Raw genomic sequence first — 288,358 nt, 5'->3', positions numbered from 1 at the left:
GCTTGCCACAGGTTATCTGGTCATGGGGAAAGTGCACTTCACAAAATGCCATCTGCTTTATTTCTGGAATCAACTTACAGTACATCAGCAATTGGGTTTCCAGTCAGTGTACAATGCAGGATGTAACTGTCAAGTGAGTGAACTCCTCAGCGTGTTGGTTTGGGTTTTTGTGATACCTAGGCACTGGTTCTTGCTCCCTGTCTCATCTTTTTGCTATCTCTGCCCTCTAACAGGCCCCTGCTTTCCTGCCTTCTTCCTATTCCCTGCCCACTCACTGCCCTAGGTAGCATTGCTCAGTATCCAGACACCTGCTGGTCTTGTCTTTCTAGAATGGGTTGTGTTAACAGGAGGTGGGAAGGGAATGCCAGCAAAGGCATCCTGTCCCCGCTTCGCCTGTAGATTCTACCCTGCTATCTCTGCGTGCGCATCTGCCCTGAACCTGATGTCACAGACTGTTTGTGGAAACAAACAAACTGTGACTACCATGTATGGAGAGGAGACGAGTCCCTGTTTTCCACGTGTGCTCCCTCTACATCTGGTCGGTGTGAGTGGACCAGAATTTCGCTCCAGCTCTCAAATACAACGGCTTCTCCAAACTCTTCACTTACAATGACTCTTCCCAGATCTTTACTTACGCCTTCACCATAGGTATTTCATATTCTCTTTCTCGATCTGGGTGATGTTGACAGAACTGGGTTCATTTTGTAGGCAGTCATGGAGTTGTATGCTAAAATTTGGTTACTCTAAGTGCCCATCGACCAATAAATGGAAAAGAAAATGTGGTGTATATACACTATGGAATACTACACAGCCATAAAAAGGAATGAAATAATGTCTCTTGTAGCAACTTGGATGGAGCTGGAGGTTATTATTCTACATGAAGTAACTCAGGAATGGAAAATCAACTATTGTATGTTCTCACTTATAATTGGGACTGACCTATGAGAATGCAGGGGTATAAGAGTGATCTAATCAACTTTGGGGACTTTGAAGGAAAGATTGGGAGGAGAGTGAGGGATAAGAGACTATATATGAGTGCAGTGTACACACCGCACTCATATATAGCTCAGGTGACAGGTGCACTAAAATCTCAGAAATCACCACCAAAGATTATATCCATGTAACCAAAAACTGCCTGTACCCCCAAAACTATTGAAATAAATTAAATAATAAAATAGTGTTTACTTTCTGCAAGTAGTTTATCCATCAACAAAATTTACAAAGTAAATCCAAGGCCGACAAACCCCACCCTAGTGACAAATCCTCTTGATCCTCTGAATTCTTCATTCACTTTTTATCTCTCATTCATTTGGCAACTGCATGCCTGACATTAATCTTTTTCATGCCAAAATTTCTTCCATCTCCTCGTGCTACAAAAAGCAAAAGCTCTAGGCATATACCAAAGTATAGATCTAGAAAAACCAGAGTCAGGATCGATTTGACATGTCCTGAACCTTCCCTAGATGATTAGCTGAATCAGTCATCATTGAATGAAGGAGAAAGAATATTCCTTATTCCCACAGAATCAAGACTCTTCTGCAAATATAAAAAAAAATAGCCTGACAGAATAAAAGCCTGTGAATAGAAAACAAAACTTTTAATTTTTATAAGAGCACAAAGGACAGAATTTCTAGGACTTGATACAAAAGACAAAGATGACGAAAAATATTGATAAATGTGACTACTCTAAAATCAAATATGTTTCAAAAAAGAAAACCACGAAAAACACACGAAACTGTAAGAGGCAGACACACAAATCAGAATTTTAGAGGATTTGGAACTTTATAATACAAATACAGCCTGAACAATGAATGTTTTGAGGAATTGATTGAAATTTTCCTTTGAGCAAAATTTGTCAACTTAATTTTTTTTCAGACTTCTTCCAGAAACAGTGTATTTTCTCTCTATTTGATCTTTCAGGAAAAAATATTTTTTATGTTTAAAAATTTTTTTCTAGCTTGCAGTAATTTTAGATTTACAAATAAAAGTGCCAAGGTGATTACTTAGAATTTCTGAATACCCTTTACCTAGATTTCCCTAATGATAACATCTTATGTAACTATGATACATTTGTCAAAGCTAAGAAATGAACATGGTTACAATACTATTAACTAAATGACAGACTTTTCAGATGTCTTTAGCTTTTCTTTTTTCCTGTACCAAATTCCGGTCCAGGATGCCATAGCAATTAGTTGTTCTATTCCTTACTCTCCTCTGGTCTGTGACAACTTCTGTTTTACTTTGGTTTTTTGTGACTTTATGGTTTGGAAGAGTACTGGTCAGGTATTCTGTAGAACATCCCTCCATCAATTTGAATTTGTTTGCTATATTTTCATTATTAGAATGGGTCCACAGATTTGGGGGAAGAAGACCACAAAAGGGAAGTGCCTTTCTCATTACATCTTATCATTGATACATAACATTGATATGACGTCATTACTGATGTTAACTTTGATCACTTGGTTAAGGTGGTTTCTCTACCTTAAAAGTCACTATTTTTGCATTTCTGTGTTTTATTGGCTCTGCCCTCCTCCCCTTTTTTGTTGATTGGACAATGGAGTTGAGAAACCCATATCTAGGAATTGGGATAGTCATTACTACCAGGGTGTCACTATTTCCAGGCCATCTCAGTAGACAGTACTAGGAAATATATGTACAGATGCTAATCAATTTAGATATACCTAGTTATAACTATTTCTATGTTTCTCTCTCAGCATATGTATATTTAAAGTAATGAGCTCATACTGATATATCCAAGTGCAAACAAGTAGCAGAGGTTTCATTGTTAGCCCTCAATCCCTGGTTACTTGTACTTTTTTTTCTGACAGTAAGAAATCTGACTATCTTATACAATTTATGTACTTATTTTTTTCAACATTAGCATACATGCATTTTCAGAATTGTCAACATATGACCTTGTGAAAAATAAATGTACTAATTAGAATGCCAGTTTTAAATACTGTGTTCATATAAAACCACTCAAGTCCCTGAAACTCAACTATACACAGTTCCTCTGCTGTGGCCCCAAAGGTTTCCCAGAGCACCTTATCTCACTCTGGAAGGGAAAGCTCTGCAGGGGAGATGGTGTTCCTGGTATAGACTCAGAAATCTGAGTGGATTTAAGTGCAGTGTAAAGAATAAAGACACTGTCTAATATTCATACACCTTTTGCCCCACCCCATTTATCCAGACTCATTTCGGTCTTCTAATGAACAAGTCTTCCCATTTAAAATTCTTACCATAAGATGGAGCTTCCGGCAAAGAATTGACAATCTGGGTGGGCATAGTTTAGTTTGTAGGCAGAAAGGAGGTTGCATAATTCCTGCTCCAATCATTCATCTTCTCAGCCTTCCTGGAGTTCAACCAACAACCTTAGAATCAGGGGAGGATTCTGAGACGGGAAAACCTAAAGAACAGGTGGCATAACTGGCACAGAGAGGTTTCCTGTGGCTACCATCTGGATTCTACAGTCAGTAACCCATGGCTAGGGGAGGAAGCATCCACGAGGGAAGACCAGGGTGGCAGCCAGGAGCCTTTCTCCTGCCAGGAAGCAGAAAGATTGATCACTCAGAGCCAGTCAAGGCAGAAACAGACTTAGGAAGAGCAGGTTCTGGGTGCCACTGTGGTGAAGCCTCACCAAGTTTAGTGCTTTGTTTTTGAGGAACATCGCATCCAAAACAGACCAGAGGCCAAAGGTAGAATTCTGTTTATCTATAAATTGCAGTTAACACACCAGCTAGACATATTTCTCAAATGCAGGGTGACCATTCTCTTATTTGAAGACAAAAACAGTGCTGAAGACTTGAGAAAAAAAGTCACAAAAGTCATCTTCAGGGGTTCACTAATAAATGCTGTAGTGACTATTGATCTGTTTCAGATACTTCTGGCCTAAACAAAGCAGTTCACTTCTACAAAGTGGGAAAAGTAAAGACCGGACCTTAGGTACTGAAATTATTCACAATGTTTCCCCAACTAATATTATTTTAGAGACTTTAAAACAAAAGTCTCAGTAAACGACACCTTAATTTTATTTTTTTTACATTGAAAAGGGAGAAGAAATCAAGAACACTTTATCTGTTAACTAGAAGGTCATCAGTTTTCTCTGAAAAATCTCCCTAAAATAGCAAGTATTATAAAAGTCATAAGTTATCTGAGCCATCTTTGCAAGAAAGTACAGGAACATTGGATGGTATAATCTGTAGAATGTTACCAAAAATGTTTTGGGAAATGTCAAAAACACTTAACAACAATTTTCAGCCTGTAAAAAGAATTGACTTTCCTGGTTGTGGCGGCTCACATCTGTGAATCCCAGCACTTTGGGAGGCCAAGGAAGGCAGATTGCTTGAGCTCGGAAATTCAAGACCAACCTGGGCAACATGGTGAAACCTCATCTCTACTAAAAATACAAAAAAACATGTGCATCTATCTGTGTGTGGTGATGCATACCTGTAGTCCCAGCTACTTGGTAAGCTAAAGTGGGAGAATCACTTAAGCCTGAGAGGTTGAGGCTGCAGTCAGCTGTGATTACATCACTGTACTCCAGCATGTGTCGAAAACATAAAGAGACCCTGTCTCAAAAACATAAAAATGTTTTTCCTTTCCTGTTTGAGCAAGACCCTGTCTCAAAACATAAATGGTTTTCCTTTCCTGACTATAAAAAAAATATATGTTCTAGTATAGAAATGTTTAAAATACAGATGGTATAAAAAGAAGGAAAAACCCACTCTTCATTCTACCTCTTGTAATATTTTAAAAGATAACCACTGTTAATATTATTTCTTCTTGACTTCTAGTCTTTAATCTCTATTCAATCCTATTATAAAACTGTACGGTAATTGAAAAGACAATGAGTTCTCTACTTAAGTCCACAGAGATACAAGTATCAACATTGCTAGTACCAGAAAGCCTCATCCCTGATATATATCTCCCTCACTCACTAAGTGAGTCATATCACTGTTCCAAAAGATGCCTTAACACTGAGCCCACAGTCCCTCGGCACTGAAGCCACAGCTGCCAATACTAGACATACCACATTCTTGAAATTTAAAACTGTAAAATTGGAGAATGATTACTGGTTTCTGGGGATTAGAGGGATAGGGTGAGGAAGGGGGAAAGGAAGTAGATATGACAATAAAAGGGCAATAGGACTGTCATTACTGGAACATGCAGGTGCTGTCCAGGGTCATAAGGACAGGTTAACACATTCCTCTTTGGTGCCCTGACATGCCTGCCAGAGGCTCACGGACTGGCTCATGCAGCCTGCTGCCACCAGTACCCACCCATGCATGCCATCAGAGGCCTGGTGACCAGCTCACTAAGCATGCCACTGCTACTGCTGGTGCCTATGCTAGCCATTCAAAGGCCCAAGGGTTAGCCTGCCACTACTACTGCCATCATCAATGCCATACATGCTGCCTGTGGGTTCAAGGACCCACCCACTCAGCCCATCATTGCCACCGCAAGAACCTGAGCACACTACCTGCAGACACAAGAGCAAGCATACCAGGCATGCTGCTACCACCACTGGTCCTTGAAGACTGACCTGCCTGGCATCCCCCACTCCAGCAAGGCCTTTCCACAGCCTCCACTATCAACTACAGTCTAAGCCACCAAAGAATTCACAGATACCACTGATGCTGGTGTTAGCCAAAAAAATCATACAGAGACTATATCGCTGTACCTACTCAGAAAAAAAGCCAAAGCTCGCTACCCGATCAACTCTATAGATATATCTAAGGAAAAAAAGTATTTTCCTATGAAAGTCAATTGATAAAATTGGAAAAAGTGATGCACAAATATCAATGTAAGGATACAAGAAATGAAAAAGTGAAGAAACATGACACCTTCAAAGAAACATAATAATTTTCCAGTAATAGATCACAAAGAAAAATTTATAAAATGCCTAAAAAAGAATTCAGAATAATAATATTAAAGAAACTCAGTGAGATACAAGAGAAAAAATATATGTAATGTTCCCTACACAAGGAAAAAGATATTTTAGGAAAGCCCAGGACTAGGAGGTTTTACTGCTGAACTTCTACCAAAGTTATAAAGAACTGTCATCAATTATTCTCAAAGTATTCCAAAAAATTGAAGAGCAAAAAAATCTTCCTGATGCAGTCTATGAGGCCAGCATTACCCTAATACCAAATCCAGACCAGGATACAATAAAGATAAAAAAACTACAAGCCAATGTCCGTGATGAACAGAGACACAAGAATCCTCAACGAAATACCCCCAAACTGAATCCAACAACGTATCACAAAGATAATATACCATGATCAAGAGGGACTTATCACAGGAATGAAAGGAGTTCAACATATGCAAATCAGTAAGTGTGATATATATCAACAAAATGGAGAGCAAAAACATTGTGATTTTCTCAATAGATGGAGTAAAAGCGTTTGATAAAATATAATATGTCTTCATGATAAAAATTCTCAACAAATTAGGCATAGAAGGAACATACCTCAACATAATAAAGAGCATATATGACAGATCCACAGATAATATCATACCAAATGGAGGAGAAAAAAGACTATTAGGCTTTCCTCTAAGAACCGGAACAAGACAAGGTTGCCCACTTTCACCACTTTCATTCAACATAGTCCTGGAAGTTCCAGCCAGAGCGGCAGGCAAAAGAAATAAAAGGCATCCGAATTGGAAAAGAGGAAGTCAAATTGTCCGCCACTGCAGATGACGTGATCTTATATGTAGAAAGACCTAAACGCTGTACCAAAAAAGTTCTTAGAACTGATAATGAATTCAGTAAAGTTTCAAGATATAAAATCCATAGACAAAAATCAGCAATGTCTTTATACACCAAAAATGAACTAGCTGAAAAGAAATCAAGAAAGCAATCGCATTTATAAGAGCTGCAAGGAACATGAAATGCCTAGGAATAATTTTAACCAAAAAGGTGAAAGACATCTACGATGAAAACCGCAAAATACTAATTAAAGAAATTGAACAGGACTCAACAAATGGAAAGACATCCCTGTTCATGAATTGAAAGAATTGATATTGTTTAAAATGACCATACTACTCAAAGGAAATTATATCTGTATCTATATATAAAATATGTATAATCTCCCCATCTCAAGATCCATTACTTGACTGCCTCTGCTAAGATGTTTTTGCCACTTAGGATAACCCATTCACAGCCTCCTTCCAGGGGTTGAGATGTAGACATCTTTGGGGCACATGCCTGCATTGCCAGCTACTTGGGAGGCTGAGGCAGGAGAATTGCTTGAACCCAGGAAGCGAAGGCTGCAGTGAGCTGAGATCACACCACTGCACTCCAGCCTGAGCAACAGAGTGAGACTCTGTCTCAAAACAATAAAACTGAGAGGGAGGAAGGGAGGGAAGGAGGGAGGGAGAGAGAGAGAGAAAGAGAGAGAGGGAGAGAGGGGGACAGACTGGATGATGGAAGCAGGAGTAAGAGTGATGCGACTGTTGACTCTCACAAGAGAGTCAGGTACCATGATCAAAATAACGAGGCAGCTTCTAGAAGCTAGAAAAGGTAAAGAAATGAGTTCTGCCCCCACAGGCTCCCAGAAGGAACACAGCCCTGCATACCCCTGGCTTTCAGCCCAGTGAGACTCTTTTTGGACTTCTGACCCCCAGAAATATGAGATAATAAATCTGTGTTGTTTTAAGCTACTAAATTTGTGATAATTTATTATAGCCAAAATAGAAAACTAATATAGATTTTGGTAACAGGTAGATGTAGCAAATACCTAAAAATATGGAAGTGATAATAGAACTGAACAGTGATCACAGGGTGGAAAAAAATTTAAGGAACTTTATTTTTAAAAATATGAGGTCGCCTTGAAAAGGCCATTTGTTAGAAATATGGATGCTATTGACTCTGCTAGACAGAACTCAGAAGAAAGTAAAGAGAGTAGCAGAGAAAACATACCCCTTAGAGAATACCTAAATCATCATAAAAAGGCTGTTCAGTAAATATATGGATGTTAAAGATATTGCTGGTGAGAACTCAGAAAAAAATGAGGATCGTGCTATTGGAAATTGTAAGAAAATGAATCCTTGTTATTTAATAGCTGAAAGCTTAGTGGAATTGTGCCCTGCAGTTATGTAGAAAGCACAACTTGTAAACAGTGAACTTGGATATTTATCTCAGGAGATTTCCAAGCCAAGTGTCAAAAGTATATAGCCTGGTTTCTTTTGCAGCTCATAGTAAAATGAGAGGGGAAAAAATGGCTTAAAGGAAGAATTGTTAAGAGTGAAGAAACCAGGACCTGATTCTATGGAAAATTCTCAGGCTATCTAGCTTGCGGAAGATGCTAAAATCAGAATATTGACTGTCAGGAAAGTGTGCTTGTAGAGAAAACCAAGAGTGTGGCTAAATAATCTTTTCTCAGTGCCTCAGCAGGACAAAAGTTCAGAGTATTCAGTTACACAGAGGGTTCTTTGAAGAGATTGAGCATGTGACTCATGGAGGCTGTCAGCCACATCAGCAGAAGCCAGGAATAGAGATGAAATTGCATAGGAAAAGTAGGCAGAGGTGCCTGTTGTCTAATGGAATGAACTCTGTGATGTATGTGGCAGACCCACAAAGTTCTCGAGAATTCTATTCCAACAGCAATAGGAAATGAATACACTAGGTTTAAAGAAATGGATGTCTAAAATGCAGGTAATGGTAAAAGATTCATCACTGTCATAAAATGGCATTATACATAATCAAGAAGGAAAGCTTTAACTACACCAAGCCAACTTATTTCTTAATCGACCTTGGTTTTTTTTCCACCATCAGATGGATATGTTATAAATGTAATAAAGGCTTTGGCACAATGATGTGAGGTTCTGGGCTACATGCTCACACAGCTTTTAAGATGTAAATATATGCTGGTGTTGTAGAGTCCTCTCACCCCTGAACCAATCCTGTTCTGTATTCTGAGGGTTCAAAGCAGAGATATTAGCTCAGGTATGGTGTGGCCTCTGAATTGTCATCAAGTGAAGGGAAACACTAGTCTTTAATAAGGAGCAGTGGACTCATTGGACTCACTTATAATGTCACTAGGATTCCAGGGTTTTGAAACTTTTCAGTACATCAGCCCAGATATATCTGAGGTCCAGGGCAGTGAACTCTAGAGACCAGAGGTTAGAGCAGCCTTATGTCTCCTGGGGCATGGAACCTGGGTCTTTCCTCTTAGTCATACTGGTCTGGGGTTAGGATATGGAAAGATTTGTACATGTGTTTGATCTTATTTCTGCTGTTGCCATTGTGTCTGTCTTTGATCCCTTATTCCCTTGGGTTGTACCTCTTTTCCAACAACACTGGCTAAAGGAAGACTGGAGAAATGTAGAAACAGCATTTGTATATACGATTTTGGTACTTTGTTACTTATTTAGGATGTGTGCAACATAGTATATTTTATTTTGTTCTTTTCTACAATTTCACAGGTGAAAATGTTCTCAGTAGATCGTATCTGATGTTCAGACAAGAGGAGCATTAATGGTTCAGTAAGGAAATAATGCTCTGTTGTTCTGATCAGAGCACAAATTGCTCTTGACCTTGATTTACCATAGGCTTCAACTTATTCCAAAATGTATATTACTATAGGCCGAATGTCATTGAAGTGAAAACCACTTGAGATGCTAACAGGGTAAAATATGCTCTTATCTCACTTGGCAAAGCTATAAACACAATGGCTTTCAGAAAAACTTGAATGGAGTTTCAATCCTTTTTCAATACTCCACGTCCCTTCTGTATTTCCAACACAGGTGGATATTTTTCTTCTTTGCTTTTTGATGCGGTTTTCTTTCCCATCCTTAGATTAACCCAGAGCAACCCTTAAATATGCCCTTAAATGTGCATTTTGCCTTATCTGTTTATCCACGTTCTCCTTCAGTGAATCTTGTCCCTGTTTTACCTTTGTTGTAAATCCCAAACTATGGCTCAATACAGACACACACAGTCATTCTATGTGAGAAGTTATTCCAAGTCCCTGCATGGAACTGTTAGGAATCTGAGACTTGGCAGGGAAGGAAACTCATCTCCCCCACCCCCCAAAAAAAAGATCAAATGCAGAGAAAATGAGCCTCAGATGATACTGTGGGCTTCAAGTTCACAGTGTTGGTAGTGAGGACTCATTTCTCTTGAATTTGTGGTCCAAGGTTTGGGATGAGGTTTCTCTGAGGGTTCTCATTTTCCTAACCATTTCCTAAATGAGGGATTTTCTTTTTCTTCCTGGGTATCTTGCCAGTCTCAATAGACTTTTTCCATTAATTTTATGGTCAGCACTAAGGACTGCATTGTGCAGAACGCAACAAGAGAGATCTCTTCAGTCTGGCTCTTACTAACCAAACACAGGTTGCTTTCTGTTATATTTAAGATGAAGATAAAAATTTTTGCTATGGTACTTGAGGCTTTTCTAAATTTGTCAATTAAGAAAAACTCTACCGAGAAATGTGTATGTGTGTCATAAGGACGTTGTATGCTCTCAACTTATACAAATCCCAGTATTCCTCTCACCTGCATCCAGATCAAGAAGAAAAATACAGAAGAAATCAGTGTTGTTAGAAGTAAAATCTGAGCGCATTATGATCTGAGTTATTTCAAAATGATTGTTCACAGAGTGTAGACAGATGCTTGGCTTGGTACATTGTATTCCTTGAGTATAGGGTAGCAACACTTTTATCCACACATTGAGAATTTGAGTAAGCAGTGACCAGTATCTGTATGGAAATCTCTCCGGAGGGTGAGGAAAGCAGAAAAATAAGTTTACCACATCTTTATCCTGTGGCCTCACTCATGTAGTCAATACAGGAAAAAACGGAGGAGAAGCTGAGACAAGAAGGGAATCCTGGGATCAGACAGGGGTATGGAGCAGAAGGAGAAAACAAAAAGGATTCAAGATGGAACAAACAATGGCCAGGAGCAGCAGGTATCAATGGCAGAGAAAAGAGGAGAGAGAGGAGGCTGATGGAATATAAAGAAGGAGCAAACACAGAGAGAAAATAGGGAAAGGGGGACAGACAGATAAAAACGGGGAAACGAAGAGGGAGAAGTAGCAGGACGCGGGAGGAAAGAATAAGCAACAGACCCTGGAATAAAAGGAAAGCTGGTGGGCCACGCATGGTAGAATTGCCATCTGTCCTGCGGATATCAAGAGCCCTTCTTTCTCCCCTTCTAGTTATGCTATTTTGAATATTTCACTCTACACCTATTCCATTTTGATCTATTGATCTTCAAAGCTGCTCATGAAGACAGCAGTCACACTCTGATGGTCAGCACACTGTGTCCCCTCTTTGGTTTATGTGATCCAGACAGAGAGCCTCAGGACACCCTGTGCAGGGAACAGAATCAGCAATGGATGAGCAGTCCTGGATGGACAATGTCCTGAGTTAACTCAGGGGAGACAGTGGGTGTGTTTCTGATCTGTCAACCCAAATTGAGGGTGCCATACAGTGTCAGAAAAGGCAAAGGGCCAGGAGTATGTGTACTTACTCCAGATGAAGTATTTTTGCTGAAAAATATTTACCATGAATGTAAGCATAACAGTTTTCCTCAACAGCTATGTAGATAAATTCAAATATCTCCTCAGGGGCCTGATCATCTATGGAGGAAAGAGGAAATGATATACAGCACTCAGGAATATTTGCGGAGTTGGGACCAATAGTCTGAAAGTTTAACCAGAACCTGTTGAACTCTAAACATGCTCTGCACTCTCTCATAGCAGGGTAGAGAGTCTTCTGTTTGATAGTGACGTATGTAAAGGAGGAGTTGGTAGGTTTATCCTGGTAATGTGATCTCATAAAGCTTCATTTTCCTGCTGACTTGACCAGTCCCCAGAATAAAGAAATACTGCTGGGAAGGGTAGGAGGAATCTACCTGGGGGCCCTCATGTTTGGGCTTTCAAGAGGCCACTTACAGGCCTTCAGCCAAGTCTCAAAACAACAAAATATGCAGCCTCCCCTGCACCTACACCTTGGGTCTTCCCTAACCACCAGAAGCAGAATTTTCCCCTTCTCATAATTACACCACAGTAGCCAGACATCATGGTGAAGGACTCTGCAATCTCACCAAACTCACCACCTTCCAGGTAAACAAGTGGTGGTGTAACAGTGCATAAGAGTGGGTCTGCCCACATGCACACGTATGTTTTTTTTGCAGCACTGTTCACAATAGCAAAGATTTGGAACCAACCCAAATGCCCGTCAATGATAGACTGGATAAAGAAAATGTGGCACATATACACCCTGGAATACTATGCAGCCATAAAAAAGGATGAGTTCCTGTCCTTTGCAGGAACATGGATAAAGCTGAAAACCATCATTCTCAGCAAACTGACACAAGAACAAAAAAACCAACACAAGAACAGAAAACCAAACACTGCATGTTCTCATTTGTAAGTGAGTGTTGAACAATGAGAACACATGGACACAGGGAGGGGAACACCAGATACCGGGGCCTCTCAGGGACTGGAGGGCTAGAAGAGGAATAGCAGTGGGTGAGGGGATAAGGGAGGGTTAGCCTTAGGAGAAATACCTAATGTAGATGACGAGGTGATGGATGCAGCAAACCACCATGGCACGTGTATACCTATGTAACAAACCTGCACGTGTACCCCAGAACTTAAAGTATAATTCAAAAAAAAAAAAAGAGTAGGTCTGCCTAGAGACAGTGATGAGAGGCAGGAAAATACAGAGGCCAGCAGCAAGGTGGGAGCCAGGCGGGAGCCAGGGAACAAGAGAGGATTTAGGAAAATGCCTTCTTTCCATTCCTCTGTCTTCTCTAACGTTATAATATTGACAAAATGTGGATAAATAATCTTAGTAACTCTGATATGTATTTTTTAGTCACCATGAGAAATATAGAAGTTGACTAAATAAAATCTGGATTCAAGGTTCTTGGTTTAAAATTCAAGTTGTATTAATTCATGGCTATAGTTGCTCAGGGCAGGTCATTTAGTAATTCTTTTTTTTTTTTTCTTTTTTTCTTATTGCATTTTAGGTTTGGGGGTACATGTGATGAACATGCAAGATTGTTGCATAGGTACACACTTGGAAATGCAAATCAAAACCACATTGAGATACCATCTCACACCAGTTAGAATGGCGATTATTTAAAAATCAGGAAACATTTAGTAATTCTTTGCCTCAGGTGTCTCAACTGTGAAATGTGGAAAAGTGTAGAACCTCTCTACAGGATGACTACCAACATTAAATATTTAATACATGGAATGCATTTGAAATATCTAAAACAAAGTAAGTCCTCAATACATTTTGTATTTTTATTATGTTTATCACCATTACTCAATGACTGGTATTTATTATTACTAATAGATTAGCAATAATGAACACTGCTTTAATAAATGAGGATCTACCTCTTTTAAACCACAAAATATCCATTAAAATATAAACTTATCCTTCTGTTTTATAAGCATCCCTTCATTCCCAACTGTAGTATTAATTTCAGTTATACTATTACTATAAATGCAAATAATAATCATATCAATGATAATCATAACTAACTATCCTAATTTCACGTAGATTAGGGGACAACAGATCCACCAGATTTGTTATGGTTATATATATATATATGTATATATATATATATATTTTTACATACTAACCTTAGTTATAATGTTAACGATATTGCAGATTAATAATGTACTAAAACCATCCCCATTTTCCAAAGAAAAACCAATATTCCCAAAGAGAATGCCAATATTCTTATGACTATTCCCTTGGAATAGGGAATATGACCGTCCCTGGAAAGGTCCCAGAATATGAAAGAACTCCATGGGATGTTGCAAAGAGTTCAGAGGTTAGTCCCACAATCATTGTCCTTCAAGTTGGCCATGCTTTTTCTTGGACAAAGTCACGCTCCTACACCCTCACCTGGTGACAGCTCACCACAGTCAGGCCACTCCCCCTATTCTGAAAATCCTCAGGTCCAGGCAGGCATGTAGCTGGAACTTACTTGAAGAGTACAGACTATAACCATGCCCTCCACATAGACCATCCCCCAATGCAAAACCTACGAACTTTCTTAGTCCATGAACCCTAGGCTTAACCACATACTGAGCCTTTTGTCTCAAGAGGAGGCCACATATAGGTCAAAGGCCAGTTGCTTGTTCCCATTTGCTATTCCAGCAGGGCCTCTCGGTACCACCAAATAACTCATCAAATCCTCTGCATAAGCAAGGGAAAAGGGCTACATTGTATTCTATGGTGATGGGAAACATTTTAGAAACTCGTCCTAGACTAGGGTCATCTTGTCCACAGGATCAGAGATATCAGTGCAGTGTGAATTCATGCTGTGTTTTTTTGTTTGTTTAAAAAAATTTTTTGTGGAGTTGGGGGTCTCCCTTTTTGCCCAGGCTGGTCTAAAACCCCTCGCCTCAAACAATAACCTCAGCCTCCCAAAGTGCTGAGATTATAGACATGAGCTACTGCACCCAGCCCAGGTTTATTATAATGTATATGCAGATATACATACGCAGACATAATTATAGAGGTGCTTATATACAATGATTTTCTGCCTCGGTCCCCTGAGCAGACCACGAAGCATTGACACACAGTAGAATGAGCACACCTAGAACCAAGATCTAAGCATCATTGGTTTCTAAACATAATTAGTCCTTAAAAGAAACCAGAGCCCTTTGGTGGAAGGACAGGGGCAGAAAACACAAAATAATCCTGGGTATTTCAAAAGGACACATGAATCAATCTGAAGTAGCATCTAATAGCCAAGGCAGCCTAAATGAGGACTCAGTGTGATCTGTCATCCTGGATTGAATCAGGGAAAAGAAAGAGGTATGGATTGGGAAACTTATTAAACCCCATGAAGTCCATAGTTTAAATAGCATTGCACCAATGTTAATTTCATAGTTTTGACAAATGTACCGTGGATTTATAAGATATCTGCACAATTTTCCCAAGTTTTCTGCAAATCTAAATGTACTCCAAAAAGTTCTCTTAAAAACCTAAATTGTAAAAATATTCCAAAAATAAATAAAATAAAGCAACAAAGCTGGTAGAGTTCGTGGCGGGTATAATGGAAACTGAGAAAAAAATACAATTAACTTCTGAACCCATCATCAGACTGTATCTCCCTCGTGAACATGCCCAAAAGATGAAAAAAATGCAGGTGACTATATATCCCCAATGTAATTTGGGGATTTGGGGATTTGGGGGAGACACTTTAGAAACTTGTTCTGGTGTCTGGGCATGGTGGCCCATGCCTGTAATCCCAGCACTTTGGGAGGCTGAGGCAGGTAGATCACCTGAGGCTAGGAGTTCAAGACCAGCCTGGTCAACATGGTGAAACCCCATCTCTGCTAAACCCACAAAAATTAGCTGGCATGGTAGTGGATGCCTGTAATCCCAGTTATTCAGGAGGCTGAGGCAGGAGAATTACTTGAACCTGGGAGGCAGAGGTTTCAGTAAGCCATTGTACTCCAGCCTGGGTAACAGAGTGAGACTGTCTAAAACAACAACAACAACAACAACAAACACACAACAACAACAACCAAAAAAAAAACCATGATGATGAAAAAGACAGAATGACAATTGGAGTTAAAGGATTTATAGTTTTGTGATAAAGATGGGATCTGCCTATCACAGTTTAGAAATTGATTAATGTCTTTGAACCTAACTTACTAATCTTATAACATTTTCCAAAGAGCAACCATGAATGTGTGCCTCAGTGTTGAGGTTTGTAATCTATACAATCCAATCAACAGCTACCGCACAGGATCCTATGCTGAAGTCACAAGCACTTCCCAGGAGCACTTGGGCTGGCTGTGGGAGGGGAAGCTGCAGAGGACATGGTGCGCCTAGCACACACTGGGAATCGGAGTGAGCTGAGGGACACTGACAGGAATACACACACTTCCAAATATTGACACATTTCCCACCCCTCCATGTTCAGAGCCCAGATTTGTCCCCTCAACTAAGAAAGGCCCTCACACCTGACTGAGAGAAAGATAAGTTTCCTTTTGCAGACTCCAGAATCTGAGGGAGCAGATTCTATGTTGTGTTCTGTAGACACAGAGGAACTTCCAGTTCCTCCCGTTCCCAAAATTCCAACCGTACATCTGAGAATCGAGGTATGTCTTCTCAGACAGGAACACACTAGGGAGAGATGGTATCATGAACAGACTTGGAAACGTGAGTAGGCACAGATGGGTTTCCTGTGACTTCATATTGGCCCTATATTCCAGATACCCTGTGCCCTTACAGCTGAGGGAGCCTCCGGCTGATAGCCAAAGAGAAGCCAGGGTTTTCAGTCCTACAGCAACAAAGAAATTAATGCAACAAAAATCCTCAGTGAGCATGAAGGCAGATCCTTTCCTAATCAAGCTTCCAGATGAAAACGTAGCCTCTCTGACACCTTTATAGCAGCCTGTGAAACCCTAAGTAGAGAGCCTTTTAGAGCAAAGCTCTGATTTATGAGACATAACAATTCTAAGATAATACATATTTTTTTTTAAGCTGCTAAGTTTGTGGTAATTTGTTTTGCAGCAATAAATGACTACATAGTTCTCTGTTCAACCGCCACTGACCCCACATTTAGAATACTCTCCATCACTGGTCTCCTGTATCTAAACTTATAAATACCACATCACTGATTGCTTGACTTCACATCCGCTTTATTTATGCACAAATTTCATATGCAGCCTAAAATACCAGTTGGCAACATTATCGTCTTGTCTCTGGAGTCATATCATTGAAACTCTAGACTCCATCTCACTAATCCCATAGTTAAAACCTCCCTGAACTCAAAGCTCCACACTTTTAACACAATTCCATCACGTAGAACCACATTACTGACAATAGAGTCTTCTCCTCCCTTGCCTGCATACCAACATAATTGAATCTATATCCTCACTATTACTCAGTAATCTGCTATCCCTTGTTACACAATACTTATCTTTGAGCTTACACATTTTATTGATTATCATTTTCATTGATTCTGGAGTGTAACAACCCCACATAGCAGCATTATTGGCTCTACAGTACAGTGACACTAGCACTAGCAACCTTTATCACTGGACTCACAAACCCTCATCGATGAGCCCATATATTCCAGCAATTTTCCCACAAATCCTCATCACTGCACCTCTAACATTTCATATAGATGGAATCACAAAGTAGGTGGTATAGTGTGTTTGGCTATTTTCACATAGCATACTATTTCTGAGCGTATTATTCTATGTTGTAGCATATTTGAGTATTTAATTCCTTTTTTGTTAGCTAATAGCATTCCACTGCATGAATATACAATATTTGCTTATTCATTAACTAGTCTATGAACAGTTGTGTTGTTTCCACATTTTGGCTGTTATGGGCAGTGCAACTTACATTACATTGGCATATGAATATTTGTGTAGGTGTGTATTCTAATTTATCTTGGGTGAATATCTAGACATGAAATTGCTGGGTCATATGCTCACATTTATATTAACTCTTTGGGTAAACTGCCAAACTAATTTTGCAAGCTGGCGATATCATTTTACTTTCCCACCTGCAGTGTATAAGGCTCTCAGGCACACCACCTCCTCACCACCATGTATCGCTAATTTTTTTATTATATTCATTCTAGTGCATCTAAAGTAGTATCCTATTATGGATTTAATTTAATTTCCCTAATGACAAATGATGTTCAACATCCTTTCATTTGCTTATTGATCATAAGTATATTATCTTTGGGGAAATATATACGAAAATACTTGGCCCATTTTATATTTGGCTATTTGCTTTTCACTGAATTTAAAGCATCTTTTCTATTTTAGATACAAATCTTTTATTAGGCACAAGATTTGAAACATTGTCTCCCATTGAAGTTTATTTTTTTTTAATTTTTTGATGATGTCTACTGAAGTGCAAGTTTGAATTGTGATAAAGTACAATTTATTATTTTCCTTTCTTTGCTTTTTATAAGCCAGTCTTTCCATAAACCAGGTAACAATTCTCCATTTGTTGAAAAGAGTATCCTCCCACAGTAGCATTGCCTTTGGAGTTCTGGAAAACTGATTATTGGCTGACAGTGTGCTGTTTTTTTTTCTTTTCCTCTTTCATCATTTTGGATGTGTCATTATGTTGGCTTCTGCCATCCATTGTTTCTGATGATAAGTTAGCTAATTAGCTTACTGTGGCTTACTCACAGATGGTGAGACATTCTCCTTTTGCGGTTTTCAAGATTTTATTTCTGCATTTGATTTGCAACAGCTTACCTGACGTGTCTACATGTGAGTCTCTTTGTTGTACCTACTTTGGATTTGTTAAATTTCCTGAAAGTTCAATAAAATTTTAGCCCACATTTCTTTAATATTATTTTGCTCCATTTTTTTCTCTCCCCCTCTTCTGTATATAGACTTAAATTCATGTTGATGGTTCCTGATTGGTATCTGAAGTTATCTTTATTTATCTATGTTACCTTTTCTTTCCATTATCCAATTGGCTTGTCTCTACTGATTTGTCTTCAGGTTTCTTGGTTCTTTCTTCTACCAGCTCAAACCTGCTGTCGGGTCCCTCCAGTAAACTGGTCATTTTAGTCATTGTATTTTTCATCTGCAGAATTTACATTTGATTCATGCTTATACTTTCAACTTCCTTATTGATATTATCTAACTTATGTGTCATTGTCATGATGCTTTCTTTAATTCTTTAAACATGATTTCTATTAGTTCTTTGAAGATATTTATAATAGTTGTTTTCAAGTCCATTCTTGCTAAGTACAATGCCTCAGCTCGCCCCATGCCAGGCTCTGGAAAGAGTTTCTGTTGATAGATTTTTTTAGTCTTCTGTATGAGTTACACTTTCCTATTTCTTTATATGTATTGTACAAAGTTTGGTATTTTATATCATAGGTTCTAGTAACTTTGCACCCTGTTACCCCCACCCAGGTTGGTTGGTTGGTTGGTTGTTTTGAGACCGAGTTTCAGTCTTGTCGCCCAGGCTGGAGTGCAATGGTGCAGTCTCAGCTCTCTGCAACCTCTGCCTCACAGGTTTAAGTGATTCTCCTGCCTCAGCCTCCCAAGTAGCTGGGATTACAGGTGCCTGCCCCCACGCCCAGCTAATTCTTTGTATTTTTAGTAGAGACAGGGTTTCACCATGTTGGCCAGGCTGGTCTCAAACTCCTGACCTCAGCTGATCCATTTGCACCTCCCAACGTGTTGGGATTATAGGTGTGAGCCACCGTGCCTGGACTTGTTGCTGTTTTCGTTTGTTTGGTGATTTTTCTGGGTTACATCTGTGGAGTCTGTTTCCTCTGTAGTGTGTGCTTGCTCTGTCATTTTGCGTATTAATCCGATCAGCATTGCAACCTCAGGCTAGCTGCAGTGTCAGCATTCTACTGAGATCACGGCAGCTTTAAAAAACTGCCCCTGGTTTCGATTTCTCTGCACTCTGTGGGAAATCAGCCCTTCCAGCAGAGCAGCGAAGCATAGTGTCCCCAGCCTGCCTTGAATGCCCAGGTAGAAATTCCATGCCACAGAGCTGGAAGAAACTGGGAGCAAGCCAAGAGTAAAACGCCTCAAAACTCACTTACTCTAACAAAGATGCATTAGGTTGTCTGGATAAGAACTTCTCAGCTGTGTGCATATGATCAATATCCACACACTTTAAGTGATTGCTTTTGTCAGCTTTGCCGAATTTTATCATGGATTTGGGCAAGATGATTTGTCAGCCTCCTCACACTGCCAACCTGGATGTCCTGTCTCACTCCCACATTTATTTTTTATCATTCTTTCCTTTATTAACATTCAACTGATGAGTACTCTGGTTCTTTTTCTTTTCAATGATATACAAAGTATATTTCAAAAATATACTGGCTTTTTGCCTTTCAAAATAAAATGTGCTTAAATGTGTAATATCATACATTATATTTAAATTACAACTCTTTTGTAAGCCTGTTATAATATACAAATTTATATGACCATAGCTACTAACTTTAATGGAGAAAAATTAAATGATGGCAATTATCGAATATTTGAATATTTTTGAATAAATTTTCTTATTTAGAAAACACTAACTCAGTGCAAACAGTCCACCTAAAAATGTCACTAAGGGAGTGTCCTTTAGGGGACTTGCCTTTAGGTCTTTCAGAGTGTTTACTGAAAACATGACTCAAATTACATTTTTCTTTTTGAGATACGAATTCATATTGTTAATGATGGAAGATAGAGATGCCTTGGCCTTCATGATGGTTGGCATGTATAATATATATGTTGAAATATAATGTAATTGGCAATTTTCATGTTTTCTTCTAAGTATGTTTCAAACTCTTGTCTTGCACATTCTGTGAGCTCAGTTTTTGGCAGAGGGGAATTTGGGGGTTTGTACAACATTTAGTTCCTATACCTTGTTAGGAAAGTGAACATGGAAAACGAATGATAGGAATCAGACTATTTTGTACCATTTTAGGTGATCTGGGTGTGCTTAATTCATATATTTGACACCACAACATTTCTTCTGCCTTGTTATAACTATCCCTTGTTTCCATATATCATCACAAACATAGATCTGAATTTATTTAAGTTACAATGTCCCTGTACCCATGGAGGTATAAAGGCCAGAGTCTATGAGTTTGAATGCACGAATGGCATAGTGACACCATGGAAGGCGGTCTGCTACATCTGTAGAAGGGCATGCATGTATCAGTCAAAAGGAAGGGAACCATAAGCTTAGACACAGAAGCCTGTGATTCCATTAAAAGGTGCCTAAAGATTCAACAACATGAAATCTATAAGCTTAGTAAGGAGTTTATGGAATGAAGTGTGGAGTATAGAAGAGCTATGGCCTTAGTGATGTGGATTTTGAAGTATTATTGATGTGGAATTAGTAATCTCATTGATGTTTGTTTCATGGAGTCAGTGATTTGGATTCTCTAATATTACTGCTGGGGCCCGTCTCACAGACCCCAGCTGCACAACAGATAAATAAATGCACCCAGACACAAATTTCCAGTAAACAAGTGGGCTAGAGGGTCATAAGCTACTCACAGAGAGAGATCGCAGCTACACGACACTGGCTAGTTCACCCCCTCCCCACTTTTTTCAGTATAGATTTAATAACAGAGGCTCTAAGTCAGCACACTTGTAGAGAAAGATGATACGGCCAGGTTCCAGTGCCCAAAGCAAACACCATTACTGGGTACTCCCCTGATTGACCTCCCCATCCAGCTCAAAGGTTAGTTTTATGACCACATGAATAAACAAGCTAGCTAGGTAAACTACTCACATTCCTTTGTATTTGCACCTCTCTGGCTCCTGCAAAGAGACTCTGGCTGCCTTCAGCTATGAACTATAGGAAAAACACTTAGGCCTTCTAAAAGGGTTTAAGACTATATTCTATAAATTTCTGTACTATTTTTAATAATTTTGCCACCACCCTCTATGAATTCCCACAATTACCGGTGGGGTCTATGATGGTATACATTGTGTGGTGACAGTAATATAGATGACATCTGGTCAGTAATGGGGAGTCTGAGGGCTCTATGAAGGGCATGCCATTGCTGTCTAAAAAAAGTGAACACAATTTTTTGGATCAATACAGGTCCACTCATGATTTTGACACAGGTCCTGTTAAGGTCAAAGAGATTAACTCAAGCAAATCATCACTGAACTTGAGGGACCAAAGGAGTGCAAATTATATCCCATCAGAGCTATGGGAGGGGCTTCACATGAGAAAAAGAATCCTTACCAACCAGGAGTGAAGATTATGTCTTACCCTCTAGGAAGTATGGATGTATTCAGAATAAGAATAAATATATAAGCAAAGATAAAAAATAGCATTTGAAAATCAACATTCATTCATGATTTCTTTAAAAAATTATAAAACTAATCATAAAGGGGAACATCCTCAGCTTGATAAAAGATGGCTTCAGAGCACCTACTTCTAATTTATGTTTTCAAACAAGATAGAGAAAATGCATTTCAGTATAATTGTACCACTAATTACAGCCAAGATCCCTGGGAAAAGAATCAAAACAAATATAAACACTTGGAGAAGTGTAAAAAATAAATTGCTATGGCTAGAGACCTTGGAACTCAAGAAATGGTATAGAGATGATTTCCAATTTCGTCCCCCACACACTACTCCTATGTAACCTGGACTGGGCATTCAGGAAACCCACAACCAGGAAATGGCAATACACACAGACCAAAAGGCCCAGGAAAAGCCTTTTTCTCTAGCAAAAGGAACAGGAAAGTGTCAAGCTATCAAAGAGGACACTTTCACAAGGATGTATAGTCAGGTGATCAGCATGAATAAAATCACACCATCCTTTTTCCCTCCGGATGATGTAATCAACATGGGAACTGTGGACAGAGCCCTAAATTGCATCTCTCTTGTAGTAACAAGGAGACATATTATCCTTTCTCCATTGGAATGATGTCTGCTAAAATTGTGGGCAAGCTTTGACCTCCACCACTTCCCTGCCTCCCCCTCTGGTGGGTAAACTTGAGACCATGGGCAGAGTCTGAATCCCATCCTTAACCTTGAGCAATAAGGTGACAACACATCTCCCCTTTTTGAGGTACATATGGCCATTGTGATGGTTAATTTTCTGGGTAAACTTGGCTAGGTTACAGTGCTCAATGTTTGATCAAACACCAGTACAGATGTTGCTGTGAAGATCCTTTTTAAATGTGATTAACATTTAAACCAGTAGGCTGAGTAAAGCAGATTATTATTCATAACGTGAATGGGGCTCACCCAATCTGTTGAGGTCTCCCAAGAAAAAAGGAATGCTGCCTTCAGAATGGAGACTACAATATTAACTCTCCTAGGCAGGGCTGTCCTGCAAATTCCAACCTGCCAGTCCCCAAAATTGTATGAGCCAATTGCTCTTTTTTACAGAGAGAGAAATTTGTATGTGTATAAAATATCTTTGTATGTATATCTGTCTATATAATGTCTCTCCCTATGTATGGTCTCTTTATATATACATATATATGATAGGATATATGCTATTCTATTGCTTAGAATAGAATATTGTTTCTGTTAGTTCTATTGTTTCTGTTTCTCTGTTGTTCTGTTTCTCTAGAGAGCCCTGACTAATACAGCTATGGATACTGTGAGTAGAGTTCTGACTTCCATCTCTCATCTTCAGTAACAAAGAGTGCCCCTTCTCCTTTCCATGAAACATGGAAAAGCTCTGTAATTCCAGAGTTAGATACGCTATTTGAAATCATTTAGCAAAAAATTTCCAAAAGCTATATGAATCTCATTCTAAATATCTCTCCGTTTACTTAAAAAGTATCTCACAGAAGGGATGTTAAAAAGAAGGCACATGGAAGCCCTGTGGTTCCGTGGAAGGAAAAGCAAGATTTTCCTACAGTGGAGGCCAATAGTGCATAGCATATGCTATGAAAAATTTCAGGCCAAATAATTTCTACCCTTGATAGAAGTTTATAGATAGTAGAAGAAGATGGCTGTCTGGATCCCAGTCCTGGCTCTGCTATGACCTAGCTGTGTGATGTTTAATAGGTTGCTTAACCACCCTGTCAGTCAGCTTCTTCAGCTATAAAATGAGCATAATTATATTAGCTGTATAGAACTATTGTATGGGTTAAGAAAAGCAGTGCATGTAAATCAGATAACTCATTTCCTGCTGTGTTATATACTTAAATATTAGAGTTGTCTTTTTCTTAATTTCTGCATATCTAATGCTCCTCTTTAAAAGGAGTCTAGATTTTTAACTACAAAAATTCTTGAGGTACACCTAAAGGTTGACTTGAATTGCTCTTTGATCCACATGAAAACTGTAACCAGCTTTCTTATTTTCCCTTTAAAAGTCGCCTTCATCATGTACCCACTGGGTTTGCAAAGTCAGTGGCCAGTGATATGTTGAAATTTAATTTTCCAGGATTCAGAAGTGGGTCATTATTCTTAAACATGAAATTGTGTGAACTGAGTTAAATTATGTAAAAACACCTGTCACTGTTTAATGTTGGTATACAAATTGTGAGTGTGTGGCTGTGTCCTGTTGAAAAAATTATCAACCAGGATATCATAAAGATATTCCCCTAAGTTATTTTCAGATCATTATTGTATTATCTTTCACATATAGACCTAGAGCCTACTTGGAATTACTGTTGTTTATGTGGCTTTATAAGAACAATTGATATTTATAAGATGAAGCCTGCAAGAAGAATGAAAGCCACCTCCTCTTCAGTAACTTCTCTTGATTCACGTGACACACACATGCCCTCAAAACGATGGGTACCACTGCATTCCATTTTCCTTCCTTTCTGCTTCCTGTCTCAAGTTCTCTTTCCCACTCTTAAAGCTAGTTCCCTGGAAAAAATAGACATCCTTATAGCACATGAAATTTTCTATTTATATTTCAGAAGCGTCCTACCCTCTGTGAGCCCCCCAGTCTTTATAAAGCTCTTGGAGACTCTAAACTGTTGGTGCCTAGGTGGAAATCACAGTGGGAAAAGCCACAGGGCACCCCAAGTTTTCTTTCTAATCTTCTGTTTATATAGGATTGGCAGGGAATGAGAATGGGGTGATGACTGAGGGTGAAAAAACAATTTTCAGACTTTCTGGGCATATAAACTTAGTTTTGGGGGGTTGTTTGTTTAATCTATGATGCCTCTTTCTCGTCAATTTTGGGTCCCATTTATCAATTTCCAAACAACCAAACAAGGCCACCCTCCCACTATGCTTAGGTGGGCATGTGGGGGGAAAGAGCAGAAACAACATTGAGCTAGGGTGCAAAGTTACATGGAGTTCACCTGTCAGACTTTACCTGAGGCTTGACTTGCTTACGGGCTTAGAGAAATGAAGAGTACTAGTGCCCCCTGCAGTATAGAGTCCTCCATGGTCCCAAAGAGGGCATCCGTGATTCAGACCGACATTCAGGTGCACATCTTATGTGAAGCTCTCAGTCACCCTTAAAAATAAGAAAATGAAAACATGGTTACAGCTGAGCACCTGGAGATAGTGATCACTAAATGCAACTAAACAAGGCTGTGTGTTGTTAAAGACACACACAGTACCTGAAAGAATAGCATTCCATGTTTTAGGAGGAAAATTAAAGAAGAAGAAAAAAGGAAAAGACATTTCTATCTCAAAAGACACAGATGTTTCCCAATTCTGAGGATGTGGATTACCGGCAGCTTATAAATTCCCTTGAAATTAACAGGTTGTATTAAAAAGTGCTGATGCAGCCTTATTCACATAAAGGAGAGCAGCCCCATTATGACTAGAAAAGCAAAACATAAAAATTTCTAAACCCTCAGACAGTGAAAAATTAAGGTCTTTGCATAACATTGCAAGTTGCTAACTGCTTTGATACCACTCTACTAGTTAAATTCATATACAAGAGCCAATGTTAGATACATAATAGGGAATTTAAATATATATAGGATACAGTACAATTACAGGCAAACTATTGTTTAAAAACCAGTTTAATATACAGTATGATGAAATCATTGTAGCTAAATATATTTTATCTAGCTTTGCAGGAATGCGTAACATTGGCCTTGGAAAAAAATTTAGTGGACTTCCTTTTTAAATTAGGCAATTTGCCCTTGTAAAAATTATTTTACGCCTTTCCCTAAAATTTTCACCTAAAAGAAAACATAATAACAAGATAATATATCTAAACCTATGGATTATTTCATGATGTAACACCAACTGTTACTAATCATAGCAACAGCTATCAAGGCTATGATGAATTGTGATATCCTAGAGCTCTGCTGCTGATTAGTTAGATGTCTTCCTTTGAAGATTTTACAAATAAAATAATCTGTCATTAAGGAAATGATTAAATGGAGCTTGTGGGAGCCCTCAGAGCCTGTTTTGAGTTGAGATGTATGTGCCAGTATATTAGGTTACAAGTTTTCTTTCTTTATAAGCAAAAAAGGAAGGATTTATAACTCTCACAATTGGAGAATACAGAACTGCTTCTGGCTTCAGAGCTGGCTTGATCCAAAGATTCTGTCTTTAGGGCTCGTGGTCTGTCTCTCCATCTCACAGCTTTCCTTGACTTCCTTCTGGTATCATTCTTCTCACAGGCTCCCTCTCTTTGGCAGGTTATGGGAGTTTTATAGCCCCAGGCTCACATCTAACAGCTCAGCAATCCCACTGAAAAGAGGTAGCCTTTTGCTGCTCTGGTCATGCCTGTAATCCCGGCACTTTGGGAGGCCGAGGTAGGTGGATCACCTGAAGTCAGGCGTTCAAGACCAGCCTGGCCAACATGGTGAAACCCCATCTGTACTAAAAATACAAAAATTTGCCATGCATGGTGGTGGGCACCTGTAATCCCAGCTACTCAGGAGGCTGAGGCAGGAGAACTGTTTGAACCTGGGACGTGGAGGTTGCAGTGAGCCAAGATCATGCTATTGCACTCCAGTCTGTAGGACAAGAGCAAGACTTTGTCTCAAAAAAAGAGAAGTCCCAAGGATTCTCATTGGTCTGGCTGGGGCACTTTGATTGCACTGGGAGCTCAGGCTTTCTATGCACATGTCCAGGGAAGGATGGGCCCAGGAGATTCATTCACCAAAAGGGCCACATGGGTGAGGGAGGAGGTTTTCCTGAAAGAGAAAGAAAGAAAGACTTTCCTAAAAGAGGAAGAGGAGAAAGACAGGAAAGGAAATCATAGCTCACATGCCCCCTCCAGCTGTAGTTCTCCCCGACCCAGAGAGAAGAATCTTGTGGAGATTGTCTACAGGAGCCTGGCAGTGCCCCCCAGATGGGACCTCAAACACCATCCCCTACCCCTTACTGTCCTGAGCAAAGTAGAAAAGGAACCTCCAGGAAAAAATAGAAAGCGAACCTTCTCTCTGGCTGCTGGAGTTTTGTCCACCTAGTAACTCAGTTTGGTGCCCCTTCCTAAAGCGGCTCTCCCACACACAGTAGGAGCAGGTTCCCATGGGCCACGTTTCTGTGGTGTGATCCCACCCTGCTCACAGATGAGGGTAGGAGGTGTGTCCCAGAACTGAGCACATCAGGTATTTGCTGAAGAACTTGGAATTTGAGTCAATAAGTCAGATTTCCCTGTATGGCTGAACAATAAACATGAGAATCTGAGAACTCTGTGTGGCCAGGATGTTTATACAGAAACAGGAAAAGCTGGAAGCTGAGAAACAAGCAACAAAGGTACGAAGAGAGAGGCACAGAGAGATTCAGAGATTCTACGTAACAAAGGTGTTCACAGAGAAGTATAGGCAGAGGGCAGAGAAAGCGTTCTTGGGATCTTTCTTTTCAGTTTCTGCTTCCATTTCTCCTGGTGTTCAGTCACTTTCCATCTTGCCTGTCATGAAATAACTTAAACTGATTTCATAGCCATCTTTTCAATAAGCTGGCCAGAATTGGTCTCTCCTACTTTCAACTAAGAATTTTAACCACCGTAGTGGGTTTTAGGAAATGGGCCAGTGAGTGGGGAGGCTGTTCTCTGGGTACCAGACCCTGGCACAGGCCTCCCAGCACTGACAAAGCTCACTTATTCCAGGAATGTTGAGCTGCTGCAGGAAGCCCTTGAATATTAAGTTACACCAGCAGAAAAGTCTATCACTTTGGAAGAATTTGGGGGATGTTTTGCCTGTGGAGTGGGTGGAGGATAGCCCTGGACCCCTTGAAAGCCCTGGGATGTGTGTTTAGCCACCCCATGGCACTAACTACAGAGGGTCATGTAACCTGGAGCCAGCCGGACAGTCATGGTTTAAAATATTCTGCTGACATCATCCTAGCTATTGTCATACCACTACCTTAAGGATTAACTCATAGTCACACTGACTCAGCATAACGCAGCTGATACTGTTTTCCACGCCCGCTCTTTCTAGTGATCCAATAATGAGAAAATGTTAACACCTGTATTCCAGGGTCAAGAGAACAATTACTTCTCACATAAATTCATAATGCCCCAGCACTGCTAACATCAAGCACCATATTGTTAATTCCATGTAGTATGAATATATAAACAGAAATAGTCCTGCACATGTTTCTAATTATAGGACCTTGAGAAAGTGACTTGAACTCTGTGGGCATTCATGTACTTCTTAGTAGAGAATGTTCAACATGTATCACTTCATAGGGTTATTGTAAAAACTAATGCTATGGTTTGAATGTTTGTCCCTCCAAAACTTATGTTGAAATGTAATTACCATTATAATGGTATACAAATTTGGGCCTTTAAGAAGTGGTTACATCACGAAGGCTTTGCCCTCATGAATGAATGAATGCCATTATGGAGAGAATGGGTTCATTATAAAAGAGAAAGTTCAGCCCCCATCTCTCTCTCTTTCTCTCTTGTCCTCCCACCTTCCACCATGGGATGATCCAGCAAGATAGCCTTTCCAGATGCCCGCCCCTTGATCTTGAACTTCCCAGCCTCCAGAACTATGAAAAAAGAAACCTCTCTCCACTATCAATTACCTTGTCTGTGATGTTTTGTTATAGGAGCTCAAAAGACTAAGACAATTAAGTTTACCAATATGAAGTTTTAGTCCAATGCTTAACACACTGCTGGTGCTGAATATTGTTACTGAGCAAAAGGGGAGCACTCCCTGATATGGTTTGGCTGTATCCCTGCCCAAAGCTCATCTTGATTTGTAGCTCCTATAATTCCCATGTGCTGTGGGAGGGACCCAGTAGATGATCATTGAATCATGGGGGAGGTTACCCCCATGCTGTTCTTGTGGTAGTGAAGAAGTCTCACGAGATCGGATGGTCTTATAAGGAGAAACCCCTTTCACTTAGTCCTCATTTTCTCTTCTCTGCTGTCATGTAAGACCTCCTTTTCACCTTCCAGCATGATTGTGAGGCCTCCCCAGCCACATGGAACTGAGTCCATTAAACCTCTTTTGCTGTATAAATTACCCAGTATCAGCTATGTCTTTATCGGAGCATGAAAACAGACTGATACACTGCCTAATGTACTGGAAGCCAATGCTATGATATCATGTTTTTGAGAAAAGAAAAGCTTGATGTTGCAAGTTGACTCACAAGGATACAGAAGTCAAGATCAAATCTGTCTCCCTGTGCTAGCTTCAAGTCGGTATTTTTCTTAGAAAAGGTTCAGGGGTAGATTCTGAAATTAGCAGGTGATTGGTGGAAGGAAAAAGGAAGTCTGCAAAGTCCTGAGGCATGCACACTTATCTCTTCATGCTCCCTCATGGGTTTCATGTGCAAATTCAGAAGAAGTTAGTATGAAACATTGAGTGGAAATTCAGGCTGTGACATCAGCAGGCTCATTCTGCACAAACTCCAATCCGCCAACTTGGTTCCAACCAATCTCAGACAGTTTTTTCTTGATCTCACGAGCGTAGGGAGTTTCAGCCTTCCAGAAAGTTGTTTCTTTTCTTATCAGCTATCCTGCAAACACAAGAATTTCTATTAGTTCCTGGTTTCTTACTTTTTAGGACAGTTTCAGTTTCAGCTTTTCAGCTTTTCTTATCTGCTATTCTGTAAGCACAAGAATTTACTCAGTGGGTTTTTTGGTTTTTTTTTTTTAACCCTTTGGGACACAGCTTCAGCATCGCTTATTATTACTGCTACTAAAAGTATAGCACTGCCTCCACTGACTTAAGAGGCAGATAACTCTCCATTGTACTAAATTATTTGATACACCACTTTAGCCAGTGGAGATTCATGATTTGGGTTGTCAAATAACCTTTATTGTAATGCAGAAAATTCTAGTAGGAATCATGAAATACCACATTTAAGCCTTTTATAAAATAGTTTTCAAAGTAGATTATTTTATTCTAATGGTTTTTAATGAAGAGAAGGGTGAAATAAACCAGAAGACTCTTGGGAGTGTTACAGATTTGGATGGGTGGCATGGAGGTGAGGTGGGCTGAGAAGAAAGTCTTGATGGAGAATCTGCTGATGTCACAATGATCCCTAATTCTTGATATTCACCAGGCAGATGAGTTGGTCCCAGAAAGACTATAGATTCTGAAGTCACTTAAATCTTTGAAGCATGTGACTCTAATTAAAAAAACATTGAAGAGGACAATCATCTTTATATAAGCAAAGTAAGTGTTGTCCTACTCTGAGCCCTGCATAGAGCCCTCACTAGCTCCCAAGTGTCTTCTTCAGTTTACACTTTCCACAGGGCATCCCTAAAATCGCCTTTGATATGGGAATAAAAACAAAAGCCTGACACCAGGCGCAGTGACTCCCACCTGTAATTCCAGCACTTTGTGAGGCCGAGGCGGGTGGATCACTTTAGGTCAGGATTGTAAGACCAGCCTGGACAACATGGTGAACCCTGTCTCTACTAAAAATACATAATTAGCCAGGTGTGGTGGTGCATGCCTGTAATCCCAGCTACTTGGGAGGCTGAGACAGGAGGATTACTTGAACTTGGGAGTTAGAGGTTGCAGTGAGCTGAGATAACCCCACTGCACCCCATCCTAGGCAACAAGAGTGAAATTCCAAAAAAAAAAAAAAAAAAAAAAAAAAAAAAACAATAAACAAAAAAACCTGGATATCCAGGGACACACAAGCCCAGGACTGGCTCTTCACAGATCGTTAGCTTAGTAACTGATTATCTGGGTAACCTCAAGTCTGTCACATCTCTCTTCTAACCTGATTTCCAATCTATAATATGAATCCCACTGGCAGCTTGATGCTAGCTCTAGTAATCTAGGTTTACAATCCCTCAGGTTAAACAGCCATATCTGTACTTCATTTAAAAAAAAAAAAGAAAGAAAGAAAAAGAAAATCAGCTTTGCAGAGCTCCTGCCCACGGGAGCCCCATAGTAACAGTTATGGTCAACCTCACTGTGTTCTTCAACATTTCCATCAGTGGAGGGTCCTTGGGCTGCTTCTCCTTTGAGCTGTTTGCAGACAAGTTTCCAAAGACAGCAGAAAACTTTCATGCTCTGAACATTGGAAAGGGTTTGATTATAAGGGTTCCTGCTTCACAGAATTATTCCAGGGTTTGTATGTTAGGGTGGTGACTTCACACGCCATAATGGCTCTGTTGGCAAGTCCATCTACAGGGAGAAATTTGGTGATGAGAACTTCATCCTGAAGCATACGGGTCCTCACATCTTGTCCGGGGCAAATGCTGGACCCAACACAAACTGGTTTTCAGTTTTTCATCTTCACTGCCGAGACTGAGTGGTTGGATGGTAGGCATGTGGTCTCCGGCAAGGTGAAAGAAGGCACGAATATTGCGGAGGCCATGGAGCGCTTTGGGTCCAGGAATGGTAAGTCCAGCAAGATCACCACTGCTGATTGTGGACAAGTCCAGTAAGTTTGACTTGTGTTTTATCTTCACCACCAGACCATTCCTTCCGGAGCTCAGGAGAGCACCCTTCACCTCCTTTGCTCTCTGTATCCTATCATCTTTGTGCTTTTGCTACAGTTCCCTTTGGGTTCCGTGTTTTTCTTGTTCCCTTCCACGCCTGATTGGATTGCAGAGTGAAGTTTATGATTATGAAGCAAAAACTAAATAACAGAAAGAAATCAAGGATCATTTATAATATTTAAACAATTAACTAATTTACAATTTTCTAGGACAATCCAGTGACAATCAAAGTAGTTAAATATAATTTTAGTGACCTCATCTTTCTTTTGTGGAAGCTCTTCCTTTTTAATTGCCTTTCAAAGATTGTCTGAACATTAATTCACTTACTCTAAATTCCACAGATAAATGCAAAGAGCAGTGAAAAAGTTGCTTCTTCTGATACTTCAATAGTCCTTAACATATGCTAGAAAAGCTTTAATCACATCAATAATACACTGTAACTTATTCAATTATTGATATTTATTTCGACCTGAATTGTTCTTTATCACAGCACTAGCTTAAGCTCTCACAAATGCTTCTAAAATTTAAAATATAACTCAGATACCGTAAGAGGCATCCTTGTAATGTATAAAATGCATTGGTGCTTAGTAGGTGTATAAACTTTGCAACTACCATGTCTATCTAATTTAATGCTTCATCACCCTAAAAAGAAACCCAGTATCCGTCAGCAGACCTGAGGATTTTTAACATTTAGAGAAATTGATTGGCTTATGAGGGTGGCAGGCTTAGGAATGGAGCCAGCTCCTGTTGAGTAAAATTAAAGTGAAGTACAGAAGGGTATTTATTTGTACTTCTGTTTTCATTGATTAGTCTCTCATGGAGGCAGGTGCTAGTTTTGTCCAGTTTTTGCACTTGAATTCAAGTCAAGGTTTGTCCCATTCAAAAACTATGTATCTAGGAAAGGATCCAACCCTTTCACTGTGAAGTCTATTTGAAGAGTGCAATATATGCAGCTAAGATCATCATTCCTCTTCTCTCAGTTTCTGTTTTTAGCCCAATTTGAAAAAGATAATAGTAAAGAATCAAAGACAAGAAACATGGTGAGGTAGATACAGAAGGAGCAAGAAATGTTATGAAGAAGCACCGACCAAGGAGATAGAAGAGAGAACAGCATGATGGGACAGGGAACAAAAAATAGGAGCAGAGGCTGGGCGTGGTGGCTCACACCTTTGATCTCAGCATTTTGAGAAGCCAAGGTGAGCAGATCACTTGGGGTCAGGAGTTCGAGACCAGCCTGACCAACATGGTGAAACCTTGTCTTCATTTTAAAAATTACAAAAATTAGCCAGGCATGGTGGCCAGCATCTGTAATCCCAGCTACGGAGGAGACTGAGGCAGGAGAATTGCTTGAGCCCGATAGGCAGAAGTTGCAGTGAGCAGAGATCATGCCACTGCATACCAGTGTGGGCAACAGTGCGAGGCTCTGTCTCAAAAAAAGTAGGAGCAGAAAGCAGAGATACAGATCAAAGAAGAGAGCACAGAATAAGGTGAGGGAACAAAGGAAAGAGAGAAGCAGCAAGGAACAGCAAAAGGGGGAAGATAACAGGTAAGGGAACACATCAAATATTCCTGGACTGCAGGTACGTTTGAGGGAGCCAGTCACAACTGCACAACTACACTGCAAGCTACCTTCTTTCTGCTCATAGCTGAGTTCCTCTTCCCACACTGTTACATGTATTCAAGTTTCCAGTTCCTGGTATATGTATTCAAGTTCAATTTCCCAGCATTTGTGGAGTCTAAAAGAAGAAAAACCCATGCCTGAGGATCACCACAATATGTCTAGTTGGGCACAAAGAAATTCCCATTGTGGTTTATGAATAGTCAGTTATAGAGGCTCAAGACACTCTGGGGCAAGTACAGAAATGGCATGGTTGGCCAGACCTGGGTGTGTAGAGTACTGGGGACCTCATGAAGAAAACTATGCATGGAAAGGGACTGTTTCCTAGGCCTGTGGGTGGGGCCCAATATGAAAGAGTCCATGCAGAGGCTAAAAGGGTAAGAATATGGAAACACAGCAACTCATCCAGATGAGTAGTTTTTTTTTTACTAGGGTTGCTCACTTTTTTGATGTTAGCACAATTACTCTTCAAATACGCTTAGGTTGCCATAATCATCTATAATGAGGAAGGAGGAGCACTTATGTGATCCCAGAGTCTAAGTATTAGGTTGCTACAAGAGCAATTGTGGTTTTGCAATGCTTTAATGGCAAAAATGCCAGTTACTTTTGCACCAACCTAATAATTCACCAGGATTCATTGGGCTCTGGAAACTCACACTCTTCTTCGGTCAGAGCTGTTTTTTAATGCCCTGTATTTTGGTGAGATTGCGGATGTTGGAAGAGTTGGTTTGTTTATCTGGTGATGCTGATTTTATGAAAAAGCATATTCTTGCTGTCATGATGAAGACCATGGAATTTAGCACAGCATGCTGGGTGGAAAGTGTCACAATTCAGAGAACCCCCTGTTGCGAAGAAATGGAAGGCTTTACCCCTTAGTGTCCTGAAGAGTATTCATTCAGAGTCTGTCTTTCCTTTCCTTTATTTTTTAAGACAAAGTCTCACTCTGTCACCCAGGCTGGATTGCAAAGGCATGATCTCGGCTTACTGCAACCTCTGCTTCCCAGGTTGGAGCAATTCTCCTGCCTCAGCCTCCCGAGTAGCTGAGGTCTAAAGGCATGCACCACCATGCCTGGCTAATTTTTGTATTTTTTGATGGAGACAGAGTTTCACCGTGTTGCCCAGGCTGATCTCAAACCCCTGACCTCAAGTGATCTGCCTGCCTTGGCCTCTCAGAGTGTTGAGATTTCAACCGTGAGCCACCGTGCCCAGGCCAGAGTTTATCTTTCCTAAGATTCCCCAATGCAAATGATGACCTGGGAGGTTTGCCCATGGGGACTGAAAATAAAGGACAATGCATTTGACTCTGAGGACTGTGATGACACAGAGAGGACTTGCCATATTCAATAGGTAATTCTAAACTGAAAACTTCCCTTTGACTCACTCTATAAACTGGTCAGTATGATGCAGTTCAAAGGAGATAAAAAGTTGTGGCACCTTGAATGTACCTGTGATTATGATTATGCAAACGGAGTGCGACCACATGGGGCAGTTGTCACACAGTAACATGAAAAGCCTTATAGAAATATGTGAGGCTGAGGACTTCTCCCAAGAATCTCATTCCATGTGTTAAACTGCTACTCTCCACCAAGGTATATTGGTAATGTCCATGGGGGACCTGGGACTTGCAAGTATGTAAGGCAAGCCTATTCCTTGTAATGAATCCTATGAAATGTAATTTACATGCTATAAAGTGCCCCCATTCAAAAGCATGGAGTATGGTTCCAACGAATGAGTTCACAAGTGTAACTACTCCCCAAACCAAGATATACACATTCAGTTACCAAAAAGATATCCTCAGCCTGGCACGGAGGCTCAATCCTGTAATCCCTGCACTTTGGAAGTCTGAGGCAGGTGAATCACGAGGTCAGGAGATCAAGATCTTCCTGGGCAATATGGGGAAACCCCATCTCTACTAAAAATACAAAAATTATCTGGGTGTGGTGGCGCATGCCTGTAATCCCAGCTTCTCAGGAGGCTGAGGCAGGAGAATCACTTGAACCAGCTAGTCGGAGGTTGCAGTGAGCTGAGATCACACCAGTGCACACCAGCCTGGTGATGGAGGCAGACTCCATCTAAAAAAAAAAAGAAGAAGAAAAAAAATCAAAACATCAGCCGGGCGAGGTGGATCACATCTGTAATCCCAGCACTTTGGGAGGTCGAGGTGAGCAAATCACGAGGTCAAGAGATGGTGACCATCCTCGCCAACATGGTGAAACCCAGTCTCTACCAAAAATACAAAAATTAACTGGGCATGGTGGTGTGTGCCTGAAGTCCCAGCTACTTGAGAAGCTGAGGCAGGAGAATCACTTGAACCGTTGCAGTGAGCCGACATCGTGCTACAGCATTCCAGGCTGGCAACAGAGCAAGGCGGGACTCTGTCTCAATAAAAACAAAACAAAAACAAACAAACAAAAGAACTCCCTGGTGACTCTTTGAAGTCTTCTCTAGCCCCCTCTGCACTAGACAAACACTGGTCTGCTTTCTATCAAAACCGATTTGAGTTTTTTTTCTAGCATTTCTTACAAATGGAATCATAAAGTGTGTACTTTTTTGTATCTGACTGTTTTGCTTAGCAAAATATTGTAGAGATTCATGCTGTTGTTGTATGTATCAATAGTTTATTTGTTTTTATTGCTGAGTAGTATGAATATACCACAATTCAGTGTCCATTATCTTCTTGTTGGATATTTGGAGGTTTTTTTCAATTTTTATTTACTATAAAGAAAGTTGCTATTAGTATGTATGCAGAAATAATTTTGTTGAACATATGTTTTCATGGTAAAAACCTGAGAATAGAATCGGTGGCTCATGCCATAAGAGTGTGTATTTATGCCTCATAAGAATCCACCAAAGTATTTTTCAAAGTTGAACAATCTTAACATTCCTACCAGTAACGGGGAAGAGTTTGTTTCTGCAAATTTCCTTGAGCAATTTGTATTGTAACTTTTTCTTAAATATTAGCTATTTTAGCTAGTATGTAGTCATTTCTTACTCTAGATATGGTGTGCCTTTTTAGGACTGATTATGATGGTAAGCATTTTTTCATGTACTTATTGGCCATTTGTGTCTTATTTGATCAAGTGTTTGATTAAATCTTTTTTATTGGGTTGTTTGCTTTCATATTACTGAGTTTAATGTGTTCTTTTAACATTTTTCTATTGTGGGTACAAGTTATTTGATGAGCTCAGGTATTTTTTTTTAGTCTATTGCTTGCATTTTCATTTCCTAACACTGTATTGAGCAGATTTGAATATGTTTGGAGTTCAGTTTCTCATTGTTTTGGTTGATGATTCACGCTTTTGTGACAAAACTAAGAAATTGTTATATATACCACAATATTGTAGAATTTTTCATCTATGTTTTCCGCAAGAAATAACATTTTAGCTTTTATGTTAAGGCATGTAATATACTGTAAATTACATTTTTGTATGGTGCTATGTAAGGGTTGAGGTTCATTTTCTCTATGTGAATGTCTATGGTTCCAACTCTATTTGTTGCAAAGATTAACCTCTCTTCAATTAATTACACTGGCATCTTTGCTGAAACATATAGGTGTGGAAAAATCAGGACTATAGGATTTGATAAATTGATCTCTATGTTTACATTTACTTCAGTAGATGATCTTTGTTACTTTAGCTTTATAGTAAGTAGTGAAATAATGTAGTTTAAGTATTTGTATTTTTGCAAATGTCAATTAAGTCAGTTTGGCTGATAGTTGTTCACATTTGCTATACCCTTGCTTATTTTCTACCTTAGTATCTGTCAAGTACTGAGTATCAAGTGCTGAAATCTCCAACTATAATTAGGGGTTTGTCTATTTCTCCTTTCACATCTGTCAATTTGACATTTGCATATTTTGGTGTTTTGCATTCATGTATGTGTGTGTGTATATGTATGAATATATATATATGTATGTAGATTTAGGACTCTTGTGTCTTCTGTATGAAGACATATTTTTGACCTTTCTATCATCATGATATGTCCCATTTTGCTATTTCTTACTTTGAAGCCTTTTTTTCTAATAGTAACATAGACACTCAGATTTTATAAAACGTGCATCATCTCATAGTTTAAAATGTTTTGACATTTTACTTTTAAATAATCTGCATATATATATATATGGGTTGTTTTTTTTTTTTTTTTTTCAGGAGTCCGTTTTTTTTTTTTTTTCTTTTCCTTTGTTTATTTCTTTCTTTTGAGACAAAGTTTCACTCTTTTTGCCCAGGCTGGAATGCAATGGTGTGATCGTGGCTCACTACAACCTCTGCCTCCCAGGTTCAAGTGATACTCCTGCCTCATACTCCCAGGTAGCTGGGATTACAGGCACACACCACTACACACAGCTAACTTTGTGTTTTTAGTAGAGACAGAGGTTCACTATGTTGGCCAGGTTGGTCTTGAACTCCTGACCTCAGGTTGATCTGATGACCTCAGCCTCCCAAAGTGCTGAGATTACAGGCATGAGCTACCATGCCCAGCGCCTTATTTATATTTTTATAGACCACATAATCACACTGAGATCTTGTAGTGAGCTTCTAGTCAGGCCCTGATATGACATACGGTTGGACAATCTCTGTTCTAATTGTCCTGTTTATTTGTATTTAATGCAATGTTTAATACAGTTGCGTTAGTGTCTTGCATCTTGCCGTTTGTTCTCTATTTGCCCCATCTGTTCTTTCTTCTTTGGTTCCTCTTTTGCATCTTTCTTCTGGATGACACATACTTAGTATTCCACTTTATCTCAACTCTTGGCCTATTAGTTAAATTTCTTGGGCATTTCCGTTTGTTTTTCCTCCTTATTAACAAAATGCTTCTTTAATGCCTCACAATATATATTCAAATAACAATTCTTCATGTAAAATGTGAGAGCCTTACAATAATGTGCTATCATTTATAACTTAGTTTTTGTTATTGCTGCCACACATTTTATTTTTACCAATATTATAAACCCCACAAGACATTAGTTTTGCATTTAGATAGTCAATTCTATTCTTAAATGAGAAAACATTCTTTACCGTTTATCCACATATTGACAGTTTCTGGTACGTTTCATTCATTTACATGCATCAGTTTTCCAACTATTATTTAACTTTCATTTTCAAGAATTTTCTTTAACTTTTCTTGTTGTGTAGATCTGCTTGTGAAAAATTCTCATCGTTTTTGATTGGAAGTCTTTATTTTGCTTGCCTTCATTTCGAAAGCAAATATTACAGGGTATAAAAAAAAATCCTTAAAATTCCTACTATCTGAAGCTCAAATAAACCAGTAAGAATAATAGTAGCCTGTCCACAGAAAAACAAAGAATTTTAATAGAAAATTCACTGGGAATACTTTAAAATATCATTTGAAAACTTTCAATTTTTTATCAAATGTATAAAGTGCAAGGTTAACAGGTTTAATTTTGTTTTCTCTTACAGCACTTAAAATAATGTTGCCATTGTTTTCTTGCTTGAATTGTTTTGTTTTGTTTTGTTTTGTTTTGTTTTGTTTTAATAAGAAGTCTGCTTTAATTCTTATCTTTGTTCTTCTGGTTGTAATGTGTCTAATTTTTTTCTGACTACTTACAATGTTTTGCTTTCCACTGATTTTCAGCAATTTATTGAGAATATGCCCTGGTGAGGTTCTTTTTCTGTATGAGTTTTGATAAGCTGTTGAATATATGAATTAATTTTTTTCAAATTGGAAAATGTTATCTGCTATTTAAAAATTTTTTTTTCTGTACCCCCTAATTTGTCTACTCTGGGACTTCAATTACGTAGTATTGTCAAAAAAAGCAATGAGGCACAACTTATCTTTCTTTGTAGTTTTTTTCCTCTGTATTTTTAATCACTAGTCTTTTCTTTTTCAGTGTCTAATATGCTGTTAATCCTATTCATTGAACTTTTCATTTTAAATACTATGTTTTCCATTTATACTTTGTTCCATTTGGTGATTTAACATCTTCCATTTCCTTCTTTATTTTTATTCATGTTTTCACGGATATCCTTGAGCATATTGGCCATGTTTATAATTGCTAACTGCATTTGTTTCTAATGACTAATTTTTTTCCTGGTTTTGGTCACATTTTCATGCTTCCATGACTAATAATTTTAATTGGATGTTTGACATCAAAAATATTATGCTGTATAGTTCCTGAATTTGTTTTCTCATTTTAAGAGTGCTAGGCTTTGTGTTGTCAGGCAAGTCAGTTACTTGGAGATCAGCTTAATCTCTTATGACTTTGGGATAGTTTAGCACTTATATTACAGTGTGACAGTTCTGCAGTCTCACACCAATGCCCTAGGTAAATAACAAGGGCATTCCATTCTGACTATTCAACCAAATGCATGAGAATATTAACTGTGTGAGATGTTCACCTTACTGCTCCCTAGTTGTTCTTTGCCCAGCTAATGGTTGATCCCATATGCTCATTCAGCTTTATATCCAGCAAATATTCAAGGAGACCAATCTGCAGATATTCAGCGTCCTTTCTCTGAATAGCTCCCTCTTCTTGGAGAGTTGTCTCACAACTTTTAAGCTTTTAGTTAATCTTTTATATTATAGTTAAAACTTTAAACCTTTATTTAATAGATGTTATATGTAGTACATATTCATACATTATAATGTTGTTATTTTTACTTAAACATTTATATGGTTTGTGTAGAAATTAAGAGATAAAATAATTTAAAAATTGAAAGTGTCTCTTGCATTTACCAAGATATCTAGCATTCCCAGTGCTTCCCAAAGTATTCCCAATGTTTTTAATTTGTGGAAGATCTAAGTGTCTGATGTAATTTCCCTGAAGAAAAAGGAGTTGGATTTACCTTTTTTTTTTTAAACACATTTTTAACTTTTTCATCATCTCATTTCACCAGTTATCCATCCAGTTATTTATGTATGTATGTATTTATATATTTATATGTTTTTTTGAGACAGAGTCATGCTCTGTTGCCCAGGCTGGAGTGCAGTGGCACGATCTCGGCTCACTGCAACCTCGGCCTCCTGGGTTCAAGGGATTCTCCTGCCTCAGCCTCCTGAACAGCTGGGACGACAGGCTTGAGCTACCACACCAGGCTAATTTTTGTATTTTTGGTAGAGACAGGGTTTTGCTATGTTAGCCAGGCTGGTCTCAAACTCCTAACTTCAGGTGATCCACCTGCCTCGGCCTCCCAAAATGCTAAGATTACAGAGGTAAGCCACCTCACCTGGTCATCATCCAGTAAATTTTTAAATTTTATATATTGTCGTTTTGAATTACAGAGTTTTCAATACACTTGTCTTTAGAATTTTTATTTCTAATCTAAGCATATTGCCTTGCTTCACTACAAATTATTATAGTTATTTTACAATTCTTGGCTGGTATTTTTTAACATCTGGTTCATCTTGTGGTTGCTGTAGGTTGATTTTACTTTTTCTTGACAAAATACTTCATTTTCCTGGTTTTCATATGCCCATTAATTTATAAAAATTAAGCTGTGAAGATGCTGTATTATTTTATTTTATTTTATTTTATTTTATTTTTATTTATTTATTTTTTTTTTTTGAGACGGAGTTTCGCTCTTGTTACCCAGGCTGGAGTGCAATGGCACGATCTCGGCTCACCGCAACCTCTGCCTCCTGGGTTCAGGCAATTCTCCTGCCTCAGCCTCCTGAGTAGCTGGGATTACAGGCACGCGCCACCATGCCCAGCTAATTTTTTGCATGTTTAGTAGAGACGGGGTTTCACCATGTTGACCAGGATGGTCTCGATCTCTTGATCTCGTGATCCACCCGCCTCGGCCTCCCAAAGTGCTGGGATTACAGGCTTGAGCCACCGCGCCCGGCCTATTTTATTTTATTTACCAACACACAGATCAAAAAATTGGGCATTACAAGCATTCGTCATCAGAATTTGATGGCATGGAGGAAACTGTGGGAAGGATGTAGCTGGCAACCTTGAGCAGCTGCTGAACTTGAGGAAAGGCTTACTCAGCAGGCTGTGGCTGAGTGTAAGGAACATAAAGACTTGGAAGACCAGGATTTAAGTAGGGCCATTTGCAATCATCAGACACCAAAGAGTGGCATGTGAGTTCATGAAAAAACATCTGTTATCATGCACTGGTTATTTCACTGTTTGGATTCTCTAAAAGTCTGCACATTGGAATTCAAGCTGCTTAGTTCATCAGGGGAGGCAAAGATGCACCTATATGTGGAAATACAGGGCATCACTTTTTGGAATTTCACCAGAATTCCAGCCCATCTTTAAAAAAAAAAGAAGAAGAAGAAAAAGAAGCCTTGATGGACAGGCAGAGAGAGAGAGACAGAGATACTAGAAAGGGAGCGGGAAATAGCGATATGGAGAAAGGACAAAGTGGGACAGCAGGGAACCTGAAGGAAACACAAAACAGTGCCTGAAACTTGAGGACAGAAAGTCACTTGGATCCTTAAATTGAGCCTGAGCTTGATGTCTTGTGTACCATTTCTGTTTGATAATAAAGTACCCAACCTCTGGTCGGCTGTGGTGGCTCATGCCTGTAATCCCAGCACTTTGGGAAGCTGAGGTGCACAGATCACGAGATCAGGAGTTTGAGACCAGCCTGGCCAACATGGTAAAACCCCGTCTCTACTAAAAATACAAAAATTAGCCGAGCATGGTGGTGGGTGCTTGTAATCCCAGCTACTTGGGAGGCTGAGGCGGGAGAATCACTTGAAACTGGAAGGTGGAGAGAGCAGTGAGCTGAGATTGTGCCACTGCACTTCAGCCTGGGCAAAAGAGTGAAACTCCATCCCAAAAAATAATAATAAGTAAATAAGTAAAGCACCCAACCTCATAGCTAGGTGAGTATTCAACACCCAACCCATGACTGAAATCTCAGGCTATGCAATCAGCCAACAGCCCATGGTTAGGTGATCAGTCTTTACCAAGGCCTGGTCCCAAACCTTTATAGCAAAATCTTAGACATGTGCATAGTGTTTTTTTTTTTTTCCTGTTGTTGCTTGCCAGATGCTCTGTAGAGCATCCCTATTTTCCATGGACAGTCTGAAAATCTAGGGGTCTGGATCATAAGCCCCAGGTGGTGGATTAGCTTAACCTGCAGTCTGAACTCACTTTCTTTTGTTCTTCTCACTTGAAATCTACAGGTTATATTCCGTAAAGGAGTCAAAGTCACACACTGAAATGCGGTATGTGTTGTATCCAATATCTGAAAGCCTTCCAAAATATAAAAAAGCCTACCAAGCCATTATACAGTGAATGTTTATGTCAGGCTCAAATTCCTATGTTGAAATCCTAACCCTTCGATGTGATGGTATTTGGACATGGAGGCTTTGGAAGGTAATTAGGTCATGAGTGTGAGGCCCTGATGATATTAGTGCCCTTATAAAAAGACACCGGAGAGCTTGTCCCACTATCTCCCTGTGCACACACAAAAAGGCATGTGAACACACAGGGAGATGGCAGTTACCTGCAAGCAAACAAGGGGCCTCAGAATGAAACTGATCTTGCTAGCACCTTGAACTTGGACTTCCCAACCTCTAGACGGTGAGAAATAATCTTTTGATATTGTTTAAGCCACCTAGTCTTTGGTGTTTTGTTTATAGCAGCCCAGGATGACTCAGACAGAAGCACTGTGCGTCTCTTTCTTGTGGTAGACAGTGAGAGGTGTAATTTATCTTCTTGCAGGGATCATTTGACATTGTCAAGGTTGTTGACTTCCCAGCAATATCACTGAAGGGGCATGCCATTTGGTTCCTACCGTCTCATTTGCATATGGCTTCCTAAGGCATCTCATGTACAAGCTCACCAGATCCAGTCAGCATATCAATGTAGTGGATCACTGTGGTGTTTTGTAGAATGTCAAGATAATCAGTATCAACAGGATTGGCAATATATTGATAATTGTAGAACCTGGATAATGAGTAATAGGAGTTTATAATACTATTCCTTCTACTTTTATCTGTTTGAAATTGTTTTTTGTTTTGTTTTGTTTTGTTTTTTTTGAGACGGAGTTTTGCTCTCGTTACCCAGGCTGGAGTGCAATGGCACTATCTCGGCTCACCGCAACCTCCGCCTCCTGCGCTCAGGCAATTCTCCTGCCTCAGCCTCCTAAGTAGCTGGGACTACAGGCACACGCCACCATGCCCAGCTAATTTTTTGTATTTTTAGTAGAGACGGGGTTTCACCATGTTGACCAGGATGGTCTCAATCTCTTGACCTTGTGATCCACCCGCCTCAGCCTCCCAAAGTGCTGGGATTACAGGCTTGAGCCACCGCGCCCGGCCTGAAATTTTTAATAATACAAAATTAGGGCCAGATATGGTGGCTTACGCCTGTAATCCCAGCACTTTGGAAGGCCAAGGAGGGCAAATCACAAGGCCAGGAGTTTGAGACCAGCATAGCCAACATGGTGAAACCCTGTCTCTACTAAAAATACAAAAATTAGCCAGGTGTGGTAGCACACACCTGTAATCCTAGCTACGTAGGAGGCTGAGGCAGGAGTATTGCTTGAACCTGGGAGGCAGAGGTTGCAGTGAGCTGAGATCGTGCCACTGCACTCCAGCCTGGGTGATAGAGCAAGACTCCATCTCAGAAAACAAAGAAACAAATAAATAGATAAATAAAAGATTAAAACTACAAAGGTAATGAATATTCAAAACTCAAAAAATAATAAATATCTTTGAGGACTAAATTATGGCAGATAGCAGGTGAACTAATATAGGCCACAGGAAATATTGTGAATATATAGTACTGGCCCTGAGAGATAAGAGAAAAATGCTTTTTGCAATTCTCATAGACTGGTATGGTGAAAAGACACTGGCCAAGTCAAGAGCCCTAGATGATGAACTATGATATGTCCAAGATGATCAGGTAATTCTGTCCCCTGCTTAGACTTACCTGTATCTTGGGATTACCTGGGATTTACACAGTGTCCATAAAGTCAAGAAGTATAAACAGACATAATGTCACAAAGACATCTTTGATTTGTTAAAAAAACAAACAAAAAAAACCCTCCTTGTCTGTGTGTGTGTGTGTGTGAGTGTGTGTGTGTGTTTGTCTAGAATTTGTAAACACTCTGCATTTCAAGCCGTGAGCTGTAACTTAAAATTTGCTGGGGAGATTTGCTGAGGTTTTTTTTTCAGTTTTTGCTTTCCTGATTAAAAAAAAAATAAGGCAGACACACTAGAGATGGCTCTATGTTCCTTCGCCTGTTCTCATATCTCATCTTTGATTGTAGGAATTGTTTGGAGTGGTGAATTATCAAATATCAAATACTAATAAAGCTTCATATCTTAAATCTGCAGTTTTGAAATCCGAAAAGCTCCAAAAAAATAATTTTTAAAAACTCACTTGGAGGTAAAACCTGAACTAAAGTAACATAAGAGAGCTTAGTGTTTCTCTTAGTGGGAATAATAAAAAGTTTCACTCAGAACTATTGAGTGTAGTTATCTATCAGATGTTTCCCAGACACTTGCTGAGGTCTATATAATATATGGCACATGCACTTAATTTCATTTCTAAAATCAGGAAAAAAGTGTGAATTTAAAACACATCTGGCATTAAGGGTTCCAGATAAGAGACTGTGTGACAGTAGTTCTTAGTTCTGCCATTTTTCCTGGAAAACAATCATTAAAGTTCACAGAGCACATCAGCAAGAATTTTTAAAAGGAGCCTAACTGCGGTACGGTTTTGTTGAAATACAAGGCAGGTGTAAAAGGAAAATAAATCTCAGTACCCCAAAATTACTCAACCAAAGGGGAAAGGCAAGCTGGGAACTGCTTCCGGCAAACCTGCCTTCCATTTTTTCCCTAAATGAGATAGCTACAACGATAAGAAAGCTAAGTACCTCGCTCACAATTTGCTCTCTAGGAATTCCTTGCGGGCCCCAAGATCTTCACCCTAAAAGTGTTCTGTTGAATTCTACCCTGACAATGTAAATGGATCGTTCATCTTCATAGGTGCAAGACAAAGGACAGATCTCTAAGTCATCCCTCTGCTTACCTGAAACAAATGCATATCTGATTGCTTCCTCCTAGGTAAAAATGCAGATTCCCAACGCTAGAGGAAGGCATAGCGACGATTATTCTACTCCCTGATAATGTTTGTATCTGTGTCCCCACCCAAATCTCTTGTCAAATGGTAATCCCTAGTATTGAAGGTAGGGCCTGGTGGGAGGTGATTGGATCATGGGGGTGAATTTTCATAAATAATTTAGCACCATCCTCTTGGTGATAGTGAGTGAGTGAGTTATCTGGTTGTCTAAATTGTGTAGCACTGGGCTGGGCGTCGTGGCTCACCTATGTAATCCCAGCACTATGGGAGGACAAGGTGGATGGATCACTGAAGGTCAGAAGTTCGAAACCAGCCTGACCAACATGGCAAAACCCCATCTCTACTAAAAATACAAAAATTAGCAGGGCGTAGTGGTGGGCACCTGTAGTACCAGCTACCTGGGAGGCTGAGGCAAAAGAATCACTTGAATCGGGAAGGGGAGCTTGCAGTGAGCTGAGATCACATCACTGTACTCCAGCCTGGGGTACAGAGTGAGACTCTGTCTCCAAAAAATATAAAATAAATAGTGTAGCACCACCCCCACCCCGAGTTCCACTCCTGCCATAAAAGACACCTTTTCCCACCTTGCCTTCAGCCATGAATAAAAGCTCTCTGAGGCCTCCCTGGAAGCACAGGCTGCTATGCTTCCTGTACAACCTGCAGAACTGTGGCCAATTAAATCTCTTTTCTTTATAAACCACCCAGTCTCGGGTATTTCTTTATAGTAGTGTGAGAACAAATTAATCCACCCCCTCTCACATGTCATTTGTGTATTTGGCAAAAGGCTGACTGAAGACTCAAAAGAAGGCAAACCATTTGGCCCGTATCTTCTATACCTCTGTAAAATTTCTTCCTCTTTTCCCAATATACACCCTTTCCCCCTTAAATACTGAAGCCCTCAAAATCAACTTTGGAGAAAGGCATAGACTTGCCTCCCAGGTGCGCATCCTTAAGCTTTGCAAAATAAATTTCTACATTGATTGAGACCTGTCTCTGATGCTTCTTGGTTTACACAGGTAATAAATACATATGAAAAATGCAATGGACTCTACAAACATATAATTTTAAACATACAACACAGAGAAATACTCATCAAATCACAGAGACTAGAAAGTATTTGGTCACTGGTTTAAATTCTCTCTCATCTGAAACGTGTTTCCTCAATGATTCATGATATTTGAATTGATATTTGTCACCTGGATCATCTTCTCCTTCACTTTTGTTATTTTCTTTCTTTTAAGATGAAGTCTCGCTTTGTTGCCCAGGCTGGAGTGCAGTGGTATGATCACGTTTACTGCAACTCTGCCTACCAGGTCCAAGCGATTCTCCTGCCTCAGTCTCCTAAGTAGCTGGGACTACAGGTGTTTGCCACCACGTAGAGACGGGGTTTCACCATATTGACCAGGCTGGTCTCGAACACTGGAGCTCAGGTGATCTGCCTGTCTTGGCCTCCCAAAGTGCTGAGATTACAGGCGTGAGCCACCGCGCCCAGCCCCTTCACTTTCTTGACATTAAAACTGAGACCTCTCTTCATCTGAGACTGGCTGCCTGGGGAGACTGGTGGGGGCCGGGGAGCTTGCTGGTTGGCTAGTGGGTAGTTTTACTATCTCCCTGAGTTTCGTATGTCAGGGTGGAGGCCTGTTCATCTGTTTGAGGGGGTTGCCTGTCTGACTTCCTAAGGGTCCATCTGGCTTACTGGGCACTGCACTATGCCTTATACATTCTCAGCACTCAATCAAGGTTTTGGAAATAAAATTTCAATGGATACATTATATGTGACAACATGACAATATATAATATACAATAATCTATAACATATGCAGACTATAAGGTCTAAGATAGTGTGTGAAATATTAATTTCACATTGTTATAGTGTATAATGTAACATAACTATCATATCTGTAAAAGTCATAATATCTAATATTTAATGACTTAACATTTTTACTAAGTTTTTACAAGGTGCCAGGTGCTGTTTTAGGTACAACATTGGATCATTTATTTCTCCTAAAAATATTCCAGGGAGATGGGTACCAGTGTTAACAGCCCTACTGCAAAGATGAGGAAAGCCAGGCCCAGAGAGGGCAAGTGACCTGCCCGAGGTCACACGCCCTGCGATTGCTGGGCATGGGAGAAGATATTTTACCTGGCTCCAGAGAATGCACTCCTTATCAACCTAACACAAGTTTGTTGTCATAATAATTATGTCGTGTATAAGTACTATTTTATTATGTTATATACTGATGTGCATTGTAGTTATACAAATTATAAAATGCTTAAAGTGTATATATTTTAAATTTACTATGTATATTTTACAGGGCATTACATATATTGTGTACTACGTTGTTGCATAATTATTTTATTTGATTTTACATATTACACTGTTGATTCTATAAATTTATATAAATTTGCTTATTAGGCCTGGCATGGGGGCTCACACCTGTAAGTCCAGCACTTTGGGAGGCCAAAGCAGTGAATCACTTGAGGTGAGGAGTTCGAGACCAGCCTGGCCAACATGGTGAAATCCATCTGTACCAAAAATACAAAATATTATCCATGGGATTACACCGGTGCCTGTAATCCCAGCTACTCGGGAGGCTGAGGCAGAATTGCTTGAACCCAGGAGGCGGAGGCTACAGTGAGCCAAGATCTTGCCACTGCACTCTAGTCTGGGTGACAGAGCAAGACCAATGAGACAAGTTATTTTATTATGCTTTTTTTTTTACATGTTTATTATATATTATGTACTTCTATATTAGGTAAATACATTTTGTATGCACATAAATTTATTGCTTCTGTTTCTTATATAAATTTAATCTTTATTTCATTACTTACCTATTATCTATTGTATATAAGGCATATGCTACATTGGTATTTGGAATTCATTACCCTAACTATACTGTAATTAAAATAGTTATCCTAACTACTTCCAAAGGCTTCCACTTAGCAATCACTCCAAGTATGCCAGCACCCCCACTCACTTCACATCCAGGGATTCCCATCATTGTTTCACTGGTAGGGAAACCGAGATCCAGGGCCCTTGGGGTAAGGCGCTCAGGGGGCTTTTATTTTATTTTTTAATTTTTTGAGATGGAGTTTCGCTCGTTACCCAGGCTGGAGTGCAATGGCGCGATCTCGGCTCACCGCAACCTCCGCCTCCTGGGTTCAGGCAATTCTCCTGCCTCAGCCTCCTGAGTAGCTGGGATTACAGGCACGCGCCACCATGCCCAGCTAATTTTTTGTGTTTTTAGTAGAGACGGGGTTTCACCACGTTGACCAGGATGGTCTCGATCTCTCGACCTCGTGATCCACCCGCCTCGGCCTCCCAAAGTGCTGGGATTACAGGCGTGAGCCACCGCGCCCGGCCTTCAGGGGGCTTTTATAAGGAAGCATCGTCGGGGCGGGAATTCGAACCCTGGGTTCCCACAGTCGCCCGTGGGAGGGCCCCCAAACCTTTTCCCGAACTGATCACAGGAAGTGATGACTTGTTCGCCCGGCGGACCGGGGGCGTTGGGGGGCCCTGGTCCAGGTGAGTGCCCTCCCGGACCCTGGGTTGGCGGCGTTCTTCCCCGGCTGGGGACTGAGCTGCGGGGTCCGACAGGCCCTTGAGGGCCCCCAAGGGCCGCCGCTGTTCTGCCAAGGAAGAGAGGGCGGGAAGTCAGTGAAACGCCGGAGAGAAAGCTAAAGAGCGACGGAGAGACCAAGCCCTATAGAGAAGGAGGCGGCGGGGGGGAGCTAAGGAGAGGGCAGGTGGATGTACGAAGGCGTTCGTTTACACGTTCAGAGACACAAATACAGAGGAGAGGGGCGCAGGCAGACAGCCCGGGACAGGCTCGGGGAGTCGCGGGAGGAGGCGGCATCTGAGGCCCCCAGAGCACAGGAGACTGGCGGTCCAGACCGGGCGCGCCTCTGCGCCTGTTCGCCCTCAGGCTAATACTGTCAGCTAGGACCGCCCTCCCCGTCCCTGGCCGCCTAACCCGCTCGCAGCTTGCAGGATGCGGCTGCTGGCGCCGCCCGAGCAAGAAGATCCGATCCAGACGCCACGCTCTGCTTCGCAGGGTCGTGGAGAGCTTCCGGGGTGCGGGGGCCGCCGCGCGAGCCAATGACAGCGCGCGGAGATCGGCGCGGCCCTGTCCTCCGCCAATCAGAGCTCGGCGGTGTCGCAGGCGCAGCCACGCGGGCGCCCCCGGGGGGCCGGGGCTTTCCTCCGCACGGTTCCGCCTGCAGACGCCGCCCACGCAAGTGATGTCAGCGGGGCTTTTTGCGGGTCTGGACACATCCTCGTCAGCCTGAGCTTTGCCTTTGCAACCCCTTGTCCGTGGCTCGCGCTTCTCTTTTTTCCAAAGGCCGCGGAGTCCTTTGGGTGAGCACGGAGACCAACTCATGCTTCCTCCGGCGAGACCTGCCTCTTACTTTTGGACCCCAGTCTTATACGCTGACCAGACTTTGCGCAGCTCGCCGATTGGAAGTGGCAACTGTCCGGCAAGCACTTGCGCCTCTCCCCTCCTTTGACTTTCTTGGCCGGGTTAAGGGATCAGAGAGGGTGGAGTTGCCTCCGTTCTGGGCGAGCCCGTTTGCGATTTCGGCACAGGTATCCATCCCAACTTGGGCTGCCGAAGTCCTCTTGGGAAATTAGGAATATGCTCGAGCCTTGGATTGGGTCGAGGGAGACGTCAATCAAGGGATGGGCGGGTACAAACGCAATACAATGCACAGTATTGGTTGAGGTTTAGCAGAGGGAGGAGACAGCCGGTAGATGGGGCAGCTTCTTTCAATTGGCCCAGAAAGAAGGCGGTCTCGCCCCCTGTGCCACGGGATTGGCTGGAGCGAGTCGCGCCCCCATCACGCCAACACCACTGGTAAGCGAAGTGGGCCTTGCTAGTTTTGGTTGGCAGCCGTAGCCTGATCCTTTGAAAGGATTGCAAAGAAGTCTCATTAAGCTCCCAAGCTGACCTGACGTAGATCCGGAAGTGGCCCGCGCCATCTCAACTGTGAGGGGACACCCGTAGGCGGCGGGAGAGGGACGTCACGGGGAGCCAATAAAGCTCCTCAACCGGAAGTGTCTTCTGGGAGGCGTCGCACCCGGAAGTGTGGCACCTCCCTGGACGCACCCGGAAGTATGATGCTACAGCCGCTACGGGGAAGTAATGGTATCCGGCCAGTTGAGATTCGGGGTTAGAACAGGTGTTTGCATATCTTTATTTCCCGAAGCCCAGTAGAGCCTCCTCTTTCCGGGAAGTGTTGGAGGGGGCAAGTATTTGGGCATGTGTTTGAATGTCTCATCCTGTTAAAATCCGTGGGGAAACGAGCAGCAGGAGTGTGTCCAAGGGGCCTGACTCTGAAGGATTTTCAGAAGTTTCTTTCACTGCCCGTTACCCTCGATTCCCCTCCCCCTCAGGGATGTGCAGATGGAGGCCGGAGGAGACACTGCTGCCCCGGCCCCCGGGGGCACGGAGGGCTTGGAGGACACGCAGTGCCCCCGTGAGGAAACCAGGGAAGGTGAAGGAGTTGACGCCGTCCCACCGGATCTCAAAGAGGAGGGTCTGGAGGAAACAGGTATTGCTTTACTTACTGGGGTCTTAAAAGGAATCCCTGGGGGTTGTCACTGTTGGACGGGGGGAAGGTCAATAGGTGACTATGAGTCTTTTGGAGCTCAAGAGAAGTGGCTTAAACCATAGCCGGGTCAGGAGGAGGTCACTGTGGACATATGGTGTAGTTTAAACCACGAAAGAAGTCATTGGGTGTCAACGGATGTTTACTGGGGATTTGGTGTGAGTTTAGGTCATTGAGGAATCAAAAAGGGGGCTGTTGAGGGCCAAAGAGCGTCTCTGGGGATTTAGAGTATTTAGGTCAAAGAAACGCTGAAGAAAGTCAATAGACTCCAAGGAGGACTGTTAGAAGTTAGTGCTTTTCAGGAGTAGGGTGTTATTAGGTCCTTGAAGTGGGAAGGGGAATCAGTGGAGTTCCATGGCCATTCAGAGTATTTACATCATTGAAGTCAATGGTAGGCTGTTTGGGGAAGTCTTTAAGGAACCAAATGTTAGTGGATGTGTAAAGGTGTTCACTTGGGATTTAATGGAAGTCACTGAGAAGTCTGTACCATTGATCACTTAGGAATTAGTGGGTGTAAATGGAGTCATTGAGAAGGATCAGTAGACGTCACTGAGAATTAATGTGGGTGGGGAAGTTGAGGACTTGGTAATTATTAGCAGGCAAGAGCGGTTATTAAGTGATATTTGGGGACATGGGAGTGTCAGTGAATGTCAATAAGAGAATATGCAATTTTTGGGATTTTTTGCGAAAATTAGTTACAAATAGATAATAATGGCTGTCATTGGGGGATGAATGGATATCAATGGGAATAAATGGACGTGTCAATCCGGGCCATTGAAGTTGTGGATTTTAGTGAATGTTAATGATGATCATGGGGAGGGGCAGTGAAAGTCATTAAAGTCTTGTGTGTTAGTGGATATTATGATGGTTATTGTAGGGAGGGGGGTAGATATCAATGAAATTGAAGGTGGTAAGAGGAGTGAATGAAGGTCACTGAAGTCCTGGGTGTTAATGAAGGTTAATGATGGTCATAGTTGGGGGTAGGGGGTGGTGGACATGCAGTAGAATAAATTGTGGATCAGGGCAGTCATGGAGGGTCACTGAAAATCCAGGTGTTAATGATTTTTAATGGTGGGTCATTGGGGTGTTTGTGAACCACAGAGGGATTGAATAGTGGATTGGGGGAGTCCTAAAGATCTGGGTGTTTTGCATATTAATGACAGTCAATGGGAGAAGTAGTGGACATTAACAAGAATATAAATGGATGACCAGGAGAGTCAGTAGGGGTCATCAGGTATCAGTGGGCATCACTGGGCAACAAGGTAGTTGCGGGGGTAGGGGCATTCAAACACTTAAGATATTAATAGATGTTAATGGTGGCCATTGGGTGAGCAGATTATTAGGAGAATAAATAGGGGTCAGAGGAGTTAATGGGGGATCATTGAAGATGAATAATGGTCATCCAGAGTCAATGGGGTACCTTAAAGACTTGAGAATGAGTTATTGAAAGGGAAGTAATTGGACTGTAGGGACATAGCAGGGTCCAATGGAATAACAATGAAAATGTATTCATTTATTAGTGTTTCAGGGAGATCATGGAACCTAAGTGTTAGTGGAGATCATTTCGGGGTCCTAGGGCTGTCACTGGTCATTGAGGGGCAGAGGAGACACTTGGAGGTCTGTGTCAGCATGCAGGGGTCGTGTAGGGACTAGTAGGTATTTGGTGGGTCCTTGGGGATGTGGGGTTAGTTAGGGGTTCACATGCAGATGACCCACCAAGGGCTCCCTTTCAGGATCCAAGGACAAGGACCAGCCACCCAGCCCATCACCACCACCACAGTCAGAGGCCCCATCAAGCACCTCTCAGCTCTGGAGTCCTGCAGCCCCTGAGAATAGTCCCACACGTAACCCTGAGAATGGCTCTGGAGGCCAGGGTGGGGACCCCAGTGATGAGGACTGGCGCAGCCAGCGGAAGCATGTGTTTGTGCTGAGTGAGGCTGGCAAGCCCATCTACTCTCGGTACGGTAGTGTGGAGGCGCTGTCGGCTACCATGGGTGTAATGACTGCCCTCGTGTCCTTCGTGCAGAGTGCAGGAGATGCCATCCGTGCCATCTACGCTGGTGAGCAAACAGGTGGGAGGCAGAATGGGGGACGGTGACCAGAAATATGGCTGGCATGGGTAGGTCTGTCTGCCTGAGGCAATATCCAGCCAGCCAGGGTTGGGTCCATGTGTGTGGATGGTCAGCCAGGGCTCCGTCTGTCAGTTGTGGGAGGTGGGGGGTTCATCTCTCTGGCCTGCTGGTTTCTGAATGGTTGACGTGCTGGGATCTAAGTGACTAGCTGGATACTTCTGTATTGCCTGAGAGCATGACTGTGGGGGCTCTGTGGCTAAGCTGAGTATCTTTCTGGCTCTATGTCAGCCTTGTACTATCTCTGCCCGCCTTGCCCTGCTCTTTGCTGTGTATCTAACCTACCTGTTCCTTTGTCCATCCCATCATGTCTCTGCAAATGTCCAGATTCCTCCAGCTTGTCTTTACCCCAGTCCAGGTGCCCACAGAATGCTCGTGTGGACTCAGGCTGTGTGTATGGTAGGAGAGGGCTGAAGAGCCCCACTGTCTCCCTCTGGTCATTCCTGATCCAGCTCTACCCCTCTTCTCACCCCTTCCTTCCCCAGAGGACCACAAGCTGGTGTTCCTACAGCAGGGCCCACTGTTGCTCGTGGCCATGTCACGGACTCCTCAGTCAGCCGCCCAGCTGCGGGGGGAGCTGCTAGCTGTGCACGCACAGATCGTGAGCACACTGACGCGTGCAAGCGTCGCCCGCATCTTCGCACACAAGCAGAACTATGACCTCCGCCGCCTGCTGGCTGGCTCAGAGCGCACACTGGACCGACTTCTGGATAGTGTGGAGCAGGACCCAGGAGCCCTGCTCCTGGGCGCCGTGCGCTGCGTGCCCCTTGCCCGCCCACTGCGGGACGCACTGGGTGCGCTCCTCCGACGTTGCACAGCACCTGGCCTGGCGCTGTCAGTGCTGGCAGTAGGTGGCCGACTGATAACAGCAGCCCAGGAGCGGAATGTGCTGGCCGAGTGCCGGCTGGACCCAGCGGATCTGCAGCTGCTGCTCGACTGGGTGGGCGCACCAGCCTTTGCGGCAGGTGAGGCTTGGGCACCAGTGTGCCTGCCCCGCTTCAACCCTGATGGTTTTTTCTACGCCTACGTGGCCCGTCTGGATGCTATGCCTGTCTGCCTGCTGCTGCTTGGCACCCAGCGTGAAGCCTTCCATGCCATGGCCGCCTGCCGGCGCCTGGTTGAAGACGGGATGCATGCCCTTGGTGCCATGCGTGCCCTTGGGGAGGCTGCCAGCTTCTCTAACCCCTCATCAGCCAGTGCTCCTGCCTACAGCGTGCAGGCTGTGGGGGCGCCAGGCCTCCGTCACTTCCTCTATAAGCCGCTGGACATCCCTGACCACCACCGTCAACTGCCCCAGTTTACCAGGTAAGCCCTGACCCTAAGGCAACTGGCTGGGTGGGAAGGCCTGTCTAACCAGGAAGTTCAGCGTCTCAGGGATGATGGAGCCTCAAGCACAGACCTAAAGGAATCCCCCTATTCTGGTGGAGGGCAGGGCCCTAGTACTCAGGGAATCCCCTAGTTTGATGAAAGAAGCTCAGCCTGTAACCCCTGAGAATCCTCAATTCTCAAGGGAGAGGCTCAGCTCCCTAACTTGATCGAAATCTCTAGATTGAGGGAGGAAATGGGCCAGCCAAGAATGCGCTGGAGTAACCTTGCCCTGCACCTCTCTCCATCATGGCAGCCCCGAGCTAGAGGCCCCCTACAGCAGAGAGGAGGAGCGGCAGCGGCTGTCCGACCTGTACCACCGCTTGCATGCTCGCCTTCACAGCTCCTCCCGACCGCTGCGCCTCATTTACCACGTGGCTGAGAAGGAGACGCTGCTGGCCTGGGTGAGTTGGGCAGGACTCTGAGTGAACTGACTCCCCACTTCAAGCCTCCCTTCCCTATACTGTATCCCTTCCAGCCATAGCGCGTCCACCAAACACACCAGGCCTCTGCTTGGGCTGTGTCTTGCCTGCAGTACTGTCCCTCCTTTTACAAATGCATCTCTGAGGCCTCTGACAGCTAATCACCGTGTCTCTAATCTGACATTAGCCTCACCCTCCTAATGTGCTTTTCTGCCATTAGCAACCAGGACAGTGTCTTTGACTTTCCAGAAGTCCCTTTAACATCCATTGCTGCTCCTGCCAATTCCCCGGTAACCCAACCCGTGTGTCTGGAGTACCCTGTTCGTCACCAGCTCATTATGACTCTGGGTCTCCAGCACTCCTCAAACACTACAGGCTTGGTCCCATGCTGTGCCCTCTACCTGGACGATCCTTCCCTTGGGTCTCCTCTGGGCTTCAGCCCTCACTTCCTTTGGGTTTGTTAAAGGTCAGCTACTGAGGGAGGCCAGTGAAGGGAACCTCATCAGAAATGGCACCTTCCCCTAGGTCCTCCCACCTAGTGCATAGTTGTGAACTTATTGCATGACTCCTGTGTATTAGGCATTGTCATAGGCTAAGGATTTGATTTAAAAATTTTTTTTGGCTTTCATTTTCAAATAATTTTAGACTTGGAAGTTGCAAAAACAGTATAGTTAGTAGAAAGAGGCCTGTGACCTAGTTCCTCCAAAGGTCAACGTCTTATATAACCACAGTAGCTCATCAAATTTAGGAAATTAACATTGGTGCAGTTATACCTAATCCACGGACTTCATTCAGATGCCACCAGTTGTCCCACTCATGTCCTTTTACTGGTCCAGAATCCAGTCCAGGATCCCGTTGGATTTATTTATTGGATCTCCTAGTCTTGTTTATTCTGCAACAGTTTCTCACTCTTTTCTGTCTCTCATGACCTTGGCACTTTTATAGAGGGCCAGCCAGTTAGCTTGCAGAAAGTCCCTCAATGTTTTTTCTAATGCCATATCATGAGTAAACTGAGTTCATGCATTTTGTACAAGCACACCACAGAAGCAGCGTTGTGCCCTTCCTGCGTCGTATCAGGAGGCACGTGATTGTCATCTGTCCCATTGTTGATGATGTCAACTTTGATTACTTAAAGTTGTGTCTACCACATTTCTCCATTATAAAGTTGGTATTTTTCCGTTTTGTAATTAGTGAATATCTGTGGTGATTGTCATTGTCCTGCTTTACATCATACTTGTACCCACTGATTTGCCAGATGGTGTCTTGCTGTGTAGCCCAAGCTGGAGTGCAGTGGCACAATCTTGGCTCCCTGCAATCTCTATCTCCCAGGTTCAAGGGATTCTCTAACCTCAGCTTCCCAAGTAGCTGGGATTACAGGTGCACGCTGGGAGGCTGAGGCTAAAGATTTGTAGTAGAGATGGGGTTTTGCCATGTTGGCCAGGCTGGTCTCAAACTCCTGGCCTCAAGTAATCTGCCTGCCATGGCCTCCTAAAGTGCTGCCTAGTCAGATGGTGGTTTTTCTAACTCCATCATTCTTTCTACATTGATTGGTTGGGATTTTACTGTAAAGAATAACTTGGGGCTGGGTGTGGTGGCTCACGCCTGTAATCCCAACACTTTGGGAGGCCGAGGTGGGCTGAGCACTTGAGGTCCGGAGTTCCAGTCCAGCCTGGTCAACATGGTGAAATCCCATCTCTACTTAACATACAAAAATTAGCTGGGCATGGTGGTGCGTCCCTCTAATCCCAGCTACTCAGGAGGCTGAGGCAGGATAATCGCATGAACCTGGGAAGCAGAAGTTGCCGTGAGCCAAGATCACACCACTGTACTCCAACCTAGGTGACAGAGTAAGACTATCTCAAAAAAAGGTGGGGGGAAGGTGCCGTAACTTTTCCTTTCTTCTGTTTGTTGAATTTTTAATTTTTATCAATATTATCTCATAAATTTTTCTTTAATTCACTGAGTTAAAATCCTTTTCTAGCATTTATTTTGTTGTTCAAATTTCCTCTGACTTAGCCAGTGGGTACTCTGATTTAGCCAGGCTGGTCCCTGTGTTTCTATGACATGTCTCCTTCACTATGTGAGTACATCTTACTTGACTTCCTCTATTCCGGTCCTCAACTCAGCTACTTTTCCATGGAGCTCTTGTATGTTTCAGTAGAGATTGGAATTTACAAACCAAGATATGGGCCAGGCAAATTCCAACACTTTGGGCAGGCAGATTATGAGGTCACGAGTTCAAGACTAGCATGGCTAACATGGTGAAATGCTGTCTCTACAAAAAAGTAGCTGGGTGTGGTGGCAGGCACCTGTAATCCCAGTTACTCAGGAGTCTGAGGCAGGAGAATCACTTGAACCCAGCAGGCAGAGGTTGCAGTGAGCCATGACCGTGCCGCTGCACTCCAGCCAGGGCAACAGAGCGAGACTCCATCTCAAAACAAACAAACAAACAAGATATGTTAGGACCAGAATTTTAAACCAAGTGATCAGGGTAGGCCTCCCTGAGGAGATGGCATCTGAGTGGAGTGGGGCAGTATTGAGCTATATGGATATTAGGAGGACGAATACACCTGGCAGAGGGAAAGGACTGCATATGCTGTGACGTGGGACTGAGCCTAGCTGTTTTTGAGGAGTAGCGAGGAAAAGTACGGTGGCTGGAACAGAAGGAGTAAAGGGGAGAGCTGTGGGAGGTGGCACAAAAAAGGTGCTAGTGACCTTGTGGGGCAGGTCTCTCCAGTTGGTATGAGGCTTAAATTGAGTTCCTCTTTATATTATTCCCTGGCTGTAGATGATGAAAACATAGCTGTAAGAGCTTAGAGCAGGACCTTGCACACAGTAGGTTACTGGCAGAATATTAAAGGTTACTGCTTTCCCCAGTCCCCAGATGAGCAAACTGAGGTCTACAGGATACCCCCACACAACCAGCATCACCCAGTTGAAGCCACTAGGTCCAGCTGACCCTTGACTCATGAATTTCACAACAATATCAGCTTACCTACCTTAGCCCAGTATCTAGGCAGCACCAGGTAGGAGATGCTGCCAGGTACACCTTCCAGGCTGCAGGAGGCAGACGTGCAGCTGTGTTGGGATAGAAGGGATTCTCCATGGCCACTGCTGGCCCATCTGACTGTGTCTCCTCCCAAACCCCCAGGTGACCTCCAAATTTGAGCTCTATACCTGTCTCAGCCCTCTGGTGACCAAGGCAGGTGCAATCTTGGTAGTGACCAAACTCCTGCGCTGGGTGAAGAAAGAAGAAGACCGGCTGTTCATTCGTTACCCACCCAAGTACTCCACACCACCAGCCGCCTCTACGGACCAAGCTGCCCATAATGGCTTGTTCACTGGACTCTGAGAGATGGAGCTCCCAGACCGGGCAGTGCTGGGAGCAACCACCTGTTTTTTACCTTCTGTCTCCACCCTGGAAATGTGGGTGGGGGTGTGTCTGTGGCCAGTCATTGTCTCCCTAGGCAATGGGGCAAGATCTGAGGGCCTGCCGGTGAGAGAGATGGTGGCAGCAGCCAGGCGAGCAGGCTGCTTTCCACACCCAGTCATGTACCTCCCCATCTGGGAAAATCCTTAGGCCTCCCTCTCCCTTCCTTCCCTCTGTGTCACCTCCACTTGGATGATGCTGTGGCCTCTGTCATGGACTGTCCCCTGCAAACTTGCTTCAGGGGTCAATCTCAGTTGAATCTTAGCCCTGAGTGTCCAGGGCTGGCCAAGGTCTCTAGGGTGGCCCACAGGGGTGCTGGAATTGGAAATTCAGGGCCAGACTGTGCTTGGAACTGGCCTAGGGGTGTTTTAAAGAAAAAAACTGTATATAAAAGGTCTAAAAGTAAGACCCACAGGGATATTCCTTTGCCCTTCTTATACTTCTTTTCATCTTCACCCTACCAAAAACGACCCCCCTCCATGCTGGCTGCTGCTAACATTAATGAGAAGGTGGCCTCCAGTGTCCACCTGTGGAACCCTGACTGCACACTGGCTGAATCCAGCATTTTTACGTAGGAGATGCACTTAGCTTCTAAGCCTCATTTTACTCATCTGTGAAACAGATAAGTACCCTCTCTCATGAACTCTTTAATGAAGATTTGTAAACGAAAACAGACTGGAACTCTGTGTCCCACCACACAGCACGTCTGTCCAGACTTTGACAGCCTGCACAAGACAAGCCCCCTAAAGCGGGAGAGACCCCTGGGGTTTCGTGTGTGCGCACACTACCCTCACTCGCCGCTGGCCACTACCCTAGTTCTGCCCCTGTTTGTCACAGTTGCAGTTAACAGCCTCGAGGTTGCGGCACGCGTGCGGTTAGTCCCAGACACTGCGTTGCGCGCCTGCGCAGAGCCGACTCCTGAGTCGACCGAGAGCGCAGGCGCAGCCCGCCCCCCAGCGCGCTGGGAAGCCTTTCGCCGTCACGCGGTTTCTTTTTTAACCAATCAGCAAGCGAGGCTCGTGCGCGCGGGCCCTCAGTTAGAGGATGGCGGGGAAGCTGAAACCCCTGAACGCGGGAGCGCCGGGAGCCGCCGAGGAGGCTGAAGGTAGCGAGGGCGAGTGGCTTGCACCCTAAGGAGGGAGGGCTCATCCCATTACGATACTGAAATGATGATCTAATAGTTTTTTTTTTTTTTTTTTTTTTTTTTTTTTAATATTAAGCCTTTTGTTGTTGAAGAAAAAAATGTGTTAACCGTTAAGCAGAATGGAGATAAATGAACAGGCAGATTCTTATGGCCGAGATTAACTTTTGTCAACTCCAGTGAATTTATTGTTTAAGATAAATAATACATAGGTCAGTGTGCCAGTCTAAAAACAAAAGTGGAGCGGCTGTTACAAAAACCACCCTGCTGCAGCCACCCATATTAACAGCCATTCCCAGCGTCGCCGTTTCACACCTATCCCGTGTCACACTTCGCTGAACTTTTAAGCCTCTTAATGGAGCACGGCCTCCCCACAGCCGCTTTTCTCCAGGGCATTGACTTGAGTGACAGGCAAAGGAGGGTGGACAAGTGTCGGCTTAGACACTATTGGAAATTGTATTCCAGCCAAAAGAAAAAAAAAATCTCCCGTGGCCGGGCTTGGTGACTCACGTCTGTAATCCCAACACTTTGGGAGGTGGAGGCGGGTGAGTCACACCTGAGGTCAAAAGTTTGAGGCCACCCTGGCCTACATGATGAAACCCCATCTCTACTAAAAATATAAAAACTAGCTGGGTGTGGTGGCAGGTGCATGTAGTCTCAGCTACTTGGGAGGCTGAGGCAGGATAATTGCTTGAACCTGGGAGGCTGAGGCAGGATAATTGCTTGAACCTGGGAGGCTAAGGTTGCAGCGAGCTGAGATTGTGCCCCTGCACTCCATTGTGGGTGATAGAGTGAGCAAAAAAAGAAAACAAAGGAAAATCTCCCAAGGTAGTAATGCACTTGTATGCCACTAGTATTTTGTTGTTGTTGTTAGAAACATTTAAAGTGTACCAGAGTACCCATCACTAAGCTATAACCATTGTCACCTTTTTGCCCCACTTTTATCTGTCTCGAACTCCCCTTTCTGGACCCTCTTTAAACTACTATATTAATAAACACATTAGACTGCATCCTGCCAGACCTGCCCACTTGACATGAAAGTAATGATTATTGTTTATTGCCTGACTTAGGGTAAGGTCCATGAGAAAAGAGACTGTTTAACTCTCGTGCCCAAAACAGTGTCTGCTTGGCGTATAGTGGGTGCTCAATAATTTTTTAATTTGTGACTAATGGAGTAACTTCAACACAGAGAGCTCTTTTAGATTAGAGCAATTACTGAGTGCCAGCATTCATCCAAGGACAGACGGAAGTAAGACAGATGCAAATAGATCTAATTTATGAACGGTGTTATACAGCTGCCGCGACAATAAAAAAAAAAACGATTTTAGTATCAGCCTTTCAAATTCCTCAAAATTAAAGTTATGATTAACTTCACCAGCAAAGGAAAAAATTAAAAGATGTATCATCAAGTTGCCATTTCCAGCCCATCAAATTAGCTTTCTAAAGGAAAGAAGAGTATTTGGTATTGACAACTTTGTAGAGAAACAGGTCTTTTCCTGCTTCCGGGAAGAGAGCTGACTCAAAGGCTTTGCTAGAGGCAGTTTGGCAGAGTAGTTTTAGCATCTGAAATGCTCTTCCACTTCCCCAGTCACGTTGCTATGTAGTCATAGGAGAATACCTAAGTGTATGGACCAGGAATGGCGATTGGGGTGTTGATGGAGGCACAACACAAGGAACAGTCACAGAAATGACTAAATCTAGGTATATGTGTGCACGCTGTGGAATTTGTCTGTGGTGGATTATTTGTAGGAGGCAGAAAAAAATAAATTCTAATTTAAATTTATTAAAATTAAATTTTAAATTGATAGGATTATTATGGACACACAGGGAGCTCCAAAAGAAATCATATGTTTGTTAGGATAGGCCAGTTGGGATTGAAACCATGGAGGAGGGTATAGCCCTGTGTATGTTGCACAGAAAAAGTGGACAAGGGACTTGGATTTGAGGAGTAGTGCAGAGGTAGAGGCATTTTTGTGATTTTGTGTTATATTTTTCTTTTAGAAAAATGTAAGTAGTAGTATATAATTTTAAAATGTAAAGGAGAAGAGGGAAAATTTTGAATGGCACCTGAGGATCCTATATTAATATTGGATCAGTATTCACATCCATGTTTTGGTGGTTGTACTGTGGTTACCTGGTATATTCCCTTTGTATGTAGGAAACAGACACTGGAATAGTAAGGAGTAATGGGCCAAGATGTCTGCAACTTAATGTTCAGAATCACTCACAAGTGGGGAATGTGATACAAGGGCAAAATGGGAGCACTGTGGCCTATTTTTACAACTTTTGTGTATATCTGAAATTATTTCAAAATAAAATGTTTAAAAGGCTGCTCTTATCCTGGCCATTTTCTTTTGTAATGGACTTTTGTGTGTGTGTCAAAATGTTAGTTGAATTATTTAAAATATTTACTTATTACCCACTCTTGGTCTTATTTCATGACAAGCACTAGAAAGCAGAGGAGAGGTAAAGCACGGATGGAACTTTTGCAGCAATGGTTGCAAATGCCAGCGGTATAAAAGACATGGAGACTAATCAGGAAATTATTACATAACCTGGGTACTGGGTGATACTACCTGATGAGTATTAATCTTGTCAGTTGTGATTATAGGATTGGGGTCACCTAAGAAAATGTCCTTAAGTAGTTAAGACTCCTAAGGAAGTTTCTGGGAATAAAATGTCAACAAGCCTGGGGCTTGCTTAAAAATTCAACGCAGGAAAAACAGCTGAAACAAATAGGGTGAATATTATTCATTGTCAAATCTGGGCAATGAGCATATCAGAGTTAATCACAATATCCTCTCTACTCTCACGTGCATTTGAAAGTTCTCAAAGTATTAAAAATAAAACACAAACACTTCCCCTTGTTGCTGTTAAAGTAGTTTTACTTTTTTGTTTCATTTCCAAAATATTAAGAATATTTTTAAAATTAAAAAAAAATCTCAGGGGGGCATACCAACTTGTTCAAGGTGCTTGTATCAGGGGAAGCAGTCAGATTTCAGATTAAGGAGAGAAGAAAAAAATCATTTTTAACTTCATATATATTTCTTTGTTGTTGGAATTTTCTTAGAATTTTACTTGAGTAAGCAAAAATTAAAGCAATACATGAAATGTATTTTACTAAAAGACAAGTGTTGTCACCAAACTGCTGACTGTAGTTACTTCTGGGAAGGGGAGTGACTTGGAGAAGGGGCTGCTGTCGAGGGGAGACTTGTACTTTTTAGTTTTATTCTTCTACATTTGCTTATTATGTAAGTTATTCTACATGTATTATGTAATTTAAAAATTAAAATGCAAATTAAAATAATACATACTAATTTATAAAAATTTCAGACCAAACAAAAAGATACAAAGGTGAGCATAACACCAAATATTTCAAAAACTTTTTAATAAGCTCAGGTTTGTGCAGTGGCCCATGCCTGTAATTCCAGCACTCTGGGAGGCAGAGGCGGGTGGATCACAAGGTCAGGAATTTGAGACCAGCCTGGCCAATATGGTGGAACCCCATCTCTATTAAAAATACTAAATACCCAGGCATGGTGGCAGATGCCTATAGTCACAGCTACTAGGGAGGCTGAGACAGAAGAATAGCTTGAACCTAGGAGTCAGATGCTGCAATGAGCCAAGATTGCACCACTGCACTCCATCCAGCCTGGGCAACAGAGCGAGACTCTGTCTCACAAACAAATTTAAAAAACCCTGGTTTACAACAGGAATTTTAATGACTGCAAAGAATTTCATCCTACAAACACGCTGTAATTGATCTCCTAAGATATCTTCAAGTTACTTCCTTTTTTTTTTTTTTTTTTTTGAGACAGTGTTTCGCTCTTGTTACCCAGGCTGGAGTGTGATGGCGTGATCTCGGCTCACCGCAACCTCCGCCTCCCGAGTTCAGGCAATTCTCCTGCCTCAGCCTCCTGAGTAGCTGGGATTACAGGCACGTGCCACCATGCCCAGCTAATTTTTTATATTTTTAGTAGAGACAGGGTTTCACCATGTTGACCAGGATAGTCTCGATCTCTTGACCTCATGATCCACCCACCTTGGCCTCCCAAAGTGCTGGGATTACAGGCTTGAGCCACCGCGCCCGGCCCAGTTACTTCCATATTTTAAAATTATAAGCAGTGAAACAATGAACATCTTACACACCATCCTTAATTATTTCCTTAAGATACATTCCTAGGAGTGGAATTTCTAATCAAGAGGAGGTGAGTAAGGTTTTGGTATTTATTTATCAGAAAGTTTGAAATGAAATAGTTTTTGCTGGTTGAGTTGGCAAAAAAAAAAAAAAAAAAAAAATTAAAAACATCCTTGCCTGGTAAGAGTATGATTTGTGGGCCTGAGACAGGTGAAAGGCAATTTCCTATCAGCCAAATTTAATAATATACATACCCTTTGATCCATCAGGTAGCCTCTAGGTAGTACTCTATGAGTATATAGTAGATACACTCTAATGCAAACACAAAGAAGAATGTACAAGGATGGTGTACTAGGTTGAATTGTGTCCCTCCAAAATTTGTGTTCAGAACTTCAGAAATGTGACCTTATTTGGGAGAAGAATGTTTGCAGATGTAATTAGTTAAGATGAGGTCATACTGGATTAGGGAAGGCCATAATTCAATGGCTGGTGTCCTTGTAAGTAGGGGGAAATATGGACACATGAGAGTGGCATGTGAAGACACAGACACAGAGGGAAGACCCAGTTTGTGGTACTTTATTATGGCAGCCTGAGAACACAAATGATCATTGTGGCATTCTTTGTAACAGCAAAAAAAGGTAAACAGCTTAAATATCCATCAATAGGATTTTTCTCTGAAATTATAGTATATCCACACAGCAGAATTCCATACAGCCCCTACAAAGAATAAAAAGATCACCAGTATACATTGTCAAACGAAAATTACAAGATGGGACGCATTGTGTATGACATGCTAACCACTTACAAAGAAAATGAGGGATGTATGTTTGTATATAAATTGAATCATCTCCAGGTACCTACACATAGCTTATAATGTTAGTGGCCTCTGAGGAGGACAATTGGAGAACTTAGTCTGAGGGAGAGGGAATTTTTACTGCATTCTACTGTGGGTAAGCATTTCTTCATTAACTTTTTGGCTATCCTGTTTTGTGAGCTGCCTTTCATCTCTGTTCAGTTTTCCTTGGAGACGAGTGGGTCACTGAGATTTGACCTTTACCATTGATTTCAAGAGTTTCGGACTTTTATTTAATGTTAATATTTTCCGGTGATTTTTCTTGTTTGAATGTTAAAAGTAACACAGGCTCATGTTAAAATATACATAGACACACACACACACACACACACACACACATATACACACACACACATAGAAATATATATGGTGAAAAGTGTGGTGAATCAGGATTCAAATAAGGTCTGTTCATTTAATTGATTGATAAATGCCTCAAGTCTTTTTTAATCTATAGGATTTTCCCTCTCCCTCATTTTCTTCTTTACAACTTATTTGTTGAAGAAACCAGGTTTTCCTGTGGAGTTTCTCACAGACCACATGATACTGAGCACATCCCCAGTGAGGTGATTTAATGTGTTTTCCTGCCCTTTGTATTTCCTCCAAATTAGTATTTAGATGTGGAAACCTGATGAGATTCCATCAGGCTTTTTTGTTTTTTTTTGTGGGGGTTTTGGGGCAAAAATCCTTCCTTGGCCGTGTTGTGTTCTTTCCTCTAGAGCAGGCGTCCCCAAACTGCGGGCTGTATGCAGCCCCCTGAGGCCATTGATCCGGCCCCCCGCCGCACTTCAGGAAGGGGCACCTCTTTCGTTGGTGGTCAGTGAGAGGAGCACAGTATGTGGCGGCCCTCCAACGGTCTGAGGGACAGTGAACTGGCCCCCGGTGTAAAAAGTTTGGGGACGCCTGCTCTAGAGGCTCATAGGGATCACTCCCCAAGGCAGCTTGTAAGTGCATCCTGAGCTGCAGTCCTCAAATTTAGTTGAAATAAACTCTCTATATTAAAAATAAAAACAAAAATCCTGGCCAGATGCAGTGGTTCACACCTGTAATCCCAGCACTTTGGGCAGCTAAGGCGGGCAGATCACAAGGTCCAACATGGTGAAACCGTGTCTCTACTCAAGATACAAAAATTGGCTGGGCGTGGTGGTGCACACCTATAATCCCAGCTACTTGGGAGTCTGAGGCAGGAGAATTACTTGAACCTGGGAGGTAAAGGTTGCAGTGGGCCAAGATTGTGCCACTGCACTCCAGCCTGGGCGGCAGGCTGATAATCCATCTCCCAAAAAAATCCTTTGAGCTGGAGCTGCAAGGTTAAAAAAATAGACTCATAATATCTAGTTGTCTTTCTTTGATGTTAGCGGCTATTAATAACTGTTACCTAGATCTATCAGTTCATTAAGAATTTATAAATTATGGACTGCAATTATTTCAAAGAAACTCATATGAAATATTCCTGCCTTATTGCTCTGGTTAGAACTTCATAAGGATCTTAAACTGAAGCACCAGCAAAGTCTCACCGCTGAGTGTCATTAAGGGGATATTTGTGGTGGTGTCTTTTAACCTCTCTGGGAGAAGCTGACCCTCAGGGGTCCTGATTTATCTAGCACACACCACAAACCTCAAGGGCAAAGGACAGGGGCCCTGCTCTGGATAGAAACTTGTCCCTCATCCCATCCTTAGCCCCAGGCCATGGGTGTCTGCAGAGCCCACTGCGACTTCCTACCCCCCTTCTCTGCCCCTTTCACTCTCACTGGGTCCTGTAATTTTTGGTTTTCATTTCTACAGGGCAAGCCAAGTCTTTGAAGACTGAAGACTTGCTGGCAATGGTGGTAAAGCTGCAGAAAGGTCATGTGTCTATTTGTTTTTGAGCCTCAGCCTGGGGTTTCAAGTCAGAAATACTTGGTTCAAATTCAGTGCCCTCAACTCACAACCTTGGGAAATTATCCCATTGCACTTTCCCCCTCTTAATTCTTTGAACCAAGAATACAACTCCACAGTTCAAAATGGAAGAAGTTTAAAGGAACAGAAAAACCAGTTGCCCACCCCCAAACCTCACTTCTCTCCCACCACATAGGAGTCATCCATTTCCTTGACTCACAGGCAAGCAGCTCTTGTTTTTCAGTTCTTAAGTATGTTTCCAGAGATTCTTTAAAAATGCATTCATGGGTGTATATTTTTGTCCTCCCTTTTTACATACAAATGACAACGCCGTTGGTTTTGCACCTTGCTTTGCTTTTTGTGGGAGACCTGGGAGCCAGTGTGCACCCAGTACCTACATCAGAGCTGAGGCAGTGCCAGCCAGGCTTGAGGTTAGACCCCCAGCCCAGTCTCATCTTAAAATAGTATAACATCAGTCTACTCCAGGAAAAAAACACCAGCAGCCTCCCCTTCTCCCACTGTGTGGCTGCCTGCAGTGGACCTGCCTGGGACTGCTGCCTAGGTAAAATCAGGGAGAAGAAATTACAGGGCTAGAAATACAGTGACCCAGCCTGATAATTTCCAGTAAAACAAAGACCCCCACCCAGAGATTTCTGTCAGTCATAACCAGAACTGTGGAGATCACCCACTCTCCTGGAAATCACAGAACCTGGAGTTGGTGACCTTTGAAAATCCATGGCCTGACTTCATTAACCTCAGAGTGTCTGAGGCTTCGGCAGTGATACTGGCAAGGGCTGGGCCGCTTTTTGCCCCAGCTTTGTGTTGCCAACCTTGAAGCCAGAGAGGAATGAGAAGGAGGTCTTCTCCATACAGAGCACTGAGACGGGGATTATGAGAAGTTAGAGGTGACTCCCTTAAGGGACAGTGATCACCCTGTCACTGGGAAACTTGCAAGACACCACCATCAGTGTAAAAGCATTGTTTCCTCCTTTCTTAGATGAGGCCAGTTCCAGAGTCCAGACTGACAGAGTGACAGCCTTTCCCACCTGGCTTTTGACAGAGCGGGGCAGATGGGATGTCTCACTTGGCTCACGCCACACTCAGAGTTACATCTGAAGGCTTCCACAGTGGCCCAAGATGCCCTGAGTGATATCACTTCCCACTTAACCCCACCTCACCTTCTGCCACTCTCTACTTGCTCACTACACTTGAGCCACACCAGCCCCTCACTGTTAGGTTGCACATGTGCCTCAGTAGCTCCTGCTGCAGGGAATCTGCACTTGTTCCTTCTGCCTTGTACTCTGCCTGGAATGGGCCCCCTCCACACTCTTTACCCTCACACGCTGCAGGAACTGCTTCCCTCTCCTCTTTCTGTATCTCGAGACATGCCTTTTACCCTTTTGCTCTTCAACACTTTGCCTCGCTTTATTTTTCCTCACAGCAGTTACCTCCATCTGAATTGATGGATTTGTTTGCTCGATGTCTCTCTCTCCAACCCAGAATGTAAGCCCTTCAAGGGGCTCTAACAGAGCTCAAAGGTGCTCAGTATATGCCTATTAATTGATAGGAGCAGACACAGTGCTTCTCCATCTGCCTTGGACAGTCAGACACAGTCTTCTCTGGGTCAATATTTCTTCCTTTCTTTCTTCAGAGGGAAGCCTGGAGCCACAGATAGAGGACCTGATTAACCGGATTAATGAGCTTCAGCAAGGTAAACTTGGGGACCTAGACTGGCCAGCAGGGGCCAGCAGGAAGGGCCTGGATTTGTAATGAATCGACCTCCTCATCTATAAAACCTAGGACCCTCTAGGGCTGTTTGCAGATGAATATGCAATGTCATATTTGCGAGTGAACAGCAAGGCTCGAAACTACACTCACACAGTGTCTTCTTCCCTTTGGTCTAGCAAAAAAGAAATCCAGTGAGGAACTGAGAGACACCCGCACTCTCCAGGAGGCCCTTCATAGAGAATTAGACTCCTGTAAGTGGGGCCAAAGAAGGACCCATCAACACTGCAGATGTTCCTGTACACACCTCAGGGCCTTTGCACAGGCTGTTCCCTTGCCTACAATGCTCTTAGCCCACACAATCTGTATTGCTTCTCACTGTCTCATGCCATCTTTCAGCTCTCAGCTCAAACTTCACCCTGACAGGCCTATCTAGATGGTCTCATCTAAGAATAGGATCCTGCCCTCTCTTGGTCATTCTCACTCCCCTGCCTGATTTGTTTCTTAAGAGCCTTTATGTCCACCTGACATGATGTGTGTACATCATCTCTCTCGTCAGTGTAAACCTTGTACATTCTTCAGGGTCTTCACTCCTTCAGCACTTACAGGGAGTGTGGGCATGTGGGGGAGAAGCTGGTCCTTGTGGGAGATGGTTGCAAGGGAGGCAAGAAGATACCTCATGTCTCCTGGGGCTGTACTACACCTTCTGTGTGGCTTTCCCCTTACGTGAAGTTGCCATGGAGATGGACATGCGGGTGCCTGGAGGCTGAAAGTGTTGTTGTGTTTTTTAGTGAATGGAGAGAAGGTGCACCTGGAGGAGGTCTTGAGCAAAAAGCGAGGTATTTACCAGTTGCTGTGTCTTCCTCATTCTACTCATCCACCCCACAAAAGTCCATACTCCTCAGATCAGCCAGAGGAATCCCACTGAATCCTAACTCAGGCGGAAGCTTCCCTCTCTGCACAAATCTCTCCCTGAGTTGCTACCTTACTTGCAGTAAACACCCAGGTCTTCACAGTGCCCTCCAATGCCTTACATGATGTGGGGCCCATTACTTCTAGCCAACCCTGACTCCCCAAGAGCTTTCAAGGGGTCTCGTTGATTCCTTCCCCACAGAGGCACTGAGGATCCTCCAGCGGCACTGCCGAGAGAAGGAAAGTGAGGCTCAGAGGTAAGAGGCACTGCCTCAGCTCTTCCCCACCTCATTCCCCAGCTGAAAAAGGAGGGAGCAAGAGCTATGGAAATGAATCTTGGACATGGCTCATTTTCCCTTTCTATAAAATAGAGCAGCTAGACAAAAGATTTCCTTGGTTATCTCTGATATTAAATGGTCGTGTTAAGATTAATTTACTCATTTAATTATTCGTTACTAATTTCTTCATCAAACATATTCCATCCACTGGTGTTATTCTGTCTGTCTCTGCTGGCTGTCCAGCTCCTTCTGGACCCATGCACTTGATTATTTGTCTGCTTATTTTAGGCCCCAGTCATCCATTTGCCACCCATTCATCTACCACCCATCTAGCCATTCACCTATGCACTCATTCATCCATTCATCCATCTATCCAACTACCCAACCCTATCATCCATCCAGTTGGCCATTTGATCTCCAGCCTTCCACTTTATAATCTTCCATCCATCCACTCATGCGTTCATCCTCTCTATTCTTCCCATAGCCATTCATTTCTTCACTCAACCATCCAGACATCAATCCTTTCTTCTAGCAATCCTTTATTTCTCTCTCCAGCCACTATTCCTCTACTCATCATTTCTCTAATCAGCTATCGTCTCTCCAGCCAGCAACTCACACATCCAATCAACTGTCCATCCAACCACGTATTCATCCATCTCTTCATCCTCTGAACCTTTACTTAGCACATTCCTGTTACCAGAGGTCTCACATCCTGGTGCACCATAACTTTAGTTGCATGGAGAAACCTGATGTTAGCTAACGTGTGTATACCTAACCATGCTACTTACACTGTCTGATGAGCATTTATGTACCTAATCCTCATTATGACAATTATAGGAGTTAAGGGCTAATGTCACCCTCCCATCACTACCACTATTTTACATATGAGGAAACAGAGACCCAGAGAGGTTAAGTAACTTGCTCAGGGTCACAGTGAAGTAGCAGATCAGGCTTCAAGCCAGGATGTTAGAATCTGTGGTGCCAAACTACTACACCCCTCACAAAGCTTTCCTGGGAAGCCAGGATTCATTCCATGGAGGACAGGATGGACAGGGTGATGTTCTCAACAGAAGCCCATGAAGGTTCTCATTTAACAGTAGAAAAGTGAAAGGTGAATGTTGTGAGCAGATATCCCAACTCCCACTCCTACTGGAGTGAATGATGGGTCATTCAGTGAATATGATTGAGGGTTGTCTTTCCCTTCCCAGGAAGCACATGTTGCAAGAGTGCATTGAACAAAGTTTTGTCCATACCTTTCAGATTTCAGAGTCCCAAACAGAGGAATGCGTGATAATTCCCAAGCCTGGGGCCTGGCAAGCCACTGCATAGAAAGTGGGGGCAGGGCTTGCATCAGGGTGGGTTTGTTGGAAGAGGTGCTACAGGAACCAAAATTTCGAGGATAAAACCCATGAAGGGGCTCCCAGCAGAGGAAGCATGGACAGGATCTGCAGGCCTGTGCCTGAGGCGCTCCCTTCAGGGTGTAAGGCCTAGCATGTGTTCATTCTCTCATTCCTGGATGTCGGCCTCCAGGTTGGATGTCAGAGGAGAGCTGGAGGATCTGATGGGCCAGCACAAGGACCTCTGGGAATTCCATGTGAGCTATTATCGCCTCCAGCCAAAGCCACTCCTCCCCTGGCTTTAGTGTCCCACTGACTGGCCCAGCGTCCACCCCTGCCCAGGCCCAATGCCGCGGGATAGTCCTTGATTCCTTGCTTCCTCTTGCCCACCTTCAGTCCCTCGGCTTTTACCTGAAATCAACTTACATCTCACCATCCTCTACTGTCAAAACCAGCATCACCTGCTGGTGCAGTAGCCATCGTGATCCTGCTTTCCCCCTGCTCACCTAGAGTATGTTCACCTTGCAGTGGCAAATGGCAGCCCAGAGAAAGCCATGATCAGGTCATTCCTTCATTCAGCTACTGTCAGTGGCTGCACCAGGCAGCATTTGAGGCAGGGAGAGAGGGTGGCAGACCAAAGGGGCCACGTCTTTACTGTCCCGAGCTGGGTGGGGACAGTGGGGACATACCCATACTCCAACCGAGGAAGTAAGTGGCTAGATCGTGTAACATCAGTGGAAAGGCGTCTAAGCAAGTGACATCTCAACTCAGTGGTGAAGGAAGGGAGGGAAGAAACCGTGCAGGTATCTGGGTGCAGAAGCAAAGGCCCTGAGGCTGGACTGTGCCTGAAACCTTTGAGGGACGCAGATTGGGGAGTGGAGGATGAGGACAGTGGGAAGAGTTCAAGTTTGGTAAGTGCCTGGAAACATGGAGAGCAGTTAGGGGGAGGTGAGTGGGTCTCCAGCCACAGCAGAAACTGCACCTTGAGTTAACAAATAGTTGAATGAATGAATGAATGAATGACCTAATGCAGGTGAAGACTTAAGTGAGAAGCACAAAGGGGGAGGGGCGGGCCGTGTAGCCTAGAGGAAAGCCAGACCTGCAGGCCTCCTCTTTGCCCTCGCAGATGCTGGAGCAGCGACTGGCCCGGGAGATCCGTGACCTGGAGAGGAGCAAGGAGCAGCTGCTCTCGGAGAGTGAGCTTCCCGCGCCAGGTGGGCGGGAGGAGGAGGACCTGCCCGGCATCCGTCCCGTCCCTGCCCCTGACGCCCGCCCACCCGCAGGAAGGCTGGTGCGCGCCAAGCTGCGGGAGGCGGAGCGGCGGCTGCGCTCGCCCTCTGAGGTCGAGGGCGCCATGGCGGCGGAGGACGGGTAAGAGGGGAAGGAAGGCGTGAGCGAGGTGGGCAGGGGCGAGGAGGAGGGGAGCGGGCCCGGGTCTGCCGCTCCGCCCCCCCCGCCCCTCCCCGGCCGGTGCCTCCCTCGGCGTCGTCGGGTCTCCGCGTCTCGGTGGCTTCCTCCTCTGTCCTCGGCACCTTCTCCGCAGGCTGAGGGCGGAGCTGGAGATATTCGGGGAGCAGGTCCAGAGCGCCCCCGAGGTCCGGGTTGGCCAGGGAGAGGTAGGGAGCCTGGGGAAGGGGGGCTGGGCGGGCGGGGTCCCGGGTGCGGCCCCCGAGAGCGTGTCTGCCGCGAGCCGGGATGCCCCGTGGGCAGAGGACGCCTCGGGAGCTGCATCGCGCGGGCGCGGGCGCACGCGGGGCGCTTGGGAACCCGGGCCGCGGCCTCACCCCGCTTGCCCCCCGCAGGCCGGGCCGGAGCTCCCCGGCGCCCGCGACGAGGAGGACCCGGAGCCGCCGGTGGCTGCCCCCGAGGCCCCCTAGGCTAGCAGGACCCGCCCAGTCCTGACCTTCCCTCCGGACGGTCCAGAGAATAAAAGCGATCATTTCCGACCGTGCTCACGTTCTCCGCGGAGTCTGTGCTTCCCCGTGGGGCGCGGCGCGGCGGGGGCGGGGGCGGGGCGGGGCCTCGGCCGGAACCCGCCCACCAGCGAGCCCCGGGCGCCGGGCCCGCGCTGGGAAAGTGCTCCCGAGCTCAGATAGAGTAGGTGGGTGTCAGGACCCGCCCCACGGCCTCATCTCGAGTTCCCGAACCATCTATGTTGTCAACAGGGGCTAGAGGGCGCGTGTTAACCCATGCGGGTTGTGGGGGCCTGTGCGTCTCCGGTGATCTCTGGAAACCCGCGCTGGCTCTGGGACCTGCCCGCCCACCTGAGCTCCCCTCACATATTGGGGTTCTAGCTAAGGCTGCCTCTCCACCCTTCTCAAGCACTCCAAACACTGTCCCCTCGGGGCCTTTGCCCTGCTGGTCCTCGTGTGGGGTCGCAGCCGCTAGGCCTCCTCAGGGCATCTGTACTCGCCTCACCTGTTAAATGTGTCCACCACCCCGGAGCGCGGCCTTGGGAACCCCACTCCAAAGGCGCTCGGCACCAGGCTGCTGCCCTTGACTGAGCATGTATTGACTAAGCAGGCATTTGCCGATTGCCTGCTGGGTGTCAGGCACTGTTGTAAACCCTGCATTTTAAACAGCGCGGTCAGCGAAGGCCTCACCTAGAAAGTGGTATCTGAGCAGAGAAGCCAGGGAGTGAGCCCTGTGGGCGTCTGGGGAACGGTGCGCCTGGCAGAAGACATGCCTGCTGCCAAGGCCGTGAGGTGAGGCTGCACTTGGCTGTGTTTGAGGAGCCTTCTGGAGGAGGCTGGTATAGGAGTGGAACGAGGTAGACCAGGAGGAGAGACGACACTGGAGAGTTGCCAGGGACCAGTCAAGCTGGGTCCTATCTAATGTGTGTAGAAGAGGACCGGGCGCGCAGTAAATACTCAGTGAATGTCAGCTCTCACATACAGTTGTGATGATTCAGTATTCCCAATCCCTAGAGAGCGGGACCTGAGACCTGTGACTCATTTAGATCAGAGGCTTCTCTCCATTAAGTGAAGAGTAAGTGGTTCATATGATTTATTATTATTGTTCCCAGGCTACAGATGAGAAACACCAAGGTGTGTGTTATCTCTCAGAACAGAAATTTTTTATGCAATAAATGCCGAATAAATCGTATCTTTTATTATTTTCACTATGATTCTTGTTGTCATTCCCAATTTAGAGATGAGGAAAACTGAGACAGTGAATCTGTACAGTCAGCCCTCAATAAATGTGGGTTGCCATTATTATCCCAGGTCCACAGATTAGGTCCAGGGAGCTTTATTTCCTGAGTCAGTCACCACTCACACCCGGGCACAGCTGACTCCAGGCCCAGGCAGTGATCCCCCGACTCACTGACACTACCTGCTTGCTAAGGCCAGTCTCCAGGAATCTCCAAGGAACCTCAGCATCTTCTTCTGTCATCCTCTCTGTCACACAAATGGGGTCAGCCTGGATCTTCTGCTGACTTAACACTGTGCACCTAGGGTTCAAGTCCTGGTTTCCCTGTTCACTAGCGGGATGCTCTCAGGCAAATTGCTTAATGTCTCTAAAACTCAATGACCAAATTTGGAAAACGGTGCTGCCCTCTGTACAGAACTTACTATAAACCTGGCTAACCCCTCACTTCCCGGAACATGTCCTTTGGGTCCCTGGACAAGCTAAATCGTATATAGAGATTAGTGGTACACCGAGTCATCTCATGCCATTCAGATGGATAAATCCATTTACCCACGTCCCTTCACAATGTTGCGGAAGTCAGTAAATGCTGGATGCAAGGTCATTCATGACCTGGTCCACACCTTTCTTTCCTTTCTCATCTGTCTCTGCCTCTGTCCACTCCTACTTAGAAGCCTGGTAAACACCAAACTGCCACTGCCCACATGATGTTACTTTTGTTCATACCGTTTCCTCTGGTTGGAACACCCTTCTCAGTATGCTTTGTCTGAGTAAATATTACTTGCATGAAATCCAGAGCTGGGATAAGACATGCAGAGTATTCCCACAGACATGTTCATGCCGTATTACCAGTGATGTGTCACTTCACTTGTATTTACTGAGGGGTATCATGTATTAACCTTCATTATTTTAGGAATGTCTTATCCATGATCTTGCAGCCAGTGCCTGGGACAGCCAATAGGCCACCCTAGGTGAGTCCTACCCCATGCTACAGTGGATGCATTCAAAATGGCCAATTTGGGGACTTTGAGCGTTAATAAGTAATAGCGAGAGAGGCAAAGGACTTACCTAGGTGGGAGAAACTAAAAAGACAACAGCCTCTACATTGAATCACAAAACTCCATGATGATACTCATTAAAATAAAAGGAAAAGGAACAAACTTTTTATTTTTCTTACAGCCGAGTAATAGCCAATCAGTGAGAAAGGAAAGAAAGAATTGAAAGATCACCATTTTGTAATCCACAATGAAGCAGTTGGTTCATCAGTCAATGAATGGTTGGTGGTTGCTAACACCACTGGGGGAAAAGCTATTAAGGGGCAGGATAATCACACATTCTCAAAGTTTTATCCTGCGTTGTCTTTATTAACTCCAAAGGGGGATGTGCCTTAAGGTGGGGAGATTGGGGAGCTACCACCTGATCCAAGGGCCAAGTTGTAGAACAGTCTGACCTTATGTTCCTCTTGACGGCAGGTACACATCATCACCCATGTGGGGTTTTTGATGAAAATATTTAATCAGAGGAAAGAGACACAGTGAAAAGTTCTGTAAGACAATTGTCTTGGACACCTGAACAGAGTCAGAGTCATGAAAAATAAAGGAGACTGGTGTATTAGTCTCCTATTGCCGCTGTAACAAGTTCATACATATTTCATGGCTGAGCAGTACCAATGTATTACCTTACAGTTCTCTAGGTCAAAAGTCTCATTAGACTAAAATCAAGGTGTCATTTGGGCTGCAGTTTTGCATGATCTGGGGGAGAATCATTCTTTAGTTTTTTTATGGCTACCTGGGATCTTTGACTCATTAATCTCTGCTTCCATGGGCACATCTCTTGTGACTCTGACTCTCCTGCATCCCTTTTGTAAGGAACCTTGTGATTACATTAGGCCCACCTAGATAATCCAGGATAATCTCCTCATCTCGTGATCCTTAACTAAATCATATCTGCAAAGTCCCTGTAGTCATATAAGGTCACACCTTCACAGATTCTTTGGAGAAGGATACAGACATCTTTGGGGGTCTATTTTGCCAACCACAGTATGGCACCACTGTTCTTGATCAGGAGAGATCAAAAAAAAATTTTTTTTTTGAGACTGAGTCTTGCTCTTTTGTCAGGCTGCAGTGCAGTGATGCGATTTCTGGTCACTGCAACCTCCGCCTCCTGAGCTCAAGCAGTTCCGCTGCCTCAGCTTCCCAAGTCGCTGGGACTACTGGCGCATGCCACAATGTCTGGCTAATTTTTTTTGTTTTTTAGTAGAGACGGGGTTTCACTATGTTGGCAAGAATGCTCTCCATCTCCTGACCCTGTGATCTGCCCACTTCGCCCTCCCAAAGTGCTGGGATTACAGGCATGAGCCATCGTGCCCGGGCCCTGAACCCCCCGCCCCCAAAATTTTTAATACAATTCATGAATCTTTATTAGAACTTGGAACAAGGGTAGGGGAAACAGCTATAAATAACATTTAAGGGTTTGCAGGGAAATGGACTGAAATTTGGATGATGTTATTGGATTAGTATTTGAATGATAGCAGTGATGCAGTTGATTGGAGAATGTTCTTGATTTTAGGAGATGAGTGTAGAAATAAGTTTCATGTCTGCCACCTATTTTTTGATGGTTTGACAGGGGAAGCTGTGTGCGTGTGTATATACAGAGAGAGGAGAGGATAACGGATGTGGTAAGATGTTAACAGTTGGTGAACCAGGTGTTATTTGTAGGGTTCTTTTGGATGGATTAGAAAAATTTTTTAAAGATTTAGAAACCAATAACAATACTAAGTGATAAATTGGGGCTTATTTTCCATAGTCTCCTCCTATCTGCTAGACCTCCCAGTGAGAGATCTCTGAAATAGCAGACATTGTATTTCATATGAGTACACAGAATTGGATTTGAGAATCTGTCCTCATACCGCAAGCAATGAACACCTCTTCATTCAAAAATTATTTTTCCACAACTGAATTTGCTGGTTTATAATGATCTTAGATCCCAGCCCAAGTCTGCCTTCTTCGTGGGATTTCTTCACTGGTGCTTAGTTCCTTGAAAGTGAGAAAAAGTGCATCTTACGCTCTTAAGGGCTCCTCCTCTCCCCACTTGCCATTGTTTGCTGGGAGATGTTTTCACTCTCTTTTTGGCCGGGAATTTCAGGAATTATAAAGGAAAATGAAGCCTTCCTGGTCTGGAGGGGCTGCCATAGAGAAGCAACTCTACGCTTAGACTCGTGGCCTTTGCTGGGCTAGAGCAAATCTGTGTTCCTTGGGTTTTGATTTGCCCTGTGTTCTCCTGACTCAGCTGACCCTCCTGGCAGGGCTACTTCTCCTTTCATTGAAATAATTTACCGCTGTCTGGGATGTCTTCACTCACTTCCTCCAACAGCGCTTCTCTCACCACCCACATCCTCTCTCCACAGGGCTTGCATTCATTTCCCATAATTCTCAAGCTTCTTAGCATGTAGTTCAGGTTCAAATGTGAATGAGCCTGGGGGAGCTCAGTGTTGCCAAAAGGGCTGAAGGACTTTCTTGAAACAAGTAAGCTAGAAAGAAATCCATTGAAAAACAGAAGAGGAGCCAGAGGAGGGGCCCAAGGAGATACAAACAGCACAACCTGAGCAGCAAGCTAGACAAGTCATGGAAGAGAGAAAGGGTCTGTAGTAGAATGTCCTGGAGAATAATAATGTTAATATCTCCCGTCAGGCAGGCAATAGAGCACACTAGTTAGCAGGGCAGAACGGGGGGCCAGGCTGTTTTTGTTAGAATCCCAGCTCTGCTGCATACTAGCTGTGTAACTTCAGGCAAGTTACTTAATTTTTCTTTTTTCTTTTTTTTTTTTTGAAACGGAGTTTCACTCTTGACACCCAGGCCCAGGCTGGAGTGCAATGGCAAGATGTTGGCTCACTACAATCTCCACCCCCCAGGTTGAAGTGATTCTCCTGCTTCAGCCTCCTGACTAGCTGGGATTACAGGTGCCCACTGCCATGACTTGCTGATTTTTCTATTTTTCGTAGACACAGGGTTTTACCATGTTGGCCAGGCTGATCTCAAATACCTGACCTCAAGTGAACTACCCACCTCGGCCTACCAAAAAGGCTGAGATTACAAGCATGAGCTGTTGTGCCCGGCTGAAGTTACTTAAATTCTGTATGGCTAGTTTTCTTATCTGTAAAGTAGAAAGTTATAGTGATGGTTAAATAAATAGATAATATATGAAAAGTGCTTAAAACAATACTTGTACATCATGAGTATTGTGTTGGTGGTTAACTGGCATTATTACAAAGAATTTTCACATCCTCATTTGGTCATCATTTTAGAAATCTTACATAATAAACATGTTTTTTTTTTTTTTGTCACTTTACAGTTAAGGAAACTGATGGTGACTTCACTGAAACCAGGGAAGAACTAATATTCATGACCAGATCTTCTTACCCCTAATTTGGAATTCTTCCTCTTCTCCATGACACACCATGCTGCATTCTTTTCTATTTCATCCAAGTTCTTTCGTTTTTTTTTTTTTTTTTTTTTTGCTTTGTTTTTGTCAGAGTTAAGATTATAATTGACTTGCCTTAATTCTTCCAAGTTCAGTGACCCAGTTGGCATTGACTGAATATCTGCCATATCCCTGGCACTTTGTTACCCACTGAGAAAGCAGAAAATGTATCAGTCACAGGTTCTGTCTTCAGGGAGCTTGTAGACTCACTGGAGGGAGAAAGGAGGTACACAGTAAGCAACAGCAGACCTAAAATCGTGTGCTCCTGAGAGGCAGTGGCCCGCTGGAAAGAGTACCAAGCCAGGGGTCAGACTATTCCTTTTGTGACTCGGCTCTGGTTCAGTCTGTGACCTTATTGGGGACATATAACTAAACCCGAGTCTCCTGCCAACCCAGAAAACTTCTCCACAAAAAAAAACAGAAGAAAAAGAAGACAGTTTAGTTATTGAGTAAGCATTAAACCAGGTGATGTCACAGGCAATCACAAAAGAGATTGCAAAGGCAAAGAAATAAATCTCACTATTTAATATAGCCGGATACAACCCATTCAGTGGTGAACAGTAAGTAGTTTTCAAAGACTTAATAGCATGATTTGTCACTCATGGTTCATCCTAAATTGGGGTAACCCTCTGTGTTAGTCAGTTGGCTTTATCCAAAGGAAAATCCAATGACAGGATGCAGTTTTGGAGCAAGGCACCTGCGTGCTGAAGCTAGGCCTTACCCTCTCACAGAAATGGGGAGACAGGGATGCTGTCTTCCTTGATTAACTTTCAAAGAGATGGTTCTCAGGTTCGTTAGAAAGACAATCATGGATCATAAAGGTGGTAGGAGGTTTATTAGCTTTTGACAAGATTTACATGCATTTCAAAGACAGAAATAACAAGTTTATTTATTTTTTTATTTTTTAAGATGGAGTCTTACTTTGTTGCCCAGGCTAGAGTGCAGTGGCATGACCTCGGCTCACTGCCACCTCTACCTGCCAGATTCAAGCAATTCTCCTGTCTCAGCCTCCCAAGTAGCTGGGACTATAGATACCCACAACCAGGCCCAGCTAATTTTTGTATTATTAGTAGAGACAGGGTTTCACCATATTGGCCAGAGTGGTCTGGAACTCCGGACTTCAAATGATTCACCTGCCTCAGTTTCCCAAAGTGCTGGGATTACAGGTATGAGTCACCATACCCTGCTAAAATTAATTGATTTCTTCCAAGTATCTGCAGTCATGTTTTGCTTCTGTGATCAACCTATTTAAGAGTCAAAGCTATAAAAGATCCCTTCTGACTTTATCTTGTGAAAGCCAGTAGGCATTTAATGACCTTCTTTTCTGGAGTCATTGTCTATATATTTTGTGCCTGATTTTCGGAAAGGCTGTTTTACTTTTCACATGTCTTCTTATTTCTAAAGTCGTGTTAAACCTACATTATCTAAAATGCCCATTACCTATAAATTTCTCTTCCACTCTGAAGTTAAATATTATTCTCAGTGATTACCTTTTTTTTTTTTTTTAAGAACGTTTTATTCTTTAAAAATCGCAGTCAAAGCTTCAAAAAACACACAATTCAAAATGTTCCAATTACAGTCTCCTACTTCCTAGAGGAGAGCACAGGGCTTTTCTTTGCCTTCTGCTGCCCACAGCACTAGCGAGGACCCTGTCCTGGGGAGACCACTTGCCCACCCTCCTGCCCACCATGTGCTAAGTCACCATTCCTAACACATTTATTAATTTATTTAGTTAAGACAGAGTTTTGCTCTGTTGCCCAGGCTGGAGTACAATGGCTCGATCTTGGCTCCCTGCAACCCCTGCCTCCTGGCTTCAAGTAGTTCTGCATCAGCCTCCCAAGGAGCTGGGATTACAGGCAACTGCCATCACACCTGGCTAATTTTTGTATTTTTAATAGAGACGAGGTTTCCCTGTGTTGGCCAGGCGGGTCTCAAACTCCCGACCTCAGGTGATCCACCCACCTCAGCCTTCCAAAGTGCTGGGGGATTACAGGTGTGAGCCACAGTGCCCAGCTCCTAATACTTTTATAATTTAGTTTATATTTGAACTATTTGGAATTTATTTTGAGTGTATACATAGTATTGGCAGAATTTACTGAATAGCACATGTATCCCCCGACAAATGCAATGCCATCCTTGCCATATACCAAATAATCATATCTATTTTGGTCAGTTTCTGAACTGGTTATTCTTTTCCTTTATCCGGTTACCTGTTTATGCACAAATACCAAACTTTTTATTCTTATACCCTTAAAGAATATTATGAAACTTGCTCAATGAGACTTCCTCCACATTTTCCTACTGTTTCAGAATTTTTCTAGGATATTTTCTTTCTTATGCGTACTCTAGAATCATATTGTCTATTTCCTAAGGAAAAAACCCCTATTATTACATTTGATATTTGTTTGAATGAAATTTATACATTAACATGCAGGAAATTAATATCATTATTTTGAGGCTTCTAAAGGAGAAAATTATATGTTTTATCTATTCAGTTTTTATTTTATGTTTTTTTCTCCTCTGTATATCTCTTTGAATTCTATTTTACCTGATAATATTGCTACAATAAATGTATTTTTATGAATATTTTTCCTGGCATGTTTCTTTACTTGACTGTCTATTTAGGTATCTAGTTTTTCAGTGGTTTTTTTTTTTTTAATTTTTATTTTTTAAAAAGATGGGGTTTCACCATGATGGCCAAGCTGGTCTTGAACTCCTGACCTCAGGTGATCCACCCATCTCGGCCTCCCAAAGGGCTAGGATTACAGGTGTGAGCCACAGTGCCCGGCCTTTTCAGTGTTTGTTTAATAAAACTATACCATCATTGATAATTCATAGCCTAATGAAGAAGGCAACCCGGGACAAAGGGCTCAAAGATACAGGCACATGCTAGAGTCTGGGAAGCATGCAGGCACATTCTAACACAGGTAATGCTGACTGCATTGTTAAAGGCAAGTAGGAATTAGTCAAGTGAAGAAGAGATGAAAGGAAACTGCCTGTAGAAGAAGGTCAGCATGAAGAGAGAAGGTCTGATCAGCATTGTGGGCATGATACATAAATCTCTACATTAGAATCTTTGGATTCAGTGTTTGGCTTATGACAGAAGATAAGGCCAGAAACCTATGTACAAGCAAGATGATCAAGACCTTTCCTGCTACATCAAGCTGATTGAATTTTTTTTTTTTTTTCATGAGACAGAGTTTCACTCTTGTTACCCAGGCTGGAGTGCAATGGCGCGATCTTGGCTCACCACAACCTCCGCCTCCTGGGTTCAGGCAATTCTCCAGCCTCAGCCTCCTGAGTAGCTGGGATTACAGGCACACACCTCCATGCCCAGCTAAATTTTGTATTTTTAGTAGAGACAGGGTTTCACCGTGTTGACCAGGATGGTCTCGATCTCTTGACCTCGTGATCCACCCACCTTGGCCTCCCAAAGTGCTGGGATTACAGGCTTGAGCCACCGCGCCTGGCAAGCTGATTGAATTTTACCTGGAAATGTGGAAATGTGGAAAGGATACGCTAAGAGATATTTAACTATTAGAACCTGAGGGGCTCTCTGATACCTGTTAAAAGTTGAGCAGGTCTCCATTCTTAATAACGCATCTGGTTCAGTGTAAATTCTCAAAAAATAATTGCCTGTGTAAATTCTCAAAAAAATAATTGAACCCCTAAAAGGCAGGGGTCAGCAAATGTATTCCTTAGAGAGCCAGATAATAAATATTTTAGACTTTGCAAGCCAAGAGGTGAAATTGAAAATATGTAAATGCTTGTATAACCATTTAAAATGCAACCATCTAGAAGTATTAAAATATACATAGATTATAAGCTCTATAAAATTAGTAATGGCTAGATTTGACCTGTAGGCTGTAGTTTGTGAACTTTTGGCCTATAGAATGGATATTTAAATTTTTAAAGTAGTGTAATGCTTTCATAATGAAAGAAAATAGAAAATAATTCACTTGCCTGTGGAAAAATAAAACAGTGATAGAAAATGTTGTTTTGGGAAATAAAACCAAGGAGAGAATTGGCACGTTAGTCTGATATTATTGCTTCTGTAACATGCTTCTAGCATGGCATTTGAATATAGCACTGAGATGGACAAGGTGCCCTACAGTACCAAAAGTGACTTTTTTTTGTTTCCAGGAATCGCTAAGAATTAGGAAACTTAGACAACAAACCATTGCTTTGTTTTTCAGATACTATTCAGCATAAGTGTCCAGGCCAGGCGCGGTGGCTCACACCTATAATCCCAGCACCTTAGGAGGCCGAGGCGGTTGGATCACGAGGTCAGGAGTTTGACACCAGCCTGGCCAACGTGGTGAAACCCTGTCTGTACTAAAAATACAAAAATTAGTGGGGTGTGGTGGCGGGTGCCTATAGTCCCAGCTACTCGGGAGGCTGAGGCAGGAGAATGGCTTGAACCCAGAAGGCAGAGGTTGCTGTAAGCTGAGATTGTGCTACTGCACTCTTACCTGGGCAACAGAGCAAGACTCCTTGCCAAAAAAAAAAAAAAAAAAAAAAAGAAAAAATTGTCCATATGATCAATATCAGAATACTCAGATAATCAGATAATTTACTGTCTTCCAAAGGATGTGAACTTCTTGGCTTTTGGAAACAATTTGGGGATGGCTCTGGCCTGCATAGCTCTGCTTCTCTGTCCTTACAGCAGTTGTCCTTGGGGTATTTGTGAAGCATCAGGAAATCCCCTTAGTCAAAGCCAGGACCTGGGCTTTCAGCCACATCCTCCTGAAAGTCCGGCCTCCCTCACTCTTCTTCTTCTGCTCTGCCCTCTTCATTGGGCACCCGCACACAGCTACCTGATGATTCCAACAAAGAACATTTGGAGTTGTCTTTACTGTGGCTATTTCTATAATTCTGACTAAAACCATCACTAGTCTGGCTCTCAAGGCCGGAATGCCAGAGAGAAGAAGATGGTGATTGGTATCAGGATCTCCTAATTTTGTTGTTTTAATATTCTCCCTGATCAGAGTGGAATCTATCTCCTGATCGGTCGACTCCGGCTGAGAACCTTTCCTCCCTTCATTGACACAGACACACTCTCTAAGCTTGGATCTGTAGTCCTCCCATGCAGTGAGGGCTTTCTCACTGCCTTCTACCATGTCCTGCGATAACCTGGGCTCCTCCTTGACTCTGGGGAGCTTTACCTTGGCTTTCCTGGCCGTAGGTTTGCCTGACACCTTCAATGAATCCAAGTTCTTGATGTTCAGCATGCTGGTGTTCTGCAGTGCCTGGGTCACCTCCCTCCCTGTCGACCGCAGCACCAAGGGGAAGGTCCTGGAAGCCATGTGGGTCTTCTTCATCGTAGCTTCCAGTGCTGAGCTACATGGCTGCATCTTTGCCCCCAAATGTTACTTATTCTTCTAAGACCAGATACAAACATCCTCCAAGGTCTGAAGATGAAAATAGGTTCTGGAAGCAGTAAGAATTCCAGAAGTTTATTTCAAAAAAGGAAAAAAAAAAAGGCAACACCTGAATATAAAAATTCACTGTTATCGCAATCAGTTGCAAGTTCATAATTGAATCGAGCTTACTACCTCCGAAGATAAAGTCAGTCTTTAATGAAATTAAGGGCCATACCACCCTCACTTATCCTGTCTCATAGTGCGAACGTTATGATGTTTCCCATCCCAGGCTTTTTCTTCAGTGTATTCAAACTTCCATACAGCATTTTTCTTCCCTTTTGTGTAATAGCAACTTGCATAACCCGGTGTCTTCAGCCAACAATCTTGCCTAGTTTTCCAGTTTGGAGATTGTTTGCCTTCCCCTGCAAGCTGCATTGCCTAGGATTCCTTTCCCTTGCCCTGCAAGCTGTATTGCCAAGATTCCTTTCCCTTTCCCTGCAAGCTGTATTGCATAGGATTCCAGCCATCTGGGTTCTGAGTGGGGCCATTCAGAAGGAAGCAGTATTAGAATAATCAGTGGCTCTACCTCCTCCTAGACATATGTATGCTGCTTGCAGTCTTTATCAAGTGATCCCAAATCCTGTGCCTCCCTAACAATTCTCTCTCTCTCCCCTGAACCCTCTTTTTTTTTTTTTTTTTTTTTTGAGATGGAGTCTCCCAGTCGCCCAGGCTGGAGTGCAGTGGCATGATCTCAGCTCACCGCAGCTTCTGCCTCCCAGGTTCAAGTGACTCTCCTGCCTTAGCCTTTTGAGTACCTGGGATTACAGACACCCACCACCATGCCTAGCTAATTTTTGTATTTTTTTTTTTTTTTTTTTGAGTAGAGACAGGGTTTCAACGTGTTCTCCAGGCTAGTCTCGAACTCCTGACCTCAAGTGATCTGCCTACCTCAGCTTCCCAATGATAATCTCTTTTTAACTGCTAGTCCCACATTTGGTTCTCAATTCCTCCAGCACCTGCAATTCCTTGCTGTATTAGTCCAGGTTCTCCAGAGGAAAAGAACCAAAAAAAAAAAAACACACACACACACACACGAGAATTATTATGGGAATTGGCTCATGTGACTATGGAGGCTGAGAGGTCCTATGATACACCATCTGCAAGCTGGAGAACCAGGAAAGCTGGGGTATAATTCAGTCCAAGTTGGAAGACCTGAGAAAGAGAGGAGCCAGTGGTATAACTCCCAGTCTGAGCCCGAAAGAGGCACTGGTTTACATCTCTGGAGTCTGAAGTCCTGAGAACCAGGAGCTCTGATGTCTGAGGGCAAGAAAAGATGCATGTTCCAGCTCGAAAAGGAAGTCAGTTTACCTGTCTTCTGCCTTTTTATCTTATTCAAATGGGCCCTTGGTAGATGAGATGATGCTATCCCACACTGGTATGATTGAATCTTCTTCCCTTCGTGGACTGATTCAGATGCTACTCTCTTCCGGAAACAACTTCACAGACTCAACCAGAAGTAATGTTTTTCTAGCTCTGGCTGTCCCCTATCCCAGTGAAGTTGACACATAAAATTAACCATCACCCCTGCAATTATATTCCCTCTGCTGTAAACCAGTTCTTTCTTTTTATCTGATTACACCCTGATGACAATCTTGCTACTAGGAGTAGAGCCAGGAAACAGATCCTCCTATGGGATTCGGGATGGGAGTGGCCTGCTTGTGCGTGAACACAATTATGATCTTACTGCAGGTGGAAAATGGAGTACTGGTTGAAGCAGACAGGGTCAGCGTCTGCCCATACCTACTTGCCTTACACTTCAGTGCATGCCAGGCCGAATTCCATCTGCCAGGACACAGATTCCTTTGCGTGACATTTTTCCCTGGATGCAGAAGTATATCTGGCCTATCCGTGCGGTGGATTAGAAGTGTTGCAGAATGAATTTCTGCCTCCCTAAGCCCCAGAACAGTCTTCATCTATTGACTGATAGGATTGGGTGTGTATGTCAGTTGACACGGTATTGCCTCTCAGCTCCAAATTCACCTTTACCATCTGATTTGTGAGAATGGATTGGGTCTTTGATAACAGTTTCCTTTGCCAGCTGACATGGTGTTAAGCTTTGCTCAGTAGAGGGTGTTGGGAGATGTTTCCATTTTGGTTCTGGTGTTCTGGCTGGGTAAGTTCTTGTAGGGAGGACAGGCTCCTGCAGTGTTCTGCAGCCAGCAGTGTTCCAAGACACCACCTTCAGTAGTTTTGTAGCAGTGACTCTAGTGAGATATCCGTCCATGAACAACGTTCCCCAACGCTTCAGAAGATGAATTTCTGGCGAGTTCGAGAGGGCAGATTTCCAGAAAGTTCTGCAGAGGCAGCACTATAGCAACTTCTTTGCCCTTCAGTGAGTCACAGCCATGACCTGTCCAACAAGGACCTGACCCCGAGAGTCTCCCTTGGACACTCCAGCTCAGTCCTGCAGACAGTGGCTGGTCTGTAGGTCTGTTATTCCTATATTCTTTAGAGTTCTCTTTGCTTGTTACTAGTCAATCCTTCATTGCTTTATCTGTTCAAATTATTGCATCACTTCCCCCCCCCGATTGGACTGTAACTGTTACTGTGCATAAATTCTCCAGCTCCATTGGCCTTTGGCTAGAGTAAGTTTGAGGCATGCTTTGATCGATTGATTGAGATGGAGTCTCACTCTGTCACCCAGGTCAGAGTGCAGTGATGTGATTTCAGCTCACTGGAACCTCCGCCTCCAGAGTTCAAGCGATCCTTCTGCCGCAGCCTCCTGAGTAGCTGGGATTACAAGCCTGTGCCACCATGCCTACCTAATTTTTGTATTTTTAGTAGTGACGAGGGTTAGGGGCGGGGGGGGGGGTCTCACCATGTTGGCCAGGCTGGTCTCGAACTCCTGACCTCAAGTAATCTGCCCACCTCAGCCTTCCGAAGTGCTGAGATTACAGGTGTGAGCCACTGTGCCCGGACGGGAATGCTTTTTTATGCTAGCTCCAGAGTGTCCCCAGTGGCGTGGTAAAAAAAAAAAAAAAAAAAAAAAACATCATTGGCTACTTTTCCTTTGTTGCTGTGGGAATGTTAAAGAAGCTGATGAGGATGAAAGATACTTGTTGACAGCCCTGGGAGTCTAGAATGAGGTGGAAGAAACATGTTGCAGTTGTTCAGAATGAATTCCTAGTACTATAACTAGGCCAGTGCTGCCATGGAAATAGAGATTACCTACACACCCCAAAGTGTGCTTATGCCTGAATGCACTTGTTGATCGAATGTGAGATCGAGAGGGCTTTCCAGCAACAGAAACATACACAGAGGTAAAACCTTCCTATAGCTTCAAGATGCCAAGCAGAAATTCACCTTTTTTTTTTTGAGACCAAGTCTGCTCTGTCTCCCAAACTGGAGTGCAATAGCCCGATCTCAGCTGACTGCAATCTCCACCTCCCAGATTCAAGTGATTCTCTTGACTCAGCCTCCCAAGAAGCTGGGATTATAGGTGCCCGCTGTCACATGCCTGGCTAGTTTTTGTACTTTTAGTGGAGACAGGGTTTCACCATGTTGGCCAGGCTGGTCTTGAACTCCTGACCTTAGGTGATCCGCCTGCTTCAACCTCCCAAAGTGCTGGGATTACAGGCTTGAGCCACTGAGCCTGGCCTAACATACATATGAACAGGTTTTGTCAAAAGAAGAGTTTCTTCCCTGATGTGGATCATGAAGTAGCAATTATTCTGTCTGTATTCCCAATGCAAACAAAGGGTACGCAAACAGATGACCATTTCTGGGTTATCTCAATGTCGTAAACTTGGTTATTACTGTTGCTGTCTTGGCATCCATTCGTCAGGCCTAACAATGGCCTGACATAAACTGTTTGAAATTCAGTTGTACCCTGTCAGCTTTGGCCTAGTTAAAGCTTCCTCTTCCCATGTTACTGTTTGCAGTATAGCCCACTTGTTCCGCATCCCACTGACCCAAACCCAGCACACCCCACAGCTGCTGACCATAAAACCCAATGGCCAACACCAGAGTCGTGTAGGTCAGTTCCCCCTTCCCACCCATATTTTCCTTAAGCTAGCAATTTCACAACCTCCTGTGAAAAGCCTAAGTGAGAAAACTCCTGGAGCCGCTAGACCCTGAGCAAGGCGTTCTCCTACCGGTCATCTGTGTCTTTCTAGGGTCATGCATTTGGGTTTTCCATTATCCTTGTGCCTCACTGGACTGGCACACCTGAACCTTACTAGGTAAGACATAAGGAGAATGCGAAACTGAGATGCAAGGTCCTGGGAGGCCGGGAGTGTTTTCACCTACAACACGCTCTCCTAGAGAGTGGCCGTCTTGGCAGGAATAAACTGGACACAGATCAGACAAGAACCACAAAGGGTCTCTGCCAGATTTCCTGAGAGAGAGACAGCCGGCTGTGGTTCAGACCCAGGCATCAGGCTGTCAATCAGGAGAAAGAAGCATCATGTGAAAGAAATACTGTCAACACCTGTGAATACCTCCTCTCGGCCTGGCAGGGCGGAGCTTGATTGCCACTCTCCAGAGGCCTGAAGACCAAATCAGAGGAAGAGCTCAACAGTTTGGTTATTCCTCTGAGGAAAGGCTAGAGAACAAAGGATGCCAGGCAGAAATTCAAAAACCATCGGAAACACACTTGTTGGTACGGTTTGGCTTTGTGTCCGCAGGTAAATCTCATCGCGGATTGTAATCCCCACGTGTCAGGGAATGAACCATTGGATCATGGCGGCGGGTTTTCCCCATGCTGTTCTCGTGACAGTGAGGGAGTTCTCACGAGGCCTGATGGTTTACAAGCGCCAGTTTCTCCTTCTCTGTCTGATGGTTTACAAGCGCCAGTTTCTCCTTCTCTGTCTCTTTCTCCTGCTGCTATGTAAGAAGTGCCTTGCTTCCCCTTTCCCCTTCACCTGCTGTGAGTGCAAGTTTCCTGAGGCCTTTCCAGCCAGGTGGAACTGTGAGTCAATGAAACCTCTTTTCATTATAAATTACTCAGTCTCAGATATTTATTGCTGTGTGTTAGTAATTGCAAGCATTGGAACCAGTGTGTATTTGCTGTGACCCACTGATTCTCAAACTGTGCTACAATAATAGCAGTGTTGTGAAGTAGCCAGAATCCCCTTCAGAAGGTATAATGCACTCAGCTTGGGATGACGCCTGGGTATATTTATTTCAAAATTTTCAGTTGGTTATGTGCAGTTGGAGTTGCAAACCATTTATCCAGAAATAAAAGGATATCTATTGACTAAGAGTGCTTCTGGAAATGTGATCCCGGGAATAACAGCATCAGCATCACCTGGGAAGTTATTAGAAATGCAAATTATTGGGTCCCACTCCAGATCTATTGAATTAGAAACTCTGGGCGTGGAGCCCTGCAATCTGGATTTAACAAGCCTGCTAGGTGATTCTAATGCCCAGATTTGAGAACTTTTTAACTTTCAAATGGGAGAGTTCCTGAATTCTTCCACTTTTTGCGACGGAATAAAAATACCCTTTGGAGTCAGGAATTTCAGGTTCAAGCTTGAAATCTTCCTCACAAATAAAAGTGTGATCGAGGACAAATTATTTTGCTCTCTCATCTTCAGTTACATCACTTGTAAATTAGTCAGATAATCCCAGTTTTAATAAAGTTGTTGCAAAGATAAAATAAGATGTCAGTTCCTCTCTTTTCCTCATTAAGAGGATTATGAAATCTGTGCTTTGACAGGAATGATAAGCATATCTATGTATTCACCCTGAATCCCAGCTAAGAATACTAAATAATCTGTCAATGTAATATTTTTTTATCAGTGGCTTACATGTTTGTCCCAAAGTGTGGGACAAATATCGCTTGTGGTCTATGTGGCGCTGGTGCTCAATAACATTAAATCACATGATAGAATGTTATTCTCCTTTCAAAAATTTCTAAAAATTGTTAAAATACATTTTTTACAAACATATTGTCGGTTTAAAATGCCTGAAACACATCTCTAAACTTCTAATATCCCCTTTAAAATAAAGCTTTTGACAAGCAAATATATTTTTCTAGACCTTAATACATTTGTTTGCCTTCTTTTGAAGACAAGTAGCACTCGGTTTTCATATATGATAATAAAAATGTTTTTAAAAGTAACTTTAAGTTTAAAAATGAGTTTACTGAAATAACTGCTTAAAACACACTGTGAAGTTGTGACCAGTATTAAAGTCACTATTTTTCATACTTCAAGGTGTGCAGCAGAAATCCCAGCCTTAAATAATTCATAATGAGGGAGAGAGGAGGACTAGTATATGGAAACTCTGAAAACAGAGATCAAAGTCAACATTCTTATGGCGTAAGTGTGAAGAATTTATACGATGCCAAAACACAAGGGTTAAGGTATGAACAATTTAGCAGAGGTTCTTGTGAAACAGATCTTGAGGGTTTAGATGACATTGCACAAGAATGTTTAATAACTCTTTAAAACCAGTTTTTGTACCTTAAACACATTGATAGAACTCTAATATGCAGAACAAGGAGGCCATGATTGTGCCAGCTTGTCCCCGCTCAGGGCATTTTATAAAACTCTGAAAATCTCAGTTTGAGTTGAATATTAACAAAATAAAGCCCATTCAGATGGAGGAAGGGGCTGCTATGATGAAGGTTTTGAAGTGTAGATTACGAGAGCTAAGGCTGAAGGGTTTAAGAATATTTATTTAGACAAAGAGATACCTGAGTACCAAATACCATCTTTGTACTTCTAAGCATATATCATGGGATAAAGGAACCAGAGCGGCCAATGAGTTGCTCACAGACACCGCTCTCCAGCACTAGAATCAGAGCCACGTTGAACAGGGCAAGCTCCGTGACCAGAAGTGGCCCACCAGGGAAAGCAGCGGGTATCGAGTGTGTAGGCACCAGTGTGGATGATGGTTGCGATGTTCAGGGAAAGGCCTGGTTCGAGTCCGTGTGTGAGTTGGGGTGGGGAGATTGTAGAAAGGGAATTCCTATGTGGAAACTGCCCGTTGTGTTACCGACTCCTACTAGCACTTTGAGTCACCCTCTTGCCCATGAAGGGGCTGAGGCTCTGAGAAGTTTTGCAGCCTTCTGTAGTTCCCATAGCTAAGACTCTATTTATTTATTTATTTATGAGATGGAGTCTAGCTCTTTCACCCAGGGTGGAATGTGGTAGCACGATCTCCGCTAACCACAGCGTCTGCCTCTCAGGTTCAAGCCATTCTCCTGCCTCAGTCTCCCAAGTAGCTGGGATTACAGCAGCCTGCCACCACACCCGGCTAATTTTTCTACTTGTATTAGAGATGGGGTTTCGCCCTGTTGGCCGGGCTGCTCTTGAATACCTCACTTCAGGTGATCCACCTGCCTCGGCCTCTCAAAGTGCCAGGATTACAAGTGCGAGAACCGCGCCACTTAAACTCGAGTCTGTTCATCTTCACAACCATTGCTGCGCTTTATTCTGAAATCTGTGCCCTGCCAGCTCTAAATTGTTATTGCTTCCTCCTGGGTTGTAACCCAGACAGGAGCCATGCAAGTCTGTTTCATGAATGGGTACTTTTTACAGTCTCTGGCTGAAGTCACCAGCAGCCAGTGTGGGAGAGACAGCTGGAGGCTCCTGCTGCCAAACCCAATGCCTTCTCAAGCCCACGCTCCAGGATACCTGATGGAGAACATCTGTACCGAAATGCTGTCAATCGGGTGAATGTTGCACCGCACCACTCGGATTCCACTTTGGGAACAGAGGGCTTCTTTCTGCAGCTGCCAGCAGTGCTGCTGCTGCTGCTGGAAAGCTGTCCTCAATGTCAGTCACCTTCAGAAACCCCCTCAGCAAAAGAGCCAACTCCATTAAAGTTCTGCCTCCTCGAATTGCTTGAACCCAGGAGGCGGAGGTTACAGTGAGCCGAGATTGTGCCACTGCACTCCAGCCTGGCGCCTGGCGACAGAGTGAGACTCTGTCTCAAAAAAATTGAAAAAAAAAAAAATAAAGTTCTGCTTCCTCCTGGAGCAGACCATAGGCAATAACCAATTGGCTTGGAAGTGTGAAAAAGCCCATGGGTCATGAAGACCTGACCCTCTTGGCTGAACATGTGGCGGCTTGGAAGGGTTAGCTCATGTTTAGAGCTCCCCATGAAGGTAGTTACTGCTCTCATTAAGATTTATCCCACTGCTCAATTCTGCTTCCTTTCTTTCCCTTTCTTTCTCTTTCGTAGGAGTTGGTCCCAAGAGCAGTTCCTAATGAACATTCAGAATGCTGATCTCTGTCTATTTCAGAGTCAGCTTCAGCAGTCAGCTGCAAAATCTCAGCTCAGCATCTTCCCATGTGGTTTGTCTTCTGTTTCAATCGTACAAATAAGTAAGAGGTCTGGTTATGGCACTGCACTCATTCATTTACTGTTTCATTCAACAAGTACTTAACTACCAGCCACATGCCAGCGAGTGCACTGAGGCACTACTGGAACTACTGTAATGAAAGAGGATTCTGTTCTAGCCCTCAAGGAGCTAACAGGGAAGAAAGACAATCAGCAAATAATTACACAGAGAATGATGTGATGACTTTATGAAAAGTGTTTTGAAGAACTGCAGAGCACTACCAGTGAGATTACAGGAGTCTTCTAGTTCAGAGAAATCATAAGATCCTCCGAACATGGTGACATTTAATCTGAGACCTAAAGACTAAGGGAGGAGAGTGTGTGACGGGAGGTGGGGTGATTCTAAACAGAAGAAACAGCATTAGGCAGAAAAGATATTTGTGTCTTTGAGAAAAAGAAGAGCCTGATTGGCAACCTCATGGTGAAAAAAAAACAAACAAACTGAAAATGAGGCTTGTACAGATACTATAGGGGCTTGTCAATTTTTTGGTACAGCTATATGCATTAAATAGTTTTATGATGTGACTTGGACTGATGTTGTTTCACATTATTTAATTCTACCAAGAATTGTGTGCATTGTTTGCCATCCCCACCCCCCCCCGATCCTGCCCTCAGCATTTTTTTTTTTTTTTTTTTTTTTTTGAGATTGAGTTTTGCTCTTACTGCCCAGGCTGGAGTGCAGTGGTGCCATCTCAGCTCACTGCAATCCCTGCCTCTCGTTTTTATGTGTGTGTGTGTGTGTATGTGGTGGCAGGTGCCTGTACTCCCAGCTACTCGGGAGGCTGAGGCAGGAGAATTGCTTGATCAGCCAGACATGGTGGTATGTGCCTGTAATCCCAGCTACTTGGGAGGTTGAGGCAGGAGGATCACTTGAACCCGGGAAAAGGTTTTCATATAGCATAATAAAAAATTAGCCACCACACTTGGCTAATTTTTGTATTTTTATTAGATAAGGGGTTTCACCATGTTGGCCAGGCTGGTCTCTAACTCCTGACCTCAGGTAATCTGTCCCCTGCCACCCCTGCTTGGCCTCCCAAAGTGCTGGGATTACAGGCATGAACCACTGCGGCCGGCCTTTTCCCCCATTTTTTAATAGATGGGTAAGGAAACATAATTTCTGAGAGATTGCATGTTTTGTTCAAGGTCAAAAAGCAGCTCAAAGAAGCCAAATGAGGCCCCACTGGATCCAAAATCTATGCACCTTGTACTATATCATGTGAGAGTCCTCTGACTGTCTTTAGGGGATGACATTTTCCATTTGAATCAGTGGAAGCTCTAGCTTTACAGAGTAATGACCTTGACCTTATACCCTGTTTCCATTCACTTAGAGCCTAAGGGCCCTTGAATGGTTGGTTTCTATCCAAATGAAGCTGAAAAACAATTACCAAAATGTACTAATGACCTCTGTGCTATAACACTATTCAGGAGCTAGACCATGGTCAGAGTTCTCTAACAAATCCCACATCATCCATTTCCAATTCGTAAACTGATGGCTCCTTAGCTCTGATATGTCACTTTTGAAATTCCAAAGCCCCGACAGGTCGCAGTGGCTCATGCCTGTAATTCCAGCGGCTTATGCCTGTAATCTCAGCACTTTGGGAGTCTGAGGCGGGTGAATCATGAGGTGAGGAGATTGAGACCATCCTGACTAACATGGTGAAATCTCATCTTTACTAAAAATACAAACAAATTAGCTGGGCGTGGTGGCACGTGCCTGGAGTCCCAGCTACTTGGGAGGCTGAGGCAGGAGAATTGCTTGAACCCGAGAAGCAGAGGTTGCAGTGAGCTGAGATCACACCAGTGCACTCCAGCCAGGGTGACAGAGTGAGACTCCATCTAAACAAACAAACAAACAAACAAAAAAACCCAAATGCCCTTTTCCATAAAAGGATTCACAAATTACTGGCTTCCCATCACCCTTCATGGTCTTTTGTTCATTTTGCCGAAGTAGGGTTGCCATTAGAATGGTTTGCTAAAGCTCTTTGATTCCAGACATTGCCTAGGTGTCCTGATGTGAAAAAAAATTGGTATTTTATTGTGGTTCTTTCAGGTTGCATTGCAAAGACAAGTATCTTTGAAAATTTGAAATAGAACTTGTAATGCTGTATCAAATTCCTAGTGCTTGTCTACTCGTATCTGCCAGCTGTGATGTCACGTCCGTCTTTGCCTTTTCCTGAGTGCCACTATCCTAGCTCAGATCAGCATTGCCACTTGCACAGCAACAGGGAGAACTTCATTTCCCACTCTGCCTCTAGTCTTGTTCATTTCCATGTATCAATCACGTGGTAGTCAGAACTAATTCACTCGTAGCTCTTTACTACTCTGATTTCCCATGAACTACAGGGTCAAATCCAAAAACCTTATTCCAGAATGCAAGGCCCCCTCTAATGGTCTTATATGGACCTGCCTTTCCAACCGTACATCCACTACTACCTCCCACCTCTCTGGACCTCTCCCTGTCCACCTCCAACTCATGCAAGGCAAGATTTCTTTTCGAGTACGACTTTTTTCCCTGCATGGTGTTTACTCTGATTGTATTTTATCTTCAAACACCAGGATTTATTCATTTTTAAGTGCCCGTTCATCATGTAGCCTTCCTTGTTTTTTCTGAGAGCAGCCTCTATTTCCTCTGTGTTTCATTATCAAACTACTTGTACCATTGCTGGATGAAGTATGATCATTGATGTTACACATCTTTATGTGCTTGCTGAGAGCTTACAATCTAACTAGGGGATGCGGTTGTACCTTACTAATTTTCATATTATCTCATAGAATAATATGACAAGTTACTAATTGCTGTAAGAGGAGAATACCTTTGGAGTCTCTAATCAACTCGCCATGACTTTTAAAAAATCATCTCCTCCATCAACAGCACGACATGATGCTATCATTTCCAGTAGTCATGTCATCAAAAGTAATCTTGCTCAGCTCACTTGCAGGCATCCAAAGATTTCAGAACCTAAAAATAAAATGTAATCACTCATGCTTAGTGGCAGGCCCTCTGCTCAATGTTATTACATAAAATCATTCAAGCATGGTCTTCTCCCATTGTGCCATTATAGATCTCGTAGACATTAAAAGAATAATAAAGAGATGTGTGTGTGATAAACAACTTTGGAGAGCAAATTAAAATATTTAGATGAAAGGGATAAATTTCATGAAATACACAAATCCTCTAAACGGATGCAGGAGGAAATAGAAAATCTGAATAGCTCTATTCAGTTATTTGGAAAAAATTAAAATTAGGTCCATGTTTCACCATCCACCACAAGAACAAATGAATAAAGGATCTAATGTAAAAACACAAGAGCATACAAGTGCTGAAAGGAATCACAGGTGAATTTCTCTTTACTCTGATGTAGGAAAAGACTTTCTGGCTATGACTCAAAGCCCAGACGTGATAACTTTGAATACATAAAAAAATCTGCATGAAAAGAAATACCATAAATGTTCAAAAAAAGTCACCTATATTATGGATAAAGATTTAATATCTGTAATATATAAAGAACTGTTTAAAGAATAAATTTCAAAAATAAGGATTCTTTAAAAGATTGCTTATGCAGAATTATAAATATGTAAGAATAACAGTGAAATGACAAAAAGAAAATAAACTAGAAATTTTATAGTAGTCGTGAAGTAATGGCAATTGCTACTTTTTTCCTTTTTTCTACTTCTCTGTGTTTTTGAAATACCTTAAGTACATATTTCTTTTATAAGCAAGTAGATGTTACAATAAAAAATGTTAAAAGATGCAGAGATACTACTACAGGCTCACTAAAGCGTAAAAATCTTAAAACACATTGAAGGGAGGATGTAAAATAACCAGAACACTCAAACATTGCTGGTAGAAGGACACAGTGGTGCAAACACTTTGAAAAACTGGTAGTTTCTTCCAAATTTAAACACACTTTACTGTATGATTCAGAAATTCCCCTCCCTGTATTTACCCAAGAGAAATGAAAATACGTAGTGTCATAAAAAAGTATATGTAAATGTTCATAGAACTTTTTATTCATAGTTGCCCCAAACCAGAAAGGACCATGACGGTTTGAAATTAACATGGACCACTTTCAGGCCATTATAACCACAAAGATAATAGGAAAATACAGCAGGTAAATACTTTGATATACTTAATTTCTTTGGAAAAAAAAGAAAACAGGATGTTTTTCTGATGTCTGTGTATTGGAGACAAGCAAGTATTGGTTACTCTCATTATGACCTCAGGTGAGAAACAAAGCAAATCAGAAATGAAGTCATTCAAATCCTTCTATATTTTTGCCCAAATCTTAAGCCCCAGAGTAAATGAGATTCTCGGGTATGGATGAAAATAGGGCTACTCTGTCAACAGTAGAGTGGAAAAAAGAGATGCTTCCTCCCATCTGAGAAAGCGCTTCCTCTGGGTGGGGAAGGCAGTGAGGGAGGAGAGAGGCCGGGTGGTCTGTGACCGTGGATTTGGAGGAGGAGTCTCAGGTTTATGCAGTGTTTTAAAAGTAGTGGCAGGACTGAAAGAGACGTGTGCAGTGATACAAACAAGCGACTGGCATAGAGGTCCCCCGCTCTGCCCCCACGCACCCCCAACCTGAGCACACCGTGAAAGTGGCCAAGGACCTCGTGAAAGGTCCGGAATTCACAGATGTCTCGAAGATCACCTGGCAGAATAGATGGCCAGGAACCAAATGACCCTCAGTGGACCCCCACACTGTAACTCCTAACATCACCCTTAGAGGTGATGTCAGAGGCGTTTGAACCAGAGCGACTCCGTCTTGAATAGGGGCTGGGTAAAATAAGGCTGAGGCCTGCTGGGCTGTATTCCCAGGAATTAGATATTTTAAGTCACAGCATGAGCTACGAGGTCAAAGATCACAAACACCTGGCTGATAAAACAGCTTGCAGTAAAGAGGTGAGTTTTCTCACCAAAACCAAGATGACTGTGGAAGTGACCTGTGGTCATCCTCACTGCTCATCATAGACTAATTATAATGCATTGCCATACCCAAACACACTCCCTCCAACGTCATTAACAGTTTACACATGTCATGGAGTGATGTCAGGGAGTTGGCCTATATGGACTAAAACGGGGAGGATCCCTCAGTTCTGGGCATGGCCTACACGTTTCCTGCAAAACTCATTAATAATCCACCCCTTGTTTAGCGTGCAATCAAGAAGCAACACTAAGTATAAACAGCTGAACGGCCCAAGCCGCTGCTCTGTCTATGGAATAGCCATTCTTTATTCCTTTACCTAGTCCTAATAAACTGGCTTTCACTTCACGGATTCACCTCTAATTCTTTCCCGCGCGAGATCCAAGAACCCTCTCTTGGGGTCTGGATCAGGATTCCTTGCTGGTCACACTTGGAGCATATAAATGCCACCCACCTGTCAAGATGTGGGCCTCTCAAAGTAAGTTAGGTATAGAAATAAAAGGTAATACGGTTAGGATTTGTGTTCCCACCCAAATCTGCACTGTCGAATTGGAGAAGGGGTCTGGTGGGAGGTGATTGGATCTTGGGGCTGAGCGTCCCCCTTGCGGCTCTCCTGATAGGGAGTTCTCGGGCCACCTGATCCTTTAAACGCGTGTGGCACCTCCCCCTTCTCACTGTCCCTCCTGTTCCGCCCTGGGAGGGTTTCTCCTAAGACGATGCTTGCTTCTCCTGCGCTTTCTGCCATTGTAAGTTTCCTGGAGCCTGCCAGACGTGCTTCCCGTGAAACCTGCGCAACTGTGAGTCAATTAAACCTCTTTTCTTCCTAAGTTACCCAGTCTCAGGTAGTTCCTTGTAACAGTGGGAGAACGGACTAATACAAAGGGTGTAGCTTTTTTTCACGCCTGTGTGGACTGAGATTCATGTTGTCTGCGTAGACATGGCCGGTGTCTTCGTTTTAACCTTGAAGGGTGTTTGGGGAATGAGGTGCACTTGATTCCCTTGGGAAGTGAGGACGCGGAGACAGACTTTTTCTTCGTTTCGTGCCATTCCCCTTAAATTAATACATGTTAAGACTTAATTTTTTAAAAAGCCAAAAGGGGTGAGGATTATGAATTGCTTTTTGTTTTAGTGTTTATGTGTTTAATTTGTTCTGTGCTCACAAAGCCAAGTGAAAAAGGTTCTAACAGATGTTTGGGTGTGTGGCTTTAAGTGGCTTCTATTTTGTAAGGTTTCTGTGAGGTTAAACAGTAAACATGGCAATATAGGTTACTTTAGAATATATATATATTTTTTTCCATGCACGAATAACATTGAAAAATTACTTTCTGGTAAAGTTGCTTCATTCCTGCCACTGACAACGTCTTCACATAATTTGCTTCAGAATCATGCAGGGACTTCAAAGACCAGAAGGAAAACGAAGCGGCACAGGGTGGTTTGTGAGGGGCAGCAGGGTGGGCTCCGTGGCTCACACCTATAATCCCAGCACTTCTGGAGGTTGATACCAGGGAATCACTTAGGGCTGGGAGTTTGAGACCAGCCTGGGCAACATAGTGAGACCGCCCCGCCCCTGACCCCCATCTCTACAAAATACATTTTTTAAATTAGCTGGGCGTGGTGGTGCACACTTGTGTTCTCAGCTACTCAAGAGGCTGAGGCCGGAGGATCCCTTGAGCCCAGGGAGGTCCAGGCAGTAGTGAGCCATGATTGTGCCACTGCACTCCAGCTTGGGTAACAGAGCAAGACTCTGCCTCAGAAAAAACAAACAAAATCGCAAAACAACAGCAAAAAAAACCCCACCTCCCCCCGCACCTGCCCCACTCCAAACACATAAAGTGCAGTGGCAAAGACTTGTGTAGGGGACGGCAGGCCCAGAGGATGTTTTAAAGTTCTCGGGGTCTGCTGACAGCCAGCTTGTCTCTCCTGTGTATTTTCATCCCTTCCAAAAGTGGCCCCTGGGAATGCAGGTCAAAGAGGCCCAGCCCTTGGGGTTTCCAAACTAGGAACGCTGAACGTTCTGGAAATTTGCCGAATGCGCCTCTCACCAGGAGATGGCAGCGTCGGCCCAAAGATGCTCCAAGCACCCCCCCTCCCTCCGTCCACCGCCTCGCGGCGCCATGCAATATGCTCAGGGAACACCAGAGGGCGCCGAGGCTTCGCGGCTGGGCGCTGAGCCAGGCCGGCTCCGAGGCTGGCTTTGCCGCGTGCCCTGCTGCTGTCCACGTGGGTGTGACCACTCTGCATAGACACACCCTGCCCCACACACGACTTCCAAGCCGGCCGGGCGCGGTGGCTCACGCCTGTAATCTCAGCACTTTGGGAGGCCGAGGCGGGTGGATCACGAGGTCAAGAGATCGAGACCATCCTGGTCAACATGGTGAAACCCCGTCTCTACTAAAAATACAAAAAATTAGCTGGGCATGGTGGTGCATGCCTGTAATCCCAGCTACTCAGGAGGCTGAGGCAGGAGAATTGCCTGAACCCAGGAGGCGGAGGTTGCGGTGAGCCGAGATCGCGCCATTGCACTCCAGCCTGGGTAGAGCGAAACTCTGTCTCAAAAAAAAAAGAGACTTCCAAGCTGAGACAAGGCCACCGAGCCACCCATTCCAAGGCTCAGAGGGAGCTGCCATCTTCTTAGCACCTCTTTTATACTTAAGCCACCACGGGAAGAAGCAAATAACTGGGAGGAGTTGGAGGCATGATTCGGTATACTCAGCACTGGCCACGGATGCGCACACTAAGAGATCATCTCTGACTACATAGAGAGATGTGTAGGTTAACATCATGAGAAAGTAACTTTATCCGTTTTCCCTCCGCCCTAATACTCTGAGGTGACTGATGGACCTACCCGATGGTAGAAAAGAGATGCAATCCCAAATGTGGCTAATTCTAAATCCTCCCTTCTTGTTAAATACCTGGCTTCCCCTGCAACGCTGGAACAAGAGAAAATTCGTTCGAAATGAAATTCAGTGTCACTTGCTATTTTTTTTTTTTTTTTTTTTTCTAGACAGGGTCTCTTGCTCTGTTGCCCAGGCTGGAGTGCAGTGGTACGATTTTTGGCTCACTGCAGCCTCGACCTCCTGTGTTCCAGCGATCCTCCTGCCTCAACCCCTAAGTAGCTGGGACCACAGGCACACACCAGCATGCCCAGATTTTATTTATTTTTATTTTTATTTTTTATTTTTTTGTAGAGGCAGGGTCTCACCATGTTACCCAGGCTGGTCGCAAACTCCTGGGCTCAAGTGATTGCGTGACTCACCCTCCCAAAGTGCTGGAATTACAGGTGAGAACCACCGTGCTTGGCCTTGTGGTTTTTTTTTTTTTTTTTTTTTTTTTTTTTTCCCCGCCAAACAGATGAGCATTGAACTAAATAATTTTTACCAACTGCTAAATACAAGTGTGTCTACCAAAAGCAAATTCTGGTTAAGTGAAATGTAATATGGAATTCTGGCCTAGTATAGATTCTCAGGAGCATTGCATAATACGGTCTTTTGTAATCACGGTAACACCTAGAAAGCCCAATTACCATATACATTCTAAAACAAGGCTAAGGCCTCACAGCTGTAATCCCAGCACTTGAGGAGGCTGAGGCAAGTGGACGGCTTCAGGCCAGGAGTTTGAGACCAGCCTGGGCAACATATGGAGACCCTGTCTCTGCAAAACTTAAAAAATTGGCTGGCCATGGTGATACATGCCTGTAGTCCCAGTTATTTGGGAAGTGGAGGCTGAAGCTAGAAGATTGCTTGGGCCCAGAAGGTTGAGGCTGTAGTGAGACCAGACTCTTGTCACTGCACTCCAGTCTGGGCAACAGAGTGATAAAATAGAACAAGAGAAAATGAAAAATGCTGTGCTTGTTCCGTAGAATGTTAATAAGTAAAACAAAGTGCATATTCTCAGGTTGAGGTGAGGCGTGAGTGAGCGCTGACCCAGGGTTCTTTTTCACATGGGCTAGTACTAGCTGCAAGGTCTTCGTAATCAGTAAAGTGAAGCTATCTGGTAAATTAACATGAATTTAAAGTGACATTGACAAAAGAAAAAAGTTCTAAGCCATGAATGTAACAGTTTTTCTCTACTCTGCCTTGGTCAGACCATTCTTGGTGGTGTCTTTTGTTGCTACACTTTGAAAGTGGTTTCAGCAAGTGAAAAATCATCAGGAGAAATGAGTCTGGATGGTCAAGCACTATGCCAGGCTTGAAGTTCCCAGGGCCCTCAGCTGGTTTTCATACTGTAGGCTGAAGAAGAGGTGACTTAAGGAGAATGTTGCACCTGTGTTCAAATACACAAATTGGGAGATTTGAAGGGCTCTTAGCCATCAGGTGTAGACAGAGGAACAGAAGATAGACACAGAGGCAGAGTGTATATCATTTAAGGAGAAACATTGTCACACACAGCATGATCTTATAGTGACAGAGGTAGCCTAATGAAGGGATCCATAAACACATGAAGGACTGATGAGATATTAACAAATAAGCAGAAAATTCTTTCCACGGATGGTCTGTGCTAGATGTTTGGAGTATGGCGGTGAGCGAGGCAGGCTCTGTCCTTACCTTACTGAGACTTCGTTCTGGTGGGAAAACAGGCATTGCAAGCATGGGTGCGTGAAATGTTAACAGGGGACGTCAGAGAAGAATTCCCAGGGAAGTTGTCTAATCTGTGAACTGAGTAGTCAGTGAATAGGAATGAGTTAAAGAGAGTGGGAGCAAGAGGATTTTCCTATGGGAGTAATGTGCCTTCCTAAACACAAAGGTATCTGTGACTTCCTATACACATGTGACCTTTCCAAAACACCAAGAAAAATGTCATAAACTATCCCAAAGTGTTGTGATTGAACAGCACGACCATGTATTTGCTGATGATTCTGAAGCTTGGGCTGGGCTCAGCTGGGTGGTTCCTGTCTTGGCTCACCTGGGGCCCCCTCATAGGGCTGCCATAATACGTTAGACCTACTAGGGTAGATGGTCCCGATGGCCTCATGTTTCTGGCAGTGGCTGCTGGCATTCTCTGGGTCACCTTCATTCTTCTCCACCTGGCTTCTTATCCACCAGTAGACTAGACAATTTCTTTATCTCATTGTCTCAGGGGAGCATTTCAAAAGGGCAAAGGAGAGGGCGTTTCAAGGCATTTGGGGGCCTGGGTCATAGAATTCGCATACAAGCATGCCGATCATTTGAGCTCATAAGTTCGAGAGCAGCCTGGCCAACAGCGCAAAACCCCATCTCTACTAAGAAATACAAAAATTAGCCAGGCATGGTGGTGCTTACCTGTAATCTCAGCTACTCAGAGGGCTGAGGCAGGACAATTGCTTGACCCTGGGAGGAGGAGGTTGTAGTGAGCTGAGATCGCACTACTACATTCCAGCCTGGGTGACAGCAAGACTCGGTCTCAAAAGATAAAAAAATTAAAGTAAAAAAGTAAAATTGCAAGCTCTTTTAAGCAAATCCTTCTGTCATTTTGAGGTGAACCGGCAACCCCTCTCCTTTGTGTTCAGAGAGTCTTTTGGAAATCAAGTAGAAGCATGTTCTGAAGCCACACCAAGCATGAGAAGTGCCTTCCGCTTCCTAAGGGAATGCCTTTGTTCCGTTAACCCAAAGAAGCGACTGCAGACATACAAATCAAGCATCCAGCAATTCTTCATAGTTAGGAGACGGAATTTGTGTTATTCGATCAACCTTAATGCTGGCTAAAACTATTCCTTTGTTTTGCTTTGGGGAGAACTGGAGTCTCTTTGAGGTGGCGGGAATAAAGATCTGTTGATTCAACCCATTTTGTGTTAGATCACCTAGACTCGGTAAAATGACATGCCCCTGAGCGTCCGGTTGCCTGTGTTTTGCTAAGATAGGAAGGATCCCCGGGGACAGACAGGCCTGGGGCTAATTACTGCTGCAGGGTGAATTCACTGCTGAATCTTTTCACTAACAAAGACAAATCACCTCATACATTTTACAAGGCCCTAAAAAATTAGGTGAGTGCCTCTAACCTCCAGCCAACACATGAACTCAGAGTCAGCAGACGGCATCCAGCCAGAGAGACTCCTCATTTTGGTTTGCATAAAGATGAGACTAGGTTACCACAATAGGGCATACCGTTTATGAGATCTTTCACATACCATGGTTTTCTTTGATCCTCACTGCAGTCAGTGAGAAGGAGGCATTATTATTACCTTCATCTGCAAACAAGGAAACTGTGGCTTGGAAACCTCAGAATCAGAGTCAGTAGAGCTTGGGTTTTGCACCTCTACCACCCATTTGCGGTGTGACATTCAGCAGGTTATTAAACCTCAAATCGCTTTAGGATTCAGGCTTCTTACCTTATAATGGGGATGATGATACCTACCTCACATGGGACAACAAAGGAGAATTCATTCACACCTACACAGCCAACAATCCCTGGCTTCTCAGCACTGTTATCAGCGGTGGTTAAGCGGTGGGGCCTGAGATTGGGTTGCTTATGCTCAAAGTCTGGCTCTGCTGTCTGCCACAGGTCAGACATTGAAACCTTGTGCCCTATTGCCTGATTTAGAAAATGTGGACAACAGCTGGGCATGGTGGCTAATGCCTGTAATCCCAGCACTTTGGGAGGTTGAGGCAGGTGGATCACTTGAGGTCAGGAGTTCAAGACCAGCTTAGTCAATGTGGCGAAACCCCGTCTCTACTGAAAATGCAAAAATTATCTGGATTTGGTGGTGTATGCCTGTAATCCCAGTTACTCAGGTGGCTGAGGCAGAAGAATTGCTTAAACCCGGGAGGCAGAGTTTGCAGTGAGCTGAGATCGTGCCACTGCACTCTAGCCTGGGTGACAGAGTGAGATTTAGTCTCAAAAATAAATAGATAAATAGATAAAGTGAACAAAAACAGCAGCTGCCCTAGTAGTTTAATGTGAAACTTGAAACTGATAATGGTTGAGAAAGTCAACAGTAAGCATTTAACTGAAGATGATAATGATTCTCTTATCCCTCAGTGATTTATGCAAGGTCACAGAGGATGTAAAGCCCAGAGCCAGGCTCCATTCCCATGTCTTCTGCATTTATATTCGGAGGATTTTTTGTGGTGAGACTGGAACACAGGCTGGGCACGGTGGTTCATTCCTGCAATTCCAGCACTTGGGGAGGCTAAGGTGGGTAGGTTGCTTGGGCTCAGGAGTTTGAGATCAGCCTGGGCCACATGGCAAAACCCCGATCTCTATAAAAAATACAAAAATTAGCTGAATGCGTTGGCAGGCACCTATAGTTCCAGCTACTTGGGTGGTTGAGGTGGGAGAACTGCTTGAGCCCAGGAGATCGAGGCTGCAGTGAGCTATGATTGTGCCGCTGCACTCCAGTGTGGGCAGCAAAGTAAGACCCTGTCTCAGAAAAGAAAAAAGAAGTAGACTAGAGCAAAGAATTAAGGGCAGGGGTGGTAAACAATCTGAAGCACGAAGACGTGAGATTTCTGTGATGGCAGAAGAGACTTGAGCAACTTTCAAGAAACAGTGGAAGTGTGGGAGGGCTGGGCGAATGCCTTCCACGTGGCCAGGATGCGACCTCTCAGGCTTTAATCAGAGAGGCTCAGAATGAGGGTATGTTGCAAGACCTGCATAGCTTAGTCTGTGCACAAACTGTATTGCTCCTGGACTGAGTTAGGAAGCTTTTGTGTCTGGGTGTGAATGGCAGGGTCTGTCCCCAGCTCAAGTTTGATAGAGCGATCTCTGCCATAGTCACAAGGAACTCATATTATTCTTTTCCTTTCTTTATCTCTATAGCGTCCTCTTTTCAGGAATTATTGCAGCTAGTCATTTATAGCTGTAGTAAAAAGTGTCTTCTGTATCATTCACTCTTTCCTAGCGCTACCACTTGACTAAGGTCACATGGCTACTTGTATGAAGCTTTCATTTCCTTATGTGTAAAATGGGTAACTAAGTATCTATTCTTTCTAAATAAAGTATTTATTTCCTTGGGATTTTAACTGAGTTCATATAAGATAATGTAGATAAAGCACTTAGCAATTATTGACTAGTCACTTCACTACTTACTGAGAGCTCTGTTAGAGATACAGTATTAGGGATATGGCAGCAAGAACGGGATTTTGTTCTTTGGCCATAGTCTGGAGGCCTGGGTTCGAGTTCTGGTTCTGTTACTGATGAGTTATGTGATCTGGGGAAAGACACTTTTTCTTGCAGACCTTTTTGGTTTTTCTTTTTTCTTTTTTCTTCAGCTTTTAAGTTCACAGGTCCCTGTGCAGGATGTGTGGGTTTGTTACATGGGTAAAAGTGTGCCGTGGTGGTTTGCTCACAGATCTTCCCATCACCTAGATAAGAAGCCCAGCATCGGCCAGGGGCGGTGGCTCAAGCCTGTAATCCCAGCACTTTGGGAGGCCGAGGCGGGTGGATCACAAGGTCAAGAGATCGAGACCATCCTGGTCGACATGGTGAAACCTCATCTCTGCTAAAAATACAGAAAATTAGCTTGGCATGGTGGCATGTGCCTGTAGTCCCAGCTACTCAGGAGGCTGAGGCAGGAGAATTGCCTGAACCCAGGAGGCGGAGGTTGCGGTGAGCCGAGATCCCGCCATTGCACTCCAGCCTGGGTAACAAGAGTGAAACTCCGTCTCAAAAAAAAAAAAAAAAAGAAGGCCAGCATCCACTGGCTATTCTTCCTGATGCTCTCTCTCCATTTGCCCCTCTCCCTGCCGCCACAGACCCCAGTATGCATTGTTCCCCTCCCTGTGTCCATATGTTCTCATGGTTCAGCTCCCGTTTATAAGTGAGAACATGCCGTGTCTGGTTTTCTGTTCCTGCAGTACTTTGTTGGGGATAACAGCTTCCAGCTCCATTCATGTTCCTGCAAAGAACATGATCTCATTCCTTTTTGTGGCTGCATAGTATTCCGTGGTATATATGTAACACATTCTCTTTATCCAGTCTATCACTGATGGGCATTTGGGTTGATTCCACGTCTTTGCTGTTGTGTATAGTGGTGCAGTGAACATACACGTGCACGTTGTTTTGTGTTTTCATCCAATTTTGAAGAAGGCTTCAAATTCATCACATTTAAAGGCTATATTTCAAGAAACATTAGGTCCATGAGATTGTTGTCAAAAGGAAATTGGTTTCAGTGGACATGCAAGTCTGGGGAAATTTGTATCTTATATTCTTTTTGTTGTTGTTGTTGTTGTTGTTTTTTTGGTAGAAATCTTCAATACATATTATCATAGTAAAGACCCTGAGAAGTCCTGCAGTTAAGAAACTTGTTTAATTTGGATTAAACTAAAATTTCACTCCGCAATAGCAAATCACCATACCCTGGAATATTCTTTGGGACATGCTGAACTAGGTGATCTCCTAAGAGCCTTTTCCACTTCCCGTCTTTTTTTTCCTCTCTATTCACATCGCCTGTGTTCATTGTTTTTCTGTCGTTTCAGCATCACATGTAAGGGGTGATGATCTCTTTGTTGATAGAGGCTACACTTGTCAATTCTAAGCTTCACGGTATGAGCAACTGACAGATCTACATTTACATAGAGCCACGTGGATAAAATACGCACCCATCATTGCAAGCGCACAGAAGATGATCTGCAAAATCTAAAATGTGCTTTGCAATATTTTTATTGCTGCCAATGCCATTTGTCCTTCTGTTCCCTGGGCAGCCTTTTCTTTGAGAATTGTATCCCATTTTTGTCACCCAAATGGAAAGAAAACGTGGACGCAGAAGCCTTTTATAGCCTTCTGAATAGAGGAACGACATAAGAGTGATGGTCTGACAACCAGAAAGTTTGGAATCTAATTCTGCCTGCATTTCTCCAGTTAGAAAGGAAGTGAAGCTAGATTGGTCTCTGTGTTGTCACCAGCAAGAGATGTGGTTTCTCTCTAGATGAATAGTATCTAATGATTGAGTACCTGCTTTTAATCCAGCAGTAGTTCCACAGTTTGTCACTGTAGCCACCTTTTTTTTTTTTTTTTTCTTTTCCTGGCAGAGTCTTGCTCTGTCACCCAGGCTGGAGTGCAGTGGTGCGTTCTTGGCTCACTGCAACCTCTGCCTCCCGGGTTCAAGATCCTCTTGCCTCAGGCTCCCAAGTAGCTAGGAATACAGGCATGTGCCACCACACCCAACTAATTTTTATATTTTTAGTAGAGAAAGAGTTTCACCATGTTGACCAGGCTGGTCTCGAACTGCTGACCTCAGGTGATGTGCCTGCCTCAGGCCTACAAAAGTGCTGGGATTATAGGCACAAGCCAGCATGTCCGGCCTGCAGCCTCTTATAGTCTCTGATCTTGCATGGTTTGCATTAGCTTCCTTGCACCAGAGAACACCATCAGGGGTTGGAAGCACCTCAACCCTTCTTTTTTTTTTTTTTTTTTTTTTAAAGACAGTCTCCCTCTGTCGCCAGGCTGGAGTACAGTGGAGCAATCTCGACTCACTTTAACCTCTGCCTCCCAGATTAAAGCAATTGTCCTGTATCAGCCTCCCGAGTAACTGGGACTACAGGTGTGCATGACCATGCCTGGCTAATCTTTGTATTTTTAGTACAGATGGTGTTTCACCATGTTGGCCAGGATGGTCTCCATCAATTGACCATCTGGCTTTTTTAAAGGGGCGGCTCTTTACCACTCATGCCAACACCAATGTCACCCTCATTCTTTGAGAAAATACTCTTACTATTGAGGCAGTCTTGTGTTCACTAGATCAGTGGCGTGAATGTCACCCTCATTCTTTGAGAAAATACTCTTACTATTGAGGCAGCCTTATGTTCACTAGATCAGTGGCATGAATTCCAGGGATTTGGGTGTTTTCTTTATACACACACACACACACACACACACACACACATATATACACATACATATATATATGCTATATAATATAAATTAGGGTACATACACATAATATAAATTAGGGTTTACATCAATGCTATGCATATATATTTATATTTATACATATATATGCATAGCATTGATGTAAACCCTAATTTATATTATGTGTAGGATTTTACTTAAATCCAAAGAGCAATGAGAATCAGACCTGGGCCTGCAAACAGGGCCAGACACAATGGCATAGATTAAGGCACAAGGATCAGCTTCCATTTGGAGGCTAGACTCTTCTTATTTTTGTGGCTCCTAAGTGTAACTAATTTGGGGGAACCGAATGTTGTGAATGTGTGTATTGTCTTCTGTTGCTCCAAAGGTGTGCTTTAAAGCAGCTCAAATTCCCTCAACTATTGAGCCCAGGGAGTCTCTTCCCAGAAAAAGCTTCATGCATTGATTTTGAGGTTGTTTACTGCACTCATCCCCCTGTTCCCATGTGGGAGCAGCTAATTAGGACCCATTTGGGGCATGTCTGAATCATGGTAGCAGCCCCCTTGTTGGGGAAAACAGGTCCATACTCTTACAGGCAGAGGACCATCAAACACCTGGGCTGGGTCTCTGGGTGGCTCAGTGACTTTACTACTCTATGAACTTGGGCCAAGTGTTTTGCCCCTCTGGGTCCCACTCAGCTTCCTTCTGTGAAATGAAGCACATGACCCCAGCCATGAACCCTTCTTAGGACTGCTCAGCTGGGACAGCTTTTCTCCCCTCCCCAATTTGCCCTGAAACATCTGTGGGCAACCTTGGCTTTCTGTGTCCCGCTTTGTTCTCTGGTGTCCTTGAGGATTGGCAAAGGATGCTGCTAAAGGATGCTGCTGTTTCTGGTGACAACCTACTTATTTTGCTTGATGAACTTTTACTCATTCTTCCAGATTCAAACTACTTGTTTTCATCCCAGGGAATTTTTCTTGACATTGCAGGACAGAGCCCGGTGTTCCATGCCCCTCAGGTGCCCTGCATTTACATTTGTCGTAGCACTTGCAAAATGCAAAGTCCCACCCTTAAAATACTGACAGATTCTTCTGTAATTGTGTGTTTCTAGCATCCCACAATCCCTCTGGTGGCAAATGCTCTTCTAGGAATGTTATAGTTGGTGAACGAAAGTAAAGAATAGATCTTATTTTAATATAAGTGGTTTAAAAAGATCCCAGTAGTGAACTGAGTGCAGGAAAGAAACCCAAAAAACTTAATGATGATCTGCAGTGAGCCAGGACACTTTAGGCATTTTATCTCATTTACCTCTTCAATTTTGAATGATGCATATATATGGTAGCAATGCAATTTGAAAGAGGGAGAAATTGACTCTCAGGGAGTGTAAGTAACTTACTGTGCCAGTAGGGTCTTTTGGGACGCAGACACCCAGATAGAGCCAGGAGTGCAAGTGATTTATTGTTTGGGTAAGTGATGCTTTTGAAAGATAAAGCAGGAAGGAACCAGAATTAAGCACAAAATCCTTCAGACTGCAATGTGGATCTAAAGCATATAAAGAGAAAGAGATGGGGATACAGGATTTGGCAGAGAGCGCCCCAGAACATGGTGTACATCTGAGGAAGTGTTGGCCAATTCTCTGGAAGAAAAAATGCCCATTAGAAGTGCCCAAAACTGGGCAGAAATAGTCTTGCTCCAGTATCCCCATCATGCTCAGAAGCTGAGATGTGTTCTGAAGGTCTTGTAGCTGGAAGTTGTCAGCTCACTGTATTCCTTGCCACATTTAATCTAGATGTTCCTACAGAGCCATGATTTGAGGGTAGGCCATTCTGACTTGAAAGCCCATTTTCTACTCCACTTCTGAAGCTTAAAGGGCCTCCTGTTACATATTCTGAAATAAAGTTTTAATGATCCAAGTTTTAATGACCAAGTTCGGGATAATTACTAACCTAAGTATGACACTAAAGCTTCAGGTCCTATGTAAAACAAGACACAAGGTGACCTTCTAGTTCACAATCTTGCTTCCATGACTGTTTCCTCTCTCATGAAATTGTCTTGGCAGACCTATAAGGGTCATATAATATACTGAATGATTAAAAGTTATTAAAACCCCAGATGATTGAACCCACTGATTAAGCAACTGTATTGACCTCCAAATCACTTAACAGGCTCTCATGGTTGCCAAGTTTTGTAACCCTAGGCTGGAGAGGCGAGGCATTAATACAAGCTGGATTGCTGCTTCTGCTTCCTCCACCAGGACCTGGTCTAAGCCAAGTCTTGATTAGCCATGACCTCATCTTCATCGTAGACGTCCTGGGACTTCACCCTTTCAATGTCCTCCATTGATGGCTCCTTGAGGGCTCTCAGGGTGGAATGGCACAGGATCTGGCACCATATGAATTCTCTGGAGTATTCAGAAAACTACACATCAATACAGAACCTCTTCTTTCAATCCAGTGTTCTGTCGTATCTTTTTAAAAGTTGAAAGTAAAAAAAAAAAGTCATGTAGAAGGAGACTGAGATGAGTTAAGATGAATATAGTGCTCAATTTTTTCTTTTTCTTCTTTTTTTTTTTTTGAGACAGAGTCTTGCTCTGTCACCCAGGATAGAGTGCAGTGGTATGATCTTGGCTCACTGCAACCTCTGCCTCCCAAGTTCAAGTGATTCCCATGCCTCAGCCACCTGAGTATCTGGGATTGCAGGCACCTGCCACCCTGCCTGGCTACTTTTTGAATTTTTAGTAGAGATGGGGTTTCACCATGTTGGCCAGACTGGTCTCGAACTACTGACCTCAGCTGACCCACCTCTGCCTCCCAACAGGCTGGAATTACAGGCATGAGCCACCACACCTGGCCATATAGTACTCAATTTTATAAAGTCAGATTTAGAAATGGTGGTAAAAGTAGTCTCAGTCACTGAATTTCTCAGACCCGAGCCTAGAGCTAATGAGTATCTCTTGAGATTGAGCTCAGAATAATCCTATTATTACAGATATAATAAAGAGGAAGATGATGCTCGTCTCCAAAGAACAAGACTAGTGGCAGCACCAACATTACCAACTTCCTCCTCGTATGCACTGATCTTACAAATTCTAGTGCCAGAATCACCACTTCTTTGGTGGAAAAGACAAGCCTAAAATCCAGTCTGGTATCCTATTCTAATTATAGGGAGTAATAGAGCTCTAGAAATGAACATGTTGGTGACTGGGTCAACTGGTGGTGAACTCCCCATCCTGGAGCTCCTGAAGCAGAGGGAAGAAAGCAATCACTCAAGCAGGCTGTGGATGAGGGTCCTATAGAGAAGAGGATGTGGGAATCTGTAAATTGCCTTGAAACTTTTAAGGCTGACCTCCAGTAAAGGTGGGCACAAAGAGTCTAAGAGAAAAAAAAATATATTAGAATTTATTCCTAATTCCATATTTGCCAACACCTTTTTTCAGATTATGCTCTCACTTCAAGGCATTTCTTTTCTCACTCATAAGTATGATTCTGTCACTTAATTGCCAAAATCAACAATAGCTTTTTTAAATATATATTTCTCCGTGACTCACTCTGACTACAAAACCTTTCCAATATGATCTTCTTCTTTCCCTTTAGACCCCACTCCTTTTCATCCCCCTTCTTATGTTAGAGCATGACAGAAACTTAGAAGCCACCTATATTAGCTATTTATTGCTGTGTAACGAATTAACCCACAACATAGTGGCTGATGACATTATGCATTTATTATTACATGGAAAGTCAGAAATGGTTAACTGTGTGGTTCTGCCTTGGGGGGGTCTCTCATCAGGCTGCAAGAAAGATGGGAGGTAGGGCTGTAGTTACGTGAAGGCTTGGCTGGGCTCTGGAATCTTTCTGGAAGGCTTTCCCACATAGCCTGTGTTTGTCAGGAAGCCTCAGTTCTTCTTCATGGAGGCTTCTTCCATCACAACGTGGTTACTGGCTTCCTGCAGGGTCTACAGTCCAAGAGGGAGCAAGGCCAAAGCCCAGTGTTGGTCGCAGATTAGCCTTGAAAATCACAATTATGTCAGCAATACTTTCTAAGTTACATAGGTCAGCTTTTTTCAGCATGAGAGGGAATTTACACGAAGGCATGAATACCAGGAGACAGATCACTGGGGGAGTTTTTGGAAGCCAGTTGTGATGTCTGTGACTTGGAACATGCTGCTCCTGTGCCTTGATTGTTCTTGCCTCTTTTCTACCAAGAAATCTCCTGTCCATCATCTCAAATGCAACCAACTCTGTGGAGTCTTCTCGGAATCTATAAACAGAACTAATCATTTTCTTTTTGCTTTTCTATAGCATTTTGTACATACTCTTGCAAAAAGATGAAATTTTTTTATACAGTACAGTCTGTTCCTCTACCGAGAGAGGGCCGTATCTTATCTAGTGTTTTTAATACTAAGTTTTGGCAAATAACAGGTATTTAAGGAATATTTTAATGAGTTAATTTCATTTTTCTCATCCGTAACTTTGTTTCAGGGGCCCAAATCAATACTCACAAAATACAAAGTACAAAACAGCACCTAAAATAGAGTAAAAAGCATCATATATTGTTTGTTTTTTTTTTTAATTAAACCCTAAACTAAGTATACTTTTACTAGGAAACAACTTTTTGTAGGGAAACTTGGGATGAGATGGAAATTGCAACTATATAACAGTGAAAAGCACTGGAAATTATGGTGTCCAAATTTAGTGCTTTGCAAATGGGAAAAACCGAGGCCTCATCTTAACCGAGGCCTCATATTATTCATGGCAGAAATTAGACAAGAGAATTAATTAACCTTGATAAAAAAAAGAAAATTAAATCACTTGAGAATTTTTTTTTTTCGGTCACCTTAATAATCTTAAATCTCTAATCTCACCACTCAAGTCGTTCTTGAAGAACAATATAGAGTGAATGTCTTAAATGGGCCAAAAGTGATTTAGGAAAGCATCTATGAACTTCAAAACGCTAAAAGAAGACTCAGGCATTTGGTACCAGGTATACGTAGATACGAGCTCTTAAGAAAAAAGGCGGCGGGGGGGGGGGGGACCCTTGGATGAAGCCTCATTAGTTGCTGAACTCCAGTGTTTTCTATTCTCCCATGCAAGATCCTAACTCCCAGAGAGGGGCGTATATCCCCTGGAGAAGGAAAACTAAATGCAGTGGCAAAGACTTTGCTGAGGGCTGAAGATCAATATTCTATAAGTGAGGCTGGGCGCAGTGGTTCATGCCTGTAATCCCAGCACTTTGGGGAGGCCAAGGCAGTTGGAAACCTGAGGTCAGGAGTTTGAGACCAGCCTGGCCAACATGGTGAAAACCTGTCTCTACTAAAAGGACAAAAATTATCCAGGTATGGTGGTGGGCACCTGTAGTTGCAGCTACTCGGGAGGCTGAGGCAGGAGAATTTCTTGAACCCGGGAGGCGGCGGTTGCGGTGAGCCGAGATCGTGCCACTGCGCTCCAGCCTGGGTGACAGAGTGAGACTCCATCTCAAAATAACGAAACTAGGAGTGAGAAATGGAGGGAATTGGAAAGGGGACAAAGTGAGAAAAATAACTTGAAAAAATTCAACCTTGAATTGAAGCTGTATTTTTTTCCTCTGTGTAGATCAGGGCTCACTTAAGGCCCCAGTCTTATTTCTCTATGACCATCATCGTCTGAAACTGGTCCAAGTACTTCTCATTGTCAGCAGTTGTCAGTATCAGCATGAGCTTTCAGATGTTCTTGGTTGAGGAGAAGAAAAATGAGCTATCTGTAGATTAAGATAACTTTACTGCAAACAGCCCCATCGCCCCAAATTCACCACCAGCGTGTAGGTAGGGCATTTGCTGCTAGCATAGCAACAGTGACATCTAAAAGGTTTCATTTGAGTTTGTCAACAAGGTCCCTGAAGACCACTTCCACCCATTCTCATTGTGTCCCAGGTCACTGCAGGGACTCATAGTCAGCACAGATGTTTTCAATCTTTGCTTGCTGAAGCCACCCAGTGCTGATAAATAATCGCTTTGGCTGTTGCCCTTTAAGACTACTTACACAATAGGCTGAAGTCATTCTAAGACTTGCAGTGAGAATGGAAACCATAGAATTATCGAAGATTCAAGGGCTTGGAAGAGCCCTTAAATGACTCATCTCCGTTGTTGGGACCAAAACAACGGTTCTCAGTCTTGCCGAATATTGGAATTAACCTGGGGAATTGACAGCTCTATCCCAAATCAGAGGTTTCGGAATCTCTGGAGGTGAGGCATGGGCATATGTTTTACATTATTTCTAGGTTGTTATAATATACATTTGGAGTTGAGAAGCACAAACTAATGATATCCATGGCTCAAAGAGGGCATGAGAATGAGTGAGATTCACAGAGAATGAGTGCAAGGTCTGAACTCCAGGTTTTCTGGCTTCCAATGTGGTCTTCTTTCCACTGTACCAGGGTTATGCACCTGCTAATTACTATACTTAAATATGTCTACTCAGTTCAGAAAGTAGAGATGATCATTTTTGTTTCTGTTTTCTGAGATAAGGTGTCACTCTGCTCAGGCTGGAGTGGTGGTATGATCCTGGCTCACTTGTAGCCTTGAACTCTTAGGCTGAAGCATCCTCTGCCTCGGTCTCCCAAGTAGCTGTGACTACAGGTGCATATCATAATGCTCATCTATTTTTTTAAATTTCTCTTTTGTAGAGGTGGGATCTCACTATGGTGACCAGGCAGGTTTCAAACTCCTGCCCTCAAGCTGTCCTCTTACCTTGGCCTTCCCAAGTGTCGGGTTTACAAGCCTGAGCTGCTCTTCCCCACTGAGACAGTAAACCTTGAGATCTTTTTCTTTGAGTAATGTCCCTCAGACATCCAAGATTTTCAGACAACAAAACACTGGGGTCCATTACTTGTTGAGAATTGGACTGAATTTAGGATTTTTGAGAGACAGTATAGTCCCTGGAAAGCCATGGGACTGGAAGTCATGGAAAACCGGGTTCTAGTGTCCGCCTTTTCTTAGGCTAGCCAGGCAACTTGGGTTGAATGGCATTCAGGTGCGGCCAGGGTTCTCTCTCCTGGCTGCATACCAGAATTACCTTTGTATGCTTAAAGGACACAAAAACTCTGACATCCCTCTCAGATACTTGTATTTAGAAAATCTACATTGGATCATTTTTCAGCCTTTTGGCTAAGATCAAGTGTAGAAAATCTACATGGGTCTAGGAACATGTATTTTAGAAGATTTTCAAGTGATTCTAAGGTTCACCCCTAGATAAAAACCCCTGTTCTAGTGATCTCTAGAGACCCCCCCTTTTTTAAACACAATTCACCCATTTACAGTGCAGAATTCTATGATTCTGATATATTGACAACCATCATCAAAGTCAATTTTAGAACATGTCATTACCCATTAAGAAACTCTGCACACTTTATCACCCCCATGACCCCTAGGCTCTTCGTATGCCTAAGAAACCACTAATCTACTTCGAGTTTATAGGTTTCCATATTTTTGACATTTTATTGGACTGAAATGATAGGTCGCTTCTTTCACTTTGCAAAATGTTTTAAAAATGATATATGTTATAGCATGTGTCAGTAATTTATTCCTTTTATCATACAGTAAGTGATATATATTTGTGGGTTACAAAGTGATGTAATGATAACGTGGGTATAATGTGTAATGATTCTATCAAGTCAGTAAGCATCTATCACCGCAAATACTTGCCGTTTTTGTAATAAGAACATTTAAAATCTCCTTGGCAATTTTGCACTCTACCTGGTTATCAGCTACAGTTAACATACTCTGCAATAGATTTGAAAACACCTTATTTCTCCTGTCTAACTGAAACTTTGAACCCTGAACCATCTCTCCATCCCTCCTTCCCCCAGTCTCTGGTGACTACTCTTCTATTCTCTGCTTCAGACTTCAACGGTTTTAGATTCTGCATATACGTGAGACCATGCGGGTTTTGTCTTTCTGTATCTCTTATTGAACTTAGTAGAATCTCCTCCAAGTTTATTCATGTTGCCACAAAGGACAGAATTTCCTTCTTTTAAAGGCTGAATAATATTCCACTGTGTATAAGACCGTATTTTCTTGTGAATACCAACCGTCAATGGATACTTAGGTTGATTCCAGGTTTTGGCTCATTGTGAATAATGCTGCAGGTGTCTCTTCAACATACTGATTTTAATTTCTTCGGATATATACCCACAAGTCGGATTGCTGGACTACGTGATAATTCTATTTTTAGTTTTTTGAAGAACTACTCTATAGTTTGTTATATTGACTGTACTAATTTACATGCCCACCAACGGTATGCAACAGTTCTGTTTTCTCCACATCGTTACCTCTTTGAGCTTTTTTGGTAATAGCCATTCTAACAGGTGTGAGTTGACAGCTCATTGTGGTTTTAATTTGCATTTCCCTAATGGTTAGTACTGTTGAGTGTGTTGTTCATATGTCTGTTGGCCATTTGTCTGTCACCTTTTGAGTAATGTCTATTCAGGTCATTTGCCCATTTTAAAATCATGTTACTTGATTTTTCGCTATTCAGTTTTTATCGTTCCTTATATATTTTAGATGTTAAACTGCTATTAGATGGATAGCCATTTTCACGATATTGATTCTCCTTATCCATGAGCATAGAATGTTTCTATCTGTGTCCTCTCTCACTTCCTTGAGCAATAATTCTCCTTGAAGAGGTCCTTTACTTCTCTTGTGAGCTATAATCCTAGGTATTTTATTCTCTTTATAGCAGTTGTGAGTTGTTCATTCATTCATGATTTGGCTCCCTGCTTGTCCGTCAGCGTATAGGAATGCTTGTGATTTTGGCACATTGATTTTGTATCGTGAGACTTCGATGAAGTTGCTTATCAGCTTAAGAAGCTTTTGGACTGAGACAATAAGGTTTTCTACATATGGGATCATGTCGTCTACAAACAGAGACAATTTGACTTTCTCTGTTCCTATTTTAATATCCCTTATTTCTTTGCCTTGCCCGATTGCCCTGGCCAGAACTTCCAATACCGTGTTGAATAGGAGTGGTGAGAGAGGGCATCCTGTCTTGTGCCGGTTTTCAAAGGGAATGCTTCCATCTTTTGCCCATTCAGTATGATATTGGCTATGGGTTTGTCCTGAGTGGCTCTTACTATTTTGAGTTATATTTTTTTGATATCTAGCTTGTTGAGAGTTTTTAAGATTAAGGGAGGTTGAATTTTATCAGAAGCCTTTTCTGCATCTATTGATCATTGGTTTTTGTCTTTAGTTATGTTTATGGGATGAATTTCATTGATTGATTTGAGTGTGTTGAACCAGCCTTGCATCCCAGGGATAAAGCTGACTTGATTATGGTGGATAAGCTTTTTGATGTGCTACTGGATTTGGTTTGCCAGTATTTTATTGAGGATTTTTACATCAGTGTCCATATTGGCCTAAAGTTCTCTTTTTTGTTGTTGTATCTCTGCCAGGTTGTGGTATCAGGATGACGCGGGGCCTCATAAAATGAATTAGGGAGGAATCCCTTCTTTTCAATTGTTTGAAATAGTTTCAGAAGAAATGGTACTACCTCCCCTTTGTACCTCTGGTAGAATTCAACTGTAAATTTGTCTGGCACTAGGCTGTTTTGGTTAGTAGGCTATTTATTCCTGTCTTACTTTCAGAACTCATTATTGGTTTATTCGGGGATTTCAGTTTCTTCCTAGTTCAGTCTTGGGAGGGTGTATGTGTCCAGGAATTTATCAGTTTCGTCCAGATTTTCTAGTTTATGGAAATAGTTTGTTTTCTGTGGGTTTGTTGTTGTTAATGATGTTTTGTTGTTGTTGTTTTGTTTTCCTTTTCACATTCCGGCCCCTCTTCGGCAGAGCTCCTGAGCTTTGCTGGGAGTCCACTTCAGACCTGTTCACCTGGGTCCCTCCCACACCTGGCAGGATCACCAATGGAGGCTGCAAAACAGCAAAGATGGCCACCTGCTCCCTCCTCTGGGAGCTCTGTCCCCAGTCTCTTCTGGCTTGTAGGGTTTCTGCTGAGAGTTCTGATGTTAGTCTAATGTTAGTCTAATAGTCTACATTTTTGTTAATATTTTTTAATTCTAATATTTTCATTTTTTGTATTTTATATTTCTCTGATAATATATCCTTTGTAGGTCATCTGGCCTTTCTTTCTGGCTGCTGTTAACATTTTTTCTTTAATTTCAACCTTAGAGAATCTGATGATTATGTGTTTTGGGGTTGGTTTTCTCCCTGAATTTGCTGAGTTTGAGTGTTGGCCTGTCTTGTTAGGTTGGGAAAGCTTCCCAGAGGACGCTTTACCTGATGCTGGCTGATGCCGCCTGGAATGCTCCCCTATGCGGTATCTGGCGACCCTTGTTGGGAAGTCTCCCCCAGACAGGAGGAATGAGATCAAGGACCCACTTAAAGAAGCAGTCTTACTGCCCCTTAGCAGAGCTGGTACTTAGTGCTGTCCAGATTCTCAAGAGCCAGCTGGCAGGAAAAAGTTAATACGCTGAACCATGGAAACTGCATCACGCCTCCCCACAAAACCCTGATAGAACTTCTGGATGAAAGAACTAGGGAAAGGAACCCCAAACATCCTATCGGGCTCCCAGATAAGAAGAGAGGAATCCCATCTAAATGGGATATGTTTAAAAAAAAAAGGGGGGGCATTTCCTAGTCCTGAATGTAAACTTCAGAGGCTCTATCCCAGGGACATCAAAGATCTGTCGGTAAGCCCCTGGATGGAGTTGCTGAAATTCCTGTGGGGATGCCCCACCTGGTGATAAGGGATGGATCAGGGTTCCACTTAAAGAAGCAGTCTGGCCATGATCTGCCACAGCCACTGTGCTGCGCTGTGGGGAATTCCTCCAAAAGCTCAGTCTCCTTGGCACTGGCAGGGGAATACCGTTGAAGAACTGCAGAGATGGCAGCCACCCCTCTCCCTGGACATCGGTCGTCTTAGGCAGTCTCCAGCCTGCTGCCTCTGGCCAGCCAGTGATTCCAAGTCAGTGAGTCTGAGCTGGTAAGGTTCTGTGGGAACAGAGCTTGTTGAGGGATGCTGCTTGGCTCCCTGGCTTCAGATGCCTTCCTGCCTCAGCAGAAGTTGCAGTGCCGGAGTATCCAAAACAATTCCTCTGTCTGCTCCAGCAGTCTGCACAGCTCTGTGCTTGGGACCCAAGGCCTTGGTGGCATGGGCTTACGAGGGGATATCCTGATCCAAGAGTTGCAAAGATCCATGGGAAACACGTAGCTTCCCAGGCAGGGAGTCACATTCACTCACCGCCTCCTTTGGCTGGAGGAGGGAGATCTCCCCTGGGCGGATGGCACTCCCAGGTGGGCTGCTGCCCCACCCTACTTTTCCTCACTCTCTGTGGGTGGCACCAACTGCCCAGTCAGTCCCAGTGTGAGAACCTGGATACCTCAGTTGAAGGTGGAGAATTCATTCTACATTTTCTTCCTGGAGCGAGCCACAGCCTGCAGCTGCTTCTAATAGTCCATCTTGGCCCCTCCCACTTCATTGCTTGTATGGAATAAGAGATTTTTGGAGGTCCTTAGCCCATCATTATCGTTTGTTTTTTGAAAAATCATTTCTTTCCCTCTACAGATTGAATATGTTCCATTAATCTATCTTCAAGTTCACTGTTTCTTTATCATATCTATTATTTCATTAAGCTTAGGCAGTAAATTTTTGTTAATATTATATTTTTTAATTCTAATATTTTCATTTTTTATATTTTATATTTATCTGATAATATTTATATCCTTCTTTTCATTTTGAGTGATTCTTGTCATTATCAAGGGTAGCTGTATCACCTGCTCTAAAGTTCTGATGTAACTTTAAACACATGGATTCTCCCAACATCTGGGTCATTTTGGGGTTGGCATATGTTGATCCTCTTCCCATAGAAATGGTTCATATTCATCAGTTTTTTGTTGAATAATTTTGGCTTGGATCTTGGACATAGTGTTATGATGTGAAGGAGCTGGGTTCTGTTACATTCCTCTAAAGAGGATAATCCATTAGATAAGACCCAATGCATAAGCTTTGTTTCATTTACTGTGGTTATTAGTTCAAATTTCGGTTTAATTATTTAAGCCTTTGCTGTGAAGCTTTGAGTCTTTCCCACACATGTGTGGTGTTCTCCAGGTCAGAGTTTAATATGAAGTTCATACTGAGAATTAGGCAATGCCCTTTTTTTACATCTCTCATTTAGGTGAATACTTCTCTTCTTATCTGGGAACCTGACATGATGTTTGGGGTTTCTTTGCCTAGTTCTTTCATCCAGAAATTCTATCAGGATTCTAGCCCCCACCCCAATGCTATGCTGTTTGTATAACCTGCCCTCAAGATAAAGCCATAAATAAGAAAGAAACAAGAAGAAAAGAGAGAAGAAAAAAAAAACCTTACCCCTTTGTGATTTAGTTTTTCACATCTGACTTAACAATATTTCTGCATATATTTACTTGACAGAATTTTTAGGCAGGGTTCTCCCCGCTGCCCCCATATTTTATCTGCTTAGGTGTAGCTTTGCAGGAAGCTTCTACCACCAAACAGTAAGAAGCCACAGAGCAGTATCTAAATAGATCTTACTATTGGCTTGTTATTTTAAAAGTTGGCTGCTTCTACTTACAAGTAGAAAGACTTTTGTCTGAAACAGACCAATTCTAAACCTCATGACATCATTTATTTTCTGTGTGATTTTAGGTGCATTAATTACCTTTACTGAAATTCAGTTTCTTTCTGTTTAAGAGCGGGGGAAATGTTAATATAGGATTGGATAAGAGAATTAAAGGAAAGAATGCAGATAAAGTGCCTAGGAGAGTATCTGGCCCATAATTGGGGCTTAGTAAGTGTCAGCCTTTTTTTTTTTTTTCTGTGGAAAGGAATTAAACTAGCTGATGACTATGTGGCTACTGCATTTGAAGGCTGTAAAACCAAAGTCTGAATTATCTGAGTTGATAAGATTATCTAGATCACTGCTAAATCTCCCTGCCACTTCATCCTGTTGATACTGAGACACCTAACTCTCAAATATAATCTTCCGAAAAGCAGTCCTTGACAAGGTGACTCTGAAAGACTCTTTGTGCTAGCAAACAATACTCAAAGTGTGCCTTCCAGAGACACGATGTAGTAAAGCAGCACGTTAATCTTGCCTGAAGTCCTGTGTCCTGTCTTCCGGACCTTGGAGAGGGGAGACGGGTGGAAACAATTGATCCTTTGAGAATTACAGGCTGACCTCCAGCTAAGACCTCTCTACCTGGGTGACTACATGTGGATGGAGAACAAGTACTTTGGCCCCAGCCACAGGCTGTTTCCTGTTCCCTGACTGAGGCTGGCTGCAGTTCAGTTAGAAACTCTGCTGGCAAGATTGTGACACTGGAAAAGATATTAAAAGTGCCCACCCATTCAGGCTTTTATTCAGGGTCTCACAGGAACTGGCTTCTTCCCACTCTGCAGAGAGGAAAGAGTTGGCAGTGGACCACTCCCCAGGCTGCCAGCTCTCAGTCCTTTGAGGACCTCAGCCATGCACCCATGCCAGGAGGTTGGCAGCTGAGGTTGGATGATCCAGGGTCTCACAAAATCTCATCCATGAATCAACCTGCTTATTGTAATTTCCTGCAAAGCTTCAGAACCATAAAATTCTTTCTTTCTCAGCTTTATTGAGGTATCATTGACAAATAGGAATTGTATATATTTAACATGTATGACTTGATGTTTTGACATAGGTACACATTGTGAAATGATCAGCACAATCAAGTTAATAACATACCAATCACCCGTAACCTTTCTTTCCTTGTTCCTTTTATTTCTTCTTTCCTCCATTTTCCCCTCTCCTTCCCTCTTTTGTTTCTTTTATGGGGTAGAAATATTTAACATCTGCCCTCTTAGCAAATGTCAAGTCTATAGCATTATAAACTACAGACTTGATCATCATGTTGTATGCTAGATCTCCAGAACTGATTCCTCTCGTAGCTGAAACTTTGGACACTTCAATGAACATCTCCCCATTTCCTCCTGTCCCTCACCCCAACATTTTGCTCTTTGTTTCTATGTATCTGAGTAATTTAGATACATATATATTATATACATATTGTATCTATATTATATATAAATAAATCATATAAACATATGGTAGAGTTTCACTCTTTTTGCCCAGGCTGGAGTGCAGTGGCTCGATCTTGGCTCATCACAGCCTCTGCCTCTCAAGTGATTCTTCTGCTTCAAGTGAGAACATGCAGTATTCACCTTTCTGTGTCTGGCTCATTTCACTTAGCACAGTCTCTCCTAGGTTCATTCATGGTGTCACAAATAGGATATAACAGGCTCTCATGAATCCAGGGCCATAGTATGAAATGTCTGTGAGCCTTGGTTCATATGCATAATTAGGAGAGTTAATCATTATGAGACAAGATGCGGATAATTCAGATTAACACGTGGAAAATACAAAGCATATGCCTTGCTCATAGTAGATGTGCATTAATGTCAGTTATTAATATCATCATCATATCATCATTGTTTCTTTCTCTTCTGCCCACTTCTGTTGCTAGTCTTTGGGAACTCTAACATCTGAATACATTATTAATCTTGGTTTACCAGATAGGTCCTAGGAAAAATTTCTGAAAATAAGCAAAACATTAAAACTTCAACAGATGATTCTTAAAGCAGATTTTAAAAAATATTTCATAAAATCCACAAGATACTCAAGAACAGTGTGTCCACAATTCCTTCCTCCCGATATTTTTCCTATTAACCAGTGGGATGGAAAGAAGAAAATAATACCAAATTAGTTTTTCCTACCTTCTGCCCTCTCTATCCCTAACCTTATCATGGATATTTTTCCCTCTTGGGATGGAGGTGACTGCAAATACAGACGTTGCTGCTCCTGCCAAACTGTTAAAAGTAGTTTGAATGAGTCAGGTGTAATACCGGTGGCAACCTGAGTTCAGAATCTTCAACTCTAGTCCAGCAGAAACAGGCTTGCTCCTGCGAGGACCCTGTCAGTGACATCACTACAACAACAGGTGTGAGCATTGATTGTCCTCACTGCAAGCATATTCTTTTTATTTAAACAGTTTTACTGAGATATAACTTAGATTCCGTAGAATTCACTCATTGAGTGTCTAGTCTAACGGTTGTAGTATCAAGTTGGCAGCATTCAATGTTATGCTTAATTCATGGGTCAAGGCAAAGCAGTAGTTCACTTCCCTGAAGATACTCAACTTTAGGAAAGGGAATGGGTCAGATAGTTTTAAAAGTTGGTATTTTGATAATGTCACTTTTTCCCTACACAGAGGGAGGATGACAATATTCTTGTGTTTTTTATGGTACCAGAGCAATTTTGTGGGGAAGGGAACTTCAGATAATATCACATAGATGAAGGAAGAAATGTTTATTAAGTTTTTATTTGAAACTCACTACTCATCAAACTTGCCTTTAAACTCAATAAAAATGTTTACCTGTCAGGCAAAAAAACAATAAATATTTTATAACACAGCAACATGTAGGCTTAGCTAAAAATTGTCCCTTACTTGACTTAACTGTTAAATCACTGGGTGAATTTTAGGAAAGGCTCTAAAATGTTTGGGTCTCAATTTCTATACCTGTGAAATGAGGGAGGTAAATGAGCTCTAAATTCTCTTCCAGTTCTTAATTTATATCAATTAATTTTCAAGTGGGACTCCTTTCTGCTTAATGCCGTAATTTTGTGATACTATTATTTGGGAGAGGTTAAAAACACGTTTGCAGGATCCTGATGTGTCTAAATGATATTCCCAACAACAGATCAAGGATTTTCAAATGCTAACCAGGATCAATGTAAAAATGAGGGATTTTTGTTTGTTTGTTTTTAATATTAGGACTATATGACCTTGTAACATTGCCTTCTGTATTTTTAAGTAAAGTCCCTTTGGGTCAAGAGCAAGCTATTTCTCCATGCTTGGAGTTCACACTGCAGTTGTTACTCAGTGTATAGTTGTTAAAAGAATAAATGCATTTTATTTAGCAAAAATGCAAGAAAAATATTTGTTGAAGCAGACCAAATTATAAAAGGGTGACTCTGCATGTCAGAGGAACTTTTAGCATCAAGAGAAATAGAGCCTCTTAAGAACATGTGAAATGTCTATCTTCTCAGCAGACCTTGCTGTGAGTAATAAAAGCCCTAGACAATATGGGCATCATAACAAAGAAATTTGCTGAATACAATAGCAATTATCTCTTTACTGGTTTCAGACTATGTGGATATAAAAATAAACAACATGTTAATATGTAAATATCTGGAAACAGTCGTAAAAAAATACAAAAACTGTGAATTAATAAAATTAGCCATTAAACAGAAATCAGAGGCCCAGAAAAGCAGCAACAATGAAACTAACTTGTTTAGCTTGGCCAAAAACCATCATTCTAGTGGCTCTTCCCTGTGTAATGTTTTTTGTTGTACAGAAGCTGAAGTTATTTCATTTAGTCAAGGTAACCCATGCGTATCTGGCAGTTTATAAGGATGTTGACAGTTGGCACCATCCATTAAAGAATGATTAATTCACCTCTTGGCACCTAATGACGAAGCAGGAAATAGGACCTCAGCTGTCATTCTGCCTTGACTGCGGGGTTTCTCCATAAACAGTCACACAAGCAGCCCTGGGAGTAACTTGCAAAAGGCATGTTCCAATGGGTATTTCTTCAGCTTTTTCTATTTTTTTTTAATTGTTTTTTTTAAAAGGCACAGTATTCTAGCTCTTGCATGTGAGTGCTTGACTGAGAAAAATGGCCAATTGTTTTCAATTCTTCTGCTCCCCATCCTCCAACCTGAATGCGGGCTCCTGGCTTGCCTGAGAATGAGAAGAAACTAAGATTGCCAGCACATGGGGTCTGTGAATTCTTTTTTTTTTTTTTTTTTTTGAGACGGAGTTTCACTCTTGTTACCCAGGCTGGAGTGCAATGGCGCGATCTCGGCTCACCGCAACCTCCGCCTCCTGGGTTCAGGCAATATTCCTGCCTCAGCCTCCTGAGTAGCTGGGATTACAGGCACGTACCACCATGCCCAGCTAATTTTTTGTATTTTTAGTAGAGACGGGATTTCACCATGTTGACCAGTATGGTCTCGATCTCTTGACCTCATGATCCACCCGCCTCGGCCTCCCAAAGTGCTGGGATTACAGGCTTGAGCCACCGTGCCCGGCCATCTGCCTGTGAATTCTTGTCTTGGCCAACCGGTAGTTTCCAGGTGAAACGTACATGCCGAATATGAGACAGGCAAAGGGTCACTTTAGTACTGGCTGAATTTGGCCCAACCACTGCACAGCTGCACGAGATGGCATGCAACCACAGTCACTGCTTTGTCTAAGAAGACACATCCAAGCACTTCCTATTTTATTTTTTTGGCCTTTGACCAGTGGTTCCAAACCTAGCTGTTCTTCAGAAAAACTTGAATGCCTTTTAAAACATAAATTCCCAGGCCTCACCCTGAGGCTTATTGAATTCTGTTTCTTGACAGGAACCTGGAAAGTTTTTGTATAAAACGACCTTAGGTGATTGTGATGGAGCTAGTTATTTAGAAACTGTTGTCCGGTATCTTACTCTACAACCAGCTTGGCTCTCAAAAGGCATGGAGACAGGGTAGAGAAGACCCTTTTCCTAAGGAAGAGGAGACTCTCAGCTGCCGGAATATGGAGAGTCTGCAGAAACTGAGGGGCACAATGAAGAACAGTAGAGCTAGGCCTTCTGCCAAGGGGGCACTGCCCACTCCTTCCTGTAGTCCAGCCACATGGAAGAAGGGATAGGAGGAGACAATGAGGGATCTGGGCGTGGGCCTCGTCTCCAGCAGGAACAGCCCCTCGTTCTGGTTCACCTTCAAAGACCATCTCCCCAAGGGCTGTGACTGTTAATGGACCTCTCCTTGCAGTGCACACCACTTTTAAAAAGTCTGTTTGCCCTCAGGAGCGGGGGTTGAGGAAGACCACATGCTTTGATCTAGAATAGCATTTTCTGACACGTGGTATGGTCATTGCAGCGCAGCATGAGACGATGTCAGGCGATCTCCTAACCTGTATAGGGCAGAGGTAGCCGAAGTGAGGAGGCCAAGGCTGTGGGAGGAAGAAAAGAACAGAGGTGGAAAGAAACAGGGGTGGGAGGAAGCGACGTGCAGGATCTCCTTTTCCTAGACATTGGTGTCTCTTTTTAATCCCAGTTAGTGTTGGCAACAATTTTCGAACCTAATTTGTTCATTCAATCTACCAACAATTATAAAAATTACTTTTTGTTATTGAACGACCTTATTATAAACTGAGCTGTGTCCCTCATTAACATAGTTTAAGGAGGCTGGCCACAGTGATTCGTGCTTGTAATACCAGCACTTTCAGAGGCCCAGGCGGGCAGATCGCTTGAGACCAGGAGTTTGAGACCAGCCTGGCCAACATGGCAAAACCCCGTCTCTACTAAAAATACAAAATTAGCTAGTCATGGTGGTGCACGCCTGTATTCCCAGCTACTTGGGAGGCTGAGGCAGGAGAATTGCTTGGGCCTGGGAGGCAGAGGTTGCAGTAAAGCAAGACTGTGCCACTGCACCCCAGCCTGAGTGACAGAGCAAGATTCTGACTCAACAACAACAACAAAAATAGTTTAAGGAAACACTTAGGACACTTAGCAAGCATCTCTTCATGATGCTCAAACAAGATGGTGGTTGTAGATGAGTGGAAGTATTCCACTGCAGAAACCAACAAATAACTGGGCATATTCAGAGAATCACACTGTAGATATTGCTTTTGAAGCCTTCTCTACAAAACTTAATGAACAAACCTCACCTACCTCATACTTGTTAATGTCGAGCTTCATCAGCAAAGATACAATTCAATGGACAAAATTTTTTCTCTCTGTGCAATTGTGAATTGGGATTCAAGTTAATCTTACTGACATAAAAGCCCATCTTTATTCCAAACTTAGTGATACTAAACTATTCTTGAGAAGCTATGAACAAGTCACTTAATCTTATGAGGAATGTTTATTTTCAAATGAGTTTTGTAAACCAATTATAGTGACTGTATTTTATTTTTAAAGTAAAATTAACAGTTTAAGTGTTCATATGTATTTGGCTTTTGGGCTACCTTTTATGCCATGTTCTATTGATTCTATGTTTAAAGGGGTTATAAACAGTTGCTTTATATACAGATATATATGTATATAAATACATATTATGTATATATTATATATTATGTATACATTTTATATAAATTATATAATTTATTTTTTTGAGAGAGTCTTATTCTGTCCCCTGGGCTAGAATGCAATGGCGCATTCTGGGTTCATTGCAACCTCTGCCTCCAGGGTTCAAGCAATTTTCCTGCCCCAGCCTACCGAGCAACTGGGCCTACAGGTACCGCCACCATATCCAGCCTAAATATTTTCTTTACAGCAAATCATAGTCTTACTTAAATAGATTTTAAAAATTAGTAGAGATGATATGTGCTTATGGGGAATACTCACTGTAATGGTAACTGAGTGACAGTGTTTGAGAGTCACCTCTCAGGAGCCTGTAGTCCTCTCAGGAGGAGGAAAGTGTTGGTTACCCAGATCCAGGGGAGACGCATGAAAATCATCTCAGGTGTTAACCCTTAGCACCGGTGGAGACCACAGATATATTTAAGGAATTAAGATTTTAGGGGAAAAATAAGGTAAAACAAAGTATTGAATCCTTATGCATATTTTTACATTTTCTAAGATTAAAACCATATAGCACATAATTAAATGACCTTTTCCACAACACATTTAGCAATAATGGGTTCTGTGCTCTAAATTTCGTAAGCCATGTCTTACCTAATACATGCTGGTGCGATGGCATCTTTCTCTACCGTTAGCATATGAACCCAGTGCCAGGAGAATTCTCGCTCACATTCTCCCTCCATCTTATTGGACTTGGAGTTGCAGTCTCCAGATACTCTGGTGCTATTGTCCAGGAAATGCTGTCATCCCAGAGCAAAGCAATTATTAGGGAATAAAGACTTAGATATACAAAAAGTCTTTAAGTATACTTTGTTGAAAAGACGAGCTAAGTGAGAATTTATTACTTCCCAACCCCAGTTCCCCATCTGAAATTCCAAGCTCCGCCCGTAATTCATCACTGTTAAATCACTTACTGTCAAACTCCATTCACACATATCCCAGGGGCCAAAAGAGTAGAGTTCTAAGGCCTGCATGTCCTTCTCTTTCATTCTCTCTCACAGAGTAAGGCTGCACATGGACAGGAGAACCCCAGTGGATTTGGGTTTGAGTCCTGACCCTGTCACTCAATGACTGTGTATCAGGGCTAAATATGTAATCTTTCTGAATCCCAGTCGTCACCTGCCAGCAAAGAATAATAGTATCTTCCTACCTGAGCTGTTTTAAGGATTAAATGAGATAACCTATATAAATGGTTTAGCATAGTACCTGATATCCATTAAACACTAATATGTGTTTGCTTATTACCAAAAAGTATAAAGATATCTTTTTTTTTTTTTTTTTTTTTTTTTGCCAGGCATGGTTACTCATGCCTATAATCTCAGTACTTTAGGAGGCCAAGGTGAGTGAATCACTTGAGGCCAGGAGTTTGAGATCAGCCTGGCCAACGTGGTAAAACCCATCTCTACTAAAAACACACAAAATTAGCCGGGGATGGTGGTGGGTGCCTGTAATCCCAGTTTCTTGGGAGGCTGAGGCAGGAGAATCGCTTGATCTTGGGAGGCAGAGGTTGCAGTGAGACAAGATCATACCATTGCACTCAAGCCTGGGCGGCAAGGACAAAACTCTAGTTTTTCTGTCACCTATTTTATCTGCATCTATTCCATTTTCCATCCTGAATCGTTTTTTCGTCTGGTAGATTGCAGTAAGTTATATAAAAATTTTCTTAACTGTATTTTAAAGATACGCATATGAATATATTGATACACACACACGTAATCACAGATGCAGTGGAAAATACTGTATTTGCAGATCAATTGGACTTCGCCCAGTTCTTATTCTCCAGTGGTTTAATGATTCAAAATTTCAAAAAGCCAAGAACAATTACTTTTCATTTTCTTCTTTTCCTCTCTTCTCCCACCTATCCTTCCCTCCCTTCCCCCTCATTTTTACAAAAATATTTTACTAGAAAGACTTTCAAATAGAAAAATACATTTATGGTAGCTTTATCTTAGATGATTTCCACAAATCAATGTTTGCATGACAATTACAGAAAAACAAAATAGTATGTCCTAAAGAGGATAAGTGTGTCATCTGTTTCATCCTAGCGTTTGATACTTTGGTTTCTTCATAGGCAAACAAGAAAAATCATAAATAAGTGAATAGCTTATCTTTCCTCTTCCCAGTGAAGTTACTCTTTAAGATTTTTTGTTGTTGTTGAGACAGAGTCTCACTCTGTTACCCAGCAGGGGAATGCTATGGAGCAATCTCGGTTCACTGCAGCCTCAACCTCCCAGGCTCAAGCGATTCTCCTGCCTCAGCCTCCCAAGTACTTGGGACTACAGCCATGCGCCACCAGTACTGGCTAATTTTTTTGTATTTTCAGTGGAGATGGGGTTTTACCATGTTGGCCAGGCTGGTCTTAAACTCCTGAACTCAGGCGCTCTGCCCACCTTGGCCTTCCAAAGTGCTAGGATCACAGAGACGAACCACTCCACCCAGCCATTCTCTGAGTCCCGATTAACATGTATACAGTTAAATTGTCACTAATGTATTCAAGAACTTAACAAGTGTCAATAAACAGAATACTTTATTATAAAACTTAAAAAATAATTAAATATTACACATATATTTTGACTTTTCTCTATAATCCATGGTTTTATTCCACATTTTTTTCTCAAAATTAATATTACTTAGAGAAGCAAGTGAGAACACGTAATAGGCTATTAATAAATTAATTTTTACATAAAATGATAATTATATAAAGAAACAAATAACTTGCTGGTTTTCAGAAGGCAAGGGGGTTGTAGTGCAGAACTATCAGTTTTCCTGTTGACAAAGTGGCCACTCCTTTCGGCGACGCCAGGCAGACAGAGAGAAGTTCCTAAGCACGATTCCTCTGGGATTCAAGAACTCATGATTTTAATTAGAATGGGAACAAAGTATGTTGCTAAATTTACCAAACCGCTGTCTAGTTGATTATGCTGAGCTGGGTAATCCAGCTTGAATTGAGACTTTTTAAAGAAGTAAAATGGGGTTGTTACATTCATCAAAGAAGTTGAGGAATAAAGTAGAATTAAGTAAATATGCCCTTTATAACCACTTTTCAAAAAATTACAGGAGGACACAGTCTTATAATTACTTGGGTTTTGGCAAAATAGTGTGGTGTTTTTTTCAATTGAGAACAATTTTAGACTCATTAATACCTACTAACAGCTGGTTTCTGATGACTAAAATGCTCTTAGTAAAGGGTCTTGGCATATTATGATTTATTAATATTAACATAGCAAGAAGACAGATGGATTTTTATTACCACTGTTTCCTCCTTTTTCTCTTTTCTTTTTGCTCTTAACTAAATCCTCGGGTAAACTGAAATATATCAGTTGGTAGGAAAAAGCCACAAGTGGCCTTTAATTTTCCAAGCAGCTCTGATCCTATGTACAGAGCATTATAAATGATGATTCCCTCTCCGTCACAACACTGCTATTTTGCCACTATGCCTCTCCTAGAGTTTTTGTAAATACCAGAAATGCGTATCTTGCCAAGTCTCATTCCCAAAGAGCGGGCTGCAGCTTTTCATGGACTGATTCAGCAAGCACCAAAAGTTACAAGGTTGAAAACGTGTGAAGGGCATCCATATGCATGTTTTCTGTGAGTTGTTTTCTTGCGTGAATTTCAATTACATGGAGATCTTAAATAGTCCATGTTGCCCTATTTTCATAATATTCCTTGGAATACTTTTCAAGTTGTTAATTTTAGTCTTAGAGACTCTCTATAGACAGAATATAGTTTAAACAAAATAATAAACACGCACACACACCAAATAAACATAACATGAAGCTTGCCAGTCCAGCAGCAAGCACAATTGTGAGCACCATTTGGCTTCTCATAGAACTCCTGGCTTGAGTGTTCACAGCGTTAGTCAAACTGTGAACTCCACGCAGCAGTTAGGCAAGGTATTCCATCCAGATTTGATTGTTCTGAGTCTCAGTCTTTGACCTGAAGTCAAAAAGGACCTTTTTAAAAACAGATCTCTTTGCCATTGAACACTTTGAAGTTCAAAAGGGAGTCTCTCCCCAAATCGACATATCTCAGTGTGATTCACCACTTCTTGCATATAACAGTGCAAATCAAAGATTCTTTTTAAGTCAGATTTGTCGTCGCTTCCCATTTTCAAGTGCTTCAGAGTACCATGTGCTTCGGGCAGTTGAAATAGCCTGGTGGCAACCTATCTGTTCCTCAGAGCTGGCTCCTTCACAGCCGCAGCTCACAAATGGTTCTCAGTGCTCAGCTCCTGGTTTCAAAGGCAGATGGTCTCTCCCAGGTGGTGAAAGGCGAACCCCTGGCCCTAAGGCACTGGGGAGGACACCAGGATCCATCAGCTCTTCCTTGTGCATGACTTACAGCATTGTTTTCCGTAAAACTTGTTGTTGCAGACACCATGCTGAGGGACTAGGTGACACCAGCTGAAGAAATCTACACAGGATGGATCCTCTGAAATAAGAAAATACACTTAGCATGTTGCCTAGCGTGCTCATCCTTTTTCTTTTCTTTTTTGAGACAGAGTCTCGTTCTATTGCCCAGGCTGGAGTGTAGTGGCACAGTCTCAGCTCACTGCAACCCTCTGCCTCCACTGTTCAAGGAAATCTCCTGTCTCAGCTTCTCGAGTAACTGGGACTACAGGCATGTGCCACCACACCTGGCCCGTTTTTCTATTTTTAGTCGAGATAGGGTTTCACCATGTTGGCCAGGCTGGTCTCGAACTCCTGACCTCAGGACATCTGCTTGCCTTGGCTTCCCAAAGTGCTGGGCTGATGGGCGTGAGCCACTGCACCAGGCCCTCTTATTCTTTTTGTTAAGTTGAGGGGCTACCGAACAAAGACCTTGGGCCCACCTCCCTTTTGACTCTTTGTGATTCTTCCCATTACACATTTACACACTGGGACTTTGGTAGGGGAGTGAGATGGGGCAGGATTTAGATGCCAAGAAAGGGCTGTGACCATTAGCAAAATTAAATGATTTTTCTTTCTTAAAAAATCTTATGTAGGCCTGGTGTGATAGCTCATGCCTGTAATCCCAGCACTTTGGGAGGCCGAGATGGGTGGATTGCCTGAGCTCAGGAGTTCAGGACCAGTCTGGGCAACACGGTGAAACCCCATCTATGCTAAAATACAAAAAAGTAGCCAGACGTGTGCCTGTAGTCCCAGCTACGCGGGAAGCTGAGGCAGGAGAATGGCTTGGACCCAGGAGGTGGAGGTAGCAGTGAGCCCAGGTCGTGCCACTGCACTCCAGCCTGGACAACAGAGCGAGATTCCATCTCAAAAAAAGAGAGGCATATCTAATCCAAGATCAATGTCTGATCCTCCCTAGACAGCCTGGGAGCCACCACTGAATTGTGTGTCCAGGGAAATACAGTGCATCAGGAATCTCCTAGGGATTTTGTTAAACCACTGGTTCTGATTCAGAAGGGCTGTCGGGGGGATGGGCATGAGGGGAGGTTGGTGCTGCCGGTCCATGAACTGTAATTTCAGGAGCAAAGAGCCTAATACATTGGGAGTCAATTCACCTGGATTTGTATGCAAACGGGCTGAGATTAACTTAAAAAGCTGGGTGGCCAACATTCTGTGTAGGTTTAAGTCAATCTCAGCCAGCTTGCAAGTAAATTATGTCAACACCAGTCCTTTCTAATTTCTTTGGTGGCTCAATGAACATGACAGATGTGATCATTTCACTATACATCAGGAATTCGGACTTAGATGAGCCTCAGGATATGGAAACATGCATGCAAACGTGTATGTAAGCATAACGGCATGTTTTAGGAGCAAGGGCCCAGTCCGAGATGGAGTTTCACTCTTGTTGCCCAGGCTGCAGTGCAATGGCGCCATCTCAGCGCACTGCAACCTCCACCTCATGCGTTCGAGCGATTCTCCTGCCTGAGCCTCCTGAGGAGCTGGGATTACAGATGTGAGCCACCACCCCTGGCCCATTTTGCTGTATTCTTAAGGCATAGTTTTGACTTAAAAATTATTTAGAGCCTAGACTACACATAATTCGGAAATGCCTCGAGTTGGTTCTTGCAGGCTTGATCCTTCTGCCTAAAATGTCTTTTGACACACCCCCTTCATGTAAGCCAGGAAGCAGCAGTGAGACGTTGTTGTTACGCTATCCGTGTAAGTGCTTTTTTGATTATAATAATTACTAACAGCTGGTTGTTTAAGCGTCTACTGTGAGTCAGGTATTTGCTTTACTTTATTGAAGAGGACCTTGGAATCCTTTCTTTGCTTCACATTCTCCCTGCAATCAGCAGATACTCTTTGGCTCAATCTTTGAAACACACCCAGCATCCAGCCTCTTCAGAACTGCCACTGCTCGAGGGGAGCCTCCTCCATCTGCTTACTGACAAAGAGTTGACAAGTCCTTGTTCTACTCCAGGCAACCTGCACCGTTTTCAACTTAACTGCTAGTGATCTTCCTAAAGCTAGATCCCATAGCGTCTGCTCAACGGCTTCCACTGTACTCAGAGTTAAACCTGAAGTCCTGCAGTACCACTGCTCAGGTATTGCTTAACCACTCTGCACCTCGTCTCTTGTACTCCAAGTGTTGCAGGCACTGCGGTGTTCCTGAATGAGATGTGTAAATTCCTGCCTCTCTGCTGTCTCTCTGCCAGGAACACTCCTTCTAGATCCCTGTGTGCCTCACCTTTTCTGAGGTCTCTGTTCAAGTGCTCAGTCATCAAGTGGCCTGGCCTTGCCTGATCATTACAACCTAAACTTGATTTCCTATCTTCTCACCCCTGCGACTTGACTTTGCCACACTGTGTGTTTACTGGTTGTCTGTTTCCATTTAGAAGCAAGCTTATCAGAAGGTGGGATCTGTGCCTGTTTAGCTGGTTACTGTTTTTGTAATCAGACACCAGAATAGTGTCCGGTTCATAGTAAGCACTAAAGAAATATGGTAAAAACTGAATCACCTTCTTTAAATACGACAATCTTTCAAAGTAAGCATTACTTCCCGGTTTTATGAATGCTCAGAAAGTTTAAAACTTGCCCAAAGCTCCGTAGCAATTACGTGTCAAGTTAGTGTGGATTCAACTCTATTTTTGTGATTTTACCGTTCCTGCTCCTTCCGCCATGCAATGCTGCCTGACCCCATCTGAAGATGTGGGATTCCGTGAGGAGCAGCTTATTAGTATTGAATTAGTACTGAGTGCCTGGTCATCCTCAATTTAGTATGACTAGTGTGCAGCCCAGGCAGCTTCCAGACACGTAACCAACCAGTTTCAACGCAGTGCGACACAAGTCTCTGGGTGGTATCACTGCTTTACGGCCTTCTGTCTTTCCCGGAAGAGAATTTTACCTAGAATCTCTACAGTGCATTGTAAGGATGGTCTCCCCAGGTCCAACCAAGACACCCAGATAAGGCATCACACCCTCATGATGGGATATAACGAATGCCTCTAGACTGGCAGTCAGTCAGTATGGGCAGGAGTCTGGGGGACAGCAAAGCTGTTTGGTGACACTGGAAGACAGGATGATGCCACCATGGGCAGAATGGTCTTCTCCAGCGTCCAGTTTTAGTGACTATAATGGGTAGAAACTTCTACCCAAGTATAAGCTCCATGAGGGGAGGAAACCCTCACAGTGCCTACCAGAGTGCTTGGCCCATAATAGGGGTCTCAGAGAAGAGTCAAGGAATGGAATGTTCTTCACTGTGTCACCATGGGCATCCTCACTGCTCACTGATGTTTTCTGAAAACTCAAAGCCAGAAAATACACTCAAATGACTTACATAGCGGTCACTCTGCCAAGCGGGTAGTAATTTAGGCATGCCGTCATCCCTATACTTGGAATGGGAATGGGAGTAAATCCTCCACTTAGTAAACTGTAGCCCACATTTTTGGCCCAGAACATACACTTGGGCTTGCTGTATCTTTTATTCTTCCAAAAGGGACTGGACGCAGTTAAGAGATACAGAGGGAAGCTCCTCTTTTCTTTCTTGACAGGGTCTTACCCTGTCACCCAGGCTGGAGTACAGCAGAGCAATGGCTCACTGCAAACTCCACCTCCCAGGTTCAAGTGATTCTCCTGCCTCAGCCTCCCAAAGTGTGGTGATTAGAGTCATGAGCCACTGCACTCAGGCAAGCTCCTCTTTTAATAAGCCTTTTCTCATCTGCACCCTAGGACTCCCCTCATTCCAGCAACTTAAGGAGAACTGACCATCACTGTAACATTGTGAATACTCCACCACGTACATTTTCTGTTGTAGCTTTAAGAACAGGACCCAGCTTTATTCTTTTATCTGTAGAAGACTGCTAGAGGTATACAGCAGGTGCTTAGTGATTTTGCTTTGAATGACATCCAGGACCTCACAGCACAAGATATTTCCTTTAGCCATATACTCATTTACTCATGTAAGATGTATTGAGCACCTACTGGATGTCCAGTGTGCTATTAGGTGCAGGGTGAACACACAAGACAAATGGCCTCCCTGTCGTCTTAGGCCATATATGTATGTTGACTCTCCTCATCTCCCCATCCTGCCCAGGAGATACTGGTGGGCAACTTCCTGATTGGCCATTGTCCTTAGGGATGCCTGTGGCCTTCATCTTTGGCAATCTAACTAAAGGGTAGAAATGAGAAATCCCTGATAGTGAAGAAAGGAGGTCAGAGTCTGGGAAAACCATGACCTACTGCTCATTTCCTCTCTATGTAGTACCCCAGCATGGACTAGGATGAACTGGTTCTCAGTAACTGCTACAAGAGCTGGAGTTTTTTGGTCTTGTTTAGGTTTCAGATAATATAAGAAAAGAGCACAGAGCATAGAAAATTGATGCCTGAGCACAGAGCTAAAACTAATAAGAAGTAGATAAGCATGGCTGGGTGTGGTGGCTCATGCCTGTAACCCCAGCATTTTTTGCAGTGAGCTGGGGTTTTTGCAGTGATTATGCCACTGCACTCCAGTCTGGGTGACAGAGTGAGACCCTACCTAAAAAAAAGAAGTAGGTGAGCGACAAGATAGAAAATCCAGTAAGTAAGAGTCTTGAATCTGATTTGCCAAAAGTTACAAAAAGTAGGCTAAGAGATTGGACAGTCTTAGAAAGACTGTGATTGGATAAAAAAGAAAACCCAGCACTTGCATGCTAGAAAATGATTCTTTAGCACGAGGAAAGCAGATGACGCTGAAAAATATTCCCTGGCATTGGTCAGACTACTTTAAAGTAAGTTAGACCAGTGAAGAATGGTACAATTTGTCAGACTTTTCAGTTTCCTATCAGTATTCATTTCACTTGAAGAATATTCCTGTTCACTTTTATGTTCCCATTTTCAAAGTAATAACGGCTCAAGAGTGTTATCACAGAAATTATTCCCTTCTGACCCATGCAAACAAGATCATTGGGACAGGCTGGGCATGTGGCTCATCCCTGTAATCCCAGCACTTTGGGAGGCAAAGGTGGGTGGATCACTTGAGGTCAGGAGTTTGAGACCAGCCTGGCCAACTGAAAATACAGAAATTAGCCAGGTGTGGTAGTGCACGCCTATAATCCCAGCTACCCGGGAGGCAGGGCAATCACTTGAACCAGGTAAGGGGAGGTTACAGTGAGCCGTCTACTCCCATCTGGTGCCAGAGCAAGACTCTGTCTCAAAAACATCATGCAGACAGGAACGTCCCCAGAGTGGTGCCTTATACAATTCCAGGGAGCACTGTCACAGGCTGTGGGCGAATGGCTCACCCTAGAGTTGTACAAATGCCACAGGCTGCACAACCAACAAAAGTAGGCTTTGAAAAAATTATCTAGAGACTCGTCAAGTTGACTGGAGCCTGGCGCCTTTTACCTGTCTTTGCAGGAGCTGGACAGAAGTTGGTATTACAGGCTCGTAGCACCGGAGGTTTCTGATGGAGCAGACAGCTTGAGGAAGGCCGGCCTTGCTGAACACATTGGACAGATCGGGTTTGGACCCCTCCCCCGCAGGTGACTGTGCACTGCAGGAAAGAGAAGAGGAAGAAGTCAAACACTCTGCTGAGGTCAGTGACATCAAATAGAAGGAATTCCCATGCTTCGTGACATTACCAAGACGCCTGCTGATGAAACAGATTGGCTGGAGCCAGGCACATGGGCTTAGAGTCCATAGCATCTATCCTAACAAGTGAGAGCCCTTTGATCTGATTAGAAGGGTTTTAAGCAAACACTATTTATCTAGCCCAAGAGTGTGTGTCTCCCGCTTAAGTGACTCATAAAGAAGAGAAGCTCCAGAAATACAGAAGCTTCTCTAAGAATGTAGAAACAAATACAGACACATCTAGGGAGTTAATCAGAGCATTTAAAGAATTCCAGACAATCTGTGCAGTAGTGAAGGAGATAGTTCAAAACTAGGAAAGAAAGCTCTGGAATTAGCTCGGTGCCCAGCCCAACTCTGAGTTGGTACTTGTTTTATTTTGAGATGGAGTCTGGCTGTGTTGCCAGGCTGGAGTGCAGCAGCACAATCTCGGCTCACTGCAACCTCCACGCCCCAGGTTCAAGCGATTCTGCTGTCTCAGCCTCCTGAGTAGTTGAGACTATAGGCATGCACCACCACGCCCGGCTAATTTTTTTACTTCTAGTAGAGACAGGGTTTCACCATGTGGGTCAGGAGGGTCTAGATCTCTTGACCTTGTGATCTGCCTGCCTCGGCCTCCCAAAGTGCTGGGATTTCAGGTGTGAGCCACCGCGTCTGGCCAAGTTTGCGCTTCTTAGAAGTCAGCGATTTCACTGTGCAATTAAAATTTTAACAACTAGACAAGTAATTGACATTTGAAAAATTAATAACAAAAGAATAACCAGGAAAAAAATGTAGCCCTGTAAAGGGACTTAACAATTCACTGCATTTTTTAAAAATCTACATACACACTGTAATTGAGTATAGTTTCTGCTCCTCAATTAAAACATGAGTTCCTTGAGGGCAAGTCTTATTACCAAATTATCTATACCATGAGTTTATAGAAAAACTTTACAAACGGCAAGATAGTAAATATTTCCGGCTGTATGGGCGTGTGGCCTCTGTCACAAGTACTCCTCATTGCCTTTGTAGCACTGAAGTAGCTGCGGTCAATATGTAAGTGGATGAACATGGCTACCTTCCAGTTAAACTTTATTTACAAAACACAGGAGATACTGGGGGAGCAGATTTGGCCTGCTGGCAGCTGTTTGCTGACGTCTTAATCTAAATCAGGCGTCCCCAAACTTTTTACCCAGGGGGCCACTTCACTGTCCCTCAGACCGTTGGAGGGCCGCCACATACTGTGCTCCTCTCACTGACCACCAATGAAAGAGGTGCCCCTTCCTGAAGTGCGGCGGGGGGCCGGATCAATGGCCTCAGAGGGCCACATGCAGCCTGCAGGCCGTAGTTTGGGGACGCCTGATCTAAATTGTCTTCTTAGAGTCAATTAAAAAAACAATCCATAGGAGTATGTGTAACAGCTACCACAGTGCCCGCCCAGAGACAATCATGCTAATTTTCTTTCCTCTCATCCATGTCTTGGTTTCCAGATCCTCCTGAGTACACAGTATATATACCTTTACCCGGCCCCTGTCATTAATGGTGAGGTGGGCAGCACCAGAGTCCTCTGAAGAGCTGTGTGACAACATCTGTTGGTTGGAATGCTGGAAGGACCAGAACACAGCTTTGGGTTCCTGAGGACATAATGCTGTCTCGGACTTAGCATCACATACCAGTCCTAGCCAAAGTTTCACCCAAGTCTTCTGAAAAGAAGGGTGCCTCTAGCATCTGGTAAGTTTAAAAGCTGAGTGTCGTTGGCTGAATTGCCTGACACTCTGAGCTTCAAGGACCATACTACCCCGGAACAGGAAACGCATATAAAGTACTTAGCACCATGCATAGTTAATACCTTGACAAATATTAGCTCTTGCATTATTCAGAAACATGATGTAGGAACCCAGTGAGTAAAGGCTGTGAGCAGCATTTCTAAAACAAACACTGGAGAGGTAGTTTCAATAGCAGCAATGACCAACATCAGCAGGGTATGACTGGCCTGGGGCTAAGTGTTTTACATACATTTTCTGATGAATGACAACAAATCAACTCTGCCAGATATTAATTTTCTAGAAATGAAAACTGAGGTTTACAGACTGCCCAGGGCCACAGGAGCAGAGTTGGCCAAAGAACGAAACCCATTCTACCTTCAAAACCTGAGCCAAGAGCAACTGTTTGCTGCATGCCTCATTTTCTCACATCTCATTTGCATAGAAACCTCCTAAATCTGCCTGGACCCACCTGCTGCCATGGTGATGAATACCATCCAGCTACCGCGTTGTACACTGGATGGGCTGGACAAGCCCTTCGGTGGCAGGTCTCTTCCAAGTCCAGGGCTGGTTTCTTGATATTACGGCATCTTCGCTCTGGGAACGTGATCAGCTTTCCCTGGAAGCCCTTCTCGCTGCACTTCATCTCCCTCTTCCTCACACCCAAACCACAGGACGCAGAACACTAGAGCCAAGACAGGATGTGGAAAAGTGCAGAGACCCATAGTCAAAGCTTCTGAGCAGATGTACTTTGACATAAGATTGCACCATCCGCATGAAATGAGAGGGATGGGATGACATAAGGCCAACCACAGTCACTCAGTGATCTTAAAGACGCAGCAGCCAAGTACCTCATGCTATACTAAGGAAACCAGAGAACTCAAGTGCCTTTCCTAAAATCACAGAGATCATGAGCATCATAAAACAAAAAGGGACTCTGAGATGCCACATGGGTGTGAGATAGAGTCCAAGATGGACAGAAGGATTTCCAGGTTGAGGGTTACAGACCTCCAGGTCTACCTAAGGCCGGAGAGGTGTTGGGAATCTGAGTCGAGGAGGGTAAGGGCGAGATAAAAAGATTTAGAGGTCAATGGGAGGAACCACTGTACAGCAAATAATTGCCCTTCATGTTCACCCAACCTCTCGCACAGAGGACCTAACATGATGAGGGTTAAAAATAGCCTTTTAGGCTGGGTGCAGTGGCTCAGGCCTGTAATCATGCCAGTTTGGGAGCCTGAGGCAGGCAGATCACTTGAGCCCAGATGTTTGAGAACAGCCTGGGCAACATGGTGAAACCACATCTCTACAAAAACTACAAAAATTAGCCAAGTATAGTGGTACATGCCTCTAGTCCGAGGTAGGAGATCACCTGAAGTCAGGGAGGTGGAGGCTGCAGTGAGCTGAGATTGTGCCACTGAACTCTAGGGCAACAGGGCAAGACCCTGTCTCAGAAATAATCTTCTGACAACAGTTCTTCCTGAAGTCTGGCTTGGGTCAACCTTGAGCTCCCCACAAAAGAAGACTTTATCAAGGCACTTAGCATACCTTATCCATATTTCTGTGTGTGTGCTTTATGAAGTCTTGCGCCCCCACAGCCAGGCACAAGCCTGATCAATGTAGCGAGTTAGCAATGTTGGGTCAAGCACTCAGGAGAGCAGAAATGACAATTAGCAGGCATTGGGTATAAATATGTGCACCAGGAAGGAGTTTTGTGAGCCTAGCTGCTAGCAGGTGAGGTGAGCATCTCAAAACCTCCAGCAGTGACTTCTAAACCATACCTCACTCCATGAAGAAGCGACCCACTGTAGCCGGTTGTTCTTGGGGCATCGTCCGAGCACGCAGCCCTCCTGCAGCTCGGGTCTGGGGAGGCTGGTACACCGGCTCTCGGGGAGGGTCTCGGAGGCAGGGCCCTTGCACAGGAGTTCACGCTTCCTCACTCCTCGTCCGCAGGTCTTGGAACACTTGAGAAGAAAAAAATCAAAGTTCCATTTGCATTCCCATTAGGTTTCAGTTGCCACTTTAAAAAAAAGAGAAACTATACTCACTATGTGAAATGTGGGGTAAACTCCATTGAACTAAAGCTCTTTTTATGATGTCTACTTAACCAGCCCCATTTTAATTTCCCTTTATCCATACCCACCATATATATTTGCCTAAAACAATTATTTGAATTCTTTTTGTAAATTATATTCCTAACTGGAAAAACTAGACTCAACACCATATTCTATTTAGAGTTACCCTCTGCTATAAATGGATACATTCTCTCATTTGAAAGAACCCCCTAAACAAGCTTAGTAATATTCTTTCTCCCTCCTGACCCTTTATTCCCCTAACACAGCGGTCCCCGATTATTTTGGTACGAGGGGCGGCTTTTACAGAACACTGTATTTCCACGGATGGGCAGGGCGAGGTGGTGCTTCTGGGATAAAACTGTTCCACCTCAGATCATCAGGCATTAGATTCTCACAAGGAGCACGCCTCCCAGAGCCCTCACCTGTACGGTTCACAAGAGGGTTCAAGCTCCTCTGAGAATCTAATGCTGCCACTGATGTGACAGAAGGCAGAGCTGAGGCTGCAGCGCTCACCTGCCCACTGGTGGGCGGCGCAGTTCCTTACAGGCAACAAACAGGCACTTGTTCATGGCCTGGGAACCCCTGTGCAAACAGGTAAGTCCTAACTTTTTTTAAAAAAAAAAAAGCCTTCCTCCAACCCCTGGTAGGAGACATGATAGTATATTGCTGAAATTAATCAGAAAGCAGCCCCCTCTAGGATCTAATATACTGTAAAGGAAAACACAGCGTAACTGTCATCAGTGGCTGCTACCTGGCTTCATAGTTCCATTGGTCAAACTCTTGCCCTTTTTTCATTCTTTACTAAAATTGGTTTGCCAGCCAGGATTTAGCAGCATTTGTGCTATCACATACAAGGCAGGGTATAGGGCGGGATTTCTTCCCTTCAACACCACTGACATCTTGGCTCAGACAGTTCTTTGTGGTGAGGAGCTCTGTAAGCCATTCACCTCTACCCACTGGATGCCAGTAGCACTCATCGCCCCCCAGGCTGTGACAATCACAAATGGCCCCCGGTAGGCAAACTCGCTCACAGTTGAGAACCTTTGCTTTAGATGGAATGCTGAGTTGTGAATGACAGATAGTTCTCTGACTCTTCTAACTTTAAAATTTTATGGTTTTCTCTGAGAATTTGTCAACATAGCCAACTGTATGCCCTGCTTTTCTCTGTATTCTTCTAACTTGGCCTCTTTCCCATTGAAGTAAGAGTTAAGTCTCTCTACTATGCTTCACTCTGTGTGTGTTTTCCATTTGCTTTGGAGAATTCAGTAGCCAGGTCTCTATGCCAAGCTTCTGACACCAGAATCCTTTCTAGCTGTGCTCACAACTCTGCCCTAAATGGCCCCCATACTCTAATTTATAAGGAGGATTCGAAGCTCTGGGATAGAGGTGCTGAAACTTCAGATTTCCTAAGATTACCTAAAGAACATTAATTAAAATGCTGATTCCCATGACGTAAACGGCCCACAGCCCCTTGGAGAGCAAAGACACCTGTACTTTTGCCTTCCAGGGGAATGACACTAACAACTCCAAGTTATTTCCTGTTACCTGAGACCAGGGTCCAAGGCTCCATTCTGGAGGGCAGGCGTGGCTGTTGCAGGCTTGGACCTGAGTGGGTGTGCTCACTGGACAGAGAGAATGCAACACTGCTTCCTCCTTTTGGAAGGGCTTCTTTTGCACACACTGGATCTTTCGGCTCTGCTGGCCTGTAGCACAGGACTTGCTGCATGTACTCCATTCACCTGGCATCCAGCTTTCAGAGCAAAACAAGTATTTCCAATGAAGCCAAACTTTGTATAACAACTTGCAAAGCAGTTACTGTGAACCTATGGAAGCCTTAGATCAATTTCAGAACCAATAAGGATAATTTGTACGCATTGTTCTTTGATGGATGCAGAGGCTTACACTAATGTGATCCAGATATTCGGAACCACATTTAATCATCCCACAGTTCCACAGCAAAATACATTCCTGCCTCTGCATGGGAACAAATCCATATCACTTAAAAATCTGCACAATTCCTTGAGTCAAATTTGTTGGGATTTTAACTATGCGTCAGGGACCCTCCTAAGCATTAGGATTGGAAAAATTATCGCAGCAGAATCAAGGAGCCTGTAACACAGTAGAGAGATGGGTATGTGAACAAATAAAGACAGTATTTTCTGGTAAGCGCTGCAGTGGAAGTCAACACAAAATACAATGATGAGGCTAATGGAAGAGGGGTACATTTAGAGAAGGTCTCACAGGGATATTTTTAAGTGGGCACTTCCCCAAATTTCTTTTCTGATTACACCTAAATTTACTGAGGAGTTAGATACCTACCCTTTTATTCTTTAAAATTTGCCAGTTTTTCTTTTTCTTTTCTTTTTTTTTTCAGATGCAGTCTTGCTCTGTCACCCAGGCTGGAGCGCAATGACTCAATCTTGGGTCCCTGCAACCTCTACCTCCCAGGTTTAAGTGATTCTCCTGCTTCTGCCGCCCAAGTAGCTGGGACTACGGGCGTGCACACCGCCATGCCCGGCTATTTTTTTTTTTTCTGTTTTTAACTTCCTGTTGATTTGACTATTTTTGCATTTCTAAATAGAGATGGGGTTTCACCATAGTGGCCAAGCTGGTCTCGAACTCCTGACCTCAGGTGATCCACCCACCTTGGCCTCCCAACATGTTGGGATTACAGGAGTGAGGCACTGCGCCAGGCCAGACCAGTTTTTTTTCATAGCTGTCTGAGACTTGGTATATACGGTTATCAATGGAAACTATTAACCTCTTCAATAACTACTTTTGATTAATTGAAGTTCTATGATTTAAAGACGTAGCATTAAAAAGATGCACCACAGATGACTGTTACCCCTTTTCCGTCACAGCCGCAAAGTCTAAAACTGATCTCGGATTACAAAGATTCCAAGTATCATTTTAAGTAACGAGACATCAATAAGACCACATGTATTTTTTGCTATTGTTTTTTTCTAGTTTCCCACAGAGGCCAGATGTGTGAAATTAAGTCCAGAGAATTGAGCATGAGTACTAGAATTATATGGGTCCTAAAACCATTGTCGGAATCCCTGCAATCCTATTCAATTAAGGATATCAAATGGAATCCTCCTATTTGTACAATTATTTGTATCCTAAGACGTAAAGAAAACATTATATATAATCATATATATAACACATTATATATAAATAAAATTATTAGCTTCAACACTGGCATAGAAAATGGCATTTTTATCTACCAAATTCAAGTGTCTTTCCTTTTTGTGACAACTATGATGAGTCTGTAACAGTGCTAACAAGGACGTAACAAATACATTTTTACATTTTTTTTCTTGCTCTGTTGCCCATGCTGGACTGCAGTGGCGTCATCGTGACCTACTGCCACTTTTGCTTCCTGGTTCCAGCGATTCTCATTTCAGCCTCCCAAGTAGCGGGGACTATAGACACCTGCCACTACACCTGGCTTCTTCTTATTTTTTTTGTAGAGATGGGGTTTTACCATGTTGGCCAGGCTGGTTTCAAACTCCTGACCTCAAGTGATTGGCCCGTCTCAACCTCCCAATGTGTTGGGATTACAGGCGTCAGCCACTGTGCCTGGCCCAAATAGACTCTCCGTAACATACCTGTGAGCCTCAGGCTAACTCTCCATCTAACCTCGCCCTCATCCAACCCTAACTTAGAGCCCAGATACCTTCACTGTCCATCTTATCTCTTCCTGCTTTTTAAAAATATGGAACACTTCACTAGCAGATTATACTGTCTGTCAATTATTTCTCTACATAGTAATCTCTTCCATTTGATTTTGGGTTCACTGATGGCGGGAACTTCACATGATTCATCTCTGTCCCACAGTTGAGAGCTCAGGGCCTGGCATAGAGTAACCGCACTATGACACGGTTGCTGCATGAGAAAATAAAGGAATTAGCACAGATAAATTCCTTTATCCATACAGCTCCAAGAGTCTAAACCCTTCTTTCTCTTATTGTCTTTGCATAAGAATGGTCCTCGAATAGCCCCATATTCCAATAGAAAATACTGGAAAATAAATAATAGGGGGGACAAAAAAGGGAGGGAACAGAAGCTCTTAGCCGTGTGACCCCTGCCACTCTTCAGGGCCCTTACGAGGGGCTGTTCTGCTTTCAGATAGCCAGTAAATTTGCTTCTGCATTCCTACATGTTAGTCCTCAAGGACATTTTAGGAGTTGGCCATGACCTGGGCTCTCTCCCTTTCCATGGAAGTACGTGTGAATGGGGTTCCTTTCTTTGGTTGGCTGGAATAGCCCATGATGAGAAGAAGGCTCAAAATCAGAAAACGTCAGCTTGCTATTCAAGCATATTGATTATTCCTACATGTACGTAAACACTACAAAGGTTCCACAGGTTCAAACACACTGTTGGGTTCGTATCTAAAAGCTGTTAGAATAATTCTTGGCCGGGCGCGGTGGCTCAAGCCTGTAATCCCAGCACTTTGGGAGGCCGAGGCGGGTGGATCACAAGGTCAAGAGATCGAGACCATCTTGGTCAACATGGTGAAACCCCGTCTCTACTAAAAATACAAAAAAAATAGCTGGGCATGTTGGTGCATGCCTGTAATCCCAGCTACTCAGGAGGCTGAGGCAGGAGAATTGCCTGAACCCAGGAGGCGGAGGTTGCGGTGAGCCGAGATCGCGCCATTGCACTCCAGCCTGGGTAACAAGAGCGAAACTCCGTCTCAAAAAAAAAAAAAAAAAAAAAAAAAAAAGAATAATTCTTAGAGACGTATTTCTTAGCTAAAGAGGAAAATGCATGGAGCCCCTCTCCCCCACTTTTATATCTCCTCTTAATGTTCATGATACAGTTGCTTCCACAGCCTGAGAGAAAAACTAGGTTGAAAATTGGGCATACGGGATTGTTGAAAAGCTGAAACCCCAAGTGATTATGACAAATACACTATTATTTATGAGAAAAACTGTGTGCGTGTGTGTGTGTGTGTGTATATATATATATATTATATATATATATAAAGATTGTGGGCCGGGTGCGGTGGCTCAAGCTTGTAATCCCAGCACTTTGGGAGGCCGAGGCGAGTGGATCACGAGGTCAAGAGATCGAGACCATCCTGGTCAACATGGTGAAACCCCGTCTCTACTAAAAATACAAAAAAAATGAGCTGGGCATGGTGGTGCGTGCCTGTAATCCCAGCTACTCAGGAGGCTGAGGCAGGAGAATTGCCTGAACCCAGGAGGCGGAGGTTGCGGTGAGCCGAGATCGCGCCATTGCACTCCAGCCTGGGTAACAAGAGCGAAACTCCGTCTCAAAAAAAAAAAAAGATTGTGTAATATGATTGCATCACCACAAACCAAACACTACTTATTAAGATGATCTAAAGCACTGGTGAATGCAACACTGCTTTAGAAGAAACTCTGTCCATTCTATATAAATATATTTGGCAGAAGATAAAGCACATAAAAGAGACTCCATTTAACTGGGAAGATTACTTAAAATTAGTCTTCAAACAATAGCATGGCTAAAGTCAATCCAGGAACAACCTCACTGCGCTTCTCAAAGGCTACCATCATCAGGGGTGGACTTACCACTTGGCCTATACCTCATCCTTATTATTTGGTGTCTTGCTACTGTATAATTCCGCATTTGGGGTTTCATGGTCTGCATAGTATTATGATTTTTAAATTCCTGGACCATTTACATAAAAGTTAAACACAACTACATACAGATTGAACTAATTTAGGATTCTGTGTTATTTAAGTATCTGTCTGATTCAGTTCAGAGAAGAGGAATCTCTATGTAAAGGTTTTTAAAAAAAAAAAAAAAAAAAAAAAAAAGCACCTTCAATCTGGCACGGTGGCTCATGCCTGTAATCCCAGAACTTTGAGACGCTGAGACAGACAGATCACTTGAGGTCAGGAGTTTGAGACCAGCCTGACTAGCCTGGCCAATATAGCCAAACCGTGTGTCTACTGAAAATACAAAAATTAGGTATGATGGCATGCACCTGTAATCCCAACTATTCAGGTGGCTGAGACACAAGAATTGCTTGAACCCAGTAGGTGGAAGTTGTAGTGAGCTGAGATGAGGCCACTGCACTCCAGCCTGGGTGACAAGAGTGAGACTACAACCCCATACCCACTGCCCCTCCCCCAGAAAAGATGCCTTCATATCCCAAGTAAGCTTGCTTTTGAATAACTAGTAAATTTCTTCCTGGCTATCAAGCCAAAGTCAAGTGAGTACCAAAAGGAAATTTGTGTTTTTCAACTCATGTATTTAAACGTCAACCCTCTTCTTTCTTTTTAAAAATTTTTTGAGAGACAAAGTCTCATTCTCACACCCAGGCTAATATATAAGTGGCACAATCCTAACTCACTGTAGCCTGGAACTCCTGGGTTCAAGTGATCCTCCCTCTTCAGCCTCCCAAAAAGCTGAGACCACACACATACCACCACGCCTGGCTCATCTTCTTCTATTACTTTTTTAAGTATTGCATCTACCTTTGATTCACTTCCCATTAGCAGTATTGACACTGGGCTTTTATCATCTTATAACAACCATGAAGGCATACAACTACAAAAGTCAACAAAAAGACATTCCCACATGACTTACTAAGCCGGGCAGGAGAAAGCGTTGCAGATTTTGGGTTCAGTTACTGGCTTGGTTCTTGCATTGCAGAATGAGGAATTGACTTGAGTATTTTGATCTCGCAAGCAAACGGCCTTTACATTTATGTAACCTGGTAAGACATTAGAAGGGACAAAGTGAAAATTACAGATTATCATTTCAGTTTGGTTTATAAGTTTAGCTTCTGATTTACCAGCATTGTGATGTTTTATTTCAGACATGGAATCCAAGTATTTTGTGAAAGCACCTCCTTTTGATGAAATCTGCCACTCATTTGAATTCCATTCCACTCTCTGAGATAATATAGTTCATATTTTAATAATTTTAGCATGTAGATTATTGGTGTCAAGACTGACATGGACACTGGAACCATAAAGTGATAAATACAATCTTTTGAAAACAGAATGACTATAAAGGGAAACATCCCCCCAAAAACTTGATTATCAGATGGATGATGTTCAAAGAAAAACCATTAGTGAGTTACACGTGGAAACCCTAAGATTCCGTCTTACCATGACGCATCTCATACATCCTTAAGAGTACAGGACACATACCAGCAAAGAACAGAACTCACTAAATATGCCTTCCAGACTATCTGCCAGGGCTCTGCTTTTGCTTAGTGGCAATCCACTTCCTTGCTTTCAATGTTCATTTCAAAACCACTCATCAGGGACGTACATTTTTTTTTTAATGTGTGAATAATTATACTTTTTACTTCCCCAAATAGGAATGCTGCCTCCCCTTTGAACTGTGTTTTTTATCTACATGGCACTTTGTCTTCAAATATAATCTGAGAAAGGATTAAAAAGTCACTCCTGCTATCATGATTAGCAATCAGTCCCGCTCCTTGGGTTGAAGCAGGTTTGCTTTCAGGAGGCACTTAGGAAAACCACACCAAGGCCGGGAACAGTGGCTCACACTGGGAATTCCAGCACTTTTGGAGGCCAAGGAAGGCGGATCACTTGAGTCCAGGAGTCTGAGACCAACCTGGGCAACATGGCGAAACCCGGCCACTTGGGAGGTTGAGGTAGGAGGATTGCTTGAGCCCCAGAGGTTGAGGCAGCAGTGGCCATCATTCTGCCACTGCATTCCAGCCCAGGTGACAGAGTGTGACCCTATCTCAAACAAAAACAAACAAACAACAAAAAAATCAGCATTCCTAAAAGTTAATCATTTACTTTAATAGGACTTATTCATCTAAATTCTTTTTCTCCTAGACTTCGGACACACCAGGGTCTGTTAATCATGTGAAGGCATTGCTAAGTCAGGGCGAGGAGAGAATTCCACAGCTGGCTTCCCCGCATCCTCCTCTTGGCTGGATTTGGTCTCTGAAAATGGAAAGCAAATCAAACCTCTCTTCTTCCCAAGGAACTATTCTCTCCCTGGAATACCAGAAAGCTATTGGAAATGTTCTCAAAGAGCACTGGGTATATGAAAAACTTCATAATGTATGATGAAGTGAAACAGAGTGTACAGATGTCTATAACATGATTTCAGCAAAGAGGAATAGAAAACGATACTCATGTCATGACTCTGAGTCTGTCAAACATGTTGGCTTCCATATGCCTAGGGAAAAAACAAAATGATACAGATCAAGATATTAACACTGTCTATTGCAGATTTAAAAATCTAGGGGGTTTACCTTTCTTCTTTATAGTTCATTGCCGTTAAAATGTGTATTAGAAAATGTGTTACCTTTTAATTATTTCATATATGTATACTTAAAAAGTATTTTTTCATATTTTGTGAATTGCATGGGCATCTATAGATAAGGCCTTTCGGATGTAAGAATTTCTTCCTTTTCTGTATCTTTGCTCTGTCTGTCTCTGATTCTAAGAAGCCTTATTATGCTCAGTGGGACAGAAGCAGTAGAAAGGCACGTGCTCTGAATAACGGGAAACTAGAGACCCACATTCATGCTTTGGTTTCAGGAACTACTTTATGGGCACGTATGCTTCCTCCCAAATGGACAAGTGTGACAATTGTTTAACCCCCAAATATGTGACATTGTTGACATCTAAATAAAATGCCTGCCTTCTGCTCACCGAGTAGATGGTGGCTGTTGTTCCTTTGTTGCAAGGGGTGTGTCTCAGATTTAATCCATTCCTCTAGTCAAAGAGCCTTTTCTGACCTTACCCCTGAGGGGATATCCATGTTTCAGATAGCTGTCTGCAGTTTGCGGCCTATGTGTCCTCAGTTGCCTTGACCCTAGCTTTTATAACTTTCAAACGGAAGGTTACGTATGTGTGTGTGTGTTTCATTTTCAGCTGACAGTTTAGTTTCCCCCAATCTTCACTTTTTTATTATAAAAAGTCAGTATATATAACATATATGTGTATGTGTGTGTGTTGAAACAGGCATATAAACAAATGTATGCTTTTGTTTGTAAATAAGTAAATATATTTTATAGGTTTTCCTCATAAGTTTTAGATGTGTAACTTTGGAGCCTTGGCTGTGGTTGATTTGAGCTTTGTGAGAGCTGATTTCTCACCACATATAGGAGAATCCTTAACTAATGCCCTTATATTTGCTTTCCTGGTGATGGTTCTTATAAAAGACAGTTCTTGGGTGGCTTATTTAAACCGTATTATGTTAAAGAGGCCTGGAGTCAAAAGAACCTGTTTTAAGAGAGACAAACTTAGAAGACAGGATTAGAAAATCAGGTACCTCCACCGCAGGAGACGGAGCACTCTGACTGCACGATACTCCAGGCATGAGCCTGTCTTTTTGCGGCGGGTGGAGTTCCATTCATGACCTTGGGAAGTGCATACTTCCAAGCTATCCCGGGATTTTTGCCTTGCATCAGAATCTGGACAGTGTAAGATAAAAATCAGAGATCAAGATACAGGTCAGACCCTGGAATTCCAGAAATCTTACTAAACATTTTAAAGATATTTACATGACATTTTGACCTTAACATTGGTATACTTCATTGTTCCCAAGTATGTTTTACGTTGACGTAAAGTTTTCCCATGACACTTACAAATGTGTACCTTCACCTCATCAAAACTGTGATTTAGGTAGATGCAGAACAAAACTGACATTGGCCATAAGCCCACAATGTACACCCCCCCCACACACACACGCACGCACACGCGCATGTACGTACATGTATTATAATGAAGGAAGAAAGGTTATATTGTTGGATCTCAACCCTAACTTAAAAATCTAGCACGGTAAACACCCATACTGGTGCCCTACAGATAATAGTTAAAACGGAATCTATGTATATATGTTTTCATGATCTATCCTAGGTCATGATTTACAAGCTCCCTCCTGAGTGCTAGAGGAAAATGGAACAAGGGAAGCACTCCAAAACCCATAGAATACCCCACTTAGAGTTGCTATCATCAACTTTAGAATCAAAATGGGTTTCTAATGAAATTTCCATAGAAAATTTTCCCAAAGGGAATTTGTTAACTCTGTGCTAGGAAGAGCAGGTAAGAAAAAAAAGAGAAACATGTTTAGAATCAGGAATTGGAATATATACATTAGAATAGACTTAACCTCCAAAAAGGCAAAGACTTGGGATAAATCTGATCCTATAAAGCAGGCGTCCCCAAACTTTTTACACAGGGGGCCAGTTCACTGTCCCTCAGACCGTTGGAGGGCCGCCACGTACTGTGCTCCTCTCACTGACCACCAGTGAAAGAGGTGCCCCTTCCTGAAGTGTGGTGGGGGGAAGGGGGGATAAATGGCCTCAGGGGGCCGCATGCAGCCCGCGGGCCGTAGTTTGGGGACGCCTGCTATAAAGTCTGACTACTAAAATGAGAGCAGTCATGTATCAAGCCCTTCCCAAGTGTCAAGCTCTCTACAAGGTGTTCTTAATGCATCACACAACATTCTTCTAACAACTCTATAATGTAGCTGCCTATATTTTCATTGGAAAAAAAAAAAAAAAACAGAGAAAGAGAACTTCTGCAAGATGACACAAGAGACTAGGGAATTCGCTTAAAGCCACCAACCGCAATGTGCCTAAACAATGTGATATATCACCTTGTTTTTGATGTAGGAAACATATCTGTCTCCCTCTTAATGCCCTTTTTTCTTAACTATTTTTTTTTTTTTTTTTTTTTTTTCGTTTTCAAGTTCAAAGCATGAATATAAATAGCTGGTTCTTTCCCATGAAAGAATCTTGTGGAAAATTCTTTACCACCAGAACTGGGCATTCATGCCCAAGAGGCAAAGCTGACTGGCAGTTAAAAATAGGAACCTCTGGCTCTATCTCCATCTGGTGGGATCCCACCTTCATTAGAGTCGGGTGGGTGGCAGCTGTTCAAGGCCCTTCATTTTACCAGATCACTCTTTAGGATGCTACAAAATGGTTTCTGTTTTGCTATTAGCTTAAATGCCTCCAGGAGTATATGACTGACGGAAGATTCCATAGTGTTTGTTGTACAACAAAACAAATTGTGGTGCCTTGCAGAGACAATCAAAATGTTAACAGATGATCCCCCACCCCCATCCAAAACAAAATCAATATAAAACACAACAGGTAGTACCATTACAATGAACAAATGCCCAATTATTATTAATCGCCAATAAAAATCTCAAAATCAGTCTTAAGAGTCCTACAGTTTTGAAGATCTTTCCTTTTTTTTTTTTTTTTTTTTTTAACTTTTGCAGCTAAGTCATACAGCTCTTCTTGGAATCCTGTATTGGCAATTTAACACAACATCTCACACATTTTGAATAAATACTATGCTTCCCTATTTCCGTAGTATTTTTGGATAAATACTATACTTTCCTGCACTGTTTCTGTTAGCGTTTTAATCTGATACTACGTAAACACAGAAACTTTACCATATTATTCACGGTCAAACTGGAATTGTGAGAGCAGTTTTATGTTCAGAAGATGACCCTGATGCTGATTGATAGTTCAATTTCTTATTCAGTTACATCAGTGTTTCACTTTACTCTTTAAATTTTTTTTTTTTTTTTGAGATGGAGTTTCACTTTTGTTGTCCAGGCTGGAGTTCAGTGGTGCAATCTTGGCTCACTGCAACCTCCACCTCCCAGACTCAAGCGATTCTCCTGCCTCAGCCTCCTGAGAGCTAGGATTACAGGCATGCGCCACCACTCCCAGGTAATTTTTGTATTTTTAGCAGAGACAGGGTTTCACCATGCTGGCCAGGCTGGTTTTGAACTCCTGACCTCAGGTGATCACCCGCCTCGGCCTCCCAAAGTGCTGGGACTGCAGGCTTAAGCCACCACACCCGGCCAGTGGTATTTCAAATGTAGCACTTTGGTTTGCTTTTATGTAACAAAAATGCAGAGACTTTTAACCAGAGAAAATTATGCAGTGTACCATATTTACTTGTGTGGCAATACAACATGAGTGCAATGTGTTAAGAGTTTTGGTGAGCTAAGACCCACAAGGCAGAATGGTATTAGAATACAATGGGGTAACATCACACACACTTGCACGTAATGGAGGCAAATTTAAATGTAAGTGCTATACAGAAAGAAATTACACTCATCTCTCCTTTCCAGTACTACCCCATCCCTCCCATTCAAACTAGATCCTAATATTTTCTGCCATAGGGGACTAGATCCCCAATAAAAACGCAAAGAAAATATAAAAGAACATTAGTTCTTGCCTTTTGAGCTTCCAGGACTTACGTTCTGCTGATTCAAAAAGTAGTTTGACAGATTTTCAACCCGCATTTGAAATATATTCTCCTCTCACCTTTTAGACAGATTCTAGAGCCTAAGCCATATATGGCATGTGGTTTCACTGCAAAACATTTTTAAATGTTGCTGTGAACAGCAGGATGTGTTTAAGAAAAAAAAAATGTGTTTAAGAAAAACACTGTGATGATAAAAGTGTCACCAGTATTAAGCAAAAACAACCAGATGTCAAACTTCCCCAGACCTTCACTCAAGCCAACCAGAAAAAAATTATCAATGCAACCAGCAAGAAGGGAATTCACACAATCTCCCACTGTCAAACCTGTCTCTGTGTCTGTATCCGTAGCCGTCTCGTCATCCCCCGCTGTTACGCAGGATGCCCTGTCCTGGATCTAAATCTAGGTCGTTTACTACACACTGATTCCATCTCCCCTCATCTCTGCCAAGATGTGACCACCAGAGTTGCCCACATATGGCTACTGAACACTTGAAATGCACTCGTGTGGTCAAACTAAAAAACCTTTCAATTTAAACTTAAATAACCAAGTGTGACTAATGACTACCACACTGGATGCACAGCTACAGATGACACCCACCTTCCATACCAGATTATCTACCTGGCGTCTCCACTTGAATGTTTAAAAGTATGTCAGTGTCTAACATTTTCCTCTCTCTGAAAGGCTGCTCTTCCCTCAGCCTTCCCCATCTCATGGAGAATACCCTTCCAGTTTTCAGGCCAAAATAAAAATTCAGAGCCATTCTAGACTTCTCTTTTTCTGACACTCACATTTAATAGATCGGAAATGGTGTTAAGCTTTCACTCTCTCTTCTGTCTTACCACCTCGTGTGTTATTGTTGCTGCCCTGATCTAAGCCACCATCATCTCTCATGTGACTTCCATGGTCAAGACAATAAAACAATGACTCTAGGGAGGAGAAGTGATATCCTCCAGTGGAGAAGATGAGGCAGATTCATATATAAACACAACAAAGTCAGAGTTACTTGGGTTGAAAATCCAGTGCTATAGAACCCGTCAAAGGAAATCAAACGTTTTAGTAAACTGAGGTGGGGCTGGAGGAAGAAAGCACATCATCATCTAAAGGAGCTTTGCAGCAAGTAACACACCTTGGTGATGATCACAGCAAAGAAGCCACAAACCAACAGAACTTGAGTTTTTGGCTAGGCATAGTGGCTCACTCCTACAATCCTAGCACTTTGGGAAGCTGAGGCAGGAGAGCCTTTGGAACTCAGGAGTTCGAGCTCAGCCTGGGAAGCGTAGCAAGACCCCATCTCTAAAAATAAAAAGGATAAAAAAAAGTCTAGCTAGGTGTTAGAGCATGTGCCTACAGTCCCAGCTACTTGGGAGGCTGAGGCAGAGGACCGCTTGAGCTCAGGAGTTGGAAGGTGCAGTGCGCGACAGTCGCACCACTGCACTCCAGCCTGGGCCGGAGAGTGAGACACCATCTCAAAACCAAAACCAAAACCAAACTCTTCCATTTCCTTTGAAGATTTCTATTCCCCCTCTGGAAAGGACAAACTGTTACGAGGTGTTTTCCATATCCCTTTTCCTATGCTTGAAATGAGGATTCTTAGCAAAGAAAAATTCTTGAACTAAAGGGAAGACGAGCACTGATCTATTTAACGGCAGTAAGGGAGCAATCCGTTTCATAGTATCATGGTAACGCGAAACTCCTGTATCTGGCCAAAACAAGAAGAGAAATAACTGACACAATTTACTGTAATCCTTCTTAGAAATGTGCAGCTTTAAATTACTAACTCATAAAATACACAGTAGTTAGTTGTATGCCTGTGTGTGTGTGGTATAGATACAGTTTTATGGCCGGTAGCATATAGAGCATACTGTTGATACTTTATTTGCTTAACATATTAATGCATTTGATGAATACATACATGAAGACCTCTCGGCTTTACAAAATCAAACGACTCAAGGCTTGCCTTTAATGTCTGTGTAGCTGTAAATTCATATGCACAGTTCAATGTGTAATCATGTAGACTGAAAGACAATATTTGTATAAACCCGCAAAAAGCTGATGTAAGAATTTACTTAACATCAGCTCATAAAGGCCTTGTAAAGGAAGTAAAAACTTAAACAAATAAGTACCAAGATCAAATATAGAAAAGATATGTATGTGCCAATCGTAATATATTATTTGCTTCTCAATCACCAAGATGCTCTTTGCCCCCGTCTTTCTCCTGTATTGAGAAGAACGGTGACCAAGAGTATCCTAGAAACCCTCTTATCACTTACTCTTTGATGCCTGCAAATACTTAAACCTTTGGAGATTATTGTCCACCTGGCTCACAGAATCTCTGTGGGTTTTTCTTTCACCCTGTTCTTAAAAATATAACAGAATTTTGTTAAATCAAATCCACCCTCAAAAATTGCTACATCATTTATAAAGCCCAGTGCAAAGTGACAATTCAAGACTCATTGACTGAAAAAATTATTTAAAGACAGTGATGGTGAAGCATTAAACCACAGGGCCCTTCCAAGCATGAGGTCCTCTGCAGCTGGCCAGGTCCCAGGCCTATGAAGTTAGCCCTGCCTAACTCAGTCCAGTTTTCTCACCTGGATCAGTTTTAAGACACAATTTAAACTTTTTCCAATTCTAATGATGCTGCAATCTAACAATGACTTCTCTCTCGCTTCATGGCTGGAGAATACAGCCCCCGATTCGGTGGCCTGGATTGTACCTAAGCACATGCTTTAGTGTGTCCATCACCATCAACTAAACCACAGACAGCCTCTCCCACTGATGTGGGGAAGCAGGACAACCTCAGAGAGATGTGCATACAACCACCTAGCTAAGACGCTAACTTTGTCTGTGAATGCCAGGGAACACGTCTTGGGTAACATGTCACTTCAAAGTGATCATTCCCATTGCTCACATTTATTTTAAAACATTTTCAGTGACCATGTCAAGAGTAGTCCATGGCTTTTCTCAGCATTCCTAGAAAACACAAACATCCTCAAGGCACAGAAGCACCGCACCTGTCCCGTAATGGCACCGCATCACAATAACGCCATTGCTTACAACGCCATGCCGCGTGGCGGAGCGTATCGCCAAGCTGTTAAAGGCACAAATTTGGAAAGACCGCCAGTGATTCAGTCTGCTTAACTGGAGTGAGTCCAGAGAATTTTCCAGCCAACTGGCACTGAGTCTCTAATTTACAGCTGGCAAGCAACCTCCTTAAATGCTTCCAGGTCCTCTGTAGAGCTGTTTAATGTCTACCTTTAACACACAAACCACCTGACTTCAGACTCAACACTCAGCAGCTCTGACCGCAGGGTGCAGAGTTATAAAATTTACAGCTTCTTAAGTTGGAAAACCACAGACAGGGGCTGGAATCTACCAACCACTCTCCAAAGGAAGGGGATGCAGTATCTGTTTAGGGCACATCAAATTAAAACAAAGGGTATCTTGAGTAATCATGGGTAAATTATTTTCTTTTCTTTTTGCCTCCAGTTTTTAATGTTAAAACTATTTTTAAAATTCCATCAATCAGCTTTGTATTTGTTTCATTAAGGCCTCTTTTGTTTGTTTGTTCGTTTCTTCAAGAAGTTGTCCTCATTTTGCTATGAACGTTAGGGAGCGATTTTAGAGACTAGCTTTTTATTTAATGCATGCTCTGAAACTCAATTCTCGTCCTCAATAATGTATCTGATTGCCTTAAAAATAACAATAACAATGCCTATTAAATGCTGATTGTGTGCCAGGCAAAGCAATGTACATGCATTATCTCATTTAAAATTGATAATGACATTAGGAAGAAGGTGCTATTAATTGCAATAGTGGAGAGAAATAGACCATTTGTCAAAGTCACATAGCTAATAAGACACAGCAATGGGACTCGGGTCTCTGGTCTTGTTTAACCCAAAAACCTTACATCTTCACTCTCACAACATTGCCTCAGGAGCTTTGAAACACCAAGCCCAGGATTCTAATTTAAAATTTTAAAAACTGTGTTAACTCAACAGTTAATACAGTTTTCAACAAAGACAACACTGGGCCTCCCTAGCACACTGCAACATTTACCTTGTGAAACTGCGTTTGAACCTAAGAATTTTATTTCTTGAACATACTAGCATCTAATTTAAGTATACTTGATCTCCTCGATCCATGCTTTCTTGGATTTATTGAAACATTTTATTTAATCCCTGTTTCCACAACTGAAATATAACAGACTTTACAGGTTGGCCCTTTCTTGATAAAGCTCAAATTACACCTTACGTTCTATGTCTCACGGAAGGAATGGCTTTGTGGTGTGGATTCATGTTTTTGTAAGCTCATGTGATTTTTGGAAACTTTTGTGATATAAAAATTCAGCCAGTTTTCTTTGACTTCTTATTTGCTTCAAAGCTTGAAGAACGTGACCAGGTATCATCATTGCTATTGTGTGTGAGTGGATTTGACAAGAGAAAGTAATACAAAGACCCTGAACGGGAATGTGGAAAGGCATCTGTTAGGCAGCTTCAAAGGTGTGGGCTGACACACTGTACCTTGACTACAGTTCTAATTCAACTCATCAACATTCCTAAGGGTGTAGTGAAGAGAAGTAAATAGTGTTCTCTAACCCGTCACAAAAGTATTTGCCATGAATTAACTGGAGGCCCCCACTTCAAATAGCAAATGGCAATCTTTAGACAAATGACGTGCCATCGCAAACGTACCTCTGGATCGTCCTCTGGAGCCTGACTTTTCTATCATCTGTTCTGAATTAATTCTCCATGACTTCCCTGCTTCTTCTGTGTCTTGTGTCTTTACTCAATCCATGCTACTTGGCTAATCTCCTTTCCCTTACACTGATTGTATCTTGAGACACTTCCTTACTCATTTCAACCCCTTTACCTTGGGAAGAATTCAGCAGGCAGAGTCACAAAGGAGCTGGATGACAAGGTAATACTTCGTCAGTGGGGCTCACACTGTCATCTCATTGATCAATGTGCCTGTCCACCTGGTCCCCACCATCCCATCATCTCCTTTTGCCAAAGAGTGGAGGAAGTTGTTTATTATAGTAATTTTCTTTAGATGGCTCTTCCTGCCTTGAAACTAGCCTGTGGTTAACCTATTTCTCACTGTCATGAGAAAGGCTGGGGCAGTTTCCAGCTTCAGGATTCTCCCTTATACACTACAAATGGGCTTTCAAAGAGTCACACACACTCTTCCTCTGCTTAACACAGAGAGAAAAGTTCCTAACATAAAGGAGAGCTTTTCCATTTTTTTAAAACTTTTTAGAAAAGGAATGCTGTAAAAACACAGGTGGTCATATTTCAGTCACAGAATAGCAACCTGTATTATCATGTCATACTGAATCACTCTGTTTATCAGACAGGGATGAAGTTACTTTATAATGAAACACTCATGATGAATTTCCTCACCTCCACTCCAACTGCGTGACAGTTGGATAGAAAATGTGACTCATTCATTGTTGTGTGTGTATATCTGTGAGAGAGACACAGACAAAGAGACGGAGAAAGACTGAAATAGGGGAAAGGAGGGGCATGAACTAGTAAGATACCTCATCTCTAGTCACTTGTAGAGGATGTGTCATCCCTAAGTGGACACCTTAGCTAATCATGAAAAAAATTTTTTTGTGTACGTTTTCATCCTTATTGCAAAGATCTCCTAAAATTGTGTATTAAACAGGCCTTTCCCTTTTCTTAAAGCACAAAGTCAGAGACCTTAAATCACCTACATCTAAACCTCAAAATGGGAAAAAATTGTTTTCAGCCATACTCAAAAAGCCCAGCATATATATGTCTACTTCAGACGAATTGTTTTTCAGCAAAGCCTCATGTAAAGTTTAACTCTGATCTTCAGTTTTCACAATTCTATCACTTGAAAGTTTAATTCCTTACAACATGCACACAATGCAGACATTCAGCAGTGGAGAATTAAAATAGACTTAGTTTTTCTCAGTATTCCCAAACTCGATAAAAGAAACATAATGCAGTCACTGATACATAATATCCTAGACCCTATTAAAAGCTAACATCTATATCTTCTGAATGACTAACAAGTACACTAGTTCAACGAGAGCTTCCTGAGTCTTTATGCCAGACTCATGTTGCAGAAAAGGTGAAATATCTAGAAATTATCTAGTTCTATATTAACTATATCCATAGTGATCTCAGAAACCATGGGATTGCTAAATCAATATTTATTTATTTATTTTTTAATTATTTTTTTTGAGACGGAGTTTTGCTCTTGTTACCCAGGCTGGAGTGCAATGGTGCGATCTCGGCTCACCGCAACCTCCGCCTCCTGGGTTCAGGCAATTCTCCTGCCTCAGCCTCCTGAGTAGCTGGGATTACAGGCACGCGCCACCATGCCCAGCTAATTTTTTGTATTTTTAGTAGAGACGGGGTTTCACCATGTTGACCAGGATGGTCTCGATCTCTTGACCTCGTGATCCACCCGCCTCGGCCTCCCAAAGTGCTGGGATTACAGGCTTGAGCCACTGCACCTGGCCTCAATATTTACTTTTATGTTAACATGTGCATCTGCCTGGCAAACGTTTTTTTGTGGGAAATACAGAACTACAATACATGGTCAAGAAAATTCTCTCCTTTTCTCCAAGTCACTTACACGCATATATGCGTATGTATTTCAAGATTACCAACTTGATTTAAGTAATGCCAAGAAATTTAAGTCCAAAGACAATCATACAAATCCTTGATGACCCTTAGGTATTTCCCTTGGCCCCCAAGGAAATCAGTGGGGCCAACAGTGTATAAATTGACGTCCACCTGTTGCAAATGTTAAAACCATCTAGAGCCGAGGATCCAAGGAAAATGGATGTCTGTAATACAGACAGCATTTAAAAACTGGACTGCATGTGACTTAGTGATACAAGTGAAGGTCTGTTTTCTATTTAGCTTAAATTTTTAGCTTCCCATGAAGACATTCTTAAAGTTTTGACATATAACAATAATCAGAAGCAGAAGACACTTTTATTTGGCATTAGACCAAGCACTTCTTTTTTGGGGTTAAGTGACAGCAGTCAATTATTCCCAGGATTGCAATATCCTGCCTTGTACCAGAAAACATCAAGAAATAAGTGGAATGATTGGCAAACTCACCACCCTGAAAGGGTACCTTGCTACTCCTCTAGACTGAGGTAAATCCACTGTGAACTAACCGGTCAGTGACTTCCTAGGTGTAAGTTATTCACACTTTGGGAAAGCAAGTATTTTAGGAAGCGTACTGATCACTCAAACGCATTTTAGGAAATCAGATTTCATTACTTTAAAAACTATTCGCTGTACTTAACTTTAAACCATATAGTTGTCAAGACCTGTCTCGAGATGATCAAATACAGTGGTTTTTTAAATGTCTATTATAGAAGCCTAGGGATCTTCAGGGACTTCAGGGCTGAAATGGCCGTAAGGACAGGCTGGCTTCTGGTCCCTTCACTCCTGGCTTTAGTGAAAGAAGCGCTCCTTTTATTTTACTTTTGCCTCCATGTAAGATTTTTCAATTTTAAGGAAGACTGCACTTTTTAAATGGATGAATGAATTTTATCATTGGGTGTTGTTCACTCAATCCATTTTCTTAAACATTCCATGATGTTCTAGATACTGTGCCAACTGTGGCAACTACAAGGATAACCAAGTCACTGTCTGATCACATAGGGTTTGCGAGTGCTGTAAAAGTACTTCTGCACAGTGCTACAGGACATAGGGGAAGGGTAGTGCAGCCTGGGGACATCATTTCTGAAATGAGGAAAATGGGACCCTCATCATTGAAGTGATTTTTCCAAAGTCAGATAGTTTGTAGCAGAGCGACCCGTATTCCAGCTATTCATGCAGATGCTCCTTGTCTAACTCATGTTGCTTCCTGAAAGAATGGAACCCATGTACCAAAGCTTGTTTACATTGTTTAAAGACCTAAGGCTACAAACTTTTGGTGACTATATATATATATATATATATATATATATATATATATTTTTTTTTTTTTTTTTTTTTTTTTGAGACAGCGTCTCTGTTGCCCAGGCTCGAGTACACTGGCACAATCACAGTTTACTGCAGTCTCAACCTCCCATGTTCAAGGGATCCTCCCCTCTCAGCCTCCCAAATACCTGGGACTAGAGGCATGCACTACCACTCCCAGATGATTTTTGTATTTTCATGGAGACGGGGTTTTGTCTTGTTTCACAGGCTGGTCTCAAACTCCTCTACTCAAGCAGTCCACCTGCCTTAGCCTCCCAAAGTGTTAGAATTAAAAGTATGAGCCACAGCACCAGGCCTGATTTATGTCTTAATCATTTGTACATCTCCAGTATCTAACACAGGGCTGAACGCTAAATGTTTGTTTTTTTTTTCTTTTTTTTTTTTTTTTTCAGATGCAGTCTCGCTCTGTCATCCTGGCTGGAGTGCAGTGATGTCATCTCAGCTCACTGAATCTCCACCTTCCAGATTCAAGCAATTCTCCTGCCTCAGATTCCCCAGTAGCTGGGACTACAGGTGCCCACCGCCATGCCTGGCTAATTTTTGCATTTTAGTGGAGACGGGGTTTCACCATACTGGCCAGGCTGGTCTTGAACTCCTGACCTTGTGATCTGCCTGCCTCAGCCTCCTAAAGTGCTGGGATTACAGGTGTGAGCCACTGTGCCCAACCTTGTTTATTTTTTTAAATCAGACAGTGAGAGTAGATGAACAGAAGAAAACTGTTTAGACAATAATTACCTGTATCAATACACAAGAAGGTATCTGAAAATGAAATTTAGCTAAGATATGGAGACAATATGATGTCATACATATGAAAGAAAAAGAAAGAGGAATGTTACTCTCACAGTGCCATTCTCATGTGTTTTGGGAAGCATAGACTTCTTTTTTTTTTTTGAGACGGAGTTTCGCTCTTGTTACCCAGGCTGGAGTGCAATGGTGCGATCTGGGCTCACCGCAACCTCCACCTCCCGGGTTCAGGCAATTCTCCTGCCTCAGCCTCCCGAGCAGCTGGGATTACAGGCACGCACCACCATGCCCAGCTAATGTTTTGTATTTTTAGTAGAGACGGGGTTTCACCATGTTGACCAGGATGGTCTCGATCTCTTGACCTCGTGATCCACCCGCCTCGGCCTCCCAAAGTGCTGGGATTACAGGCTTGAGCCACTGCGCCCGGCCGGAAGCATAGACTTCTGTTGAATTTTACATCATCATAAGGATTTGTGAATATGCAATAATTTTAGGTGGCCAAAAGAGACAGTGCTTTCGTTCACAGACTTATTCTTTCTGTGGATGGAACAGCATTTTTCATTTTAGTAGGTTCCCATACTGATTTGAGCATTTCACAAGATTAAAAGTAGATTTAACATTTTTATATTTGAATAAATATATATCTGGCTCCAAAAGTATTTATTTTGGTTCAATTCATAGTTGTTGCATGGAAAGGCACATGAAATTTATTTAACTTTCTTTAAACAATACAGTCATAGATCACTTGGATATCAACATACAGTCCAATTTTGGGAAAATATAATTTATTACTTATTATAATTTTGTGTGTTTACAATCTCCGTGTTCCATCCATTTTGGAGAGATATAAGCATGTGATAAAAAGTGACCAGCAATTTGATGATGTTCTCTAGAGAACAATAAAGTGTAATTTAAATACTAAAGGCATTAACCCAAATTATTTTCACGGATATCATAGATAAAATACTAGGTTACTGGAGGGTTTTTTTTTTTTTTTTTTAGCTTCGAACATATTTGCAACTTTTGAATGAAACCATAACTCCTTTAAAAATACAAGCAAGGGATGTCCAATTAATCATACAAGTTTCCATCTAGATTGTTTTTAGATAGGTCAAATTCCTTGGACATTCATTTACGCTTTCCTCAAATCTATTGGTAGAATGAATACATAAAGAAAGGTTTTGGAAAACAATAGCCAAGCAAATATGACCTTACTCCACTGTGGTGAAACTATAATTTTGTATTACTGGAGATACTGCCATAGATTATGCAGTAGTAAAAAGCATATCCAATTGGACTAGAGGATAACTGTTTTTATGATTTTATTTAGATCAGCATTTCTCCTTACATCTTATTTTTGTCATTGTCATTCAAGGTACGATCTGTATTATTTACAAAGAGATAGACTGATGAACCAGATGAATTTTAGAGAACTCTATCACCAATGGAGGCCAATCTTCCATTCCTCCAAAATAACCTTTTTTTTTTTCTTTTGAGACAGAGTTTTGTTCTTGTTACCCACATTGGAGAGCAATGGTACAGTCTCAGCTCACTGCAAGCTCCGCCTCCTGGGTTCAAGCAATTCTCCCCCGCCTCAGCCTCCCAGGTAGTTGGGAATACAGGCTCCTGGCACCACACCTGACTAATTTTTGTATTTTCAGTAGAGCTGGGGTTTCGCCATGTTGGCCAGGCTGGTCTTGAACTCCTGACCTCAGGTGATCCACCCACCTTGGCCTCCCAAAGTGCTGGGAATGCAGGCGTGAGCCACCATGCCGGGGCTGTCTCAAAAATAACTTCTAACTATCAGGAAAAATCTTACACTTGGTGAAAAATCTAAAAGTTTTGTTTTTGTCAGGGCTAAATCATGTAGATGAATGACATTTGGAGCTGTGCACAGATGAAACAAAGCCCACGTAAAATGGCTCAGCTCAAAGGTCGTCTAATGTTTTCTGACAATGTGTCAATGGCCTGGCTAATGTGATCAACAGACAACAACGGAAGATTTCAGAGTCTAAGGTGAAAGTGAGAAAGAACGCCGTCTCTCCGTTTTGCACTTAACATCATTTCTGGTCTCATTCTATGTTGTGGTTTTCCTGCAGATAGTATAAGTTTAATACGAAGCTTAAACTACAAACCGAATTGTGAAAGCATGCTGGAATGGTTATGTGTTAATGGACAAAACTGGAGACAGAAACAACAGAAAAAAGGGTTGCTTGTCATGAAGTGGTAAAAAATATATTTCTCATCAGGAATGATTTGCACTTTGTTCTGACTGCCCATGGTAGAGACTGTAAGAGGCTTGTAGACCTGTTTCCCCATTCGGCTTCACTTTCAGCCACAGAACTTTGTGTACATTTGCTTTAAGATGGGTCGAAGCCGTCTTGCAAAATTAATAAAGCCTTGCTGCTCTAAAATTGATACCTTCAAGCTGAAAAAGACTCTCGAAAGAAAAAAGCAGCTGCTCAGATACTTGGTAGAAATGAAATAGAGAACACACTGTATCTAAAAAATGACTGAAAAATCCAGAAATCTTTAAGAGAGTTCAATTTCTATGCATTAGGTTTAATTAAAGCGTAATGTCAGGGCTGGATTCATTGTGGAGCTCCAAAGTATCCTAGCCATAGTCCATTTTGTGATTGGGAATTGCTAGTCTCTTCCTCTAAAATAAAAATATTGAGAGGGTTGGAAGAACATTTCCAAATGACAGCTTCTCTCAATGAGGAGGTATAAGATCTTTGAGGGATGTCCACCAAACAGATAGAAGTGATGAGATTAGTATCTCCAGTTAGGAAGGTGATGGGAGTTAACGCATGATCGAGGTTGCAAACTCAAATATCTCCTAGGGCTAGAGGTTTTCTTAAGAGATTCAAAAATTTAGATTTGAGTAAGAAATCATCTGATATTAAATAATCTGTTCTGTCCATTTTAATGCTATGCATGGCTGGGTGCAGTGCATGCCTGTAATCCCAGCACTTGAGGCCAAGGCAGGTGAATCACTAGAGGTCAGGAGTTCAAGACCACACTAACCAACATGGTGAAACTCCATCTCTACTAAAAAAAAAAAAAAATGCAAAATCAGCCAGGCAGTGCACGCCTGTAATTCCAGCAACTTGGGAGGCTAAGGCAGGACAATTGCTTGAACCCAGGAGGTGGAGGTTACAGTGAGCCAAGATCATGCCACTGCACTCCAGCCTGGGCAATAAGAGCACAACCATCTCAAACACACACACACACACACACACACACACACACACACACACATATGTATATGTGTGTGTGTGTGTGTGTATGTGTGTGTATATATATATATATATATATATATATATATATATATATATATATAAAATGTGGGCCCAGGGCTGAACTTGACTCGTGATCACCAGTTTGCTAAAAATGGTTTCAAGTATGTATATATACAGGGGTGTGTGTGTGTCTGTGTGTGTATGTATTATATGTGATACATTCAGAAGATAAAATAACAGCAACAGTAACAAACACTATAGGCTAATTACTCTGTAGGCACTTATCTTCAATTATCCCTATAATAGCCCTAATAATTAGCTGGTATAGTTTGCTCATTTTACAAATATAGACACTAACTAACACAGAGATTAAGTAACTTGCCCAAGTTATATAGCTAGTTAAGAGTCTGTACTCTTAGCCATTCTATGTGTAGAACATCTTAGAATTTAAGATTATGTGTTTTATTTTTTATATTTTATTGCGTTTTAGATTTGGGGGTACATGTGAAGAACATGCAAGATTTTTGCATAGGTACACACATGGCAATATGGTTTACTGCCTTCATCCCCATGACCTTTATCTGGCATTTCTCCCCCACTCCCCACTCCCCATTGTTCCTCCCCTAGTCCCCCCAACATAGACCACAGTGTGTGATGCTCCCCTCCCTGTGTCCATGTGTTCTCATTGTTCAACACCCCCCTTATGTATTTTATTTTTAATTGTCTTCTACTCTTCTTCCTTAGCAAAGATTTAGGGCTACTGCTACTTACTCATTACTCTTGGAGACTAATCCTTCATTTTATACCACCACAGCCTTCAAAAAAGTATGTCTCTATCATCTACTAATAGTCGTTGGACATTGCGGAAAATGCTATGCTTCTGAAATCTGAATAATAGATTGCACAGTCTTAAAACTGTGAAACTGACACTTAGTGGGTTTCTCTGGTTGCCTCCACAGTGGGTCTAAAATGTCATCAAGAAAATAAAGGTGCAAAGCCTACTCTAAATTGAATTTGCAAAGCTCTTCTGTATGAGATTCAGATAGATTTTAAATACCTAAAATCTGGATGGACACCTATATGGCCGGAGCAACAGCAGGAAGAGCAGCTAGGACGCCATCCCTATTGCCTGAGCGAGGGCATCTCTACTCTCATGTCTGTGGGGGTGCAGGTGCAGGGCAAAAGTACATGACAAGATGCCCGCGTGATGAGAGATGTGCCTCTACATACAAATTCCACGGCATCAGGCATGATTCTATTTCCAGGCACAAGCACACCTCTCCATCACAGTTGTATGCTCCTGTTTATGGCTGGTGTCAACCAAGGCTCAACGGTTTCTTCACAAGGCATATTCTGGATATTGCAATTATTTGGCTGCTCCCAAGAGGAAGCTTATCAGAGAAAACATGGATCCAAGTGCCCTGCTCAGTTAACGAATGATATACTGCTAGACGACTTCAGGTATTTTCAGGAACTGATTTAGATATTCATTCCAAGGCTTTTTATGCATTTTAAACATAAACTCAACTGCCTACTCGACAGCTACTCTTGAATATCTATGTGGTAAATATATGGTGGCTAAAATGGAATTTTCCCCCATCCCTAAACCTGTTTCCAGTCCTCCTCAAGACAATGACAGTGGTAAAACCACATCCAGATGCTCAGGGAAGAAACCCGAGACTCTCACACATCCTCCTCCCTCAGAGCTCGTATCTCATACATGTTCATATCTTACACAGCTCTATTAACCTTTCTAGCTTCCGATTCTCCAACCATAATACAATGCAAACAGATCCGCTTCCTTCCGCCACCTGTTTCAGCACCTATCACTCCTTACCTGGAATTCTAGAACCATTTTCCTATTTCCTCAGTTTACTTCTTGCCTCTCAGTAGCTTATTTACATGGCAGCCTGGTTGAATTTTTTCTTTTTCTTTTTTGAGATGGAGTCTCTCTCTGTTACCAGGCTGGAGTGCAGTGGCACGATCTCGGCTTACTGCAACCTCCACCTCTCGGGTTCAATTATTCTCCTGCCTCAGCCTCCCAAGTAGCTGGGACTACAGGTACACGCCACCACACCCAGCTACTTTTTATATTTTTTAGTAGAGACGGAGTTTCACCATGTTGGTCAGGATGTTCCAAACCACCTTCTCTCTTGACATCCTGATGTCGTTCCTAGGACGAAATCCAATCTCCTTAACATGGTTTATTTTATCTGTGGGCCACTCCACCGACAACACCCATCTCACACCTCAATACTTTCTTTTCTCACTACACTATAGCTAGATTCATCTATTTTTTAGTTCTTTTAAATTATTAAGTTGATTCTCCACCTGGAGTTTTATTTTATTTTTTTATTCAGAGACAGAGTCTTGCTCTGCCACCCAGACTGGAGTGCCGTGGTGCAATCTCAGTTTATTGCAACTTCCACCTCCCAGGCTCAAGTGATTCTCCTGCCTCAGCTTCCCAAGTAGCTGAAACTACAGGCGTGTGCTACCATGCCCAGCTAATTTTTCTTTTTTTTAGTGGAGACAGAGTTTCGCCATGTTGGCCAAGCTGGTCTCAAACTCCTGGCCTCAAGTAATCCACCCACCTCAGCATCCCAAAGTGCTGGTATTACAGGCATGAGCCACCATGCCTGCCCACATGCAGTTTTCAATTGCTGCTTCCTCTGCCTGAATTTCCTCTACTCTTTACCTGGCTATTTCTTCTCGTCCTTCAAGTTTCACCTGATGTGGTCATTCTCAAATCATTCCTCACCAACTCTCTAACCAAAAAGTCTCCCTCTGTTTTCTTTTCTTATAGTTATTTTCTCCCAAAAAACCTACAGCAGTCTGTAAATCTGCCTTTGTTTATATAACCATCAGTGTAACGCTATACTGTATTCTAAGTTTCATTACAGCAGGAGGATTTTCTTTACTGTTGTATCCACTACTATATACCCAGTTTACTGTCAATGTGACATACAACAGCAGGTCAGTGCATGTGACACAGAGGAAAACAGTAATTTCTTTTGTTTGAGACAGAGTTTCACCCACTCTGTTGCCCCGGCTGGGGTGCAGTGGCACAATCTCAGCTCACTGCAACCTCTGCCTCCCAGGTTCAAGCAATTCTCCTGCCTCAGCCTCTCAGCTAGCTGGGATTATAGGCATGCGTTAGCATGCCCAGCTAATTTTTGTATTTTCAGTAGAGACGGGGTTTGATCACGTTGCCCAGGCTGGTCTCAATCTCCTGGCCTCAAGTGATCCTACCTGCCTTGGGTGATTTCTTCATGTGTGGACAAGTTCACTATTCTGCTTTCTGAAGTTCTAGCAAATCCAAGAATACGTTAGGGAAACTTCAAGATGTCATCTAATTTCCCCGACCACAACTCAACGCACATGGAATACATACTCCCACACACCAGGTACGACAAATTCATTTCTATTGTTTCCCCACGAATCACTGTGAGCTGCAAAAGGTCATTACCAATATCCCTGTAGCTTGGTATTTGTTCAGACAATTCTCCAGTCCCAATGTGCATGGAACTGACAAAGATAATAAATTCCGCGCTTCAGTTTAGACAGAAGAAGTGAGTGCCTCTGAAAAACTGCCTTATTAATCAAATATCTGACCAAAATACCTTGAAATGATTGAGGACACAGCATGCAGTCAGTCCGGAAAATAAGCACTATGTCTCTTTCCTCAGCACCAAGAACACAGTAAGTGCAAATAGTCTTATATGAATTAACATACATAAGGCAGAGGACAACTAATAATTTCAAGTAAAAGTAATCAGACAAGTTCATGATCACAATCTTCTTAATAGTCAATCTTCCAATCAACCCTCCAGTTGTCTAGCTCTATGTCAGTGTTGGTCAAAATTCATGGATATGTTCTCAGTGCTTTATGAATTCCAATCTTAACGGCAGGTGTTTCCAAACAGCAAACTATCTATTCTCCACTGCTTACAGGCTTTGTACCTCTGACAGAGGCAACCACAGCAGTTTCACATTGAGAAAAACCCTATGGGCCAGGTGTGGTGGCTCACGCCTATAATCCCAGCACTTTGGGAGGCCGAGGCGGGTGGATCACGAGGTCAAGAGATCGAGACCATCCTGGTCAACAAGGTGAAACCCTTTCTCTACTAAAAATACAAAAATTAGCTGGGCATGGTGTTGCGTGCCTGTAGTCCCAGCTACTCGGGAGGCTAAGGCAGGAGAATTGCTTGAACCCAGGAGGCAGAGGTTGCGGTGAGCTAAGATCGTGCCATTGCACTCCAGCCTGGGTAACTGGGTAACAAGAGCGAAACTCCGTCTCAAAAAAAAAAAAAAAAAAAAAAAAAAAAAAAAAAAAAAAAGACTACCTGGATATGCAAGTGTTCGGTGAGTAATAGTATCTTTTTTTTTTTTTTTTTTTTTTTTGAAACGGAGTCTTTCTCTGTCACCAGGCTGGAGTGCACTGCCTCAACCTTGCTTCACTGCAACCTCCACCTCCCAGATTCAAGCGATTCTCCTGCCTCAGCCTCCCGAGTAGCTGGGACCACAGGTATGCACCACCACGCCCAGCTAATTTTTGTATTTTTGGTAGAAACAGGGTTTCATCATGTTGACCAGGCTGGTCTCGATCTCTTGACCTCATGATCCACCCGCCTTGGCCTCCCAAAGTGCTGGGATTACAGGCGTGAGCCACCGCACCCAGGCAACAGTATCATTTCTATACAACCTAAAGCAAATCATTTGCCTGTAAGCGCCAACAGTCAGTCCCCATTTTACAAATGAAGGAAAAGCACCCAGCCACAGGATGAGAACTAAAGAAAATGTTGCTATGATAACAGCCTTGCGGTCATTTCCAGATATGCTGTTTCTTTTGATGATCATTTTTATTCCCTTTCCCTTTTGTGTTTCCCTTTCTTATCTATGGGGAAGCTATAACCTACAAAATCATGGTAGTGTAGTACAGCCAAACCCTGCTGATATCTAAGCATTCTCTCCACTGTTAATCCTTTCTCCGAGGCCAGTTGACCTATGTTATAAATAGCTACAATGGAGTGTTCAAATGGCAGACACAGACAGACCGGAATAATATAAAAAGTACTCCTGCTACCTTCTTTGGTGTTCTTGAAAGCCCAGCATACTGGTCAGAGGTTGGCCTCCAAATGTGAACATCAACTCATTCTCCGGGAAGCCCTTTGGGTTCCTATTCTCTTCCGCAAAATGGACCCACTGTCTTCTCCCCTTTACGCTTTGAAATTTAGCCTATTAGGAAACACCCTTTTTTAGTTGCTGTTTGTTCTGAGACACAATCTTACTCTGTTGCTCAGGCTGGAGTGCAGTGGCGCGATCTCGGCTCACTGCAACTTCCACCTCCCGGGTTCAAGTAATTCTCCTGCCTCAGCCCATAGCAATAGCTGGGATTACAGGCACATGCCACCACGCCCAGCTAATTTTTGTATTTTTGTAGAGATGAGGTATTGCCATGTTGGCCAGGCTGGTCTCGAACTGAACTCCTAACCTCAGGTGATCTGTCTGCCTCGGCTTCCCAAAGTGCTGGGATTGCAGGCATAAGCCACCATGCCTGGCCAGGAAACACCTTTGAACTAGAAGGACTTCAGGTCTTTAAGCGGTCTCAAATTGGAGTCGTCGCTGTAAATGTAGCAAGAAGCAATGGGAACTGAATTAACAGAAGGAACTTACCTCAAAGACCAGTGTCTCATTTGTAGGCCCTGGCGCATACAAACGTTCCGGGCGGTTGAAGGAACGCTGGTATTCGAACGTGGTCCCAGCGAAGGGGAACTCCCCCGGCCAGTCGATGCTCCAGCCCCCTGTGAGGTAATACTTTTGACTGAGGCTTCGAACCGCGAGGTAACTGGAAGACATCTGCAGCTCCTGGATTTCGATGCTTCGGGCCCCGGCTGGAATGATGACCACCGGATAATATTCTAAACGGAAAGAAGAGAACATTTCTGAATTCTGCCCTGTGCGCTGGAGAAAGGGGACTCAAAATGGCCCCTGACATTTAGTGTTCATTTTTATAGAGTGAGGTTTTTGAATAATTAACTGAATTCATTCTTATTCTATCAAGTAAATGTGATCAATTATTTCATTTTCAAAATAGTAAGAACACTAGAGAGAAAATGTATGTGGCTTTCCCAAAGCCTTCCAAGCATGTTTTCTGTGGACAAGAAACACACTCTTCTCCGTCCCAGACCAACAAAGACCACAATCACAACGTTCAAGAAGACTTCTTAAAAAAAAAAATCTTCCTAAGACCAAAGTGGGTGGGTCACCTGAGGTCAGAAATTTGAGACCAGCCTGGCCAACATGGTGAAACCCCATCTCTACTAAAAATACAAAAATTAGCCAGGCGTGGTGGCAGGTGCCTATAATCCCTACTCTATATGCTGAGGCAGGAGAATTGCTTGAACATGGGAGGCGGAGGTTGCAGTGAGCTGCGATCATACCACTGCACTTCAGCCTGGGTGACTGAGCAAGACTCTGTCTCAAAAAAAAAAAAAAAGCTTTCCAGAAAAAAATTTAGAGCCATGTATCAATGATGATATTCAGAAAACAGGGATCAAAAGTTTAATTTTACTAAAAATATTCAGATAATTGCTTCAAATATTCATTTTATGCTGTGAGTTGAGATCACCTAAGTTTCACAAGGTTTCTGTACTTAACAAATGCCCGTGTGCATACATGGGGCCTGGTCGGCATACTAAAAACACAAAGCAGAAAGGCATTCATTTAACCTGTTCTGAGAGGTAATGTATTGATGACATTCCTTACAACTATCCTCCGTTATTCTTACACAAATGGCAACTGCCATCATCACCAGTGTGTCCAGTGAACTAGTAAAAGGCCCAACCACATTTGGCGTGACTCAGCCTTGTTCGGTAGCAAAAGTTGTATCTCATTAGGAATACGAACAAAACAGCAGCATCTCTCACCATTTGCTTTATGCTGGTTGAGGTACAGGCCTTTATAAAACTTGCAAGTTGAATTATCACCTTTGCAAACGCCACATGCATCTGCAACTGCTTTAGAGCCTAGTTCATGATCACATCCCACTAGCTGTGGAAAAAACAAAAAATGTGAGACAATTAAAGATCAGAGAAGCCAGAGGCTGGGAATAACTGAGAGATACATGATTCTCTGCATTTAGAGATCATTAGGGAAGCCGTACAGCTTGTGGTTAAAAATCACAGCCTCAAGTTGGACTCACTTGAGGTTCAAATCCCTCCTCTGACATTATCAGATGACTGGGCAAGTTGTATAACTTATCTAAGGCTTACACTCTTCATGGATGAAACTGGAATAAAGAGTGAACATTGCTACTAGTACCAGGTGAGCTTATTCAGGCTAGCTGTATGACTCAAATATAAAAATGCTGGGCAATATACATGCAGGCATGTGTACAAACACACATCCTTAAAAGATCAAAGGGCTCACACTAAAGTTAAAATAGAAGAGAAAATGAGTACCCAAGGAGAAAGGAAAAATCACTGGGGACAAATAGTAGTATCATTTCAGAATACATTTATGAGGTTCTAATCATGTAGTAAAGGTACTAAGCACACATGCAATAAAAGTTTATTATTTGCATTCTTATTTAATTTGTACAACTCCTATGCAAAGGAGGATATATCATCATCTCCATTCTACATACGTGCAAGTAGAGTGAAAAATAAACTAAAATAATTGGACAAGCCTCATGCAGCAAGTAAACAGGGAACACAGATGTGGTCCTTGGCTGGGCGCAGTGGCTCACGCCTGTAATCCCAGCACTTTGGGAGGCTGAAGTGGGCAGATCACCTGAGGTCAGGAGTTCGAGACCAGACTGGCCAACATGGTGAAACCCCGTCTCTACTAAAAATACAAAATCAACCAGGCATGGTGGTATGCGCCTGTAATCCCAGCTACTCGGGACACTGAGGCAGCAGAATCACTTCAACCCAGGAGGCGGAGGTTGCAGTGAGATAACATCATGCCACTGCACTCTGGGCCGGTCAACAAGAGTGAAATTTTGTCTCCAAAAGAGAATAAGACAAAAACAAAAGATGTGGTGCTCAAATCTAGTGAAACACGGCCCTCTCCCCCTACGCCACCTGCTTCTCTCCAGGCACAGAATCTCTCACACCACTCTTCATCACGGTACACATTTGATACGAGGAAACACAAGCATGCCTATACGCTCCAAAGCAGCAACATTCTCTTACTTCACAAATCCCATCAATACAAACGTCATTTTTGTTTGGGGAGCAGGGAGTTCCATCTTTCACTTTGCCGGACATTGCAAAAAAAAATTCAAAGTTCTCAGCCTTGCAGTACAGCTTGCATCGATCTTCCTCTAGAAGCAGAGATCAAGATAGAAAATGGTCAAGAGGGAACTAAGGAAAATGCTATGATTGCCAAAAGGAAGCATGAAATTTACTTAGAAAGCTGTCATGATGAAAATGGAAAAGTGTTACGCAGTGTTATATGCGTATGTACCTGTGTGTATGCATATATAAGCACGTATGATGTGGCTTAAAAAGCCACATTTAACAATCCACATAAAGCTAACTTAAGAGTATTATATAAGAATTTCGGGGCCGGGCGCAGTGGCTCAAGCCTGTAATCCCAGCACTTTGGGAGGCCGAGGCGGGTGGATCACGAGGTCAGGAGATCGAGACCATCCTGGTCAACATGGTGAAACCCCGTCTCCACTAAAAACACAAAAAATTAGCTGGGCATGGTGGCGCGTGCCTGTAATCCCAGCTACTCAGGAGGCTGAGGCAGGAGAATTGCCTGAACCCAGGAGGTGGAGGTTGCGGTGAGCCGAGATCACACCATTGCACTCCAGCCTGGGTAACAAGAGCGAAACTCCGTCTCAAAAAAAAAGAATTTCATTGTGCTCATTCTTACTGATTAGTCACCATACGCATGCTACTATCTAGCCTCCCTGGATAGCAACTCTTTCAAGTTTCAAAGGCCTGACGGTCAGCCATTGACACTACAGAAATGAAGCAGTGTTGCTGTGTTCTAATAAAACCTTATGAAACAATACACGCTAGCCTTGGCCAGCAGGCCATATCTGATGACCCTGATTTAGGGCATGGATTACTTCAGATATTTACTCAGTCTGTTAAGAGGAAAGGTTTTCGGCACCATGGAGAAAAGGTATATGGTTAGTCGTGCTTGTAAAACATTTAGGGGAAAAAAAAAAAAACCATGTCATAAAAATGAAGAAAAAGCAAATAAACTAGGCCTGGATGCCGAAGGAAAAAAAAAAGTAACCCTTAAGTCCCTGAGACATTTCTGATATCAGAGGCAAAAAGGAAAAACAAATTATTTATAGAGCCCTTGTTATCAGAAGGGAGTTACCATGCCAATTTCTCAAACAGAAAGAGCTCTTCTTGGCGAGGAATTCCAGATGACGGTTCTCACATGAGACCTTATGTGGGCGATACTGAGCAATATCCCTAACAACAGTTTTACAAATGTGTAAACAATTTGTAAATAGTTGTGCTTTATAAAACCTCTCAGTAAAAGACGAAGTCAAAACTCAAACATGAAATAAGTTGAATTATTACAGTCCAAATACGCAGATGATGTGTGCGTGGGTTAAAAGTTTCTTTCCCATCTATCTTTTCCTTTTTAATAGCAATTCTATGTCATGCCTCCTCATTTTTGCACATGAGATTGGGGAGTTGGCTGACCTATGTGCCCCTTCTTTCTCTATCATTTCCAGGAATTAACAAGTTTTAGAAAGTTTTTTTTTTTTTTTTTTTTTTTTTTAAGCACAGATTTCTGGGTGAGTTTGAGTCCATTAGAAACACAGAAGGAAAGAAGAGACAAAAACTCACTCCTGTAACATAGAGGTTGTCCACATTCATAAATAAAGTCTTCCCTTGTTCTTTCTAAACTGTAGAAACGTCAGAAGACTTTCAAGTCATGGTCAATCTCCCCTGATGTAAGTGCCAAAAGGAGACACCGAGAGACAACAGGCCTTAACTTTTCTGTTTCCCTCTGCTGAGAGGTAAAATCCTAAGCCTGGGAGTCTATGTTTTATTCAACGCATTCTCCTACGCATCTAGCAAAGTGTCTCCTACACGAAAAGAGCTCAGTCAACAACTGTTGGATGAATGAATGAAACTGCATGCTCCCCACTCAGTGAACACTGCAATAAAATGAGTGAAAGAACTCTGAAACCAGCAAGCCTTTTCTAAATTACAAAACGCATTTGTTTAACTTTCTCCTTATATCTTCCACACAAAACGTATTTAAAGGTGGTATCAGAACCAATTTCATAAGCACTATATTTGAATGAAAGATGTTAATATGGTAAAGGCCAAGGAATATCCATGAAGCCAAAGCAAAGAAGAGAAGAGGAAGTTAAAAGGAGGGACAGCAGAGTCACAGAGAAAGAACCACAGACAGGAAACATGAGATTGCAGGAATATACAACCAAGAGAAAGAAAATCTTCCAACAATGGAATTGGAAGCAATGCAGCATCTTTGCTATCAGTTCCTGGCAGAATGCCTCTAGCAGTGGAGAGCTTATTACTTACAGAGGCAATGTATTTTCATTTTGGACAGTTAATATTGATTTACTTATTCATTCATTTCAAAAGCTATAATTATTACATAAATATACACCAAGTGCTGTTCTTAGATGCTGGAGACATAAGCAAGCTCAAGATGGACAAAAGCTTAGTCCCTATGGAACCTAACTTCTAGTGTGGGGGGAAGATAACGAATAAATGACTAGATAAAAATACATTCATGCAATGAGAAGAGCTATGAAAAATAAAACAGAGTAAAGGTTTCAGAGAACAACGTGAAGGAACAATATTCTAATAGGCTGTCAAGGAAGGTCTTTCTGAGGAGATCATATGGCTAGAATGTTCTCAGCTCTTGAATTAATTCTGTTCTCTAAAGTAATTTAAAATCAATTAAACATCCTTCACATTCAACAACTCTTTGAATAGCTCTTTTTTTTTTTTTTTTTGAGACGGAGTTTCGCTCTTGTTGCCCAGGCTGGAGTGCAATGGCGCGATCTCGGCTCACCGCAACCTCCGCCTTCTGGGTTCAAGCAATTCTCCTGCCTCCGCCTCCCTAGTAGCTGGGACTACAGGCGTGCGCCACCATGCCCAGCTAATTTTTGTATTCTTAGTAGAGACGGGGTTTCACTATGTTGACCAGGATGGTCTCGATCTCTCGACCTCGTGATCCACCCGCCTCGGCCTCCCAAAGTGCTGGGATTACAGGCGTGAGCCACCGCGCCCGGCGAATAGCTCTTTCTTATGTACAATAAACATCTATAGGTCCCTCATTACTTCCCCCTAAGACACAGCTTTTGGAATTGTGATGTCTGCCTCTATGTGTGCTTTCTGGACAGTCATGACCCCAAACCACGAGTGCTTCTGAAATGGCTGAGCCGATATTGAGCAAAGCTCCACAATCCTCTTTTGATTTGGAGGCTCTACTTGTTAAAATGATGCCTCTAATTATATTAGCTTCCTTTCTGATTACTGATAACAGAGGTTTATTTTGAGCTTTGGCACAGAATGGCCCATGAATTGTCATTAAACGTAGTCTCTTACCATTCTACACATGGGCAGTTGGGATTCATAGATAATCTTATTTCAAGACAGCATGAGTAAGTTTTGACACACTGAATGGATGGAAATAATGAAACAACTACAATAGTGACAACTTATTTTACATAGGTTACAGCAACCACATTAAACTCTTCTGCTATAACTAAAATTAATGTTTATTATTTAGTCAAAATAGACGTAATAATTTAAAAAGTAAAATACAAGCCATAACTTTAAGTATGCTAAGTGCTAACAACTTAGTATAATTTTTACTCATAGCTCTGTGTGTGTGTGTGTGTGTGTGTGTGTGTGTGTCTGCATGCATGCACGCAATCTGCAAACAGGCCTTCCCATGCTTGTAATCAACTAACATGTCAGTTACTATGTATGGGATCTCTATGGGGTATATATGGTTTCATGAGTTTTTGGTCTGGACAGTTCATATCAATTTCAATTAAGATCCCTAGGAGACTCAATTGCCAAAATGTCAAAGGTAAGTTGAGAAACGTAAGTACATTCCAAACACAAGAAACCTTAGGTTTACAGATGTGGGATACAAGAGGTATCTTATGGGGAAAAAAAAGTGGAAAAATAAACAAAACCCATGGAATGAAACACTGGGCCAGGATGTCTGGGGAATCAAAGGTAAACACTGAAACTCTTTGATACAGGCAGCAATTTCTTCTGTGTTGTTCAGTCACATTATTATCCACATAGAGACTTATTTGAGTGTCAGAGACCAAATTACCTTCCACTTTTGTATAGGGTTTCCACTGGTAGAACCATCCACGGAAAGGTTTGCTGTTATATTCTGCGCACTGCTGAGCCCGAAAATCCAAGCTATTTTCATTGCAAGGGTTAATGTTGCACAGCTGATAAATACGGCCCAAACCTGGACAGAATTTGCCACCATACTGAGGCCTAGAAATGAAATTAACAAACTTTAACGTTAGCAATCAAAGGGCTCACTATTAGTCACATGCAATAACATAAAGATGGGCAGTCCAGATGAGCATCACCACAGTGTATGCAAATGCATACAGTCGATACAGGAATGGAAGTACATAGCATACAGCTTATCACCTTCCTTCTCGCATCTAGGCTAGACATAACTAATCAATCAGGGAATTTTTTTCTAGTTCCTTTCTTTACCACTGCTCACTCATTAAAACTGGCATGCCAAATCAAACTTATCTGCTATCCCTGATACAATGTTTACATAATGTCAATTTCCTTAAAGACTGATGATTTTTTTTTTTTTAGCTTTTCATCATCATCATTATTATTGAGACAGGGTCTCACTGTGTTGCCCAGGCTAGAATGCAGTGGCATGATCTCAGCTCACTGCTGCCTCCACCTCTCCAGCTCAGCTTAGCCTCCTATCTCAGCCTCCCAAGGCTGGGACACCCGGCTAACGTTTATACTTTTTGTTGAGATGTGGTTTTGCCATGTCGCCCAGGCCAGTCTCAAACTTTTGGGCTGAAGTAGTCCACCCGCCTCAGGGTCCCCAAGTGTGGGGATTACAGGTGTGAACCACTGCACCCAGCCTGAAAGGATATTCTTTTGTTTTTAAATTTTAAAAAATTATTTAAATTCATTTTAGGTTCAGGGGTACACGTGAAGGTTATACAGGTAAAGTGCATCCCACAGGGGTGTGGCATCCATACTATTTCATCACCCAGCTCATAAGCATAATATCTGATAAGTAGTTTTTCAATCCTCTCCCTCCTCCAATCCTCCACCCTCAAGTTGGCCCCAATGTCTGTTGTTTTCTTTGTGTCCATATTTAGTCAATATTTAGCTCCCACTTATAAGGAAGACCATGTGACATCTGGTTTTCTGTTTCTGCCTTAGTTAGCTTAGAAGAATGACCTCCAGCTCCATTTGACAGCAAAGGACAGGATCTCACTCTCTTTCATGTCTGCATAGTATTCCATGGTGTGTATATATATCACGTTTCTTTATCCAGACTATTGTTGATGGGCATTTAGGTTGATTCCATGCCTTTGCTATCACAAATAGTGCTACAATGAACATACACATGCATGTGTCTTTATGGTAGAACAATTTATTTTTAATTTTATTTCAATAGGTTGTTTGATTACGTAACTTCTTTAGTAGTGGTTTTTGAGATTTTGGTACACCCATCACCCAATCATTGTACCCTGTACCCAACGTGTAGTCTTTTATCCGTTGCCAACCCCTACCCTTTCCCTTGAGTCCCCAAAGCCCAGTGTTTCATTCTTATGCCTCTGTGTCCTCATAGCTTCGGTCCCACATGTAAGTGAGAACATGCAATGTTTGGTTGTCCATTCCTGAGTTTACAGCAGCATCATTTGCAATCACAAAAATATGGAACTACCCCAAATGCCCACCAATCAACAAATAAAGACAATGTGGTATGTGTAGACGATGAAATATGACTCAGCCATAAAAAGTAATGTAATAATGGCCTTCACAGCAACCTGGATGAAATTGGAAAATATATGCTAACTGAAAGGACATTCTTGCCACTCATCATATTAGCTCCTGTGTTTGGGAAATCTGTAAATACACCTAAATGTTCTTATTACTGTCTCTGTGTTCTTGGGTGCCACATACACATACCCTATCTTTTGGCACCAAGGCCTCTTCAAACACGGACCCAAGCTACCTCTCCAGCTTCCTCCCATTTCCTAACACTGTCATTATCTTCCTACACTTTTCCATGCACCTGCTATTGCACAGAATGTCAGCACAGTAGGGAGAAGGAAGAGAAAGCACCATTTGCTGTTCTCCTGAATCCAGCTGTCAGTCACTGAGATGATATTTTGATTATAATATGACTGTTGTGTGTTTCTTCTGGATGATTCTAAACCCAGAGGGAAAACATTCTCTGGTTTTCATCAGCATCATCACTTTTCAACTTTGCAGGTGGCCTACTCCTTTCCTGCCAAGCACAATGGGGAATGGATTTCTAGAGCAGGGAATTCCATTAGAACATAAATAATTATGATGTAAAGGCAAGCTCTTAAAGATCTTGGTAGGCAGATTCTCATCCGCAAAAACCAGAAAGCAAAATAAAGGAAAAATGGTACCACCACATTGAAAATTACCCATAACGTCGTATCTAGCGCACTCTGTACACAAAGCCAGGGCCTCTTGTCATTCTTCCCATTTTAGAGTTTTCTCTGAAGGCCAAAACTCAACTATGGATCATCCTGTATAAAAATATTGATGCGAACATCTAACATAAAAGGCGGTTCCAGCTTAATAAATTCATGTGATTAAAATTCCTTGTCTCTTTAGAAAGCACAAGTATGCTCTAAAACACCCCTGGAATTGCTTCAGCATGCTTTATCCAGTCCTCCTATAACTGCATGCTAAAATGGATTCAACAGAAACGGGAAATGTCACCCTGCCAGAATGAGATTTTTATGCTATTTCAAAACATTCTGGAGCAACTACTTAAACATTCGGCAGCCACTGTGATAAATCAACTCCCTGAAGACTTCTTAAATGATTACCTAAAAAGCACTTAGAAAAATCTTAAAGTGCTATGTCATGGCCTCAGTATTCCTGGTCATCTTTACAAGGTATATTTAAAACTAATTTCTCAGTTTAAGACTTTGGGATTTCATGAATAACCCTCATTTGGACTGTACATGGTTAATGAAGTGAAAGAGGGCTGCAAGGTGTTACTTTATCAGCTTATGGAACTTGTAACGTGGAAAAGACCACCAAATTCACATAGCCATGTCTTTCTTTTATAGATTAAGTGAAATCCAGCTGACAGGGCTTACAAAACTTGTTGAATGAGGGTCATACAACAGCTACAAAGAAACAGAGAGGAGCTCAAGCTCAGGCCCGTAGACTCAGTCCAGGATTCTTTCCTACTTAACTATGCCTGCATTTAACTGAGTCCTAAGGCCAATGGGTCCACGTATGGTAAGAAAGAGGAATAGTCAGTAAGGTGCCATGTTTAGGGAGCTGGTCTTTTACGATGAAGCAGATTGTCAATTTTTCTTTTTAATTTTATGGCAGAGTTCTGCTCTGTCACCCAGGGTAGAATGAAGTGGCACAGTCATGGCTCACTGCAGTCTCAAATTCCTGAACTCAAGCAATTCTCCTGCCTCAGCCTCTAAGTAGTTAGGACTACTACAGGCATGTGCCACCATGTCTGGCAAGTTTTCAAAATTTTTAGAGAGATGAGGGTCTTTCTATCTTTCCCAGGCTGGTCTTAAACTCCTGGCCTCAAGTAATCCTCCTGCCTTGGCCTCCCAAACTGCTGGAATTTGAGGCATGGTCCACCAAACCTGGTTAGACCCTGATTACAATAAAGTATTCTCTGCTTCCTCCCAGCTTAACTTTAGATGATTTTATTTAACCTCATCATTTGCAAAGTAGGAACAGTTGTGACGATTAACTGATAAAATGTAAAGAATTTAGGGCAGTATCTAGGGCAGAGTTAGAATAAATAAATTATAACTATCTTTAAATGCTGTATACTTTTGCATTGAGTGCCCACCCCGTGCTGAGTATTATGTGATCTGATTTTCATATACTAATACAATTCATTTTTAATTATGGGATGAGGTCAAAGCGATGAAAACTAATGGGTGGCAAGCATTTGGGCTTTTCCATTAAAATACAGGCAACATTTTTCTGCAGCTTTAAATATGAGTGTTAGTCTAACTTAACAGAAAATTCTATCCTGATATGTCCTGGTCTAAGAAGTTCTTTAAGATTAAAAAGAAATACAGAAATAGAAAACAAAAACCTAGGCACATGATTTTGTCCTTGGACTACTATAAAGAGCATACCTGCCCTTCTTTCTGCATAATTTATCAAGTCCTTACTACAAATAGTTACAATGGTACTTGCTTGGGTGAGTATTAAAATCACTTGGAGAGCTCTGTTAAACTACACACACACACACACACACACAGAGAGAGAGAGAGAGAGAGAGAGAGAGACAGACAGAGAGAGAGAGAGAGAGAGAGAGTGAGAGAGAGAGAGAGAGAGAGAGAGAAAGAGAGATTGAGATTGAGATTCCTGGGGCCCTCCACCCACTTTCACAATAAGAATATATGATATTGAAGATCCAGAAATCAGTATTTTTAAAAACACACCTGGTGATTCTGACAACCTGCTGAGCCTCAAAATTACTGGTTGGAAAACATACCACCAATTAGATTCAATTATTCTTACGGGGCCATGACCTTCCTCCTCACTCCATATGCTAAGTTGCCTTAGAGTTATCAGACATTTCTTTCTCAAATAGACTCTTGTTTTAGGAAAGTTCCAGAATACCTTAGCACATCACTAATAATTTTCTTGGAGAGTCTATAGGAATTTCACTAGGCTCCCTTACCGGGTGATCATTTACAACAAGGAACCAGAAAAAATGAAAAATGTCAAAGGATTAAGACTATAGGATCTTAATCTGACTCTGCCATTGCCAGTGTAGGGACTTGAGCAAGAGCTGCTAATATGAATGGGGCCTCTGCCCCACGCCCCCTCCACCCCCCACCCCGGGTTACTCATCTGTAAACTAACTGGATTAGGCAGCAGGTTTCAACTCATGTGTCAGCTGTAACCTGATTGGGAGCAAATGCCTAAAGAAGGGTATTGGGAAGTTCCCTGAGGCACAGAAGACCTCAGTTAAAAAAAAGAAAACAGGGCTTCCATCAGTTAAAATAATCTACCACTGACATGGGACAAACGATGGCCCTGCATGCCTGGCATTGCCCATTCCAGAACCGCATAGCCTTCTACTCTTTTAGGGCTAAAAAAAAACTGATAAATCTATGAATCAGCCAGGAATTATTTTTTATGAAATAAAATTTGTTCTGGAAAAAACATTTTTACATGAGACAGAAACCTCACACTGCTTCTCAGACGAGACAATGAAAATGGCTACATTGACTCATGGAAATAGAACCAAATGCTTAAACTGAAGCAAGAAGGAAATCCATCACTTGAAACAGGGAGGGAAAAAAACGGCATTACCGCAACAGAATGAAATAAGAACAGAGAGAGAACAATTAATTCAATTGTCTTGGCATAGGCTATCATCTACTTGTTTAATTTTTAGCTTCATGCATAAACAGTATCCTGATTAATCTTTAATCTTGTTTAACATGATAACACTGCACTGAATGAAAATACTTTAGTGATTAATTCTTTTATTAGGCATCTCTAAATTACAATATGGCATTTCCATGAACAATGCCCTATTATTATAATAATGAGAGCTCTCAATCCTACAGATATGAGAGAGGTTTTAATTTAAATCTCAGGGGCGTCATTCCTGCACTTTCCCAGCAGAGCTATTGAATTAGGTAATCTATTTCTTTCTTGGGAAAATATTGAGACTGTAAAATGTTGTGATGTACGAAAACCAGATCCATGAACTATGCTTCAAAAATGTAAAGTAATAAGATGATTTTAACAATTCAACTTAAGACATGGCTGCACTGAAAGTATCAGGAGGGTAAAAAAATACCCTTCTGCTTATACCAGGAGGTAAGACAATATCGTTGTTTTAATACTGTTATTAAAATAATCACCTGGTGTAAGTGGCAAATGCTCACCAGCCTCCTTACCATTATATTCAGTCACCGGGTCTGATTACGTTGTGGGTCTCAATCAGAGACGATTTTGCCCCATATAGGACATTTGGCAACGTATGGAGGCATTTTTGGTTGTCACAGCTAGCTGGGTAGGGGGCATCAGTCGGTCAAGGCCAGGGATGCTGCTAAACATCTTACCATGTACAGGACAAACCTTCACAACAAAGAATTTTCTAGCCGTGTCAACAGTGCTGAAATTGAAAAGCTCTGTTTTAGCCCGTGATATTCCAAAGAGCACCTAACATATGATGGTCAAAGCATCTCCCAACTCTGCTTTATGTTCTATGAACAAAACAGACTTTTAATCTAGCTCAGACTGCTGACTCAGGTGAAGTTCCATTCAACTTCTAAAAATTTTCCTTTTGCTCTAATGTCATTATTTAATTCTCCTTTTACCAAATAGTTATGCAATGCTTATGACATGCCAGACCCTTTTCTAAGGCACTTTACAGACATGAACTCAGTTGATTTAAGTACTATTTTTATCCCGTTTTTATAAATGAGGAATCAGGAGCAGGAAGACTAAATTGTCTGTGGTCATCGATAGGAAGTGTTAGGGCCAGGATGCAAAAATGGCTGTCAAGCTTCAGAGACTGTTCTCATCCTTCACACTATGCTACCAACTTAAATTGTGTTGTGAATTAAATCTAGCGTATTCCAGCGTTCCACCACATTCTTCTCACCCCATCACATTCTTCAGAGGCCAGTTTCTTAAGTAAAGGCTCTGTCTCTCCAATCCTGCTTCTGTGGGTTGACCCTCCATGATCCCACCCTCCTGGTGAGCTTGGGATGAGGATAATGAAAACCACACAGATCCCAGAACCTTTTGTTGAATGTCCACTGAATGTTTCCCAGTCTGTCAGGCATCCTACAGATGCAATTTCTAATCCCCATCCAAACTTCCAGGGTTATCTTCTATATTTTATTATACATAAACCCAAGTCAAATGACATTTACAAAGCCACAGAGTTAAGAAGTGGCAGAGACAGAGTTTAGGGTCTTTCTATCTATGGCCAAAACCTGGACTCTTTCTTCATCATCCTGCCAATTGGAAAACAGAGATTTCACACGTGTTTCGTGTGGGAGTTAGCACATATAAAAGTAACATAAAACCACCTTTATGTTCACAGAGCACAGACTGCAGTTCAGACTCCGGGATCACCAGACCAGAGTACCTACAGGTGACCACAGGCCAATTTCAATCCGCAGCTGAAATGACTAGTTGTCACAGTGGGTTTTTGTAACTTTAAAGAAAATTGAATTTGCTGTCAATATTTTTAAAATTGGGAAGTTTCACATGCAGCATTTTTCCGTATTACTGGTTTCTCTTTAAAAGTCAGGCAGATCTGTCAACACGTGTTGATGTACATTCCTGCAAGGCAAAAATCAGCATACTTTCTGCAGTTCACCGGTTTGAGAGACACACACGAGGTTTGCCAGCCAAACTTTTCTCTTCTACAATATCACAAGAATTTAATTATATGGCTGCGGAACCCTAGTTTGGATGAACACAGTAGCTCAGAGTCTTACCGGATCATCACAGTCCCATACAGAATGACTCCTCTGCCTGTTTTGGTTTCTGCCCACCATACCTTCCCTCCGGGCACATGGCCTTTATGTGTAAACAGTAAAGCTCTGGTTGATTGTTATTAACTGGGGGGAAGAAAATGGCATTTAAAAACAGTGTTTTCCCACATTGGGGGGAGCCTATTGGGGGTTCTGGGGGAGCAAGGGGAGGGAGAGCATTAGGACAAATGCCTAATGGATGCGCAGCTTAAAGCTTCGATGATGGGTTCACAGGTACAGCAAACCACCACGGCACATGTATACCTATGTAACAAACCTGCACATTCTGCACATGTATCTTGGAACTTAATGTAAATTTTAAAAAAAGAAAAAAAAAAAAACCAGTGTGCTCTGTTGGTGGGAATATAAATTAGTACCGACACTATGGAGAACAGTATAGCGGTTCCTCAAAAAACTAGAAGTGGGACTACCATATGATCCAGCAATCTCAAAAGAAAGGAAATCAGTGTGTAGAGATGTCTGCATTCCCATGTTCACTGCAGCATGATTCACAACAGCCAAGACAAGGAAGTAACCTAAGAGTCCCTCAGTGGATGAATGAAGAAAGAAAACATGGCACATATATGTAATTGAATAGTGTGCCATGTTTTCTTTATCCATTCATCCTATTAATGCTACTTGATAGTATAGTATAGATACTATGTATTAATGCTCTATTATATATACTGTTATATATACTATAATCTATATTACATATATAGATAATATATAGTATTGTATATACTATGTATTAATACTAATATATAATACTATTATATAATATCATAGTATTATCCTAATAATATTCAGCCTATTATGATAGTATTTAATCCTGCTTAATACTATTCATGCTATTTAATACTATTCAGCCATCATAAAAATGAAATCCTGTCATTTGCAACAAAGTGAATGGAACTGGAAGACATTCTATTAAGTGAAATAAGCGAGACACAGAAAGAAAGAGAAATATTGCATCTTCTCCCATGTGAGGACTAAAAACAAAAAAGAGGGTCAGGCGCTGGTGGCTCACGCCTGTAATCCCAGCACTTTGGGAGGCTGAGGCAGGCGGATCACAGGCTCAGAAGATCGAGACCATCCTGGCCAACATGGTGAAACCTCATCTCCACTAAAAATACAAAAAATTAACTGGGTGTGGTGATGCATGTCTGTAACCACAGCTACTTGGGAGGCTGAGACAGGAGAATCAAGCGATCTTGAACCAGGTAGCTGGAGATCGCAATGAGCCAAGATTGCGCCACTGCACTCCAGCCTGGTGAAAGAGCGAAACTCGGTCTCAAAAAAAAAAAAAGAAAGAAAGAAAGAAGGAAAGAAATTGAACTCACAGAGCTAGAGAGTGGAATGACAGCTGGGAAGGGTAGTGGGGACGGAAAATGCTAATACTCGAAGGGTTAACGGGTACAAAAATATAGTTAGCTAGAAATATAGTAGATTTAATGAAGAATATCTAATGTTTAGTAGCAAAACATAGGGTAACTACAGTTAACAATAATTTATTGTATATCTTAAAATAACTAAAAGAGTGGAATGTACCTAATAAAGAAATGATATTAGAATGTTTTTTAACATAGAAACAATAAAGGCTTGAGGTGATGGTTACCTCATTATGCTGATTTGATCACTCCACATTGTATGCCTGTATCAACACATCACATGCACCCCATAAATATGTATAACCATTATGTACCCACAAAAATTAAAAATAAAATAAACTTATTAAAGTATGAACAAGAAAAACTGGTGTGTTACAGGCTGAAGGCTAATGCCTTGCAAAGACTAACTTTCTGCTGGAGGCTTACTTGGGGTTATTGCAGTGTCTCTCCTGGTACTTGACTCCTCCACCACATGTCCGGGAACATTCCGACCACTTCGACCAGGCGGACCACTGGCCATGGATGGGCCGGGGCCCGAGCTCCCCAAACTTTACACACTGGCCTTGCCGACACCACTGTGAAAAGAACGAGTTAGATGGTGCCTGTCAGAGACCACCTGGGAAAGCACAGGGAAGGAGCTGCCAACACCTGCGCAGTAACAGGAAAAACAGGTCTGTAGGGAAGAAAGGAAAATGCCTGAGAGCTTGATAGATTCCTTTCTTCGCTGTGCTCTAAAAACACTCAACGACTCTGCATTGACCACATGCATTTTGAGAGGCTGACATTTAGAGAAAAGTGGCATCGCTCGCCAACAGGCTGAGTATGATACGCTTTGTGAGCTGTGGAGGTGAGATGCTCAGATAAGATTCTACCTAACAGCCAAGGGAGGCAGTATAAAGTTACAAGGAAGCCTCCCTTGCCACGTAGAGACAACACGACTTAAAGAACAATTGGGATCGCTCATTCAAGAACAGTGAAGATAATAACACAATTTATCATTCTGCATGTTTTATCATAAAAACAGATACAATTAGATGTACGTTATACTTTGGTTTATTCCAAACCCATCACTACAGAGCATTTCTTAGGAAACTGAACAACTCAGTCTATACAGATCGTTCTCTTCAGACAGCATTCTTTTTGCTTTTGTCCACATGAAAGGTGCCCACTTTAGATGCTCTGATGACTCTCAGCTCTTTCAGTGTCTTTGATAAATTAGCTCAGGGTCTTTCCTTTGCCCATGATCTGTACAAGCTAGATGGAGAGCTATTTTCTGTATCAACCTTTCCGTTTTAATTCTCCTTTGTAACAAATTCCAGGCTTTGCTGGTCATCTCTCCCTGGGGGTTGCATTAACCTCTGGTACTGTTTCTTTTATTTTTGTTGTGTTTTTCGTTGTTGTTGCCCACCCCACCCCCACCCCTCACCCCTGCAGTGCTTTTATTATGAGCAAGTTCTGCATGACTTAGCATAACTGCTCTTTTCCAAAAGCCTCTGCAATTACATCCAAAGGGTTGGGGTTTGGATCATGCCAGGTTTTGCTGAGGAGTCAGGGGTTCGGTTACAGAATTATGGGAAGGTTGTTTGACTTTCAAATCTTCACTTTTCCCCTGTGATGCATTTGGCTTCAGGACTGTTTATTGTGTGGCTTGGTGGCTAGTGTGCTTTGTCTAGGTTAAGACATTGCTTCCTTTCTTCGCATTCTTGCCATGTGCTGATTAATTCTTCTGTTTTTAATTTTTCTTTCCCCGGAATTAATTGCCATTTCAGAGTTTGTATGAAATCATTTAACACTATTGAGAACTCTTTGGGGAAAGCGATCGGTCATTTGAGGATTTTGTCTACCATAAGCATGCATCTTTTCCACCAGGAATCATGGGGACTCTACTGGACTGAGCTCAGTGGCTGAGACAAAATTACAATGGCCAATAACAATAACAGCAGCAGCAGCCACAGGTTATTAAGTTGCTTCTACGTGCCAACAATGGTGCAGAGAGCTTCACATGAAGTATCTCATCTAATCCTTGCAAAGCACTGAGTTAAAAACTATTTTTCTCAGTAAGAGAAATTTAGCAAAGAAATACTAGCTAACTTGCTCAGAGTGACGCAAACTACCCAAATAGAGCTATTAAAATAACTACGCGAGCATAGTTGCTTTTTCTTTTTTCTTTTCTTTTTAGACAAAGTCTCACTCTGCTGCCCAGGCTGGAATGCAGTGGTGCGATCTCGGCTCACTGCAACCTTCGCCTCCTGGATTGAAGCTATTCTCCTGCCTCCGCTTCCTGAGTAGCTAGGATTACAGGCACGTGCCACTATGCCCGGCTAATTTTTTGTATTTTTAGTAGAGATGGGGTTTCACCATAGTGGTCAGGCTAGTCTCGAACTCTTAACTTCATGATCTGACCACCTCAGCCTCACAAAGTGTTGGGATTACAGGCGAGAGCCACCACACCCAGATGCTTTTTCAATGGAAAAAAAAAAAAAAAAAAAAGAATCTATTAATCCTCAAGACACAAATTCTAAATTTTGATGCTTCCAAAGTAAAAGTTACTTAAGCAGTATTTATATTTCCAATTATTCCACTAAGTCATTTTTTTTGTATCATCATGGGCACAACACTTTTATTAACATTTTCAAGAACAGTTCTCATTGGGATTTCCTAAGACCACTATCAGATTAAAAACTGCACATAACTCCTCAATTTTTAAAGTGTTGATTTTCTTTAAAGAGCTAAAAATTATAAACCTTTTAAAGAGATATTGAATAAGCATCCTAACAAATTATCAGAAAGCGTCTGCTGAAAATCTATTTGTCATGTGTCTATGCCTTTGCCTCTGATGTTGCCCTGTCTCTGAAAAGTCCTTTCTATCATCCAACTGAAGAACTTCAACCCAAACTCCAACAACCAGCCTGATGCACCCACCTGTTGTGGTTTATTCTAAGTGCATAGCTAATCCCACACAAGATTCATCTCTCATTTCATCCGGGCCCTGAGAGCAACTACTGCTTAGAGAAGGTGTGTTTGAAGAGAGCATTAGAGTTACTTGCTTCTGTATGTGTTTCCCCTACTAGACTGCCAATTTTTATTTTTTTAATTTATTTTTGAGACACAGTCTCACTCTGCCTCCCAGGCTGGAATGCAGTGGCACAATCTTGGCTCACTGAAACCTCTGCCTCCAAGATGCAAGTGATTTTCATGCCTCAGCCTCCCAAGTAGCTGGGATTACAGGGGTGGCCACCACGCCCAGCAAATTTTTGTATTTTTAGTAGACCCAAGGTTTCACCATGCTGGTCAAGCTGGTCTTGAACTCCTGACCTCAAGTGATCTGCCCATCTCAGCCTCCCAAAGTGATGAGATTATAGGTACAAGCCACTGTGCCCCGCCCAGATTGTAAATTTTTAAAGAAATACAACTCTTTTATTCATCTCTACATCCACAGAGCCTCCTTTTCCCCATATCTAGTAGTCAATAACTTATTGTGGAATGAAATAACTTTTTCTTTTTCAGAGACAGGGCCTAGCTCTGTGACCCAGGATGGAGTGCAGTGGTGTAATCATAGCACACTACAGCCTCAAACTCCTGGGTTGAAGCGATCCTCCTCCCTCAACCTCCCAAGTTTCTGGGACTACAGGCACGTACCACCATGCCTGGTTAATATTTTAGTTTTTGGTAGAGATAGGGTCTTCCTATGTTACGTGGTCTTGAACTCCTGGCTTCAAGTAATCCTCCCCATTAGGCCTCCCAAAATGTACGGATTACAGGTGTGAGCCATCACACCCAGCCTTCAAATAACTTTAAACGACCAATGACCATTTTTTCCTATATAGGCTTATACGGCCTTGAGAAAGAGCCAATAATTGAGATCAGCCAACCTGTACCATCTCATTATCTCTGTCATGGACCTTCAAATGAACTCCCCAAATCTGGATCATTTACTAGTAGCCCAAATGAAACTGGCCCTCCAGACTCTCCTGGAAAAGTGGAGGAAACACAGAAATTAATACATGAGAGTTCTTCATTCAAAATATTGACATGTCCCATCATCTTTCAAAATGGAGGTGGTTCTCTGCATACAAGATGCTCATCAGCCAAAAGACCTTAGGTACACACTAGGTGGAGGTGTTCTTTACCCTGCAATAGGAAAATCACTGTACATGATGGAAATCTACAGGGCAAGTCAGAAGCTCAATGACAGGTCCTGTGAGTTGAGCTGAGTAGCAGAGGCCTTGGTCTGGAGGGAAAGTCTTTTTTTTTTTTTTTTTTAATAACAAGACATCTGATCCCTAAGACTTTTTATATACCACAAGTTTAAAACGAAAATGGTATGCAGTGAAACCTGTCAGTTCATTGAAAGAGAGATATTTCGAGCCAAGCCACCATCTAAAACAGGAAGACGAAGACAGAAAAGAAAAAAAAAAATCTTCAACAATTGAGCTACCTGGGTTATAGAGCATTCAGCTTTATAATTGCTGCTAAGTAATGTTGGTTAATATACAGAGAAGCCAGAAAATATATACTGCCAAAGCATTCCATCCTAAGGTGACAGTCCAGTTTGAGTTCTAGGCCTTATCAAATTTCCAGAGCTAAAAACTAACAGGTATGCAGCTTACCATACTCAAGCCACAAAGGGTTCCTTCTGCTGCAGGCATAAACTTGGTCTCACACCTGTGCCCCACTCGGTGGCACCAAAGTGATTTGCAAATGTCCTGAAAGAAAAAAAAGGGGCCGGTTAGGGTGCTATACAATAAAAACAAGAATATTCAAAGATTTTGTATACATTATTATATTTTGGGGTAGCTGAAATCAGAAATTATTCAGAAAGTAGAGGCCAGTGAAGTTCATAACACCAAGGATAATATGTTTACCAACTATCTAAGTGAGGGGGTTCTAAAGTATCCAGATATTCATGTGTGTTTAATAACAGCTGGCAGGTAGCAACATTTAATTTACAGAACACTTGGCTTGGAAGGGATGGACCTGATCTCTCATGATAGTGATAATAACCATTGTAGCAGAATACGTCAAGACTGGAATAAAGCAAGTCTGATTCAAATCATCATCCTGAAATTCCTGGTTTCATTCCCTATGGACATGTTACAGAATCCATTTAAGTTGCAGCGTTCTCATCTGTACAATAGTGATAAAATCAGTACTTGACTCTATAGAGTTATTCTCAACGATAAATGAAGAACTACAAGTCAAGGGATAGTTTTACCTGGCACATACAGTTCTTCAAAATATTGGCTTTTTCATCTTTAAAAATAATGTTCTACAGTTGCTTTTTCAAGATTCTGTGTGTGCTCAACTGAAGCATCTTTTTTTTTTTAAGTTTTTATTCTTCTGGGGTACATGTGCAGAAATGCAGGTTTGTTACACAGGTATACATGTGCCATGGTGGTTTGTTGCACCCATTAACACATCATCTACATTAGGTATTTCTCATAATGCTCTCCCCTCCCGCTACCTCCCACCCCGCAACAGACCTCAGTGTGTGATGTTCCCCTCCCAGTGTCCATGTGTTCTGTTTGTTAAACTCCCACATTGCATGTAAGAACATGCAATGTTTGGTGTTGTGTTCTCGTGTTAACTTGCTGAGAATTATGGTTTCCAGCTAAATGAAGCGTTTTTTTTTTATGAATGCTGTTTTTATTTTATTCGTTGACTGATGGTAGAGACAGGTTCTTGCTTTGTTGTTTAGGCTGATCTCAAACTCCTAACATAAAGTGCTCCTCCCACCTCAGTCTCCTAAAGTGCCGGGATTACAGGCACGAGCCACAATGCCTCGTCACCTTCTTCATCTCTATTGCAATTTTCAAACATGTAATCACTTTAATTCTCAAACTAGACCTACGAAATAATATAATTCTCATGCTACACTGTGGTACATAGAATAATGGCCCCCAAAGATGTTGACATCCTAATCCTGGGAACCTGTGAATATGTGAAGTTACATAGCAAAGGAGAATTAAAGTTGCAGGTGCAACTGAGGTCGTTGTTGAACTGGAAATGGACACACTGTCCTAAATTTTCCAGGTGGGCCCAACGTAGTCACAAGGGTCCTTAAATGGGAAAGAGAAGCTTAGAAGAGAACAAGAGAGATGATAACTTGAGAAAGACCCAGGAGAATGTTGCTGGCTTTGAAGATTAAGGAGGGGCCAAGAGCCAAGGAATGCAGGCAGCTTCTAGAAGCTGAAAAAGTTAAGGAGATAGCTCCGCTCCTAAGGTCTTTAAAACCCTGCTGACACACTGATTTTAGTCCTTTCTTTTTTTTTTTTTTTTTTTTTTTTTTTTTTGAGGCTGACTTTCACTTTTGTTACCCAGGCTGGAGTGCAATGGTGCCATCTTGGCTCACTACAATCTCTGTCTCCCGGGTTCAAGGGTTCTCCCACCTCAGCCTTCTGATTAACTGGGATTACAAGCCACCACACCCAGGCAATTTTTGTATTTTTAGTAGAGACAGGGTTTCACCATGTTGGCCAGGCTGGTCTCGAACTCCTGACCTCAAGTGATCCGCCTGCCTTGGCTTCCCAAAGTGCTGGGCATACAGGAGTGAGCCATCATGCCCAGCCTGATTTTAGTCCTTTCAAATGCCTACTTCCAGAACTACAAGATAATGCGTAGTTACCTTAACTCACACTAAGTTTGTGGAATTATTTAGATAGGGAACTAATACTATAGTATTATCAACATTTTAGTGGTGGAAACTACACTAATTTTTCATCTAAACTCATTTAGCTGAAAAAACTGAGCAAGCAACCGATGTTGTTGAAGCTTTAAAGTCACATGGCTGGCCAGGGACAAAGGCAGGCCTCAAGCTGGCCTGATTTCTGAGTCTAGTAACTTAACCACTACACTGGGCCTGGATTTACCACTGATGGATATTGGAAGGCTATCAATTCTCCAGGCCTCAGTTTTCTCATCTATAAAGAGCCAGACTGCTTTTAGTTCTAACAGTTCATGTTGCTATTTAGAATTATATCCCTAATAACATGTCGTGAAACACTGCAAAAGGTCAAAGTGACTTCATTGGGTTGCCACATTCTACTTCCTACGGTAAAAATGTGAACACGTACATTTTGTGGAAAATATAAACAACCAGGGAGGAGAAAAATCATTTTTGTTGTTACTTGTTGAAATCCTGAAAATTCAATGAACCAGGTGCCTAACTTGCCCAACCTCCATTTAATGTAGATTTTATAGCTAGAAAATATGGCAAGAATACGCTTTGACATATTTCACAAACACATGAGAAAAGCTTTCCGTGGGACTGAGCAAAGAAAACATAGGGAAACCAGAGATATATACAGTAATTTTGGTCTTGTAGACCATAAAATTTTTCCTCCAAAAAGAGAACGGAAGAACACTGAGGACACTTCTTAGAAACACCACCACCAGCCACTGCCCCAGATGTGGGTAACTGTACCATTCCCAAATCTCAAAACAGCTCATAAGCCAGAATATATACATCTCTGAATGTATATGTTCATGAACCCACCACTGACAGTAGCAGACATCACGAGGCAGCTTCCCAGCAAAGTGAATCAGGGTCATCACTGCTACGTGTCTTTGTACTAAGTCACCCTGGGTTTGCGGAAATCAATCTGTGGAGAGCAGCCCATGTGAAACGGGAGGCATGAGAGATAGCCACTGCAACAATTAAACCTACGCTTAGAAAGGCTTTCAGAACTAAACTGTTTTTCTTCTTACAGCCAGGAAAAAGCCATAACCCACACCCAGTGCCTATGTGGCAACCACCAAAATGGCCCTGGGGCAGATGAAAGACAGGCTACATGTCGCAGCCAATGCCAAGCCACAAGGCCAACAGGAGGGGCAGCTGGAGAGAACCAGGAAAACAAAGCAAAACAAAACAAAACAAAAAAACACAGGGATTCCAGAGTGAAATAAGACAGGCTGTGTGAACATGTTATTTCTTCTGTGGTGAAGTACAGAAGTCAAGTGTAATTATAGCCAACTACATGCTTTGACGACCATGAAAGCCCTCTGAGAAGGCTCCCTTTCAAAGTAAACAGAAATGAGAGTTTGCACTTTTTTTTTTGCTTGTACCTCCCCCCTTTTTTCCAGCATATTCAAATAACTTTCCCTTATCATAATTCCCTGGACTTAAGTCATAATTTAAGGGAAAACAAAATAACCACAGAGACCTGAAGGTCTCATGTTGCCTGCATATGATTTTTTTGAACTAGGCAACGTTTTTAAGCAAAGAGTCCCAATGCTATCCATTACTCTGTTCTGTCACTTGCTGGTCACGTCCTCCAGTGGTATTCTATAGGATGGATACCCCTTCAAGTAAAACTTGACATGCTGAAAATGTTAATGGCTTTTGCAAACCAAGTTTTATAAAGCATTACAAACTTAACACATCCAAAATGAAAGTTCTTCATTGGCTCCTCAAAACCTATCCCATATTTCACTGTCCCCATCTCACTCCATGACACCTCTGTATTTCCAGCAGTTCTGGTCGAATATCCTGGAGTCAGCCAGGCGTGATGGCTCACACCTGTCATCCCAGCACTTTGGGAGGCTGAGGCAAGTGGATCACCTGAGGTTGGGAGTTTGAGACCCGCCTGACCAACATGGAAAAACCCCATCTCTACTAAAAATACAAAATTCGCTGGGTGTGGTGGCACATGCCTATAATCTCAGGTACTTGGGAGGCTGAGGCAGGAAAATCACTTGAATCTGGGAGGCGGAGGTTGCAGGTTGTGGTGAGCCACGATCACGCCACTGCACTCTAGACTGGGCAACGAGAGCAAAACTTGGTCTCAAAAAAAAAAAAAAAAATCCTCGAGTCATCTTTACTCTTTTGTTTCTCTGATATTCTATCAAGAAATCTCCCACTAGATCATAAAATCATATTGGCTTTGGCTTCAAAATATTTCCAGAATCTGAACATCTATGGCCATTTCCATTTCTACCATCCTGTTCCAAGCCACCTGACACACAGCTCACTGCCAGGACGCCCTCACAAGCCTCGAGGGTCTACTTTACCCACAACCTTGCCCAGTTTATCCTCAACACAGTGACTAGAGCTGTATTGTCCACTATGATCGCCACTTGCTACATGTGGCTTGTTAAATCTGAATTTACCTTACTTAAAATCATATTAAGAACTCACTTCCTTAGTCACATTGGTCACATTTCAGGTTGACGTGTAGTTAGTGCCTACCATATTGGGTAACAGAGAACACATGCATCATCACAGAGAGTTCTGCTGGATGGCACTGAGCTAGGGAGATCCTTCCAAATCAACTCAGTGTCAGTCAGCTCATGGCATTTCTCTGCTCAAAACCCTGTTATGTCTTGTCCATTTACCAAGAGATAATCCAAAGTCCTAATTGTCATCCATGAAGTCATATGCAATCAAGTCCCCTTTATCTCCCTGACAATTGTAACCTACCAGTTTACACCTTGCATATTCTGGTTTAGTCACACTGGCTCCCTGACGCTCTGCAAACACTCAAATCTTGCTCCAGAAGTGGGCCTTTACACTGGCTGTCCCACTTCCTGAACTCTACGCATCTTTCTCTCACCTCCTTCAAGTCTTTGCCTAAATTTCACCTCCAATGATCTCACTATTAGAAAACTTAATCAACCACCACCCAATCGACTCCCGAAGTTCCTTAGCTTATTCCAAACTTACTTAGCGCCTGTGGCTTCAGTTACAATATCACTTATTTATAAAGTTTAGGTGCTTTGCTTCTTCCCACCAGTCACGGGAGTGCAGAACCGTGTTTTCTCTCTGATGTACCCCAAGCACCTAAAACGGTGCCCGGTACAAAGTAGGCTTCAGTAAATATTTTTTAGTAAATCAACATATGAATAAAAATGACAAACTTTATAATTTAAAATAGTCTTTACTTGTAATAAAGACTCTGGAATTTTTCAGAGTCTTCGAGAATTAAAAGAAGTGACAACACAAAAGAACCTAGCAAACAGAATATTCAAAAAAAAAAAAAAGAAAAAAAACAAAGCCGGATCTTGAGTTTTCCATATATTATAGTATCATCACTGTGACCATGTGAAGAAAGAATGACTGTCACCTCAATGTGCTCAGGAGAAAATTGAGACTCAGAGAAGTTAAGTAATTTCTTCCAACTTCCTTTAGCAGGTAAAATCTCTAGTTGGCCTGGATTTAAGCCCAGGTATGTCTGACTTTATTGCCCAAGCTTTTAAGCTAAGCAGTCATTTAAAAGTAACCGATAACAATTAAAAAGGAGGAGTCAATAAGAATTGCCCCTGATGCTATTTTTAAAACAAACTTTATAGAGGTATGATTTATACAATAATATACATTCATTTTAAGTATATTGTCCTATGAGTTTCGGTGGATATATACACCACTGTAAACACCACCACATTCAAGACAGAATATTTCCGTGACTCCAGAAAGTTCCCTTTTGCCCGTCTGCAGTCAGTTCCCCTCTTAGAGGCAATCACTGTTCTGATCTCAGTCATCAACAGGTTACTGTTACCCATTCTCTTAAATTTCATACAAATGGAACCATACAGAATGTACTTTTTTGTTCCACGTTTTTTAGTCATCCATGCTTTTGTGTATATCAATAGTTTGTTCTTCTTGATTAACGAATGGAATTTCATTATATGAATACAGCAAAAGCTAATCTGCTTGTACATTCACCTTTTGTAGATCATTTAAGTTGCTTCCAGTCTTGGGTTTCTTGAATCAAATAGCAGCTAAGAATATTCTTAGGCAAGCCTTTTTATGAACACAGGCCTTAATCTATTTCAGGTAAATAACTTGGAGTATATTTGCTGGGTCAGAGACTAATGGTATGTTTCACCTTATATGTCGAAACAACCCTGCGAAACCATTTCCAAAATGATTATACCACTTTATGCACTCATCAGCAATACGCAGAGTTCCAGCTGCTTCTGGTCTTTGGTATCATTTGGTGTTGTCAGTCTTTTTAATATTCCCCATTCCGGTCAGTGTGTAGTGGTATCTCACTGTATTTATTTTATTTTATTTATTTGAGATGGAGTCTTGCTCTGTCACACAGGCTGGAAGACAGTGGAGTGATCTCTGCTCACCTGCATCCTCTGCCTCTGGGATCAAGCAATTCTCCTGCCTCAGCCTCCTAAGTAGCTGGGATTACAGGCGGGTGCCACCATGTGCTGCTAGTTTTTTTTTTTGGGGGGGGATTTTTAGTAGAGATTGGGTTTCACCGTGTTAGCCAGGATGGTCTCGATCTCCTGACCTTATGATCAACCCACCTCGGTCTCCGAAACTGCTGTGATTACAGGCATGAGCCACCCTGCCTGATCCTGTAACTTATTTTATACATTCCTGAGAGCAATTGGTATTGAGTACCATTTCATATACTTATTGACTATGTGTAACTCTTCTGTTGTGATGTACTAATTCAGTTTTTTGCCCCTCCCCTCCCCTTTTTTGGTAAGGGTATTGGCACTAGTACCGTTTTATATTTTTTCTAGGTAGAGAATATGAGAGGCAGTATAGTATCATGGTTAAGAGAATGTGCTACCCAGATCCAATTTTAGTTCTGCCATTTGCTCATATAAAGCTTAGTAAAGCATTTGTTTTTATGTGTTTTAGATTTCTTATCTAGAAAATGTGAATAACAGTACATGCCCAAAAGGTAATGGAAGCAGGCCGGGCGAGGTGGCTCAAGCCTGTAATCCCAGCACTTTGGGAGGCCGAGGCAGGTGGATCACGAGGTCAAAAGATCGAGATCATCCTGGTCAACATGGTGAAACCCCATCTCTACTAAAACTACAAAAAATTAGCTGAGCATGGTGGCACGTGCCTGTAATCCCAGCTACTCAGGAGGCTGAGGCAGGAGAATTGCCTGAACCCAGGAGGCGGAGGTTGCGGTGAGCCCAGATCGCGCCATTGCACTCCAGCCTGGGTAACAAGGGTGAAACTCTGTCTCGAAAAAAAAAAAAAAGGTATGGAAGCATTAGTATGTATCATGTGCTTAAAGTACTATATGATACATAATTGGCATTGAGTAAGTATTAGTATTACAGAAAGGAAAGAGTATCTTACCCTCAATTTTCTATGAGTTCATTCACTCTAAGACCTGGGCCTTTTGTTTTCCTGTGTACTAGCACTTTCTGCCTAATCTTGCTTAGATTATTTAACTTCAATTCCTATCTGTTGGATTTAGGGGGGACAATAAATAATGTTCCTATCTATTCCACCACTAAATAAGACACTGGAGTCCAAGAAACGTAAATCTAGATAATAACCTTATTACCAATAATTATGAATTGGGGAATGTGGCTGAGATCTGTGGCCAAATAGGGTCTTCTAACACTATCTCCATTGCATTAGACTGTCCCTTCATACTTGGAGGTAGAGGAGGCAAACCCAAGTCTCATTCAAGGCAGGCAACCTCCAGGGTGGCAGAAGAGAAGGGTGCATCCTCCAGCATGAGAAAGAAGATGCTCAGACGGTACTACAGCAGGCCTGCCTAGATATAGTCTTAAACTGGTCCGTCAGATAAGTCACTCCTGCTTCCTTGAGGAAAGGTAAGAGAGGAGGCAGAAGGAACATCTTTCACTTTAAAGAACTGGGAATGCTAAAACATATTAGCTGTGGTTACCACTGTAAAGCCCAGTAAGTAATACTGAGTATCTGGTATGACACCCAGCACATGCTAGGCATGGCAGATACTCTCTTATCAACTGAGGCAAGAGATGTACATCGACAATGAAAATGTATCACAAGTTTATAAAAGTGACACATAAGGTGGAAATGGAACCCAGAGAAAGAAATGTTTCAATCTCCTTGAGAAAATAAGGAGGTAACATTTAAAGTGAATCTTTAACAACAATAAAAAAATAGTTAAGCGTCACCAGGTGTCCACACAGCCTACTAGGATAGGAAACATATACAAAGACTTGTAGACATGAAAGAGGAAGTATCTGGAAAACATACAAGAACAACAACATCATTGGACCGTGAGTGCATGGGATATGTTAACAGAAGTTAAAATGGGATGCAGTAAACTTGGCATATTACAAGGGAATAGTCTAACAGTATCAAACAGTATGATTCCATACTAGGAAGTTTTGAGTTATTGACCATTCATTAATCCTGACGGCAAATTCTTGAAAGAAGGGTGAAAGGAAGTTAACTTTTGGGACCCCAAACTCATTAAGCCAAAGGGAAAAGTCAGACTTGGAACTGGGTCACACAACCTGCCTCCCCGTTTTGGCTCCTAAATAAGAAGACTGCAAGATGAAAAACTACACGCTTCCTCCTTATTTTGCCCACAGGAAATTCCTAGTGAGCTGCCAAAATTGCACCATGGCAACGTAAACTGATAGCTTATCTTTACAGGTGCAGTCACTGCAGTCCAGCAGACACAAACGCCTATCTGATTGTTTGTGCCCCCGCCCCATTTTGTCTATATTTATCTCATGTAAAATGCAGATTCACTGCATTTTTTTCTCTGCCCCATTTGTTTATGTCATCTTACATAAGAAAAAACGCGGCATTACTGAGCCAGAGAAAGGCATGAATCACTACTTTTCCCTACTCCCTTCTTACATAATAATTGTGTACTTCTTAATTTCCCACGCTTTCCTCTTTCAATTTGGAGCCCTCGAAATCACCTTCATCTTCGGAGAAAGGCATAGACCTGTCTCCTGGGCGCATCCTTAACTTTGGCAGATAAATCTAAATTACTTGAGACTTGTCTTGTCACTTTTCTTGATTGACAGAAAAAATATACATTCATTCTGCTATCCTTCAAATACAATGCTCTCTGAAATGATAGGCTGAGAACATTCAAGAGAAAATATCTTCCCCTCAGTTTCTATTCAGCTTCAAATTCTTTCAGTAGGTCTACAGATAAACATTAACACTGAGCTCCTGCGTTGTAACTGTGCTGTTTACCGAGGTAGTCAGATAAAGAGGATGCATTTGTGCAGTTACTCACTTCTAGTTTAGTAAAATAACTAGCATGAAAGCCTTGATCAGTCTGTGACAGCGTTTGAGACCCTCTGGCAAATATCATCAGTTCACTCCTGGAATCAGTAAGCATTTGAAAAGTGCAGAACGATCCCACGTGTAATAGAGGGAATCCTGCTTTGGATCTTTACAAATAACTCAGAACCGTTAGAAAGATTAGCAACTCATTTTCCTGAACACTTTGGATGAGAACGGAGATCAAGTCTAGCGTGCTGAAGACAGAAAACTCATGGCTGGGAGAGGAGGAGAAGATGGGGATGAGTGATCCAAAATAGCCAGCCCCAGAGCCTTTTTGCCAGGGCAGCCACTGTGGAAGGAGTCAAACGTGATGGTGGCCATCATGCCAAAGACATACGGAAGAGAGTCAGAAGAAACTTGCATTGCTGACTGAGTAAGGCAAGTGGATCAAGAGAAGAATCCTCACAAATGTGCCACGAAAGAACTATTACAATCTTCACCTTTCAAAGGAGAACTCTAAGACTAAGGGAGGTTGAGTCCTTTCCCCAAGCTTGTAGGACATCTCACAACAGAATGTTAAACCTAGGTTGATGCGACTTCCAAATCCAGAGATGCATGTGTGCGAATGTGTACGCGTGAACGTTCAAAACTGAAGACTGCCTAACCCAGTGACGCTCAGCTTTGTGCATCAGTGTCACCTGGAGCTTTCGTTAGAATATGAGTATCGGGGTCCTAGCCCCCAAATTTCTCATTCCTTAGGCCGGAATGAAACATTTCTTTCTCTTTTGTTTTTGAGTCAGAGTTTCACTCTTGTTGCCCAGGCTAGAGTGCAATGGCGCGATCTCAGCTCACTGCAACCTCCGCCTCCCATGTTCAAGTGATTCTCCTGCCTCAGCCTCTGGAGTAGGTGAGACTACAGGCACCCACCACCATGTGCAGCTAATTTTGAGTTTTTAGTAGAGATGGTGTTTCTCCATGTTGGACAGACTGGTCTTGAACTCCTGACCTCAGGGGATCTGCCCACCTCAGCCTCCCAAAGTGCTGGGATTACAGGCGTGAGTCACCTCACCAGGCCAGCACATTCCTACCAAGTTTCAGGTCATGCCAGTGTATTGCACCTGCTGGTTTGAGAGGACGCTTTGAGAGTTTTTTTGTTGGTGGTGTTGTTCTTCTAATCACTATGCAACCCTACCCTTCTAGCAGGCCTGGAGGAAAAGAAAAGTGAGGAGAAAAGATGAAAAAAGTAATAATAGGAGAATAAAGGTCCTGAAGACAGGTTTCAACTCTTTTCTGTGTTGCCGGGGCTGGTCTAAACTCTTTCTACTTGACAGGATGAGTAAAGGATTTTGTTTTGGAAATCCCTCCTAGCCAGAACCTGACGATATTTATGATCCTCAGAGGTGTGGCTATGGGTTCAAGTTATAAGTAGGTTTAAAAATAATACCAAAAGCTAACGTGTGGGGAAAATAATCTACAATCAGAGTCTGTCAAACAACGCTACCTTCTCTATTAACATCACCACCATTTTAAGTCATTTCTCCCTTAAGTGAGTCTTTCTCGCCCTCCCTTTCCTTGTTTGAATCAATCTTTTAGTCTAGAATTTTCATTTCCCTTTGTTCTGCTTCCCAGGAAAGACCATCAGATTGAGATGCTGCCTTTTAAAAATATAGTGAGTCCCAGAAAACAATCTATAATTTAAAAAGGTTAAGCCCTGCACACTGCCTGACACAGAGCAGGTAACCCACACATGTATGATTCTGAAGGAATGATAGTAGTTTTAGGAACCTCCTTTGTATTTCTAAAGAAAACCATGCGTAGGCCAAGCACGGTGGCTAACGCCTGTAATCCCAGCACTTTGGGAGGCCAAGGTGGGCGGATCACGAGCTCAGGAGATCAAGACCATCCTGGCCAATGTGCAGCAACTCCGTCTCTACTAAAAAAAAAATACAAAAATTAGCCGGGCATGGTGGCACATGGCTGTGGTCCCAGCTACTTGGGAGGCTGAAGCGGAAGAACTGCTTGAACCCAGGAGACGGAGGTTGTAGTGAGCCGAGATTATGCCACTGCACTCCAGCCTGGTGACAGAGCAAGACTCCATCTCAAAAAAAAAAAAAAAAAAAAAAAATCATGCTTACTATCAACTCTGCTTTTCCTGCATAGTTAGTACGTAATAAATTTGAGATTAATAAGATAATGATTCCTTTAGAATAAAGTGAACAAGAGGTAAAATTAGGAGACAAACTTTTTCAACAAAGTGAATGGCTACTTCTGCCAAAACCATCAACTTAACAGGCAAACAGAACAATTTCTTTCTTTTTTTTTTTTTCCTAAGAGATAGGGTCTCAGTCTGTTGTCCAGGCTGAAGTGCCATAGTGTTATCATAATTTACTTCACCCTTGAACTGCTGGGCTCAAATGATCCCCCTGCCTCAGCCTCCCTAGTAGTTTAGACTACAGGTGCATGCCACTAGCCCAGCTAATGTTTTTATTTTTTGTAAAGAAGGGGTCTCACTTTGTTACCTAGGCTGTTCTTAAACTCCTGGGCTCACGTGATCCTACTGCACCCAGCCAATTTGTTAGTTTTTACATATGGTTCACCAGAATTTGTGAAAGTAAGGTCCACGTGTCATGAAGGATACACGAAAACAAATGTGAATCACATCTGGAAAAATTTTCAATGGTTATGCATTGAAACTGTATTAGAAAAAATATGTAACCCCATATCAAACGTATGATTTGATGGACGTTATTTCTTAGGACTGGACTTGTATTTTGAATATGAATTGGTTTCTAGAAAAGCAGTGAGTGAATAGTAATACAGAGATGATCCAACTAAAGAAGGTAGTTATTAATGACTGGATATTAATGACTGAATTTAGGAAACACTGGTAACAGTGACTGGTACCAGCCACTGGTGAAGAAGAGAAAACCTAACATTAACGTGTGTGATTTGCTTTGTTAAATTCCACCATTTAAAAGTTTTGTGGCTTTGGGCAAGTTGAATTTATTTTCTGAGCTCCAGGTCAAAAGCGGTAATAATTCTCACTTGAAGGGTTTTTGTGAAGATGGAGGTAAAGTAAAATAAATCTTTAAGTGCAATGCCTTATGTGGGGCAGAGGCTCACTTAGCTCACTTAGCTACTAGAGAAACAGGAAGAGAGTGGGAAAGAGGAGCTATAAACCTCCATAATTTCCATGCACTTTTCAGCTACTTGCAACTTCCAGATTTCTCTTTGCATATTGGGAATAAACCAACTTACAAATGATTCTACTTTCTAGTAAAGTCGAGACTGTAATACTGTCAGTAATACCATCCTTGACCAAGGGGAACAAGGTGTCTTATTTCTACAACCTGAACTTTTGTGTTTTTCCCATTCTCTTTTTTATAAGTTATAATTCTTTGAAGACTTGATACAAAAATCTCACTAATATTACTGAAGATATACCTTGAATGTAGACACAATATTTTTAAAGTTAGCTGCTAATAACAGTTTTCTTATATTATAAAAGGCAAACGATGTATTTTGGGAGGTGATGATTCTAAATCTATCAAATGAAGAGGGAATAAGAACATATAGAGAACGGAAGCAGTGATCAGCAACAGGTACCAACTATTGTTCTCAGGTTTACTTCTAGGGACAAAGTCTTCATCTAAAGACAAAGAATTTTCTACCAAGGAGGCAGTCAAGCAGTATTTAAACAGGCATGGTCTATGTGGATAGGCCTGGATAATTCACTGACAGTAAAATTGCCACTTAATTATCATGCCCCCCAACTGACATGGTAGAGATAACCCAGACCCTAACCCTTGGCCTTGGCAAACCAAATGTTTACACTGTTAGGGACACAGACACACTGCAGAGTCTTAATGTAAGTTTGAAATCACAAGCAAACATACCTTCAAAAAACCAAGGCTGCATAACTTGGCTTTTGCTCCAAATTGCCATTTGCACTGTGTGTCAGCATCATAAATCTGTCCTGGTAGTTTGTCCGGATATTTATACTGTCCCGCTTGCTTGGGCTCATCCACCAGACACCCCGCCTGAGGTGTGCTGTAATGACAATACATCTTTATTAATGACTCAGTTGATCTGTGATCTTTCCATTTACAACAGTCCACTTCTGAATGCATTCATGCAAAGAAAAAGACAACGCAGTTAGAGAAACAGGTATACGTTTAAAGTTCAAAGCTATGTTTATTCCACAGAGTGAGTCCTATCTAATGGAATGGAATGTACACAGCCAGGAAGGGCTTTACAAGAGGCTGAAAATTCTAGCCATCCAAGTGATTTGGCTTGGGATTTGACAGGAGACGGAAAAGGTCAATATATTTGAAAACTCTCATCAACAATCTCATTCAACAACATTCAAAAATTTGCACTGAGTCCCTACTCTGTGGCATACCTTAGACAAAGCACTAAAGGTACAAAATAAACCAGACAGACACAGTACCTGTCTTCGTGGAGTTTTAAATCACACACACACACGCACACACACACACACACACACACACACACACACAGATTTTTTTAATGGATAATGCAGCAGAGGTCAAAGATGCACTTTACCGTACAGTAAGGCTTACAGACAAAAATAAATAACATTCTTGAAATAAAAGAGGAATAATGAACTGGGGCATGAGGCAGAAAAATTTCCCTCAAGTATGTTTGACTGGGACCTGTTGAGAGCAAAAATCAGTCCTGATGACATAAATATTCTTAGAAAGCACCTCATCTCCACTTACTTAAATAATTAAAATAGACGTTAATTAGCATGGTGGTTAAGTGTAATTTTGTTTTGACACAGACGGGGGTCCTCATCAACCATGCAACCAAGACCAAGTTAGACAGCTCACGAGTGACAATACTCTCATAAAGGTTATTGCACAGTCCAAACGAGAAAAATACAGCATGCTTCATAAAGCACAGTCAGCGTTCAAAGTAAGCTGCTGCTATCTTTATTATCCAAACTCATTTAACTATATACAGATAGAAATTCAACCTATGTTAAGTTGATCTTGACTTGTAGTATTTATTACCTGCATTCTTACATGAGTTGGAACGGATAATTTTAGTACCAAATCATCAATTAAAAACTCATAGAAAATCTTCATGGCAAAGCTTACTGGCAAAAAGTCTGCTGTTATTTTACTACCCTCTGCGCATATTTGGTTAGATACCTTCATGTTTAATATGCATTGTGTCTATGTCTCACTGATTCTTTAAACATTTGCAAATAATACACAATGGTACAGGTTTTAAAAAAAGGATCAAGGATGTCAATTCCCAAAGAAATTTCTCTAACGTCTGGTCAAAGAGATATGACATCAGCATCTAAGTGTCCTTGTGGGTCAACATAAATTTAAAAAGTGTATCTATCTATCTATCTATAATTCAAATTTGGGTTCATTCTTTAATATGAACTAAATAGTGCAACTTTTTAAACACCTACTTTTACTAATGCAACTTAAGGGTTCTGTGTTATTACAAGCATTTGATAGAGCTACCATCCTCTCTGGCTACCATTTGGACATAGAGCTAGCTTCTAGCCATTTCTTTTATTCCTTTTTCTTTTCTTTTCTTTTTTTTACAAGCTTCTAGCCATTTCAAACAAAACAGTCAAAAAAATGCTCTCTTCATTAAAACACCAACACACACATACCATTTGAGCATTTAAAAAATACTTTACGACACACTAATTGACATGATTGAAATAATTAGTCACAGTAAAAACAAAATATACCTAGCAGCCTCTGGAAGTCACAGGGGAGAGATGGTTGAGTATAGATCCTAGAGTCAGAACAGATCTAAGTGTGAGTCTTCTGTCTGCAACTTACAAGTGATAGTACCTTAAGCAATGCAATTAACCTCTCTAAGACTCGAGTTCTCAACGGTGGAATGAGGATAATACTATTGCTGTCGGGATTGAAAGAGGAAATACTTGGAGAGCATTTAGCACAATATTAGGTTTCAATCTATTTTTTTCAACAATAATGTTACCATCACAATTGGTCTTTCTGTTTATTGAGAGATCAAAAGATATTTCCACTGAGTGTTTGTTTTCACATCTATGGAGCACAATTCTGTCACCACTCCAAACCTAGGAGCACCCCTAGATTGAACCTGTCATACCTGAGGAATTTCTTGAGATACTGTCGGCTGCAGGAAGACCATGAAAACACTCCGTTGTTTCCGGTCAGTGTAGGAGACATGATATTGCCTTCAGCCTTTCTGCAGGGATTGCCTTCTCCATCGTGAATCATGCCAAAGCTGAAACAGAATTAAGGAAACAAAAACCTTCCCGTGAACCCATTTGTCTAAAGGATAATCTAAGAAAAAAGATACATTGATAATCAACAAACCCAAGTGAGAGACAAGAGTTATTAAAACTGGAAAAGAGAAAGGCAAATGACTATAAACTGTTACAATTAAAAATTGTAAAACTGAAATTTTTAAATTTTAATTTTACAATTAAAAATTGTAAAATTTCAACTGTTAAATTGAAAAATTTAAAAATGCTGATGGCTTTGTTCTATTATTTCTTGGCCACAGAATCAAAGAATGGTCTAGCTGATACATGTCGTATGGGCTGGAAAATGATAGTAAAGTTAAAATGTACATTTAAGCTAATCTAAAGTGAAGGAACAGCCAAATTATTTTATTTCAAACAAAAGAATTCTTTTCTTGTCACCAACCATGGAATTATAGTAAAGTAGTTCAGGTGAGCAGCAAGTAGGTGCTGATTATAAGTTGTTTATGAACTGGTCATATATAAGGCTAGTGTGGTATAGAAACTTCTCTCCAACTATGGTCAGTTTATTCCCTGAAATCTCAAACTCTGATTATAATTTAACTCCCTTATAATAATAAACATTTAAATAAATAATGCTTGAACCCCTTTTATGAAGGCTATTAAATCTTGACCATTACTGTTATCTTTCAGATGTATTAAGTGAGAAAACTTGAATTTGTTCCATTTCATCACAGAAGGGTCAAGTATTATAAAATAAAAACTTCAGGTGGTCTACTCCCTAGAAATCATGCACATTATATGTAAATAACTGTCAAATTTCTTGACAGGTAGAATAAATGTGACATTCATGGGCATACCCACATAGAATACATACCATAAAGAGAGCGCTTACTTCAGGCTATGTAAAGTGGTAGGGGACGGGGAAAGAAGATTCTTTGATCTTCTCTAAAAAATTTACTGCACAGAAAAGTTTTTTCTGATTTGTTTTTAGGGATAGATAAAATGAAGGGATATAAATATAAATTTCATCATTTATTTAGAATGTTCTTAATCTCTTTATTTAAAAGAATAAAACGTGTCTCTTAGAACATATATTTATAAGGCAGATATGATTCCTCTGTAAATAGATGTGTTATTCTGATATAATTTTATTTACAGAGTTAGCCTTTGAAGGTAATCTATACCAAACAAATATGTTACGATAAAAGATAGGAATTTTTTTAAACCCATGTCTATAATACAGCCATTTTTTCCAGCATATCTTCCAGTTTGTCAGGGAAGTAGCAGCAGACAGCTGTAGGCTATTATCCTATCGGTGACTTCCCTAGGTATTCAGAGATGACCACTCAAAAACAGCTATTTACTAACCTTGACATATATTCAGCGAAAGTGTTTTCATGTCCTCAGCTTTTCCCAATTTAATTCTTCTTTTTACCTAACCAAGACGTTAAAGGGATTTGTTTGGGAGACACTCTTTCTAAATATATTTGTGAAAGTCAAAAACAGAAAGAAACCAATAAATAAAGCACCCAAAGAAAAAAACAAAAACAGAAAGAAACCCACAAATAAAGCATGAGGAAAGAGTGAGAATCCCAGAAACAGAGATGGGGTTTCTGGGAGAGCTCGAAGCCATACTCTATAGGAAACAAAACTTAATTACAACGTTAGTGGAATTTAGGGTGCATAAGAAAACCAAGTTTGAATTTAAACTTGAACTTACAATTTCTAAATTTACTTTAATAGCATTTTAGAAGATAACATGTTTTCTTTAGCACCTGCCAAATAAATTATCTCAGGAATTGTCTGTTTCAAAACTTCATAAGGTATGCTATTTAGAACTTAAATATGTCTTTTATTTTATTTTACATCTGTCCTTCCCCAATCTCTGACTTCTCTGACTTACACCTGAAGAGTATGTTCTGCTTTTCCTTATCTAAAATGTTGGATTTGGGATAATTTTAACACATAAACAAAGATAATGAAATGTTTAATGATCAGTATTTTGAAAAGTGATACCTGTTCATTTGGACATGTCGATTAAACAAATTTAGACATACATTTGATATGCACACATATTTTATTTCCTGCTTTGTATGAAGAAGCCTTGTGCTAAATGGGCATTTTTGCTTCCCCATTTGCAATTTTTAAAAATTGGCTTATTCACATCTCACTAAGAAAGTGTGTGTGTAAGAGTGTGTGTGTGTGAGAGAGAGAGTGTGTGTGTATAACACTGGAAATTTGTTGGATAACAATAACAATGATCAATACTAAATTTCCTAAAGACAATAAATATAGCTCATAGAAGATAACAGCACCAGCCAGGCACGGTGACTCAAACCTGTAATCCCAGCACTGTGGGAGGTCGAGGCAGACAGATCACCTGAAGTCAGGAGTTTGAGACCAGTCTGGCCAACATGGTGAAACTCATCTCTACTAAAACTATAAAAATTGGCCAGACGTGGTGGTAGGCACCTATAATCACAGGTACTCAAGAGGCAGAAGCCAGGAGAATCGCTTGAACCCGGGAGGCAGAGGTTGCAGTGAGCTGAGATCACACCACTGCACTTCAGCCTGGGCAACAGAGCAAGACTCTGTCAACGAAGGAGGAGGAAGAAGAAAGAGAGGAGAAGGGGAAGGGGGAGGTGGGGAGGAGGAGGAGAGGAGGAGGAAGAGGAGGAGGAGGAGAAACCAGCACCAGAGGAGAGGAGGAGGAGGAGGAGGAGGAGGAGGAGGAGGAGGAGGAGGAGGAGAAACCAGCACCGGAGGAGGAGGAGGAGGAGGAGGAGGAGGAGGAGGAGGAGGAGGAGGAGGAGGAGGAGGAGGAGGAGGAGAAACCAGGAGAACGAGGAGAAACCGGGGGGAACCAGGAGGAGGAGGAGAAACCGGGAGGAACCAGAGGAGGGGAGGAGAAACCAGGAGGAACCAGGAGGAGGGGAGGAGAAACCAGGAGGAACCAGGAGGAGGAGGAGGAGAAACCAGGAGGAACCAGGAGGACAAGGAGGAGAAACCAGGAGGAACCAGGAGGAGGAGGAGGAGAAACCAGGAGGAACCAGGAGGAGGAGGAGGAGAGGAGGAGGAGGAGGAGGAGGAGGAGGAGGAGGAGGAGGAGGGAGGAGAAACCAGGAGAACGAGGAGAAACCGGGGGGAACCAGGAGGAGGAGGAGAACCGGGAGGAACCAGAGGAGGGGGAGGAGAAACCAGGAGGAACCAGGAGGAGGGGGAGGAGAAACCAGGAGGAACCAGGAGGAGGAGGAGGAGAAACCAGGAGGAACCAGGAGGACAAGGAGGAGAAACCAGGAGGAACCAGGAGGAGGAGGAGGAGAAACCAGGAGGAACCAGGAGGAGGAGGAGGAGAAACCAGGAGGAACCAGGAGGAGGAGGAGGAGAAACCAGGAGGAACCAGGAGGAGGAGGAGGAGAAACCAGGAGAAACCAGGAGGAGGAGGAGGAGGAGGAACCAGGAGGAGGAGAAGGAGAAACCAGGAGAAACCAGGTGGAGGAGGAGGAGGAGGAGGAGGAACCAGGAGGAGGAGGAGAAACCAGGAGAAACCAGGAGGAGGAGGAGGAGGAGGAACCAGGAGGAGGAGGAGAAACCAGGAGGAGGAGGCGGAGGAGGAACCGAGGAGGAGGAGGAGATACCAGGAGAAACCAGGAGGAGGAGGAGGAGGAGAAACCAGGAGAAACCAGGAGGAGGAGGAGAGGAGAACCAGGAGAAACCAGGAGGAGGAGGAGGAGAAACCAGGAGGAACCAGGAGGAACCAGGAGGAGGAGGAGGAGAAACCAGGAGGAACCAGAAGGAGGAGGAGGAGAAACCAGGAGGAACCAGGAGGAGGAGGAGGAGAAACCAGGAAGAACCAGGAGGAGGAGAAGGAGAAACCAGGAGGAACCAGGAGGAGGAGGAGGAGAAACCAGGAGGAACCAGGAGGAGGAGGAGGAGAAACCAGGAGGAACCAGGAGGAGGAGGAGAAGGAGTAACGAGGAGGAGGAGGAGAAACCAGGAGAAACAGGAGGAAGAGGAGAAACCAGGAGGAACCAGGAGGAGGAGGAGAAACCAAGAGGAACCAGGAGAAGGAGCAGAAACCAGGTGAAACCAGGAGGAGGAGGAGGAGAAGGAGGAACCAGGAGGAGGAGAAGAAACCAGGAGAAACCAGGAGAAGGAGAAGGAGGAGGAGGTACCAGGAGGAGGAGGAGAAACCAGGAGAAACCAAAAGGAGGAGGAGGAGGAGGAACCAGGAGGAGGAGGAGAAACCAGGAGAAACCAGGAGGAGGAGGAGAAACCAGGAGGAACCAGGAGGAGGAGGAGAAACCAGGAGGAACCAGGGGGAGAGGAGGAGGAGGAGGAGGAGGAACCAGAAGGAGGAGGAGAAACCAGGAGAAACCAGGAGGACAGGAGAAACCAGGAGGAGGAGGAGGAGGAGGAACCAGGAGGAGGAGGAGAAACCAGGAGGAGGAGGAGGAGGAGGAACCAGGAAGAACCAGGAGGAGGAGAAGGAGAAACCAGGAGGAACCAGGAGGAGGAGGAGGAGGAGGAACCAGGAGGAGGAGGAGAAACCAGGAGGAGGAGGAGAAATGAGGAGGAACCAGGAGGAGGAGGAGAAACCAGGAGAAACCAGAAGGAGGAGGAGGAGGAACCAGGAGGAGGAGGAGAAACCAGAAGAAACCAGACGGTTGAGGAGGAGGAGGAGGAACCAGGAGGAGGAGGAGAAACCAGGATAAACTAGGAGGAGGAGGAGCAGGAGAGGAACCAGGAGGAGGAGGAGAAACCAGGAGGAGGAGGAGGAGGAGGAGAGGAACCAGGAGGAGGAGGAGACACCAGGAGGAGGAGGAGGAGGAGGACGAGGAACCAGGAGGAGGAGGAGGAGGAGGAGGACGAGGAACCAGGAGGAGGAGGAGGAGGAGGACGAGGAACCAGGGGGAGGAGGTGAAATCAAGTGGAGGAGCAGGAGGAGGACGAGGAACCAGGAGGAGGAGGAGAAACCAGGAGGAGGAGGAGGAGGAACCAGGAGGAGGAGGAGAAACCAGGAGAAACCAGGAAGAGGAAGAGGAGGAGGAGAAGGAACCAGGAAAAGGAGGAGAAACCAGGAGAAACCAGGAGGAGGAGGAGGAGCAGGAGGAGGAACCAGGAGGAGGAGGAGAAACCAGGAGAAACCAGGAGGAGGAGGAGGAGGAGGAACCAAGAGGAGGAGGAGAAACCAGGAGAAACCAGGAGGAGGAGGAGGAGGAGGAGGAGGAACCAGGAGGAGGAGGAGAAACCAGGAGAAACCAGGAGGAGGAGGAGGAGGAGGACGAACCAGGAGGAGGAGGAGAAACCAGGAGGAGGAGGAGGAGGAGGAGGAACCAGAAGGAGGAGGAGAAACCAGGAGGAGGAGGAGGTGGAGGAGGAACCAGGAGGAGGAGGAGAAACTAGGAGAAACCAGGAGGAGGAGGAGGAGGAGGAACCAGGAGGAGGAGGAGAAACCAGGAGAAACCAGGAGGAGGAGGAGGAGGAGGAGGAACCAGGAGGAGGAGGCGAAACCAGGAGAAACCAGGAGGAGGAGGAGGAGGAGGAGGAGGAACCAGGAGGAGGCGGAGAAACCAGGAGAATCCAGGAGGAGGAGGAGGAGCAAGAGGAAGAGGAGGAACCAGGAGGAGGAGGAGAAACCAGGAGAAACCAGGAGGAGGAGGAGGAGGAGGAGGAGGAGGAGGAACCAGGAGGAGGAGGAGAAACCAGGAGGAGGAGGAGGAGGAACCAGGAGGAGGAGGAGAAACCAGGAGAAACCAGGAGGAAGAGGAGGAGGAGGAGGAGGAGGAACCAGGAGGAGGACGAGAAACCAGGAGAAACCAGGAGGAGGAGGAGGAGGAACCAGGAGGAGGAGGAGAAACCAGGAGAAACCAGGAGAAACCAGGAGGAGGGGGAGGAGGAGGAGGAACCAGGAGGAGGAGGAGAAACCCGGAGAAACGAGGAGGAGGAGGAGGAGGAACAAGGAGGAGGAGGAGAAACCAGGAGAAACCAGGAGGAGGAGGAGGAGGAGGAGGAACCAGGAGGAGGAGGAGAAAGCAGGAGAAACCAGGAGGAGGAGAAAGCAGGAGAAACCAGGAGGAGGAGGAGAAACCAGGAGAAACCAGGAGGAGGAGGAGGAAAAGGAGGAACCAGGAGGAGGAGGAGAAACCAGGAGAAACCAGGAGGAGGAGGAGGAGGAGGAGGAGGAGGAGGAACCAGGAGGAGGAGGAGAAACCAGGAGAAAACAGGAGGAGGAGGAGGAGGAGAAACCAGGAGAAACCAGGAGGAGGAGGAGGAGGAACCATGAGGAGGAGGAGAAACCATGAGAAACCAGGAGGAGGAGGAGAAACGAGGAGGAACCAGGAGGAGGAGGAGAAACCAAGAGGAACCAGGAGGAGGAGGAGAAACCAGGAGGAACCAGGAGGAGGAGGAGGAGGAGTAACTAGGAGGAGGAGGAGAAACCAGGAGAAACCAGGAGGAGGAGGAGAAACGAGGAGGAACCAGGAGGAGAAGGAGAAACCAAGAGGAACCAGGAGGAGGAGGAGAAACCAGGAGGAAGAGGAGGAGGAGAAGGAACCAGGAGGAGAAGGAGAAACGAGGAGAAACCGGGAGGAGGAGGAGGAGGAGGAACCAGGAGGACTAGGAGAAACCAGGAGAATCCAAGAGGAGGAGGAGGAGGAGGAGAAACCAGGAGAAACCGGGAGGAGGAGGAGAAGGAGGAACCAGGAGGAGGAGGAGAAACCAGGAGGAGGAGGAGGAGGAGGAGGAGGAGGAGGAGGAACCAGGAGGAGGAGGAGAAACCAGGAGAAACGAGGAGGAGGAGGAGGAGGAACAAGGAGGAAGAGGAGAAACCAGGAGAAACCAGGAGGAGGAGGAGGAGGAGGAGGAACCAGGAGGAGGAGGAGAAAGCAGGAGAAACCAGGAGGACGAGGAGGAGGAGGAACCAGGAGGAGGAGGAGAAACCAGGAGAAACCAGGAGGAGGAGGAGGAAAAGGAGGAACCAGGAGGAGGAGGAGAAACCAGGAGAAACCAGGAGGAGGAGGAGGAGGAGGAACCAGGAGGAGGAGGAGAAACCAGGAGAAACCAGGAGGAGGAGGAGGAAAAGGAGGAACCAGGAGGAGGAGGAGAAACCAGGAGAAACCAGGAGGAGGAGGAGGAGGAGGAGGAGGAACCAGGAGGAGGAGGAGAAACCAGGAGAAACCAGGAGGAGGAGGAGGAGGAACCAGGAGGAGGAGGAGAAACCAGGAGTAACCAGGAGGAGGAGGAGGAGGAACCAGGAGGAGGAGGAGAAACCAGGAGAAACCAGGAGGAGGAGGAGGAGGAGGAGGAGGAGGAGGAGGAGGAGGAGCAACCAGGAGGACGAGGAGAAACCAGGAGGAGGAGGAGGAGGAGGATAAACCAGTAGGAACTAGGAGGAGGAGGAGAAACCAGGAGAAACCAGGAGGAGGAGGAGGAGGAGGAGGAGGAACCAGGAGGAGGAGGAGAAACCAGGAGAAACCAGGAGGAAGAGGAGGAGGAGGAGGAACCAGGAGGAGGAGGAGGAGGAGAAACCAGGAGAAACCGGGAAGAGGAGGAGAAGTAGGAACCAGGAGGAGGAGGAGAAACCAGGAGAAACCGGGAGGAGGAGGAGGAGGAGGAGGAGGAGGAACCAGGAGGACGAGGAGAAACCAGGAGAAACCAGGAGGAGGAGGAGGAGGAGGAGGAGGAGGAACCAGGAGGAACCAGGAGGAGGAGGAGAATAAACCAGGAGGAACTAGGTGTAGGAGGAGGAGAAACCAGAAGGAACCAGGAGGAAGAGGAGGAGAAACCAGGAGGAACCAGGAGGAGGAACCAGGAGGAGGAGGAGAAACCAGGAGGAACCAGGAGGAAGAGGAGAAACCAGGAGGAACCAGGAGGAGGAGGAGGAGAAACCAGCAGGAACCAGGAGGAGGAGGAGGAGGAACCAGGAGGAATCAGGAGGAGGAGGAGGAGGAACCAGAAGGAACCAGAAGGAGGAGGAGAAACCAGGAGGAACCAGGAGGAGGAGGAGAAACCAGGAGAAACCAGCAGGAGGAGGAGAAACCAGGAGAAACCAAGAGAAACCAGGAGGAGGAGGAGGAGGAGGAACCAGGAGGAGGAGAAACCAGGAGGAGGAGGAAGAGGAGGAGGAGGAGGAACCAGGAGGAGGAGGAGAAACCAGGAGAAATCAGGAGGAGGAGGAGGAGGAGGAGGAACCAGGAGGAGGAAGAGAAACCAGGAGAAACCAGGAGGAGGAAGAGGAGGAGGAGGAGGAACCAGGAGAAGGAGGAGAAACCAGGAGAAACCAGGAGGAGGAGGAGGAGGAGGAGGAGGAACAAGGAGGAGAAGGAGAAACCAGGAGAAACCAGGGGGAGGAGGAGGAGGAGGAAGAGGAACCAGGAGGAGGAGGAGAAACCAGGAGAAACCAGAAGGAGGAGGAGGAGGAGGAACCAGGAGGAGAAGGAGAAACCAGGAGAAACCAGGGGGAGGAGGAGGAGGAGGAAGAGGAACCAGGAGGAGGAGGAGAAACCAGGAGAAACCAGAAGGAGGAGGAGAAGGAGGAACCAGGAGGAGGAGGAGAAACCAGGAGAAACCAGGAGGAGGAGGAGGAGGAGGAACCAGGAGGAGGCGGAGAAACCAGGAGAATCCAGGAGGAGGAGGAGGAGCAGGAGGAGGAGGAGGAACCAGGAGGAGGAGGAGAAACCAGGAGATACCAGGAGGAGGAGGAGGAGGAGGAACCAGGAGGAGGAGGAGAAACTAGGAGAAACCAGGAGGAGGAGGAGGAGGAGGAGGAGAAGGTACCAGGAGGAGGAGGAGAAACCAGGAGAAACCAGGAGGAGGAGGAGGAGGAGGAGGAACCAGGAGGAGGAGGAGAAACCAGGAGAAACCAGGAGGAGGAGGAGGAGGAGGAGGAGGAGGAACCAGGAGGAGGAGGAGAAACCAGGAGAAACCAGGAGGAGGAGGAGGAGGAGGAGGAGGAGGAACCAGGAGGAGGCAGAGAAACCAGGAGAATCCAGGAGGAGGAGGAGGAGCAGGAGGAGGAGGAGGAACCAGGAGGAGGAGGAGAAACCAGGAGAAACCAGGAGGAGGAGGAGGAGGAGGAGGAGGAGGAACCAGGAGGAGGAGGAGAAACCAGGAGAAAACAGGAGGAGGAGGAGGAGGAGGAACCAGGAGGAGGAGGAGAAACCAGGAGAAACCAGGAGGAGGAGGAGGAGGACGAGGAACCAGGAGGAGGAGGAGAAACAGGGAGAAACCAGAAGGAGGAGGAGGAGGAACCAGGAGGAAGAGGAGAAACCAGGAGAAACCAGGAGGAGGAGGAGGAGGAGGAGGAACCAGGAGAAGGAGGAGAAACGACGAGAAACCAGGAGGAGGAGGAGTAGGAGGAGGAACCAGGAAGAGGAGGAGAAACCAGGAGGAGGAGGAGGAGGAGGAGAGGAACCAGGAGGAGGAGAAGGAACCAGGAGGAGGAGGAGGAGGAGGACGAGGAACCAGGAGGAGGAGGAGGAGGAGGAGGACGAGGAACGAGGAGGAGGAGGAGAAACCAGGAGGAGGAGGAGGAGGAGGACGAAGAACCAGGAGGAGGAGGAGAAATCAAGACGAGGAGCAGGAGGAGGACGAGGAACCAGGAGGAGGAGGAGGAGGAACCAGGAGGAGGAGGACAAACCAGGAGAATCCAGGAGGAGGAGGAGGAGGAACCAGGAGGAGGAGGAGAAACCAGGAGAAACCAGGAGGAGGAGGAGGAGGAGGAGGAGGAGGAGGAGGAACCAGGAGCAAGAGGAAAAACCAGGAGATACCAGGAGGAGGAGGAGGAGGAGGAACCAGGAGGAGGAGGAGAAACTAGGAGAAACCAGGAGGAGGATGAGGAGGAGGAGGAGAAGGAACCAGGAGGAGGAGGAGAAACCAGGAGAAACCAGGAGGAGGAGGAGGAGGAGGAGGAGGAGGAACCAGGAGGAGGAGGAGAAACCAGGAGAAACCAGGAGGAGGAGGAGGAGGAGGAGGAGGAGGAGGAGGAGGAGGAACCAGGAGGAGGAGGAGAAACCAGGAGAAACCAGGAGGAGGAGGAGGAGGAGGAACCAGGAAGAGGCGGAGAAACCAGGAGAATCCAGGAGGAGGAGGAGGAGCAGGAGGAGGAGGAGGAACCAGGAGGAGGAGGAGAAACCAGGAGAAACCAGGAGGAGGAGGAGGAGGAGGAGGAGGAGGAACCAGGAGGAGGAGGAGAAACCAGGAGAAACCAGGGGGAGGAGGAGGAGGAGGAGGAGGAACCAGGAGGAGGCGGAGAAACCAGGAGAATCCAGGAGGAGGAGGAGGAGCAGGAGGAGGAGGAGGAACCAGGAGGAGGAGGAGAAACCAGGAGAAACCAGGAGGAGGAGGAGGAGGAGGAGGAGGAGGAACCAGGAGGAGGAGGAGAAACCAGGAGGAGGAGGAGGAGGACGAGGAACCAGGAGGAGGAGGAGAAACAAGGAGAAACCAGAAGGAGGAGGAGGAGGAACCAGGAGGAAGAGGAGAAACCAGGAGAAACCAGGAGGAGGAGGAGGAGGAGGAGGAACCAGGAGGAGGAGGAGAAACGATGAGAAACCAGGAGGAGGAGGAGTAGGAGGAGGAACCAGGAAGAGGAGGAGAAACCAGGAGGAGGAGGAGGAGGAGGAGGAGAGGAACCAGGAGGAGGAGAAGGAACCAGGAGGAGGAGGAGAAATCAAGAGGAGGAGCAGGAGGAGGACGAGGAACCAGGAGGAGGAGGAGGAGGAACCAGGAGGAGGAGGACAAACCAGGAGAATCCAGGAGGAGGAGGAGGAGGAACCAGGAGGAGGAGGACAAACCAGGAGAATCCAGGAGGAGGAGGAGGAGGAACCAGGAGGAGGAGGAGAAACCAGGAGAAACCAGGAGGAGGAGGAGGAGGAGGAGGAGGAACCAGGAGGAGGACGAGAAACCAGGAGAAACCAGGAGGAGGAGGAGGAGGAACAAGGAGGAGGAGGAGAAACCAGGAGAAACCAGGAGGAGGAGGAGGAGGAGGAGGAACCAGGAGGAGGAGGAGAAACCAGGAGAAACCAGGAGAAACCAGGAGGAGGAGGAGGAGGAACCAGGAGGAGGAGGAGAAACCAGGAGAAACCAGGAGGAGGAGGAGGAGGAGGAGGAGGAACCAGAAGGAGGAGGAGAAACTTGGAGAAACCAGGAGGAGGAGGAGGAGAAGGAACCAGGAGGAGGAGGAGAAACCAGGAGAAACCAGGAGGAGGAGGAGGAGGAGGAGGACGAGGAACCAGGAGGAGGAGGAGAAACCAGGAGGAGGAGGAGGAGGAGGAGGAGGAGGAGGAGGAACCAGGAGGAGGAGGAGAAACCAGGAGAAACCAGGAGGAGGAGGAGGAGGAGGAGGACGAAGAACCAGGAGGAGGAGGAGAAATCAAGAGGAGGAGCAGGAGGAGGAGGAGAAACCAGGAGGAGGAGGAGGAGGAACCAGGAGGAGGAGGAGAAACCAGGAGAAACCAGGAGGAGGAGGAGGAACCAGGAGGAGGAGGAGGAACCAGGAGGAGGAGGAGAAACCAGGAGGAGGAGGAGGAGGAGGAGGAGAAGGAACCAGGAGGAGGAGGAGGAGAAACCAGGAGAAACCAGGAGGAGGAGGAGGACGAGGAACCAGGAGGAGGAGGAGAAACCAGGAGAAACCAGGAGGAGGAGGAGGAACCAGGAGGAGGAGGAGGAACCAGGAGGAGGAGGAGGAACCAGGAGGAGGAGGAGGAACCAGGAGGAGGAGGAGAAACCAGGAGGAGGAGGAGGAGGAGGAGGAGGAGGAGGAACCAGGAGGAGGAGGAGAAACCAGGAGGAGGAGGAGGAGGAGGAGGAGGAACCAGGAGGAGGAGGAGAAACCAGGAGGAGGAGGAGGAGGAGGAGGAGGAACCAGGAGAAACCAGGAGGAGGAGGAGGAGGAACCAGGAGGAGGAGGAGAAACCAGGAGAAACCAGGAGGAGGAGGAGGAGGAGGAGGAGGAGGAGGAGGAACCAGGAGGAGGAGGAGGAGGAGGAGGAGGAGAAACCAGGAGGAGCAACCAGGAGGAACGAGGAGGAGGAGGAACAAGGAGGATGGAGGAAAGAGGAAGGAGGAGGAGAAGGAGGAGGAGGAGGAGAAAGCAGCACCAACACCAAACATAAAAATATCAACTATGGTTGCTGAATAGATGATGTTTGCTTTGAAGTCAGAAATTAACTGGATGCTTTGAAAATATATAAAAGATAGTTCTTGTTTGTTAAATAAAACATACACACATGTATACACACAAACATTCCTGAACTGGTATATCTAAAGAGTACTACATGTTGAAATAATTATTTTGTAAAGTCATATAGTTGTTCCAATGCAGCTGCTACTGCTCCAATAATGTTTGAAAATTGTCGGTAGCATCGTCTTCACCATAAAAGGAAGATTTACTAACACCAATTAAAAGAATATTAAGTACATGCAATGTTGCCAATTAAAAGAATTTTCAGTACAAGCATCGAAAGTTTTTTTCCAAAAAGTAGCATGCCAGTTGGGCATGGTAACTCACGCCTGTAATCCCAGCACTTTGGGAAGCCTAGGTCGGTGGATCACCTAAGGTCAGGAGTTCGAGACCAGCCTGGCCAACAGGGTGAAATCCAGTCTCTACTAAAAATACAAAAACTAGCTGTGCATAGTGGTGGGCATCTATAATCCCAGCCACTTTGGAGGCTGAGGTGGGAGAATTTCTTGAATCCAGGAGGCAGAGGCTGCAGTGAGCTGAGATCATGCCACTGCACTCCAGCGTAGGCAACTAGAGTGAAACTCCATCTCAAAAAAAAAAAGTAGGATAAACAACACACCGTTACACTCTGGGAATTAATTTTTCTCCATTATTGTTTCCTCTTTAAAGAATCAGCTAAAAAATGTTTTCATTGCTGCAAAACATGAACAAAAATAAACAAATGCCTAACAGACTAGAGACTCAGTTAAATAACTTGGAATCTGTGCACACAAAGTAGCACTGTGTGGCTATTAAATGCTGTTATTTAAACAGAATGACATCAACAATAACTAGCTTTTATTGAGCCCTACGTATAGTCAGAAACTATTCTAAGCTTTACACAACACTTACCCTCGTTTTTCTACCTAAGTCAACAATAACCGTTAGAGGAATGCCAATGAATTACCCAACTAGTTTTCATATAAAGTACTGGGTCAAACAGCCACTTACTTGTGCCCCGACTCATGAGCGATGGTGAAGGCAAGGCCAAGCCCTGTGTCCTCATTGATGGTACAACTTCGGTACTTAGAGCACATTCCACTGATGGGGGCAAACCCTATTGAAAGATTTGTTTCAAATTCGAATCCAAAGGCTGCACACACAGATACGTGATAATTTCTTACGTTCTCAAAATGTTCTACACAGGTTTAGTTTAATAAATTCATTAAATGTTTTTGCAAACAAACAAACAAACTTCAAGGCCTATAGTTCTCTGTCCTGTGTAATGATAATACATAAATGCGGCATTTCCTATTTTCTTGTTTTTGTTACGTATTGTTATAACTTGATCCTCCTAACAGCCCTGTAAGGTCAGTATGAGTACTGTCATTCCTATTTTGCATTTAGTACGGTAAGTCACAGAATATTTATATGCCTGTCTGAGTTTATCATTTGGATCAGAGCAACCGATAGAATGACAGTGAAACTAATGCAAAAATGCTTACTGAACCGTGGCATTAACGTCAAAGTTCAGGGTGTAATTTCCAAGGGAATACATATATCCTGGTCTTTTTCTAGAGCAGAAAACATGACAATGCCTAAACAATATGTGCAGATTAAATTCACTTTTCTCTGGTGCCTTATAATGGGATAAGTGCTTCTGTTCCCAAAACTACCTCCCTCTAAAAGCTGTTATAAAACCATCCCGGCCAGCCCTTGAGTCTATCTTGAAATACAATGCAGTGTGTGAAAATATCTTTCTTTCCAGTTTGGGCCCTAATAATCAGTAGAACAAATCTACGTACCCATCTAGTATTAAACGCATGCTTGTGAACTGAATGTACCTGCCTCATTGTCAAGATGGAAGAGAGATCATCTGGGAAATCTAACAGAAATGCACGAATAAGGGGTGGAATCATTCTCATTACTGCCATCAGGGTCGTCACTAATAAATGGTTGCCAAATTCACACACTGCTATACGTCTAGTATATATCTATGTGTGTATGTACTTTTAGCTTAGGAAACCGAAACTCAGAGAGGTGAATTATCTTGTTCAAGATCTCAGAGTCACAAATTCTGACTCAGGAATCAAGCACAGACCCAGAAGTCAAAGCGAATGCGCTTTGCATCAGGACAGACTGCTTAAAGTGACCTCTTAGACAGTTGGTGGAATTTCTGATGTTTTGTTTGTTTTTTTCCAAGCCTTTTCTTACATTTTGGTCTCTGGTTAACAGATAACACTGCCTGATTCTCAGAATCTCTCTTCAAAACATCAACAATGCATTGGATTATCACATGTCACTTTGCAAGTTCCAAACTCGGATTATAATGGATGTATATCATCTCTCATTATAAAAATCCATTCCATGGAACAATTCCCAAAACAGTTGTGTGTTTTTGAAGACTATGATTAGTAATGAATTGTTAAAATAAACTTATTTATAGGACATAGCAGAGAAACTGCAGAGAACTTGAGAAACATAAAAGATAAAATTTCTGGCTGGGCTTGGTGGCTCATGCCTGTAATCCTTGTGCTTTGAGAGGCTGAGGCAGGTGGATCACCTGAGGTCAGGAGTTCAAGACCAGCCTGTCCAACAGGGTGAAACCCCATCTGTACTAAAAATACAAAAATTAGCCAGGTATGGTAGCGGGCACCTGTAATCCCAGCTATTCAGGAGGCTGAGGCAGGAGACCTGAACTTGGGAGGTGGAGGTTGCGGTGAGCTAATCTAGTGCCCCTGTAAACCAGCCTGGACTGCAAGAGCAAGACTCCATCTCAAAAAACAAAAAATAATAAAATCCCTTATAAAGTCCAACCTACTGTCATGTCTAATGTATCATGTAAGAGATGATAAAGTACTCTTGAGTGAAAGCATGAGAGGAATACATCACATAAGCTTTTCTCAGCTCCACAAAATTCTACCACCTATCTGAACTATTAGTTGTATCAGGAAACTGGCCCCTGTCTTCCATTTTTGTAAATAAAGTTTTATTGAAACACATCCACATTCATTTATTCACATATCACCCGTGGCTGCTTTGTCAAAAATACAGCAGAACTGACCACAGAGACCTACGGCCTGCATAGCCTAAACATACTGACTATCTGGCCCTTCGCAGAGAAAGTTTGCTGACCTCTGATTTAGACGACCATCCACTGACTTTTAAAAAATGTTGAATTCCTATTATGTGCAATGGAATACACCAGAAAATATAGTATAGATATAAGAGATACAGTTCTTGCTATCACTGCCTTGTACAAATATGGAAGAACCGAGTACTTCAAAGTCAAGTAACTTTCTAAAGGAGGCACTGCGATCTAGTGGCACAGTTAGGTACCATGATGCTTATGGAATAACCCACAAATTTCTAGTTAAACAATGTATCTCACAACTCAGTGATCATCTGTAGGATCAACAAAGAAAAATACAAGCCTGGAGAGGTGGCTCACACTGGTAATCCCGGCACTTTGGGAGGCTGAGGCGGGTGCATCACCTGAGGTCGGGAGTTCAAGACCAGCCTGGCCAACACGGTAAAACCCCATCTCCACTGAAAATACAAAAATCAGCCAGGCGTGATGGTGGATGCCTGTAATCCCCGTTACTTGGGAGGCCAAGGCAGGAGAATCTCTTGAACCCAAAAGGCAGAGGTTGCAGTGAGCTGAGATTGTGCCATTGCACTCCAGCCTAGGCAACAAAAGTCAAACTACATCTCAAAAAATAAATAAATAAATAAGAAAAAAGAAAAAGAAAAAAAAAAACAAAATGAACAAAATGGGTTCCCCACACTCTAAGTTCATTTAAATAGAACAACAGTCACCAGTGGATACATGAGGTGACTCCACAATTTAAATATCATGTCTCTTTATTAAGGAAGGTAAGGGCTATCCATCATCCATAGAAAGTTTCCATATTGTGTTTTCGGCTAACAGGTGTGTATGAAGGATCTGTTCATACCATACCTAGAGTGTCACATGGTTCATTCTTCCAAGAACAAATATCAAATCCCGTGAGTAAGATGGCATGATCATGTCTCTTGCCATTCTTTCCAGTAAGGGCAGATTGCCATTGACAAAAACTATTCAGGGACTGGTCTGCATGATGGTTGATCAGTAATCCTCCCTATGGGAAACCCACACAAATCAAAGTGTGAATTTGTCACAGAGATGAGAATGCTGAATCATTGCATTTGTACAGGCAAACACAGAAACATATTTCTAGAGAAAAAGATCAGTAGAGGAAAACACTTGAGCTGAGGCAGGAGACAAAATCTATTTTAGGTAAATGCTCACAATATTTAAAGTAACTACAAAGTTTCTGTCGCATGGCTGATGACTGACTCTAGTTCAACAAAAATAAACCTGCCATCGGTTGGAATACCTTTGCTCATCTCACCTGGTACCACCTTTATATAACCAGTATAACTTTTAAAACAGGATGATAAATTAATGGTGATGAAGTTCAAGGCTTTTCCATAAAGCCTCATTATTTTTTATATAGATGTCAGAATTCCCAGCAAAACATTTGGCACATCATAGGTTTCAATCAATCAATCAATCTAATGAAAATTTACTGAATGAATAAACAAATGATTATATGATTCCACAGGATAAGAGATGACCAACCCTTAAAATAATCATTTGTCAAATGTTTGCTTAGTCAAAACTGTTGACTTGGTCAAGTTTAGGGTTTTTAGACAAGACCTTTAATTATGAGTGAATTAAGTTGTGGCTGGTTGCAATGTCCTTGGGCAACCTATTAGTAGGCTAAAGACAAAAGTGTCTCCTAACCAGCACACATCCTATCTTTCTAAAATTCCAAAAGCCCTTTGACAAGCTGTTAACTTCTGTAGCTCTCCACACCTGGACAATTAGATCAGTTTTTGTCTTGTCTGTCTTCCTGCTTTTTATGTTCTTTACTGGGGTTACAGACGAAGAGGAAAAGCCTCAGGGGACTTAAAAAATTGCCATTTGAATGGTAATCCTGATCTCAGAGAAACACAGTTTAAACATCAAAACACTACAAAGCAGTGAGTACCATGTAATTTAACACTTTATTACATGTTCTGGGTTTTATAATTTGCCCCATGTCTGTGCCTTACATCTCACTGTGATCAATCCAAGGGCAGCTAAAATACCCGTTGTTTATTCCCTGTATTACCCACGATGGTACTGGGGAGACAGTAGGTTTACTGTAATTTTCTGATGTCTTATTTTTAGTGTATTTTTGAAATATCCTTCTGCATCTACCAGCAATTACTCAGCATATCAAACTTGCAAAATCTACCTAATCCTTAAAATCTATGAGCAAATTCACCTTTTTTGTGAAGCCTACGTAACATTTATATTTTTTATGTAATGTGTTTATATTTCATATTTATATTTATATTATGTATTTATATACTATGTAATAATACTTTAACATGTATACATACACACATGTATTATATATAAATATACTTAAATATAAACAATTATTTTCTGGTGTTTTAGTTTAATGATGTGATCCCACAGCTGTTTTAGATTGTACTTTGAGGACAGAGTCAGTCCAGCTTCAAATTTAAGCAGCTGATGACTAGTACATGGATTAGTGCACACAGGAGGTGTTCAAGAAATGTATCCTGAATGGCAGACTGAACGAAGACATAAATGAAGTTTGCCACTTACAGGTTCTTGTTCCAGAAGAATTAGGCTCACCACAACCACATTTATGTCACTTCCAATAGTTCCATCTTTAAACAGGCCAGAAACCTGTTGAAACAATGGAAATCAAACAAAATCTCAACATTTTGCAAACTATATGACGGAATCAGTCAGACATGTTGATTGAAGAACACAGGCTTCAATTTTACCAAATATGTACATATAAAGAGAATTTCCTCAAAACTAAAAAAAAAAAAAAAAAACCATAAAACCACGTACATAGCTATTAAAAGTAATGGCAGAAACCAGCTCTATTTGCATCGATCTAACACATCTGTTATTCAACCCATGCAAGAGAATTCGTTTATCTTCTTTGGAGAGCCAGAAGGTTCGTGGCATCCGCCCTCCTTACCATGTTCATTACTGTGAGAATGTACGTGGTGACATTTCCCTTGCCATGCTTTTCCACCATTTTCTTGTCTGCCACCACCAGGGTTTCCACATTTAGGCCCTTTTGTGATTTTCCAGCTGATCTCCTGGGTCGCCCAGAGCTCCCATATTCATCAAACCTTAGATAGGTGTCCTCCGTGGGAGGCTTGGGAGCATCTATGATGAACATAAGAGTATTTGAAAGGGATATTAGTAGAGAATATCTGGATAATACCAGCTGAGAAAGAAACTGAAACAAGGGAAGAACAGAAACTAGGTAATCAGCTGCTTTACCAATCCGCTAACAAGTGATGATGTCAGTGCCTGCCTGGGTGCCTTGCACCTAGTATGTTGTCAAGAAAGGTCTACTCAATAAATGTTTGGATGTGTGGATGGGTACACAGATGGATTGGATAGGATGGATGGATGGGTGGGTGGGTGGATGGATGGATGGGTGGGTGGGTGGACAGATGGGTGATTGGATAGATGGATGAGCAGATGGTGGATGGATTAAAGGCTTGGCGGATAGAGGAATAAATGCATAAATAAATGGATAGTGGATGCATGGATGAATTCAGAGACTCGAAAATGCTCTAAAAAGTTTTTTATTTTTTTTAAAGAAAGAAAAAGAAAAAAGCTCTAGGCTAGGTGTGGTAGCTCACACCTGTAATCCCAGCAATTTGGGAAGCAAAGGTAGTGGGTCACTAGAGGCCAGGAATTTGAGACCAGCCTGGCCAACATGGTGAAACCCTGTCTCTACTAAAATTTCACAAATTATCCAGGTGTGGTGGGGTATGCTTGTCATCCCAGCTACTTGAGAGGCTGAGGCAGGAGGATCACTTGAACCAAGAGGAGGCAAAGGTCGCAGTGAGCCAAGATCACACCACTGCACTCCATAAGGAAGTCTCTACTTTATGACCTCAGACATAACACCCAACCACACGTAGGCATGTATCTTTGAGATACAGTGTCTCAGCGAAAGGGTAAGATTTCACCTCAAACAACAACAAAAACAACCTATAATTCTACTTAGTGGAACAGGTAAAATAAAAATCAATTTTGTAGGGAGAAACTTTGGAAGTAGAAAATGCTCATTTTACTACTCAAAAACTGCAGAAATAGTGTTTATCCTTTGGATCTAAATTCATTATGAATTCATTAACTATATCACTTCACATATTATATGCTAAATAAAATGTAAACGGCTATAAAATACGACCCATGTCTTAAACCCTTGTTTCATCAACACAAACTTTAACACAGCACATAAGAAGTGGTAAGAACTCTTTGCTGTGATATTCACTTAGTTACTGAGGAAACAGCATAGACGGGGGTGATATCAAAAACCGTATTAAACACTTTTTGTAACTGGTAGAGTGTGGGCACCAAATTAACAGAATGGATACTGGCCATAGCCACTGAGCAGGGACCGCGAAGTGCCTGCCGCACCAGACATGATGCCTTCAGCTACTGGAGAACAACCACAGACATTCCTGGGGTAAAAAATGGCATATGGAAAGCTCAGGGAATTAACTGTGTACTACCTACTACAGAAATATTTTAGTACTATAAAACCCATCCAGCTATAATAGTGAACATAGCTCTCCACAGAGTAAAATCAAGAGATCAAATTATTTAGAGTTAGATTTAAAAACTCAGGTTGGCCACTTAAGAGCTCAGGGACCTTGAGTCTCAGTTCCCCTAACTATGACAACAAGTGACACCTGTTTATAAGGTTGCTGTAAAGATTAGCTTTGATGTCTCATATCAAGTACGCCTGACCACTATAAACATTATTACTATCCTTAATACAGGCTAAATTATTACTCTATACACACGCCAAATGGATGCTCCTTAATGAGGATATTTCAATGACACCAAAAAATCAAAAACCAGTGAAAATGGTAGAAATTATCCCATTATTCCTCCTGATTACTATCTTCATGATAACAGATTCTCTTCTCCATGAGAATAACCACTGTGTGGCTGTGCTATCCAAGTTGGTACACACTTGCCACATGTAGCTAATGAGCAACAGAAGTTAAAAGTTTAAAAAACAATACTTGATTTAGTTACTGAAAATCTTTTGGCTCCTGCCTGTAATCCTAACACTTTGGGAGGTGGGTGGATCACCTGAGGCCAGGAGTTCAAGACCAGCCTGGCACACATGGCAAACCCGTCTCTACCAAAAATACAAAAATTAGCCAGGCGTGATGGCGCACGCCTGTAATTCCAGCTACTCGGAGACTGAGGCAGGAGAATCCCTTAAACCTGGGCAGTGGAGGTTGCAGTGAGCCGAGATCATGTCACTTCACACCAGTCTGGGCAAAAGAGTGACACTCCATCTCAGAAAAAAAAAAAAAAGAAAAAAGAAAATATTTTAAGTATGTCCGAAACAACTTGAGTATGTAAATCTACTTTTTTGACCTTAATTTTATTCAAGTTAAATAGAGATTAAGTGTTTTCAGTAAAAATTTATCGTATGAATTGACAGGTGTAAGTTAAGCACTGCAAGTTTAAAATGAACACTGGATTTCCAAAACTTTATATGAAAAAAGAATGTAAATCTCTCACTAATAATATGTAATACTGATAATACTGATTACATGTTGAGATAATATTTTGTATATGTTGGGTTAAATAAAATATTAAAATTTATTTACCCTTTTTTTTAAAAAACTTTTAAAACTTGTGGCTAATAAAAAAATGTAAAAATGTGGCCAGACACGGTGACTCATGGCTGTAATCCCAGCACTTTGGGACGCCAAGGTGGGCAGATCATGAGGTCAGGAGATCAAGACCATTCTGGCCAACATGGTGAAACCTATCTCTACTAAAATACAAAAAATTAGCTGGGCACGGTGCCTGTAGTCCTAGCTACTCGGGAAGCTGAGGCAGGAGAATCACTCGAATCCAGGAGGCAGAGGTTGCAGTGAGCCAAGATCGCACCACTGCACTCCAGCCTGGCGATAGAGCAAGACTCCATCTCAAAAAAAAAAAAAATAAAAATAAATATATATATATATATATGTGTGTGTGTGTGTGTGTGTGTGTGTGTGTGTGTGTGTGTGTATAAAATTGTATTTAGGGCTTATGTTACATTTCTATTAGACATCGTGGTCTGCAAACAGCTGAAGGTTGTATCTAGGTCGCAAACCACACTCAAGGGTCCCTGCATTTCACAGCTACCTCCCCACATGCTAATCTTGTTTCTGGAAGTCTCTCCTTGATGTCTTCAAAAGAGACACCCAATCACACCTAGACATTTATCTCTGATTTCTTTTATCACTGGAAATCTAGGTACTTTTCTCAAAAGCACAGAACTCAAGAAAAGATTGGGACCTATGGCATAAAAGTAGCAGATACTCAAAGAGCAAAAGAGAAACCCTATCTAAATTTTTCCTAGTTTCACCTAGAAGAACTGATCATCCAGCATGTGCCTGAGAGAGCTAACTGCTGTTCCTATGCCAAGACGGACGCTCAGGGTAGCCCCATTTTGACTTGCAAAGCTTGTACACCCAACAGCACTCAGGAAAACCCGTCGAGGCCCACATAAGAACAGAGCAAGAAAAAGTTTCCTTACATACATTTCTTGCGTCGTCCACAAAAATGCTGCTTTTGCAACCTTCGATGGTGATACTCTGTCTCTCGACTCTGAGATGCATGGGGAATGTGACTTGGGGAGTAACCAGGATAATTCCGGCCAGAGCCGGGGTAGCCGCTGTACCGCTGGACCTTCTCCTCTGCTGTCCTTTTGTACAGTACGTGAGGATGGTGACCCGCAGGGGAGCTGTAGTTGTGTTCCTGAGCCAGGAGCTGAGGTAACGGTGAGATGAGGAATTCATTTTTTCGTGTCCTTATTAAACCTGACTAAAAAGCAACAACAACAACAACAAAAAAAAAAAAAACAGTCATGATTCCATGCATCCGTGGTTTCCAGCAACCGTTTCCTCACTACTTCCTGGATGCAGGCACAGGAGCTAAAAGTTTCCCACATATTGCCTCATTTTAATCTGCACCATTACAAGTTGCTGTTATTACTATTATTGAGACAGGGTCTCACTTTAAAACCCAGGCTGGAGAGCAGTGGTGCAAACATGGACCACTACACAGCCTTGCCCTCCCGGGCTCGAGTGATCCTCTCAGCTCAGCCTCCCGAGTAGCTAGGACTACAGGCACACATGGCAGTGTAATTTGTACGCTTTTTATAAAAACGGGGTCTACGTGGCGCAGGCGGGTTTTGAACTCCCGGCCTCCCAAAGCGCTGGGACTACAGGCATGAGCCACTGCACCTGGCCGGACAAGTTGCTACTATCATCACTCCCATTTACAAAGGACACCTGAAGCTAAGACAGCAAGCAGGAAGGCTAGCATGGGCACCCGGAGTTCTCCACTTTCAGAATCGCGGCTAACAACCACTGGGCTGCCACTCTTGATGTCTGTGCCTGAAGGGCTGAGCCATGGACATCCTGCTGCATCTGCATTTATGATCTGGCAGACACCATGCTCACCACTGGATAGAGTGATGAATATACAAACATCCCTACTCATTCTCAAGGGATTCACACATATTCGGTTTCATTTTGTCCCTCAGGTTGGAGTGCAATAGCACTGTCACGGCTCACTGTAGCCTTGACCTTCTGGGCTCAAGCAATCCTCCTGCCTCGGCATCCTGAAAAGCTGGGATTACAGGTACGTACCACTACACTCAGAAATGGGGTCTCTCTATGTTGCCCAGGCTGCTCTCAAACTCCTGGCTTCAAGAGATCCTTTGGCCTCAGCCTCCCAAAGTGCTGGGATTAAAGCTGTGAGCCACCACTTCTAGCCCATCTTGATTCGTAACTGCTAAATCAATTAAAAAAAAAAAAAACTATTAAGCATGGCAGAGGAAAGCATGAGTAATAATCTCTAGAGAATCTGATATGTGGGTGCTATAATGAGGAGACATATTTGTCATCAGAAAAAGGGGAGACCCTGGAAAGCCCATTTAATCACAATTTCACTTTCCAAGTTGATGGCACAGTATGTGTATCTTTGTTCCTGATTTTGCTGCCATGATGCACCCTTTTCTTTCTTGTAGCAAATGCTGTCCTCTGTCTTCTCTAGATATCAGAGTTCCCTGAAATCCAAGACCCCTGCTGGGGAAAGCGTGGTCTGCAGACCAGTAGCTTCAGCCTAACCCCAGAGCTTATCAGGGATTCAGAATCACGGGCCTCACCCCAAAGCTGCTGGATCAGTCTATGCTTCATTTATATCCTTACATGTTTATAATATTCTCTTGGGACCCTTTGTATTTTTGTGGTATCAGTTATGTCGTCTTTTTCATTTTTGATTTTATTTGAATCTTCTTTTTTTCTTAGTCTAAGCTAAAGGTTTGTCAATTTTATCTTTTTATAAAACCAACTTTTTGTTTCACTAACCTTTTATATTCTTTTTTTCATTCTCTGTTTCATTAATTACTGCTTAGATCTTTATTATTTCTTCCTTCTAATAATTTTGGGTTTGTTATTTTTTTAAATTCCTTGACGTGCAATATTAAGTTGGGTTTTTTTTTTTTTTTTTTTTAGAGATCTAATTTTTTGATGTCGGTGGTTATCACCAACGAATTTGAGAACTTAGAAGGAGCAGAGAAATCCTGGACAAATACAGCCTACCAAAATTGAATTGAGAAGAAATCGAAAATCTGAACAAACCAATAATGAGTTAATGAGATTGAACCTGCAATAAAAAGTCTCCCATCAAAGAAATCCCAGGACCTGATGGCTTCCCTGCTGCTATCTACCAAATTTTTTTTTTTTTTTTTTTGAGACGGAGTTTCGCTCCTGTTACCCAGGCTGGAGTGCGATGGCGCGATCTCGGCTCACCACAACTTCCGCCTCCCGGGTTCAGGCAATTCTCCTGCCTCAGCCTCCTGAGTAGCTGGGATTACAGGCACACGCCACCATGCCCAGCTAATTTTTTGTATTTTTAGTAGAGACGGGGTTTCACCATGTTGACCACGATGGTCTCGATCTCTTGACCTCGTGATCCACCCGCCTCGGCCTCCCAAAGTGCTGGGATTACAGGCTTGAGCCACCACGCCTGGCCAGCTATCTACCAAATTTAAGGAGGAACTAATATCAATCCTTTGCAAACTATTCAAAAAAATTGAAGAGGTGAGAATTTTCCAAACTCATTCTACATGGCCAGCATCATCCTGATACCCAAACCAGACAGTAACAAAAAAGAAAACTACAGGCTAATATACCTGATGAACATAGATGTGAAAATCCTCAACAAAATACAAGCCAACCAATTTCAACGACACATTAAACACATCATTCACCATAATCAAGTGAAATTCATCTCAGGGTTGCAAGCATAGTTTAACATACCTTAATCAACAAACATGATATATCACCCTAACAGAATCAAGAACAAAAAATCATAATTTAAATAGATGCAAAAAAATGCATTTGATAAAATTTAACATCTTTTTATGATAAAAACACTCAACAAATTAGGTATAGAATAAGTACATCTCAGCCGGGCATGGTGGCTCAAGCTTGTAATCCCAGCACTTTGGGAGGCCAAGGCAGGTGGATCATGAGGTCAGGAGTTTGAGACCAGCCTGGCCAACATGGTGAAACCCCGTCTCTACTAAAAATACACAAATTAGTCGGGTGTAGGGGCAGGTGCCTGTATTCCCAACTATTTGGGAGGCTGAGGCAGGAGAATCTCTTGAACTCGGGAGGCAGAGGTTGCAGTGAGTCTAGATCATGCCACTGCACTCCACACTGGGTGACAGAGTGACACTCTGTCTCAAAAAATAAAAATAAAGAAAAAGTGCATCTCAACACAATAAAGGCCATATATGACAAACTCCCAGCTAACATCCTACAGAATGAGGAAAAGTTGAAAGAAAGCCTTTCCTCTAAGATCCAGAACAACACAAGGCTGCCCACTTTCACCACTTCTACTCTACATAGTATGGGAAGTCCTGGATAGTGCAATTAGGCAAAAGAAAGAAAGGGCATTCAATTTGGAAAGTAGGAAGCCAAACTGTGCCTGTTTTCAGACAACATGATCTTATAAACAGAAGACCCTGAAGAAACCATCAAAAAACTATTAGAATAAAGGAATACAGTAAATTGTAGGAAGCAAAAATCAACACAAAAAAATCAGTAGCATTTCTATATGCCAACAGTGCGCTATCTGGAAAAAAAAAATTCAAGAAAGTGGCCAGGTGCAGTGGCTCATGCCTGTAATCCCAGCACTTTGGGAGGCAGAGGTGGGGGGGATCACCTGAGGTCAGAAGTTCAAGACTAGCCTGGCCAAAATGGAAAAGCCTCATCTCTACTAAAAACACAAAAATTAGCTGGGTATGGTGGTGGCCACCTGTAGTCCCAGCTTCTCAGGAGGTTGAGGCAGGAGAATCACCTGAACTCAGGAGACAGAAGTTGGAGTGAGCTGAGATTGTGCCATTGCACTCCAGCCTGGACACTAAGAGTGAACCCTGTCTTAAAAAAAAAAATCAAACAATCCCACTAACAATAGCTACCATATATATATATATATATATATATATATATATATATGTATATGTGTAGACATATGTATATGTATATGTATATGTATATGTATATGTATATATATATGTATGTATAAATTTAACCCAGGAGGCAAAGATCTCTACAATGAAAACTATAAAACACTGATGAAAGAAACTGAAGAGAATGCAAATAAATAGATATTCTGTGTTCATGGATTGAAATAATATTCTTAAAATGTTTCTACAAGGCTGAATGCAGTGGCTTATGCCCATAATCCCAGCACTTTGGGATTTGAGATTGTCCTGGGCAACACAGTAAGACCATGTGTCTACAAAAGCTACAAACATTAGCCAGGTATGGCAGTGCACGCCTGTAGTCCCAGCTTCTTAGAAGGCTGAGGAAGGAGGATTGCCTGAGTCTGAAAGGTGGAGGTTGCAGTGAGCCAAGATCGGGCCACTGCACTCCAGCCTGGGTGACAGGTGAGACCCTGTCTCAAAAAAAAAAAAAAAAGAAAGAAAGAAAAGAAAGAAAGAAAGAAAAAAAGAAGACATAATCCTAAAATTCATATGGAACCACAAAAGGAGCCAATGCAATCTTGAGTGAAAAAGAACACAGCTGGGAACATCACCACACTACTCAATGTCAACATATACTACAAAGCTATAATAATCAAAACAGCATGGCATATGAATAAAATAAACACGTAGAATAATAAAACAGAAGAGAACCCTGAAATAAATCTCCTCATCTACAGCCAACTGATTTCTAACAAAAGCACTAAAAACACACAGTGGGGAAAGGATGGTCTCTTCAAAAAATAATGCTGGAAAAACTGGATATTCATATACAGAAGAATTAAACTAGATTCTTACATCTCACCGGATATCAAAATCAACTCAAAGTGGATTAAAGACCCAAGTAAGACATCTGAAACTACTAGAAGAAAACACCAGGAAAACACTTCATGACACACATCTGGGCAAGGATTTTTTGGTGAAAAACTCAAAAGCATAGGCAACTCAAGCAAAAATAGACAAATGGAATTACATCAAACTAAAAAGCTTCTGTACAACAAAGGAAACAATCAAGAGAGTGAAGAGAAAACCCACAAAAATGGAGAAAACATTTGTAAACTGTGCATCCAATAAGGGTTAATATCCAGGATAAATAAAGAATCCAAACAACTCAGAAGGAAAAAATAATAATAATCTGATTTTTAAGATGGTCAAAAGACCTAAATAAATACTTCTCAAAAGACATACACATGGCCAACAGGTATATGAAAAAAATGCTCAACATCAGTAATTATCAGGGAAATGCAAATCAAAGCCATCTGAGTTATTACCTCACCCCGATTAGAATGACTATCATCAAAATGACAAAAAATAACAAATGATAGCATGGATGTGGTGAAATGGGAACTGTTATATACTGTTGGCAGAGATGTCAATTAGTATAGCCATTATGGAAAACGGTATGAAGCTTCCTTTAAAAATTAAATGTAGTACTACTGTATGACTCAGCAATCACACTACGGGGTATTTATTCGAAGGAAACGAAATCAGCATGTCAAAGAGATATCTGCACTCTAGTGTTTACTGCAGCACTAGTCGCAATAGCCAAGATACAAAATCAACCTAAGTGTCTATCAACAAACAAATGGATAAAGAAAATGTGGCATCTTCACACAAGGGATTAATAGCCAAGCTATTAAAACCATGAAATCTTGTAATTTGTGTTAACATGGCATAGTCATCTTATGAGTTGTGGACTCGACGTGAGGTCTAGAGCCTGAACTCAAAAACAGAGTCTTTCCTTCATTCTCAAGCACACGCCGGGCACCCTGAGTCCTGGTCCTGTTCTAGGTGTTGCCACAAACAAAAGTGGTCCACCACAAGTAAATAAAATTCACACTGATGGGCTGATAGAGATTAGGTGACAAGAGAATCAATAGACAGGATAAGATAAGTAAAATCTCACAAGCTTAGAAATCCTATCCATCATATCTTCAGTATATACCTCATAGAAACCCATCCTTCCACATCTACCGCACATCACACTGGTGGACGCTTGCATGCCTCATTTGGACACTTCCCATTAATATCCCAAATCCCACCCGTCCTATCTAACAGGGTCTCCCCACATCAGTCAGATTCCTCGTCCGGCACAAATCAACTCCTTCCATTCACTCGTATTAATCACAAATTGCTGGTCCACTAATCTCTGCACAATCAACTCCCTGCAGACCCTGCCAGCTTTATCTGTCCCCTCTTCCTGTTCTCGCACCATTCTAAACAGGACGCTGCCTTCGCTTTTTGAACCTACAAAGTTCTTTCATACTAAATGGCATTTTCACACATTTTTCTTTCTTTCCCCTACAGTCTTCTCCTATCGATTCACTTGGCTTTCTGGTGTTCATTGCCGATGTCTCCATTTAAACAACATCTTCTCAAAGAAGCTGTACTCCTGGCCCTACTGAAAATTATTGTCATTCATGCAAAGGCTTAAGAATGATACGATGGATTTTGGGGAATTGAGGGAAAGTGGAGGAGCGGGGGTGAGAGAGAAGAGAGTACAAATTGGATCCAGTGTCTACTGCTCAGGTGACAGGTGCAACAAAATCTCACAAATCATTACTAAAGAACTTACTCATGTAAGCAAACACCAGCTGTTGCCCCAAAAACCTACGGAAATGAAAAATAAAATAACAAAGAAAATTGTCCTCTCTCACTTCCAAATATTCTCACGTCACAGTTTACTGAGTTTATGTCTATCTTCAGTGAAGGTAACAAAACACAACCCTCTCCCACCATCCCTGATACGCAGTTTTACTACACACTCCGTGACAGCAGGGGCCACGTGACTATCCCTGATGCATGCCACATGCTATCAGCTGGAAATATTTGTTGCTCCAGACAGGTAATGATGAAACCAGCACTTTGGGAGGCCAAGGTGGGCAGATCACTTGAGGTCAGGAGTTCCAGACCAGCCTAGGCAACATGGTGAAACCTCATCTCTACTAAAAATATGAAAATTAGCCAGGCGTGGTGGCGGGCACCTGTAATCCCAGCTACTCAGGAGGGTGAGGCAGGAGAATCGCTTGAAGCCAGGAGATGGAGGTTGCAGTGTGCTGAGACCGCACCACTGCATTCCAGCCTGGGTGACAGAGTGAGACTGTGGCTCAAAAAAAAAAAAAAAAAAAAAATTGTTTCTTCATCTCCAGACTTTTATCAGAGTGGAGGGAATGCTGAAGTCATGCCAATATCAGAGAAAGAAACCAGATACAGGAAGTGACAATTTCAAGACTATAATGCACATAAACTCAACTGTATTTCAGATGTGAAGCTAGGAGCATTCAGTGTAATACCTTAACCTAATCTCACAACTCCCTGGGAGGAAAACCCAGCAGAAAGCACAGGAGGAATTCAGGTCCCTCATTCTCTGAGTAGGGCCCTTTCTTCCAAGCCATGCCCTCACCTCTTTCACGCTACATGCAGACAAAAAACACCATTTACAGTCCCTCACAGAGTAGAAGGAACTGCAGCCTTACTAACTTCCTTACTTGGCTCAACTCATATCAAAGACTTAAGCCACTTAAGCGCTTTAACTGGACTAACTGGTTTGGAAGCTTTCTATTTTCTCCCTGTTACATGCAAACTTCAGACAACTCAAATGCTTAGAAAACTTCAATACTGAGAAAGCAATTTTTAAAAATAGTAATAATGAGCATCCTATATTGAAACAAACACCCTATCTCACACGGCCTGTCACCTTCCTATTCAGAATGACAGGGACAAAAAAATCTTTAAGAATTCTTTGTAACAAAACAATAATTTTACAGTGTTAGATATTTAAAAAGAATTATTTTTTGGCCAGGCACGGTGACTCACGCCTGTAATCCCAGCACTTTGGGAGGCCGAAGCAGGCGGATCTTGATGTCAGGAGTTCAAGACCAGCTTGGTTAACATGCCGAAACCTCGACTCTACTAAAAAAAAAGTACAAAAATTAGCTGGATGTGGTACCTCATGCCTGTAATTCCAGCTACTTGGCAGGCGGAGGCAGGAGAATTGCTTGAACCCAGACCTGAGAGGCAGAGGTTGCAGTGAGCCAACATCACACCACTGCACTCCAGCCTGGGCTGCAGAGCGAGACTCTGTTTCCAAAAAATAGATATTATCTTTCTGCTTTAGTGTGATAGAAAACATTGGAATCTAACCAAATAAATATATTTTACTGCATAAAAATATAAACCCAATACACCCAAAATAAGTCATGGGTTTATTTGTGGAGTGTGTGAAGCATTTTGAGTTACCAAACACAAGCAACGTTCTGGCTGAGTAACAGTGAATAAGACGGATCTGTGGTCTCCTGTGGCCTCCAATTCGATGGGGGAACCAGAGGCTAAACCAGCAAATATCACAAATGGGAATAAAATATTATTCCCTTGTATAAAGTGTAAAGAAGAAGATGGGGTTTCACCAGATTGGTCAGGCTGGTCTGCAACACCTGACTTCAGGTGATCCACCTGCCTAGGCCTCCCAAAGTGCTGGGATTGCAGGCATGAAAACCCATCTCTACTAAAAATACAAAAGTTAGCCAGACGTGGTGGCACACCCCCCTATAATCCCAGCTACTAGGTAGGCTGAGAGGCAGGAGAAATCTTGAACCCAGGAGGCAGAGGCTGCAGCGAGTCGAGATTGCGCCACTGCACTCCAGCCTAGGTGACGGAGCAACAGTCTGTTTCAAAAACAAAAAATACAAATAAAAAATAGTTTGAAGAAAAAGACCAAAATTCTATGAGAGAAAATAACAGAAGGGGAGAGACCAGTAGGGAAGCTGATTGTAGAAAGGGAGGTTACAGAACGCTTTTCTGACCAGGGACATTTTTAGTGAGACCAGAAGTCATCTACTCATCCATGAAGGGGAAAGCCTAGATGGAACTCAAAGACTGACATCTCCGAGCTAAGGGGAAAGGGTGGTGAAAACAGGAAGAAAGCAAAAACCCAGTGGCCTGCCAAGAAGGGGACGGTCTGGGGACACCCTTAGGCTCCCCCTACAACAGAGAACAGGAAAGGCCCTGGACTCATCTTTTCTTGCATTGCTATGAAGAACTACCCGAGAACTGGGTAATTTATAAAGAAAAGAGGTGTAACTGGCTCATGTTTTCACAGACTGTACCAGAAGCATGGTTGGAAGCCTCAGGAAACTTACAATCATGGCAGAGGGCAAAGGGGAAGCAGGTACATCTTACGAGGCCAGAGCAGGAGGAAGGGAGACTAAATGGGAAAGTTTAAAACTACACACTTTCAAACAACCAGATCTCATGGGAACTCACTGTCATGAGAACAGCAAGGGGAAACCCACCCCCAAGACCCAATCACCTTTCACCCTTTCCCCAACACTGGGAATCACAAATCCACATGAGATTTGGGTGAGGACACAAAGCTAAACTCTACCAGGTCCCAAGTCCACCGAGATGTGGGAGTCAAAGGCTGGTGTTGGTGGCAGAGCTGCCCCCAGCTCTCCACCCAGGGAACCCCTTTACCTTAAGAGACAGAGTCAAGTAGAGGGAAAGGCCTGGGTTGTGCCCCTACTGGACACTGTGTGCTGCAGAGTCAACTCACATTGCCTCTTCCTGCATTATATTTTGTCTTTTCCAGAAGGTACAGAAATCCGGTTATGTGATTTAGCTGCTGAAGCTTAGAAATTAAATGGATTCTGACCCAGAGTCAATATTCTATTTAGACAGTTTACTGTTTTAGTCTTTAAAATAAAATAAAAATAAGTATGTTTTATTTGTGAACAACTGTTTGCTATTTTGGATTTCAAGGGGCAAAATAATTTTTCCCTTTTCTTTTCTTTTCTTTTTTTTTTGAGACAGTCTCTCCCTGTGATGCCTGGGCTAGAGTGCAGTGGTGTGATCTCGGCTCGCTGCAACCTGTCTCCCGGGTTCAAGCGATTCTCCTGCCTCAGCCTCCTGAGCAGCTAGGTTACAGGCACCCGCCACCACTCCCGGCTAATATTTGAATTTTTAGTAGAGACGAGGTGCACCATATTGGCCAGGCTGGTCTTGAACTCCTTACTTCAAGTGATCCACCTGCCTCAGCCTCCCTAAGTTCTGGGATTACAGGGCATGAGCCACCTCACCGGCATCAAGGGCCAAAATAATTCCTAAAGGATTCATGCCGGGTATAAATCATACTTTATGAATTTTCCCTAAACTTTTCTTTAAAATATACTCCTTATTGGTCATATTTCAATTCCATCACAGGCTTTAGATTTCACAGAAAATGGGAGACTGAAGATTCTACATGTAACTGACAAATTTAGTGTCAGGATGAATGCACAATTAATGTTTAAAAGTTCTGAATAAAGAGCTTTAAGGATCAGTGAAAATTAGGAAGCTATAAATAAGCTCCCTGAAGGCAGGCACCATGTCTTAAGTGATTTGTATACCAGTGTTTATACGTATTAAATAATCAAAATTTAAAAGACCTAATGAATGAATAATGTTTGTAGCAATAGAGCCAGAACTTCAAATAGAATGTTATAAGCAAATCTTGAAATCATAATAAAAACATCCCCATGGGAAGTATCATTATTCTATTTTTACTTTTAATAAAGACTAATTGAGAGATACAACAAAGTAGCCCCAGTAGACTGGCTGGAAAAATATTAGCAAAGACATACTTACGGTCATCAATAATAAAATTATTTTTCACTTTTCAATTTTTAATCTATCTGCAACAACTATAAAATGCTCTTACCTCAGTCAAGATGTCACATTCACAGAATTTTTTTTAATCTAAACAAGAACACTAAAGAGTAAGTCATTGACTGGTTGCCCAAGATGTGGGAGGACACCCCCAAAGGAGAAATCTCAGTTCAGAATAAGGGAAAGACTTAAGAAAGTATAGTCAATATGAAATAGAAAGAAATTCATGGTCCAAGGGTTGGGGTGAGGAAGGTGGGAAAGAGACATCAGAAAAATTAAAGACTAACAAGTAAAAAAAAAAAATGCTGAGAAACTCTTTTATTGAGGAAAGCCATCGGCCTAAGAATGTTTAGGATTTCATTCAGCAACAACTGGGCCAGGTGTCACAGCACATGCCTGTCATCCCAGCACTTTGGGAGTCTAAGGTAGGAGCATCGTTCGAATCCAGGAGTTTCTCAGCCTGGGCAGCACTGCAAGACCCATCTCTACTGAAATAAATACCAGCCAAGTATGGTGGCACATGCTGTAGTCCTGGTTACTCAGGAGGCTGATGGAGGAGAATCGCGTTAGCCTAAGAGGTCAAGGCTGCAGTGAGCTATGACTGCACCATTGCTGTCCAGCTTGGGCAACAGAGTGAGACCTCGTGTTTCTTAAAAAAAAAAATTACTGAGATAAAAATGGAATGCCACAAAGACAAAGATGTTAAAAAGAAAACGTTCAACATAGAAATGCAGCAATTCAGAGGCAAAATTTAAGCTTTGCTGGCTGCTGGCTGGGTTCAAGCATTCTGAACTTCTGTTTTTCCATCTGTTAAAGGAGAATAGAAATATTCCTAACTAGGGGTTTACAAAGAGTAAGTAAGAGAATATGCATCAGGCACTGTGCTAAACTGTTGACTTCTCAGTAAATGTTAACATAAAAAACATTAAGCCACAGTGGCTTTTGAAAAGAAAACGAAGGACTTAAGAACATGACCAAAAACATTTCCCAGGGCCCATGTGAGAACAGGTGGAACCGTCTGGACCACGCCTCAGGTCAAGGAGACAAATTCTGATGTGATTCTTTCCTCAACACGAACCAACACTGATAACACCCTGGGTTCTCTATAAAGTACATATTTTAAAGGAATCATTATAAAATGTTTTGCCATCTGTATCTGCACATGTAGAGATGGTTTAATAGACAACTTGGCGGGCGAGCCCTCTAACACACACATGTACAGTGAAAAAGAACCTATGTTCGAGATGCCTTGTGACTGTCAAAGGAATAAAATCTCACGTTTTTGGAGAAAAAAAACCAAAATGCACATTTCAACAAAGATCTGGCATTTCCCAACCATTCTTTGGTATCAATATTACCATCAATGGGACTCACAACACCAATACAATCTTGATGGGGATTTATGTTCTCCAGATTCATTTGTATACACTTATATTCCTTCAAATAACTGTCAGGCACAGTCAATCCAAATTTAATCATACATTGTCAGTACTCCAAAATTGCTCAAAGTCTGGTGAGAAAGACATGAAACTAACAAGAACCACAAGCATCCTCACTTGTGTAATGCTGAAATGCTCTTTCTGTCTTTTCCCTTGTTTCCTGGGGAAGCTTCCAAACCTCTCGGATACTCAGGTCACTGACCTGTAAAATGACACTGACAATATAGGCTCACACCTATAATCCCATCACTTTGGGAGGCCAAGCAGGGAGGATCACCTGAGGCCAGGAGTTTGAGACCAGCCTGGGCAATGTAGAGAGACCCCCATCGCTACAAAAAAAATTTAATTAACTAGGTGCCATTGTACACACCTGTAGTCCCTACTACTTGGGAGTCTGAGGCAGGAAGATTGCTTGAACCCAGGAGTTTGAGGCTGCAGTGAGCTATGATTAGGTTATCATACTTCAGCCTGGGCATTAGAATGAGACTGCGTCTCTCAAAAAGAAAAAAAAAGTTCTTTACTTAGACAATTGTTAGAGGATTAAATGAGTTAATCCTTTTAGCACTTTTATAGTGCTAAAAACAGGCTGGGTGCAGTGGCTCATGCCTGTAATCCCAACACTTTGGGAGGCTGAGGCAGGTGGATCACTTGAGGTCAGGAGTTCAAGACCAGACTGGACAAAGGAGTGAAACCCCATCTCTCCTAAAAATATAAAAATTATCCAGGCACAGTGATGTGTGCCTGTCATCCCAGCTACTTGGAGGTTGAAGCACAAGAATCACTTGAACCCGGGAGGAAGAGGTTGCAGTGAGCCAAGATCACACCACTGCACTCCAGCCTAGGCAGCAGAGTAAAACTGTCTCAAAAAAATAAAAATGAAAATAAAATAAAAAGAAATAAAAGTGCTAAAACAGTGTTTGGCACAGATATAAGATTCAATACAAACTTATAAACACTATAATCATTATATTTGACTATCTGAGGGAACGAGCAGAAGTCGGGTCTTTTCCTAACAGTGTGTTTATATTATAATTTTCCCCTTCAATTGGGCCTGAAATTCTGGCAAGTAGCTTAAGTGTTCTTTCAGTTTATTGAAAGAAAACAATGAAAGAAGCAAGGTCTGAACACCCAAAAAGACACATATTGATGAAATTCTTACAGATGTAACTGGAGATTTTTAAAGACAGAAGATAAACCATACATTTTTTCACCTTAGAGAGGTGATCCGCCCAAGGACTGTAGGTTTTAGTTTTGACTGGTTGGTGTTTTGGCGGAGATGGGAATGAGAAGTGACCAATGGCAAGGAAATTGCTAGGCTTCCTCTCTCATGAGGCTACTTTTTGGGCCCATTAACATCACAACCAAAATGTTCACAAATTTAAATGTGTGACTCCAGCCTTAGTCCATTCTGAAGACTCAATCTTTTATCCTCTCTTGCTCCACTGAAAAGCAGTAACAGTCCCGTTTTCATTGGCTAGCATCAGGGGAGAAGAATGCTTCTTCCCGTCCTTAAAGAGTAACTCAATGGTTATTGCTAGGAGAACTAAGCAAACTGGACTTTATGGAGAATGTGGCAGAATAGATGATGACCATGGTCTACAGTTCTCACATTATATGCCATCTATTTACTTATTTTATTTATTTAATTTTGAGACACAGTCTCACTCTGTCGCCCAGGCTGGAGCACAGTGGAGCTGTTTCAGCTCAATGCAACCTCTGCCTCCCAGGTTGAAGCAATTCTCCTGCCTCAGGCTCCTGAGTAGCTGGGATCTACAGGAACTACAGGTGTGTGCCACCACACCTGGCTAATATTTTGTATTTTTTTGGTAGAGATGGGGTTTTACCATGTTGGCCAGGGTGGTCTCGAACTCCTGACCTCAAGTGATCCATCCACTTTGGCCTCTCAAAGTGCAGTCATTAAAGGCGTGAGCCACCGTGCCTGGCCTTATCTGTTTAAGATGAGACAGGTAACAGCTCACCCCTTCCCAGTAACACCCGAGTACTCCAAGGCCACTCCACAGTTGCTCACTGAGTTCTCTGCCTGTGGCTCATGCAGCTTTATCACGGGACAAAGCTGATTTGTCCAAATAATCCTGATTTCCCAGGTCGGCAGGTAGAATGTCCATGCAGTCTCAGTCTTTGTGACTTTCTGAGTCACGCTGGTAATGGTAGACTAGAAAAAACGTTCCAAAAATCTTGCTGCAGAGGTCCTCAGAAATGCTTGGCTTACTTCTCTTCCCTCACCTGGGAGGTTCAGCTATTTCAAATACTCTAACAAGCTCAAAATGAATTATCCTTTCACTTTACTTACACTAACCCAAAGACACTCCAAAACAGCTTTAACGTGGCTTTGTCTATGTGCGATCGCTCATGTTCCTGACACAAAGATTAACAGATTCGGTCTCTGTCTTCAAAGTCCCTGAACTATAACGTGCTGCACTGATGTATTTATCATTCTAACAGCTCTTAATGGAGATTAACATATTGATGAAAATTTATTTAGCTAATTAGGATTTCTACTGAAATAAACACTTAATGACTGCAACAGTCCAAATCCCATGACATCAGAATACAGTTGTTCACAACTCCATATTGGTTTAGAAAGTTTAAGCAGGTTCTGTCTAAGTTATGCCTGTGCCCATTCTCACAAGGGTATGTACCTCTAAGAAATTCTTTTTATTTTTAAGCTCTACATACTAATATCAAAATTACTGACATTCTTAACATCGATTGCATACATTTTAATATTTTAAAAATTAAATGTGAAAATGCATATAGTTTATAAGCAGCCACAACGTATGTTTCAGTATTTATACATTAATCTGAGTGGTTTAATCATAATCAACAGATGTTGGTGAGTTCCTTTACTACTTCTTCTGTCTTTCTTTACCACACCATCTGGGAGTCAGTGTTTCCTATGCTATGCACTGGACACCACACATAGCATTTTATCTGCAGAATTTTAACTGACTCTCACTGCAGCTCTATTTTTTTGTTGTTGTTGTTATTTTATATTGTGTTTATTTTTTGAGATGGAGTCTTGCTCTGCCACCCAGGCTGGAGTGACACAATCTTGGCTCACTGCAACCTCCACCTCCCGAGTTCAAGCAATTCTCCCTGCCTCAGCCTCCTGGTAGTTGGGATTACAGGTGCCTGCCACCACACCCAGCTAATTTCTGTATTTTTAGTTGAGACGGGGTTTTAACATGTTGGCCAGGCTGGTCTCGACTTCCTGACCTCAGGCCATCTACCTGCCTCAGCCTCCCAAACTGCTGGGCTCATGGGCGTGAGCCACCGTGCCTGGCTTCGCAGCTCTCTTTGACGCGGACTTTATTAACACCTCCGTATCACAGGGCTGTCTCACTCCATGCCCCGCCCTCATTCTTAAAAAACACACATCCTGTTCGGATTCAGGAAAGGTTCCAGAGAGGATGGGGGCTGGTGGGAGCAAAGGACGGTTGAAATATGGCACTCTGAAGGTATGACTCTTTAAGAACAAACCAGTCTGGGGCTGGCATGATGGCGGTAGGTCCTATCCTCCTGTCAACTACCTGCTGTTCCTCTCCCCACTACAAATGGACCAGAAGAACAAAGAGACGCAAGAACACTCAGGTCTTTCTCACACGTGAGGGCTGAGGTTAAGTGGCATTAAAATCAGAGAGTCGGTCTTTCGGTTTCTCCTCTCAATTTTCACACCAAAAGGTATGAAAAAATAAATTCCTAGGTTCAACGGGATCTAGACATACCTGACGCAACTGTTCTCTGGAATGTGTCCTTACTGGTCATCACTAATCTAGTTCAGATTTCACCCTGAGAGCTCCCGTTCTCTCTCTTGTGGGGAATGTTCTAGGTAGCTTCAGGGCAGAACTGGACTACTGTGCCTTGCAACAGCCACGCCATGTCCTAGTGCTGGAGATACTCCACATATCTTTGGGAGAGACATAATCCTCATAAAAAAAGATACCATATCTTTCTGGCCCCTCAGATAGCCAAATATGCCCTCACCACCAATGAGGACAGATACCAAAGCTGCATGACCTTTACAAGTGGTTTGGTCATGAAGACTTTCTCCATCTAGGGAAGATGAAGGAAAGCTGTTTGACACTCCTGTGCCTCGTAATCCTCTTTGCTCCACGCTTACGAATTTGATCATTTCAAAGGAAGCTTAAGGATATCATTTGGAAAACACATGACTGCCACAACGGCTGCTGGTGAGCTGTGAACGACCAAGAAGACAGCTAGCATGTCTTGATTTAATGGAAACCAGACTTCCCATGAGCTTCACATGGGAACATGCAGCCAACCTTCGATCATTCCGGGCGTCTGGCTGCTAATAACACTCCTCTTCACACATCGGCATCCTTGGGAACGGGGGAGCCTGAATGTCTGGGAGAAGACGAACCTACTTCATATCCCTCTAACTTGTGTGTTTTAATGTAATTTCATGATCCAATTCTGTGTTCCCCTCCTGCAATTTTTCTTTGTTCCAAACAGACATCCTATGGAATGCGACATTATGCAGTTAAGAATACTGACAGGCTGGGTGCCGTGGCTCAGGCCTGTCATCCCAGCACTTTGGGAGGCCGAGGCAGGTGGATCACCTGAGGTCAGGAGTTTGAGACCAGCCTGGCCAACATGGTGAAATCCTGTTTCTACTAAAAATACAAAAATCAGCTGGGCATGGTGGCACATACTTGTAATCCCAGCTACTAGAGGGGCTGAGGCAGGAGGATCGTTTGAACCTGGGAGATGGAGGGTAGAGTGAGTCAAGATCGTGCCACTGCACTCCAGCCTCGGCAACAGAGCAAGACTCCATCTTTAAAAAAAAAAAAAAAAAAAAAAAAAAATAGAATACTGACATATTGCAACATACAACTTATAGCTCCTCTTTCCTGCCTGTGTTCTCATTCCAGTTTGGTCATGTATTGCCCCAAGCCTAGGCTAAGCAGTGGTCTATCTCCTCTCCCTGCTGACAATCTCTGTTCTCCCTTGTTGCAAAGTTATTTTTTTTCCCCAAAGCACCACTTTTAACAGGCCTCCCACCATCATGCTCTATCAATACAAGATGAATTCTTGACCAAGGGATATGGATTTCAAGGCACTTTGCAGCGTAGTCCAAGCGAAATGCATCTACTAGCCTCTCTAACATCTTCTACCCCTTAACATTTTTTCTTTTAACTGAATTCCAGCTACATTGGCTCCATCACTGTTCTTTAAATAAGCCAGGTTCCCATCTCAGAATCTTTTCATTTGCTGTGTATTATGCCTAGAACGCTGTTCCCCTCAATATAAAACTTTAGGTAGGTTTTTGTCCAAAGGTCACCTCTTTATTTTTTTTATTATTATTTTTTTAAGACACTCTGTCGCCCAAGTTGGAGTGCAATGGCTCAATCTCAGCTTGCTACAACCTCCACTTCCCAGGTTTAAGCCAGTCTCCTGCCTCAGCCTCCCAGGATTACAGGCATGTACCACCATGCCTGGCTAATTTTTGAATTTTCAGTAGAGACAGGGTTTCACCATGTTGACCAGGCTGGTCTCAACCTCCTAACCTTAAGTGATCCACCCACCTCGGCCTCCCAAAATGCTGGGATTACAGATGTGAGACACCATTCCTGGCTGTAGATAAATATTTTGATATACGATTAGTATCCCTTGTTATCAAAAGTCTAACTCCTTTTCTATTTAAACTATCATTATCCAAATGTAGTGGTTTCTAAGTTTGGATGGTAAGGATTCTCAATACATGTTTGCTGAAAAGAGTGACTTTCTGGGAAGGGACAGTTGACTGGTATTCTGTAACTAAGCTGGTGCTGCATAAATAGCGTCTGCCACATTTGCAAGATAGGGATTCCAATTTTTGGAACAAATGATGTTCTCCCTTCCCACAGCTGCTGGCTGCTGAATGCACACTATCAGAAAGACATGTGTTTTTACTTGTTTCCACGGGTGGTAATGGGTTGTGTCAAGCTCACCACCCAACCCTTCCCTGCCTCCCTTGGATCTGACAGCATTTAGTTGTTAAATAGACAGCTGGAACTGGAAGCTACACTAGGAATCAGCTGTTAGAGATGTGATGAACATGCCACGTGGCATCAACCCATTCGGTGGCTGCACGGTGGAGCTGGATGATTGACAAGACATCCCAAGCTCTCCCAGGGTGGGATGGAAGAGCCAGAGATGCCCACCATGTTGGAAACAGCTGGTCCCAATTTTTCTCAGTTGTTTATCTTTTCCTGCCCTTCCTCACCCCCTGCATTAAGGTAAAACCAAGAAAAATAATCACGGGATTATGAGATGTTAGCAATTGTGTAGTCCATCCCCCTGATTTTACAGAGGGAGGAAATGGGATCTGGAGAGAACAAATAATTGTCCAAAGTCTCAAAACTGATTAGTAGCAGAACATTTTTGGCTAGCATTTAGTTTTCCTAGCCACGTAATGAGGTGATTGGACTTGATGAGTTAAGGGTTATCTGAAATTCTATTCCTTCTTCACCTGGGATGCAGGGAACTTGCCATGATACGAAGCACAATTTCCGCCCAAGACAGAAATCTCCCTTGAAAGCCTCACATACACTCAGCAGTAAAAGTGTCTCGATGCTGCTGCATGTTGTCGGAGCCCAGTTAGGGGGCTCAGCGCTCCTCATCAATCTGGCTGAACACCAGGCTTCAAGATGCAAACACCTGTACCCAACTCGGACTTCAGAATCCAAATTTCTAGGGTTTTAAAACCAATCTTCTGCAACAGACTACAAACCTATACCTGCAGGCCCAACCCGGGCTTTGGTAAGTGTTTTGTTACTCTGTCTGCTAACTTTTCCATAAAGGAACTTGAGCCCAATATTCTCATATCATCCAAAGTTTCAAGAGAAGCCAGAAATTCCATTTTGTGTGTACAACTGTTGGGTAGCCGCTAGGGAGTGGGCGCCCCACAAAGATGTGGCATCAGTTCTGCAGTTCACAAAGCCCTGCCCCTTCTGCATCCCTCATTCCATTCCCAGTCTGCTGCCCATGAACATTTGACTTTGTGACCCCTGCCCTCATTCAATGCACTTTTGATGCAGAAGTCGTATCTTGCTAGCTAAGGCCTTTCTTTTTCCTTTTTTTTTTTGAGACAGAGTTTTGCTCTTCTTGCCCAGGTTGAAGTACAATGGTGTGATCTCAGCCCATCGCAACCTCCACCTCCTGGATTCAAGCAATTCTTGTGCCTCAGCCTCCCGAGTAGCTGGGATTACAGGCACATGTCACCACTCTTGGCTAATTTTGTATTTTTCCGTAGAGACAGGGTTTCTCCATGTTGGTCAGGCTGGTCTCGAACTCCTGACCTCAGTGATCCACCTGCCTGGGCCTCCCAAAGTGCTGGGATTACAGGCGTGAGCCACCGTGCCCACGCTTTTCTCCTTCTTTTATATCTGCCAGATCACCTAGCACAAAGCTAAGAAATCTATATATACCCAAAGATATTTTTCCTCAATAATTACATTTGCATCTGATTTATTACATGCAAATATGAGATAATATGAGGAAGGTTGGAAAAGAAGCATAAGGTTTATTTAACTTTGTGAAATCTGTGAGTTTGCAAATTCTTGGTGCCGTCCTATAGAAACAAACTACAGAAGCCTGTAAATGGGTAAACATTTCTGTTTAGTCAACTATGCTTGCCTCCTGTAGCACCCAAAATGTCACTCCAAACAGATGCTGGGGATGAAGAGAAGCCTGGGGGCAAAAGTAGCAGAGACTATTTGCATACTAATATCCTCCATCTAGATTCAGATGCGAAAAGACATAAATAAGATAACATATGCAGTAACCTCACTAACTGAGATTAATGGAAACTATGCAGGGATTTCCAAGTGTTTCCTCAGGCTGTCAATGATTTTCTTGGCTCACCCAACTGTCATGCAAATTGTCTTCCTGTTACAAGTACAGTGTGGCAGGAAGAAAAGTGACTTTCTTGCCAAACCCTGGCTCATTTCCATCTCATGTCCGAGGGTCACGGGTCATGGATCAGTTTACAATGTTTCTCAAAATGTAAGATGGCTCAGGTCATGATATATTTCATAAACCAAATATGTCTAGGCTTCCAGATTACCAATAAAAACAGATTATCAGGTTCTTGGAAGCAATCTCAAAATGCACTACTCAACACTACACACACAGAGGAAGCTAATCCTAACTCTGGCCACTCATGCTCCTTCACCGCAAATTACTCCATATCCCTTTTTTTTATTATTATTATTTTAATGTAAAGTATTTGAATGCAAATTTTCTTCTTTCATGTCTTTCTTGAAATGAGGTGATTACAAGGTGGCTCTCAGTGGCTGGCCATGATCACATGAAGAAAATCAGCAGCTGGATGTTGAGTTTAACTTCTGCCAAAAACATTTTTTTAAGTTTTATTTGATTCTCCAACCACAGCTATGATAACATGTGAACTGAGATGCCAGCCAATATCTTACAACTGTCCATCAACAAGACAGTGAATAGAACCTTTTCTATCCAGTAGTTTATTTAACTGATGACTGCTGCCCTCATTCAGGTACTACAGACTTATCTATGGAGCTTGAATGAGAAGGACCATGCCTGCTCCCATATTCTCTGTGATACTAACTCTCACCACTACATTTACCCCCAGCCCCCATCCTTTACTGCTTCCTAGGTTAGCAGAGCTTTCCACTTTAAACTTGCTAAACCTCTTTTTGCCTTTCTCTAGTAGAAGCTGCATGCATGCACTATGCTCTCTGCAAGGCTAGATTCACCTACTTAGAAAGCATTTTTTTTTTTTTTTTTTTTTTTAAGATGCTGTCTCACTCTATTGCCCAGGCTGGAGTGAGTAGCATGATCTCAGCTCACTGCAACCTCGGCCTCCTGGGTTCAAGTGATTCTTCTGCCTCAGCCTCCTGAGTAGCTGAGATTATGGGTGCCCACTACAGTGCCCGGCTAAATTTTTGTATTTTCTGTAGAGATGGGGTTTCACCATGTTGGCCTGACTAGACCTGAACTCCTGAACTCAAGTGATCTGCCTGCCTCAGCCTCCCAAAGTGCTAGGATTACAGGTCTGAGCCACTGCGCCCAGCCAGAAAGCTCTTCTATGACCATCTCAATCAAAACCACTTCTCATTAAAGTCATAATATCAAAAAATACTGTGATCCTGTCACAGACTGGAACCAAATGTCTGGGTTCAAATTCTGACTCTACTGCTTGTATGGCTTGGGATCTTGGATGAGTTGCTGACCACTGTGCCTCAGTTTACTGAACGCAAAATGAGGATAAATGAAAGACACAGGCTTCCTCTGAGCATTAAAGGCATTCATGTATACACATCACTTACAACAATGCCTGCCACACAGTGCGTGCCTGGTGGGCCCATTTCGTTTGCTGCTTCACTGTCTGAAAATACTTGATTTCTTCACTGACTGAGTGTTTTCTTCCCCCCAACAATGTTCAGGGAAACAGAAAGGAGGAATCTTGTATATTCTAGCCCAGTTTTTTTTTTTTTTTTTAATGCCCAGATTCCTGGTTCCAGGAGTAGTGTCTGATGCATAACAGATTCTGAGTATTTTATGATTTAATGACTTATGTCCAAATGGTACTTTTGTGCCAAGGTAGCAACTTCTAATGAAGCTGGCAGCAATCAACTAATTGAAGAAGTTATTAAGTGGAGAATTAGTGATATGACAACACATAAAAACAAGGGTAGGCTGTGTACCGTGGCTCACATCAGTAGTCCCAGCACTATGGGAGGCCAAAGTAGGTGGATCGTTTGAGCTCAGGAATTTGAGACCAGCCTGGGCAACATGACGAAATGCCATCTATACCAAACTTAAAAAAATCAGCTACTCATGGTTGCACATACTTGTGGTCTTAGTCGGAAGGGAGGCTGAGGCAGGAGGATCACTTAAGCCTGGGAGGTCAAAGCTTCAGTGAGCCATGATAGTGCTATTGTACTCCAGCCCAGGCGACAGAGCGAGGCCCTAACTCAAAAAGCAAACAGTAGTCCAAACTTCGCATGATCTAGTTCCACAAAATGCATATATTAGAGCTTCCATGAGGGGGCTGGTTTTGTTTGTTACAGTTTTGTTTTCCAGGAGTGGCCTGGTGGTATGGAAAACTCCTTCCATGATAGTGTGTATCTGTCAGGTTAATTCACTCAACACACATTTGTATGTACAATGGTCCAGGCACTGAAGTAAGCCCTGAGAGCAAGGAATGGTGCAGGGCTGAATGAAGCCCTCATGGTAGTCAGTTTCTTTTTCCTTATTTTATATTTTTTCTTTTTAAGACAAAGTTTCACTCTTGTTGCTCAGGCTGGAGTGCAATGGCGTGATCTTGACTTACTGCAACCTCCACGTCAGGTTCAAGCAATTCTCCTGCCTCATCCTCCTGCCGAATAGCTAAGATTACAGGCACGCACCACTATGCCAAAAGAATTTTTTTTTTTTTTTTTTTTTTTTTTTTTTTTTTTTTTAAGCAGAGATAGGGTTTCTCCGTGTTCGTCATGCTGGTCTCGAACTCCCAACCCAGGTAATCTGCCCACCTCGGCCTCCCAAAGCGCTGGGATTACAGACGTGAGCCTCCTCGCTCAGCCAGGGTGGTCAGGTTCTTACCAGGAAGACCTATAGCTACGTGGACATTCCAAGACAGACCTTTTCTGCCTACTTGGAAAACCACACAAAAGGCACCTGATAAATTCCTGGAAAGGTTTCTTAGAAGAGGGGAATCTATGCCTTCCTTAATGATGCTAGAGTTAGCCAAGTGAACAGAGAGAGAATGGGAGAAGGAGCTCCAGGTGAGGGAGCAGAGGTAAAACAGACAGAGGAGCTCAGCTGCTTGCAGCTATCAGACTGTTCAAACACAGAATAGATCTGTATACTGGTATACAGGGCTGTTAGTAATCGAAAGTGGTAGGTTGTTTTTAGAAGCTCTAAACATTAAAAATATAATGTGTGCCTGCATGTGATTCAAAATAAAAATAGCAAAACTTATGCTCAGCCAACACTGAAATAGCCAGAATTCTACAACTTGGAATAAAATCTACAAAATCGACTATGTTCATTAAGGCTAAGGACTTTGAGCTTTACCCTAAGAAAAATGCAGACTCCTCAGGGATATTAAAGAGAAGAGTAGCTGTGGCTGCACTGTGGAGGACGGATTTAAAGGAAGACAAAAAGTGAGAATAGGAAATCAGTCAGAAGCTATTGCCTGGGTTCCTGCAAGACATAACGGCAGTGGAAACCAAGCACGGTTGGTAAAGATAAGATAAACAAAATTTTAAAAATAATAAATATAGATTTACCAGGGTTGAATTCCTAGTAACAGGTGGAGAATAAAATTTAAGGAGAGCACTCAGATCTTTTTGTAAGTAACTGTGTAGATCAGAGAAGAGCCATTGGTGTTTTTTTTTTTGTTTTTTTTTTTTTTGTTTTGTTTTGTTTTTTTTTTTGAGATGGACTCTTGCTCTGTTGCCCAGGCTGGAGTGCAATGGCATGGTCTGGGCTTACTGAAACCTCCACTTCCCTGGTGCAAGCGATTCTCCCGCCTCAGCCTCCCGAGTAGCTGATACTACAGTTGCCTGCCACCATGCTCAGCTAATTTTTGTATTTTTAGTAGAGACGGGATCTTATCATGTTGGCCAGGCTGGTCTCGAACTCCTGACCTCGTGATCTGCTGGCCTCAGCCTCCCAAAGTCCTGGGATTACAGGCATGAGCCACTGTGCCCAGCCTTGTCTCACTTTTTATCACCTTAAAGAATCGCCCAGCCCTATGCCTTCCTGTAGACACCCCATTTACCTCATAAGGTCTGTACTGTCCAGTACAGTAGCCACTACCCACATGTGGTTATTTAAATTTGATCCATTAAAATGAAATAAAAGGAAAAATTCAGTGCCTCAGTTATACTGGCCGTATTTCAAGTGCTCAGTTGCCACATGTGGCTGGCAGCTACCATAATGAACAGCTTGGAAAGTTCTATGGAACGAACGGCATAGTAAATTATTGCTAAATATGTTGGTGATGCTGCCGTATACCACGCCACCATCCCTCCATCAACTCTATCCAAACTCAACTGTGTATGACCCTTTTAAGCATTTATATGTTGTTTTTCTTTCTAACCTAAAAGAAACTTTCTAGCCTAAATCAAACACTTCCAAACTGAGGAGTGTCTATCTACCTACAGGCATAAGTTAAAAGCATAAATACTTTGGAAGAGAAATGTGACAGATTCAAAACCAAATTTTTATCAGTCCTCACACCTGTAATCCCAGCACTTTGGGAGGCCAAGGTGGGTAGATCACCTGAAGTCAAAAGTTCAAGACCAACCTGGTCAACATGGTGAAATCCTGTCTCTACTAAAAATATAAAAATTTGCCTGGCATGGTGGTACATGCCTGTAGTCACAGCTACTCAGGAGGCTGAGGCAGGAGAATTGCTTGAACCCGGGAGGTAGAGGTTGCATTGAGTCAAGATCGTACCACTGCACTCCATCCTGGGTGACAGAGCAAGACCCAGTCTCCAAAAATAAAAAAAGAGGCTTGTGACAAATGAGCTGGAACCTAGCAATGTCAAAAAACGAGTAATTATTTGAGTATTCCTGACAACAAAGTACCAAGGGCCAGGAGGAGGGCAAAGAGTCATCTTAATGAGATTTAATTCATCTCCCTTTTAGCAATTGCAAAGAACTTTGTAAATAACCTATAATCTGCTGGAGTTGGAAATAGTAGAATGGCAATATCTGAAAACGGCAACAAGAGCTATAACTCTGTTTGGTTTCAAGTTAAACAGAAAGAAAAGGTGTTGTTTTCAACATGTAGAGGTCGGGCAAGGGGACCCACGAATTCATTTTAGATCAACTGATACAGATATTTTACTTTCTGAGTTTCTAAAGAGCCTCACAAAGGGACCCATCCATATCATGGAAAGAAGATGGCTTGGTGAATTAGACAGAGGTGCTCTAACTTTAAGAAATGTGATTGATAGTACCAGTAACTTAAAAAAAAAAAAACGCATTTCATTAATTACCTATGTTCCCAGAAACTTCAGTATCAGAAAAACAATCTCTCCACACTAGAGATGCCCAGTCATTGTGCGGAAAAGTTGAACACCACCATGACAATCACGTAATCAAATTGCTGACCACATAGGTGTGCCAGGCACAACCGATAACACTCTAGGAGAGAAGACAGAGTCACGTGATATCATTCACTCTTCTGCTCCAAACCCTTGGCTGGCTCCTGTTCAGCTCAGAGTAAATGCCAAAGCTCTCCTCATGGCCTATGTATTGGTGTCATGCTAATTTTGTGATTTGCATGACCTGAACTCACCGCTTCCTCTCTGACTTCATTTCCAAGTGTTCATCTCTCATTAACCGAGTCCCGGCTACACTAGCCTGATGGCTAATCTTGGAATATGCCCAGTATGGTGCTCCAGTGTGGTGCATTTTAAAGTCCTGCTTATTCTGTCCTAAACACTTTTCCCCACTGGGTTTACACCCTCATCTCTTCCTGCACGTGTTCGCCTCAGAGAAAACTTTCCTGAATAGCCTGTATGAAATCCCCACTCCATCACTTTCCCTGCCTGCCCCCTGCTTCACTTTCCTTCATTACACTTTACCCCCAACAGATTCGATGGAATCTAAATGTCTTTTCCTATGGTCCATTCCTACACTAGAGTGTAGGCACCAGGAAGGCAGGCACTGCTGTGATTTCCAGTGCCGAGTCCAGTTCCTGGCACAGAGTAGACATCGTAAGTCTCGTTTGAATGAATGAGTGTCTCTGTCCTGATGGAATTTACATCTCAAATGGCAGATGTCTGTGCAAAAATATCAAGTGCTAAAATTACATCTTTCTGACACTATAGGAATGTATTTCATTTACTCTTTAGTTTCATCAGCCAATAAATCAGAGGGCAGAAATGGCATCCATTAAATCCTTTCCTATGCTGGCTTGATAAGTGGCTGGCAGAGGGAACTTTTAGACAGTATGGAGAGCTCATGGCATCTGAAAAAGCAGGAAAAACTAGGCAGTCATTAAAGAAAGACAAGGACTCAGAATCAGGAATCAATGTGTCCCATCAAAGGGGTAGTGTGTTGATCCTGATTTCACCAAAAGTCAGCTGCATTTTTATGTGTAGTATTTAAAGCACTCTAAAACTGAAAGAGTGTCCAGGGACCATCTGGTCACCATGGAGGTGAAATAGATGTCCAGAGCAGAAAGTGACTTGTCATGGAGTGGCCATGCTCAGCCTAGAACCCAACATGCATCCCTCCTGGGCTCAACTCTGTGTTCAGTGCAGTCATTATTATGCCACAGCCCTAATACAGGGGTCTCAAAATGAAAGGCTGCCTGAGGGTTTGCATTCATCCAAGAGGGTAAGCAGGTGGGCTTGCGCCAGTAGGGACCGGGCTGCTTACACTGTTACACACGGCCCAATGGACAGCGTTCTAAGCCCTGAGCTAACATATACACTAACTGCTATGATCTGCATGTTTGTATCCCTCCAAAATTCACAGGTTGAAGCCTAATTACCAAGATGATGGTCTTAGGAGGTAGGATCTCTAGGGAAGTGATTAGATCCTGAAGGCAGATGAAAAGATGAGTGCCCTTATGAAAGAGGTCCCAGAGAGCTCCTTTGCTTCTTCTACCACGTGAGGACGCAGCAAGGAGGTGGTCATCTATAACCCGGAAGAGGGCCCTCTGCACAGCTAGACCGTGCTAGCACCCTGATCTCAGACTTCCAGCTTCTGGAACTGTGAGAAACACATTTCTGCTGTTTATGAGTTACCCTGTTTACGAATTATCTCTGTTTACGAGTTACCCTGTTATAGCAGCCCAAGTGGACTAAGACACTGTCCAAACAAAGCACTTTCGTGGACTGGGCCCATTATGGTCCAAAGGCCTCTATTGTGACTCTTGCTGTAGGTCCGTTCTTTCTTCAACTATCCTCTGACAAACAGAAGCCAAGCAAGAGGAACATATCCATCCAGTAGGATATACTTAGCCAGGGTATATACCATATTCAGCTGGTCCTGGCTATGAACCATTCATGTGGTCTAATGGGATTCCTGCTGCTGAGATATTTGATTCAAGTTAACAGAGCGTCACATGATGGGTGATGATTCTGTCTGTTTTTCAAGACCATCAACTTCATTATAAAGACTGATCCCCTGGAATCCATTAAACTTGATATCACTGCACATTAAAACTCATCCTTAGCAGCCATTTGGTGGAGTGGGAGTGGGGAGGATAATGATCCCATTTCCAAAGGATTTTTAAATAGGGTCTAGTGTATTTAAGTGTGTTTGTTTATAGACTATTCATTGCTTTGTGTCTAGAGACAGCTGGTGGTCACAGAATAGGTAAAAAAATAAATAAATAAGACCTAGTTTTAAATTCCGATTACTAGCTAGGTGACATTTTTCAGTTACATAACGTCTCTGAGCTTTAGGGATATTATCTAAAGATGAAAAGGGCAATAGCTCTATTTGGAGGCTGGCATGAGGATTAGATATTCACCTAGTACCTGGCATATAGAAAAATGTTAGTCAGTAATGTTAATGGAGAAGAAAATTTTCAGGGAAAGCAAATAAAACTAAAGCATTAGAAATTTGTGTAATAAGGAAGTGATTAGTATTTTAAAATACCTGAATAAGCAGAAAGAGGAGGGTGGAAATCTATCAGAGATTAAGATAAACACTAAAAATGACTGCATTTGAAATCACTTTTTGAATAAGAATAAAATAGCATTCTCACCCAAAATGTGACTTACCAGGAAATTTTCAAGAAAATATTTAGCATAAAAGGCAGGCAATTCTTAGACTTTTGGAATTCTAGAACCTGATAACAAACTAGAACTGATAAACATTGATGCAGGTTTGCTATCATCAATTCATCAGGCCTGGGATGGTCCTTCAGAATTCGTGATTTTATAGGCTCCATCCTCACTCTCAAGTACACAGCAAAGCTGCAAGACAACATGATCATCTGCATGTAAGTTACAAGCCCATGTTCCTCCCGCCACTTCTATCTGGGCTCTCAACACGCAGGAAATCCTAGGTACATGAAGCTCCATTTACCTGTGGCTAGTGGGAATACGGATAATCTTCCTTCAGCAGCAGAGCTTCGTAACAACCTTACTTCTGGCCCAAGGAGGTCTGAGGAAGAATACAACAAGCCCCCTACACCATGGGAGACCTGAGGAAGGCTGGTGAAATTTACCTTTGGGGAAACTGGAAACTCTGCTTAAGTCTTTTCTGAGTCAATTAGCAGTCAGTAAATGTGATCTGAGATGGGGCTGGGAGGTGGGGGGAGTGTTTGCAGGGGAGGCCAAAGCTCTCTGGAAATGCAGTAAGGTTCTGGGGTCTGGCCTCTGCATACCTCTGCAGCCTCACAAGAACCCCGCTACTTGTCTTTCCACTTAGTGTGGCTCCATCATGGTAACCTCACTGGTTCCCCACGTCAGCCATACTTCTTCCACCTACAGAGCATCTGCACAAGCCATTCCGTCAACGGGGGTTGCCGGTGGGGTCTCCTTTCTGCCTAGTGAAGATATCTTTCTATAACCTCTCAACTGAATCACTCTTCCCTTCAGGGTTGCCTTCAGTGTCCATAAAGCATAACTTCACAGCACTATGCTCCTTTCTTTTGAAGCACTTATCACTTTCTTTGAAACATAATATAGCTCCCTGATTCCTTAGTGGAAACATTCACCTGGACAGTGTTTTAAGTTATACATTCCAGAAGGGCAAGGATCACACCTTTTAAAAAGTCAATCATTTTATTTCTAGCACCTGTTAAAGGCCCTGACACGAAGAATTAAAAAGTAAAAATAATGAAAGGATGGAATGGACAATGGCAATAAGACTCTGGAGAAATCTGAATTGGAAAAGGCTTTTGGGATTTTTAGGTCGACTCAAGAGAAATGGGACAGCTATGAGTTGGATATTATATTATTACTACCACTGTTACTACAAGTTTCAATGATAGTTGTGATATTTTCTAATATGTCTGAAGCATTTACCACTATGAGCCAGGCAGGGTACCCAGCTATTCAGTCTCATTTAGTCTTCCTAACAGCACTCTAGGGTAGGGACAATACCATTAATATTTTGTAGATGACAAAATTGAGCCTCAAAAGAAGTTTAGTAACATGCCAAGGCCACCCAACTCGTTTGTGAAAGCCAGAATTTTCACTAGTCACTGACGACCAAGCTCTGTTAATAAATCATCATCTAGAACTGCCTATCATACTCCACCCTAGTTTTACCTAGAATTAAAGAATTTTTAATCTCTAGAATTTCAGTTGGCTAAATAAAGCTATTGCCACTTGACCGCAAGGGAAGCCAAAAGGTTAATCAACTTACTGTGTTTGCATAACGGGAAATTTGAAGTATCAGCGGAAAGAAATTTATCAATATGGCTTCAAACTGCTGTAAATTTAAAACAGATCACAGCCTTTCTACAAAAAGTATGACTGCACTTCAGCATAAAGTCATTTAAAAATAACTATTTCCAGACACCATATGGGTTATGAACCAGTTTCACAGGAGTAGTACAATTTTTGAAGGAAGTTGTTATGAGAACCACAAGGCTGAAAAAGCATTTTAAAATGACCAAAACTGCAGGAAATATTTGAAGGTAGAAATCTTAATCAAAAAACAAATGTTGAAGGTAAGACAGCTGCTAAAGAGAAAACCTGCAAAGGGCAAGTTCAAAATTCCAGCAGACAGAAGAAATCAAGATTCTAATAAGGCATGTAAGATACGGAGATTATTTTATAAAACAAACACAGAGACCAGGTTAATTCCAAAAACATTACTGTTGTCAGAGAGCCACACATTTAAGTCTATTATAGCTTTGTTCACTAAGCAAGTGCCAGTCTGCATTGCCTTTTTTTTATTTTATTTTTTAAAATTTTTTGAAACACAGTCTCAGTCTGTCGCTCAGGCTGGAGGGCAGTGGTGTGATCTCGGCTCACTGCAACCTCTGCCCGCTGGATTCAAGAGATTCTTCTGGCTTCGCCTCCTGAGTAACTGGGATTACAGACACCCACCACCGCGCCTGGATATTTTTTTGTATTTTTAGTAGAGATGGGGTTTTGCCATGTTGGCCAGGCTGGTCTTAAACTCTCGAGCTCAGGTGATCCACCCGCCTCGGCCTCCCAAAGTGCTAGGATTACAGGCCTGAGTCATCGTGCCTGGCCTGCATTGCTTTTAGGAAACCCATACTGCCCAAAATCTAACACAATTATTTCTAGGTGAATAGTAAAGAAGAAAAAAATAGCTTTAGAATCTGAGTTAGACCTGGGAAAGAAGAAAAATCAATGGTGTAGAAAGAAGAAACTGTGTGTTTATTTATTCCAAGTGAAATAGACTGTACACAAAAGAAGGGAAGAGTCCTCATCTTCCCAGTTTTCCTAAGTACAACTATAAAAGGATGTTAGACTTCCCACACGCCATGACTATAGTGTTAAAATGCTATAATTAATATAACTTTCCCTCTGTAAACATTTTCATTATCATCATTCAGTAGGTATAATATTCAAAGGAATAAATAACTGTATTCTCAAGGGAATGCTCTTCTTTTTGCCAAGTTTAATGGCTTCTTGACTAGCTGGATATGTAGACCTCATAGAATTTGGAGTCATTAACATCGTGATATTAATCTATTCCAAGAACTGAGTAGAACTGCCCACTACACAGAGCATGAGAAGAAAATAGGGGTTTATACAAAAAAGAGAGAAAATGTTGCTATTGAAGGTGACTGCAAACTGATAACAGGCATGTGCTCTGTTTTGTCCACACAGAGCTTACAAAAATGCTGAATAAGTTGCTCACATTAAACATGGAAAAAATTTCACATCATATCCAGATGTTGGCTTGTCTGGAAAACTCATAGCAGGCAATACCTGGACCTGATCCTGAGAGACTGAAGACAATAAGCACCTTCGCTGCTGAGATGTGGCCTTCTGTCCCCGTGTGCCACCGTCCTCTGTGCTGTCCTATGGACACCAAAATTGCTTTACGTGCTTGTGTTTTCTCCCTGACCTCAGGATTTGACTTTGGGACACCCAATACAAAGGATAAGGGTAAGAAACCAGGAAGAAGTAGTCTAAAGAAGAGCAAGGGCTGGGCGTGGTGGCTCATGCCTCCAATCCCAGCACTTTGGGAGGCCAAGGCAGGCAGATCACCTGAGGTTAGGAGTTTCAGACGAACCAGACCAACACGGTAAAACCTTGTCTCTACTAAAAATACAAAAATTAGCCAGGCGGGCTGACACACGCCTGTAATGCCAGCTGCTCGGGAGCCTGAGGCAGAAGAATCACTGGAACCCAGGAGGCGGAATGTAGTAAGCCAAGATCATGCCACTGCACTCTAGCCTGGGCAACAGAGCGAGACTCTGTCTAGGAAAAAAAGAAAAAAAAAAAAAAGTTCAGTGGGAAGGGGTGAAACCATCACATATGACAAAGAAATGGAGGGCTTCCAAAACCCAGCGATCAAAGTTGCCAAACACTTTGGAAAAGTCAGGTAAGCTAAAACCTGGGAGCAACCCACCAGCTTGGCAACAAGGAGGCAGTGACAACTTTGGTACCACCCATTTTAAGGCACCGATCTAGACCATAGTTTCTCAGTCTCTGCACTGTTGACATTTTGGGTCAGATCAGGCTTTGTTGTTGGGGTCTGGGGGCTGAGTGTGCTTTCATCATAGAAAGTTTAGCAGAATCCCTGGTCTCTATCCACCCAATGACAGTAGCGCCATCTCCCAAATGTGATAACCTAAAATATCTCTAGACACTGCTGACTGCTCCCTGGGGCACAAAATTGTCCATGGTTGAGGACTACTGTCATAGGTAGAAAACAGATGGAAAAGTAAAAGTTTAAGACCCAGAGAGAAGATTGAAAATATGTACTAAGACGTTTGGGTGGGATAAGAAAAAACTGTGATAAGGTAGCTACTGTAGGGAGATGGTGAGTATACAAAAAATAGTTTATTTACATATATATGTAAAAATTGAGATGACATGAACCTGGACAGTGGCCATCAGCATCCTGACCTGACTGGCACCTTTTCTTCTGTGCCAGGAACAACATTTCTTTGTGGAAAATGCCTCCCACCCCACTTTCATTTCATGTGATTCAGGTAACAGCCAGACCCACTACCAGCTTTGGGGGCTGCTGCTTTACTCAGGTTTAGAGATGAGGCTATCTGAATCCCAGCCAATGCACATTGCTGTCTTTGGTCTGAAATTGTTAACGGATAGCTAGTCAGGCCAGGCACCACCTCAGCAGCGGGGGATGCTGAGGATGCAACATGCAAGACGGGAAGTCCATCTCTGAGACATGGAGACACACCAAGTCCTTCTGACATCACTGAGCACCTGACTCCCCCAGAGCTAGAATTAGATGCTTCTTTTTCAATTTTTTTAAATTCAGGTGAGTGAAGCATTTATCTCTTGACATGAAAGCCTCAGAGAAGCTAGACGAGTTGTGAAGTTTTCCACTGTTGTCCCCCCACCCCCAAAGAAGATAAAACTAAGTGATGTCTGCTGTTTCTTTTCAGTAAGAGACTCTACTACGACTGGCTAGTATTAGGGGTCTAGAAAGTTGCTTCATCACTCTGGCCTTTTGTTCTTTCAATCAACAAATGGCCAGGAAAACACCATGCACTTCACAGAGTTGTCTGGGGCTGCAAGCGATATAATGTTGCCAAGCGCAAAGTAGTATAATGCCTGGGTCCCACCAAGCACTCAGTATGTGTCAACAGACACTGTTCAGTATGCAGCCAGGACTTGATAACCACTACCGCTGCTGCTACTACTGCTCCTACTAATGACGATATTCACAACTGTAACTATAATATCCCTAAGTAATAATAGTCTCTAATAGAAATTAATTAGAGATGGCTTTGTCTGTGTAATCTGGAATCCTATACCAGCCTATCTTTAGGAGGACAGTCGCTTATATGAACCTCTTGCCAAGTATGTCTCTCTTTAAAATAAGCAAAAAGACTTCCTAGGATCAAGAAATCTAGGGTGGCATTGGTTAGAGTAAATCAATGCCTCACAGCCAGATAACTCAAGTAAGCTAATACAACTCAAAATGCAATCTCTGACCCTATGTAGTTGAAAATCTACCCCATGATGTGAGGCCTCATAGAAGACCTCCATGGTCTTGCACCCCTTCTCTGCACCCTGCAGGCTCCTCTCATCTCAGCCCCAGCTGCAGGAGACAGATCTAAGTAAGCCCAGCTGCCGAGGCGGGTGGATCACGAGGTGAAGAGTTGGAGACCATCCTGGTCAACATGGTGAAACCCCGTCTCTACCAAAAATACAAAAAATTAGCTGGGCATGGTGGTGCATGCCTGTAATCCCAGCTACTCAGGAGGCTGAGGCAGGAGAATTGCCTGAACCCAGGAGGCGGAGGTTGCGGTGAGCTAAGATCGCACCATTGCTCTCCAGCCTGGGTAACAAGAGCGAAACTCCGTCACAAAAAAAAAAAAAACCAAAAAACAAAAACAAAGTAAGCCCAGCCTTGCCTTCAGGAGACCACCTCCCACCTCCAGCCAGCACTGTGTATCTTTGTGCCTATTCCCTGTCATTTTCTTCTATCACAGGGTCTGTTTAGCCTCCAGCCATCCTTTGGGGATGGAGTAAGTCAAGACCCCTGGGACAACCCCTAACTAATGGAGGGTAGAATCCAATGAAGATCCTATTTTGGAAGGAATTCTTTGGGCTTCTGAAGATATTCTGGCAGAATTTAACTCACAGTGCCCGGCCAACATGGAGAAACCCCGACTCTACCAAAAATACAAAATTAGATGTGCGTGGTGGTGGGTGGCTGTAATCCCAGCTACTCAGGAGGCTGAGGCAGGAGAGTGGCTTGAACCCAGGGGCAGAGCTTGCAGTGAGCTGAGATAGCGACACTTCACTCCAGTCTGGGTGAAAGAACGAAACTTCATCTCAAAAAAAACAATAACAAAAGAAAGAAAACAAATTAAGACATAAATCAAGACATAATAATTGAAGATAATAGATAGGAAATATGTTTATTGTGTACCAGATGCCATTTTGGGAGCTTTACTTAAATTAATTCATCATTCATTTGAAGTGGTTGATATTACTGATTCCTTTTTAGGGACATAGCGGGGCGGGGTGGGGCACAGAACATTTAAGTCATTTGTCCAAAGCCCTCAGCCACCAAATGGTGAAGCCAGGCTTGGAACTCCGGCTGCAGAGCCTCAGTCACTGTACTGTGCTCTCCATCCCTACACTAGAACTGACAAGTTCTGTGTGATGATGGACTTTATGTATCAAACTGACCAGGCTAAGGGATTCTTAGATAGCTGGAAAGTGTTATTTCTGGGCACCTCTAGGAGGGCATTTCAGGAAGAGAAAGCATGGGAATCAGTAGACTAGGTAAAGAGAATTCACCCTCACTGACATGGACAGGCATCATCCAATGTCTTGAGAGTCTAGATAGAACAAAAGTGAAGAGGAAGGATGAATTTGCTCTTTCTCTTCCTGAGCAGGGATATCTACCTTCTTCTGCCCTAGGTCACCAGAGCTCCACATGCTTGGACCTCTGGAGTTTGGGACTTACATCAGCAGCCCCTGCCCCCTCACTCGAGTCTCAGGCTGTCAGCCTCGCAGTGAGTTACACTTTTGGATCCCTTGAATTTCAGGTGTTTGGACCCAAGCCAAATCACATCACTGTCTTTTCTGGTTCTCTAGCTTGTAGACAGCATACTGTGGGAATTCTCAGCCTCCATAATGGCATGAGCCAATCCCTATAATAAATTCCCTATGTACCTACCTATTGGTTCTGTTTTTCTAAAGAACCCTGGCTAATACACTCTGTCTCTTTCTAAAACAGTTGCAAACACACAGGTATACAAAGAACTTTAGTTATATAATGAGACAGTCGATTTCCTAAGTTTCCTGCTGCAGCACAAAATATGACCCACCACTTGCCTCCCGCCCGGTGAAAGGAATATTCCACTGGCAGATGTCCAGTCCCTCCACCTCTGAGCACTCCTGTTCTCTTCTGGAAGCAGGCCTAGGGGGCAGCAATGTCTATTATCCTGACAGTCCTGGGAGCACCTTTCTAGGTGTGTTAGGTGCTAACACAGAAGGGGCTCTTCCAGGCTCCTGCAAATCCCTGGGTGTATGACCTGGAGCACTTAAGCCTGAGAAGGAGGGCACTCACTATTTGCAAGTGTAGGTTAAGATCACCAACAGGGATTTCAACGCTGAGAGGAAATTTAAGACCCAGATTTAGGCAGAATGTAAATAACTTATAAAAATAACTTTAAGTAGAAGACTGTTTATGTGTCTTCCCTTCCCTCATTTGACCAACACGAATAATTAAAGACTAACGATAGAAAATACATTTTCCCAAATTAATTCAACCATTGTGGAAGACAGTGTGGCGATTCCTCAAGGACCTAAAAATAGAAATCCCATTTGACCCAGCAATCCCATTACTGGGTATATATCCAAAGGATTATAAATCGTTCTACTGTAAGGACACATGCACACAAATGTTCATTGCAGCACTGTTCACAATAGCAAAGACCTGGAACCAACCCAAATGCCCAACGATGATAGACTGGACAGGGAAAATGTGGCACATATACACCATGGAATATTATGCAGCCATCAAAAACGATGAGTTCAGGTCCTTTGTAGGGACATGGATGAACATGGAAACCATCATTCTCAGCAAACTGACACAAGAGCAGAAAATCAAACACTGCATGTTCTCACTCATAGGCGGGTGTTGAACAATGAGAACACATGGACACAGGGAGGGGAGCACTACACACTGGGGTCCGCTGGGGGGAAATGGGGGAGGGCCGGGGGGGTGGGGAGGTGGGAAGAGATAGCATGGGGAGAAATGACAGATACAGGTGAGGGGAAGGAAGGCAGCAAACCACACTGCCATGTGTGTACCTATGCAACAATCTTGCACGTCCTTCACACGTACCCCAAAACCTAAAATGCAATAAAAAAAATTTTCAAAAGAAAATACATTTTCACAAAACAAAGTAAAGCCTGGATGAGCACTGCTGGCCTCCAGAAAGCCAAGTTTTGACTTCCAGTTCTCATCTTTATAAAATTATTCTAACTTCCTGCCGTTTTAAAAGATACCTGGCCCAAGACCAACAACCCCACGGTTGAATGCCCTGAATTTTTTACCTTTGTGTCCAGCTTCCTCATGGGAAATGCCCCAAATGTCAATGAAACACAACCTCTCTCAAATACACATGGAGCCCCTGCTGGGCAGCAATCACATGGTGTTACATTATTCATAATTACCTTTTTCATCCTTACCGTAATTACAACAAACGGTAGCCACTATGTTAACTGCTTATTATGTGCCAAGTACTATTTAAACCTTTGCACATGTGTTAATGCAATTTCATACTCACTGTAACTACGTGACACGTAACAAGGCCAACTTTGTACTTAAGGCAACTGACGCACAAAGAGGTCAAATGACTTACCCAAGGTCATATAGATAAGTGGGAAAGATAAGAATTTATTAAGACAGTGTTAGCACTATTAAAAGATGGAATCATAAATATGAGTCCAGAGAGAATTTTCTTTTATCCTTAAGCACATTGTTAATAATGGCCAGCATTTACTGAGCATGCTTTCTTTTAAGTCACCTCATTTAATCCACATGATGATATTTGGAGGTAGGCAGTATGAAGAGTTAAGCAACTTCCCCAATGTCACAACAACTCTATGAAGTTCTATTTGAACTCAAGACTGCCTATCCTCAGAGCCTATGCTTCCAACTCACTACATATCACACTAGCATGTGACATCAAGAGATAGAAAATGAGAGACTGGAGACCTATGTGGTTAAAAGTCGATGGTAATAGCTCCCTGCCCTCTGAGTATTTCTGTCCCTCTGTCTAGAATACAACCTGTTGATGTCTCAGTCAAGCCTGACCTTCATGTCTCAGCCAGTTTACTGTCTGTTAGGGGAGACTGAGTCATTCATTCATTCAAAATATCTATGTTGAATATTCATGTACATCACAGATGGCTGAGGAAAATCAGACACGGTCCTGTCTCACAGCACTTACAGTCTAGTGAGAGACAAAGAACCAACGACACACACAATTTAAAATAAGTCATTTGAAAGGAAGGGATGTGATGTCATGAAGGTATAAAACAAAGGGACTGGAATGAATCTAGTTAGGGAAGAAGGCTGGCTGGGAAGGAAGGCTTTCCTAACAGCGTGACCTTGGAGCGGAGATCTGAATGACAATTGGAGTTTTCTACTGGAAGTGAGTGTGCCTGCCTGTTTCCCTGTCTTCCTGCCTCCCTGCCTCCCTCTTTTCCTCCCTCCCTCCCTCCCTTCCTGCCTTTCTCCCTTTGCTTTCTGCAGAGTACAATCTGAAAATTCTTCAGATGGTAATTCTTGTGAATCAAAAAGCCTTGCCCTTTAAACATAACTGTGTCTCCTGGTAAAAGGAAGAGGAGGAGGTGGAGGAGGAAAAAAATGTGAATGAATAAATCAAGAGCTTGAATTCATTTCGACATTTCTGGTAAAACAATCATCAAACTCCACAAGGCAATAGATGCCTATGACCAAAGGGAAGGTGGAACTTCTCAGGGCAACACGAAAATAGATTTCAAAGGTAACTTTTCAGGGTCACAAAAAATTAGATTTAAGGAGGAAACAGATTCTGAGTGCACACCTCAATTCCACTGTACTATATGATCACATGGACCCAGGATTTCTCAGTAAGTTCTTCTAAGTCTGTAGAACAAATGGCCATAATAAAATTAAAGGGAAAAAAGAAAGAACATCGTAGAAATTTTACTATAAACTCTGTGGGGCTAAATATCACTTAAAAATCAACACTGGAAATAAGAGCAAACATAATTTTACTCTTAAATTCATAGTAGATGGAGCAGTTAACAGTGCTGGAGTGTTTTGTTGATTCTGTTTGTGCAATGAAATAACTTCCCTGAACCCAACTCGGGTCATTCTGTCTATTTTCTTTTCTAATGTATTTCTCACACAGTCCACTCTGATCCTTTGCATCTAAGGTGACTGATTCTGTGCTAGGCTCAGAAGCTGCCAGGATGAGAATAATCACTCTATCCTCAAGGAGTTCCTTATCTAGCAGGAAGATGATCAAGTAAACTGCTAACTGCAGTGCACCATGATGACAAAGATAAGCCCCAAGAACTCAAAGTGTGAAACCTTAACACAGTCTGGGAGTATTACGGAAGAATTTTTGCTGAAAAGGATGTTTGAACAGTGTCTTAATGAACAAGGCCAGAGCCCCTAGGGAGAAAAAAAAAATGTGTTTAGCACTGCTGTTAATTACCTTAGCCACTGGTGAGGAAAAAATTCAGAGTGATTTTGGGCAGATCAGCTCTGACTAAAGGTGACATTAAAATCCAGACAAAGGGAGCATTTGTCTTGAAGCAGCATTTGGCCACCCCTGTGCTGGGACTGGGAGAGAAAATCTGGACTCCTCAGGGACATGTTGACAGCTAAGCGGATCCAAATTCATGTCCAGACAAGTGGCTCATGGTCAACTGCATTCAGTATTTTTCAATCCTGAATGAAAATCAAACTGAAACAGCGGAATATTTTTCAAACCTCGGACACCTTTCCATCCCACTTGGGAGAACAGCTTGCAATGTCCAATCTTGAGTGCAGTGCAGCTCTGATTTCGATCATCAACAGGCCAGATTTATTGTAATGCTTTGAATGAGCAGACAGCCTGCAGTCAGGTTTCAACTCAATTTGATGTTGAAGAAATACATCTTAGGAAATGATCCCTTCCTGTGTGTCCTTAAGTACAACTTTTCTTAAGTGAGAAAGTGGTATTAAGCCTACAAAAGTTATTTCTCTGCCTTAATAGATGTGAGATCTTGAGTAATTAACTTCTTGTATTGTCTGCCAGGCCTTTCCTAATGAAGTACCATATACCAGGTGGCTTGTACAACAGAAATTTATTTTCTCACGGTTCTGGAGGCTAAAAAGTCTAATACCAAAGTTCTGGCCATTTTGGTTCCTGATGAGGGCTGACTTCCTAGATTATAGATGGTCACCTTTTTCCTGTGTCATCACATGGTGGAGAGAGAGATCGCCAGCATCTCTCCTCCGTCTTATGAGGACACCAGTCCTGTAAGATTAGAGCCCCTTCTTTAGGACCTCATTTAATTTGTATTACCCTCTCACAGATCCTACTTCCAAATACGTTAGGGGTGAAAGTTGAAAAAGTGTTAATCTAAGAATCCATGCAAGAAAACGAAGAAAATATTAACTCCAAAGAATGCAATAGAAAAAAAAAATCCACATTTTTAAAATTCACTTTATGAAGACAGTCTACCTTTGACACCCAAACCTGACAAGGGTATAACAATATAACAACAGACGAAATTTTCTCACATACATAGATACGTAAAATCTTAAAACTTTGCAAATCAAATCTAGCAATGTCTAAAATTGATACTACATCCTAACCAATAAGTTTTATACCAGTAAATCAAGGTTGGCTTAACATTTGGAAAACCAATCCATTTACTGAGGAAAAAAGAAAAAAAAAAAAAGAAAAAAAATTATATGGTCAAAACAGTTGCTGAAAATATAATGTATAAAAATTATTAGAAAATTACAAATAAAAGGTGTTATCAATCTGACAGAGGATATCGCCAAAGAAACCCACAGTTAACATCGTTCATAATAGTGAAATAATAAAATCTTGTCCCCCAAGATCATAACTGAAACAGAGATACTTGCTTTCATCACTTGGGATTATCACCACACCTTGTCACTACAACAGGCAATACATAAATAAATAAATCCAGGAAGATTGGGGGAATGCGAGAACTGTCATTATTCATAGAAAACATGATTGCATATTAAAAAAAACTGAAAAGCATTTAAAACATTACCGGGTATATATCCAAAAGAAAATAAATCAGTCTACCAAAAAGACACATGCACTCCTATGTTTATCACAGTACTATTCACAATAATGAAGAGACAGAATCAACCTACGAGCCCATCAGTGGTGAACTGGACAAATAAAATGTGGCACATAAATATACAGCCATAAAAAAGAATGAAATCATGTTCACTGCAGCAACATGAATGCAGCTGGACACCATTATTCTAAGCAAATTAACACAGAACTAGAAAACCAAATACTGCCATGTTCTCACAAAGGGATGCTAAACATTGGGTATATATGGATATAAAGTAGGGAAATTAGACACTGAGGATTCCTGGAGGGGAAAGGGAAAGAGAAGAGAAAGAGCTGAAAAACTGCCTACTGGGTATTCTGCTTATTACCCCGTGACAGAATTCTTTGTACCGCAGACCTTAACATCATGCAAAATACGTAACAAACATGCACATATACCTCCTGAATCTAAACAAAAATTGAAGAAAAAAGAATTTATAAGTAACTTCTACAACTGATGTGAAAGATTTCTTAGTAAGAGTCTATATACAAAAATCAACTTTATTTCCACATACCAGTGGCAAAAAAACTAGAAAAAAAAATTATTCCATTTAAAATAGCATAAAAATATCAAACAGGCAAGAATAACAATCTAAGAATGAGCGAGATCTCTATAATGAAAACTATAAAACATCACTGAAAGAATTTAAGACTTAACCAAATTAGATATACCATGTTCTTAGACTGAAAAATAATAACATAAAGATTAACCTGTAAAATCAATGCAGTCCAAATAAAGATCCAAGCAGAATTTTGGTAGAGATTGGCAAACTAGCGCTAAAATGTATTAAGATGCAAAGAACACAATACAGTCAAGACAATTCAAAAGTGAAAAGATGAGGGACTTACACTCCTCAATATATGTCAGTCATGTTATAAAGCTACCATAATTAATAAGGTGTGGTACTACAACTTTTTTTAAAGTGAAATAAAATAGAGAACTCAGAAACAAACCAACAGATACACAATCACTTATGACAAGTATCAGACAGCAATGTAGTATGCTTGTAGTGTCTTTCTGATAAATGGTGCAATATTAGCTGGATATCCAATTGGGAGAAAATTCTAACAAGACCTGCACTTCCTGTCATTCAAAAACTTAATTCCAAGTAGATTATAAACTAAAATGTAAAGGCAAATAAATATAACTTACAGAATTTTACTTTGGAAAGTATTTTCATGATCTTGGATTTAAGAGTTTTAATAAAGGAAGCCAGAGATTGATAAATTGGAAGACATTAAAGTTTAAAAAGCGATTCATTTTTAAAAAGCCACTAAAGGGATAAAAAGGTATACCAGGATGTACAAGAAAATACATTTATCCAAAAAGATGCCATATCCAAATAATCTGATAGAAAAAATGCAGAAAACTTAGATATTTGACAAAAGAGGATTATCTAAATGTGCATTACATGTGAAAAACTGCTCAACTTCTTAAGTCATCAGAGAAACACAAAAACATGGTATGATATACTAAGCATACTCTAGTTAAAATTTAAAAACACAAAAATACCAAGTACTGGCAAAGATGAGAAACATGTGAAACTTATATGGAGAGTTTGTGGGAACGTAAGTTGGTAGAACCACTTTGGAAAACTGACATTTTCTACTGAAGCTGAATTTGCACATGCTAGATGACCCAGAAATTCCACTTCTAGAATAACGTAGCCAACAGAAATGAGTAGATTTGAACCATAAGACCTGCAAAAAGAATAGTCACTGCAGCGTTATTTGTAATATGCCCAAACCAGAAACAACCCAAATGTCTGTCGACAAAAAAATAAATAAATAAATGGTGGCTATTCATGCAGTCAGATACTTTGAATAAATGAAAATAAATAAACTACAGCTACATACAACAATATGGATGGATATTATGAGCACACTGTTAAGCAAAAGAAATTTGTCAAATCGGAGCACTCTACTGATTACTTGTACACAAAGTTCAAAAACAGGCAAAACTAACCTTCAGTGACAGAAGTCATGGTAGCATACACCTTTGTGGAGTGAGACAATTAGAAACTGAGAGAAGGTATGAGTAAAGGCTTCTTCAATAATGATGACATCATGTATTTTGATCTGCTTGGTGGTTAGAGAAGTATGGCCACTTTCTTTCTTTTTTTTTTTTTTTTTGAGACGGAGTTTCGCTCTTGTTACCCAGGCTAGAGTGCAATGGCCCGATCTCAGCTCACTGCAACCTCTGCCTCCTGGGTTCAAGCGATTCTCCTGCCTCAGCCTCCCGAGTAGCTGGGACTACAGGCGTGCACCACTACACCCGGCTAATTTTTTGTGTGTGTTTTTAGTAGAGACAGGGTTTCACCATGTTGACCAGGATGGTCTCCATCTCTTGACCTCTTGATCCACACACCTCGGCCTCCCAGAGTGTTGGGATTATAGGCGTGAGCCACCGCACCCGGCCCTGTTGCCACTTTCTAAAAATCAATTGAGCTGTATACAATAGTTCCTCCTTAACCATGTTTCATCTTCCATATTTCAGTTACCCAAACAACCACAGTCTTAAAATAGATAAGTAACTGTAAGATATTTTAGGATAAAGATCATATTCACATAACTTTTAATACAGTGTATGTTAACCTTGTTCTATTTTATTATTGATACTCTTTTACTGTGCCTAATTTATAAGTTAAACTTTATCATAGGTGTGTGTATCTGGATACACACACCTATAAATAAAGAAAAAATCATTTAATATTGGGTTCAGTACCACCTGCAGTTTCAGGCATCCACTGGAGGTACTGGAATGTACCCTCCAAGGATAATGGGAGGGCTATGTACTCATTATTGGTGTACCTTTCTATACATATATACTATTTCCATTAATTATTTTTAAAGCAGGAATTGAAATATTCTTCAAAGGAGAGAAGCGGTATGCAGGATGACAGAAGCACCTTGTAAACGGCGTGGCCACATTTTAGTCAAAAACTTTAGACTAAAGCTACATTGCCTGAAGCCTTGTCCTATGAAACAGACACTGAAGAAAATAGAGATAAGAAACTGCATTAGTGTCAAAAGTAGCATTTAACTGGGGATTGGCTTATTCCATAGGGAGTAACAAAAAACTGTTCTCCTAAGCTGATATGACAGGATAAATAGTATCACAGACATTCTGCTCGCAGTAGCTGACTCAACAGCCGGGGCTGACAGATTTACAATGAACTGAATCCTGAGATCAAAAACCATGTGCTCTGTTTGGGGCTTGATGACCCACAGTATACACTGAAACCCTTAAATCAACAGGTTTGTGGCATTTATGGTGAACCACTCTGACGGGTCTGCTTCATCAAACAAGCCTTGTCTTGAATCTGAGCTCAGCTAAAAGCTAGGCTATCAAAGGCAAGTATTTACTCACATGAGAGGAAAAATGCTCCATTTTTTGTTCAGATACATAATGGAAATCTTTCTTGGGCTTTCGGGGTAACAAAAAAAAAATGTATAGAGATGTTTATAATCTTTAAGACCTACGGTGCTAGAAAAGACTTACTCAGCGATTGCGTACCTCCTGCTAATACTACCATACTAGGCAGAATTCTCAGTATTTGTCTGGTGGGACCAAATTGGCTCACCAAATACTACTTACTTGGGGGACAATTACATATATGACTGGATAGATCTATCAAATTTTGATGCTCTATAATAGTGTCTCTTAAACCATTCTGACTAAAAGCCATGGCTAAGAATTAGCACACGCACCCACACACATTTTATAACATGGCTCCGTGCACAACCACACTACAAAGTTTCATGAAATAGTCACTCCTCCTACATAGTATACAATCAATGTAGTCTCTTCTATTTTATGTTACTTTATGATATTTTCTTTCTTACTAATGTTGGTCATAACCAACCGAACTGAACCCATAAATTGGTTGCAACACAAAATTAAAAAAAAAAAAAAAGAATAAAAAATGTCTAAATGCATGACTAGGCCTAAACTTTTTTAAAAATTTTCACTGATTGTTAGAATTTGGCGGGCAGGAGGATCCTCCAGGGTGCCTATTGAAAGTACAGATTCAACAGATCTGGAATGCAGCCTAGGAATCTGAATTTTTGTCAAGTACTCCCAATAAGGCCTATGGAGGAGGTACACTAAAGATGGTAGTTTGAGAAGAGCAGCCCTAATCCTATCTTCCAATGAGTAAACTGAAGCTTAAAGGGGAAGTAATTTGCTCAAGGACACAGTATTTGTTAAGAGTCTCGGGACTAAAACCAAGTCTCTGGACTCCCCTACCATCTTAGCAGGTAGCCAGTGACCTCCCTTGCTTGTTGTAATCCCTGCTGAGAAACGGATTGTACAAGAACATTAAAACTGAGCATTCGAAAGGAGCAACTAGTAACACTGGATGTCCATCTTCAGATCTGGACTAGACCCAAGCCAAAGACTGAGTACAGGTAGCTGGGAACCTCTTATAGCATCCCACCAATACAGCAACAGAAACGTATTTAGCGCCACAAATCGCTCTAAAACCATCCTTTTTATCATCAAACTTCATAGCATGGCAAATAATAATAATAATAATAATAATAATAATAATATTCTGGCCTTTCAGATCCTCCCTGTTTTATTCATTAGTTTTGGAAGGCCATCACATCTTTTCCATTGGGTCATTTATTACAACCGAAACGCTCATTTTCCTGCAAGTACCAATGAAGCATGAATATCCACTGACTACCTGTTTTAAGAGATGAGCGGAAGAGAGTAGTATGGCAGCAATGATTTATTGTGATGCTTGACGTTTATTGAGTATTTGGGTTCCTGAAGTACACTCGATATCCCTCCTTACCGCAGGCCATTCACACTCACACTGCCTCTCCTGCTGCAGTGCTCTTCTTGAGCAGAACCACATGGCTGGCTCCCTGATGTATATCCCCAGGTCTCTGCCAATTCATCAGCAAGACCTTCCCTGGTATTCAGTAGGAAAGAACATGCCAGAGTCAGTCTTATGCCAACGCCTTTTTGCAGGACCACTAGGGGCATATTGCTTTCCGGATACTCTCTGGTTGGACCTGCTTGACACTCAAGACATACTTCATGAGTCAGTGCATTTACTAGAACTTTAAAAAATATTGAATAAGGTACCATGATTATGGAGTCTGTACACTCATGACACTAGCCATCTAGTATAGGAGACAGACATTATTCAAATAAGCACATGACTAAACGTAAAAACACAACTGGAGTGTGTTACGAACAGGTGCAAAGTCAATTTTACCAATGGATGGTGAAAAGGCCTTGTGATGGCTAATTTTTTTGTCAACTTGATGGGCCACAAGGTGCCAGATTTTTTTTTTTTTTTTTTTTTTTTTTTTTAAACAGAGTCTCACTTTGTCACCCAGATGGGAGTACGGTGGCGCGATCTCAACTCACTGCAACCTCTGCCTCGCAGGTTGAAGCGATTCTCCTGCCTCAGCCTCCTGAGTACCTGGGATTACAGGCACCCGCCACTAAGCCCAGCTAATTTTATGTATTTTTTGTAGAGACGGGGTTTCACCATATTGGCCAGGCTGGTCCAGACTCCTGATCTCATGATTCGCCTGCCTCGGCCTCCTAAAGTGCTGGGATTATAGGTGTCAGCCACCGGGCCTGGCCAGTGCCCAAATATTTAAACATCATTCTGGGTATGTCTGTGAGGGTGTTTCTGAGCGAAACTGACATTTGAATCAGTAGACTGAGTAAAGCAGATGGCCCTTCCCAAAGCGAGTGGGTCTCATTCATCCACCAAAGGCCTGAACAGAACAAAAAGGCTGAGTAAGGAAGAATCCTTCGGTCTCTGAGTTGGAATATGCATCTTCTGCTGCCTTCTGACTCAGACTGTAACTTATACCATTGGCTTTCCTGGGTCTCTATCTTGTTAACGAGTCTTAGGACTTTTCAGTCTTCATAATGCATGCGTAGAGTGCAGTAGCACTATCATAACTCACTGCAGCCTCTAATTCGTGGGCTCAAGCGATCCTCCTGCCTCAGCCTACCAAGTAGCTAGAACTACAGGTATAAGCCACCATACCCAGCTAATTTATTGCTTTTATGTTTTATAGAGATGAGGTATATTAGACTGTTTCATGTTGCTGATAAAGACATACCCAAGACAGGGTAACTTACAAAAGAGGTTTAAGGGGCTCATAGTTCCATGTGGCTGGGCAGGCCTCACAATCGTGGATGGTGAAATGCACATCCTACATTGTGGCAGGCAAGAAAGACTAAGAACCAATTGAAAGGGACCGTTAAAACAGTATGAGGAAAACTGCCCTCATGATTCAATTATTTCCCACCAGGTCCTCCCACAACAGGTGGGAATTATGGGAGCAACAGTTCAAGATGAGATTTGGGTGGGGACACAGCCGAACTGTGTCACAGGGTCTCACTATGTTACCCAGGCTGGTCTTGAACTCCTGGTTTCAATCAACGCTCCTACCTCCATCTTTGGAAGCTCTGTGATTCCAAGTGTGAGTCACCATGCCTGGCCCTTGTAACTTACTTCTTTACACACTCTCATACACATATATTTATATGTATAAAAAAAGAACTTGTTGGTTCTGTTTACAGGCAGAATTCTGGCTAATATGCACCCATTCATTCTCATCCTAGCAGCAAGAATAGACAGAGAAAGGAGGCACACCTGAAGAGCCCCCACTGCCATTTCCTTAAACTGAGAATTCTTTCTGTAGAATAAAGGCCACCTGTTCCTCATTTCAAGTGTTTCCAAGAAAGCCCTCCTCTACTTTTTGGGCCTAAGGAATCCAGGACTCAGCAAGGGAATAAAACATTAAAACTAAAGACAGGCTTTAACTCTCCAGCTCTGGAAGAAACCACCTCTGAGGTAGAGCATAGAAAAATCTTACTCCTTGTTCAACATCCACCTATGAGTGAGAACATGCGGTGTTTCATTTTCTGCTCTTGTGTCAGTTTGCTGATAATGATGGTTTCCACGTTCATCCGTGTCCCTACAAAGGGCACGAACTCATCGTTTTTGATGGCTGCATAATATTCCATGGTGTATATGTGCCACAAATGCCAGATATAGGTGATGGGAAGGAAGGCAGCAAATCACACTGCCATGTGTGTACCTATGCAACAATCTTGCATGTCCCTTCACATGTACCCCAAAACCTAAAATGCAATTAGATAAAAAAAGAAAAATCTTACTCCTCGGGCATTTTCTCCTGCCTCTATGTGGAAAGTAGCTGCTTCAGTGTTAGCACTGCCAGCAACAAGCAAAATACGTTCAAATCCATTTGAGTAGAAATTCAAGTTAACTAAAATTTCTGATACATTAAATGTGACTTCAATTCAGATGCAATATATTTTTGAATGCCTACTGCTCTGAATTATTTTTGTCACTCAACTCCACTATTAGAATAGAAGGGAAATTTATAATAGTGGGACATTGGCTTTTAATTTTCTGACCATGGATATTTTTTAAAGCATAATTGCTTTGCTTTCTACATATGTTAGTGTATTTAAATATGTTATTTAGTGTACTTATTTAGTATAAGAAAGTTATTCCAAAAACGAGCTATAAAGGTGACACTTAAGAGGTTTCCATTTGGAAAAAAAAGCAAAAGTTAATTAAGCTAGCAAGTTTTAACCCAACATAAGAAAATCATTATGTATATCCTGAAAATTTTCAGAACACAACCTCTTTCACATATCTTCAAAAGAAATATTTATTTCAGTCTCTTTAAGCCCAGTTTTTGCCATCAGAATTGTAGTTTTCTATAAAACTACATAGAAATATAATGACATAGAAATTTCTGCAAAGAAACTGTATGACTCATATAATGGGTGCATATTAGCCAGAATTCTGAAGAGAAACAAAACCAAGGTAAGTATACAATGGCCAAGTGCCCCCAAACTAAAATATCAACCTGTCCACATGAGCGTATTCAGCTGAAAACTGCATATGCTCTAAAAGTACTGTTTGAAAGACGAACAATGTCAGCGAACCAGTCAGTACAAAGGGGCTATTCTTCTGTTTGCTTTCACTGTATCTGTTTGGGAACATCAGGGTAGGAGACAGCTATACCTGTACTGCCCAAGATAGCAGCCATTAGTGGACACTTGAATCATGGCTGGTCTCAACTGAATGTGAAATATAAAACGCACACTGGACTTTGAAAACTCATGTGAAAGGTAAAACTACTTCATCGATAATTTTTGCATTGATTACATTTTGAAATAACACTTCTAAGGTAGTGAATTAAAATATAATACCAATATAAATTTTACCTCTTTTTTTGATTTTTTTACAATGGCCACTAGAAAATTTAAAATGATATAGGTTGTCTTGCGTTATCTTTCTACTGAACAGCACTAAGCTAAAGCAAAGAGGTGGCAGAGTTCCATACATCACAAAGAAGGGGATTTCACGGCGGAGAAAAACAAACTTCTGTTGTCATTATTTAAAAATAAAAATATACTGCACACCAAAATTAGATTCATTCAAATAAACATCTTCAAAGACACAAATGAGCTGCATATGAAGGTTGAGCCATGTAATCCATCAATAGGAATTCTTGGTTTACAACATTACCCCACATGTCATCATCCAAAAAAATCAAAGAAATCAATTAAAAATGGTTCTAGTGTGTGAAGTCATCCTCTAAGCCAACCATGAAATCTCTGTCTCCCTCCAACGGCTCACTGACAGGCACATAATGTGCTCACTTGTATTTACTACTTTAAAAGCATCTGCAGTTATGGTTGGCACACACAGAGAGGTGAGTAATAACAAGACGACTGACACACAAAGTAGTGAATCAACCAGACCAATAATGTACCCAAGACGCACTGTCAGGAGCAAATATTGACAATGCTAGCTGCCATAATACTCTGTGCTGTGGGCATTGCACCCAATAAATGTTGATTCATGAAGTGTGTAGGCGAATTGCCCACTGCATCTACCTGTCAGCCAGCCTCAATGTGCTTACTGCACTATGCTTGCTTGTGTCCTCTCTGAGGCCAGGAGCTCTGTGCAGAAAATGTCTGTAACGCATCCATTTCTATCATAATTTGGACTTTCATTTCAAAATGACAGAAACTGAAGTTCAACTAGATTAACAGAGAAGGGGAGGGGAGTCTATGCATGAAAGACCCACAGAACTTTAATTTCAGGCATAGCTGCATATCACAACTATGACAACCCAACTCTCATGGGGCAAAATGGTTGCCAGCAACTCTGAGATTATCTTCCATCCTCGTTGCTACCCCCAGGTGTCCCAGAATTTGATTTTATTGGCACGATCGTTTTGCATGTTTATTTACGAACCAACCACTGTGGGGTCAAGGATGTGTGATGTTCTCACTAGGCAATATGTAAAACATGTCAACTGCCACCATCTGCATGGACTTGAGGCAGAGGTGGGAAGGGCAGATCCTTAAGGAAAGCTTCAGCGTTGTCCGAAGACTGGAGTAATGAAAGCTGGGTGGCCACTGTCATTTTTGAGTCCCAATATCAAGGACACCCCATTGATGTCTTTCCCAATGGATGAATAAATGAGAAACAGTCAATGTATAATGCATTGCAAACACAGAAATAATTTACTTCTAAATTGCCAGGATAATGATATTCATTCATGTAACAAATGTTTATTGAGTACCTATTATTTGCCAAGGATGATTCCAGCCATTGGAAATACAGCAGTGAACAGTAGAGATAAAACCTCAGCCCACACGCAGCTGATATTCAAGGGGCACAGGCAGAATATGTCAGGGTATAAACAAGTCAGTCAGGGTCTGGGAAATAAATAGTGTAAAGAAAAACACAGCAGAGAAAGCAGATAGGGAGTGATGGGAGTGTCAGGGAAGACCATTCTGGAATGACGACATTTTCATAGACAACTGAGGGAAGAAAGAATCAGACGGATATTTGAAGGAAGAACATTCTAAGTACAGTCACTAAGGCAGTACCTCTGGGGATGTTGAAAGGCAGTGGAACCTGGTGGAAGAGCTCAGTGCAGTACACAATGATGGAAGAGATAGGAAGTTAGGTCCCAGCGGCTTTGTAGGCCATGGTAAGAAATTTGGATTATATACTGGTATGGTTTGGCTGTGTCCCCACCCAAATCTCACCTTGAATTTTAATCCCCACATGTCAATGGCAGGGCCAGATGGAGATAACCGAATCATGGGAGTGGTTTCTCCCATACTGTTCCTGTGGTGGCATGTAAGTCTCAAGAGATCTGATGGTTTTACAAATGGGAGTTTCCCCCGCACAACCTCTCTTGCCTGCTGCCAGGTAAGATGTGCCTTTGCTTCTCCTTTGCCTTCTGCCACGATTGTGAAGCCTCCCCAGGCATGTGAAACTGTTAGTCCACTAAACCTCTTGCTTTATAAATTACCTTATCTTGGGTATGTCTATTAGCAGCATGAGAACAGATATAATACATATACTATGCTCAATGGAAACCCATTAGCTGGTGGAAAAGAGGAAAATGAAATCATCTGGCCACTATGAGAAGAGACTACAGGGACAGAAGAGATGAAAGACTCATTAGATAAGAAGCTGCTACAGGAATCCACGTGAGAGATGATGAGGGTTTACAACACAGTGATGGCAGTGGTGGCAAGAAGTGGTCAGAATTGGGCACATTTTTAACTGACCTGTGAGCAATGAAGTTTACTTGGCCTTGATCTGAAAGATCGCCCGGGATTTATATATCTTGAAGGGCAAATGCAGTTGCTTATATTGGTTGCTCTTTAAAAATTAGTCTCATCACTTATTTGTGTTTCCATGGTCCCTTAAACATGCCTTAGCTGTAATATTAATCTTATTGCAGCATCCTTATGACACCATTACTCTTCACCCTCACATTGAAATGTCCAATAATTTAGGAACCAAACTACCATTTTTATATTCTTACAGTCTACCATAATGTGAAGACATACAGTAGGCTGGGGAAAATGTTTGAGAAGTGTCAATGGGAGGATAGGTGGATAGGTGGGTGTGTGGATAGGTAGGTGGGTGGGTGGACAGGTGGGTGGGTGGATAGGTGGCTGGGTGAATGGACAGGTAGGTTGGTGGGTGGGTGGGTGGACAGGTGGGTGGGTGAGTGGGTGGACAGGTGGGTGGGTGGGTGGATAGGTGAGTGGGTGGGTGAATAGGTGGGTTGGTGGGTGGATAGGTGGGTGGGTGGGTGGGTGCGTGGGTGGGTGGATGGGTGGGGGAATGGAGGAAGGCATAGCAGGAAAAGAAAGAAGAAATGTCAACTTTTTAGTTACTGGAAGCTAGAAATACAAGCCCAAAGTGACTTTGACTTGGCTTACCTTAATATTTGTAAAGACAATGAGAAATTTAGAAGGTGCTGCTCATTGTACAAATGCTAGTGTACTATTCCCTGTTAGCTGATAGGTCTATTCAAAGAAGGGATGGAAGGGAGAAGTTAAATGATTAGGTCAGCTGGTGAGTCTATGCAGATGGGAGAATTAAGTTCCATGTCTTACAATGCAATTAAAAAGAGCTCCTTGACTCTTCAGGTATGGCAAAAAAATTTTTTGAGATGAAGTCTTGCTATGTGGCCAGGCTAGAGTGCAGTGGTACAATCTCAGCTCACTGCAACCTCCATTTCCTGGGTTCAAGTGATTCCCCTGCCTCAGCCTCCAGAGTAGCTGGGACTACAGGTGCCCTCCACCACATCTGGCTAATTTTTTGTATTTTGGTAGAGATGAGATTTCATCATGTTGGCCAGGATGGTCTCAATCTCCTGACCTTGTGATCCACCCACCTCGGTCTCCCAAAGTGTTGGGATTACAGACATGAGCCATCGTACCCAGTCAACTATTTTTAAAAGAAGTAAAAAGTAAGTACCCCAACGACATGCAATATACAGAAAAACCTAATACAATTTTCCAAGGTTCTCAGGCAAGGGCACACATTCACAAAACACAGGAAATATCCCTTATTTCATTTTCAGAACAGCCTATTGCTCCTATTCTTATAAGTCAAGAGAATACAGAGGACATTTAACTTTGGTCTTAGGTCAACTGCAAGCCCAGAAATAGAATCCACATTTCAAACCTACATCCATGTGGTTATGCCCCCTTCCTCATAAGAATGCAAGGGTGAATTTTATTATAAATATATCTCTGTTTCTTTAGAGATCCAGTCATTTTCAGGAGCCTGGGTTGTCATGCTGTGAAATTCCAAAGCAAACACACATCTTTTAGTCCATTCCCAGATGGTTTCACTGCTGCCATCCAATCAACTCCCAGTCCACACACACCATTCACACATACGTAGTCTCACAGCTAAGTTCCTCAAACACGGATTACCTGAAATCATCATTCATAATGACAGTGAAATCAACAGCAAGATACTCTGGAATAAAAATAAACTTATATAAATGCACTGTGGTAAAGAATCCAGTTTGCGATTGTTCTATACCGGTAGTTCTCAGCTGGGGACAACTGTGCCCCCAGGGAAGATAACGAGGCTATGTCTGGAGACATTTTTTAGCTGACATAACTGGGGGTTGCTACTGGAATCTAAAGGGTAGAGAGGCCTGGAATGCTGCTCAACGTCCTGCAATGCACAGACATGCCCTGCACAATAAAGAATTATCCGTCGTAACAAACCAATGTGTCTCCAGACAGCTTCCCCCAAGAAAGAATTATCCATCCTAACACATCACAAATGCCCTCTTGAGAAACTCTGCAGTAAACATGACAATTTCCTAAGCAATTTTAAATAGTGGATATCTAAGAACACTTGTTTCTTCTCTTTGGGCCTATTATCTCACAAGTCATTGACAGGATAATTAAAGATGACCACGAATGTGAAAAGGGAAGAGACTATTTGTTGAACACCTGCCACAGAGTTGGCACTATAGATATTTTCAGTATTTGTTTTCTATCGCTGCTTCACAAATGATCACAAATTCAGCAGCTTAAAAACACCCAATTATTTTATTTATTTATTTTTGAAACAGAATCTTGCTCTGTTGCCCCCAGCTGGAGTGTAGTGGCACAGTCTTTGCTCACTGCAACTTCCACCTCCCTGGTTCAAGCAATTTTCCTGCTTCAGCCTCCAGAGTAGCTGGGACTACAGGCACGCACCACCACACCCAGCCAATTTTTGCATTTTTGGTATAGACGGGGTTTCACCATATTGGCCAGACTGATCTTGAACTTCGGACCTCGTGATCCACCCACTTCGGCCTCCCAAAGTGCAGGGATTACAAGTGTAAGCCACCACGCCTGGCCAAAAACATCCAATTACTAACTCACAGGTGTGCAAGTCTGAAGTGTGCGTACGGTGTGACTGTGTTCTCTGCTTAGGGTCTTCAGGATGTCACCCAGGCTACATTCCTTTTTGGAGGATCCAAGAATCCACTGCTAAGCTCACTCAGGCTGTTGGCAGAATATACTTTCCTCTGGTTGTAGGACTGAGGTCCCACTTCCCTCCTGTCAGCTAGGGGTCACTCAGCACTTTGACGTCCCCTCCCCACTCCCTGAGCCCCACGTTCCCTGTGACATGGCCTCTTCCATCTCCAAAGTCCACAATGGAGAATTCCTCATATGCTAAATCACTCTAGCTATCAACTTCTGACTTCTCTTCTCTTTGACCTCTAGACTCAAATTTAAAGGGCTCACGTAATCAGGTCAGAACTGCCTGGAAAATCTTTCTATCTTAAGATTAACTGATTTGCACTCATGGTTACATCTGTGAAAACTCCTCCCCAGCAACTGAATACTTGGACAAAGTGTCTGTACACCAGCAGCCAGCAATCTTGGGGGCTCTCTTAGAAGTCCCATTGCCAGGCATGGTGGCTCACACCTGTAATCCCAGCACTTTGGGAGGCCAAGAGGCGGGTCAATCATGAGGTCAGGACTTTGAAACCAGCCTGGCCAACATGGTAAAACCCCATCTCTACTAAAAACACTAAAAAATTAGCTGGGCATGGTGGTGGGTACCTGTAATCCCAGCTACTTGGGAGGCTGAGGAAGGAGAATCACTCAAACTCAAAAGGTGGAGGTTGCAATGACCCCAGATTGCACCGCTGTACTCCGACCTGGGTAAGAGTGTGAGACTCTGTCCAAAAAAAAAAAAAAAAAAAAAAGTCGACCCCCTACATTTTAAACACATTATCTCAATTCTCACAGCACCCTTTCAAAGCTTTTTTTTTTTTTCATCCCCACTTTACAGACAAAACAACTAGATTCTCAGGCAATTTGATAATTTCCCAAAGCTGGGTGAAGGGTATGTGGGAACTCTCTGTATATATTTTGCAACTCGTAAATCTAATTATTTCAAAATAATGTGTCTTCAAAAGACATTTCTCCAAGATCATATAACTAGCATGTGAACATACCATCCTGCCCTGTTAAACTATGACACCACCATGTCCAAGATGACTGCATCTCTAAAACCCGTAACATCTACCTAGCCCATGGTTTCTCAAACTTAACTGTGCATTAGGACTACCCTGGTGAGTCCTAAAAAAAACACAGATCGTTGGGCCCCATCCTCAGACATTCTGCTCTCATTGTTCTGCCTGAGCATAAGTATCTGTGTTTTTTAAAGCTCCTTGCACGAAGAATCGCTGTTTTAGACCTACGTGCTAGTCATACACACCGTGATATACACAATATTAAAAAGACATGAGTAGTTGTTTCACACACACAAGACTTTTTACAAGGATGGAATTCATTGTACGTCAATGTATATTCCTGGAAAACAATGACAGCAGAACCCTGTGACAGAACGTAGAGATATTCATTAGCATATTTAAAGAATGAAAGAGCACGGTAGTAATATTTTCTTTCCATTATGTCTCTGCACAGCATACAACAGACCTAGACTCAATAATTGACGCAGGAACAAAGACTGCATGCAGTATTCGCCCACAGAAAACTAATTTTGAGTAACACGTCATTTACCTTCTAGAAGAGGTAAAGTTAAACAGAAAAAGGAGATGAATTGTAAAATCACAGGGTGATCCCATAGACACTAAAAAGCACTCTGTTGTAGGAGAACTCAGTAAATCAGCAGAAAGATAATCTCCTTTTACCAGCTTATCTCAATCCCTTTCAAGCGCCGTCTCTCAAATAGGGTATGCACATAGCTGACTTGTGGTAAATTAGTGATGTGCACTATATAATTTATATTAGAAAGCATGCCCCCTTGACTTGCAGTGGTAATAAGGGCAGATAAAATATTCCAAAGCTCAGCGACATGAATAAGCAATCAAAAGAATTCAGCTGAAAACAAAATCCTTAGATACATCAAAAGCATCCCTTCAGGAGAGGTGAGCTTGCTGTCCAGACAGAACACTCTCACCAGACTTGTATTATGGTATTTGAGTGTATTTTGCCCTGTAATTGGATAGAAAACCGTGGGAACGGGCTTTCATGGGAAAAACTTGATGTGACTGAAGAGGAACTCCTGGGTTTGTTCACAGAGATGTGTACGAAGTCCAAGCAAATGTTTTTGGTCCCAAAAGCTTTATCGTGCAGTGCTATCATTAGGCCTGTTTATATTTAGACTTCAAAAATTAATCAGTACCACTTTCTCTTAAACTGTTTATTGCTGATCATGGGAAACCACACAATTTCACCAACACACAGGGTCTGCTGGAAATAACTATTCTAAGCCACTGCCCTAGGCTCATGGAAAACAAGGAAGAAATGAGTTCTCAGTAACTTTGTATGTTTTACGACCAAGGTATTAATGATGGTGACACTGGGTGGCTCATGTCAGTATCAGCAAGCCGTATCTGGCTATAGCTGATGTCCCATATGTATTTGACATGTCAGCTTTTCACAAAATAGGTCTCTCTCTCCCTACCCTCCTCATAAAATACACATTCGCATGCAACTAAGAAGAGTCATATATCTCCATGTTATTTTCAGCAACATTATTAAAAACCTGGAAGTAAATATTAATTAGAGGGAAATAAATATGCATGCAGCAATTAAAAGGCTAAGATCGACCTATGGGTAGTAATTAAAAAAAAAAAAAAAAAAAAAAAAAAACCTCCAAAATACACATTGTTTTTAAGTATTCCCTCTTCCCCCACCAAAAAGATGTTTGGGTAATATAATTTATGTATGTTTTAACCACACACACAGCTTGCAGAAATAATAAGCTCTGGTTTCATGAAGAGTGTCCAGCTGAAAACTGTGGAGTCCTCCGCTTGCTATACATCATTTCAGACCCGCTTCTGTGCATTCATTTGCAGATCAATCCATAAATAAAAATATGCTTTAGTCTTGTTTGGATACAGAGGCAAATTTAGTGTGGTCCTCCGAGGCTTACGGACAGATGAGAGATGAAATAAAGCTCACAGCCCCACCTACTTCCTCTCAGATATTATATAAGGTTCAACTGCGGAGTTATTGCTAAATAAGTCACAGGAGATACCAGGTATCCAAGGAAGTGTTGAAATCTTCATCTCAGGTGACCCCACAGGCAGAAGGAAGCCAACCAGAAGCAAGAAGAGCCGAGAGAAAGAACAGTGGCGACATCACTGGATAGCTCGGATCTGGCCTTGCTGAAAGCTAGCCAATTTTAGTACAAGAGAGGAAGGAAGAGATGCAGGGAGATGGGGAGGGAAGGAGAAAAGGAGGGAGGGAGGGAGGGAAACAGCAAGAAAGGAGGGAGGTGGGGAGGCAGGAAAGTAAGAAAGGAGAGAGAAAAGGAGGGAGAAGGGAAGAAAGGGAAGAAGAAAGGAGAGAAGGATAGATGAAAGAAAAGATGAATTAGGAAGATGATTCCAGCGCCAAAAAATACATTTGATGCTTAGCATAGCCTGAGATGGAGTTTTCTACTTGCAACAGAGAGTCTTATAATACATAAACAATAACAATCTCTACATTTTAATTCACACTAGTCACCCCACTTCCCTCCTTACAAGACCTACCGGATAATGCCAGTTTGTGCATTGACAGTCACACTTAAATGGTGTGGTGCATTCCACAAAGCAAAAACAACTCTCCTAGAGAGGTTCAGGCAGTCCCGTTTCCACTGAAGGTCCTGTTCAGACGCCTTGAAGACAGTGACTCTCAGTTCCCCATAGGTGAAGCTTTTCTTTCCTTTATTAAACATGAATCCCTAGGCTCTGCCCAGGACCTGCTGAATTTTCAGAGGTATGACCTAAACAGATACACACAGACACACATACACACACACACACACACACACACACACACATATATATATATATATATTTTTTTTTTTTTTTTCAAGTGCACAGGTCCTTTTGAAGTGCCTTACTAAAAAAAAATTGCTCCCTTGAAATTAACTACTTAGAATGCCAGCTGGCAGTTAAATATTCTAAAGGCCTACCTGTGTGTTTTAGCTGAATCTCTTCTCAATGGCTCCAGTGTTAACAGTCAGAGTGCTTAATAAATACCAACTTAATAAATGTTTTTATCTAGGCTGAAACTCTCTTCTGCCTGTGGATTGTAAGAACTGTCAGCAGTCAATTCTGAGAACGATACAAAAGAAGGCCTGCTATGATGACGATTAGTACTATATCCTTATCACAACCGATATTATTACTATGTGCCAGGTAATTATATTGCTTATAATAATGATATAGTAGTAATAACACTCTAAGTGTGCACATAGAATATTTTTCTTTCAATTAAGCATCCATAACCCCTATGGGAGAAGTACTATCATGATCCTCAACTTATCATTGACGAAATAAATCACAGCCAGGGTAAAGAGTCTTACCTGTGTTACATAGCTAATAAAGGCAAGAGACGGAAATTCAGAGTCTCAGCCCAAAGACATGACATTATCCTGCTTCATCACACACGAATTGATGCAAATCATTATCTGTTTGTTGATACTCCTCTTTGGTTCTTTTTCTCTCATTTTATGTCTTCAGTTAATAAAACAGTGGTTACTTTCCCTTCCCACAAGATCTCCAAACATTCCCACATGGAGAATTGCTAATATCAAAATGTCCGTTTCCTGTTCGGACAGGGTTGCACTTTAGAAGGCCTTAAGGTGGCCTGGCGCGGTGGCTCACGCCTGTAACCCCAGCACTTTGGGAAGAGGCGGGTGGATCACAAGGTCAAGAGATTGAGACCATCCTGGCCAACATGGTGAAACCCTGTCTCTACTAAAAATACAAAAATTAGCTGGGCATGGTGATGCGCTCCTGTAGCCCCTGCTACTAGGGAGGCTGAGGTAGGAGAATTGCTTGAACCTGGGAGGTGGAGGTTGCAGTGGGCCGAGATTGCACCACTGCACTCCAGCTTGGGCAACAGAGATCACGCCACTGCACACCAGCCTGGCAAAAAAAAAAAACAAAAAACGAAAAAAGGGTCTTACGGCAAGACAGGGACGGTAGCTGGTAAGGAGAGAGAGACTATATGTGAGTTGTGGGTGAGTTTAATGGCCATTTCCTTCCCAGACCTTCTCCTAGTTCAAAGTCAAGACTAATAAGGCATAAGTGAATACCAAGCTAAGCACTCACAAGTCTTCACCAACTTAGGAGACAAAGAGAAGATTACCACTCCCACTTTACAGATGAGAAAACCAAGGGCCAAAGACAAGAAGGAAGCAATACTCCCAACACAGACCGTGGGGAGCCTGATGGCTTAGTGGCCATACCCGAAAAGGCAGTCAGCATAGGCAGGAAGCACTGGCCTTTCAGCCTCCCATGTGAGACCCTCAAACTGGCCTTAGTCCTTGGGGTCCTGCTGTCTGTTAAGAACCTTGGCTATTCTTTTTAAAAAGGAGTTCAATCTGGTATTCTGCTGCACATTTGTTATGAGCAAGTCATTCTCCTCACAAATCATGTCCAAAGAGGAAAAAGGCCAAAACAAAAACAAAACTTTTTACCCTTTCTTGATGAATTAACGGGCTAAGAAAACATCACTGATTTCAGTTAGCCTGTCTCACACAACATGTAAATGCAAACCAGTCTAATCCTTAACTTCACATGATCCTCTCAAGTGACTGAAAAGTTCCAAGGGGGTGTATGTAATTCAACAAACCCCTGCTAGCTAACAAGGCCCTGCAAAGCAGCAGAGCTTAGTTTCTTTCTGCTCGCCATGGACTAAGGTCATTTAACTTCAGCCCTTTTATGAATGGAAATCAGCTTTGTAAAGACCGTTTGGCAGGCAGTGACCAGCAACAGACGACTCAATGACTGAGCTTTCTGAGTCATAAAATACTTTTGAAAAGGGGAGATCAAAGCGTCCCTACCACCTATTGAAATCCAATTGCTTCCAAAGTTCTGCAGGAACCCAAGCTCTCCGGAGAATGGGTCACTGCAGTCGTAGTCTAAAAAAGGCCACCACTAAAAAAAGATACAATGGGGACATTAGGGCAGCCAGCCATGGGGGAGAAACGCCACTTACGGTTTAATTGTTGGGGACAAAGCAAAGAGAAACGAAGGGAAACCACGTGACAAAATTGGATGATGCATCAGGAATGGAGGCTACAGGGGTTCTCATGGCAGCCCTGATGATGGTACACCCTCCGCTGGGAGCTTCAGATGCAGTGGTAAGGCTGGATGATAACCAGACACCAGCCAGAAGATCCAACAGAAACAGCAAAGCAGTCCAGCACTCTTGCCAGCTGGGCCTTCACTGAGTTATTCATCAATAGTAAACTCACCCATGTATTACACAGCTGGGCAGAAATGCAGTATGAGTGACAGTTTTTACGTCTTTTTATTCAATCTGCACATGAAGAATGAAGCTTGGTTTAGAATTTCTCAAGCAAGGGGTGTATTTCCCCAACCGGAACACATGTCAGGTGAAAGTAAATGCAAAAAGTCTCAGACTTAGGAACTGTTCTTTTACGGTGAACCGCAGAACCGTGGTACAAGACGTTAATGGAAGTGTTGCTCAAAAACAGGAGGTGTAGGCCAGGCACGGTGCTTCACACCTGTAATCCTAGCACTTTGGGAGGCTGAGGCAGGAGGACTACTTGAGGTTAGGAGTTCAAGACCAACCTGGCCAACATGATAAAACCTCATCTCTACTAAAATACCAAAAAAATTTAGCCGGGCAAGGTGGTGGGTGCCTGTAATCCCAGCTGCTTGGGAGGCTGAGGCTGGAGAATCGCTCGAACCGGGAGACAGAGGTTGCGGTGAGCCAAGATTGTGCTACTGTACTCCAGCCTGGGCAACAGAGTGAGACTCCATCTCAAAAAAAAAAAAAGAAAAAAAAAAAGAGAGGAATGGTCAAATTTAGTGTGGAGATCCTATCTCTTGGCACTTCACAATGCATATTAGTGTATTAAAAGGTACAAAATATGTTAAAGATGTTTGTTTAGCTTCCTTCAAACCTCTAAATTTTCCCTAACTTGTATGACCATAAAATACTTTCATTCCTGGAGCATCTCTTAATAGTTACAAATTAATACATAATATTATAATATCTGTTTCTGGAACCATTGCATTGATGCTTTTCATATCACCACCAAACTGTGAAGAGATGCTCCTTGGTGAGCAGGGGAGGCAGGGTGTTCATTGGCCAAACAAGTTAGGGAAACTCTAGGTTTAAACAGAGTTAAACAATGTCCTTAATATAGAACATTTCTGACTTGTTAATATGCTAATATGCATTGTACAGCTCGGAGAGGTGGCATTTTGGCAATAATTTGACCAACTCCTTTTTCTAAAACCATACTCTATAAACTCCTTTTTCCAGGTTTGAGTCACAACTTGGTTCACAATAAAAAGAGCAATTTCCAGGTCTAAAAGTATTGCTCCAACCTCTGCCCTAGATTATAAGCTCCACGATCTGGCTCTAACATCCATCTTATCAATAAGCTTCATCCACCATGCTCTCAACAATGCTGACACAACAGAGGCTAATAGTTGTTGAATAAAAAAAAAATAATGGGGTCAGGTGTGGTGGCTCATGTCTGGT

General features: G+C 42.5%; 3 protein-coding genes across 11 annotated transcripts; 2 read left to right on the top strand and 1 right to left on the bottom strand.

Moving 5' to 3' along the window:
• The first annotated feature begins 49,376 nt into the window (after positions 1 to 49,376).
• Positions 49,377 to 58,852, top strand: MON1B (MON1 homolog B, secretory trafficking associated). Of its 4 annotated transcripts, none has more exons than XM_010348668.3 (6): positions 49,377 to 49,459; positions 50,267 to 50,424; positions 52,215 to 52,541; positions 53,096 to 53,915; positions 54,232 to 54,379; positions 57,549 to 58,852. In XM_010348668.3, exons 2-6 carry the CDS (start codon positions 50,277 to 50,279, stop codon positions 57,747 to 57,749), a joined length of 1,644 nt encoding a protein of 547 aa, XP_010346970.1. In that variant the 5' UTR covers positions 49,377 to 49,459; positions 50,267 to 50,276; the 3' UTR covers positions 57,750 to 58,852. The 4 variants fall into 4 exon arrangements, with proteins under 4 accessions (XP_010346970.1, XP_010346969.1, XP_074261004.1 ...); XM_010348667.3 differs by lacking the exon at positions 49,377 to 49,459 and adding an exon at positions 49,579 to 49,727; XM_074404903.1 differs by lacking the exon at positions 49,377 to 49,459 and adding an exon at positions 49,933 to 50,018.
• A 12-nt stretch (positions 58,853 to 58,864) lies between these two features.
• Positions 58,865 to 161,989, top strand: SYCE1L (synaptonemal complex central element protein 1 like). 6 transcript variants are annotated; one of them, XM_039477509.2, is made up of 11 exons: positions 58,865 to 58,932; positions 65,742 to 65,801; positions 67,486 to 67,545; positions 67,739 to 67,813; positions 68,351 to 68,398; positions 68,674 to 68,728; positions 70,280 to 70,343; positions 71,213 to 71,282; positions 71,370 to 71,457; positions 71,630 to 71,702; positions 71,889 to 72,037. In XM_039477509.2, the coding sequence occupies exons 1-11, from the start codon at positions 58,872 to 58,874 to the stop codon at positions 71,961 to 71,963; spliced, it is 729 nt and encodes a 242-aa protein (XP_039333443.1). In that variant the 5' UTR covers positions 58,865 to 58,871; the 3' UTR covers positions 71,964 to 72,037. The 6 variants fall into 6 exon arrangements, 1 of the variants encoding a protein (XP_039333443.1); XR_012518916.1 differs by lacking the exons at positions 58,865 to 58,932; positions 65,742 to 65,801; positions 67,486 to 67,545; ... (5 more) ...; positions 71,630 to 71,702; positions 71,889 to 72,037 and adding exons at positions 136,052 to 136,229; positions 137,731 to 137,971; positions 160,677 to 161,989 and having other exon boundaries at positions 71,386 to 71,457; XR_005581619.2 differs by lacking the exons at positions 58,865 to 58,932; positions 65,742 to 65,801; positions 67,486 to 67,545; ... (5 more) ...; positions 71,630 to 71,702; positions 71,889 to 72,037 and adding exons at positions 136,052 to 136,229; positions 137,731 to 137,971; positions 147,893 to 148,754 and having other exon boundaries at positions 71,386 to 71,457.
• ADAMTS18 (ADAM metallopeptidase with thrombospondin type 1 motif 18) lies at positions 129,825 to 227,675 on the bottom strand. The gene is made up of 20 exons (XM_039477491.2): positions 227,408 to 227,675; positions 223,808 to 224,001; positions 223,420 to 223,503; positions 221,716 to 221,875; positions 218,766 to 218,871; positions 205,474 to 205,611; positions 203,241 to 203,394; positions 190,013 to 190,108; positions 185,829 to 185,977; positions 176,580 to 176,752; positions 172,466 to 172,596; positions 171,197 to 171,320; positions 169,944 to 170,188; positions 149,343 to 149,484; positions 146,661 to 146,787; positions 141,621 to 141,825; positions 139,782 to 139,964; positions 138,476 to 138,688; positions 136,040 to 136,187; positions 129,825 to 130,700 (listed from the first exon to the last, which is right to left on the bottom strand). Exons 1-20 carry the CDS (start codon positions 227,667 to 227,669, stop codon positions 130,585 to 130,587), a joined length of 3,150 nt encoding a protein of 1,049 aa, XP_039333425.1. The 5' UTR covers positions 227,670 to 227,675; the 3' UTR covers positions 129,825 to 130,584.
• Between the last annotated feature and the right edge of the window lie 60,683 nt (positions 227,676 to 288,358).

The sequence above is a fragment of the Saimiri boliviensis genome, chromosome 1, assembly GCF_048565385.1.
Source record: "Saimiri boliviensis isolate mSaiBol1 chromosome 1, mSaiBol1.pri, whole genome shotgun sequence".
NCBI lineage: Eukaryota > Metazoa > Chordata > Mammalia > Primates > Cebidae > Saimiri > Saimiri boliviensis.
This window is presented reverse-complemented; position numbering and strand designations above follow the sequence as displayed.

What these genes read in the sequence shown, in the direction of transcription:
- MON1B (XM_010348668.3), top strand. Translation starts at nt 50,277, where the DNA reads ATGGAGGCCGGAGGAGACACTGCTGCCCCGGCCCCCGGGGGCACGGAG. An exon ending in GGAGGGTCTGGAGGAAACAG is followed by an intron (nt 50,425 to 52,214) that starts GTATTGCTTTAC and finishes GCTCCCTTTCAG; the next exon opens with GATCCAAGGACAAGGACCAG. An exon ending in AGGAGACGCTGCTGGCCTGG is followed by an intron (nt 54,380 to 57,548) that starts GTGAGTTGGGCA and finishes CCAAACCCCCAG; the next exon opens with GTGACCTCCAAATTTGAGCT.
- SYCE1L (XM_039477509.2), top strand. Translation starts at nt 58,872, where the DNA reads ATGGCGGGGAAGCTGAAACCCCTGAACGCGGGAGCGCCGGGAGCCGCC. An exon ending in GGAGCAGCTGCTCTCGGAGA is followed by an intron (nt 71,283 to 71,369) that starts GTGAGCTTCCCG and finishes GCCCACCCGCAG; the next exon opens with GAAGGCTGGTGCGCGCCAAG. An exon ending in TCCGGGTTGGCCAGGGAGAG is followed by an intron (nt 71,703 to 71,888) that starts GTAGGGAGCCTG and finishes TGCCCCCCGCAG; the next exon opens with GCCGGGCCGGAGCTCCCCGG.
- ADAMTS18 (XM_039477491.2), bottom strand. Translation starts at nt 227,669, where the DNA reads ATGAATTCCTCATCTCACCGTTACCTCAGCTCCTGGCTCAGGAACACA. An exon ending in TGAACCATGTGACACTCTAG is followed by an intron (nt 218,872 to 221,715) that starts GTATGGTATGAA and finishes ATCTTTCAATAG; the next exon opens with GGTTTGCCCCCATCAGTGGA. An exon ending in GCTCATGAGTCGGGGCACAA is followed by an intron (nt 205,612 to 218,765) that starts GTAAGTGGCTGT and finishes ATTCTGTTTCAG; the next exon opens with CTTTGGCATGATTCACGATG.